The following is a 269757-nucleotide window of genomic DNA, read 5'->3' as shown; positions in this document are numbered from 1 at the left end:
AAGTACGCAAAGTTCGGACTTGCTAAGTCCGACTCAGGAGAATGACTCCCGAGGATGCGAGTCCGGTAATTCTGCAAATGGAACAGCGCGTTCTTGAAAGCGTCACTCAGCTCACTCTGCTACTCCGGTTATCTCTGTATGTATATAAGGCAACAATAAAATGAAATATGTTAAAAACACTACACTGCCTCTTTTTATTTTCATTTAAAGAACTCTTAAACATTATAGCCACACAAATGTGGTTCAGGCAACGCGTATTGATTATATTAACTGCATGTGTAACGCCTATTTATAACAAAACGAAATATAAAACACAACCCTGCCTCTTTTCGTTTAAATTGAAAAAATATTAAACGTATTAATATGGTTCAGGCAATATGTGTCTCTGTGTACTCTGATCATCTTCACTGTAATAAAATTAAAAATGACAAAACTCAACCCTGTCTCTTTTTGTTAAATTTCAGTTTTATCAATAATAGCCATTATAAAAGTATAAGTGAAAGGTACAAGAAGCTATACAATAAGAAATAAAGCAAATAATTCAGTCAAACGTACAAAGTCAGCGCTCTAGTCTAACGTTAACTTATTAAATATTAAATATAATATAATGAAATTTCACTTAGCCCTCAGCCAAACCGATTGGCCAGGGAACAAATTATAGATTCACGAGACCAAAGATCGCCCGTAAGATATACACAAGACGAATTATATCTCATGTTTAACCACTACAGAGACGTCAGAGTCAGCGGCAAACGTCAGAACGACTAGCCGAGTTAAGATCTATACCAGGCGCCTGGTGATCGCCTGGTATAGATCTCACAACCTGGATCAAATTTGCATACATCTTTATAAATAAACCACAGATTTGAGCTTTAAACAACTACCGGTACATTCTCGCCTGAAAAACTCTTAAAACTATATTTCGTGACACAATAACAGTAGTATTGTATTTCAACTGTATATTAAAAAATGGCGCCTCTTATGTTGTCATTCCCCTTGTAGCACGTAAGTGACGATTCTCTGTCAACCAATCAACGTTCTGCAGTGAGTCTAGCTCCACCCTTTAGGTACCGTACCACTGTGCTAGGTACCCCAACGGAAGGGTACCGAAAAAGTGGTACGTGTTTTGGCATTTTGGTACCATTCACAACTTTTGACAGTGGAAACAGAAATAATTGTGTACCGTACTGTACCGTACCATACCGCTCAGTGGAAACGAGCCATTATAGACCTTATGTAGCCCCAACCCTTTTCACCGCTACGCTCGTTGTGTTTTGTCTTCCGGTCTGTATTTTCACAGTGATCTTGCATATTTATGTTTTAAAATCTTTCCGGTCTACTTACATTTGTTAAGATATCTGCTTAAAACATTACAATCCGCATGAGAACTTTCCTATACTTTACAATAACAAGTAAATCCACTTCACCAGCTAATTTCTACTCGACAGCGATGCCATAGAGATATACAGAGCGACGGCAAAAACGGAAGTTCAAATACAGTATTCTAAAAGTGGCTGCACGCTTGTTTCTCTGGTACATAAGGTCTTAGACCATATGTTATGATGGAGTTATTAAAGCTGTTAAAGACACTATTCTAAAACCCCATTTGAATTTCCAGACTAAACCCATGTCAAATTATCCTTCTGGATTTGTTCCACATATCTCTCCACTGGTTTAAGGAGAAAAGAAAACAGCCGCAGGAAGCTCTTGTCTGGTGCTGTTCCTTTGTTCTTTCAAATTTCCTTTCATACACTATTTCCATTTTTCATTTCAATTATTTCTCACTCAGATTTTTTTATTGCATCTGGCATTTTCACTCCAGCAGTTTTGCTTAGTGGATGTGACATGTAGACTGTTTAGAGAATAATTTCTTTCATACCTTTGTAGTGATGTACAACAATAACATTCAGTAACACATCAGTCATTGCCTCCGTAAAGCATTTATACCGTTCCATGTGAACATTACGCGTGCCCTTCAGAGCCAGTTTCATTGTTCTAACATGTTGGCACAATGTCCTTCTTCCTATCTACATGATGTATAACATCCCGTAAATACTCTGAAGAGAAAGGTTGTTTATTTTGTGAAGCCCCAACAAATCTTTCAGAAAGGCATGTGCAGTTGGACTGATGGACAGCCTACTCAAGGCAAATTGGGCAAGAGTGAAATAGCAACAATTTACTTCCTTTTCCAATTTTACAGGCGATGTCATTTATGTCATTTTCTCTTTATATTTGGACTTTGGTTGTCAGCATTCAGTCAACAATGTATAAAAGGCAAGTATGTGTTTGAACTAGTGACTTCCCAGCATATGCAGTTTGCAAATAGCCTCAACTGACGGACGAGGACGAATAGCTAATAAACTTTAAGTTAGTATTGAGTATGTTACATTTTAGAAATAATATTGTTATTTTGACAGTTTTTGCTACGGCAACCAAAAAAGCTCAGCAAAACCACGGCAGAATTCACTTTGCATGTCTCTGAGCAACACAGTAATGAATGGATCAGTGTGTTTGAAGAAATTTGTTCAGTGAATTGCTCATAAAGACAGTAAGTCTCATTCCCGAATGAATCAATGTGATTGTTTGAATGAATCAAATGAGTGAATGATTCAATAACTTAATTATAAAGACAGTGGCTTTGTAGGAAATCTCATACTCGCCTACTATATAATAGGTGAATAACACTATGTGACAAAAGAAGAATGTCAAAATTGACAGTACTCATTAAAAGGTAGGCAAAAAGTACCCGAAATGCATCCTTATCTCCAGCGAGATTCTGAAGTGCGTATACAGTGGACATACTATCCTATGAGGCCACGGGAGAGGATTTATGAACATGGCGAATGTAGTATGTCCGGATTACATTAATTCTACACACATTTATAATATATAGAACATACTTTTTTTAACGCTCGCAATGTACTTATTCAAGATAAGTACCTACTCAGAATATGCGATTTCAGATGCAGCCAGTCACTTGTTTCTTTACTAAATGAATCAGTGTATTTGAACAAATCGGTTCAGTGAATGAATTCACTGACTAACTCATAAATACAATCACTTGTAACCTGCAGAAAAAGTCCATGAAAATGTAGTTAATGTGGATTTAGCATGATGAATATTTGAATATATTGAATATATATTTGACTGTAGTTTCCTTAGTTAATAGCATTTTCTAAATATGGATGTCAGCCCTCTTATGGTAAATGTGGTAAATGATCATAAAATAATGATGATAAAAAACATCATGAATACTGAAATGCTTGGGATCAAGTTGTATCACGCATATAATGAATTTAATAAATAAAAAAAATCTGCACGTCACAGGCTCATACAGTGCAAGGTGGTTCATAGAGCCCACTGGTCGAAGACCAGGTTAGCACGCATTAACCCGTCTATTGACTCGGAGTGTGACAGGTGTCATTCTGGTTCAGGCACTTTAATTCACATGTTCTGGTCCTGCCCTGCCGTCTTCCTTTTGGAGACAAATTTTTGTCTCATTGTCAGCCATTATACCTCGGCGGATATCCCACTCTGTCCAATCACAGCTTTATTTGGGGTTCTCCCGCCTGGCCATTCTTTGCCTTCTCACTTTTCAGATTTTGTAGCCTTTCTGACTCTTTTAGCTAGGCGTTTAATTCTATTGAATTGGAAAAGCCCTCACCCTCCATCTTACACTCGCCGGATAAGAGATGTTCTTTATTTTATGAAACTGGAGAAAATTAGGTACTCTCTTCACCGACCTAGCACCATTGGCAACCCCTTTGTGAACATATCCAAACTCTCCAGCTTGACCCTGCTCTTTGTGTGTGATCCCCTTATCTCCCCCCACATCTATCACCAATCTAGATGTTGATACTAATTTTGTATTGCCTGGCCAATACACTGCTATGTTTACTGTTACTGTATGTGATTGTACTGTACTCTTTATTCAATTTAAAAAATATTTTTTTTTTTTAGGGGAAAATAATCCTCAGTGTATCTTCTCTCTGTAATGGTTTGTGTATTTTCATCTTCCCCTTGTTTCTGTAAATTTTGTATATTTTTTAATTTTATTTAATTTTAATTTAATTTTGTTGTATTTTTTTGTAATGGTTTAAAGTGTATAAATAAATCAAAAAAAAAATCTCTATATAAGGACTTAATCAAAAAAGCAAACATCAGTAAACAAAGTAAAGTCACATCATTTTCATTAACCATGTTTTTCCTTATTGCAAGTGGACTTTTAAGATCAATAAGCATTGTATTTTGAAAGCCTAACTTTTTTTATTTACAATAGATTTAGAATTGTGTCTTTCTCTACTGTCCACAATCCTATCAGAACAGACCCATTTTTTGGGGTCAAGTTCCTTGTGATCTAAGCGATTGTTTGATTGAGTGATTTTTTTTTCCAGCAGGGAAATATTCTGTTTAATGAAATATGCATTCTGAACTATTCCTTTGATCATAAATGCTTTAGTGGTATGCCTGGTTAAATATTTACATTTTGGGGAGCAGTGTTGTCAGTTATATCAGACTTTATTTGGCCTAACTAATACAGTAAAGCACACAATGCACTGTACTGCCACACAATGAGAGCAGCAAACTAAAAATAAGGTGGACTTTGCCCCATCCATAATGCAAGGCTGGCGGATTTCACGCTCCATTGACAGTTTGTGTAGCACAATCTTCCACCTGAGGGGCACAAAAGAAACAAAGCGGGATTCAGGACCTCATCATTGACCAGACCATGCCGGGTCCCTCAAAGACAATGGCTCTCGAGTCACTGAACCTGCCAGGAGTCAGACTGGACAATCGAATGCAAACAGAAGCCACTATATAGACATGCTTGTTCACAAAGCAAATATTTAGCACTTCATTAAAGGTACTGTATGTCATTTTTTCAATGTTAAAATACTTCCTCATGCCCCAGTTTGCTGAAATAAGGTTGATGATCCCAAAAAGCATAAATACTTTGACTCAGTTGGGCTTTAAAATTGCATTTTATTTATACAGAATGAAAGCATTAAACCTGAGCAACCTAAAACATTAATAACTATTATTTTACATGGATAGAATATTATGTCAGCATAACATATGAATTGTAATTGGTCTTTTCTTCCTTGCATAATGCATCCATATTGCATTTTATAGGCTATAAACATTTCTCCCTTTCGCATTTATTTCAGTTTCTTAATTTTATTTCAAATAATTGTACTTTAAACATTAAGAATAATATGTTGCTGCATTGAAAGCACTGATATTCCCCTTAAGAAATTAAGAGAATTTGGCAAATATAGAATATTTTAATTGTATATTAAATTAGTTATTGTATGTTAGTGAAGTTATTATAATTTTATTGTGTATATACACTACTCTTCTGCTCATTCATTTGATAAAAAATAAATAAAAAAAATTGTGAAATATTATTACAATTTAAAACATTGTTTTCTATGTGAATGTAAAGTAAAGTGTAATTTATTCTTGTGATCAAAGCTGAATTTTCAGCATCATTACTCCAGTCTTCAGTATCACATGATTCTTCAGAAATCATTCTAATATGATGATTTGATGCTCAAGAAACATTTCTCATCATTATCAATGTTGAAAACAGTTATTTACATTTTTATTTCAGGATTATTTGATGAATAGAAAGTTCAAAAGAACAGTATTTATCTGAAATATAAAGCTTTTGTAACATTAAACACTACTGTTCAAAAGTTTGGAGTCAGTAAGAATGTTTATTAAATAAAAAATAATAAAAAAATCCATACTTTTATTCATCAAGGATGAATAATATGTAACAATGCCATAATATGTAACAATATTATAGTTTTTTTTTTTTTTTTTATCAAATAAATGCAGCCTTGGTGAGCAGAAGAGACTTATTTTAAAAACATTAAAAATCTTACAGATCCAAAACTTTTGACTGGCAGTGTATATACATATTTAGTTTCGCAAAATTTGACAGGACAGCTAATGATAATTGAATAAAATAAAATAAAATAAAAACAATTACCATAATAATGGTTCCTCAAAATGTAAAAGTTTAATTTTAGATCCATTAAGAATTTCTCTGTATTTCCTTGCTATTGTGTTACAGATCTAGTTGCCAATAAGATTCAAATGCCAATAAATCTTCCCCAAGATTAATTTAGTGCAAATCAACTTTGCTGCTTTGGAGCAATTTGTATTTTGAAAAGTGAAATAAAATTCAACTGAATTGAACTTTAAAGTTCATTTAACAGTGTTGTGTACATTTGCATCATTGAGGTATCCTCTCTCCACGATTAAGATGTGGCTTTCTGCAACATATATCGGTTTTTGGAAGCTACAGTATAGTGGGGGGAAAAAACAGTGTTCATTTCCTGACCGCTTTCAAATGTCATTAAACACCCATTCTTTTTCATTAAGGTGACATCTACTTTTCCCACTCCATAAACCATGATGAATTACACAATAAGAGGCTGAGCCCTTTAAAATTATCATTTTATTGTATCATCTATGAAGAGGAAATTAAATTAAGCAAACATTTAATCATTTTCAGAGACAAAACTTCCATGATGCTTTAATTGGCTAACCCAAGGTTGTTTGCTTCAAAATCAAATACGAATAATCTGGTCAGTTGATGAACAGTGCCTTCATCTGTCTGAATGTAAAATATACGAGTATACGTTGGTCCCATATTGTTACATCATGGGTCATATTCATCTCTCATGATTTAACTTTTCTGTTGCACACCGGGTCTATATCACTGTAGCAACTCACCATCAAGTGTTATTTTATGGACTGCAGTAAAAGCATCACAAGAATACTTTTTATGAACTCCATTATACTAAAAGGTCGCTTCCCTTATGGCACAGCTCTGTGTCTGTGACAGACTTATCACTCTTTACAGAGAACATCAGTCTCGCTCTGAGCCGCTTCGTGACTGAAAGAAATCCCTAATGTGACAAGAGAACATTACTGAAAAGTGTTGTTTCAATCATTGACTAAGATGATTAACACTCGGCATGTAAATATGCAGGTCAGGTGAAATATTATTCGATTTTAAAATAACTTCTATATAAAATGTAATTTATTTGTGTGATAAAACCTGAATTTTCAGCAGTCATAACTCCAGTCTTCTGTGTCACATGATCCTAACAGAACTCATTTTAATTTGTGAAATTAGTGCCAAAGAAACATTTCTCATTATCATTGTTGAAAGTTGTGCTACTTAATATTTTTGTGAATTTTTTATGAATAGAATAATAGAAAGAACAGCATTTATTTGACAATCTTTTGTAACGTCCTTGTTGAATAAAAAGTTAATATACACTGAAAAAAAAGATTCGTTGAATTTAATAAAAAAAAATTGTGGTAAGTGGTTGCACACAATTAATTTGAGCAATTTTTGATTTTAGAACTTAATCAATTTTAGTTCAACTTAATGCAATTGTTTAAATGTAGCTAAAATCAATTGTGTGCAACCACTTACCATAATTTTTTTTTATTAAATTCAATTAATAATTTTTTTCAGTGTCATGATTTCCCGTTTTGTGTTTAAGGACTCTTAATTTGATATTCTGTTCTCTTGCTGTGTCTGGTTTTCATTTCCTGTGGTTTAGTTTCTGTTTGCCTTTGTTTTAGTTAGTTGTTAGTCACCAAAGTAACTCATTACCCACAACTGTTCATTGTTAGCCTCTTGTTAGCCTATGTATATATAGCCCTGTTTTTCAGTCATTGTTTGTCTGTCATTGTCTTCAAATGTTTAATTCATCACTGTGAAGCTGGGGGTAGTGAGCCCACTACCAGACCAGAGTTGTCAGAGTTCATAGAGGTGGTCCCAGAACGTGCACCACTGATGTATGAACCTCTGAGGCGATTGGTACCAGCCCAAAGCACTCTCCAGCCTGGCTGTCTAAGTGTTTCTAAGTCTGGTGGTCTCAGCCCTCCCAAGTCCAGTGGTCCCAAATCCGGAGGTTCTAAGTCCAGTGGTTCCAGGGATATCAAGTCCAGTGGTCCCAGCGCTTCCAAGTCAAGGGGTATCAAATCCAGTGGTCCTGAAGATCCTTCCACTTCTACAGCGCTTTCTGTGATGTTACCTCCATCTTGTGTTGGGGCTACACACACTTCCCCTGCTTCTCCCAAGGCGGCTGCGTCCACTACAGCTCCTCCCAAGATGCCGGCATCCGCTGCGCTTCTTCCAAGGTGGGGGCGTCTGCTACAGGTTCTCCTGAGGTGACGGCGTCCGTTACAGCTCCTCCCAAAGTGGCGGGGTCCACTACAGCTCCTACTGAGGCAGCGCCATCTGCTAGTGAATTCTCTGTTCCCTAATCACGGCCACGGAGGCCATTCCTGAACTTTCAAGCTGCCCTGTCACGGCCAAGGATGCCGAATCTGAACAATTTGTCTGCCCAGTTACAATCATCTCCATCACCATCATCTCCAAGAAGACTCTCTGTTCTCCCTGTCGCGACCAAAGAGGCCATTCCTGAACTTTCCTGAACCATTCAGATGGCCGTTTCTGAACCCTCTGTCTGCCCAGTTACAGTCATCTCCATCACCGCCGGATCCACTGTGGTCTCCTGCTCCGCCGTGGTGGTCTCCTGCCCCGCAGTAGTGGTCCCTTGTGGTCCTCTGCTCTGTTTCAGTCTATTTGTCATTGTCTTCACTAGTTTGATTGCTGTGAAGCTGTTGTGTTTGGGGTTTCCTCATCCATGTTGGATCATCTTCTTTTTGTGGAATTTCATATTCATTGTGTGGATCATCTCCTTTATTTGTTTATTCTCCATTGTTTATTTCCTTATTATTTAATAAATACACGTTTTGCAATTAGATCCTTGCCTCACCTCTCCTCCTTTCCTGGACCAAACCTTAAAAAAAATATATATAAACTGTATAGATCTATTCTATAGCACTATTCGGACGGAACTAGTTTTCTAAACGATGTTTGAGTTACAACTCTTATCAGCCGACGTCTGTGATTTCATGTACCGATTCAGACTGGGCGTGTATTTCTAGACGTGGCCGTTACAGAAGGTCATGTGCTGTGCGTGCGTCACTTATATGTCTTTTAATTTATTATTTGTTGATTGTTTGATGATTTTAGCTTATTTAAAATAAAAAACATTTAAGTAAATGAGTTTATAGCAGTGGCTGTTTATAATAAATAAGTGAGCAGAGAAATCTAGACTTAGTAGTAACTTAGAAGTAACTTACTCTTACCTGACACTGATATTAAAATGGGTTTCTGCGATTTGGCTCTATTTATTGACTGTATATGTTATTTTTTCTACAGATACCATCCATATCGAAACTAAATTAAAGCTTGCCGAAGATTGGTACTCGGACGGTAGCTCGGGTAGGTCAAAAACACATGAGGAGAAACATTTGGATAATACAACATCGCAAAATCACAGACATTCGCATTCAGATGGGATTAGATTTCACAGATGCTGAAAAAAAAGTAGGTAATTTTCCCTGGATTTTTTACAGAGGTTGTGTGAGAAATACACGGACTTGGCAGATTCGGACGGGATTAAAATCGCAAAGTACGTCTGAAACACGGATTTCTCTAATGACCCCCTAGAAAACTAGTCCCCCGTCCTAATAGGGCTTATGCTCTTATTAATTGTGAAGATCTTAATGGTACTAATGCTCAATAGTAGACATAAACGTTTGATCTGATTATATGTGGCTAACTTGCTAATGTAATCACAAAAAGATACACAGACATACAAATAAATCTGTTTAAACACTATTGGTATATTGTAGCTATTTTGTATATATATATATATATATATATATATATATATATATATATATATATATACACACATACATAAGGGAGGTGTAAATCTGTTAGTTTCCTATCTGGCATGTCACAGAATAGTTTGACCTGGGCAGCAGTCATTTTAAAACTAAAAAGTGGATTTCAAGAGTCTGAATGAGTAAGGCCAAGACAGAGCACAGCAAACAGGTTAATATGGACAGGGGCTGGAAAATTGATTTTAACACCCAGGCAAGTGTAACCTCAATGAATAGAGGGGTCAGATGTAATCCTGTGTGACAGCACTGCTGATTGGTGTAGGCTGGAGCAAGAGTGAGAAAGATCGCAACAAACACCACCTGGAAGAGAGAGGTGACTAAATGTGACTGTCCAACATGTCACAAAGAGGCTGTAAAAATCCTATCAGCGGCTAACGGTGTCAAATCTTAGGTTATCAACTTAAATGTAGCAAAAACTAATGGTACTTTTACATATCTCTATATATATATATATATTTCCATCGTAGTCTTTTAAAAAGGCATCTGAAATAATAGACTAAGTGCGATGAAGTGTTAAAAAAAATTTTTTCGATACATATTGATACTGAAATATCTGAAACGCTTCCAATACTCTTTTCCTGCAGGATAGATAAACAATACCAGTTGCACTTTCTCGCTCTCTCATCTTTCTGACAGTGAGTTGACAAACAAACCCGCATCCCCTCACTCGCTCATTTCATTTTCTCCAGATAAATATTGTTCGTGTTATTTAACTAATTCCCGCAGATTCTGTGCTCACACCCAAAGTGCGCACACATATTCTCAGTACTAAACTGAGTTCTTTTTTGCTGATTATTGCGCTTAAACATTCAAATACACATAAAAAATGCTTGTCTTGGCAGTTAGGTTTTAAAGGCAGGGTAGGCAGGATTTTTCTAAAAAACTTTTTCCAAAATTTGTTTAAACTGTCTTTATATACCAATACATAATTAAAATGTAAGTACTCTGAAAAAGAGACTATAAAAATCGAGTGTCTCTAGTCCTCGCAGGACTGCAATAAACACAGCTACTTATTCCATTCACTCCCACCCCCTCCCTTCTGGGCTCCTTCCAAAGCCACGCCCCCAAAACACATGAACGCGCGATGCCGACCACTGAAGGACGCGTTCAGCCGGAGGACGCGTTTGCCAGTGCCGGGCGGAGAGGAGCGCAGTGCATGTAGTGACATCAGAATCACATGTAATAAAATACCTAACTTTATCATTATGAATATAAACAACTAACATGGCTGTTAGTACATACTATCAAGCTAGCATATCGATACTGGTAAAGTTTTAAATATATTGAGTTTGATTCGGTAACGAGCTAGTAACATAAGGCAAAGCTAAAAACATGTTGCATTGATACACGTTTTCCAATTACCATCAGTTACACTGTGATGAAGGTGAATTTCGTGTAAGATTCATAACATATACGGTGTTTTGCATGTAAGAGCTTCCACGATGAAAGCACTGTTGGCTCTGATGAGGACTAACGTTACACTCCGGTGACAAGTAGCCTACCTTTCTACCTTCCTAGTTCCTTTTTTTGCCTTGTTTGCCTTCGCTGACTGTATATGCAGGTACTGGGAATTTTGACTGCTCTTTCTCTGCCATAATTGTGATTCCGTGCTTCTGTGCCTCTTCCCCTCCTCGAGTCAAACGGGTGCGCATGTGGGCAGCTCCTGTAGCGGCAGGGGTGGTAGCCATGGTAGCGAGGGAGAGTGACAGTCGCTCAGCCAATCATTTCATTCGTTCCGAATGGAAATAAGTAGCTGTGTTTATTGCAGTCTTGCGATGACTACAGACACTCGATTTTTATACTCTCTTTTTCAGAGTACTTACATTTTAATTATGTATTGGTATATAAAGACAGTTTAAACAAATTTGGGAAAAAGTTGTTGTTTTTTAAATCCTGCCTACCCTGCCTTTAAGTGACCGTGAACAGTAGAGAAAGAAAACGCATGTATAACAGTATAATGTTTCTGTGTGTCATTGTCTTTTTCATCTGCCAAATTATGAGATAATTTTTTCAAATATCTATTTGGTAGTTTTTCCCCATGGTATTGATGTCAAAATTGTGACTACTGACTAGAGTGGCTTTGGAAAACCATTAGCCACAGTGGCTGGTGAGCAAAAAAGTTAATGTCAAGCACTGAACATATTTAATATTAAACAATTTAATCAGAAAAGACTTGGCAGATTTAGCTTGAAAGCACTAGGAGTAGAGTAAAAATGGAGTCAAGGTATAAAACCTAACCTTAAGTTTTGTACAACAGTATGTTAGTTGGCCAACATGATTATTACCAAGCAGCAACCTTAAAGCTTTAATGGAATGATTTTAAATGGCACTAACGGAGCCGTGACCATATTAAAATGCATTAATCACTGTCACCTTGCTACAGTTAATATTAAGTTATGTGTGGCTCTAAATGAACTAATAGCAATGAAAACAAAGTTCCAGAACAAAAACAGTTCCTCAACCTGAAGAAAAATGCACATGTGCTGACTGCTGAAGTATGTTTTGATAAAATGCAAGATTTATTCCAGAAATGTATTTGTTACAGGAATGTGGATCAAATGAGTGGCATGTTGCTTTAATCAGTTTCCTGCAATAGTATGCTATTCTGTAAGGCAAAATAATTATGTAGTTCTTTCCCCTCTATCAGTTTCACACACCAATTACGGCACACTTTTCAATGCTGTCACACGACTCTGCTTGATGGCGCACATTTGCACATAATGGAGTACTGTGAAAAGAGAGCAAATCAGCTGATGAAAGTGCTCAACAAATATGTGGTTAAGGAAATTACAAATGACAAGAACGGAAAAAACCTGGACCTCAACAAATGGTGTGACATTCTTTCCACAGCACTTTAACATTTCACCAGTATGCAAATAACCACTTTGTTATCTCAACTGTGTGAACTAAATGTCACTGAAATGTTATTGTTTTGCCATTAAAAAGACTCTTTTGACAGTATGCCAAACCTTGATGTGATGCCTCATATTATATGTGGTGAAATTACATGCCTGCGGAATACACGAGGAAGATTAATTATTTACGCTTTATCTCTTTGATTATAAACCTAATGTGAATCTAAATGGGAATTTGCATGGGCTTATGTTGTCTATCACACAAAAGTGCTTCAGTATCTACAGTTGCTTGAGTAGAAATGTGGCTGTTTTTTAGTTTTATGTGAAGACCTTTTAAAAAACACTAGCGTATCTCATTGTCTGGAAACGCTTAAACATGTACTGAAATATTTTAAGATATTTTCATTGAGCATTTGGTTTAAAGGGATAATTCACCCAAACATTTATAAAAAATCCATAACTGTATGAATCTCTTCTGCAGAACACAAAAGAAGATATTCTGAGGAATGTTGGTAACTAAACCGTTTTGATGACCATTGACTTCCATTGTCTGAAAAAAAAAAAAAAAAAAACTGACATTTTTTTAAATATCTTCTATGTTTCTACAGAAGACAGAATGTCATTCAGGTTATGAACAACATGAGGGTGAGTAAATTATGATGAAATTAAAAGATTTTGGCGCAAGATCCCCTTTAATAATGTCGATTGTAATGTAGAATAATAATAATAATAATGTAGAAATGCAAAATTGGAATATTGCATGAAACATTTGCGAATAAAGCAGGGTTTCCATCTCATGTGTTTACGACAACAAAATTGTCACTTTTTGGGAAACTGGCGCAAAATATCGGTTATAAAAATGGAAATTGCTGTAATTGGAGAAGCCACTGTGGCTCTTTTTCCTACATCATAGACTTGCGTCTCGCACAGATGAAACGCAATAAACGCTATCATGTTATCTTGCAGTCGGAGGCAGATGCCTGGTGTTTGGGAATGCAATCATCTGAGACAATTCTGGGAGGTCATTATTCCATATCATTCTGATGACAGACTTTGGCTCAGGCATTTCAGAATGATCAAACAAACATTTGAGATGCTGTGCAATGAAATTGGTCTGCTGGTTAGTCCAGTTATCCAATCACATACACTGTTGAGGCAAAGTCACGAGTTTTTTAGGGATTTTTCGGTAAATGTGTTTCCATCGTAGTTTATTATGCGCATGTCTTTTTATCGGATGGAAAATGTATCAACCTCAATTGAGTGCATAAGTTTCTTATGTGGACTTTTAGAATTTACGTGCATCTTGGCGTTTCCACTCAGCATTTTGTTATGCGATATCCCAAAATGCGCATAGGTGGATGGAAACATTGTCGCTTCACTAAACTCTTATTAAAAACAAATGGCTTCCAGTTGCTTTTTCACTCTCAGCAAGAACACTCATTTACAGCACACTAACTGCAAGGAAAGATTCCTGAAGCAACCTGGGGGAAAGTGCCTTGCAATGGTGATCCAGCCCCGATCTATAACTTCTAAAACCCTGCATGGAAGATGCATTTATGTCAGCATTGAGTTTTCATGTGTTTTGTCAGTTTCATCCCACTCATCTCATTCCATACGCATTAGCGGCATTATAGTATTGATCCGTTATCCTCCTTTAGTAATCACGACTTGTCAGTATTGTTCAATTTAGCATATATCCCCAAAATCCATGTCATGAGATTTGTATGTTAAACCAGGCCAGAGTACTCTGACAGTGGCAGCTCAACTACATTTGGTCTGTGGCGAAGTAGGGGCTCATGATAAGAATGGGAATAGATTCTTAAAGTGTGATTAAAACAGCAAGTACAAGAGTAGCTTATAAAAGTGCCCTATTATAAGACACTGTACAAAGCAGCTTATGGCCACTGCCATGTCAGTGACTTCAAGTCCTCAGATTTAGGATTGAGAAGAAATGCTAGTTCACTTTTGATTCAGTGTGTAAAATGGATTTTATTTGGATATCTATGAATTTTCAATTCAAGTCACCTTTATTTATATAGTGCTTTTTACAATAAGCAGGAAAATAATGCAACAAAGTTTATTTCGGCTGTACAGCAGATCTAGAAGAAAACAGTGTCATAGTCCAGCTTCAATGAATTTTCAATCATTGTAAATGATTGTCCATTTCTTGATTAAATATGTCAATCTGAGAACACCATCATTTTGAATGGCCATTTCTTAAAATGACTTTGGCTCTAAGACAAAACGACTGCCAAATTTCAAGTTTGCCTCATCCTTTTGATCACCACTCTACACCAAGGCCACACCCCTTTCAGTTCAGCATTTTTCCATGGACACTTTTCCCTCTTTTAAAATATTATGCTCATTTTAAGAAAAACCTCTCCGCGGCTTGACACATCAACCACTGTCCTTGTTCACCCCAACAGAGGCTCATAAAGAGGCTTGAGAACTAAAGTAATTCATAAAAAAAAAAAAGTTAATGTGCAATGTGATCTTTGAGGATGTATATTATATTATGGATAGATGTCCAAGGAAATTATGAATACAAGCATGAATCTGTTTCTCGGACAGCAAATGTCAACGTTGACATTTAATTGCCATTTTATCCAGAGAGAATTGCCCACAGAAACATCTGTTATCTTTGGCAAATCGCTCAAAACTTGGTACACATCTAAATATCGAAACAATTTCATTATGATTCATTTGATTACAAAGAAATAGAACACTGAAATCTTTTGTACCATTACACTACCGTTTAAAAGTTTGGGGTCAGTACATTTTTTTTTCTTTGAAAGGAGTTACAACTTTTATTCAGCAAGGATGCATTTATCAAAAGTACACAGTAAAGACATTTATGATACAAAAGCTTTTTTTAGCTGTCCTTTAGAACTTTCTATCAATCAAAGAATATTCATTAATCATATTTATATTTAAAAGAGTTATTTAAATTGTAATAAATATATTTTCTGTTCCACAGAAGAATGAATGTGAAACACGTTTAAAACAACATGAGGGTGAGTAAATACTGGCAGAATTTTTTTTTTTTTTTTCCTACACTGTTCCTTTAAAAAATGCTAAAGCTATTTTCTATTTTGAGCTAAATTATTTAGACTTCAAAATAACTCACTTAAATTGTGATTATCATACTCCACATGGCTGATCCCTAGCAGAAATGTCCTCTTCACCTCCTCCCAAGCTATTACCCATACCATCACTAGATAAATAAAATTACAAAATATTCATATGTAGGAAATGAGGGATAATTTCCTCATTGATCCTCAATTTTCTACTCAGGAAAATGAGATTCAACATTTCTGTAGCAAGATTTAGGATGCTAATATGAATAATGTATCTCTGATGGAATATAGTGAGGACATGTCATCGCCCACTGCAAGAAGCCAAATGTTTTACTTTTAGTCAGGTTGATGCAGCGATGCTGAGGACTGCAGCCATGCAAATAAAGTCATCTACCTGCTTGCTTGATTTAAAGTTTTTAATTGTATTGAGGAAGATTTCTCTCTCCACTAGTAATGTATCCCTGCACTTTAAACTGCTATAGCAATGCCTCTCATTAAGTTGTTTAGGTCACCTGACACTTAGTAATTACAAGCAATTCTAAAATCGTCTTTTTTTAAACTATAATTTTGAAAGATGTTTTTAATCAGAGTAAGTTTAAAATAAACTAAATGTATTTTTACCTAATATCTGGTTTTCATGTACTTCACAGCATTCTGCTTAAAGGTGGTAGTGATAATTTTACTCATTCTAAAATTAGGGCTGTCAATCTGTTAAACTTTTGATTAAATTAATTACATGATAGAGTGATTAATCAACTGAATCAGAAATAATTACATCTCAATATTTGGTGAAAAAAAGTTCCCAAATTAAGATAATTTAAGCGGGTGCATTACGTTAGCCTAGAAATCTAGACGCTGCCGCCAGGGTGGCCTAGCAACTCTCCGTTGGCTTTCGAGCTGGAAAAACCAAACTCCAGTCAGGCCAATCACATCTTGTATAGAGTCGGCGGGCGGGCTTAACATAATTTGTTAAGAGTTGTTGACAGAGTTGTGACGGTTCCCTGTTCCCTGCGAACAGCGGCCTTTCGAATCGGCTTTGGCCGCGACTCTGGAGGACTTGGAGTTAAGCTTTTCTTTGAGAAAAGAACAAAGAACGGCACTGAAGTCATTCTTTAAAAAGGAAGATGTGTTCGTAGTTTTGCCGACCAGATCCGGCAAAAGTTTAATCTATCAACTAGCTCCCCTGGTGGTTGGTTGTAGCGCTGTCCTATTGCGTGCAGAGGGAATTAGAAAGACAACCGTTTATCCCGCCCCTCGGATTGAGCCCTGCCAATGGTGAGTTCCCAGACCCAACATCTTGATGTGGGTCTGGCTTGTCAGGCTAGCATTATGTGGAAATAACAATAAGTGCATTGGTTGAGTAAGGCATTTTTGCATTTAGTGAATGAACAAATTCAATTTGACAAAACGTAGTGTTTATTTGGACAATTATTAAAACAATAGGTGAGAGAGAACTTAATCTCAAAGCATTTTTTGCACATTTTTCAACGGTTTCTTTTTACTGTGCAGATTAAGTACTGTCTAATAAATCTGCATATTTATGATCATTTGTTTTGGTTGGACTCAGGCTACAAATGTAAAAAAAATTAAAAAATATATAAAGAACATTTAGTTTTGGTCCGCTTAGCATTCACATCGGCATTTTAACACTGAACCCATAAAGATACAGAATCTTAAGGCATAAGGATATGTTCACACCCTGAGAAAAAACAGGAATACTTGAGCATTCTGTCCTTATCAGGATTGCATCTTGACATCATGACCCATTTTTGGTTTGTTTACATGTCTTTGGTCCGTGTTGCATTCATATATTATTTGAACCGCACCAGAGTTCATTTGGAAGCGGGCCGAGACCCATCTTTTCAGCGGTCTCGGTCCGCTTGTTTGGTGCGCACCAGGGTTCGGATGGCAGCGCTCACACTTATTCAAATGAACCACACTAACAGAGCAATTGCACCAGGGTTCGTTTTAATTGAACCAAACATGCCAAGTATGAACACCCTAAGTATCATCATGGTAACTGTGTAACCATTTAGAGCATCTTAGCAACCGTATACCAAAATGAACATGCCATATCTCAGCATTAGAACACTAAACAGACTTGGATTTTAGCTTTCTAGCAATCACGCAAAAGACCATAGTAACTGCCTAGTGCCGAGTTTTGCAATGGCAAGCACACCTCACATTTTCTTTTGTCTAGTTATAATTACTGTTTGTTTTATTAGTTTGGATATCAGTTATTTGTTTACCTGCCTATATTTTGATTTCTCCATTACACCTTTGTGCTGTGATTGCTGAGGTTTACCCTTGCCACTTGCATCTCTTTGGAAAGCAAGTATTGGATTTGTGATTTGTGACTCAATAATTGACTGTGTTAATTTTACATTCCATTATCAGTTTCAGTCACTATTTCAGTTGTTTCACAGATAAACTTTTAAAATCTCTGATGTGGGTTTCACAAATGCACAATAATAACATCTGTTTTATTCTCTCACAACTAGGGCTGCACGATTAATCGAAATGAAACCGCACACGATTTGGCAAAGGCTGTGATTATTTCATGTGCAGCTTGTCAGTGAAGTACGGCTCTGTGATCAGTAGTAAATGCTGCTCCATCTGAACGCCAGAGGGCGTTCTCGTGGAGAAACTCCAAATATGCCCCGCTGCAGAAGTATGATAACACATGTCATTAGGAAATCCCTATGGGCATCATACTTTGCTGTAGCTAAATAAACAGAAGATTGAAACGCTTTGATTTTTTAAATGTTGTCTTCTGTTGGACAAGAGGTTCATAAATGCTTCTCATGTTTCATGTTCTCATGTAGCAAAGCATTGTATTTTATATTTTACAGATATATTTCTTATTAAAGTCCATATGTTCTTCTTTTTTTTTTATACCAATCACCGACAGGGGGAGGGTGTTGTGAGGTTTTGTGCTCGTGCACGGCTGCACGCGAAGTCGGAGCTGAAGAAGAAGCTGGCTCAAAACCTCACAACACCCTCCCCCTGTCGGTGATTGGTTGGAACACTATTTGTTTTGGTTTTGAGTGGTTGGTGAAACCAACCGTTTTTGTGTGCAGATCTCAGAGCCTAGGCTGCCTACAGAGACGCGTTTTTTTGACGGCATGCTAATGGGGCAGGCAGCTAGCAGATCGTTAGGAAAGATTAGATGAATGTGATAAAAAAAAAAAAAATTGGGCCTGAAATCACTGATACAACCTTTAACACTGCTGTTTATAGGTTTTTCATGGTGCTGTGTGTTACAATGGATAAAGCATTAATAAATTAATATATTTCTTATGATACTTAAACATGGCAAAGAAAATGAATTTATTGAAAATTAGTAGGCCTATTTGATGTGTGTCAGTTTGTTTAAAGCACAAATTATTGTCTTATCACCAGTGATTAAGTTCATTCATAATGTGTGTTATAAGGGCTCTTACTCTTATTTCAAATAATTAGCAATCAGGCACATTTTTAATCAGAGGGCACTTGGAACAGCAACCCCTCTGAAGCCAATCAAATATCCTCAATAACACTTACCAACACAAAGCATTTGTCCACAATCAACCACATGCTAGCACAGACTACATAAATTAAATAAATACATAGATCACAACCTAAAAGATTAATATATTTGTTTTATATGTAATAAAAAAACTCAGTGAAAACTAATCACATTGTTGAACCGATGACAAATAGTCCTGCAGTGATTGACCAAGTGAATCGTGATCATTTGCACACAAATTCTCTCTTTATTTAAGTCTGATTGTTTGGTCGTACTGAGTGTGTGTTCTGAGTGAAAAGGAACCAGCGTGTTTATACAGTGTGACAGATGACGGAGACCTCCTGGGTACGGAGGTTATCAGAACAGCCCACATGAGAAAAGAGGATCATGGCAGCAACTGCGAGAGCATTAGCCGAGTGTAATCCCCCTGTGTGATGGGAGCTCTTACCCTGGCAACATGCTGAAGTTCCAGACAAACTCATCCCTGGTGGGAGGCCATGCCTTACCTTCTGCTCCTCGCTGGTCAGTCAGCATGAATATGCTGTGGTTTATATAAACAAGTTTATTTCCTTAATGGTTATGAAAAACTCTGTTTTATGCTTGAATGTCTCTCTCGTCTTTGTCGCTCCTTATGCTTCAGTCTCCTTTTCTCTCGTCCTCGTCACCCCCAGGTGTCGCGGCCGTCGTGACAGTAGAGCACAGTCTTGTGAAAGGGGCGATGGGAGTATTTGGCAAGCAGGACAAGACCGAGGGCCGTGACAACAGGGCGAGGCCGGTGGTGTTATTGATAATGAGAATTTCTCACGAAGGAGCTTCAGAAGCATAAAAGGGGGAGCAACAACAGTTAAGGATGAGAGAGGACCAGGCCTGGACATTATGTTATGTTTTGTCTATGTGTGTGCGCCAGTCATCCGTGAGGGGCTGCCGCTTTTACTTTCGTTTTGTTGTTTGTTTATTATGGGACGAATTAAAGCATGTTGAAATGTTCGCCGGTTCCCGCCTCTGTCTTCACTTATCAACGAACTGGGTTACAATCCGATTTTTTTTGAACACTTTTATTCAGCATGCATTTCATTAATCAAAAGTGACAGCAAATACATTTTTAATGTTACAAAAGTTTTTTTTTTTTTATCAATATTAATCAGCAAAACTGTTTTCAATACTGATCATAGTAAATGCTTCTTGAGCGGCAAATCAGCATATTAAATTTATTTCTGAAGAAAATTGTGACACTGAAGACTGGAGTAGTGATGGTGAAATTCAGCTTTGCCTTCACATGAATAAATTATATTTTACAATATATAAAAACAGAAGAAAAAAAAAACATTTAAATTGGAATATTACTGTATTACTGTATAATATTGCTTGATCAAATAAATGCAGCCTATCCTATATAACAAATTAAGATTAATATATTTATCATTGTTTTGTTTTTTTCTTGTATTATTATTATTATTTTGTACTTTTTTAGGTCATTAACTCATACAATCATGTTGTGCTGTTTTATAGTTTTGATGGTGTGGTACATTTTTCTCCTATTTCGCACCTGACCTAAGTCTACCTGGTCTACCTACAGTCGACGTTTTGTCTATCTGGGTCTCGTCTACAATCGACGTCCCCGAACGTCTACATTGCTACATTATGTCTACATTGACGTTAGTTTTTCTGGGTCTCGTCTACAGTCGACGTCCCCGTTCAATAATTATACTTTAGTGTGTCTACAGTCGACGTCGGCCGTTTCCCTAACTAACTTGCTGCGCACCAATAATAAACATTATCAGCGAGTTCAGCAAATGTCCTTTAAATGCTTTGATCACGGCCGGGAGCATTTCTCGAGCAGTTCTCTCAGAATCTCCCACAAGAAGAAGCACGGCCGGAGGATCTCAGACACATTTCAGAAAGAATCCCACCAGCAAATGGAATACATCAGGTTTTATAGGATAAAGACAAACACAACAAATAAGATCAAGTGACTAAATCATGACTTAACTCACGTCACCTTCTATCAATATGATTGGTTCAATTGGTAAAGCAAGCCCCCACCTTTTTACCCTCTGTTACTGGCATAAGCAAAAATATCATTGAAAAGGGTTTAGACCTCAGTTGATTACTCAATATATCATGACATAATACAGACAGTATATTTTTGATTTGGTCATGGTCAGCACTTGAGAATTTTCCATAACACAAATAGACAAAAGAACAGAATGTTAGACCTAAAAGGGGAAGTAAGGTTTAGATGTTAGAAACATGGTTTAGATTAAAAGATAGTTTACTATCTTATCTATTAAAAAATCCATTACAATGGCTTTACTATTATTCTAACAAGTGTAAAATAGTAATAATAAAACAATGGGCAGTCCAAAATTTTGACTGGTAATATATGTCACGTGTGTTCTGTGTAGTTCATTGCCTGTCATGTTCTTATTAGTTACCACGGTGTCTGATTACATTAATCTTCCTGCACCTGTGCTTGTTTAGTTCCCTCATTCACTTTGTGTATTTATACTCCCTGTTCTGTTCTACCCTTTGTCAGTTATTGTTGAATGTCAAGCTTGTCTGCATGTTTGTCGCCAGTAAACTCTATGTTGACTATATTCGGTGATACGCGTCCTCCTTCATCGGCTACCTGTGACAATATGTAAAGTGCTTATTTACAGAAATTATTTAATTACAGTGCCATAGAATGAAACAAGGATATGAGGGATAGTGGTATATAGTGTGTTCAATGGACTGTTTAATAACATTGTTTAGCTGACAAAACACCTCCCAAAAATGTTTAATAGACAAACATTTTTAATTGTTTTGAAAGTTGTGAGTTTTGAAAATTACATTTGATCAAAGTCCTTTGCATGCCATTGTAAAGATTGTAAGTTTATGTAAAATTCAATACAGCGTTTCACCCTGACGAAGGTCAATTGTGAATATTTGATGGCTTTTTCATTACATGCAGTGCTAATATGTACTATTAAAATTGACTTACATATTATACAAATTTCCTGTACAGTTATTGCAATCATAATCATTTCAAACACACTGGTGAAGTCATCAAACAATGACCACCATACTGAGTAGTCCAGTCAACACCCAGAGGCAATGACAAGGAGTTTAGAAGTGGACCCTAATCACTGTAATGACGAGCTAACCTGGTCATTTAGCATTGCAGTCCAGACTGAGTAGCCCAGAAATGGGCTATTCTTATTCCAACACAGTGCCAAGTCAGAGCACTCCCTATTTCACAAATGCCACCCCCGAGATAAAAGCACATTTGTGTCTGAATTTCTTTAATGCATGTTTGAAATATGAGAGCCATCCTCGTACCGGACAAGCTCCTGTCGTTATACATCTTTCAAATGGTTCCGGTTCCTGAGCCATTTGTCTCCATGAGTGCACGATGGCTCATCCATTTTAGTTTTTATTTCCTCGTTTCAGCACCACAAGCCTATGGAACTATGGAATTCAAAAGGGCATCATGACCATGTCTGGTGTCTAGATGTACAGCCTTGATTAAAGAAAGAAAAGAAAGAAAGAGATATAGACACCCTTTGTGGAATCTGAGGTACTTTAAAGCATCCTACAGGTTTGCTGTAGGGAACGGTTCTGATCAAACTTTGATGATCAGCCATAGCTGATTTTAACTCTTTCCATATTCCCTAAGGCTTGCTCCTCTCAAGAACTTTTTAGCCCTGTGAAATTTTCAGCAAAAAATTCACTGTAAAATATATGGTGAAAATGTTTCCAGTCATTACAGGATGGCATTTTGGTGCTTGAAATGGTCCAGTTCTTTAACTGAAGAAGACTCAAACATACAGTCTTCACTGGTAAATTACCGGAACAGATCATGAACAGGACCTTTTCAAATATATGGGTAAATTGGTTCTGGCAACTTACCAGTAAGCGAAGTTATAACATTACCAGTAAATTACCGGTATATGCGCTATGTAAACACAGAATGAAGATTACCGGTATTTTGCACGTGCGAGGTCAAAACGCGCTGACGTAAGTAGTGATTTGGGCCAATCAGAAGCCATTGAAAGAGCAACAGCTCTGGGCCATCCATAATATTATTACGCGTTTACAAATGTCTGGCAATTTAAAGTCGCTCTGGCAATCTTATGGTAATTTACCAGCATTGTTGTGTGAAAGGGGCTAAAAATGTATATAATAAGTCAACCTATACTTCAACTGCCTAAATTTGCTCAATTGATTTTCCTAAACATAGATGATTTGTACAATTTTATGTTTTAGTACAAATAATTATTTTAGCAAACTTCCATTCAAAAGTTTGGGGTCTGTAAGATTTTTGTAATGCTTTTGAACATTAAAATCTCTTATGCTCAACAAAGCTGCATTTATAGTTGATAAAAAAAAAATAATAATACAGTACAACAGTTAAATATATATATATATATATTTTTTTTGATGTAATCTATTTTAAAAATTGTATTTATTCCTGTGATTGCAAAGCTGAATTTTCAGCATTATTACTCCAGTGTCAGATGATCCTTCAGAAATAGTTTTAATATGCTGATTTGGAGCACAATAAACATTTCATTTTATCAATGTTGAAAACAGCTGCTTAAAATTTTTGTGGAAACTCTATATTTTTTTTTCCAGGATTTTTTACATAGTTCAAAAGGACAGCATTTATTTGAAATTGAAATATTTTGTAACATTGTAAATGCCTTTACTGCCTTTTGATCAATTTAATGCGTCCTTGCTGAATAAAAGTGTTCATTTTAAATGTTTACTATATACACACACACACACAGGCAATGACAAGGAGTTTAGAAGTGGACCCTAATCACTGTAATGACGAGCAGAGTCTCATATCTGAGCACTAACCTGGTCATTTAGCATTGCAGTCCAGACTGAGTAGCCCAGAAATGGGCTATTCTCATTCCGACACAGTATATGTGTGTATATATACACACATTCATTTAAAATTTTACATATATATATATTTTTAATAACGCAGAGGGAAGCAGGTACAGGAGCCGAGGCGAAATTTTTTATTGACGGTCGTAACCCAAACAATCTACTCAGTCACTGCATGCCACGTGTGGAGCATGGTAAACACCATCTATACATTATACAGATGAATTCTTTATGGCTTTGAATACATTAGCTCTGTGCTAATAGTATCATTAGAATGGTTGGAATGCTGCCACCTTGTTATTCAGGCATTTGCTTATGGAATGCATGAAAAATAGACTGTTCGAACAAGCACATTTTATACTCGTAAGCTGCCACGTATGATGCCATGGCTCCACTGCTTTGGACGATACTTGGAACCTTGGCCAGGTTTTTCTTGTAAATCAATAAGTGGTGTGATTAAGCTTTAGAGCAGGAAACAACTCGGGGAGGCCAAAAGCGCAGCTACAGCCTTCTTTGTGTGCTCTTTAAGTGTTTTGTTCTTGTAAGACAGGTACCGCAACCCACTGAACACCAGTCTAAACAGATTAAAGTATGTCCATAAATTATAAAGAAGACAGAACATCTAAAAGTGCTTCAGTGCTTTCCAGCATAAAATGATGTACCTCTATAATGGCATTCCCAATGGATGACACATCAAGAGCCTCAGCTCCGTAATAATTCAGCCAGGCACTTTACTTATGAACTGCAGCTAAAATTTTAAACATGTTCAAGAAACAAGAGATTCAACCTTTCATGCTCCCTGAATACCGTCCTTTGGAGAAATACACGTAGCAGTCCTCGCTGGGAAAGAAAAATGAGAAGGAAATGCAATTTAAAAGAAAAGGAGGAGTAAGACGACACAGGTATTTCTGAGAATGGGAGTTGTTCATGTTCTTGTAATTGGTATTCATTAGACTTTAACCTTGAGCTCTAAATGAAAACATTTGAAAATGCTGCCCTAAAACACCAAAACCATATTCACTTGAGTATGTAAGCTACTTCTCTGGCTCTGGCTCTTGTCTTGGAAATAATAGACTGGAATTGCAAATTATGCGCTTGTGTGAATGTGCACAACATCTAGAGAACGAGAGGCAGGGCCCCGTCATCCATCTTGACAAATGAGCTGAAATTGGTCTGCTACAGGAATCATAATTGCAGAGTTTGCATATAGCTCTGCTTGACTCTTTTGCTGCATTTCATTTCTTCCATTAGAAATATTCTCAGAGTGAATGAACCCTGTATTGTGGGTGAGTCTGGATTGACAGCTACTGGCCAAGCAAAAGCATCAGTGAACAGAAATCAGATACTCCAGAGAAGAAGGGCTTTTATGGTAGATCAGGGTTCCCAGCCTCCCTCATTTAGCACATCCTGTCAGCTAGCAGTAAGAGTGATAGCTTCATTTCATGTTTTAAGGGACAGTGCAGTTTTGGATTGCACGTGTACAGGCGCTAGCAAGCAAAAATATATAGGGTGCAGAGAAAAGCAAAACCTTCTCTTGTAAGTCATTTCAGACTCAAGCATTTGCTTGATTTTACATTTAGAGATACCCAAAAGAGTTTTAAATTGATTAGATGCTGTTTTACAAACTAAGGAGGACTTAATGCTGGAATTTAGTTTAATTTAACTGTGCAACATTTTTTGTTAACGGATGTGTTTGACCGTTGCGCTCGTGTCTTGCGTCTTTTGCAGCGTCTCATGCATGACACGGCCTTCTAAAAACGTGGCGTTCAAGTTAAAATAAGTTCAAGTTTTAACAGATGGGTCTCGAGACCTTGAGGTTATTCCCCATTCCACTGCCGACATCTCACGATTTTCAAAGCAAAAACGCTTTCCGTGTGAACCAGCCCTTAGCATTCAACCTTAGCTTTTTAAATTATCAACATGATAAAAACTGGATAACCTGTTGCAAACAAGCTACTATAGGTACTACAGGTACAGATGCCATCTGTCATCTGATTGATAGTTTATACTTTAGCAAGTAAAAACTCCTTTTACTATAATTCTTAAAACGTTGTTAAGAATGTTGAACGTTGTATTAATATTCAAGATGAACATTTGCTGGATTAAAGCAACTTGGATTTACTTGATTATCCATAATTATTATTATTATTATTTATTTTTTTTTAAAGTCATGTTAAAATGTGAATACATCAGGCTTTTGAAGAACATTTGTACATCTCTAAGTCATCATTGTATTGCATTGCATTATGTTTCCCCCCCTACAATTACAACTAAAGCTTTGATTTTAAAACTAAGCATGTAAATATATATACTTAATATTCATACTATTCAATAAGATGTAAGATGAATTGACAAAGATATTTACAGTATATGCGTTTAATGTAATTAGTCTGTTATAAACAATCTCATTGATTTACATTAGCTATCAGAATTTCTTCAACATTTTTAGCCTAATTTTGACCTGAAAAAAAACAGTGTTTTTTTCCTCCATGAGCATGACCTCCATATTCTCACTATATCATACTACTATATGGACCCTAAAGAACATCTTCTCTATTTAAATTTTTAGATAAGTTCAATAACACTGTTCAGTTTTAAAAATGAGATTTTACTAATATTTTATGTCAGACTTTACAGGGTTAATTTATACCATGAAACAGCTAAATGGAGCATTCAGCTAATCATGTGACTTCAATATGGCGCCCACATGAGGTGCTCTATACAGTCCTTCCAGAAAAAATGCGAGTGATTTTTGAAAAATTGTTGCGGGCAAAAATCCTTGATTATGCAGCACGTTTTCTTAAAAAATGCGATGGAATATGCGGGATATTTATGCAATTTTATGCTATGAAATTGCGGGAACTTGCAAAAATTGCGGGAACTTAATTGCGGGAACTTGCAAAAATTGCGGGAACTTGCAAAAACTGCGGTTTGATGAAAAAGAGAAAAAAAAGTGATTCCCCCAACACCCTGTTCTCACTAGGCTACTACCTTAATGTAAAGAGTAATTTCTTATTACTTCCTATGATAAGCAACCTTCCTACATCACAGAAAGTGCTGGGAATATTTAAGACCTTTAAGATCTTGTTTTATTTCAGACCTTAATAAACACATGGCTCAAACTTACAAAACATTGATGAGTCAAACAAGATCTGTAACAAATGGCTGCTCTTGTGTGAAGTAAACGCAACATTTTTCAACTTCCTGCTAATATATATGTGACTTTTTTGCAACGAAAATGCGGGGATTATGAAATCATGCAAGCCCCACATATTTTGCACGCAGAAATCGGCAATTTATGCGGCGAAAGTGCGGCGTATTTGAAAAAATGCGGCCCCCGCATAAATATGCGGACTTTGGCTGATTATGCATTGAATTATGCCATCGCATAATCGCGTTTTTCTAGAGGGACTGTCTATATAAAAAAAAAATATATATATATATATATATATTTATTTGGCTATTCTAATGACCGCAGCCTTCATCTCAGGTGAGTCTATACAATTGTAATCATATTATTCAACGGTAATTTTAGGGATAAAACTGCCCATCAAACATCATCTCAGATGATCGTCCTAAAGTTACTATTTCATAGGTGAAATAAAAAACATCTGTTGACATTCAATAAGGGTATAGAACTACAATTTGGTTTGGAACTTTGAGTTCATATTAAAATGCATGATTCTCTCTTCTGAAACTTCAGAGGAACTTATAGCACACTATAGAAGACAAATACCAAATAAAAAATTTCATAGTTTTGTCTGTACAACAGAATCACACAGTTCTCCCTCCAAATACGTCACAATATGCATCTAACAGGTAGGTGTATTATTCAGTGTGCTATATGTGTAGCTCTATGACCACCAAACATGCTATTTCAATTCATACTAACTGTCAAGCCTTGAAGATTACTCACACCGGTGAGAGTGATGCTATCTAATAAACATTTATCAAGGCTGCGCTTGGGGTGGAGTATTATCTCACACAGATCTTATATTTGATCGAATCATCCATCCAAGCCTTTCCCTGAGTAACAGAATTTGCTCAGCAATATTTTACAATTGATTGCGTTTACCTTGGCAAAAGGCGATATGATTCACGTAAACACGTTTAGCATTGATTTTACATCACTTCAGCCATCCAATTGTAATGTAAATAGACTAACCACTCATAGCAAACAGAATGGCAATGGGAGACCACAGAATGTGAGATATTTAGTGCAGATACATTATTTTTGGTGTTGCCAAATATTAAAAGATGTTTGTTGCCAAATATTAAAAGATGTTTGTATAGCCATGCAATAGTTTTAGTAATAATGACTAGAAATTAGCATGAGCAAAAGCAAGCATGTTATTTTTTTCACCATGAATTGTTTTTGATTTCTTTAGGAATACTCTATGAAGGAAAGGTTAAAAAAAGAACAGCCACAAAAAAAAAAAAAAAAAAAAAAAACCAATGTATCATTATAGAACCTGTAAGTACAACTTTGAACCTTTTTGATAGTTAGAGGTTCATATTTGCACCGTAAAGTATTTCCACCTTATTTGAAATCCAAAGGTTCAATCTCTTCTATAGAGGATAGATAGATAGGCCGACCAACCAACCAAAAAAAGTTTCTGTTTGGATTTAAATAGGTAAATGCTTAAGAGTCTAAAGGCCCGTTCACACCAAGGACAATAACTATAAAGAATATTTAAGAATAGCAGAGTTCACACCAGAGCTATAACTATAATTGCACAGAGGAAAAAATATAGCTGGAATCACTTTCAGAACGATTTTATCCAGCTGATGAACGACAAACAAATTGGCAGCCAATCAGAATCCATCCTGCTCTAACAAGTTCAAACAATTAAAGCGACAGACAAGCGCATGCTTAGAATAAACAGAACAATAGTGCCCACTAGTGTGGACGTTAATATAGTTATCTTTATAGTTCTCGTTCTTGGTGTGAACAGGCTTTAAGAAATGAAAACCTGTGATCCAATCATTAACAACCATGTAGAAAGACACATCATGGCCATATTCCAGGATGACAATTGTAAAGATTCATCAGGCTCAAATTGTGAAAGATTGGTTGGGAGGGAGCATGAAGAATCATTTTCACATATGAATTTGTACCTCTAAGTCCAGACCTAAAATTCATTGAAAGTCTTTGGGATGTGCTGGAGTAGACTATCTTGACCAAAAATGTATGCACCTCTTAATGGAAATAAATGTTGTGATATTATTAATTTAGTATAGTTTTATCAGATAACTTTAGAAACTATAGGATTTGGACAAAAACTATTGTGGTATTGTGGTATTGGGACTCATTCTGCTGACCGAACAGGAGCTCTTTAAAAGTCATAGCAGGTTCACTTTAGCATGCAGAGGATTGGTCTTGGTAAACATTGTTCAATCACTCTTCCTAAATGGCAAGGACCATTATCATAATCATCACTGCTGTTAGCAGCTAGATTCTCCTGCAAATGATGACAAATAGAGAGCTAGAATTAGAAAGGTCTGGGGATGTTCTCAGAGGTCAGGACAGGTTTAAACAATCCGGACATGATAATTTAGGAAACCAGTCCTCTCTCCTTGATCGTTTTCTTGGAAATGAAAGTGTCTGTTTTTCTGTGGCCATGGAAATGCACTCACTGATCTCAATGGGATCTCAATGAGTTGGTAATTAGCATAATGCACCCCCAAAACATCTCCATATAAGGGCTTTTCATGCAACCTTTCCTGTATAGCCATTCGTCACTCTTTGCAAACGTACCTCTCTAAAGATGCACTCAAGTTCTTTGACAAGTGTGCTATTCTCAAAACCTGTTTTCACCTTTTATATAGGCCTATAGACTACACACGATCAGTTGCATTTTACATTGTACTGAGGCTAGGAGTAAAAAGTACAAATGTAAAAAAAAATATGCAACAAAAAATATAAAACATTTAATCATTTAAAACATTGTCACCATTGTTGACATTCGCTGTTTTTCTGCACTTAACAAGGGAATTTTGCCAAGATATTTTCAGAGATAAGAGTTCAGATGTTATAGAATAATAATTTAATGAAAAAAAAAATTTTGACAAAAAAAACTGACATTCAAACTATTTTGGAATTTACTGAAAACGGCCCAGCGCGACATTCGACGGGTTTTCCCAGATCGCATCACATATACACTCTTAAAGATAAAAGTTGGCACTGATGATTACAAGAAGAACCTTTACCATATTTTACAAAAGGTTCTTTATAGTGGAAAAGGGTTCTTTAGATTATTAAAATGTTCTTCACACTAAGAATTTTTTTTTTATTTTAAGAACTGTTCAGGTTCTTTGAGGAACCAAAATGGTTCTTCAATGGCATCACTGAGAAAACACCCTTCTAGATCATTTAGTTTTAAGTGTAGCTAGAGGTAATTTTCATAGCTATACACCAGTGGTATCAACAAGTCGAGTGCTGTTTGCAGTATTTTACATGGAAATGTGTTCTTCCTAATCATTTATTTTGGTCAGTCCTAATTCTCAAAAATAAACTCACTTTACGAAAATAAATTCTAGTCCTACCTATTTTAGGCTCATTCTGTGACTGCACATGGCACCAAACTCTTTCAGTATTCTGTCGATTTGCCCTACCTTGTCAGATTTTGCTACCAGCTACCACTCATTAAAACAGTAGGTAAAAGCCCATATTTGCACAAATACAGTACATGCGCATGCACATTCTGAATGAGATCCATTGTTGTTTAAGACCTTTTGGAACATTAAAGTACATGGTCTGCATAAACTGCATGGTCATGTCTACAGGGCATGTTTATTTGAGCGGTAGGTAAATATAAGACAACGCGCTTGAGGAAAGAATCTGATGTGTTATTTATGCTTAGAAGGTAACTTTTTTTCTTCCTCCCCTATTCCTCACCTTTCCTTGCCTCAACAATTCCGTCCTTTCATAGAGATGTGAGGGGCGAGTGAAGTCTCTAGAGGAGGTGTGTCATTGTGAGCAGGATGGGGCAGGTGGAGGGGGCATTAATTGCTGAATCAGATCAGGTTCTCTGCCCTGCTGCGGTGCTGATAATTGGGAGGGAAAGCTTGCTGACAGCGCAATGCCAAGGTCAGAGAAAGAAAAAAATGAGAGATAACTGAACGAGAAGTGGACGGAAATAACAGGAGAGAAATCATTTAAATCTGTACACGAGAACAACAACTGGGTAATCAGATATCAGACACAGACACACTTTTTTGAACTAAAAGATTCTTTGAACTAAAAGTACACAGCTTTACAACCTATTGTCTTTCATAATCACACATATTTACAAATGAAACAGATATTTCATATTTAATAAGAGAAATGGATTGGATTGAGGACTGAATAACAGACAGTCAGACAGACAAGACATTAAGTTTTAAATAATATTTTTTAAATTACACTTATATAATTTAGATGTTACCGCATAAAGAACGTATTTTAATTTTATTTTACATTTTTTCATTGTTAGGGTCCATTTTGTTTTTATGTTGACTTTAACTTTTACAGTTACAGGTACATTTTTATTTTTTTATTTTTTACAGTTACTGTAAAACCCATCGTTACTTTTCCCATCGCTTTACTAAAATACGATTCGTCGCAGTCATGAATAGTGTTTGCCATTCACTTGCAGTGAAAATCTCTTGAGCCTGGCAGCACTTTATAAAAGCAATTTTCACCACAGTGGTAACCCTGTATTTGAAGGTCTACCAAACAATGCACACTCTTTTATTTGCCACTATGATGTTGTTAGAAGTATCTGTCAGGAAAGGGGTGTGAATTGAAAAGTATATGTGACCTGAGTGGTGCTTTGCTTAAGTATGTTTTCCTGTCAGTTTGTTGTGTGTTGTTGTTTTAAAATGGTTCAAAATAGTTTCCAGATGAACTGAGCTATGTTAGACCCTGAGGTGATGTAAAGAATAAATGTAATTGTGCATTCCTCTGTATGTTTATTTGTGAATCTGTGCCAATGAGTCAAAGGAGGGGAAAAAAGTGTGACAATTCTGTATATTATGCCTTAGAGGAATTTCTTGCCCTCATTATACCATAATGGCCTTTTGGATATGCTTTCCATTTCTTTCTACTGAAAAGACATTTACTATATAAATACAGATCCTGTGATGTTCTTTCTCAAATGCTACATGATTCAGTGATTCCAAATCCAGCATTAATATTGATATACACTCACCTAAAGGATTATTAGGAACACCTGTTCAATTTATCATTAATGCAATTATCTAATCAACCAATCACATGGCAGTTGCTTCAATGCATTTAGGGGTGTGGTCCTGGTCAAGACAATCTCCTGAACTCCAAACTGAATTTCAGAATGGGAAAGAAAGGTGATTTAAGCAATTTTGAGCATGGCATGGTTGTTGGTGCCAGACGGGCTGGTCTGAGTATTTCACAATCTGCTCAGTTACTGGGATTTTCACGCACAACCATTTCTAGGGTTTACAAAGAATGGTGTGAAAAGGGAAAAACATCCAGTATGCGGCAGTCCTGTGGGCGAAAATGCCTTGTTGATGCTAGAGGTCAGAGGAGAATGGGCCGACTGATTCAAGCTGATAGAAGAGCAACTTTGACTGAAATAACCACTCGTTACAACCGAGGTATGCAGCAAAGCATTTGTGAAGCCACAACACGCACAACCTTGAGGCGGATGGGCTACAACAGCAGAAGACCCCACCGGGTACCACTCATCTCCACTACAAACAGGAAAAAGAGGCTACAATTTGCACGAGCTCACCAAAATTGGACAGTTGAAGACTGGAAAAATGTTGCCTGGTCTGATGAGTCTCGATTTCTGTTGAGACATTCAGATGGTAGAGTCAGAATTTGGCGTAAACAGAATGAGAACATGGATCCATCATGCCTTGTTACCACTGTGCAGGCTGGTGGTGGTGGTGTAATGGTGTGGGGGATGTTTTCTTGGCACACTTTAGGCCCCTTAGTGCCAATTGGGCATCGTTTAAATGCCACGGCCTACCTGAGCATTGTTTCTGACCATGTCCATCCCTTTATGACCACCATGTACCCACCCTCTGATGGCTACTTCCAGCAGGATAATGCACCATGTCACAAAGCTCGAATCATTTCAAATTGGTTTCTTGAACATGACAATGAGTTCACTGTACTAAAATGGCCCCCACAGTCACCAGATCTCAACCCAATAGAGCATCTTTGGGATGTGGTGGAACGGGAGCTTCGTGCCCTGGATGTGCATCCCACAAATCTCCATCAACTGCAAGATGCTATCCTATCAATATGGGCCAACATTTCTAAAGAATGCTTTCAGCACCTTGTTGAATCAATGCCACGTAGAATTAAGGCAGTTCTGAAGGCGAAAGGGGGTCAAACACAGTATGGTGTTCCTAATAATCCTTTAGGTGAGTATATTATATATAGAACCAGATAAAGCAACTGGATTATGTGGAAAAAGTTAATGTTATCACTTCAGTCTCGTAACTCGTTTTATCAGAAATACAAGCTCTATCTGTGAAAACTAAGTCATCTTATCACTTCAGTCTGCGTCCTTTGGCCTGGAGGAGGCTGAGGTGATGCGATTCGGGTTGGATGCTGAGATCAGACATGACACAGTCCAGCACTAATTGGACCTTTCATGTGGTCAAGCATTGACCACAAGCTCCATATTTTTCATTTTGTTGACAGTTGTAAACATCTTGCCTACAGCTTTTATGAATAATCATTTGCAAGACATATAAACCTGGCTTCCATATTGCACGGTAAATGACTTTTCAAAGTTGTAAAAACAAATATTAGAGCACATTTTACAAGCAAATATTTTGTTGTTTAATTCAATGTGTTACTTGTCATTTTTTTGGTAATCATTTGCTAAATTTACTAGCCATTTGTGAAAAATTGTTTCAAAGTCAATATAAACTTTTTACTTGTTTTGTCCAAGATGCCGTTCAGGAATTAAAGGGATACTTCACCCAAAAATGAACATTTTGTAATCACTTACTCACCTTCAAGTTGTTCCAAACCTGTATGAGTTTATTTCTTCTGTTCAACACAAAAGAAGATATTTTAAAGAATGTTGTTAATCAAAACGTTGACAATAGCCATTAACTACCATAGTAGTAGGGGGAAAAACTTTGAACATTCTGTTGACAAGGGGCCCTATCTTGCACCCAGCGCAATTGACTTTGTACACCGACGCATGTATCATTCCTTTTTTGCACCCGACGCACAGCGGACTTTTCCCTCCACAGACGCACGTCGGTAAATTAGGGAATGAACTAGCGCTCCCAGGGGTGGTTCAGCGAAAAGAGGCGGCGTGTTCCGGCGCAAACGTTCCCTGGTGCTATTTTGCAGTTCCAGAAAACAATTCCGCCACTGACCAGGAAAAACCTAGTCTAAAGTCAGTGGCGCATTATTCAGATGCTATTTTAAGAGCGCATGCTTGGCCATAATGTAGCGTGTGCACAACGCGCATACACTTTGCTTCTCTGATTAACACAGACGCAGCAGTTGCCATTTTTGCAAACCATACATAATTACAAGGAAAAATATTCCACACGAGGGAAATCATTGTGGTGTCCATGATGAAGATGTGAAAAAATAGGCATAGATCTAGCTTACACATTTACCCAAATTATTATACGCCTGTTAACCGAAGCTAATTTGGGTGGGTTTCTCCCACCCCCTAATACAATGTCACTTCTGTCTTTTACGGCCATGACGAGAACGTCAGTCTCCTCGGCTGTGAACCGCTCCTGGCGTGTGCCTGGCAAATCCGCCATTATGATAGCAAATCCGCCATGGAACAAGCACGCCTGCTTTTAAAGGGGAATGTGAGATGAAGCTCTGATTGGTTTATTTCACGTTACACCGAAACCACACCTATGAGTAATGTAGCTACTTCAAACCAACCCATTATAGATTTGGTCGGACAAAGATCCGCCCACAAAGTTACTTGCGTTTCGCATTTGATACTTGCGTTTCAGATCGTTAAAATAGGTAAAATAGGACCCTATAAGTAACTTATAGTTAACTATAGTAACTTGCAAATACATGTCACCTAATTTCTCAGAGTATTAGTAGACTGTCTCCTTATCTGCTAACATTGTGATGGTCCTCCAACATACATTCTACTGACTATCAGTACCTTTGCAAGTACATTAACATATTCTAACCCTACCAGTCAACTAATACTCTACAAACACTCTAATGAGAGTTTGTAGACATGCAGGTGCAACGTTACTTATAGTCAAGAGAATGTGTTAAAGGGACCATCAAAATAAAGTGAAGTCAAAGGCTACCATCAACTGTCTGGTTACCAACATTATTTTGTGTTCAACAGAAGAAAGAAACTCATACAGGTTTGGAACAAAATGAGGGTGAGTGAATGATGACAAAAATATTTTTTGGGTGAACTATCCCTTTAAATGTATTCAATGTTTCACACTTCATTTATTCATTCAAACCTCATTGTCTCTGTGCCATAAAAATACATATCTGATTATGATAAATAATATTGTCAGAGAGTTACAGTGTAGGACTATTTAAAAATATATATATATTCCCAAATATATATTTGCAAAAGCACCAAAAAAAATTGTGCTTTGCAAAACCGCAGTTTCAAAGTAGCTTCCCCAACATTGCAAGCCACATACCCTAATATAATGTCCCATATACTGGCTGAAGAAAGGATCTTGGGAACATTCTGCAGCATTTGTGTCAGCCCAAGAACTCTGTCCCAGGAGACGCTCAGCCAGGGCCTGTCACTGTAGCTCTCTCTGCCCCATAAATCTTCACATAGCATAGCCTTGTGTTACTCTGCCAAGAAGAATTAGGCCTGGAAAACAAGAAGCCATGACAAGACGCCAGAGCATCCACCTGAACCACAAGGGACATATGCAGCCTAAAACTTCAGTGGTGTTGTAGTATAGTATTATTATACATATAAGAGTGTATATAGAGCCATATCGCATGATTATGAGTGTGATATTGTGTTTTTATAACAGTTCAACGACACAAGTGTGTAAATAAATAAGAAACAACAACGTGGTGTCTTAAAAACCCTTGTGTGTGGAACTACTTCCTTCCGCCAAGGATTCAAATCTCAAATTGACAGTTTAACAGATGAGTCCAAGTATCCGTTACTATTTCCTCTATTACTAATTTGAAAACGTCACTTTTGAACTAGTAACAAAGGAATGCTCAGTTGCTTCATTGAAGTTAAAAGATATTGTACTGTATGTAAAAGTATTATGTAAAATACTAAATACTTAAAACTATATGCTATAAGCTAAAATTATTATGTAGAGTAGAGTATTATGAGAGAGAGATCAAATGAGTGATTGTGATTACCTGCATCTGATACAGAATTTATTCTTCAGGTCAATCTCATATTCATAATACACTGAGGAAAGCAATATCTTTGTCGTAGTAGCTTTTCAACGATTATGGGGATTTCCAATGATAACACTGGTTTACATAAGCCCGTCTCAATTGGCCCAATGGAGGCATCCGGTCAGCGGGTGAAGGTTTTTGCGCGTTACTGTCTTTCCTCGTGGCAAAGTAATTTGATTAAATAAAATAAAACATTTTCATATGCATTATCTCGCTATTTCATCTGACTCCATAAATGAAAATGTTTTAATGATCTGTGCATTATTAAATGTGAGTGAATGTGTGACTATTCTTTTTAACTCTTTACTGAAAATAGTAGAATAGTCAGTTAGAATAAAATCAAATGTTTACAATTTATTATGTCAGGTAAATGTATCATGCCAATTACATAATCAGTTTAAAGATAATCAATACAGAACATCAAAAGCTCTGGAATAAAGAGAAAAAGATTTACCTGACTCAAGAGCATTATGGGCAGATCTCATTACAAATCGCCCTGAGCCTCTTGTTGCATTTCATTATATAGACAGAAACTTCTTTTCACATCGAAACATTTGCTAACAATGGGAATATGCATTCAGAGTTTACACCTTTTTAGAACAGGAGGCAATTTGCCTGGAAGACCCACCCTCCTTTGTGTGCAAGTTCTCTCTAAACTCTTAAAAACTTTATTACCTTTTGTTTTACTTCTTTGGGAATGAGACATTTGTACCAGTCGCACTGAGACATTTCAAATGATACCAAACATGTGTAATACTGTATGATAATTATTCACATTAAACCATATAGATTTTTGGGTGAATTTCAGGTGATCTCAGCATGATAGAAAGAGGGAACGGGGGAATGGGGGGTCAAGGGAAAAAGATGTAGATTAGGATTAGGATAATTTCCAGAAAGGTCCTTTAAGACAGAGAGGAGTGGGACTCAGGGAGTGGTCGTTCCTCAAGTAGACTGCCTGGAATTTTCTAATTTCTCAAGTCTTACACTGGTCAATCTGGTCAAGATATCAGAGCCAGAGCCAGAAGATCTGGCAGAGGTAAGACTTTTCTGTGGGGTACATGAGCGTTGAACGGCCACTGACACATATCCCAAAACATTTAAGCAAATTTTTATATTGGCACTATCTTTATAAATAAACCACATATTTGAAGTTTATTAAACAACTACATTATCACCTAAAAACTCTTAAAACTACATTCCATGACACAACAACAGTAGATTTTGACGAGACCTCTCAGCCAATGAGATTCGAGGTCCAGAAGTTTCTGTTGTTGGACCTGAATGAAATGTTATTTGGATTTCAGCATATGAATTTGCAACTGGCTCTTTTATTGAGGTATCATGAGAATCATGACATGTTTGTGCATCATTAGATCATAATATTATTAAACTATAAACTACAATTCTTTCTGTAGCTGAAATTTAACTGAATTGCATAAAACCCATTACAATTAGACGCATTAAATTACAAAACAAATCAGTTTATTTGTTTTGCAGTTAACTACATGAGTTACCAATTTCACACATACTAATGCAACATACTTAAACATGTAAGAGAACAAAATAATCCCCCCAGTTACTGCCTTTCAAATATAACAAGTTAGCAACACACAGCATAAAATAGTCGTAATGTTCTATCTTTTTCTTTTTTGCTGGTATATATTTACATGCACTACTAGACTTAATCACTGTAACTTAATTCAGCTGAGTTAAAAATAAAAAATAAAATTCTAGAAACTGATTCTGTTCTGCATTTAGATTTAATTGAGTAATGAAGATGCATGAAATTAACTTAAAATAATGAAATTGCAATAACTCCACTAACTATTACAATTATTGCATTATGGAATTATATACAGTTAGCGTAGGCTTCCCGGTAAGGGGTTAGATACAGTGTTGTCATAGACTACTGATATTATTCAGAAACAGCTGACCACTGAATTTTGTGACTGACCATGTATTCCAGAGAGCAGTGTGATAAATAATAATAACAACACCAGCAACAACATGCCTCTGGGGGCCTCCTGCCCCAGTTCTAAGGAGGTCATCTTTACCTAACTTTACCTACCTTTTTTAAATAAAAATGCAGCATAATATAAATACAAAACTCAATAAAAATATGTTGATCAAATGTCAAAACTGTTTACAAATGTTGATGTTTACAAATGTCAAAATTAATAGTAATTCTATTACTTAAATTATTTTGGAGTCAATCTATTGAAAGAAGTTTCTTATGCTCACAGGGCAGCATTCATTTGATCAGAATTCATTGTGACATATAGGGGTGTCGCAATACCGGTATTGACGATAATCGTGATATTCAAAGCATGAAATATCGACATCATGTTAATTTAGAGCAATACAATATACCGGTATTGGCGATATTGGCGTTTTCTAGACGCAGCGCTCGTCCGCGCCCGCGCAGCTAGAGTGAAACACTCTGTCCACACCCGAAAAAAGTAAGCTCGCCAGTATTAACAACAGAGTTCTTCGGCTTCAAAGAAAACAGCAGCTTAGAGGTGGTCGCACACCGGACGAGAAGCGCAGCGCCACGTCTTTAAAATTCGAACACATTCTGTATGAGTGTACACACACTGGACGAGAAGCACAGCGCGGTTCTATTCGGCGTCTGTCCGCGGCGCCCAGCAACGGCTCAGGACCTTGTTCAAAATCCTGCCGCGACACAGAGCGCAGAAAAAAGTGTTCAGATCACAGACTCAGCAACTTTTGTATTTAATTGTACAGTATAATCATAACATAGTACAGACATTATCTCAATTCCATAATGTCCTTAAACATAATGATATTGCTGGCCATAAACTGAGAAAGTGCGTGTCCGGTGTGCAATACCTGGAGTTGTCATAGACGCGACGCGGCTATTATTTTACTAGTCATCATGGAAACGTGACATTAACTGTTAACAGGGGGTTTCTGTGTTCATATATTTAATAAAGGGTGATTATTTATATTAAGAATCCCGTTTTCTTTACTCATCTTATTTTTGTAGGCTATTTGTATTTGCACTTGATTTTTTTATTCAAATCTGCCATCTGCATGACTTTATTGGCGCCAGTGCAACAACAGGTTTAAGAGCTTTTCAGTTCTTCAGGAAACCTTCAGACAGTGTTTGGCTTCAGTTTGAAACCAGATAAACTTCACATGCTTGTCTTCCTTCACAAAAATTTGCCATAGATTGAGTACGCAAGAAGTAAAAATGCATGTGCCTTGTGTTTATCAGTATCCTTATGTTTGTTGGGTAAAAAAGAAAAACTATATAAACAAAGTAAAAATTCATTTGACTGATAAACCCCCCCCCCCCCCCCCCCCCAATAGATTCTATAGATATCGCGATATATCGATATCGTGAATTCTTTTGGCCACAATAACCGTGGTGTGAAAAACCTAACATCGTGACAGCCCTAGTGACATATGATAGTTCAGAAACCATAACTTTTTTTAATATGTTTTAATAAAATAGAGTTTTCAAAAAAAGCATTTATTGGAATTTTTTGTAACAATATAAATGTCTTTACTGTCAATTTAATGCTGTCAGGTTCTCCTCCTTGCCTGCACCATGACAAATGCATCCTTGCTGAATAAAAGTTTTTATTTTTTTATTTTTTTTAATTACTGAACCCAAACGTTTGAACGGTAGTGTATGGTCAAGAGGAGAATTAAAAGTGGAGCGGGAGGCATTCTGCCCCCATCTTACTCCATCATCTATATGCATAAATAACACATTTTATCATTAAAACAAATAATAGAGGCTCCATCCACAGTATAGTATACTACCAGACAGGCATGCAGAAATAACTTGGCCTTGCAGATGTTTCAAAAGTCCTTACTTGTGTATTTATTTTCTCAGAAACACTTCACCAATCAGGCCTCAGCCAGGTCAAATGTTATCTCCTCTCATCGCTATCTGCTGCAAAGCAAACGAACCCAAGCCCTTCGCCAGACAGCCTGCGGATGCTCAGAAGTTTGGTCTCTTAGGATAGGCCGTAGTGCATGTTCTTTCTGAGATAAGACAGGTGATTAATAACCCTGTCCTACATGAGTGAGAAACGATTCCAAATCAACGTTTGTATTTTGCAACAGTAAAGCGCCTCTAGCTGTTTAGCTATTTAGTGAACTGGAACAATGTGCTGCAAAAATAAATAAATAAAATAAATAAAAATTTCAATACAAGAGGATGTTCCTTTCCAAATACCACGTGCTACAGATGATTCATGCTATAACATAAAACAAAACCTGCATTAAATATAATATTAAATCATCTTTATTTAATAATAAATTAAATGTTAAAATAAATACATTAATTAAATAATATTAAGTTAAATTAAGAAAAGCATTTCAAAACAAACTTCCTTGTGAAACATTAAAGCACACTAGTGTGATAAACAATGCAATTTTTCCATATTTTATTGAATATTGACAAAATTTTCACTCAAAAACTGAGGTGCATCCCTATTGAAAAAATAGTATACTTAAAGGGATACTCCACTTTTTTCGGAAATATGCTCATTTTACATCTCCCCCAGAGTTAAACAGTTGAGTTTTACCGTTTTAGAATCCATTCAGCCGAACTCCGGGTCTGACGGTACCACTTTTAGCATAGCTTAGCATAGATCATTGATTCTGATGAGTCCAGTAGCATTTCTTTCAAAATGACCAAAGAGTTTCAATATTTTTCCTATTTAAAACTTGACTCTTCTGTAGTTAAACCGTGTACTAAGATCGACGGAAAATGAAAAGTTGCGATTTTCTAAGCCTATATGGCTAGGAACTCTACTCTCATTCCGGCGTAATAATCAAGGAACTGTGTGGCTGTACCATGAGTGCAGCAGGCGTAATGATATGACGCAGCGCCTGAAAATAGGTCTAATAGGTTAGACAAACTTAGTCCCGGTCACGTTGGAAGAAGTTACCGAGCTGGGGACTATTTTCAGGCGCTGCGTCATATCATTACGTCATATCATTACGCCTGCTGCACCTGCATTAATAATAATAATAAATATCTACTCTTGCATTTAAGTTTTGAAATGCAGAATTCACTCAGCACGAACTTCAAATGTATTTTGGTGCACATTACAATTGCAATTCAACACTGTAAACCCTAACGCTCAAAATAATTAATTGGTTTGAGTAGGACAAACTTAAATTGAACTAATTAGTTTTATGACTATTTAGAACTTTATTTTTCATTCAAGTTGACAAAAATGATATATTTTAAAGGTGACATATCATGAAAATCTGCCTTCTTCCGTGTTTAAGTGCTATAATCGGGTCCCCGTTGCATCTACCAACCCAGAAAACGTGAAAAGTGACAACCCAGTAACCTTGTTTTGGTAAGCCTTTCTCTGCAAATCTGTCAAAAAATAAGATGATCAGATTTCGCTCCCCTTCTGACGTACTGTAGGAAGGGGATCTTATTATAATATTACCGCCCCTTAATCTGCACGTTTTCACCCACGGAGCCGCCATTTGATTTGCGCAAGCGACAACAGTGTAACCAGTTCTAACGCATGCAAACTGTTCTGTCATTGGCTGCACAGACGAGCACAGAGCACTATTTAGAGTCCCAGCCTCAGAGGAGACAAGAGAGCGGTGGATTCATTTTATTTTCAACGGAAATCCCCCAGAAACATGAATCAATGTAACTCCACAACAACTACATAAATGTATCCACTAACCATTCAGAAACGTCCACGTACAGTCTGAAAGTTGCAACCTCTTCCTGAGTCTCTCTGTAAGGCTGCACTCCACTATTGGTTATTTCTGAGATTTTGGATGAGTGAGATTATTTGCGTGTTTTGTCATTGCTCGAAGCTTGTGTAAAGGATCGGCCCTCTTCTGAACGGAGGCGGGGAGCAGCAGCTTATTTGCATTTAAAGGGACACACACAAAAACTGAGTGTTTTTGCTCACATCCAAAAAGCTATAATAAATTATCTGGGGGGTATTTTGACCTGAAATTTCACAGACACATTCTGGGGACACCATAGATTTTATATTACACCTTGTGGAAAGGGGCATAATATGTCACCTTCAAGTAAACTGAATTATTTCATTGTTTTGAGTGAAATAAATAGTTGTTGAAAACAACAAGTTGTGCAAGATTAATGTTAAGTGGGAGATTTAGTAGTGATTAATGTTGTGTTCAGAAGAATTTCTGTTCAAATTGATTTTAGGAGAGTTATGTCATAGTGACAAGTGGTGCATGAGGTTTGGTTTGAGAGCAAGTATGTTAAAACTTAATATTGCTGCACTCATACAGCAAGTGCTATACCATGCTATTGTTAACATGTTAGCAAGTTAGCATTTCTTGAACTAGCTTGTTATAGCTAGCTAAGATTATAATGATAAAAATGTTCACATTGAGGTTACATGAAAATTAAGTAAAATGTATGGATTAGTGTACTCAAACATTTTAGTCATTCATATGATGGTTCTAAAAAGAACATTATTTTGTGTATTTGGCTTAATGCAATGTGTTTACGCAGTTTTAGGTTTAAAAAAGTCATTGTTTTACACGTACCGTATATTATTGTTGTTCCTCTATGCCCGGCTTTTTTGAAACGCAGCGATTTTTACCAAGCTCGTCGTTCTGAAAAGCGCCATGTGCTCTGATATGCCAACAATTCAGTGCATTGTGATTGGCCCGAAAACCTTAAGCGTGTGACAAAAATGTCACACCCCTTACCATATTTGGAACATAAGCTCCCAGACCAATAATAACAGGTGATAATGTCGGTACTACCTTATCAATTCGAGCCCAAATCTGATCTGGAAAATGCAGATGACCAAGCTGATCGATCAACTTCACTAGTTTGGCTTTCGCAACGAAAAACACAGCGTCTCCACGACATGGCGGCGCCGGCGACAACAATAATACAGCGAGAATAAAAGTTGAGCCTTCATTCTTGGAGTATACAAAATTAAAATCTGCAATTTCTGCTTACTTAAACTTTGAATTTTTTAACTGAAAAAACGTATTCGGGTTTACAGTGTGTAAGAGTGTGTAACATTTATATTATACTGATAACAAACTGAGGTCATACTATCCTTTACTTTTAGTGGTTTTAAAACACATTACAATGGCATTCCATGTAAACTTGTGTGTAAACCATGTAAAAGTGTGCTAATGGCATCATTGTGTGCTTCAAATACAATAAAGTAATCTTTATAAATAATGGCACAGCTTAAGGCGAGACACTACAGGTGAATAGGATAACATTTTAAAATAATAGATATCACCAAGAAACTTCCTCAGATGATTACTTTCACAGTATATAAAAAAAAATTTATTACAAGTTTTTGACATTTGTATGTTTCATTATGCAAATTAGGCAGTATCTCATTAAATATGCGCAATTTTGCATATATTTTCAGTAGACAGATCTGAACATATGATAAAGCCAGGTGCAAAATTCTTTTTTCATTGTGTTTACACACAAGATGAAAAAAAAAAATCAGAGGGATTTCAGGATATATGCTTTCATTACCTAGGAAATCGATTTTCGCCATATTTTTTTGTCACATAAATCAGGACAGGAATGATTTATTAACAAATCCCTCAGAAACTATCTTCAGAATACTGCTAAGTGTATAACTGGAAAGTTTGGTGTACATAGGTGCTACATAGGCTGAGATGTTTGTAGTGGAGAATGACAAAAAACTCATTTTGAGAAAACAGCATTTAAAGATTTAAATAGGGGAATTTAATACATTTCTATTGGAAAAAAAATTGCTCAAAAACAGAATAAATGTTAATGAAAACTGATTATTTAATAACATGGCAGGCATATAAGGCCTACAACTGCAGTAACTCAATTAATTAACATTGACGTATGATGCACAAAGTTCCAAAATGAAATACAAAGAAGCCTGTCCTAATTGAAATAAAACAAGTCGAAAAAGGATTGAATCTAATGTATGGTCATAATATAGTGTAACTAGAGATTTATAAGCTATTTTTTGTAGTCCGGTCATTGGGGAAAATCCCCAAGTTAAAAAAAAAAAAAAAATTGGGAGGTACCTGTGTGAGCAAGGTCAGTAAGTTCTACTTTTCAGTACAATGGGAACCACAAACACCTTCAAAGTAATAGAAAAACTTCTAAATCTCCAACATTGATTAAACTTTTATGTTTAAATGTTTTTTTGAACATTAAAGTTATTATGCAAAAAAAAAAAAAAAAAAATTTGATTTATCAGAGTTGCTAACCTTAAATACCATCAGGCCTACAGATGGGTTGGGTTGGATCTTGGCATTTGTTTTCAAGCTATTATGAAATTGAATTAAGTTAATGCATATGTCCAGTCTGTGACTTTGACTTTATTTACTGGTATTATCTACATTTATCTATTTCCATGTCAGGCATGTGTCCTTGCTGGCCCCTGTTTTCTCTACTAGCTTCCTTATACAATTTAGAATTCTGGATTGTAGGCTAATATCTATCAAACAGAATTATCTGATTATATGTCTCCCTTTGTAGTCCCCATTTTCTTACATACAACGCTGGAATAGTTTTAGGCGAAATTGCCTTTTATCTAGAACCATTATCATTTGTTGCGGGCATACATAGAAACAAGCCATCTCTGTGATTTACTGTTTCACTAGATTTATTTCCCCCTTTCCAATCACAGAGAGTGAAAAAATCTTTCAAGTCTCAACTCTGCACTCTCCATGTTGCATTTCAGCAGTGATGCACATTGAGAGGCCAGTGGCAGAATTTTTATATTTTATGATCTCAACCTTCCATACTCACTGAAGGACAAGAGCTCTATAGCTTACTAGAGCATATCAAAGATCTACATATTTCTTTTCATTGGCAGTGAACGGCTCTGATGGTGAAAAAATGCACAGGGTTTTAGATATGTCCAATAATTATGGTTTAATGCAGCTTTATTCTCATTTAGTCTGGTGTAAACTTTTGACCCAGCAACGATTAAAATAAAGCAGGTCAAGCTTGACAATTACAGTGGGACAAATTGAGCAGTGGTGTTCATGTAGGTGACAAGTTTGAATCCAGCTTTCGAAATTTCCCAATCATATCCTATCCTTTCTCATTTAACACAAAACAAAAATCTATGGTGAGATGTAGATTCAGCAGCAAGTGTTACCAAAATTCATTGACATGCTGACACATTAACTGATGTATGTAGTCACGAGACCTTCCCCTTCGACAAAATCCAATCAAAAGCGATCACAAGAGACACATTTGTGATGCAATGTGGAACACTAGGTGTTGATGGTCATTGAGGTGTTGATTGGATTTTGCAGTTGCTTGCCTGTATTGCATTGCATTCTGTATTGAATAGATGGATAATGCTGATATATGTGCAGTGTTATATCTATGGCAGCTCTTTGTCTACTGTCATAATGACAACCTCACTCAACCTGTGCAAAACCCTTAGAGATGATTATGATTCCTAAGAGAGCAGTTGTTCTGCATGTAATGAGTACACACTTACATCTTAAAATATTATTGTTCTAAGGCCTTTTATATGATACAAAAGAAAACCATGTTGTACAAGCTACAGTACTCAATTTAGGTTGCTCAGCTACTAACCAGTGTTGGGGGTAGTGAATTACAAGTAGCATGAGTTATTTAATCAGATTACTTTCAAGTAACGCATTATTTTTAAATTTACAAAAAAATATCCACATACTTTCTCAAATAAGTAACACAATCACTTTGTTTTCCCATTTATAGACTGACACCTGTCCCATGTTGAGAGAAATCAGGAGTAAGATGCAGAAGCGTTGAGTGCGCTGTGTTAACATGATGGTTATAGTTCTAGACGTGAGCAGGAATTTACTCATCTCACTTGCACAAAAACAGATTCAGTATTCCTCAAAATGAATAAAAACAGAGAAATGCAAACTCAAAATATTAGGTAAACCGGTGATAATTAAATGTGTTAAATTACATAAATGTAATACTCACTTATTAACCAATGTCTTTTCTGATGACCTACGATGATCCATTTCAACGCATGTAAGCAAAAATGACTTTAGGTAAACATTACATTTATGTTTCATTTTTGTTGTTGGTTTTATTGCTGAAGTAAGTGTGTTGGACATCTTCATTTTTACTTTCGGTGTGAAAGGGACTTTACATTTGCCATAAATATAACTTTTGTTTTTGTTTTGTTATTAACAATCAGGCCAGGAAAAGTAACTAAGTAACGCAATAAGTTATCTTTAGGGAGTAACGCTTTATTGTAAAGCATTACTTTTAAAACTTTCTGCAACACTGCTACTATAACTACTCAGAAAATTATTTGATCAGCTGTAATTTGATATATTGCAAAAAGCAAAAATTGTTAAGACCATTTCGCTAACCTGTTTGATTGATTCACTGAAAAGAATAGACTCATTCATTTACAAATTTGACATCTCTAGTTTGATTCTAAATAGCAAACTGAAAGTCAAGGCTGGATTACTCTACACAAGTTTTGCACAAACTTTTGCCTGATTTGTAGAATGATGGGCAAAGACTGCGATTTTTAACTTCAGGCTATGATTCACTCCAGTCAGAGGATATCAACCATGTTTAATATTTTGAGCCAATTTTAGAATTTTTTTCATGCATCTCTGTCCAAACCAGGTGCATGTTTCTGCATGTTTGTTGTATTTGGAAAGACTTGAAAGTCTGGTGATTTTCAGTGGTTAATGATGCCCAGATTTTCTCAGTAACCATTTCCAAAGTCAGCAAGTGTATAATGTCTAGTGTTTTAAAATCTGTTCAGATTGTAAAAGTCATGTTGTATAATCGAGCCTTAAGGTACATTAGCAAAATTCCAGCAAAACTTTGTGGGCAAAAAAATGTCCATTGTCTATTGTCAATAGTGTATGAAGCACAGTTCAAACAGAAGTCACTTTCAAATCAATCAGCTTTCTGTTGGTCAAGCAGCAAATTCGCTTGACCAACTTGAACCCAATGCAAAATCCTTGTGTGGAAAATCTTTCGCCCTCACGTGACATTCCCAATCATGCAGAATCTGAATGACTGGATTTTTTACTGGATTTTTAAAACGCCAGGAGCATAGCAAGGCGCTGAGTGTCTATTTCACGCTGAGCGCTCTGCGTTTTTTAACGGTCTCCGAGAGCTGAAGAACGTTTCAAATTTCGGTAAAATGCAGCACTCATCAATGTCACTTTTTATCCAGCCGTCCAATCACAGTGGAGGAGGTGCGGGACAAATACCAACACCGACCAACCGTCACATTCTGCTTGTATAAAGTCAACAGATGACAACAACAAGTTAGGGATGGGACGGTATGAAAATTTAATATCACGATTATAGTGACCAAAATTATCGCGATTATCAATATTATCACGGTTTTGTTAAAACGAGATGAAAGTGTTCAAAAAGAGTTGATGCTCACACTGAAGACATTTCAACAAGTTTTATATTTGAAAATCAACAAACAACAAATAAAACAAGCAGCTCTATGCACTTTTTAAAGCATTCCTTCCTTATAATGACGGTCGTCAATAGCAACGCATTATAACACCGCACACATCCATTCTCAAGCATTCAAGCGTTTTCAGCAGAGCGCCTAGCATTTTCAGCTGGCTAAAAACGCTTTGGTGGACACGCGGCCTAAGAATAGCTTTGCTACTGAACAGCTACATTACTTCACTATTTGTACTTCACTACTTCCCCATACCACACTACTCATATCAGTATAATATATTGTATGGAGCAATCAATTAGACAAATCTGGACATGCAATGCATTTCTGACACAATTATAGGATAGCTAACTTTTGGCAGCTTAGAAGCACAAAGGCGACACATACTGTAATTGAATTACCTTTAGGTGTCAAACATTATTAATGTAACTCAGAACACTCACAATATTTTAATCATTTATCAACCCTACCCTGTTACACAATCAATAAAATTGCTTTGGTACATAATAACTTCACCATATGTATTGAACACTAACTGCCATACTGCACAAGACACTATCTATCTCAGTATTTTATATTGTATGGAGCAGTCAATTACACTTAATTGGACACTGTATGTTTCTTTCATAACAATAGACTAGCCAATTATCGCCAGCTTACAAGCTCAAAAGGTCACAATCTAGTGTAGTGCAATTACCTCAAACATTATTAACGTAACTCTGCACACTCATGTGGTCCCTTTGATGTGGTACAGTAAAAAAAATCTCATTATAGTAGTCATAGGCAAGTTAAATTGGTCACGACTTGAGGAATATCTACTAAGACAGGTGCATAGCAACGTTCTGCCAACTAGCATTGTTCCCTCCGCTGCTGCTGGCACGATACGACATTTGTCTGCGGTTTGCTTTCAAACAAATTCAAATGGAAGCAATGTGAAGCCATCATGCCTTAGCCAGCGGAAGCCAGAACAAGCTAGAGTTTCAATAAGATATCACAGGAGTTGGGCAGGTGACTGATGGTGTACAGGTGTGGGGAGGGGGATTGTGCAGAAGACCATTTTTTCATCTAACACCACAGGCTCTTATTGATATATGCCACCTATTTCTTCTACTCACACTGTACCACCTTCAGCCAGCAATAATTCACACAGCCGACTATCTTAGCTATTCTCATTTCTGCATTTAACAGACAAAACCCTACTTGCTGCTTCAATGCACAGCACATTCACAATTAGCCAAAAGACAGGGGAGATCATTATCGCAAGTGGCTTATTTGGAGGCAACGGCTTTTTGATTCGACTCTGCACTGATTCGCGTCGACTGCATACATTGCGATGTTGACTCTGCAGAATCATCTGTCTCAAAGTCTGGCAGGAGTGAAGCCACCACCCACCATATCCATCACAGCCTTTGCCAACCTGGCATCTTCCCACAGTCATCCCTTTTCTAAAGTGCCACGTCATGTCTTTTCTGAAGGACAACAGAAGCAAATAGTAGACTGTTGTAGCGCGGATCAGACGCTGCCCTTCCAGCAAAACAGCAGGGACACAACGTCAACGAAAGCACGATCGCAAGTCACTTTAACATTGATTGATCAGGCCCCTTAGGTGGCATAACACATTCACAGCATGGCACACATTTGCATCCTGAATTGTTGCGCAATTAAAAGTGAAAATCACTACAAACTCAGAAAGTGTGTTTTGAAAAAATTGGGAAAATACATTTTACATTAAAAAAAACAAATATTTTATTAAAATAAATTAATTATTTTAGTTTTTGATACATATTATAATATACAAAATAATGTACAAATTGAGAGATATCAACTTTCTCAATTCTGAAATGTGAGATCAAAAGTCGCAATTACTTTTTGCAATTTGTAATTTGTTGAAATGAATTTGTACTTTTTGTTGTAAAAAAAAAAAAAAAAAAAATTTGTATCGATGGCAGAAACAAGCTTCCATACAACCCCAAATCCAGAAAAGTTGGGACATCTGTGATTTGTTGATTCTCTTTCTACTTGGTTTGACTGACAAAAGTACAAAGAAAATATTTCCAATGTTTTCACTGAACAACTGTATTTTGTATTAAAGCTGCAAGCAGCATTTATCGGGGTTCAAGCTAATAAGGCCTTTAAGGTTTTTAAGCACAAAAGCATCAAAAGTTATAAAGTTTTATTTAGCAAGCATGTAACCACTGACATAATAGATGGAAACACCATTGACAACCAATACAGGCAATGTACCATATAATATATGGTTTTAAAATCTAGGACAAGTCTAGGACAAACGCCCTAAGAGTTATGAGCGATTTTGTACTTTTGGTTGCTGTAGCGCCACCTATGGGCCAATCGGGGTCATACTCTGATAGGTTGTCCCCAAATTAAGGCCTACCATCTGGCCAGGTTTCACGTCTCTAGGCCTTACGGTTTGGCCTGCACGATGCGTTTTACGAATCCTTACAATTACAATAGGGTTTCAGCATTTCATGCTTGAACCCCTAATAAGAATGGAAGCTTTTTGCCATTTATAGCGCCACCTTTGGTCCGATCTGCATGAAACTCGGCATGCTTCTTCACCATGTTATGACACATATGCTCATTAATTTTTGTGAAGTTCTGAGTTTTCCTTTAGGATTCATAGGCTTTTTAGTGTATTTTGCCACGCCCCTTTCCTAAATGACCCTATTACAGCCATCCAAATGCAAAAGTTCAACTTTTTTTTCAATAATTATTGATCTAGAGAGTCCAGAGAATCGTCCTAGACTGGTCTGGTTCCGATCGGGCGAAAAACCAGGGACTAGTTCGCAAAAGTAGGTTTCGGACAAAATGCGACATAGCAGAATTTTTTTGGAGATAGCCATTTTGTCCGCCTTGAGCCAGGGATCACAGTGGTGTAAGGCACTTGAGTCTAGGTCGCGAGTCTAGAGTCTAGAGTTATGCGCGATTTTGTACTTTTGGTTGCTGTAGCGCCACCTATGGGCCAATCGGGGTCATACTATGATATGTTGTCCCCAAATTGAGGCCTACCATCTGGCCAGGTTTCACGTCTCTAGGCCTTACGGTTTGGCCTGCACGATGCGTTTTACGAATCCTTACAATTACAATAGGGTTTCAGCATTTCATGCTTGAACCCCTAAATATAAACAAGTTTTGATTTTGATGGCTGCAACACACTCCAAAAAAGTTGGGACAGAGGCATGTTTACCACTGTGTCACATCACCTTTCCTTGTTCCTAGTTTCCTAGTTTTGGAATTGAGGATACTAATTGTTGCAGTTTGCAAGTGCACAATCTCGCCTGATACAAGATATCTGCTCAACAGTCCGTGGTCGTCATTGTCTGATTCTCCTTTTCATGATGGGCCATGCATTTTCAATAAGAGAGGCAGTCAGGCACATCCACTCTAGTGTAGAGTGTCAAAGAAACCACTCTGTTGTAGAACATGCTGAATGAGGCCTGGAATTGTCTTGCTTCCCAGGAAAGATGTCATCTTGATGCCATTAAATGTCTCTGTACAATCCCAATAAATGCCTCCACGTCAATGGTACCTTCACACCCAAGCCGTTTGCACTGATGCACCCCATACCATGACAGATGTTTCCTTTTGTCCTTTTGGATACATCTGAAAACGGCGTTTTCGTTTATAAACGCTCTCCGTCCGCACTAGCGTTTTCGGACGTTTCAGTGTGGATGAGAAACTTTTGAAAAACGCCTGAAAACGCTAAATTCACCATACTGCCCATGCGTAAAGCCCCACAAAAGGTCCAGGTTGCACGCAGTCACCATATGTTTGGTCTAAAACGCAACTGCTCTCATGTATTGCCGCAGGACAGCAAATGTGAGTAAATTCTGTCATCTTTGCAGGACTGTGATATGAAGAGTGTGCAATGTAGAATATTTTTAGCAACAGTGTGAAAGTGAATAGCACATAACAGGCACAATACTGGTATAAACATGAATATCTATTGGTACAATATGCGTCACATGACTAAATTTACATCATCGGTTTTAAATACCACCGGTTTCACAGTCCACACTACAACGTGAAAACGGCGTTTTCAAAGTTATCCACTTTGGAGTACGTTTTCAAAAAAGCTTCGTTTTCATTAATAAAAACGCCGTCTCAGTGTGGGCGGAAGGCCAACACGGAGAGAAAAATGTAAGTTTTCAAACAAAAGCTTATTAGTGTGGACATGGCTTTATCTTTAGGACTGAGAACACAATGTCCATTTTTCTTAAAAAACAATCTGAAATGTGGAGTCTGACCAAAGCACACATTTCCAATGTGTTTTAGATCATCTGAGATGAGCTCGGGCCCAAAGAACTCGTGGCATCTCTGTATTGAACTGATGTATAGCTTTCTCATTGTGTAACAGAGATTCAAGTCGCATTTCTTGATGCAGCAGCAGACTGTGTTAGTGAAAATGGATTTCCAAAGTACTCCCAAGCACGTGGCTATATATAATAAAGTAACATGATGGGTTCTCATGGAATGCCATCTTAAGTACTGAGATCTCTCTGGATTCCCTGAATCGTTTTACAATATTATTTATGGAAGATGGTGAATTCTTGCATTGAGAAATGTGATTTTTGAATTGTTTGACAATTCTCTCATGAAATTTGGCACAAAGTGGTGAGCCATGACCCATCTTTGCTTGCAAAGACTGAGATGCTCCTTTTGCACTCAATCACAATACCCGCCTCACCTATTACCAATTCACCTATTTATTGTGGACTGTTTCAAAAGAGTTGAACTTGGATATTCTATAAGCTTTTCACTTTTATTTTGCCTCTGTCCCAACTTTTCTGGAGTGTGTGGAGTTGGAAATATTTACAAAATACAATTAAGTTGTTCAGTGAAAACACTGGAAATATTTTCTTTGTGCTTTTGTCAAATCAAGATAATTAACAAATCACAGATTTTTGATTTTAGAATTGTACAAAATGTCCCAACTTTTCTGGATTTGGGGTTGTACATGTATATACTTGAAAATAAAATGTAAAAAATGTAATGGAACGAAATATTTAGCATAACATTTTACCAACAACCATTTATTTTTCTCTGTACTACATCTCCATGTACAGAAACCTTCGCCCAGATCCCTGAATTCAAAAAGTGCTAGAAACACATTAATAAACTTTACTGCCTTTGGTTTATGAATTAGCATGGATATGACAGTCCTTTCTAACTCTTGCCTGAATTTCTTAACTCAAACTGACAGTTTCTTTATTAGGCACTGGTAGTGGAAGCTAGGAATCCAGGGCGGCAACTGGTATGAGAGAGTTGGAAACAATCTCTAAATTGAAGTTAGGCTGCTAAACGGATTTAAAGCATATCTAAATACCACTACGGTAACGTTTAAGTCTCTGCGGCATCATGGATTTCAAATGTATACCATGGTTCAGTGATTTAGCTTTTATACAGGAGCAGCTCCACACTGCAGCACAAAAGAGCTCTGTTCTGTTAAAAGCAAAACATATGCAAATTTAAACCAATATTGGACCCATAATGTAAAAACAATTTAATTGCATATAGTGGAAGCACTTTTCTTAGCAAGAGTTATTTCTGAGTGTTGTATTCAGAACACATGTTTATTGCTAAATGCTTTTTGACACACAGTTCCTCAGGTCCCTGATGTGTTCAACAATGACCTTGGAAGACTCATGGGCTCTCAGTCACTAATGCTCTGCTGCAGAGGAGGCACAAATCAGGATTCCGAGAGCATTTCTGTGGCATTTCTCTTGCATTTTAGAAAGCCCATGAATAAAAGAGCACAAGAGCACAAGCTACACTGAAGTATGCTGAACAATGCAGGGGTAGCATAATATTTTAGCATTTATTGCTATACATGCAATTTTAGGAAAATCATTCATTGAGGTTACCCTTTGGCTGTGCCCTTAATATAACATGTAGTCATACAGTAACATGAAAATTAACGCCAACTAATGACTACTTTACTGCTTCATTGTGGTACTAAGTATAAATTAAAACATTAAAATTCCAATGTATACTTTCTCGCTTATGAAACATAAGCTTCAAATGTAATGCAGATTTAAACATTTTACATTATTTTACATTACTTGCATTATATTGGTCCATTTTTAATGTTTAAGGAGTAGCATAATCTTAGAGTACATTATATATAGTATTATATAACACATTTAAATTATATTTAATTTGTAGAATAATCAGATTAATTCACAAAAGGTTTCATTTAACCTTATTATTATTATTATTTATATATTGTGATGTAAAGCATCAGGATATCCGAAATATATATACAAAAAATAAGACTACTTTTACCATACACTTTTTAATCTCTCGTCCCTGGTCACCACACATATTTTAACAAGTGGCCCCAGACTCCAAACTTATTGTTGCATTACTTACGGATTACTAAATGGATGGTGGAAAAGAAATGTTGTTTAAACAGGTTTAAAAAAACAAAAAAAGAAATACCACAGAGAACCATTTGTCACGATTGATTGATCAAAAAGATTGTGAATGTGCACACTTACAAATGTTTTTTATTCATGCAGACAGATCTTCACTCTGTTGTTTTGTGGATGTTACTGAGTCACGCATGACTAACTGTCCTCTCTGAACATAATGAAGACACATACCACACGTCTGGCGCTGTGCCTGACAGGAGCAGACTTCAACAGCTGACAGCACACACACACATTGCTGTTATGTTCAGCTTTTGCATGCTTTGAAGCTTTGAAAGCTTCAGTAACTATTTTCTTTGACAGTTCATGTGCACTGTACTCAATAATCATTGCATCATAATGTACAGTATATAAACACGTTAATGGGAAAAGGTGATATCGAATTACACTTAAGGGGGTAGCACCTAACATCACACATGAATTAATGTAAAAGAGAAAGTCTTCTGGGGAAAACCAGCATTTACTAAAGCAAAAATAATCAAAAAGAGAATTAAAACCATTTTAAGAGAAACCCAAGAAGATTCTGCAGATGTTAAAATGGTATTTTAATATTTAAAGAGTTAAAAAATATATATATATATATTAAAATTCTTCATGGAAAGCAATCTGAGAGGGAAAAAAAAGAAGAAAGAAAGACTTTCTTTTTATGAATAAAGGCTGACATTTTTCTACCTTGTCCTGTTGTTTTGTCCGTTCTCAGAGATGAAGCCATCTTATCTGTCAAGCCTGAGTAGCATCTGTTGTTCTGTAATGAAAGAGTTTACTTTAATACCAAAAATCATTTTATCTGTATTCAAGCTTTTGGACATCTCCCATTTTTGTTGGATGCCACTAGAACTCCTGGCACAAATAGGCTCTGATATCAGTTTCAAACTGTACTGCCTATCTAGACAGCATTTTTAGGTATATCACAGGCATCTTTGATCCGGAATGCAATCCAACAAGCTCTTCGAAAAAGCATCATCCAAGATGTCGGAAAAAGTGAGAGAAATGTCGACTATAGGCCAACATACAGTATCTCACAAAAGTGAGTACACCCCTCACATTTCAGAAAACATTTTAGTATATCTTCTCAAGTGAAAAAAAAAATAGAAATGAAACTTGGATTTATTTTAGAGTAGTCAATGTGCTGCTTGCATAGCAGTATATATTTACTGTCCTCTGAAAATAACTCAACACACAGCCATTATTGTCAAAATAGCTGGCAACAAAAGTGAGCACACCCTAAGTGATAATAGCTGTACGCCGTTTAACCATGCAAAGCCACATGTCCTATTCCTCATGTTCATGTTTTTGTCTGCTTGACAGGACCATACAAATTTGTGTACCTTCTATTAGAGCAGTTCAATTTTGTGCTTTGAGTATAATTCTCTCATACTGACCACTGGATGTTCAACGTGGCACCTCATGGCAAAGAATGGCAAAGACGCATGAGTGCTGCCAGCATTGCTTTAGAGGTTGCAGAAGCGGAAGGTCAGCTTGTCAGTGCTCAGACCATACACCGCACACTGCAAAAAGGCATGGCTTTTCTGAAGCTGGCTCACGAGAAAGCCCCCAAACAGTTTGCTGAAAGCAACCTGTCCAAGAGCATGAATTACTGTTACCATGTCCTGTAGTCTGATGAGACTAAGACAAACTTGTTTGGCTCAGATGATGTTCAGCATGTGTATCGACGCCCTGGTGAGGAGTAATAAGAAAATTGTGTCTTGCCTACAGTCAAGCAGAGGGTGGTGGTAGCATCATGGTCTGGGGCTGCATGATTGCTGCTGGTACTGGGGAGCTAAGCTTCATTGAGGAAAACATGGATTCAACATACTGTGACATTCTGAAGCAGAACATGATGCCCTCCCTTCAGAAACTGGGCCGAACGGCATGATAACGACCCCAAACACACCACCAAGATGACAACTGCCTTGCTGAGGAAGCTGAAGGTGATGGATGGCCAAGAATTTCTCCAGACCGTAACTCTATTGAGCACCTGTGGGGCGTCCTCAAGCGGAAGGTGGAGAGGAGTGGAAGAGGATCCCAGCAACAACCTGTGCAGCTCTGGTGAATTCCACACCTAGGAGGATTAAGTCAGTGCTAGGTAACAATGGTGTTCACAGAAAGTATTGACACTTTGGACACAGTTTTGACATGTTCACTTAGGGTGTACTCACTTTTGTTGCCAGCTATTTCGAGTTATTTTCAGAGTACAGTAAATATATACTGCTATACAAGCAGCACATTGACTACTCTAAAATATATCCAAGTTTAATTTCTATAGTATTGTCGCTTGAGAAGACATACTAAAATGTTTGCTGAAATGTGAGGGGTGTATTCACTTTTGTGAGATACTGTATATTTCTTTCAGTACTGAAAACTATCTAGGCCTATATAAAACGGTTAATTCTAATTAAATATGTACCCAAAAATATGTAGTGTATGCATTATGTTTTTGGTAACATTTTTGATAGTTCACTTCGGACATTCTACAAACTATTTTCTTAATTGTACAGCACTTTGGTACAACATTTGTTATTTTTAAATGTGCTTTATAAATCAATCAGGTAATCTATCAAAATGCCTATTACCACTGCGGGTACACCACCAGGTGCAACCAACATTTCTTCTCAGTAAGGTAGGGGAATTGTGACATTTTGACTTGTGAAGATAAAATAATTAAATACATTACTGCTAATAACAATAGCAATAATAATATAGTATTATAACATTTAATACTAATTATTTATCATATATAAATGCTAAATGTTACTATTTGACGGCTACAGTGATGGCAGTGCATGAAGTGTGCTTATAACTTACTGTAGCCTACAGTACTAGCCAGTATTTTAGATTATTACACTATTACATTATTAAGGTGTGCATTATGACATACTTTTTTTAAAATTTTTACAGAAAAGGTGGATTACTCTGAATGGACATTATGAGTGATATAGCCTAGTTTTCTAACACATGGAGTTGATTGCTTTGTTAATATTGAGATTAATACTTTGATAAATAACATACCGCACCATTCATTTGCAACTGGGTGCACTAACAAGGACGCTAAATAGTAAACACTGCATTCTCTAACAGTCATCAGTTTGCACAACTCTCATTAGCTGGCATCCGTTACAAACGCAATGCAAGAGTGGATGTCTATTTATCGTCGCGCGCAACAACACGAAAAATAAAGCGAAGATGATGAACGAACGACAAGGAAGCACAAAAAAATTAACATACAAACACAAAAGTAAATACAAACAAGAGTTCGTTGTTAGTTGCCAACAGTACAGGCTCCAGACAAACAATGACACTCAATACCAGTGCTACTCACCTATGGAGAGGAATCAAAGCAACCCCCGTGTCTGTTTTAAGGCCTTCCCGCTCTCTTCAGCGCTGGAAAGCTTTTCTTAATAACGCGGGTCCTAACGCTCTTTTCTGATCATAACCCTTCTTTTTCCAGTGATATTCTTATGAGCGTTTCTCTTTTGTAATGTCTCTCAGCCATCTCTTTCTATTTTCTTCAAATCTTCCTCTTGCTCGTTCTCTCTCCTCCACCGTCATTCGGCCCATAATGCTGATTGGCTACATGTTTGTTGTTGTGTCAGTCAGACCAACTTTAAAGTTTTTCAACCTTTTTAGTTTTCAAAGTTTTATTTTTATCCTTATTAGATTATAATATTGTTAGCTTAGCAAAATATATTGCTGAATCATGTGATTATCACTATTTGGAGTTATGGTCTATGTATGCCATTCCAAATCACTTACTAATAAGGATCCATTTCAGATAGGATGCAGTCTATGTAGAAAGAAAGGGCAGCTTAGTAGCTTTTGGTACAGTAAAAAAAAAAAAAAAAAATTTTTTAATATTTGCTGTGGATTTTGGGATATTTGATTAGTGTTATTTGAATATGGAGATCCTAAATGGATATGGTGATGGAAAAATTATATGTCAATTAGGGCTGCACGATTAATCGCAATTTCCATGTAATCGCACCTAAACCGATTTGGCTTATCACGATTTTGAAATCGCAAAGGCTGCAACTGTTTTTTATGCCCAGCTTGTCATTGATATATGGCTCTGTAAACGCTGCTCCATTTGAAATCACTGCGAGTTTGAGTCACTTATAACGTGCATTTGAAAAAGCAATACGTGTCAAACATCTTTCCAAACATGAGAAGCATTTATGAACCTCTTGTCCAACAAAAGACAACATTTAACTAGATGTACCGCATGGCGGTACAAAATATGACCGCCGCTCAGGCCTGCACTGGCTTTCCACAAAAATAAATGACGTGGAGCAATTTGGCTATATTGCGTGTTTATACCTAAAAAAAGTAGTAGTATGTGCATGTCTGTCTGTGTGTGTGTGTGTGTGTATGTGTGTGTGTTTGTGTGTGCGCATGTGTGTTTGTGTGTGTGTGTCTGTGCATGTGGATTTGTATGGGTGTGTGTCTGTGCGTGTGGATGTCAGTGTGTGTGCATGCTTGCGTTTGTTTGTATTCCTGCATGTGTGTGTGTGACAGTATCATCATAAACCAGCAACCCTTCGCTCAACAGCACCATCTACAGGCCGATGAGTGTACAGTCACTAAATGTGCACATAAATGAATTTATTTTATACCCCCCCATGGATGAAATTCTACGAAACTTAGCATACCCCCAGAGGATGTCAAGTTTATCATACACATGAAATATGGTGCAGTTCTGAACATCTCCACTGAAGATAGGGGCGATTAAAGCAGAATAATATTGCATTTTCATTTTTTATGGGAGGGGCGCAAATCACAAATGAGTGATTATGGGCTAGGTTGATGTGGGCCCTTAAGACCAACATACCATAAAAATTTCTTCATCCTCGGTTCCACGGTTCAAGTAGTTATTTAGGAAAAACTGCATTTTTTGGGTTTGGGGGGGCCCAGCGCGGGGGGGGAGTGGCCCCCGGGGACCAAACGAAATTTTTCCGTAAAAGTCTAGTGGGGCTACATGCCCACCAAATTTCATGTTGCCCGGTGTTTCGGTGTCCCTGGTATCGTTGACGGAAAATTCAGTAGATTGACGGGGAAAAAAAACTAAAAAACTTTGACAATCGATTATGGGCTAGGTTGATGTGGGCCCTTAAGACCAACATACTTTGCAAATTTCTTCATCCTCGGTGCCACGGTTCAGGTAGTTATTTAGGAAAAACTGCATTTTTTGGGTTTGGGGGGGCCCAGCGCGGGGGGGGGAGTGGCCCCCGGGGACCAAACGAAATTTTTCCGTAAAAGTCTAGTGGGGCTACATGCCCACCAAATTTCATGTTGCCCGGTGTTTCGGTGTCCCTGGTATCGTTGACGGAAAATTCAGTAGATTGACGGGAAAAAAAAACTAAAAAACTTTGACAATCGATTATGGGCTAGGTTGATGTGGGCCCTTAAGACCAACATACTTTGCAAATTTCTTCATCCTCGGTGCCACGGTTCAGGTAGTTATTTAGGAAAAACTGCATTTTTTGGGTTTGGGGGGGCCCAGCGCGGGGGGGGAGTGGCCCCCGGGGACCAAACGAAATTTTTCCGTAAAAGTCTAGTGGGGCTACATGCCCACCAAATTTCATGTTCCCCGGTGTTTCGGTGTCCCTGGTATCGTTGACGGAAAATTCAGTAGATTGAAAAAAAAAAAAAACTTTGACAATCCCTATATGACCGCTTTCGCTAGCTACGCTAGCGGCGGTCATAATAACATGTTTTTACTCAAAACTCACTTCATAACGACAGTTGAGCATCCTTCTGTGAGATGATGTGGCTTCTTACACAGAATAAGGCAGTTGTGATAACTTTGCCAAATCGTGTGCGGTTTCATTGCTATTAATTGTGCAGCCCTAATGTCAATTAGACTTTTGCATGTGCTCGCAGAACTTTTGAGGTCTTTGCTAGGGAACGCAAATATTTTGAAATATATTTTTTCCTCCCATCTCATATTTTCCCCACCACCATGTCCCTTTTTAGGGGCATTTGAAAGTAATTCCTATTCAAATAACACTGTTCAGTTAGCATTATTGAATGTTATTGGTCATTCAGCACATTTGGGGCACAATAGATAATCTTAAAACTGATGTAGATATTGTCTGCCTGCCTCAGCTCAATACAAACAGATCAGTAATTTATCAGAAAAGTATCAGAGGCGTATCAGTGGTGTAGCACCGATATATCAGGGACAGTAGAGTAATTGTTTGGGTGGTTCAGCATGGCTGGGATCCAAATGTTCTTTGCAGAGAAAGTCATTCAGTGCTTTTGATCTTTTCACTTTAAATTCACAGTGCAATGTCGCATGATAGATGATGGGGGAGAGAAATAAATATTTAAAATCCAGGGCAGACAGGAGTGGAAGATGGAGCTGTGGGTGTTCCACCATTCAAAGCGAGTTTGAACAATAGACGCTGCTCAGAGCTACCCAGTGTCTCCTCACAGCGTTTCCCTCCCCCCTCGTGCCCTTCTGATGTTGGTTCATTTCACCAAGCTTACTTTAGCGTGACTGATAATGAAAATGCAGGTAACGACCCATTTTCGAGGCAGCAAATGACAATGACAGCAGCCACTGAATGTTTGGATCAAATGGCCAGGGGTGCGATTGCTCTGAAAGCCAGACCCGGAGCCATTTGCGCCTCTGGCTTTTCCAGAGCTCAGTGAGTTAGCAGTAATCTAATCATATGAGAATGCACTCAAGGAGGCTAAGAGAGCTGTTGCATAGCCAGAGAACAGAATAGAGCCTTGGGTGGCAAAAAGATGGGAACTTATGACCGCGATGAAGAGCCTTGCTGGCTGGTTTATCTCTGTTTTTGGACCAGTGAATGCCTGCATAGCTGTGATGCAGCCTGGCAACTGGAAAATACAGTGGAATACAGTCTGCATGACACAAAGAACATATTCAAGAAAGTTAACATTTTTAACGTAGTATACAGAACTGATACACTTCATGAATTGCATCTTTGCATTATATTATATATAACAATCTGGTCCACAAAGGATGACGAAGAGAACTTTATCCATTTAAATAGTAGAGTAATTTTAATAAACAACATAAAAGCGTGTAAACAAAAACCACGGTATCTAAGATTCACAAATCCTCTCCCGTGGCCTCATGGGATAGTAAAGTGTCCATCATATGCACATATTGCTGGAAGAAGTAGGTCATCCGAGTACACTTTGCCTACACTTTTATGAACACTGTGACCACTACTTCTATTGTCACATACTGCTTTTCGCCTACTATATAGTATGGAAGCATGTGATTTCGGATGCAGCCCTTGTCTCTGTGTCTTCCCTTTGTTTCCTCCCACGATCTAATTGACAGGTTTGGGAGCGCCACCTGGAGCAGTGTATAAGATCCCATAGTGTTCCAAACAAAGGAGAGAGACTGAGGCTTTCCTCTGTGAAAGACTGTCGTCTTCCAGTCACAGCACTTATTGCTTACATTGTGTATGTTATGTTAGTTGTGGTAGTTAAGTGAACACTAAGTAAAGTATGCTGTGTGCTAACTTCCATGTGAGTATGGTTAGTAGGTAATTGTAACAAGGTTTATGTTCAGGGAAGAAGGCAAATGTTCAACATAAACTTTTATCCCAAAAAACAACAGCAATAAAACGAAAGTAAAGCAGAAGCCCCTCACGGACGACTGCTGCATATAAACTAAAACAAAACAACAACAAAGTCCAGGCCTGGTCCTCTCTTGTCTTCCGCTGTCGTGACTCCTCATTTTATCCTTCCAGAGCTGCTCCTCCGTGGGGCTCGAGACCGGTGTGGCGCACAGGTGACAATCATTGACACTCGCACCACCAGCCTCGCTCCTTTCCCATGGCTCTCGGCCCCGCCCGACTTGCCACATACCCTAATCGCCCTTCGCAGGCCGGGGGGCCCCCCTCGTCACAGCAGCCGCAGCACCTGGAGGTAAGGACAGATGAGGCAAGAGAAAAGGAGACGTAAGGATGAGGAGAGACAGAGGAGAGAGAGGAAAAAAAATCTTGGTCCCGTACCTGTGGACACACTGCCACTCGGTCCTCATCCTGCCGAGAGGCCCTCACTCACAGTGCCATGCTGTCTTCTGGTGGATGGCTCCATACTCCTCCGCCTCCTGGTGGACGACAATGGCTCCTCCGACTACGGGCGCCTGACAGCGAGACGACAGCAGGTCTGGCCTCCAGCGAACGGCGGCAACTCCTCCGTCCCCTTACGGATGGCAGCCATCCCTCCTCGACCCAGGAGCACAGTAGATAGCTCTCTGTCCCTCCTGTTTTTCAAACACTCCGGCTCCACCACTTCGAGCAGCCACTAGCTGTCACCGCTATCCCCTTCAGCAGCGAGGCCTCTCCTCTTCCTCCCAGGTTTCGGCAGGGAGGAAGAGGGTTGTGTCCTGGTCCTCTCTCTTCCACTATCGTCACTCCTCCGTTCATTCTTCCGGAGCTCCTCCGTGGGACTCTAGCCTGTGGGGTCAGGTTTTTCAAGGTAATACATTGCTTTTTTTTTTTTTGTCATATCTTAATTGTGGGATCATTTGTAGAGAGGTGGATCCCATTTAATTTGAGATTACATGTTTTCTCTGTTAAAATGGAGAGGGAGTAAGGGAAGTTTTCTATTTTATTTTTGAATATAGGGAAGTTATTTCTAAATACCCTCAGGAAGAATGTCTTTTGTTTGTTGTTCTGGCCGTTTCCCCTCCTGAAGTCTTATTACTGTATATCCCACTGAATATTTAAATAAAACTTATATCTTTTTACTTTGAAATCTGGTGTTGCTGTGCTTTTGTGCCTGTTCTGGGACCTGGAGATGGGAGTTCTCTCTCTCTCCCTGTGATTTTTGTTACCCTCCTTTTCTTGCCCCTAGACCTTAGAAAGGGGTTCGTAACAGTATACACACAATTATTAATAAACACACACACACACACACACACACACACAAAATACGTATACCAAATACACAACAAAACCACAAATGGCAGACATACCAAATAACCCATTTACATTCATTTCCAACACATAAAGAAACCATGTGGGCTGAGATAGAGCTTCTTACTGCACAAAATATACAGTATGAAAGATGACAAGTAATAATTATGCACTTTAAGATAAAGTGCAATGTTTCACCAGATCTCATACCCTCTGAATTAGTGAGAACCATGTGTTTACTTTTAGGTATTTCTTCTCTAATGGACATAAATGGAGAGGACCGATGTATAGGTGCATTCGTTTATGCACGGAGAGGCATCCATATCGATTGAATTTCATATGGATTAACCGTAGGGGAGTCTGGTGGAGGAAAACAAAATCAAATGCCTCTCTGACCCTGGTGGAGAATGGCAGGAACTCCTGGGGGACAGCCGTTTTAGATGTGGTTGCCTGCGCTCTTCACAGTGTGAAAAGCCTTTTACAAATCAGCCTGGCCACTTCTCAGTATTCCCGCTGTATTCTCAGTAGTCCTATTCAACAGCACTCCCATTCGACCCCGGGACCTGGACCTCTGAAGGTTTTTTTAAAGCTATGCTAAGAGCCTAATGCTATACCCTGTGTAAATATGTTCAAACTGTTGCTTTGATGGACTGAAATTCCCAAAACCGGAACTGTAAGACAGTGAGAAGATGCAATACAGGGAGCTCATAGGTTTTTAGGTCTTAAATAAGAAAACTTTTAAATTTTTCTTGTAGCGGTCTGTCTATAAAACATATAATCTTAATCAATAATTTAAGCAGTACTTTGTATTATTTGCAATTCTGTACAATTACTTGTGGATAAAATGTGGATAATAAAAACAATAAATGTATCAAAGCTATGGAAAAAACACAAATTTTACTGGTACGCATATGAAATGGAAAATATAAAAAATGTCCTATACAAAACACATTTTCATGGTCCTTATGATGACATTTTTTGTGAGAAACACATTGCAATGTCACAAAAGTGAAAGATATTGTTTTCATCTCCCAACACATGCGACAGGTACTATCACAGATTTCAAAGAGGGGAATGTCCAGACCTTCACGAACCATATTTTCCAAGTACTCATTTTCTCAAATAATGTATGTGCTACACAAATTATGAACACCATTTGTGGATTTATCAATGGCCCATGCTTTATATCAGAACATAATACTTGTGTGTAACATTAGCCTTAACCTCGAAAATTTCAATCAAAAATCTGGTTCATTATCAACTGAAAACTGCTTGAAAAAAATATATATATTTCGTAGAATTTCAAAGCATTATCTTGAAATATTTCGCTGAATGTTTTGGATTGCTCTGCACTGTTCATAAAAAAGACATTACCCGTGAAATGGTTCACCTTATTTGATTCAGAACATATTATAGTGAGCTCTCATCTCTAGAAATATAAAATGGAAACGGTCATATAAAATCATATTTCTTTTGAGGGGAGTATCCTTCTTTGCTTTGTATGAGGTGAAGGTGTCAAATGCAGACAGAGATATTTTTCAATATCAGAAAATATTACTTTTTGCTGCCAAACCCACAAGTAATATTGGTTTTATGTTGTGAACTTTGACAGAGAGTATGAAGGCACAGACAACCTATAAAAATGAATGGCAACTTTCAATATGACGCCTGTAGGAAAGGAAGCCATGCCTTTTAGTTAAAAATACGTTTAGTATTACATGTGCATTCACTGGACAAACCTGAAACATTTTATTGCCTGATTTAAATGTATAAAAAAAAAATATATGCCACCTTAACAAATAGATTTGGAAATTTCAGTATTATGCTGATTGTTGTCAAAATGCCCACCGTATGGTGGACTTCCTTTCCTGGTATTTCAAACTTCAAATAATATTTTGAGTCGACAGCATGTTATTGCTATTGTAAAGGCCCACTGAAGTGCCTTGGAACACGTTGACGTAATTTCCACTGAAACAGGAAGCTAAGCCGGGACATATTGAATGGCTCCTCCCCCTAAAAAAATTGCATTTAGTTTACCTCACAGACTGCAAGTCACACTTGACAGCACCATGGAAGCAAGTCTGAGTGCTGATGATACGTTGGATTCAATAGTAGAGGTGTGAATAAATTCTAGCCATTTCATTCTTAACCAACGTATAGTTGGAAAACAGAATAAAACTTGAGCGTTTAAGCAACCGAACACATATCTCAACCCATATTGCTCCATGACATGTCAACGGTCGCTTTGCCCAGGTGGTATTTATAGCATAGGGGGTGGGATGCTTTAGATTCTAGAGAGCATTTGATTGGACAGAAGATGTGATGAGAAGCTGAAGTCCGCGGTGATGTCATAAAAATCTGTGATCCATTATAACGGAAGTGAGAGACTGTATGTTTTGAACCTCCTAAATGCGAATTTTGTCATTGTTTTAGAACACACTAGCTTATTCATAACCTTAAAGCTAACATATTCATACTAAAAGCTATAAAACTTACATGGGGCCTTTAAGTTTGTGTACAACATTCCAAACTACTATTTGCAGAAGACAGAAAAGATATGAACCTCAGGGTCACATGACATATGACAGCGAGTTACACAGCGTTGTAACAGAACACATGACGGAGGCTTGGTAACTGGGTCACTGTGTGACAAGAGCAGTCCCGAGGTCACCCTGTCAGTCCACATCAGTGCCACTGTATATTCACAAGGCCTGCAAGACCTGCATATACTCTTGTGAGATTCCTAACTGGTAAATTCCTGAAAGCATGTGCATTTCTCCTCGAGAATCACTGTACACTTACCACGTGACATTACAGCCCATCTTTTGTAAAAAATAAAATAAATAAATAAAACGTGTGCATTTTTCATTTAGAATTGTTAGTGAGGCCTCTTTACACATTTTCATTTGGTTGGTTTTGATGTGGTTTCTACTTGGAGACATAAAAGATGCTGTAATCGATTTTTTTTTTATGGAATTGCACACACAAAATCCCAACTACCACATATATCACTGATATAAGTGTCCTGAGAAATCACACCAATCTGTGACACCAACCATGGGCTCTAAACAGCAAAAACGACTATTTCCACAGGGCATCATCAGAAGATTTTGAGTATCCTGGGTCTGCTAACATCTGGTTTGATTATATATTTTGACAGGGTGGGATTTTAAAGAGAATGGGGTCCAATTCAGTCTGGCAGAAATAAGCAAAATTGAAAAATTCACTTAAGAACTATAAAAAGATTCCAGAGACAAGTTTCAAACAGAACAAATTACCATTACCAAAATCACATTGAGTGGTCTAGAACTAAATGTCTAATTAAAATGTGTCAAGTAATTAACGCAGCTTAGAGCTTGTTTAAAAGTTCAGTGTTGCCAAGTGCTTCACAAGAAAAATAATTAAATATATTTTTAGTTTCTTACAGGAAAAAAAAGGAAAATCTCCATTTCTTTACAAAACACACAATTAACAATTACCATCGCACACCTGCAGGTAATAGAGAGGTGCGTAGGAGAGAAGACCAAAACAATTCTAAAATCTAAAAAACAAAAGGAAATCCAGCACACAACCAATACTTGCAAAAAGAGTATCCAAAAATATTTGTATGCCAAAAAATGAAGGTCATGAGACCGAAACGTTGCTAATAAATATTTTTGATACTTTTTGCAAGTTTTGATAGTGTGCAGGATTTCCTTTTGTTTTTTAGATTTTACACAACACACACCATTAGTGATTAAAGTAAGCCACTGGTGGCAGGTGACGACGACAACAACCTTGCAAACAAAAATTAAATGCTAAAGTCACAGTGTATACAGTATGTCTGCAGCTATACATTTCTATAAGAAGATGTTTGACTATCCTAAAGTGCATTTAAAGGGACCATGAAATTGAAAATCAAAATGATTTGATATTATTGATATAATTTAAACACAAGACATATATATATGTATGTATCTAAAAAACGTTGCTATCTTCATAAGCTAAATGCATTTCATGACCCCTTTAAGATGCAATGACTTGGATTTTCATAAAAGTGTCACACACCATTACACATAGCAATTTAGCAATTTAGCTCAAGAATTATACATAAATACTTTAAGATAAATAACATCACAGTTCAACATTTAAGTGATTCACATTTTATACATAGTAATTAACACAAATCTGGTGAAAAGAGTGCGCCAATGAAATTTGACACAAGAATCTGACTGAAAATGTAGCTCTGGTTTCATGTTATGTTTGACATAACTGATGCTTAAAAACAGTTTATACACTACTGTTCAAAAGTTTGGGGTCAGTAAGTTTTTTTTTAAAGAAATTAATACTTGTATTCATCAAGGATGCATTTAATTGAGCAGAACAATATAGACATCTATAAAGTTACAAAAAATTCAAATGAATTAATTTTTTTAAATGAACGTATTTTTGATCAAATAAATGCACCCATTTTGAGCAAGAGACTTAAAAATCTTACCCACCACAATTTTTCAATGGTATAGTCACTAAAAACTGTATAAAAGTGCTGTGTGAAGTTCCATAGAAAAGTAACTGTAAAAAAAGAAAAGGAAAAAAAAGAGTTGCTGCCTTAAATTGTTTATGATGATGTTTAAGTCATTTCAACTTAAATTTCATTAAACTGATTTAAAAAAAAATTTGAATCTCGAATAACTAAAAGTTGAAAACTGCTTAACTTATTTTGAGGAGTTAAATCAATGTAAAAACATAACGTTGTCATAACGTATTGATCATATACAGTATATCTATTTTGAAGGGCATGTTTGGAACAGCTTTGGGTGAACTATTCCTTTTACACTGAGCTATAAAACTGTGAAAGCCTATAAGTCACATAAACATTTTATTTATGGTTAATCCTTAAAAGTTCTCTCAGATCTTAGCTGCTGGCAACATCCCAAACTGTGCCCTGGATTCATGTATCTGTGAAATAATTCCAGCAGAGACGGTGAGTGTGTGTTGGTGCGATCGCAGTTTGTTTTCTTTGTGGGACTGGGAGGTAGGGGTTTACAGAAAACGTCTGTATGAAAAATGAATTCAGAGGCGCTATCTGGGTGGACAACTGACAGGGGGGATATTGCTGTGTTAATCTGACAGGAAGAATAGAGAGGACAGTGGGCTGAGTGACAGAGGAAAGGTGTGTTTACCAACGGGCAACGGCCCCCACAGATGAGGGCTTGACTGGATTCACATGCGGGTCAGGTAGCGCTCCATTTCCTTGCCTGTCATTGTGGACAAGCTAAAACACCGGACTTTTGACACCGACATTTCCCATTGCTCTGTCTCCGTGACAAGCACAGTGTGCAAAGGAGGCTCAGGAGGCAAGTCATTTCCTGCGGGAGCCAGGTCAATTTGCACGTTCCCCTGCAGTTTTTAAGGAAAACCAAAGAAACGTGTGCTATTTCCTCGCTATTTCACACCTTGAAATGCCGTAGGTGCTATTTCGTCGTTAACTCTTTTTCTGCAGGTTTACTTTCTTTTTCCGTTTTGATTTGTCTTTCTCTTTTAGCCTTGACCGGGAACTGATCCCGATCTCAAAACTCTATCAACAGCTCATTGAGATTCAGGAGAGGTTTTTAGAGAATGTGCCTCATGAAATAAGAAACATCCAGATAAAAACAGCACGGTGAGGATCAAGGTCATACAATATCTCTCCAGCTGAGTTTCATCTATGCTTAACTTTGACTAAGCACAATACTCTGATAAAAGACACCATCATTCACTGTAAATGTCTTCTCACAGGGAAGATTGCAGACTCTCCATGTCTCAGTGTGATCATGTGGGTAGTGTATTAAAAGAATAATTCACCCCAAAATGAAAATTCATAATTTACTCACCCTCATGTTGCTCCAAACCCATTCTTCCTTCACTGAAACACAATTATGAAATCACTCTTTTCCACACAGTCAATGCCCTAATGAATGAGGACTGGGGCTTTCAAGCTAAAACAAAGTATCAAAAAAGTTTTACATATGATTCATGCACTTTATTTCAAGTCTTTTGAAAGCATTTGATAGCTTTGTGTGAAATAAACTGAAATTAAAGTTATTAATTGAAAAACCTATACAGTAAGTAGCGATACCTAATTCACTAACAGATTGTTGCTCTTTTGCCTGAATCAGCGCATTCAGTTCACAAACCCAGCTTGAATGATTCATTCAGAAATCTGACTTATCCGGCTCTCGGGTTGAACTAATTGACTCAATCAGTTGTGGGATTTAACAGCCTGGAGAGGAGAAACCAAGGTCTTGTTCTTTTGCAACATAACAAAGCAACATACATGGCTTCAAAAGACAGAAGAGTGCTTTAGGACATAGCAATAGCCTCTTTATACACAAATGTTTCTCAAGCAATACTGCCTATTTTTCTTAATTTATACACTGCCTGTCTTTGGTAAAGTACCACTAAAAGGTTTATTTTTCCTCGAGTGGGACTTTTTCAGTAGCCATTTTGTTTTCTTATTGTGTTATAGATGACTCACTTTTCCCTGTAAAAGGCAGTTCCATTATAATCGAAGCTCTAATACTTTGTACGATTGATTATCATGTGCATCCTAATAAATGCTAACACTGACTCATGCATACATTGTACTTTTTTTTCTTAAAAAACAATGTGTATAAATCTAGGAGTAGTTTTCAGCTGACATTTGGGGAATGCTGACATATAGAAGTCAACGCTCTACAGGTCACACTTAAGGTCCTAATTAATCAAATAACTGTACAGGTGAACACTGCAATGTTTCTAATTCTCTGTTGTGCTGTAGTATGTGTTACCATCTTCATTTGTGGTGCCCTTGGGGGGCGTGGATAAATGTTCTGTGTGGTTTGTGCCTTTATTGCCTTTGGTCCAGTGCTAGTGATATGTTCGATCCAGCAGACACCAGATGCTAGCTAGTAAATTACAAAATTACCAGGGCAGCATTATAGCTGCTAGTTTCACATGCATCACAAAGTTAAATGTATCTTTATCAGGGCTGATCATTTTAATCAAATAATGACATGATATGGCAATTAATTAATCCCAATTAATTACATACAGCATTTTTTGCCTTAGTAAGCCCCCAAATGAGTTTATGCATATAGGTCAGTGGAAATAATTAATTGCATATTAAATCTATTAATTTATTCAATTATTTAATATGCAATTAATGCAACTAAAAGCCCTAATATTTACTCTATAACTGCACCACAGCATTACTGTGCTCAATCGGAAGTAACATGTCGTGAAAGATGTTTCTACATTTGTTTTTATTTATTGTGAGGACTCAAACAGCATAATCCCCACATGTATGACATCTGTTATAATCCCCAAATGTGTGAAAACACATTTGAAATATACTCACAGTTTCAGAAGCTGTCATGGCTGGTATCTCCTGACAAAAAAAACTAAAAAAATGGATGCGGGTTTTCCAGTGCTGCCAAGAAATATAAGACAAGACAGATAAGAGGGATAAAAAGGTAGATTCTGAGATACATCCATCTCAGCTAGTTTTATTATTTCAATACAATTATGCCATATAAGGCATTATCCCAATACTGAACACACTATATTTTGGCCAACTGACCAAAGTCAACTGTTTCCAAGTAGTATTTCGTATGTGTTTTGTTAGATTCATTTTCATGGACTTTAAAGGGATACTTCACCTCTGGAAAGATGAATGTGTATTTAAAATGGGTCATTTATGTAGAAGAAATGTGAAATTATTTTTGAATTTGGAGCTTTCTAGACTGAGAAAAGCCAGAAAATTTATTTTTGACTTATGTGGATGAAAGACAACAACTCCCAGAATGCCCTAGGAGGCCACTCCCAAGCCACGCCTACCGGTAAGAGAGCGCAACAACAAGGCTAGGCTACTAGTGAGTCTTCGCGACGAGTCTGCCCGGGATTTCGAGATCACCCAGAATGTCCGGGATTCGGCTTTTGCGTTCTACAGTCGCCATTCATTATGTTTACTGTGGCGAGCAGGACGAGACTGAGGGCCGTGGGAGAACGGCGCGAGGCCGGTGGCGTGATTAGCCTACTGATGAGCGACACCTGTGAGACGCACCGGTCTCGTATCTCTCACGGAGAAGCGGGAATTTTCTTAGCAATGTTAAAACGCACATCAACTGATCACTTGTTTAGCGTTCATGTAAACACTACATTCAGATTCACCAATCAGAATGAATTCAGTTAGATTGAAACAAAAGGTGTGCATGTAAACAATGAATGGCGATTGCAGAAATCAAAAGCCGAATCCCGGACATTTTGGACGATCTCGACGGCCGGACATGTCTGGGAAAAAGAGGATGGTAACCCCTACTACTCAGCTTTCTCCTACTACTCAGATTTCTCAGAAGAGCCTGCTAGCTTAGCTTCCAAAAAAAGATGGCTGACACTATGTGTACATTCTGTGAGTGAGATCCCACCCTCTATGGGTGGGTTGAAAACATGCGGGACAGCCCCTCCTACTGGCTGTAGTCTTTAGCCTCTGGCCAAAAAATCCTCAGATGACGCAAAATGACGATTTTTGCGTCATCAGAGGATTTTTTCCAGACAAAAAATACATGAATCTCTCGTCTCAGGGGGATATGAGGGTGGAAAGCATGGTAATTCGAAAATACTACAGGTTTTCTACTAATACAAAGCTTAATGCTTAATCCTGAAGTATCCCTTTAAGTTTGTTATTTTCAGTCACATGTGTTCCTTTGTTCAGTTTCGCTCAGGTGTTTGTCATTATTTCCCTCATTTGCTCTGTATTTAAAGGCACACTGTGTAGCTTTTCAACCTTCATAATATATTTCCAAGACCCTTGTGATGGTACATCGACTTACAATAGGTTGAATGACCCATCTGCCAGAGCCGGACGGGGTCTGTATCGCTTTTACTGGCACTACGTAACTTCGGGGTTCGGGTAGTAACCCGAGCACAAAAAGAACTACAAAATTCGACTGCTTTACGGCATACGTCACTTCCCCCACCACTTCCTCAAATTTGGACGTGAGAGGCCAACCAGCGTTTGTTTTCGGCTTTCGTGCGTATGTTTTTGTCATGGGGGCTGTTTACACCTGGCCACTTCATGCGTTTTCTCAGATCGGATAGCTATCTGATGTAAATGCCCTCCCGAAACGCATTCAAGACGGATTTGAATCCGATCGCTCAAACCACTTCAGGAGGAGGTCTGTGCCGCATTCCAGACGAAACTGGACAAGTGTAAATGCATCTGGTTGTTGAAACCACATATGTAAATTGTACTCCTCCCAAAAATGCTAAAAATAAATAAATAAAAAAACGTGTGAGAGCGTGTTATAGGCTATATGTTATAGCCAGATATGAAGACGCTACTGGAACACGCATCACCGCAGATGAGAAGCTGAGCATCTAACGTTATTCATCAAGCCAACGTGCAAACTATCGCAAATCAAAGTGAAAGTAAGTCGCAGACGCTTAACACACAATCATCATCATTAAAAGTAAAGAAATTAAATGATCTTACCAGGGCTGTTATTGCTCTCTCTTATTGCGGTCTTTGATAAAATGCAGTTCATATCTGTTGCGTTCGGTGACGTGCACTCCATTAAATCTGCATATCGTGCGGGAATTGAAGATCGGATTTAAATCCGTTTCACAAAAACACATTTATGTGACCAGGTGTAAATGGAGGGGTATTTACGACAGTGCAAGCATTCTAGGGGTCGCTGTTTGACAAAAACACAATTTCTACACAGTGTGCCTTTAAGTTGCAGTCCTATTCAGTGTTCATTGGTCCGGTGTTGTCTATGTTAGAGGTTGTGTTTTGTTTGCGATTGGATTGCCTTTGAAGTGGATTATTAAAGACTGCTGAAACTCGATCATCATCTTGTTCTTCCTTCAACCTTGTGTGACACGCCCGTGAAGAGACGACTCGACGCTGGCGATATGTTTATGCCCTAAATCAATACATGATTAACTAACTGTATTTCTCTATGTATATTTCTGAAATGCACTTTCTGTAAAGCTGCTTTGAAACAATATGTATTGTGAAAAGCGCTATACAAATACATTTGAATTGAATTGAATTGAACAGTACGAGGAGTACCTGTAGAAAAACGCTCATATTTTAAATTAGAGTCTTAGGCATACACAGTCGAGACTGAATATGGCATAAAAAAGTTCTTAGTTCTGTTCTAATTAAGCTTTTCCAATTACCATATTAGGCCATTCAGTGCAAAAAAAAAAAGAACAAAGAAAAAAAAGAATTCAAATTATTCAAATCAAGCATAACATAACTCATTGGTTTACTGAATAGCTCCTGAAATGCCAGAAATGTCATAACATTCTGCTGATAGGTTTTTAATTGAATATATTAATTGTATTATTCAGAACACTATGTGAAATGTTGCCATTTACTTTGAGACTACTTTGATACAGCAATGTTAAATGACACAATCCTCACAACAAATAACAAATAATTTAATGGCAGTAATTTTAAACAGCAATAAAAATGTCTTTAAATAGGTAGCATATATACAGTTAGCACAGACTGCTAAGAGAAAACAACCTCAGGTCATTAGAGATTCATACAGCGACATGAAGCTGGATAATCACTTGAGATGCTACAAACTCTTTCAATGGGAAGAAAAAAGGCCAACACTCTAGAGAGCATTATCAATTCCCTGACACTTCAAAGCATTGTACACGCCTGCAGTGTGGATCTTCGTAATTCAGCCATTTGTTGGAACAGCAAATTGCTTTCTTATTTTTCTAAGCCACCACTCTTGTTTAAACTTGGCTCACAAAGTGCAGGCTACAAAAAAAGGAATGTCATGACAGCTTAAATATGGAAGTGCGACAGCAAATCTCCTTTTGAACAAAGATAAAAGGGTAAAACAGTTGCCAGGGAGCCGCTAACAGTGTTTGACAAATGAGCCTTGTTCTCTACAAAAGCTGTATTCCTGGAGACAGAGCAAAGTCTCTAGATGCATGTGGACCGGCAAAAAGAGAAAGGCCAACCTCTAAACAGTGGTGACAATAAGGAGAAAGAAGAGGAAAGACATTAGCCTTTGATCAGCTGCAGTATTTAGCAACTTTCTTGACCTTCTCATTCAGCCAGTATCTGCAAAATTCCACTTTCCAACAAAAAAAGCCTTCACTGAGATCACCAGTCACCATGCACTAGCAAGACATCTTTGAAAAGGTCATAATTGTGTGCTAACTCACATTTTGAAACTTAAAAAAGAAATCTTATGGAAAATTATGCTAAATTCTGGAGCAATCACTTACAAACTGTCTAACAGCCAACCGTGGATATGCATTATCCAACAGAGTGCTGATTATCACGGTGAGCATCCTGTGTTTACAAAGGAAATAAGACAGTGGGGATGTAAATGTCTCATGTTGCTTTAAGTTGTATAATATAATATAATATAATAAAATAATATAATAGAACAAGCTTAGATTTTACTCTTATACCGTAGAGGTGTAATTTCTCCATCATAGTGACACCAAATTTAACTGCCAAAATAAAAACTATTTTTAAACACTCTGCTTGTCTTCCAGAAAGCCCTTCACCAAACTCATTCCATTTGGGTGAAATGTTCCAATGTTGAAAATTACACACTACTTTTAAAACTGCAAAATAACAGATATTATTTGTAGGGCTGTTCACGGAGTACGACAAAATAAAACAAAACGCAGCAATCTCGACACGATTTTTGTCCACACTCTGATGCATGTACAGTTTATAGGCTATTTCCACAATAAAGAAATAAGACTTCTGCGACAATGTTGTAAAGGTTTCTCTACAAATACAGTATTTGCAATTAATAGAAACTGATGTACATTACTGTTCAAATTTCATTCTTTTTTTATTCAATTGACCCTTTTATTTAGCAAGGATGCATTAAAATGATAAGAAGTTACATTCAATAATTTATGTTGTTATTTATATTGTTAATCTTTGTTAAAAAAGTTTGTTAAATAAATCCTGTTCTTTTTAACTTTTCATTCATCAAATAATCCTGAAAATGGTTTCCACAAAAATTATTCAGCAGCATAACTGTTTTCAATATTGATAATAAGAAGAAATGTTTCTTGAGCAGCAAATCAGCAGAATGATTTCTGAAGGATCACTGAAGACTGTGTGATGATGCTGATGCTGAAAATTCAGCTTTGTCATCACAGGAATCAATTACAGTTTCAAATATATTCAAATAGAAAACAGTTCTTATAAATTGTAATAATATTTCACAATATTGCTGTTTTTACTGTATTTCTGATATTCTCAAATAAATGCAGCCTTGGTGAGCATAAGTGACATCTTTTCAAAAACATTAAACAAATCCTAAGGACCCCAAACTTTTGTACAGTACTGTAATGCAAATCATTAAATCATGCAATTAATTTGAACTATACAAATAAATTCAACTAAAATTAACTGAATTTAACCAATTAACTGACAGTCTTAATTATTCATGGTCATTGTCTATTAGGAAAAAAGAAAATGCCTATGCAAACCCTAATCATGGCATGTTACTGTTACGAACTGCTCCAAGACACGAAGGTTAGATCCAAATGCAGCTTTATTGGCTGGGGCAATCCAGAGGCGTAATCCAATGTACAGGCTAGGGTCATACACAGGCAGGCAGTCAAAACAAAGAAACAACCAAAACAAACAAACAGGCAGGGACCAGAGGCAAGAGAGTAATCCAGGGAACAGGGCAAGATATCAAAAACCAAGAAACAAGAAAACCAGGGAAACGCTCAGAAATGCAGTGAAACACTTAACAAGACTTTGCGGTGAGTGAGTGAATGAATGAACAAGGTATATATAGACTGAGACTAACAGGATGATAAGACAGGGTGAATGCAATCAGTGAATGAGGTACAGGTGAATGTGATAAGTGATAATGAGTCCAGGCAGTGAGTTCTGGGAAATGTAGTTTGAGAGTGATAATAGTCTTATGTGGAGTGCCCTCTGGTGGCTCTCAAGGGCAACTCCAGCTGGTGATCGTTACATAGCCCCCCCTTTAAGGAGCGGATTCCAGACGCTCCTAAAACTGTCCAGGAGGGAGGTGGAGCGGAGGCGGACCCGGGGGCGGGACGGAGGGCCAGGCCCGTGCAGCGGAAGGGGACCTGAAGACTCCGGCAGGGTGGAAGGCCAGGGCGGAGCAGGCTGTGCAGGCGACCAGGGCGGAGCAGGCTGTGCAGGCGACCAGGGCGGAGCAGGCTGTGCAGGCGACCAGGGCGGAGCAGGCTGTGCAGGCGGCCAGGGAGGAGACGACCCTTCAGGCGGCCAGGGCGGAGATGACCCTTCAGGCGGCCAGGGAGGAGACGACCCTTCAGGCGGCCAGGGAGGAGACGACCCTTCAGGCGGCCAGGGAGGAGACGACCCTTCAGGCGGCCATGACACAGGAACAGACGCTGGCTCAGGCACAGGAACAGACGCCGGCTCAGGAATAGGAACAGACGCCGGCTCAGGAACAGGAACAGACGCCGGCTCAGGAACAGGAACAGACGCCGGCTCAGGAACAGGAACAGGAACAGACGCCGCCTCAGGAACAGGAACAGACGCCGCCTCAGGAACAGGAACAGACGCCGTGGCAGCGGCTATCTCTGCTGAGGGTTCAGGTTCAGGCGTGTCGGCGGCCTTCTCTGCTGATGGCTCAGGTTCAGGCGTGTCGGCAGCCATCTCTGCTGGGGGCTCAGGCGACGTAGCAGTGGCCATCTTGTCCGGAGACACTGGCTCGGCGGCAGCCATCTTGTCCGAAGACACTGGCTCGGCGGAGACCATCTTGTCCTGAGACACTGGCTCGGCGGTGGCCATCTTGTCCGGAGACACAGGCGTGGTTTCGGCCATCTTGTCCGAAGACACAGGCGTGGAGTCGGCCATCTTGTCCGAAGACACAGGCGTGGAGTCGGCCATTTTGTCCGAAGACACAGGCGTGGAGTCGGCCATCTTGTCCGAAGACACAGGCGCAGAAAGAGGAAGAGGAACAGATTCAGGCTCAGTATCAGGATCAGATTCAGGCTCAGGAACAGATTCAGTCTCGGCGGGACGAGACTCTTGACGGGCGGACGTGACGTGAAGCTCAGTCTCTGGGTCGGCAGAAGTGACGTGAAGCTCAGTCTCTGGGTCGGCAGAAGTGACGTGAAGCTCAGTCTCTGGGTCGGCAGAAGTGACGTGAAGCTCAGTCTCTGGATCAGGATCAGCGCGCTCTGAGTTTGACGGGACCAGTGGTGAAGAGGGCTCTGTGCTGGACGGGACCAGCGGTGAAGAGGGCTCTGTGCTGGACGGGACCAGCGGTGAAGGCTCTAGCTTGGCGGGCATGTCGCTTGCTGTCTCAGGCGCGGCAGGCATGACGCTCTCAGTCTCAGGGGCGGCGGGCATGACACATACTGCCTTGGCTTCGGCAGATCTGGCGTGAAGTGCGGGCTCGGCTGGACTGGCGTGAAGTGCAGGCTCGGCTGGACTGGCGTGAAGTGCAGGCTCGGGGAATGCTGTGAGATTGTGGGACCCCTCATCCACAAAGCCCACAGTAAACGACGAGCCGCTTATCCGAAGAGCGAGGTCAACATATTGTATAAAAGTCCATTGAGGGGTGTTGTCAGGCATGAGGTACTCTAACATGTCCTCAAGCCCATAGCGGAACATGTCTTTTAAGACCGCATCGTTGAGGTCCACCCCATGGCAGAGCTCACAAAACTCCTCCACATAGTTCTCAATCGGGCGGTCACCTTGGCTGAGACGGAAGAGACGGATTACTGGGTCCATGGTTTGCATCGCTGCTGGATCTTGGTGCGGCGAAGTCTTCTGTTACGAACTGCTCCAAGACACGAAGGTTAGATCCAAATGCAGCTTTATTGGCTGGGGCAATCCAGAGGCGTAATCCAATGTACAGGCTAGGGTCATACACAGGCAGGCAGTCAAAACAAAGAAACAACCAAAACAAACAAACAGGCAGGGACCAGAGGCAAGAGAGTAATCCAGGGAACAGGGCAAGATATCAAAAACCAAGAAACAAGAAAACCAGGGAAACGCTCAGAAATGCAGTGAAACACTTAACAAGACTTTGCGGTGAGTGAGTGAATGAATGAACAAGGTATATATAGACTGAGACTAACAGGATGATAAGACAGGGTGAATGCAATCAGTGAATGAGGTACAGGTGAATGTGATAAGTGATAATGAGTCCAGGCAGTGAGTTCTGGGAAATGTAGTTTGAGAGTGATAATAGTCTTATGTGGAGTGCCCTCTGGTGGCTCTCAAGGGCAACTCCAGCTGGTGATCGTTACAGTTACACTGGACAGATGGAGATGGGATTTTCAGGAAATCTCTGGAAAGCAAAGTCCAGTTACCTGTGACAACTATAATTTACTTTCTGGTAACTAATGGAGCTCTCACTAATAAACTGTAAAGATGTATAGCCTCGGCTTGTAATCTAACATTGATGATAGCATCCCCGAACTAGGCTATTCTCGTGCTCCATGACAGTAGGGTGTGTGAAGGAGGAGATGGCCCTGTGCTGCCTGTATGGGAGGTTTCAGTGATCCCAAACGCCATATGGGAGAGCTGGGAATGATGATGAGTTCAGAAAGTATACAAACAGCAAATCTGCTGTCTTGGAGCCTTTCCCAGCAACTGACAAAACAGTAACCTGGCACTTGCCCAAGACATTCGGTGTGCGGGAAGTTTGGGGATGTGGAGCCAGAACGCATCCAGCGGGAAAGGGGTTGAAGTCGCTGTGAAGTAAGCTGTTCAACTTCCTTTCTGTACTAAGCAGGTACTGTCACGATTCCATAACATTTCTATGCTACTTCTCTTGGCAAGTTATCTCTGGACAATTGAAAAAGCACTCACACAGCTGAGATGAAGCTTCCTTTTTTTTCAAGGAAGTCTGATTCCTTTATCTGGGTAATTTCTCATGGATTGATGCCTTTCTTTTGCTGAAATGCATTTATCATGAACCCATTTTAGCAACGTGAAGTCTAGCCAAGAATAGTTTTCCTGCTGAGCTCTTTTCAGTTATTTGTTCTACTCTCTTCTCTTCTTTTCTTTTTGCTGTTGCGGTAATGGTGGGGGCTGGAGGGTAATATTTTCGATGTAGAAACTGGTAGTGAACATACTAAAAGAGTTCTTAGTGTGTCTAGGTGTTCTCAAGGGTGGGTAATTCAAAAGTTGACATGCTCCATAATCAACGCTCTTCTAACTTGCTTCTTCTGACACGACCCCCGCAGCTGAACCACAGAACACCTTGAGTACCGTTATCTGCTGGTCTTTCAGCTTCACGTGCAAAAGTTAGTTTAAACCTTAACTGCTGGTATGTCATTCTCTAAATTCATCTGGTATTCAGACTGCTTGTCTTCTCTACAGAAACACATCTAGTTGAGGAACATCTTGGCAGGAATATTGATGTGCTCTGCGAATAAAGTTATGGGCCAACATATCTCTTCAATTCATGTAATATAGAATATAAAATGATCTAATTTAAAAAAAAACAAACAGATGTTAAGTTGAAACCAGAACAGACCCAATGTCAGATTAATGTGGAAAAGTGTTTCTGATTGTTTTTTGCTGTTCACGGAGCCTGGGGTTGTCACACAGACAAGTGTGATTTCTCAGGACGCCCATTTCAGATATATCTGTCAAGTAAGGATGTTTTCTGTGTGCTATTACAAATAAATCGCTTCCGGCACCTTTAAGCCAATAATTCACTGCACAAAACACATTTTTTCACATTATGCTGCATATAAAGTATAGTTATCTTGAAAATTTTTGTTTATGGTTTTCAAGGATAAAGGCACATCAAGCAAGCTAATTTTGCTAGCTTCTACTAACTGACAAATTAACATACGTGTGCCAGAATACTGAATAGTTTAACACAGGCCTATCAACAACAAGAATGGATGATCTAATACCCTTTTATAAACCTATTTATTTAGATATCTCAACCCATTATATACTGTTGCATTTTATTATTTACATTTAGTATTCTTTTTTTCCTTGCTGTCAGTGGCCCTAGCATCTGATGTGTAATTTGTCTTGACATCAGCAGAGAAAGCACAGCTCAATGGCTGTTCAGCTGAAGAAACCTCTAAATTAAATTGCTTCCCATACATTAAGAGATTTGTCAAGCAAGCAGCTATACGCTATTTGCCCCAACAATAGCACTATATGGCTATCAGAAAAGATAGCAAGTAACACATTTACACCTACATATTGTACTTTCTAATCCCAGGGGCCTGAATAAGAGCATGCACCCTCATTATTACGTTAGTCTTTAAAGAAAATACTAACTAATTACACTGGTGGTCAAAAGCTTGGAATAATTGAGTCTTAACTGAAGTTTGAAATAATTGAGTCCCTTATGCTCACCAAGGCTGCTTTAATAGTAATATAGTGAAATATTATTTACAATTTAAAATAACTGTTATCTGTTTTTAAAATGTAATTTATTGCTGTGATGATAAAGTTTAATTTTCAGCATCATTACTCCAGTGTTCAGTCACATGATCCTGCAGAAATCATTCTAATATGCTGATTTGCTGCTTAAGAAACATTTCTTATTATTATCAATGTTGAAAACAGTTGTGCTGCTTCATATTTTTTTGTGGAAACTGTGATACACTACCATTTAAAAGTTTGAGGTAAGAAAGTTAACCTTTTTTAAAAATATTGAAATTAATAATTGTATTCATTACATTTATTCAAGTGACAGTAAAGACGTTTATAATGTTACAAAAGATTTTTATTTCAAATAAATGTGGTTCTTTTGAACTTTCTATTCATCAAAGGATCATGAAAAATGTTTCCACAAAAATACTAAGCCACACTTTTTTTTTTATGATAATACTAAGAACTATTATGAATTACTAAGCACCAATAATAATTGATAATTAAGCACTAAATCAGCATATTACAATGATTTCTGAAGGATCATGTGACTGAAGACTGGAGTAATGATGCTGACAATTCATTTACATTTCATTATTAAAATTCTGTTAAGAACAGTTATTTTAAAATGTAATAATATTTCACAATACTGCTTTTACTCGATCTTTGATCAAATAAATAAACTTTTGACTGCCAATGTATGTTACAAAGTTGCACATTTCTTATTTGAAATAGTATATGCTAACAAGGAGATTACTGTTCTTGTTATTTGAAAAAGAAATCACAGTATATATATATGTAACAATTTTGTAACACATTACCTCTAACACTGATGGTGGAGAAAAGATGTCTGCCATTTGTTACAGGAAAATGTTCAGCATATATTTCCCCATGGGAGTTTTTGTCCGTGCATAGAACATCCGATTTCAGATTAATGAATATTACACAGCGTGCGTGTAATACTCAGCACCAGGCATTGTGATTTGCAATGTGTTGAATGTATTACTACATTGTACTTACCATAATCTCTTCAAAGGATGGGTGGGTAAAAGATCAAATCTAGAGGCTCATTTTTGCTGGCTGGCCCCACAGTCTATTGTCAGCTGGCAGTTCAGTCAGGACTCCTCCAGATGTGATGTTATCAGAAATGACTTTATCTGATTAAAGAAGTCTGAGGAATAACCAAGAGCACAGAAGAGCTTACTTTTCAGTTCCTCCTAAAAGATGTATGCCAACAGAAGGGGCATTAGGCAGGCGGATCATATTGTGGATGTTAATTGTTAATTGCTATTATAAATCCTATTTAATGTTTTAGAGGCTTCATTAGCTCACAGCCCACAATGCCTACTTTCTTAATCACATTGATTTTTGATACAAGCATTGTGGGAATTGCATTATTTCACATTGGAATCTGGTACTTTTTTGATAAGTGACTTTGTTTCTAAAATGCATGGCATGGGTCTTACTTGGTGCTTTTTTATAAAAGGTATAATGACAACTAATTCTTCAGGTCACAATTTAATATGCAAGTTATCAAATTTAAGCAGCAGCCCACGAAATGAAACCGTTTTAATACTGCTATATACCTACCAGTGCTATAGAAATGTATTATGAACAGATGCCAACACTTTGTGGGCTTGTTAATTGTAAAGGATTTGGATAAACCATTTTTGTGTGTTTGGGGGGTGCATAGTGCAACACAGACTGGATGGTAAGTCATTTATGAATATTCTCATAAGTTTTGTGGGGGTTTTTTATATTTTTTTTTACCTACTCTTTATGAGGATGCTATATAGTCTAAACAAAAATACCAAATGCTATTAAGTGTTCTACACAATTGTAAAGTCACTAGCATTCACTACCAATTTTAATAATCTGATGGAAGGACATGAATGTTATGAAACTACTGAATCATGCACTAATGAATTGTGCATAATGCAGTCTCATACACTTAGAAAATATTCTTATTACTTATAGCCTTATAAGCTAACACAGGCTCTTAAAATCACAGCAACAGTTGGATTATCATTATAAAAGCTCTGTAAAGCTAAATGTACCTGGCCTTTGCATTTCCCATATCTCAGAAATCCACTGCTGATATCACCCATCTTATTGCCTTACTAGAGTAGGGTGTGGGTGGAGCACTAAACCAAAACAGGGCACAATTAAACAAAGCATGAGAAACTCAAGTTGTTATCATTAGGGCAGAGTGAATAGTGAGCACAATATCAAGACATTTCAATTATCCATCTTTACAGAAAATATTTCAGCTTGCATTATCAAAAGCTCTCCCACTGAGTAATTCTGCGCCTTTGAAGGCCAAACCCCAGGAGCCCATAATACATGAGTGATCGGTCTGCGGTAGGAATTAATTGTAGCTGTACTCTTTCTGCCGTCTTGTTTAATTTCTTTTTTTGCACAAAAAAAACAAAACAAAGAAACAACATTTGAAATCAGTTCTTTGAGGCATGGAGGGTCTGCTGTGGTTCAGAGAATGTGCTGCGTGAAGCCAGCAGCAGGTATTCCCATGAGCATGGTTTGAATGATCGAGAGTTATGGTCAAAGAGAGAGAGAGAGAGAGAGAGAGAGAGAGAGAGAGAGAGAGAGAGAGAGAGAGAGAGAGAGAGAGAGAGAGAGAGAGAGAGAGAGAGAGAATGTATGAATGAATCTAGTACGTTAGAATTGAATCCATGTAGAATTAATCCATCCTATGAGACAATGTGCTTTGCAGAATCTTTCCTATGAGGATAAAGTCTTTCTTGAGAAATTCACTGCATGTAAGATATTTGGCATTTATAAAAGCAGAATGTATTTGTTCAGTGGGTATCTAGGCAATTATGCAGTGAAAAAAAGACACTGTTTTAAGGGATAGTTCACACACAAATGAAAGAAAAATTCTGCTATTTACTTACCCTCATACTAAAAACGTTTTCTCACTTCTGTAGTACATGACCAAAATGATTTCTTACCAAACCTGTGTGTGTGTGTGTGTGTGTGTGTGTGTGTGTGTGTGTGTGTGTGTGTGTGTGTGTGTGTGTGTGTGTGTGTGTGTGTGTGTGTGTGTGTGTGTGTGTGCCCTTGTTTATATTACATTGTGAGTATAAGAATAGTAAAACCTGAGATCACCTACATTGTGGGGACCAGCCAGCGGTCCCCACTTTTCAAAAGGCTTATAAATCACACAGGATGAGTTGTTTTGAGAAAGTAAAAATGCAGAATGTTTCCTGTGATGGGTAGGTTTAGGGGTAGGGTTAGTGTAAGGGGATAGAACGTACAGTTTGTATGGTATAAAAACCATTACGTCTATGGAGAGTCCCCACAAAGATAGTGAACCAGACATGTGTGTGTGTGTGTGTGTGTGTGTGTGTGTGTGTGTGTGTGTGTGTGTGTGTGTGTGTGTGTGTGTGTGTGTGTGTGTGTGTGTGTGTGTGTGCGTGTGTGTGTGCGTGTGTGTGTGATGATTTATGAAGTGAATGATTTGTATTATGACATGGGTATTAAACTGGTATTACAACGTAAACATGGTTTAAGAGGACATTTTTTGAGTTCTCGTTATTAAAATGGCTTAAAAACATACAAAACATAAAAATGTAAAAATGCAGAAAGGTTTCTGTGATGGGTAGGTGCACTGTGTCAAACGTTTGTAATAATTAAGGACTTTTTAATGTTTTTGAAAGAAGTATTTTATGCTCACCAAGGCTGCATTTATTTGATCAAAAATACAGTAAAAACAGCAATATGGTGAAATATTATTACAATTTAAAATAACTGCTTTCTATTTTAGGCAAAGCTACATTTTCAACATCATTATTCCAGTCTTTAGTGTCACATGATCCTTCAGAAATCATTCTAATTTGCTAATTTGCTGCTCAAGCAATTGCAATAAAATTTCACAATATTACTGTTTTTACTGTATTTTTCATCAAATAAATGCAGACTCTGTGAGCAAAAGAGAATTTTTTTTTAAAAGCATTAAAAAGTCAGTAGTGTATAAAATATTATTCCATTGTTTTCCATAGAACATACAATTTTCATTTTTGGAACAACTATGCCTTAAGTTAACGATTAAAAGCATAAACCGTCAGAATATGCAGGTGGAGCCTTTGTTCCTCCCTGAATTTCACAGTAATATTACTTTCTTTCACAACCTGAATATGTTAAATCTCATTTCTGCAAATATAATATTTCTTCGGACAGTGTACGACTGAAAAATTCATGCCATGAGCCACGGGTAAGTTTTCATTAGCAGAGCCTACATCCCATGTATTATTAATATGTAAAAAGAGCCTCTTCAATTGAGAGAGGGACTCAAGATGTTGTATTCAATCTCCCTTAATGTGTTTGGAACAAGACTGCGGCATTAGCATCATGAAAAAAAAAACAAGAAAAAGAAAAAAAAACAGGAGACCATCTCTATTTTTAACCCGAATAAACAACCTCCTCAGATTCAGCGCATTGATGGAAACTAACAGGAAGCAGCAGTGAAAGTTGTTTCTTGCATTTTACCAGCAAGTAAACATCCCCAACCGAATGCAACTGTTCCAGCTTGTAATTGATTTCCAGAATGTTAAGTATTCAATCTGTCTCATTAACCAAGTATGACACATTTGTAAGACAGCATGGCTGTTTTCCAAATCTAAATGAGGGTAGCACTGATTAAAATGAGTAAGATTGTTTTAGGTGGAAAATATTTCATATGCTTTGTTTGTTAAATGAAACGCATCATGGTTGCGGAATTATTCATGTTCCCGGATGTCTTACGGATCTCAAACATGGTTTATACTGCCTGAACATCACACACTGTGCTTACATGGTTCTGCAATACAATGCCTGGTTCGACTTACAAGCCTTGTGCATGTCCGGCTAGTCACACATCCAGTAAGCGTGAAATACTCTGCAGCGATCCTCAAAGTTTCCCCATTGCTGAGTCTAAGAATTAAGCACGCTTTAGAGGTCAGTGAAAATGACAAGCTATTTATGAATAACCCATAGCCACTCAAACTAACATGCATGCACTCCATCTGACATGCAAGTATGCTTTTGGTCTGGCAAGCAGCAGGCGGAAGCCTTTACAAGGGCAAAACAAGACAGATGCTGAGCACTTTGCAGGCCTTAATGAGAGGAGGCAGTGGACCATGAGGAGTAAAGGACAGGCCCCCTGAGAAAGAGCAGAGTGGGCTTATGAAGAACTGCTTAATGCCTGCAGGTCTCAGTTTAGCTCATAGGATTGCAGGATCATCTGCCAGGCTCTAGTGGAGAAGAATGGAACAAAATGATCTCAGGGGTGAGGTGGCACAGAGTTAAGTCACATTTAGTGTATTCACATTGAATAGGATGTGAAATTTCATACTGTAAACAGTTTCTCTGTCATGTGTTTTTCTTTGCCAACAAATTATTCTTTTATCAAACAAATAGTTGATTTGGCTGATTTTAAATAGGAATAATGTATTTGTTTTTTCATTAGGTTAAAACGAAACACTTTCACAACCCAATTTGTGCAATGGAAAGGGTCCATGGATGGTAAAGATTCGGTAACACTTTATTTCAATGGTCCACTTTAGACATTTTAGTAACTATAAGTAACTTTGCAACTAAATGTCAACTAACTCTCATTAGAGCAGAAGTCACGTTAGAGTTCTGCATTGTCCATCATTTTGAAGGACATGGTCTTAAAAATTGCGCATAATCTATTATTACCTGTCATTTTAATGTTCACATTTTAATGATAATAAGCCATTTAATAGGCTCTGTTTTTTTATTTTTTTTTATTTATTTTAATTCACGAACAGGACAAGCATATAGGAAAGATTATGCATATTTATTTATGAAGAGAAAGTTGAACAGAGACTTTCAAGGTTTCATCATGAATGTTTGTACAATAAATCACAATTTTGATATGAAACAATGTCTTAGCTTTCAAATTCTGTCTATTTTATCACAAAATTCAAACTACTGTTTTCGCGCTCTTTAATGTGGCGCGAGTTCAAGGAAAAATGAATGCGATCAATCCCTTCCTCTTTACGTTACAGAACGAAATAAACATGAATGAACAACCAAAAAATATGTTGAAAGATAGGCTACAGTCCAGCTTACCGAAAGCCGTAAATTTTCTCATGCAATTGCTCAATCAGTGTTTCAAGTAGAAATACGTCAATAAACAACTTGTAAACAATGTCAAGTAACTCAGAAAAGCCATTCATTGACCATTATAGTCAGCAAGAGCGCAATCGCCACCAAGTGGACAGGAATGAGAATTACAGTTACAAGTTACTCTCAGTGGAATCTGTCAAAATGACGGATGGCTTTCAGAATTTTTTTGTCACTGCTATTGACGGAAATTTTTCGGTTAACGCAACCTCTGCATTAGTCATTATTTTGATGGTCCCGTCTACTGACTAGTGACTATAACTTCGCAACTACGTCAACTGATTCTACAAGGTTACTGATTAGGTTAGGCTACCCGAACCCTAACCTAACAGTCTTCTACAGTCTAACTTTAGTTAGTTTGTTGACATGTAGTTGCAAAGTTACTTATTGTTATTAGAATGTCTAAAATCTTATTCTTAGTAAAATGTCTAAACCAAAAGTTCTTCGTGGAACCATCTATGACAATAAAGAACATTTATGGGTGAGACTTTATTATGTTATATGTTTTATGTTATACAGATTAGATCATGATAAAGTGGGGTTGAAATGAAGTCTTTGAGACATCCAAGGCATCATGGGTATAGCTTTAGCTGTTAGCCCCTTCTAGTAGATGCCATAACTACATCTTGGAAAACAGAAAAACGTCTAAAATCATAAAGGCAAACATGCACCAATCATTTGCAGTCAGACCAGGAACATTTATTATTAAAATATCAATGGATAAATTTGATTTCATGTTGAATTTAAAGTCTGCTAAAGGGCACCTCTACCGCCGACCATCACTACTTGCTTCACACTAAACTGGCACAGGTGAAGTGATGCTAATGGATAGACATACCACATGGTTCTCAAGGCCTCTTGCTGTCAGATCGATTCATACCAAGCCACTCCGTCCCTGAGGTTAGCATGATTCACAGTCAACCGTGAAGAAACAGATAGCTGCATAGAAGAGAACACTAAGTGAAGAGCAAACTAAAGGTTAAGGTCCAGTGAATGATCCCAGCTGGAGTAAGAGATGGTAAAGAAAAAGAGGGTCAAGTCACAAGGTTGATAGCAGAAGAGAAAAAACATGTATTGCAAAATGGACTGTTTCAAGAAACCATGTATCAGGTTTTACCTCTGCATGTTTCCATATTAGGTTTTACCACAGGTTTTACCTCTGCATAACAGTCCATGTTAGCATAGCAAAATAAACAGGCTGATCAACTGTTTGTTGTTCATGTAAAAAGCCATGGATGCAATCAAGCTCTAAGGTATTTAAGCTAGTTAAATGATGCAGAGGCCAACATGGCAACTCAGGCTCATTGGGAAAAAAAAGGCATTTGCCAACTTTTCCACCTACACTAAATCCTACTCTTTAAAAAAAAGAGCAAATGTAAGATAAAAACACATTTACTGAAGCAACCATGCCATTTTAGCTTGCTTCTGCAAGTCTTTGAGCTTTTTTTATTGTGACTTCTGTTTTACAGGACTCCGCATCGCAAATGCAGTGATGTACCAGGTGAGCTACTGAGCAAGTTTACTACATGAGATAAGCCATACATATAGCTGGTAATGTGATGCAAACGTGTTTTGAGGTCATAACATAGTATTGTGCAAGGAACTACCCAAAAATATGTCTTTACTCCCATGATTTGTGTAAAAGCAAGGTAACAAAATGTTGTTGGCTTTTTACTGCCACTAGTGGCCATTTCACCTGGAAACTGCAGAGAATATGTATAGTTTTGCAAAAATGCAGGTAAAGGCAAGTTTTTCCAATGAGCCTAAGTTGCAACATTAACATGTCCTTGAAAACTGGAAAAATCCTTGAGATCCATGACCAAAACTACATTAAATAATGTTCCCATTCAGTCATGTTTATTAAAATACTCTGTTCATGTTAATAATTTTGCATGTTGTTGGGCATATGTAGTTTATAGCAATATTAATACCAGTTTCCAAACTTTTGGTACTATGTAGGTTCAGCATTTGAAAAATGTTGAGAAAAACTGTTTGAGACCAACAAAGTCTTATGAAAACGTTGTTTTGAAAGGTACAGATAAACAGAGAGAGTGTGTTGCTATGGAAAGAGATCACATGACAGTGCTAGACATAAGACAAAGAAAGAAAATGCTAAAGAGCCACATGCTGTTGAGAGTCCCCTGCAGTTTTTGCATCTCTGTTACATTATATTCTTTTGGTCAACATTAAAATGCACTACTGCAGTCAGGGGCCATGACACATGTTCACAGCACATAAGAGCTGAGCTCTCACAGAGATGTAGGACTGAATATGGCCTGTGTCGTGTGCTAATAATGTTCATCCTCTCAAACCTGCTGTCCTGACAATATCTGGATTATTATGTGACATCAAAGTCAACATGAAAAGACATTTGCAACCCCATCTACTTCCTTAATGTTATTTCTATGCATAGCAGGTGGAGCTGGGGAAGGTGGAGGGTCTCTGAAAGTGCACTGCAGACTGCTATAGTGAATGCTAATCAGCCATTTAAATGTTGAGCAGCAAGTTCATTGGTTGCAGATGCAACATGAACCAATCAGCATGCGCCAAGTAGTTACCGCTGTAATTATGATCAGCTTGAGTTAAGGACCCATCAGCCTGCGTCATCTAGAGTTTCATGACAGAACTAAGCATGCATTTTCCATTAAATAAAAGGATATTTAATGACAAATGTCAATTGATTTTGATCATGAAAAGTGGGCATTAAATATCAAAACAGAGTTTGGAATAACAAACAAACAAACAAAAAAGACCAGGATATGTATTAAGAAGGTAAAGTTTTAGTTATGATGTTGCCAATAATTTGAATATAAATTTCATTCATTTCATTTTTCATTCATTCATCATCATTTCAGTGGACTGTGCCAGGCATGATTTAGTGCAGTACCTTTAAACTCCATGTCTTATCAGCTACAAAAATCACCATCTCTGAGAGAGAAATTTTCCTTAATCGCAGATTCACCGCCTTTTTCTCCACAGATTTTCATTTTGTGCCTTTGTAGGAGAAGAATGGGAAGGGTGCTCAGCTATATTTCAGTCGGTAATCATGAGGCCTTTTGAGGCAGACTGCGTCACCGTATCCACAGTAACCTTCCTCCATCTGATCTGTCTCTGACAGGTTTTAATGAGGTCATCGGGTCCGCCTCAGCATGCAAAACATCACTTTGAATGCACTCTGCTGTTGCACTAAGAAAATCACATCTCCAGCCGCAAGTATGACTCTATAAATTATCGCTCTGTATGCTCGCCCCATTACGGCTGCGGCGGTCAGGCAGTCTGATAGTCCATTATTGGAGAGGAGGGATGGACTCACTGTCTGATTGACCCCCTGCAAGCTGGATTTGACAAGAGCAGAAATTAGTTGATTCCATTTGTCCCCATTAGATTTTGTCGAATCCCTGTGTGACTAACATTGAATATAATGTGCTCTTTTAAAAACAGCCTAGCAAAACGTGAGCGCTGTGGAATATCTGAGGAAATACAGGAATACATGCAAATACATTTTCTCACACTGTTATTTATAGTATATTGACATTCAAAACTCATCAGAGGGATATTACTGAGCTGAAGGCCCACTTAAGCATTTTTTTTTTTTTTTTTTGGTCACGAAGCCTTCAGTGTAATTGCAACCACTGGTCACTCCCCTTTACAATCATTTGTAAGATATTGACATTCAACAAGAGGATAATTGAAGTCGATATGCTAAATTACAAGACCTGTGACATAGGAACATACCTGGCATAATTTAGTAAAGCACCCCATGGTTTCTGTCAGTAAAACACTCCTTTTTGCAGGTTAGGCAATGTGCTGACAGCAGGAGGGCTGTTGTCAGGGGAGGGTCTGGACGGCTTTCTGCGCATTTCCACTGGGAGGCCTGTAATTGAAGCTGATTACATTGAATACATTATACCCATAACAAATGACCTTCAGTACTGGCTTTATGAATCCAACTGATTAAGTGCAATCTCTTTCTGTTTCTTGCTCACTCACTCCCAAACAGAGACACATATTAGGAGGTGTAATGGTTCTCAAAAATAAATAAAAAAGAAGACCCGTACCATTCTCCACCCACGGTTCGACACGCACTTGCACCGCGGTTCATCTTAAATGTGACGACGCATCTAATATGGTTAGTTGAAAATAACAATGCGCAAAAAAGACAGACATAGTTTAGCTAATGTATGTTTCTGTCAATGGATACGCATTCTGGCTTCCAAATATTTTACAACAGCGATGATCAACAAAAATGCGGTTAAATAGTCACTCTTTGTAACCTTTGTTCGATAGGAGTGCTGTATGTTCTAATATGACCAGTCATTTCCGCCGTCATACGCATGTGTGTTAATATCAGGCAACAGCACACGTTGCTATCTGTTTAAACTAAAATCATGTAAGCCTTGCCAATTTAAATATTCACTGAGAGAAGATTTGTGAGCGCACTCATCTGAAGCGCACACACGGAAAGCCGCGTATCAGACAGCGACCAAATATTGAGTTCTCTTTCAAGTCTTGCACTTGAGCAGACATAGACATTTACATTTACACACAAATTACATGTCACAATCAGCATGCCTGTCTTGGCAAGTATTAAGCAAACATAGTAAATTATGTATTAATTGAATGTAAACAGTCGAGAAAGACAACACAATCAGTATCAGTATTTTGGATCAGTGCATTGTCTTAAAGTGACAGCAGCCTAATAGTCCTGCTGTCTGTGTTTTTAATGTTAATCAAACAACAAAAGACAAGGAAATCACTCACTACTCATGACTTTTGTAATTTTACTATTGATTCATCTTTATTTAATGTATGCAGTGAAGATTATATGTAGTGTTATGTTACATTTGATCACCACAATTCCTAAGAACAGTTCTCCCCCCCAAAAAAAAAAAAATATATATATTTTATTTTTTTTGCCATTATTTACTCAGCTTCGTGTCATTACAAACCCAAATGGTACACACAATGGTGGAACACAAACAAATACATTTTTGAGAAGCTCCACACAGCAAATTCAAAACAAACCCCATAAAAGAATGATAAAAGTAGTCTCTGGGGTAGACTCTGAAGTGTCCTTTGTTTAAGGAACATAAATAAAGTAAGCTGAAAAACTTCACCTCCACTGAAGCTCTAAAATATCACATTCACATTCAAAGTAAAAATTGCCATTCTATAGTAACCAAATGCAAAGCACATGTTTAAATACAGAATCGAGAGAATCAGATTTTAGAGTTGTAGCCTGTAGAAGAGGGAAGATTTTCAGTTATAATATAACATTTTTGTCTGTTCCTTAAAAAAAAAAAAGCTATTCTGTGGCTTCAAAAATATAATAAAGCACCTTTTTTTGTGGCTTGATCACTTTGGTCACTATAAAATTTTACATGCATGAATATTCTTCAAAAATCCTCTGTGTTTCACAGAAAAAAAATATGGCATACAAGTTTGGGACGACATAAGGGTGAGTAAGTAATGATAGATTTAATTTTGAAGTGATTTCTTTTAATGACTTTACAGTGAACCTGTTTCCATCTGAGCACTGGAACCAGAACATGTATCCAGGTCTTTCAAGCAAACACTTTGAAGTGAGAGAGAGAGTGTGATATTCTTGCTCAACTCAATGGAAAATTCTTGTTTTTGCAAGGGGACGATTCCGCAAAGATGGTAGGGAGCCTCTGACACCCTGCAGAGCCCAGACATTGGATTTGGCCCCATAACATCATGAGTTCAATAGTGGCATCTCTGAAAGCTGCATGAGCATGTGTGTGTCCTGAGGAATGGAAGGGGACATGCTGTCTATATCAAAATGGACAGAACATGTAGGTTTTGATACACATTATAATTCTTATCAGATTTTTTTTTTTTTTTTTGCTACATTTACAAATTATTCTAAATATATGCATTTTGACTTTGCATTTTGAATCTTCTTTTTGTCATAAATATAGATAATAAATAATAATGTGTTTTCACACAACATTTCCAATGGATTCTCAACACTTGTGCAAATCTTTCTTTGCGCATTAGATAAAGTCAGTGCGATGGGGATTTTCAGTAACTCTTTCAATATACGCTAGTAAGTGGTGACATATTTTGAGTCATTGAACCAATTCGTTCAAAAACACTTGAATTAAACAAGTAACTCACTTTATGTGTAGGCACACACGCACTACAAGGTAATCGGGCCGATTTGGGGCCCAATTCACCCCTTCCGACAGTCCTAAAGTCCCGATTATCTTGATGGTTCTACAGATTATCTAATCAGATTTTCCTGTGGTGTGGTGTATGTTAAAGCTGGGGTAGGTAAGAATGGTCTAAAAAAATTATTTTTCAAATTTGTTTAAACTTTATATATCAATACATAATTAAAATGTAAGTATTCTGAAAAAGAAAGTATAAAAATCGAGTGTATGTAGACCTCTAACGACTGTTTTAAAGACAGCTCATTATTTCCATTCAGTCCACCCTCTCCCTTCTGGGGTCCTTCCAAAGCCACGCCCCCAAAACACATGAACGCGCGACTCCGACAGCTGAGCTGGAAGACGCATTATTTACCTGAGACGAGCGGAGAGGAAGGAGCACAGTGCATGTAGCATCATGTCAGAATCACATGTAATAAAAAAATCTAACTTTATCATTATGAATATAAACAAATAAGATGTATTTTAGTAGCCTACTCACTATCAAGCTATCATATCGATATTGGTAAAGTTTAAAATATATATTTTTTGATTGGCTAACGAGCTATAACTATAAGGCAAAGCCTTATACACGTTTTTCCATTTCCATTAGTTGCACTGTGATGAAGATGAATTTCGTGTAAGATTCATAACATATAACGTTAGGCCTACTAGCTGTTAAACATGTATTTTGTTATGTAAAGTTCCCCCCACAGCGGAGCCTGCCATGAACGCGCAGGCTAGTAAACATGCAGGGTCACCGATGACGACGGATAAGGATGCTAGATATAAGGTTAGCAGGTTTCAATTGTTGCTTTGCACAGTGCGTGACATTTTATCTGTATGTTATGCGGCTAGAGTTTTAACACTAAGTCAATGGGCTCCGACGGGCTTGTTTATCGTCATCGGTCTTTTTCCGTTTACCTGTCTTTGTTGTATGAGCAGGTTCTACTCAAGAAATTGGCAGTTTTGGTTGTTTGTCCGCCATTAGCACAGCTAGAGTTCTCAACGGGCCTGAAAATAACAACCCGACCCGACCCGGCCCGTGGCTTTTAAAGCCCGGACCCGATGTAACCCGACACATCAACATGAATTATCTGCCCGAACCCGGCCCGCGGCCCGATGCCGCGTCGGATTTTTTTTTTCTCATACACGTATTATCATGACCAGCAGACGGAAATTCAAATCAACCTTTAATGTTCACGCCTTTTAACAATACAAACAACTGAAACAATAAACTTTAAATATATAAATAGGCTGTAGTAGCGACGGTGAATTCACCTGAGGCAAGTTTACTTTTCACCAACTCCATCTTCTTCTCCAGGCTAAAGGCGTGCACGCAGCGGCGTCAGGTCTGCCCCCGCCCCTCTCCGTGATGTGCTTGCACGCAGCAGCCAGACTTTCTTTACGGTGAACAGCAGCGATGATTAATAAATGTTTGTTTTTTTCACTGACTGGAAAAGATTAAGCCCGAGGTCCGACCCGACCCGAGTCATTTGATTATATTTTCGATCCGAACCCGCGGGTCCCGTCGGGTTTGTCGGGCCGACCCGACCCGTTGAGAACTCTAAGCACAGCTGCTCGGCACACCGGCAATCTTGATTTTGAATGACGGTACGCGCTGTGCAAGAGAGGGGCGATCAGCGCGTACGCGAACTTGATTGACACTGCTAAGACACTCCTCCTGGCTCTGAAGGCATCTGATTGGTTCTTTACATTCGCACCGAATGGCAGTGATTGGTCAGAGTTTTTACTGTCCTGCAGCTGCTACAGAGGTCTGATTGTTTTCATTCCTTTTTCTGAACACATAATGTATTGACTACTCTCAGGATGGAAGGACCATTTCACCCAGTATAAAAAAAAGTGTTTCTGAACAGGATTACCTACTATAGCTTTAAGAGTGATTGAATCTGCTCTGAAGAAGGAGCCACACCGATCTCAAATCCCGATCAGAAACGCACTCTGTAGATTGTTCACAGTCGGGAATCTGGTTCTTTATGGAATCTATGATTATTATTATTATTACCATCATGTTTGTGGTCTCTCACATTTAAAAAATCTGATAAGATAAAAAAATTGTTTATTAAGATCGTTTATTAATTTAACTTTCATTAAGTTAGTGAAAGTATTGTTAACCACAAGTAGGATTGATGACACACAGATTCTGAAAATTGATTGACTAAAAGTGATGCTTTATGCTGTCAGCCTCATCTAACATTCAGAGATTAAAACTATATTAAAATTAAAATACATGTCATCGTGCATCAGTTTCATTGTTTTTCTTTTTTCTTTCTTTGTTATCATTAAACTTATTTAAGAAAACTTCAGCATCATTGGAGAAAGTATGGCCATTCAAATACATTTTGTCATGTATTTAGGATCAGGCCTAATATCTAAAGTATGTTTGTTGCACGTTAATGGTGAATGCTGTACACATTACAGTGTGAATTACAGTGCAGAATGTATTATTTCTATTAATCTATTCATAGCTAGAGCGAGCAGTCAACAGACTTTGAACCTGGACTGAAGCAAATAATATTTTACTCCCAGAAAACCAGTGAATAATGGAGAGTGTGATGAATTCATTTTATTCCTCTCCAGGGAAGTCCACACCTCTGATGCAGGATTGGATTTGCTACAGAAGGGAGACATGATGGGTCTGTGGCATTTTTGAAGAGGCCATATTCTTCTATCGACAGTGAACATCCTTCTATTCTCCTTTGATTGAAAAAAAAAAAAGGTGGAGCTACAATTCCATGTTAGGCATGCAAGACAACAGCCACGCATACACAAATGAGATAGTGCCTAGCTATTTTTGAGGTAGCCTTGTCCCCGGGCATGTCTTGCTGTGCCGTTTATATTGTGGAACTATGAACTGCCTTAACCAAATATAATGCTGAGAATTTGTGAGAAGTCTATTGATGGAGACCTAATGGCTAAACCATTATAACGATGTTGAAGTCCTCACTGTGAAATGCATTGCCAAGGCGAAAAGGGCTTTAGGAAATACACTGCTCCTCCATTAGCTAATTGAATCTGAATGGTTTCTGTGGATGCTTCCTGATGCTTTTACCAGCGATTTGATCATACCCAAATAGTCTCTGTTTAGCACTCTGAGGACAGCAAACAAGAGGAGAGTCTAAACTCTCCTGATTCTCAGATATACACATGAAAGCTGAATTTGAAAACACCCTAATGGATTACATACCTTTGTGTTTTAAGTGTTTGTTGTTTTGTGAATATAGTAATTCCTAATTTTAGGGCTTGGAAGCAAAGCTAATGGATCAGCCAGGAATAGTTGCAGAGCTAATGGATCAGTTGGTTTCATAGCAGCTAGTGGTTTGAAATGGCTGTGGTGACAGTTTTATGGTGGGAGAACTACAGAAAAATTTCCTTTTGTTTGTGTTCTTGTTTCGAAACCTTTCGTTACTCTAAGGCCAGAAAAGACGCAGTCACACACTTTCACGGGGTAAAGTTGCTCCATTAATTTCATTCTATTCAGACTTTTACAAATGTTTATGTTCACTCAATATGCCATATTTCTTTTTTCTTTTTTTTAGCAGGCCTCACATTGATTTGCCGCCAAAATAGGGCACTGCAGTACATGACAGGGAATTGGAGTGAAATGTCAGTCGCAGTCCTTTAGTCCCATCCTTAATTGGTGAGTCTGACTGACCTTTCAGTCTGGGCAATGTCTCAGGAAAAACAGTCAGAAAGTGTGATATCCCCTACCAAAATCGAGTTAGTGGGATGCAATGGAGATGGAGAAAGTATGGCCATTCAAATAGATTTTGTCATGTTTTTAGGATCAGCTAAATATCACACTAATGAAGGTAACAGTAAAGATTGTGACCCATACTTAAAGGGACAGTTCACCCCAAAATTACAATTCTGTCATCATTTACTCACCCTCATGGTGCTTCAAACCTGCATGCTTTGGGCCCCACTGACTTTCATTGTATGGACAAAGATATTTAAAATATTCTTCAAATTACACTACCATTCAAAAGTTAATGCCATTATTCAGCAAGGGTGCATTCAATTGATCAAAAGCGACAGTTAAAACATTTACAATGTTACAAAAGATTTCTATTTCAAATAAATGCTGTTTGTGGCGAGCAGGACGAGGCCAAGGGCCGTGGGAGGGCCGGGGGTCATCCATGAGGGGCTGCTGTCTTTACTTACATTTTGTATTGGTTTATTTTATTATTAAAGTCTTTAAATATTCGCCGGTTACTGCCTCCTTCTTCCCATTACAACGAACTGTGTTAAACTGTTCTTTTGAACTGTCTTTATCAAAGAATCCTAAAAAAAAAATGTATCACAGTTTCCACAAATATATTATTCAGCACAACTGTTTTTAATATTGATAATAATAAGAAATGTTTTCTTGATCAGCAGAAAGATGATTCAGCTTTGCCATCACAGGAATAAATTACAGTTTATAAAACTATATACAATATTACAGTTTTTACTGTATTTTTGATCAAATAAATGCATCTTTGGTGAATAGAAGAGACTTCTTTAAAAAACATTTTAAAAACGTACAGACCCCGAACTTTTGAATGGCAGTGTTTCTTCTTTTGTGTTTTGCAGATGAAAGAATGAAATCTATACAGGTTTGGAACAAGTAAATTATGACAACATTTTATTGTTTTGCATGAACTGTCCCTTTAAGTTTAAATTGTTCACCATATCAGCTTTCGGTCACAAAGATCAAGTTCAAAGTGCCTGTATTGCATGCAAATGTCCTCAAAAGCTCTCCAGAAGATATTTCCTTGGTAAACTACTATGTCTGCATGGATCTGCTCTTTAATAAACTGTGAACTCACTTAGAGTGTATTCGTGAAAACCTGGTTTCTTTTTTCTCACCATTGAAGCTTGAAGACATTAGATTCTTACACTTGGTTTCACAAACATCAGTTGTATTAGAATCACATAATATCTCAACGGCTTCTGGTAGACTGTTTAATAAGAGCTCATGAGCTGGGGTTATGATTTCTGTAATGTGAGTTATGACCCTAATCTGACCCCGTCTGTGAACCCTTCATAAATCAGGAGGGCTAAGACCAATTAAGCTGGGATCGTTTACAGGGGATGACACCCTCCGAATGAGAAAGTGAGAAAACATGCCCCAATTACCGGCCGGTGATGTCACCACTCGCGGTCAGACACGCTTGATTCTTACATGATGTGACAGATGCCCCACTGTTCATGTGAAGGATAGCGCTAGCTTCTGTGGCAAACATGCAGAGCAACCTCATGATAGGGAGGAGGCATAAGCTTCACAACACAAAATTAATTCACCGGCTTTGACCGATGATTTCCATATTGCACATTTCATATTTAGATATGATAAAGTATTTCCCTTTATTCATTAGCACATCAGTGTAGCCGACTTGTATTTTCTCCACAGAGAGATTTAGCAAAGGAAGAGAGAGTGAAGGTTAAGCCAAAGGCACAGTAGACTCCATCTGCCCCTGAGGTATGTTTATTCGATTAGAGTCACACTGGGATGAAGAGTCTAAGAGATAGTTTCTCATGTTTGATTTTGCCCATACATACTCCCCTGAAACTGGCCTAATGTATCTTCAGGGGCAGATAAACCTAGAGCTGAAATTTCACAGTTAAAAGCAAAGCGTGTGTCCATACTATGAAAGTAAAATAATGGCAAATTTTTTTGAAACAAAAAAGCCTGTTGAATTGCACTACTTGAAAAAAATAGGCATTGCATCAACCCTGCTTGCATTTTAATGCATTGTATTTTTAGGGCTTACATTTTTATGGGCTGAAATTCAGCATGGTTGAATATTTAAGCTGTGAATATTTCAATTCAAAACATTTCAAACACATTTTCATTATTAAAAATTCAATAATCCATATTCACCTTTCATAATTCACTTATAAAAAATTCAAACTGTTTAAAAATACAACCTATAATATTCAACAGGCAATTTTCGGTCCATTTTATTTCGCTTTGCAAATTCGCTTCCACAAATTCAGTGGCTCAAATTCGACAGTAAATTCAACATTTGACTTCAGAGAATGGCAGGAATATCAGTAGATTGCCGATTGATATCTCCATAGCTGTTAGTGGACCTCACCAGCAGGAGGTGCAAGCGGCTGTTGATGAAGAAAACTATAGAGCAACGGGTGAGAGAGTCATTCATTCATAAAAACGGATTTACAGAAATGGAGCAAGCGTAAGTATTTGTGATGATTATCAGGGCCAGAATATATATGGAAAAGCTGATAAAGACACAAACGCTGTGTTTACAATCCTGGAGAATGACGTGTATTGGGGGAATCTCCAGTTGTGCAGCACAGCCGCGATATAAAGTTAAGAAAACTAAACAACCGAGAGAAATATATGTCTACCTCGGATTTAACGTTTTATCTGTACATCAGCATCGGGAAATAACATTATAATCTCGTTCACGGTAGAGAAAGCTGCTTACATAACTTTGACTTAAATGTAAACACAGCTTTTGTGTCTTCATCAGCTTTTCCATATACAGTGGGGATAACAAGTATTTGATACACTGCCGATTTTGCAGGTTTTCTCACTTACAAAGCATGTAGAAGTCTGTCATTTTTATCATAGGTACTCTTCTACTGTGAGTGACGTAATCTAAAACAAAAATCCAGAAAATCACATTGTATGATTTTTAAGTAATTAATTTGCATTTGCAATTTTTATTGCATGACATCAGTATTTGATACATCAGAAAAGCAGAACTTAATATTTGGTACAGAAACCTTTGTTTGCAATTACAGAGATCATACGTTTCCTGTAGTTCTTGACCCGGTTTCCCTGCAGCAGGGATTTTGGCCCACTCCTCCATACAGACCTTCTCCAGATCCTTCAGGTTTCGGGGCTGTCGCTGGGCAATACGGACTTTCATCTCCCTCCAAAGATTTTCTATTGGGTTCAGGTCTGGAGACTGGCTAGGCCACTCCAGGACCTTGAGATGCTTCTTACGGAGCCACTCCTTAGTTGCCCTGGCTGTGTGTTTCGGGTCGTTGTCATGCTGGAAGACCCAGCCACGACCCATCTTCAATGCTCTTACTGAGGGAAGGAGGTTTTTGGCCAAGATCTCGCGATACATGGCCCCATCCATCCTCCCCTCAATACGGTTCAGTCGTCCTGTCCCCTTTGCAGAAAAGCATCCCCAAAGAATGATGTTTCCACCTCCATGCTTCACGGTTGGGATGGTGTTCTTGGGGTTGTACTCATCCTTCTTCTTCCTCCAAACGCAGCGAGTGGAGTTTAGACCAAAAAGCTCTATTTTTGTCTCATCAGACCACATGACCTTCTCCCATTCCTCCTCTGGATCATCCAGATGGTCATTGGCAAACTTCAGACGGGCCTGGACATGCGCTGGCTTGAGCAGGGGGACCTTGCGTGCGCTGCAGGATTTTAATCCATGACGGCGTAGTGTGTTACTAATGGTTTTCTTTGAGACTGTGGTCCCGGCTCTCTTCAGGTCATTGACCAGGTCCTGCCGTGTAGTTCTGGGCTGATCCCTCACCTTCCTCATGATCATTGATGCCCCACGAGGTGAGATCTTGCATGGTGCCCCAGACCGAGGGAGATTGACCGTCATCTTGAACTTCTTCCATTTTCTAATAATTGCGCCAACAGCTGTTGCCTTCTCACCAAGCTGCTTGCCTATTGTCCTGTAGCCCATCCCAGCCTTGTGCAGGTCTGTAATTTTATCCCTGATGTCCTTACACAGCTCTCTGGTCTTGGCCATTGTGGAGAGGTTGGAGTCTGTTTGATTGAGTGTGTGGACAGGTGTCTTTTATACAGGTAACGAGTTCAAACAGGTGCAGTTAATCCAGGTAATGAGTGGAGAACAGGAGGGCTTCTTAAAGAAAAACTAACAGGTCTGTGAGAGCCGGAATTCATACTGGTTGGTGGGTGATCAAATACTTATGTCATGCAATGAAATGCAAATTAATTATTTAAAAATCATACAATGTGATTTTCTGGATTTTTGTTTTAGATTCCGTCTCTCACAGTTGAAGAGAGTGAGAACATCAGTATCATGAACTATGATAAAAAAGTGCTATGACAAACTCACTTTGTAAGTAGGAAAACCTGCAAAATCGTCAGTGTATCAAATACTTGTTCTCCCCACTGTATATACTGGCCCTGAAAATCATCACAAATACTTATGCTTGCTCCATTTCTGTAAATCCGTTTTTATGAATGAATGACTCTCTCACCCGTTCCTCTATAGACCCCTTCAATGTTTGTAAACATCGAAAGCCTAGGTTGGGTGCGCGCACAGCATGGGTTCAGAAAAATGGCGCCGCTATTAGACCGGCATATTGTGTCAAGGTATGCTCTGTCTTTGCCACCACAGGAACGGGAACAGTACCATAATAAACTTGTTTTAGCTAATGGCAATTGTCTGCCTGATCCCGAGCTCCTAACAGAATGGGTAGACAATGTCAGCAAGTGGCCAGATATTCACTGGTACTGCTATCTATTCAGATAGATACTGCTATCAGCTAAGTCTGTAGCATGACACAGGTCACAATTAATGCCAGATATCAAACTTCACCTAACTATTAAATCAGTCTACAGTTTACAGAAAACATTTGTTTACTTACCATGGCTTAACTCTACCGTTGTTGTCACAATGTTGGCGCTAGCCTGCGGCTAACTACTAGCAGCTGGCTACGTCTGTAGCATGACACAGGTCCATGACATTTACAAAACTATTACTACTACCTTTACAAAACTAAAACTACTACCTGCATAGCTTAACGTTATAGGCAAGTGTACAGAAAACTGTTCATTGGTTTTTTTTTTTTTTTATAAACGGGCAGACTGGGTCAATGCTACGATCAAAGAGGCTCGTGTTTAGAGTGCTCACTTCATATCAGGTAAAGTCATCCTTTATCATCCCTTTCTGTTAGATTAAATTTGAAAGCCTGGATTGCATGAACAGTTTTCTGTACACTAGCCTATTCGTTAAGCTATGCAGGTAGTAGTTTTAGTTTTGTAAATGTAGTAATAGTAATAGTTTTGTAAATGTCATGGACCTGTGTCATGCTACAGACGTAGCCAGCTGCTAGTAGTTAGCCGCAGCCTAGCGCCAACATTGTGACAACAACGGTAGAGTTAAGCCATGGTAAGTAAACAAATGTTTTCTGTAAACCGCAGACTGATTTAATAGTTAGGTGAAGTTTGATATCTGGCATTAATTGTGACCTGTGTCATGCTACAGACTTAGCAGATAGCAGTATCTATCTGAACAGATGTCGTCTATTTTTTTTAAACGGATGAGATCCTGCAGGAATCCTGAAAATCTTGACTCCACAACTGGTGCGATTTTCACAGTCCATGACGCAACAAGTAGGCTTTTTTTTCTTGACGAGAAATTCTCTGGTTAACACACAATTCAATGGGTTGGAATGAACTTTCTGACCCCGACCTGCGCACTGTGAACTGCAAATTTTCCTGTGACGTCAACCGTGAAGGGGTCTATAGTTTTCTTCATCAACAGCCGCTTGCACCCCCTGCTGGTGAGGTCCACTAACAGCTATGGAGATTATCAATCGGCAATCTATTGATATTCCTGTCGTACCCGGATGTCAGATGTTGAATATTCTGTCGAATTTGAACCACTGAATTTGTGGAAGCGAATTTGCAAAGCGAAATAAAATGGACAGAAAATTGCCTGTTGAATATTATAGGTTGTATTTTTAAGCATAATGCATATTTTGGCAGTGAAATATAAAAGGTGAATATGGATAATTAAATTTTAAAAAATGAAAATGTGTTTGAAATGTTTTGAATTGAAATATTAACAGCTTAAATATTCAACAATACTGAATTTCAGCCCATAAAAATGTAAGCCCTAAAAATAAATGCATTAAAATGCAAGCAGGGTTGATGCAATGCATATTTTTTTTCAAGTAGTGCAATTCAACAGGCTTTTTTGTTTCAAAAACATTTGCCATTATTTTACTTCCATACCTTGCTTTTAGATATTCTATTGATTTGCTCTGCTATGTGAACAGCATGTATGTTGGCTTGGCATCAGCGGGTTTAGAAGATGTTTGTATTCAAGGGTGAATCCCACAGAACCCAACCTCACCACATTCACCTGTTGATCTACAATGTCCTCATCAAGATGTTACATAACACACTGGTATTGTATTGTCAATTGCTATGGCTATGTCAATAGCTAATTCTGCTATGTTATTGTTTGGACCCATTTTATGGGCATTGGACATTATATTGAATGTTCCATTCATGAGGAAAATTAGGTGATCGAGCAGGCCCACAGGAGTGCTTTGCAACAGACTGAATTTAACTGCAGATATTGGGTGCTTAGCCTTTCAGTGTCGGAAGAAGACATAAACTGAGTGCGATTATTCAATAACAGCTGCCAGTGTTGCCATTTGAGGATGAACTACTAATTTTGTCATTTCTGCAGAACCTTCATTGCTGTGTTACCATGAGAACAATAATAATGCAGAAGCTGTAATTGTTTTGGTCCTGGAGACCATTAATATAATGAGACACAGCAAGAATATCAATTAAAAAAAACGCAAGCAAAATGAAGTAGAGAGCTTGCATTATGCAGTTTTGAGTTTGAAATTAATTTGTATAATTCATACAACTATAATTAATTCCACAAAATGGGTATCTCTTCCATTTATGAAAATGTAATTTTAAAGTAATGTTTTTAAATGTTAATAAATTGCATTATGCCATTTCAAGTTAAATTTAAGGAGGGGAATATATATATATATATATATATATAGTACAGGCCAAAAGTTTGGAAACATTACTATTTTTAATGTTTTTGAAAGAAGTTTCTTCTGCTCATCAAGCCTGCATTTATTTGATCAAAAATACAGAAAAAAATAAATAATATTGTGATATATTATTACAATTTAAAATAATTGGTTTTCAATTTATTATACTTTAAATTATCATTTATTTCTGTGATGCAAAGCTGAATTTTCAGGATCATTACTCCAGTCTTCAGTGTCACATGACATCCAGTCTATCACATGATCCTTTAGAAATCATTCTAATATTCAGATTTATTATGAGTGTTGGAAACAGTTCTGCTGCCTAATATATTTGATGAATAAAAGGTAAAAAAGAACTGCATTTATTCAAAATAAAAAATATATTTTCTAATAATATAAATCTTCTTTACTATCACTTTTTATCAATTTAACACATCCTTGCTGAATAAAAGTATTGATTTATTTCAAAAAAAGAAAGAAAATTACTGACCCCAAATAACTGACCAGTAGTGTATATTGTTGTTACAAAAGTTGTTTTATATTATATATTTTATTTAAATATTGTTGCTCTTTTTTAAAAACATTTGCTTCTTTTTTTTCTTTTTTTTTTACTTTTTATTCATCAAAGTATCCTAAAAAAGTATCACAGCTTATGAAAAAATATTAAGCAGCAGAACTGTTTCCAACTTTGATAATGAATCATCATATTAGAATGATTTCTAAAGGATCATGTGATAGACTGGAGTAATGATCCTGAAAATTCAGCTTTGCATCACAGAAATAAATGATAATTTAAAGTATAATAAATTGAAAACCAATTATTTTAAATTGTAATAATATATCACAATGTTACATTTTTTTTCTGTATTTTTGATCAAATAAATGCAGGCTTGATGAGCAGAAGAAACTTCTTTCAAAAACATTAAAAATAGTAATGTTTCCAAACCTTTGGCCTGTACTGTATATATATATACACAAGGTGTTTATTACAAAGAGAGTTTAATGCTGGTATTTTTACAAATATCCAGTTATCAATTATTAGTCGTTTACTGTCATGGTAGCATTTTTAGATCTCCCCCTACAGACAAATTTTAAATATAAAATAAAGTAAATAAGAGGGAGAGAGAGAGTGAAGGCACTTACTTGTCCTTGAAGAGATGTTGACAAGATATACAATTGTCCGTAATCTTAATACGTTGGAGTTCTGATGGTGACACATAACCTGGGAAAACAATATTATTATATATACAATATATTATTTTGATGGTCCCTTTAACACATTCTGTTGACTATAAGTAACGTTGCACCTACATGTCTACTAACTCTCATCAGAGTGTTAGTAGAGTATTAGTAGACTGGTAGGGTTAGAATAAGTTGATATGTAGTTGCAAAGTTACTTATAGTCAGTAGAATGTCTGTTGAGGGACCATTACAATAAAGAGTTAGCAAATATAAGCATACAGTCTACTAATACTCAAATGAGAGTTAGTTGGCATGTAGTTGCAAAGTTACTTATATCAACAGAATGTTCAAAAAGGACCATCAAAATAAAGTGTTACCAATATATAATATATCCTGGTAGAAAGGAACAAAATAACACACACACACACACACAAATACATTTATTTCTGCATTTGAATTGATGCATTATGAAATATGTGTATAATAGCACAGTAAAAGTTACTGTCAGCTTTTCATTGTTTACACATATGTTCACGAAGGACACAAAATGCACCAATAATAATGCCTGTTTTGCCCACCTTCAGCTCACTATCAAATACAGTAATGCAGTGGCCCCTATGGGTTACCTTCTGCACAACAATTTTGCATATTTCTGTGGATTCAGTTTACAATTTATCAGCGTATGCAATAAAATCTTCAATTGTTGTTATAAGATTCACTGTTCATGACCAAACTCGATTTAATGACTTCTTTTCATTTACGAATGAAAACGCTGAGAAGAGTAGCAAAATATGACAAAAGATCCAGAGAGATCCAGAGAGTGTCCTGTTGCACGTTTCGCAAAATCATGCTTCATGATTAGAGAATTTAGCAAGGAGAAGATTGGAGCACCGGCAGTGCAGAATCGAGCGCTATCCGTGGTTCTGAACTCTAGATCCGGCACTGTCCGCGGTGCTGAACTCACTGAGGCGACCTATTGAAGATGAAACGCTCCTCTGTTCTCATTCCTCTCCGCACTCAACTTAGTAGCGCTGTCTCAGACGATGCTTTTCTGTCTGCTCTGGAGGCGCGAGCATCTCCAATGTAGATAAACTTACTTTCGCTCTGGGGAAACGCAATGCTATCGAATCTAATCTCGTTTATTAACTTGACATCAAATTGTTTTCTCGGCGGAGGTGCCGAAGACCAAATGGCGTTATACTGTTCCACCTGCAGTATTTGGGAGTTGATTTAAATGTCGCGGATGACTAGATGATCACGAGAAGGAAGTACATTTGTACATATGTTTTGGATCTTTTCCCCTTCCTTTTCCATATCATGAGAGGTATCTTAATGATCGGGGAATCATAATTATCATCTGCGTGTCTGGATATGTCATTTCTGAAGTGGACATGATCAGCATTAATTTGTAAATAGCAGAGACATTCGGATTATCTGTTGTATTGGAGTAAGCAAATTTTTTGCACCAACCCGAATTGGAATGATTTTTTTGGAGTTTATCATCATGAAGGTGCACTTGCTCGTTTGATTACGATTCCAACAAAGTGGAACCAGACATTTCAACGCGGTAAGTCTAGTCCAGCCACTTGGCTAAAGGTGTATTCGTGTTTATTGCAATACTTCAATGCAATATTTAATTAATATTGCATGGCCATGATTATATTACTTTACCATTACTATATCACTACATTCAAGGCAGACAGTCTCTGCACAGATACATTCAGCATGCCAGAGGCAGTCATTTTATTATAGACTAGACATTGACAATACTAGACTATCTTTCAGTGTAAAAGGGAAACTCTTCCTTTGAAGTGCTTTACTCTGCCAGCTTCTAAGTGCGTGCAGAATTTTGCTCTGCTGTGCCGTTTATGGTTAATTTCTCGTGCTTTCACGAGTGAAGAGGCATTTGGACTGAAGCCCATTACGCACTCGTTAATGACACAGAAACCGTGTCGTTTCTTCAGGGCTCTTGGAGAAGATGAAATTCAGAGCATGGAAATGTACGGACATGGTCAATGCACATCTATCTGCAGTGAGGAATTAGAAGCTGGGGAGCTACCTGTTGTCCCTGAGAAATAGACATCCTGGCTAACTTTGTTGAGCACTGTCTATGATGCCTGTGATTATCTGGGTTTTTGTTTGTGTTGATTTACTTTGCTCTTCGGGGGCTTTTCCCCCGTACACACGTTTTATTTTTGATGCTTCAAAGTAATATTTTCACCACCTCCACCAGAGACAGCATTTAGGAGGAAAACACACCACGTTTATGTGAGCTGACTCTTCATCCATCTATACGTATCTTCGGCTGATAGTGCATTCTGTATGGGAACAAATGACAGATCTTTACCAGAGATTAACCAGTATGGGAGACCGGGGAGTGCTGTAACACTGGGTGAGTTGCAACACCTTCAGTTTAACAGGGGTGAAACCACTAACATACATGACCCCCATCCTCATGAGGAGACAGTAGAAGTTTTATTTACAGGACAGGCAATTTCACTTTCCTCAAAATAGCTTTTATGTCTGGTTTCTAATTTGATTTGCAAATCAGATCAGTCGGAATTTATTTAATTTGATGTAAAACATGTCTTTTCTGATATCTACATGTTTACTTCGTGACTAACGACAAGATTGGGAGGGTTGTAACGCTTCCCAATGTGTGTGTGTGTGTGTGTGTGTGTGTGTGTGTATATATATATATATGTGTGTGTGTGTGTGTGTGTGTGTGTGTGTGTGTGTGTGTATATATATATATATATATATATATATGCAAATAAGTCTGACTACCACAGCAAATTCATACAAAATAAATTCAATAGGTGTTGCAACTCATACTAGTATAACAGCACTCTGTACCTGACACTAATTTATACAGTTTAGGTTTAAGTCATATAAACTTGTAGCAGATAAATAGCCTACAATAAAAGCATTGGAAGGTTTGAGACAGTAAAAAAAAAAAAAAAAAAAAAACCTGATTAAAACATTGTTACAACACTCCCCATTCATTCGAGGTTACATTTCTCAGTAAACTGTACCATGATCATTGTGACGATCTTTTTATGAGTTAAGATAAAGAAAATGCATGCCCAGTTATCAAGCTACGGGTTGTTTACATTTCTTTCAGTGTCATATTTGCAGCATGGAGACTTACAACTTAAGGGACCTGAGACACTCTCCTTGAATGCGTCAAGACTGCCGCGGCAAAGGATGGGCCCTTTTCTCCCGGCGATTTGCGTCGTGCTGCTCGCCCTGAACGCCGCTGTCTCGCCGGCTTCTGTCGGCCCTGAGGACTATCCCGCCGCGGAAGAGGCCGAGAGAACTGCCAACAATGACATCATTTTCGATGACTACCGAGGGAAAGGCTGCGTGGATGACAGTGGCTTCGTGTACAAGCTCGGGGAACGCTTCTTCCCTGGCCACTCGAACTGCCCGTGCGTGTGTACGGAGGACGGACCTGTCTGTGACCAACCCGAGTGCCCTAAAATTCACCCCAAGTGCACCAAGGTGGAACACAACGGGTGTTGCCCCGAATGCAAGGAGGTCAAAAACTTCTGTGAATACAGAGGGAAGACTTATAAAATCCTGGAGGAGTTCAAGGTAGGATCACGCTGCCTCCCAATTACCAGAATAACTATTGCAAGATTACGAGGTTACTTTATTAATTTAGCATTGCATTGTGTAACCCACAGCCTTTGCATTAATTATTACGTGCGTCTTGCACTACAGCTGAAACTTCAACCATGTACAGTGTCATATCATGGGGACTTTGTTTAAAAAAGGTCCAGGTGGAAAAAAGCCTTTCCATTATTCTTGAATTGTGGGTGGATTGTTCTTTAAAGAGTTTGAATTGTTTACTCAAGTCTACAAATTTCACATGTCTGGCTCAAAGACAGCGTTCATGACAATATGAATCTTGCTTGCTATGTCCTCAAATACAGTATATTAGTCTGTGTGGGTGGGTCCGTGTATGAGTGCAGTATGGATATTGTGGGATAGTTTTGTTCTTGTTTTACTCCAGCTCATCATGATAAGTCCTATCCATCACTATCAACTGTAATTTGATTAGAACTGTGCCACAAAAACAATCCACTTGACAGAGCAATCCATTTAAAAGTGGCATGCATTTTCTCTTGACTTTAGATTCTAGTTATTTATATTGATCAGAGGAAGAAAGCAAGCCAATCAATCATACAACAAAGCACTGAAGCATTCTTAAAAAGACCCATCAGCCATACACAGATACATGTTGTGTTGCATGACGAACCATTCTACTAACTGGAGACTCAGAAGACATAGAATTGACAAATATATGAGGCATTCAGTATTTCATGACCGCTTTATCAGATCTAACATGTTGTTGTAAGCTCTTTGATGAGGAACAAGAAGTTGCCTCATATTGCCACATCTATTTACCATAAGTAGTCTATTAAGCAGCTGCATATAGGCTACTATATTTCTGTAATACTATATAATGTAGGCCTATATAAAACATAACATTACTAACATCAACAGGACCCTTGTTTACGTGGACTGATGCATTTCTACATGCAGGGATGCAGATAGCAGGTGGTACATATATTATTTTTACATACCAGAAAGACTCTCAGAAGTATTAGTTCCCAGCCTAAGCCACACAAAAAGAGTGTTTTTTTTTTTTTTACATACAATGTCAGAGAATTGAAACTTGCAACACCAGGAAAGTGACTGATGAGATCACAACAGATGCCCTTGATCACAGAATTTTTACTTTCATCAACAAAGCTCATTTCCAGGGTTAACGTGGTCTGTTTCAGCAACTGCAAACTCTAATACAAGTTTTAGATATCAACAAAGGACAAAGCAATAAATCATCAGACACAAAATTAGTCTTTGGACTTGCAAGTGCACCTCTTAGATTAGAGTTTCCAACACATGTTAGCACCATTTATGAATTTCATCTCTCTTGAGAACTCTAAATGTATGTTTAACATGAATTTTAATACACTTATTTTGATCATTTAACATTTATTTATAATTTAATAACATTCAATATTATAATTTGGATAGTTATTTGTAATGATTAATCACACTGAGCAAAATCCTATTTCAAAAATGATATTTTAAGATAAACATCATGCATTTATTAAGGAGAAAGAACAGACAGAGCATAAGAAATGTTCTTCGACGTTTCTTATAATTTATACTTCACTGGCCACATTGGTAATTATGCGTTTAATCTTAATTGTGATGCTTTGGATCTTTTTCGTGGATTTGCACTGCATGTATCCTGAATCTTCTCTCTCCAGAGAACAAGATATCATTAGCATTCATCTCATGCTCACATCTGATTCATTGAGTTTAATCTTGAGATAATGTAAATTCAGGCCTTTTTAGGCAACCTGTCTCCCAACATTAAATGTATTGCAAATATTATTATCTTAGACTATGTTACCAGTAGATAAAATCCAGAACTATGTTTAATATCAGGATTACCGTGGGGTGGAAGGTCTATGTAATTTAGTCTCACTCCGGGTGATGAATTTCCCATCCGGCAACATCTGATATATTATCACTCACAGTTCTGTTGTATCAACATGGGGCTGGCCAGCTTTTGACAAAATCAGCATTTTATTGTAATACCTAGTGTTTTCTTTGAGGTGTCAATCTAAATTCAGTTCCACAAACAGTACCTTGGCCTGTTTCTCTATAAACAAAGACTGGGTATTAAGGTTTTGAAGTCAAACTCGTGCCAATCAAATTAAAATCTGTAAAAGCTGGCAAGGTCTAAGAAATCTTTTTGTGGCTAACAAGAAGGTTAAATGACATAAATGGCATTACTAGGGAAAGACTGACAAAGCCAAGCAGTTTCTTTTAATTAGGGTCTCTAAGACTTTTAAATCAAATCCATCTTTGTTAGGCGGCTGATTAGCCCTGTTGTGATGCAAGCATATGGTTCAGCTAGACGTATTTGCCTAGTCTGTTTGATAAAAAGATCGGGTCCATCAATACAGCCTCTCACCCGCATGTTCTCTCCAACCTTGAGTGGAAGGACCACTTACAATCTTTTATTACCTTTAAAACCGTTTATCTGACTCTATTGATTATCTCCCGTCAGAAGAGACCCTGACTGAAAGCCCATAAACAAAGCGATGCAGTTCATAACCAGCAGAAATCCATTTTTGATCAGTTTCTGCTCTGAATTTGAGTTGTGCATTAAGCAAACGAGGCATCGTCGCTCAATAGTGTCCAGTGAGATCTCTTTGAATTAAAAAGCAACTACTGAAGTCCAGCTGTGAATGGGAATCAAAGGGCATCACGGCTCTTGATAGCTGATCCAATTAAGAGAAGCCGACAGGGTAACCTTTGGTGTGGGCCACATTGGCATTTCCTCAGCCTTTCTTTAGCGAGGACTGTATTTACTTGTCTCGGCAGGAGTGGGAGGAGCCCCACAGAGATATGAATCTTACACGCGGAGAAGGCTTTTCACTGTAGAATAAGAAAGACCAATCAGTCAGCAGAGCTTTTTGTTGTTTCTAATCACTGCAAATGACAGCTGAGCGACGGATTTTGAAATGAAAGAATCGAAGTGCATCATCAAAGCGATTCACGTTGACCCGTGTGTAACCCAGCTTGGCCCGGACGGTTATGTGGTTTATTAAATGTCATGCTTCCCAGGCTGAGGGTGATTAAAAGAGCTATAGGATTTATACCAACTGAGTTGATCACATCATTTCTAAAACATGGCAATAGCTCATCCAATACATGTCTTGATTTTTACAATGTTCCAGTGAAAGTTCAGGAAGAGCATGCTCATACAATTCTGTCAGTCGAAACCCTGAGAGAATAAAGTATAACAGACAATTACATCACTTCTCTCTTCCTGCACATTTTCTCTCTGTGCTTTGAGGAGGAAGGATATATTAGGAAGCCTTTTATATTTAATATAAAAATACAAGTTTGCAAATACAGTGGCTCCAAAAAGTATTTGGAAATGGATCATTGGTTTGGATCATTTAAAAAAACAAAACAAGCAAATGCATACATATACTACTGTAAAAAAAAAAAAAATGGGGTCAGTAAGAAATTAATACTTTTAGGATGCACTACATTGATCAAATGTGACAGTAAAGACATTTATAATGTTACAAAAGATTTCTATTTCGATTCAAATGCCAACTTTCTATTCATCAAAGAAATATGTTATATTTTCACAAAAATCACTATTTTCACTTTATTTATTCTATATTGTTTTCAATATTGATAATAAGAAATGCATTTGAGCACTAAATAAGCATATTAAAATGATTTCTGAAGGATCATGCGACACTGAACACTGGAGTAAACAGTTTTAAAACATATTAAAATAGAAAACAGTTACTTTAAATTTATATATTTTACAATGCTAATGCTAATGTTTTTACTGTATTTTTAATCACATGTCTTGGTGCCTTGGTGGAAATAAAAAAAAATCTTACAGACCCTAAACTTTTAAACGGTAGTGGAGAACTGGCCCAGTCGGTTAAGTTAATAATAATAATAAAAATAATAATAAAAAAAATAGTTTACAGATATACTACTTGGTTTACTAATGCAATGAAATTGTCCAAATACATTGTGTGGCCACTTTACACAAGAACAAAATATACTGTACTAGGAGTGTAAGAACATATAAAAACAATATGATTATAACATTAATGCCCAGTTTCACAGACAAGACTTAAACTAGTACCAGATTAAAATGCATGTTTGAGCTGTCTTAACTGAAAGCGACTTGCACTGACAAATCCTAAAATATGTCAATGCCTTGTTTTGTCACAAATGTTTTTTCAGGCACATTTATAAAAGCTACTTAAATGTCCTAATTTAACTAAGGCCTAATCCTGGCTTTATCTAAGCCCTGTCTGTGAAACCAGGCCTATATTTGGTGATTTTAGGGGGCAGTGGGATTGGGGTTCTGGGGGGTAGTGGTTCCTATTCTGCTATTGTGTTATATTCACTAAGAGCTCTGAAACTTACCCTCAGTAGGTGTTTCACCTACAGGGTCCCCCAGCAGCCGTGGAAGGGAGCCACTCCACCGCCGCATCCCCAGCCACATCTCAGCTGCAAGCAAGAGACCTGAGCTTTATGGTGAGTTCAGATCCCAGGCAGAAAGGCTAGGGCCGGGATGTGAGCTCTGAACGATCCCGTCTGTGTGCCTGGGATCACCAGGAAGGGGAATACCTGTGAGAGGGGGTGAGAAAATGAAGTTTTAAGGGAATGGCCAATAGATAATGCATGCAAAATAAAATTAGACATATCCTTTCAAAAGCTTATATCTGGGTACCCTCATTGGATTTTTCTTGCTGAATCCTCAAGCATTCAGAGAAAAGCATGTTTTGTAAATGAATCAGATAACACTCTCCATTCCTCAAGGTTTGGAATTGTCTTGTCATGAGTATCGCTCAACGCTTCAACAAAAGAACAGTGCGTCCGTTTTGTTCAGCATCTCGAAACAGACGGCTGCGCATTTTTCATGCTGAATATTCAACGAGGAAATGTCAATTTAAATTCCATCAAAACCAAGGCAGTGCCCATCACTGTCAGACTGCAACTTTATTAAAACAGATATGTAGAGAAATCAGTTTAGAATTTCCGCTTAGAAATGTTTCAACTACGACGTCTCTTTCTCTCTCTTGCGCACACGTACATGCAAAATAAGTTGCCCTCTCATCTGCATATGCTACAGTGAGCAGTAATTAGTGACTGTACTCACTCAAACTCTGACACCTGTGAGAGGAAATAGCTATAAAAAGCACCTGAAATGAATTGCTTAAATTGATTTTCCGATCCAACTGCCTGAGGAACAGCATGGTTTTAATTTAAAACACTGATTAATAGCCAACAAGTAGGCCAGCGGAAACTGGAACTATGAAATGGTTTCAGCAAGTTTAATCTTATAATTCCAAATGGTTCAAGTGGAAATTGGTGGTCACCAGCTTCAGTATCTTGATTTTCCCACCATCCTCTCTGTCTTGTATTCCCCGATCCTGGTGTTGTTTTAACATAGCCACATAGGAATGCAACCTTTGCAACCCACCGTGATCTTTAACATTTTCGGCACTTCGCATAAGCCTTTTAGTCACCCTCATGTCTGGAACTGCATTTCCCAGAATGCTGTCAGAACGATGTAGCTCAACATCTATGCTTAAACTCATTAGCATCTGATGACTCAAGCTCTGCATCTGAGCCATCAGTGGCACCATTAGTGAATATAACTGGTTTTAACATATTTTTTTTTTACCACTTTAGAGCCAGCATGCCCACACGATTCAGTGGTGAGGCCCCATTGAGGAAATACTATCATTATTTACTCACCCATATGACCTAGTCCTAATACTACAGGCGTTTCCAAAATCTTTTAATCACATGAGCCATACAGAAATCAATGTAATCGGACAACAGTACAAAAATATCACACGTTACCCTTTGCAGTTACAAAATACTGCTCATACTGTCATCTGCCTTTCAGTAAATGTGTTCATAGTATTTATACTACCTGCAGAATGCCAAATATATTGTTCAGCACTCTCTCTTTTCTCCTGCAGTATATATACTTGTATATATATTTATACAGCAGTAGTGAATGCTATAAGATTACATGGGATGCATGACTTCTCGTATGTTTTCCTAGAAGTGGACCTTCTTCTAGCACTTATACTGTCTCTGGTACAGTTTTTGTCCTTAATAATGGATGGCAGTGCTCTTCTTTAGAAAAGCATCATCCCATCATCCGCCACTGATATACAGTATCAGTCTATATATATATATGCTGGCTTTGCATGTTAATAAGAGACAAGAGACAAAGTAAATGAAACCACTTTTGGTCACACATCAAAACGAATCGCCAGTTGCCGTGGGAGCAGTGCTATGAACTATGGTCCCTGATGTGAACTGAACTGAAACGTTTATAGCTTGAATAATTTAAAAGCCCTTGAATGAATGATTGGCTGATCATAGGACAGGCCTACATGCGGACCATGTCGGTCGGTCTTTCTAAACTAAAAAATGTATCACAAAAATTAATGCACTATTTTTGAGAGCACCCAAAATGCATATGCACCTAAGTAACAATAATTCATTTTGAATGAATTTATTTAATCTTGACTTAAAAAAAAAATCTGCTTAAACCAGCCTGACCTGATTAGGTTGGTCTGGTTTGTTGGTTTATGAGACATTGTCAAATTAAGAAAATCTAGCAGGTAAACCAGCTGAACACCAGCTTGGCCAGACTGGCTTAAAATCAGAAATTGGGAAGGGAAATTGTGCCCTGAAATTACTCAGTTTTGTTCCTTTCATTTGATTTGCTTACATTTTTGTTGGAACCATGTTGTTGAATAATGTCTAATACCATAAGTAGATAATCTTGGAAAATGTAAAGCCTTTACAATAAGAGTGATCCAGGCCTAGTTACTTAAAAAGTATTTTCAGCAGAACATGATATGAACCACTGAATGAATGTAATGGATACTTTGTAAGGGTGATTTTTTTGTAGTACTGCATGTACACTTTGAATCTCATAATACCCATTTAAGACACTGCTCAAGTGCCCTTTAGCAAAGCAAAATGTTCAAGATCATAGTCTGTTCTTAAGCGAGAATGTTAATCTCAGTATTCTCTACAATATAGGCAATGAAAACCAGACGCTTGTGCCCACTGCTGCCCATTGTATGCTTTTTTGCCGTGTGTTGGCCCTCCGAGGAGTCTGGCACAATTACAAATGATTTGTATGGGCAAGTTCACAAGCCCCTGTCCCACTGGACTGAATGCTGTTATCAATGGAGAACAGAGGATTATTAGTGTACGTGCCACTTACACAGTGTGCAGAGACTAAAGGCCATGACCTCTGCCAGGACAAGGGTTCCAATCTCTGTCTGTCCCCGAAACCTTCAGCCCTGTGTGATCCATGCTAGCATACGCACGAGTCAGTGTCACCTCTGTTTAAAAGATGAAATTAATTAATTAAACGGGTTGTACCATCCCATAGTTTTCAAATATGTCCCAGTGCTACAATTTAATACATTGTCAATGTTTTTTTAAGTCTGTTATGATCACCAAGGCTGAATTTATTCTTCATTTCTTCTTGTTATCGTGTTGAATACAGTCGTGCTGGAAACCATGATACACCTTTTTCAGGATTATTTGATGAATAGAAAGTTCAAAAGATCAACATTTGAAATAGAAATATTTTGAAACATTATTAATGTCATTATTATTACTAATGACTGTGACTTTTGATTTAAAAAAAAAAAAAATCTTACTGACCCAAAACTGAATGAAAGTTCATTCTAAATGCTTGGTTTGTTTTGTGTCATTTAGAATTAGTTTTTCATCAGAAAAAAAAAATAAAAAATTCTAATAATGGTGCAGCAATTCCCATGAACAGAAAAAGCAGAAAATGTGTATATTTGTGATAAGAATTTGTGCCATTCCAAAGTAATAAATACTCATTATTTCATAGACATATTTTTTCAAATAAAGGGAATATTTATCATTTAGTTAAGATACCTAGTTTGCTTGTTACTAAACATTTAAAACAAACATTTTGATTCAAAAAGATTTGATGGCACTAACCTGACAAATGCTGGCAAATTCAGTCATTATTTCTTCATCAAGCGGTTGCTGAATCAACCCAGTACTTTGGGCTGACTGATGAAAAAAAAGACAGAGAAAGGGTTTTACAGTTCTATGTGCAATATACATCAGAAAAGGACTATGGCCAAGGCATTTATATAGAATCCTGTATATATACTGTATATATATATATATATATATATGTATCTGACATATATTTTTAACTGCAGAAACTCAAAATTCAGCTCTCAAAAATAACCCAAAGTGGCTCAAAAATTTTTTAGATCTGGTGACTGTGCAGGCCATGAGAGATGTTCAACTTTACATTAATGTTCATAAAACCATTCTGTCACAAGTCTTTCTGTGTGTATTGGTGAATTATCATGCTGATACACGGCACCCCCTTCAGGGTGCAATGCTTGAACCATTAGGTGTGCATGGTCCTCCAGAATGGTTCGGTAGTCCTTGGCATTGACACAGTAGTCAATGCCATTATATTGCAGCCCAAACCATCACTCATCCACGCCATGCTTCACTCTGGGCACGCAACAGTTGGGTTGGTAAGCTTTTTTGGGGCTTTTCCACACTGTAACTCCCACAGATGTGGGAAAGACAGTGAAGGTGGACTCATCAGAGAACAATACATGTTTCACATTGTCCACAGCCCAAGATTTGCACTGTTGGCATCAATCAAACCGACATTTGGCATTGGCATGAGTGTTTGGCTATAGCAGCCCGACCATGAATATTGACGCTGTGAAGCTCCCGACAAACAGTTTTGGTGGAAACAGGAGAGTCGAGGTGCGCATTTAATTCTGCAGTGAGTTGGGCAGCTGTAGTTTTATGTTTTTTGGATATAATCCTGGTTAGTACTTGGACATACCTTTCAGACAGCTTCTTCTTGCGTCGACAGTTACTACTGTTGGATATGGTTTGTCCTACATGGTGGTATAGCTACCGACATTACCCTGGTTACCATAGCTTTCGATACACCAAAGACATGCTGTCCTGGCCACAGATGCACCAGCAAGACGTGCACCAACAATTTGTCCTCTTTTGAACTCTGATATGTCTCGCATTGTGATGTATGTATTGCAGTATTTTATGTGAATCTGCTTACTGATGGAATGTCCAATCAGTGAAGATTGCCCACCAGGCCGCACATATATAGGTACGAAACCTCCAACACTAATATAGTGCCAGTGTTTCAGTTTCATTGTCCAACCCCTGTATATATCCTGTTAGCATAAAATTTCAGTCCCCATGTTGCATAATTTCTTGCAAAAATAAACAATTGCCATAACAATGACAAAGTTGCCTCACAATTGGCCTCTACCTGGGAATCATTCAAATAACTTCCACACTTTCTGGAGAGGAACCCCAGAGATGAGGAACCATTACTATAAAAGACTGCTGTGAAAATGAAGACTAGAGAACATTCCAAAATTGCTACTGTGGAAGTTAAACTAAACACATAAATTAGAATAAGAGTGCAAAATAATATGAGAGTTTGAACGTCCCAGTGGACACTGCTGTTTCAATTATCAGGATGTGGAAGATACATCAAACCACCCAGACACTTCCTTGAAAAGGTCGTACCTCAAAACTCTCTGTGTGAACATAAAGGAGACCTGTGAGAGAAGCCAGAGAGAGCCTATCGATCACTTCGAAGGGGCTACAGAGTTCAAGAGCTGAGAACAGAGTAAAGGTGCACTAGTCAACCAAATCTGCACAATATTGGCCTATATTGTGGCACAAATGGGGAAAAATTGGCTTTAAGTGAAAAAAAAGAAAAATTTATAAAAGTTTATAAAAAATACTGTTAACTCATAATAATGCCAGCACACTTGATTTTATGATTTAAGATTTCAGCCAAAATGTTAAGCTATGTGGGAAATGCAATTTTAACACTGCCCACCATCAAACATTATCATAGCAATTGTGAAGTAGCATCATTCGACTTGCCTCAACAGCCAACATAATGGACTAAAAACATACCTGAACTGTGTGGGAAGCTGGTACACACTCTACATGTAGCCTAGTATTTGAATGTGACCACAGATTTTATGTTTTAAAACAGTATTAAAAAACAGGTGACAGATTTAAATATTCTACAGAGCCATTTTTTAGAGTTTCTGAAATTATCACAGAAATCCACATTTCTTTTGGGGTACATGTAATATTCAGCAGTTGGAGGAGTGTAAAAAACAACAACCAATCAACCAACCAACCAAAAAAAAAAAAAACAGACATGCAATGTTGAAACTAATCACCTATTAATTTGGGCTATATTCTCTGACAAGTATGTACTGAATGGTACAGTCTCAACTTCTTGGTCACTGGTTAGATACTGTCTGATGGAATTATTGGTGATACGAGATACATACATGAGGGAATTCCTCGGTCAGCGCCAGGTCTATCGTGCAGTCGTGAATTAGCTGAAGGCAATCAATCGTTTCATGTTCAGTGTGAAAGCTCCATTCATTGGGGTTTCGCATAGCTTTATCGCGTCGCGCTCAGTGTGAAAGGGCCTTTACTGTATACTTTAAGTGTGTTCACACTTGTAGTTTGGTTCGCTTGGTTCGTTAGGTCCAGAAAAAAAAAAAACAAGGAAAAAAACATTGGTCCTGGTCCGCTTAGCATTCAGACTGGTATTTTCATCATCGAACCTAAAGATACATAGGGATTCATTCACAACCTGATTGGTTTGCTTTCATGACGTATTGCCTATTTTGAGATGGAACTTACAGAACATGCAAAACAATGGTGTGTTCTGGGCTAAAGGCGCTCGATGTATGTGCGTAGCCTACATATGATGGTATTTTGATCAGCTGAGAACTTTTTGAAGAGTTTATAAAATGCGTAAAGGAGTCAAAACAGCTGCAGGAATCCCTCCGTCACACACACAAACAATCTGCTACGAGGAGACGAGGTCCTGAGACCTGTATCGAACTGTGATGGGCAACATCGCGACTATGACGAGAAAAAACAGGTATGCATGAGCATTCTGTCCTTTTTAGGGTCTCATCTTCCTGTTTATGGTTTGTTTACATTTCTTTTGTCCATGTTGCGTTCATATATCATTCGAACCGCAAAAGAGTTTGTTTGGAAGTGGACTGAGTTCCATCTTTTCAGCGGCCTCGGTCCGCTTGTTTGGTGCACACCAGGGTTCAGATGGCAGCTTTCACACTAATTCAAATGAACCGCACTAACAGAGCAATCGCAAAAGGGTTCGTTTTATTTAAACCAAACAGGCCATAGACTCACAAATAGGGTCAGTTTGGATTTCATGTTGACTTCCATTGTGGTATCTTACTTTAAGAGTCTCTCACAGTATCATATTTCTCTGTCTCTCCAGCCTTCGCCCTGTGAATGGTGTCGCTGCGAGCCAAATAACGAGGTGCACTGTGTGGTCGCTGACTGTGCAGTACCAGAGTGCGTCAACCCAGTGTATGAGCCAGAACAGTGCTGCCCCATCTGTAAAAACGGTAAGAACACCCTATTTGCTATTATGGGTTTATGGAGAAGATGAAAACACCTGCTAGGTGTACTTTAAAGAATTCCTTAGAGTTCTCTCTCTACTCTCTCCCAAAGGAAAGCAAAATTAATCTGCTGACTGGCATGTATCAGATTTCATGAAATAGCCGTTATAGTGTGATATAAACAGACAGCTCTATGCACAGGTTGTTTAAAAACCACTCAAACTTTCTATTAGATCTCAGTTTTACCAGCAGGCGAGCTCTGATTACCAATCCTCTGCTCAGTTACAGGGGAAATTTGGTTCAGATAAACAGTGTCCCATTGATTAAGACCATGCTAAGAAGGATTAATTGGCCAAAGGGGACTCCTCTCTCCTGTGACTTGATGCACTATAGTCAGCAAGACCCAATTCCAAAATTACAATTATCGGATTCCAATGGCTCACTGGATGGCCAAGGGCAAGAGATATTCCTGAGTCAGTCCGATACTGTGCCACAAACACAAAATGTAAGCTCAGTGAATCAGTGGGATGAATAAAATGTTGATCGGTACTGTGCTTATAGGCCAGGCAACCTAGAAGCTTGCACGACTGGAATGTTACTGTAGATTAGGCAGCAAAAGGTAAATGCTAACTTTCATTTAAGATTAGGATAATAAATATACAAAATATTACAATTTATAATAAATATAAATAATGTGAATATGGTGCACATATATTCATTTAATATGTAAAATATTGAAATCGATTGTAATTAACAAATGAAAATATTAAATTAAATCAGTCAAATTAATAATAATAATAATAATAATGCATGGTCAACATACTTGGAATTGTGACTTTTTCAATGTGATAACATTGTTTTTCTACACTGATAAAATAAAAAATACCGGTATATATATTATCTTTAAATACTGGTTTTGAAAGAACATCTGCTTTTAGATAAAGCTTTACGGGGGTAAAAATATATGACAGTATCAGACAGCTAACCTTTTTGTTGACGTTATAGATTTTAACAAGCTAAAATGACATCAAGTTTGCAAATTGCAGCCGAGTTCCTGTCTTCAGTTTTAAAGAAATCTTGACGCTCTTTAGAGCGCCTCAGGAGACGTGTTTGAAAATAGATTGGTAAAGAAAAATCATATCTAATCTTCTAAGTGCAACTTTAAAATCTATGAAATTCCCTCCTTTTTCCCTTCTGGCACATGTTGACCTAAATTCTCCAGGATCCACATTACAATCAGAAGTGTGGTGTAAGGTATTGTTGCTAAATAGAGACCGGCTGTGACTTTATGCGTTACTAGCGCAGAAAGACAGCCAGAGATACGCACACACAGATGCACAAACCTCGCCTACAGCCTGGAAGAGAACTAATCCAGACAGACAGGGCATGGTGACGAGCTTGTGGTGGTGGCATTTTAGGGAGGCTGCAGTCCAAGATCTTTAGAGGGGTCATATCAGGAAGATTCAGATTCTTTCCTTGATACTTTGAGATAAAAGTGTTCAATGCATTATATCAAAAAGCCTTCTGACCCAATACTGCATTTACGTAATGCATTTATCATGCAAAGATGGCATTTACATCAGGGTTGGATATAATGAGTTTAATAAGTGAACTACGAGTACTAAGCAAAGATTATATACAGAATAAAGAAAAGTAAAAAAAAAACACAGCCCATGAGAACCATCAAAGAATCAGAATCACCTTTAAAAAGTAGCAACACTTAGAACGCATCTAAAGGCTGCAAAATGGTTACTTGCATGGACTTCGGTTGCTGAACAAGAGTCTAGATGCGGTAGAGTCTGGAGATTCTTGATGATTTCGCTAAGAGTGCGCTGATGCTTGATATCTTCTGGATGGTCCAGGTTGAATCCAACGAAGTTAACTTGAAGGTAATTTCAGGAAAAATTCAGGAAGTGTGATGTCTCAAAGAGATTGAGCCAAGATGTTTATAGATAGGGAACTCTTAAAGCTAGTCAATCCATCACACCCATTTTTGGTGAGGTGACCAATCAGAGGTGCGAGTTTTTACCTTATTTGCATGCTTATGGTGGTTTGGAGAATTTGTGTAGTTTTACACCAAAGTATGGTAAAAATAGTATGATGCATTTTATAGTAACATACATATACACTAATGTTGATATGCTTTAAGACAAACCATTTGCAAATTCATAAGTCAACACCATTGCTGAGTATTTTCTCCTTAAAATTGCAGTGAGCCAAAGACAAGGAGACAAAGAGTCTCAAAAACACGGTTTGAAATCGCCAGTGTTTCTTACGTCACAAACTACCTTGTAGCCAATCACATCAACGTGCCGGCAGGCTTTAGCATATCACCATTACTATGCTGCGAAGCAGGGGAGTCTCAAGAGTAGGGGTCACCACACCTCTCCTCTTTCCTGTGCTATCTTTGAAGCTTGAGGAGAGCCCCAGACACCGTCTCCGCCAGCATTGTCCAGGGGAGCAGAGGTGATAACGGCCTTTGAAGAGAAGTTGCTTTGTGACTCTTCGGGCCAGGGCCAGTGATTTAGTTTTAACAAAAGGGAGAGGAGGAAGGTTTTTATGATGCCTAAAACAGTCTCAGCCTCAGACGTCATGCCCACGGACCATTAGCTGAACGTCTGATGCATATGGCACACAAAATTGGAAACACTACGTCGTCATCTGATTGGTTGAATTCTTCAGGATTTCCGGGAGACTAATGTGTCCCGTTCATTAAAGATCCGCCGGGAAACAAAGCCACTGTGAAGCCAAACCCCCTCATGAAAGAAGAAAGTCTGGTGTGTTTACAACCGTGACAATGAGCGCTTATCAGAATCAACTAAACGCTGGATTTTCAAAAGTATGTGAAGTTCAAAGTTCTTGAATGTATATGCACGCCGGTCTTTTATTGTAGGGACATCAACTTTTAATTTTCACCAACCTAAACATGACTCGGAAAAAAACAAACTGTGATTGGTTGCTTAACATGTCAGTTAGACTTAGCTCTTTTTGGTTGCAATTTTAGGAGGATGAAAGGCAAAATAATTAGTTCGAGAGACTTTATTTCAGTTCAATCAATTCCAATAGCGTTGGTCAAAGGCTGTTCTAAAAAGCCTGTCATGTAATCTCTCTCAGATTGTTCCACATGGACAAACTGAGACGTTAAATGTCAAGAGACACTTATCCCAGCATTGACGGAGCTGGCAGAGGATCAACAATGACACTGGGAATGCCAAGTCTCAGTCAATCAAAATTCAGACATGACAGCATAACTTTTTTTAAAGCGCAACTTTAGACTTCCATACACATATAGCCAGTGTTCGAAATATAACGTTTCCTTTGGGGGAGCCCACTTGTTTGTTTTTGTTTTGTTTGGGTTTTTTTGGGGGGGAAGCACTACTTAGGCACTATATAGGATAAATCACTATACAGGATACCTATTATACTTTATCGATACGAATAGATAGGTCAAACAGCTAAGAGCCACCCACAAATAGTCTATAAATAGGCTGTCTTACAGTTCACATGAACAACGGTTAAGGTTAACGGTTACCCGTCAGGCTACAGAAGAATACCATAATTCCTTCATTCAATTAGGCATAAGACATCGAGAGTCACGCAGACCTTTAATAACCCAGCCACAACACATATATGGGAATAACATGCCTTACCTTAACACAGAATCGACCACAGAGGCCTGGGGTCAGCTTCCTTTGCTGTTCGTCCAGAAATCCAAGAAGTGGTGCTATATGCTAACTGCAGAATGGATTTCAAGGACTTTGCGCGCAGATCAATGGCCTTCAACGTTCATATATTTTTTCTACAAATCTTTGAGTTAACACATGTACTAAACATGAGTGGAATTTGCACCGCAGCGCCACCACACCTTGATGCTCATGACAAGATAGCATGTATAGTTATCTTTATTGAAGTGAATTAGGTTTAAATCGCTGTCATGCATTAAAGGTATTGCGGAGGATTTTCTTTTTCCGGGTGGATCATCAAGATTATTGGTCCTCCTAGTTGTCAATCATTCTGGTGATATGTTTACATAAGGCCGTCGTACATGCTCGTCCCTAGGTAGTTTTCGCTTTCTGTGCATGCGCACTTTCAGGTGTATGTGTGTGGTGAGCTACGGTTTCAGCCATTCATTGAAGCTCGCCGTTCTCACCGGGTTTTTTCAAAATGTCTGAGGGTCGCAAGAGAAAAAGTGTCTACGAATTGTATGACAAGAAGAGAAAGGCCTCTGAAGAAAGAAACAAGACCAGAGTGTTTTTGGGAGAATATTTCACACGCTGGCGTGCGCTAAAAGCACAGGTTGGGCTTCCCACTGATGCCTCAGTCGCGAAGTTTCTACTCGACAGGTAAAGTTTGGCATGCTATTTGGAGAAATCCATTTAAAATCACTGCTAGTAAAAGTTAATGTAAGCTATGATTAGCGATGCTAGCCCTGGCACAAGTCACGCACCGCGCAGACACGGTAAACATCTCAATTTGTCTAAAGTAATTATGACCAAATGGTAAAAGGTATCATGCTGAAATGTTCTAAAACCTTGTGTGTTCATTTTTGATAATTCCAATGTGTTCACCATAGTATTTATTACACAAATGCAACAAGCTACTTCTCCATTGCAGATCATGTCTTGAGTCCTCACTCAATCGATCAGTATAATAAGTAAATAAAACACGGAAGGGCATTTGACATTTTGTCTTGCATGAATGTTTTTGGGAGAATATTTCACACGCTGGCGTGCGCTAAAAGCACAGGTTGGGCTTCCCACTGATGCCTCAGTCGCGAAGTTTCTACTCGACAGGTAAAGGAAAGTAGGCTTGTATGAGCCATGCCAACAGCAACTTGTAAACAGAGCATGCACGAGGAGAACTAGGCTCGTGCATGCTCTCTCGTGCACACGTTTAATAGGCGTTCCCTCTCGGGAGCAGGTAGTGTTGCGCATGTGCATTTTTTCAAAAAGTGGATTCGGGAAAATCCTCCGCTATACCTTTAATGAATGATATTTTGCTATTTTACACATAATAATTCACTATGATCACATTACACAAAACTGAAATTGAACGTCAAAATAACACAGTGTCAATATTTTTTGAGACCCCCCAAAATTTCACAAATCACGTTTTCAGGGGAGCCCATGTCTTATTAAGGGGAGCCGAGAACCCCCTAGCTCCCCTGTAGTTCGCACCCTGCATATAGCTCACATCTGACTCTCTTGCATGTCATGTCAAAATGAAAGATGTGGAAGAAGTTTCACTTCCTTTCTGAACCTCTCTTGACAAACCTCACAGGAATGCAGTACTTTTTTGCTGAGGTAAATATGTACTCAAAAACAGCCTCAAGAAATAGTGATGTGCTTGCTCCTGATTGCTAATTGCCAAATTATGCTTCTAAACCTTGGCACTTGATGCAGCCTTGGATCCAGCCCATGTTAACCAGAACTTTGTCCAGCAATACTTAGCACAGTTTGTGCACTGCTGGAAAGACAACAGGCCATGTTTCTATGTGGGTGAATCAATCGTGGGCAACCATCTCTCAGTGGCTTCAGTAGTTACCATAGTAATTGCATACTTGTAGGTTGCAAGCTAATCTGAGGGCAATGACGTGGGCCTTCACTGCAACAGAGTAACTTCACCTATGATAATGACTATGATCTGAATGTAGAAAGAACATGTGAAGAACAGGGTGAATTTAAAGCTGCAAAATTTTATTAAATAAAACAACAAAAAACATAAACTACAACATGCTGTAAATATGTAGTATGTATGCACTGCATACGTACCTCATTGTAAAGGATATACACTGTATGCATTAGACTCATTATTGTGTTCGTAGCAGTTACAATGGTTTACAAATTTCCACTGTGAAACTGTGGAAGCAAAGTGCTCTAGGTTCATTTTATTTTCACAATTTTGCCACTATAAGTTACTAAAAAAGACCCAAGGGTTTTGAGATTTTTGACAATTGCAGCTTAAGTGAACCCAAATGACCTTCGAAGTCAGGTACAACCAAGGCCAACTGCCATTTTCACTCAGTTCCCTTTTGGGTGAACTGAAAGAGGACATTTTCTTTTCTTTAAAAAAAAGACGACGCCTGTGTGAAGACCCTTAAGACACTTCACAGGAGACAGAAGTAATCACTTGGTGGTTTTTGCATTCTTTGTACAACATAAGAGCTGAAATATCAGTGTGATTTTATGCCTTCTGTTCTATTTTAGGCTTGATATCTGAGATTGAAGATGTCAAATGTTTATCATATCGTAGTTCAAATTTCAATTACAGTATGTGTCAAAATAAACCAATATGATTTTTTGAATCAAACTGCAACAGAAAGAATATGATTCAGAGATTGCACTTCCTGGGAAGGATAAAATAAAATATAAATATTTGATGAAAAACTTAAACTTAAAAAACTTGTTTTTGTACTAAAGTTGAAGTACTTAAATTACTAAAAACTAAAATAAATAGAAATATTCTAGAAATTATATAAATAAAAAGCTAAGTAGAATTATTAACTAAAAAACGAATAAAAATGACAAAAGGACATAACAACATTACTAAAACTTAAATTTAAAATGAAAACTAAAAATATAATAAACAGTGTTGGGGTAACGCATTACAAGTAATGCCAGTTACGTAATCAGATTACTTTTTTCATGTAACCAGTAAAGTAATACTTTACTTTTAAATTTACAACAAAATATCTGAGTTGTTGTTTTTTCAAATAAGTCACTCAAGTAAGACATGTTTTTCTTTTCTGTGAATGGGCACATGCATATTTAATACATTTTATTATTTTTTATTATATTTCATTTTATCTTATTTCTATGTGTATGTATGCTTTTTTTCCTGTGAATTTCTTTTATGTAAAGCACTTTGTAAGCACTGATTTAAAAAGGTGCTATATAAAAAGCTTTACTATGTTTTCCCATTTATTTACTCTCCTGTCCCCATGATGAGAGAAATCAGGAGTAAGATGCAGAAGCATGTGTACGCTATGTAAACATGATGGTTATTGCAGTTCTAGACTAAATGTGAGCCGGCATTTACTCAATCTCACTTGCACAAAAACAGATTCAGTATTCCTCAAAAATTGATAAAAACAGTGAAACTTTTTTTGTGAAAGTTTTGTTTTTCATCATTTTCTGCAATCCAGATTGGCACAGCTAAAAGGCTTGTTTGAGCTGCGCCCTCTACTGTACAGGCTTGTTCATTTCACTTTTGGTGTGAAAGGGCCCCTTTACATTTGCCAAAAATAGAACTTTTATTTTTGTTATTAAAAAACAAACAAGTAAACCCAGCCCAGGTGAGGAAAAAGTAATACAAAAGTGACACTGCATTACTTTTCATAAAAAGTGACTAAGTAATGCAATATTGTAACGCATTACTTTTAAAAGTAACTTTCACCAACACTTATAATAAAAGCTACAGTAGTGGCCAAAAGTGATGTCCTGAGGCAATATTTGTTTTAATGACCCTACAAGATCGATTGAATCATCAAAATATGAGGAAAATATTTTGTATATTTTTAACATTTTAAATATGAGGGATGAACACTAAATTTGGTAAAGGTATTTTTATGACAAAATTATTTGGCAAAAAAAAAGAAGAAAAAAAGCAAGCTACAGGTTTTATTTTACAATGCAAAAAAAAAAATTCTTAGGGGGAAAAAAAACATATTGACCACACCATAATCCGTTATTATTATTAATTATTTTGTTGGTAATCTGATGTCTCCACAATTTTGCGTTTTCACAAACTCCAAGCACAAATACACAATATGCTTACAAAATCTTTAACAAAAGTTTAATGATTTTTTTTTTAAAGGGTGAGGACGTCAATTTTCCTGGATGGACATCACTTTTGGGCACTACTGTAATTCAAAATATTAAATATGATAATGGTATATAAATAATACTAAAATGCCACAGTATGGGACATAAGCTGTTTAACTGCCGATTACGAACTAATACTAACTGCATATAACCTTATAATGTACAATGTGTGATGATGTAAATTGTAATCAATGGACTTGATCATGACAAAATATAGTCTTAAAACAGATGTCCTGGTCATTAGGGAATGACATCAAGCATGATCCTATCTGTTATCTGTTTGGTTCCTGTCCACCTGGCCAAGGTGTCCTTGCACTAGTGACGCTCTTTTCTATGGGATGATGAATAACTGCTCTTGGCTAGGCGAGTTGTCCCGCTTCTCTGTTTCACCCCCCTTGAAAGGCTGCTTTTGTACTTTTGCCAACAGCTCATAATTTTTACTGATGTAAATCAAATATTTGAGTGCATGTAGGACTCCTTCAGGTCTCTTAGGAGCATGCAGAATATTGTAGGCAGTAAAGCAATTTGTGCACCGCTAACCCCTCCACCCTATTGCAAGTCTATTAACATGTCTGTGATGTGGTTAAAAGGCAATCTAGTTGTTTTCTCCCACAGTAAAAGGGAGGTCATGAAGCTTGAACTCTTTTTTGAAATGTGTGGCACCACTGACTTTTACTGACATAGAGTGAGGACCATATTTCAGGAAATACTGCCAGAAGTACTTTTCAAGGACTTGCTTGTCATCCATAATGGCCTTACATATATGCTGAAATGTTACTTCTGTAAATGCTGTTTTTTTATTTTGAAAACACTTCTTAAGAGCTGACGGTTTACTAATTCAGATCTAATTTACAAATAATCATAAATTACACCACCACACTTATAAAGAAAATGCTGTCTGGCCCTTATAGATGAAATTGCAGCTGTTTACAAAGAAATGCTCAATGGTGCTCGATTCAAGATCCTCCAGGCACCACAGAGATGTTTTAGAGCAGTGCTTCGTTCAAATTGAGCTGAAAATGTCCACAAAGTGAAGTGTGGGGGTCTTAAACATTCTGTTTCCAGAAGATTTAATATGAAAAATGGCTTTTTTAAATCTTTATCGATGACCAAGATCACAGACCTTATAATACTATATTCTAATAAGACTTGATTGACCAGTGGCTGGTGCCTGTATAATTAATTTTTTCATAAAGCCATCACACAAATTATGATCACAAATGGTTGATTTTATTCTCTAAAGTGCAGGAACTTTAATGGGGACCTATTATGCCCTTTTTCAGAGTCTTGATTTTGTTTTGGGGGTCTACAGGAATAGGTTTTTATGCTTGAATGTTCAAAAAACACCTCATTTTTCACATATTTTACATTGTTGCAGCACCTATCTTCCCAGTCTATCAGTAACGCTTTAATACTTTAATTCTGCACACGCTTTATAATTCTCATTTAGAAAACGTGCGTACACACATATGTGAACTTAGAGTGTGTGTACGCTAAAATCCACGGCCATGTTCGTTTTTAAAAAGATGGTCTTTGACATGGAAAAGTGCTTCGTGCCTATAGGGTCTAATCAGACACTTTTTCTTGTGGCAGAGAGTCGGAGTACTGCAGGAATTTGAAAATCTAAGCAATTCTTGTCGCTTGCCATTCTCAAGTGAAGGATTTGGACGTTGACTGTTGCTCTTTTATATGTTAATGACATTAATTAGGCCGCGTTTACAAGGCGGAGATCTGAAATGGCACACAATGTCAAGATAATTTAGGGTGTGTTACACTTGTAGTTCAGTTCACTTGGTTCGTTTGGTCTGGACCAAAAAAAAAACATTTAGTTCTGGTCCGCTTAGCATTCACATGGGCATTTTAACACTGAACCTAAAGATACCGAATCTTAAGGCATAGGGATATGTTCACAACCTGCCTGGTCGGCTTTTATTATGTATATTTCGCAACAGAACTTACTGAAAATCCGAAACAAATGGTGTGTTCTAGGCTAAAAGCACTCGTTGAATGTGCTTAGCCTACATATGATGGTATTTTGACCAGCTGAGAACTTGTGAAGAGTTTATAAAATGTGTAAAGGAGTCAAATCAGCGGGAGGAATCCCTCCGTCACACACACAGATGAAGGTCTGCTGTGAGGAGACACGGTTCTGATTCCTGTACCGAACTGTGATGGACAACATCGCGACTATGACAAGAAAAAACAGGAACGCTTGAGCGTTCTCTCCTTATCAGGGTCGCATTTTGACATCATGTCCCGTTTTTGTCTTTGTCTTTGATGTCTTTGGTCCGTGTTGCATTCATATATTATTTGAACCGCACCAGAGTTCATTTGGAAACGGACCGAGACCCATCTCGGTCCGCTTGTTAAGTGCGCACCAGGGTTAGTAGCGCAACACTGCTAATGCGGCTCAACCAGGCCTCATCCCGCTTTTTTTGCATTTGAAGTGGGAATTATTTAAATGAGGAATATTGTGACTTGTACATTCCTGGAAGAAAACTCAAGACTACAATGGAGGTATTTCAGGGAATTCAGAAAAATAGAGAAATATAGGCTATAGAATAACTCCCTTTGGTGCTTTGTATCTTTGTAGACCTTTTTCATGCTCAAACAGCAACATTACACACTAAAGACAGTTGTAAAAAAGCAAGATACTTTTAAGATACTATTCAGCCAAACATAATATAATTATTATCTTATATGAATACCACTGATTGCAGCATCAGTCCCCCTTGAGGTCACCAAAGGTCAAGTGCTGTAACAGAGACCGTATATAGACCTTATTCAGAGCAGCGCCATGACAGGTATGAAAGTGAGGCTGTGAGGTATAGTCTAACCATGTTTTTAATGGCATCCGCTTTAAAAAGCTATATAAAGCTCCGAGATCACTTTTTCCACAGCTCATACTGTCTTGGTTTTTATGTCTACTGATATTTCTTGGAAAGATATTTTTGCAGTGTTTTAATCAGAAGAAAAAACACATTAAATATCAGTACAACCAACTGAAGAGATTAACGTCTATCCCTCACAGCCTCACTTTCATTCCTGCTAAAAATCAAAGATGGCGCTGCTGTGAATAAGGTCTATAAAGACAAAGAAATGCACCAGCCACAGATAAAATAATTTCACTGCGCAATATAGAGGCTACAGGAATGGACATTTTGCCTTTAAATATCCCCCTTGCCTTTTACTTGATGCCTTTATGTCAATTGCTTGCAAAGCACAAACAAAATAATCTTCAGAAACATTCAGACAAATGTGGCTGTGCTCAGCTTGTAATTTTATGGTAAAAACCCACAAACACATCACAGGAATTAATTCTATTGAGCTTTTTGAGCTATTCCACTTTTGATTTGCCATCATTTAGAAATAATCATTGCTAATTTACATGGGTAAATATGGACATAAACGCAAAGATATTTGATAAGCAATTATACCAACCGCTTGGGGTTTAATTCACAGCGGGCCACTAATATTTGCTCATTGGGGAATTGCATATAAAACTAAACTCTTCTTGTAAATGATCATAAAATACCCTTGGAATTGAAAAACAGTGTCTATGTTATCAGTTTTAACATTACTGTTGACCAAATGAAAATTTGCACTGTTTTATATCATTTCTTATTCAGCTTATGATTCTGACCATCTCACCAAACCAGAGAGCACAAAATAAGTAAAAGGAGCCGTTCACATGATGCATCCTTGCAGCTTGATTGAGTGCAAGTACGACGTCGGCACACGATCTTAAAAAAGTGGCACTGAGAGACTAAAGAAACAGTAAGATGGAACAGCCAAAGATGTCCATTTTACACGTTTGCGTAGCATACGCCGCCAACAATTAAAAACATTAGTACTTCATTTATTCCATTTATCCTTTGGGGGCTTTTCAATGGAAACTTGTTATCTCACAATTCTGTCTTTTTTTTCTTTCTCAGAACTGTGAGATTTAAACTCGCAATTGTGAGTTATAAAGTCAGAATTGTGTGATAAAAACTCGCAGTTCTGACTTTTTCTCTTGCAATTCTGACTTTATTTCTCACAATTGCGAGTGTATATCTCGCAATTTTTCCTTATTTTCTCAGAATTTAGAGATATAAACTTGCAATGAAAATCTTGAATCTGAGGGTGCAAAAAAAATCGAAATATTGAGAAAATCGCCTTTAAAGTTGTCCATTTCTGTTGGCGATATTGCTGCATCCACTCACAAAAATAAATTTACAGGTAGGAAATTTACAAAATATCTTCATGGATCATGATCTTTACTTAATATCCTAATGATTTTTGGCATAAAAGAAAAATCGATAATTTTGACCCATACAAAGTTTTGTTGGCTATTGCCACAAATATACCCGTGCGACTTATGACTGGTTTTGTGGTCCAGGGTCACATATTAAAATATGAATAAATCATAATGCGTATTACAACATGCTTCCAAATAATTTCAGTTATATAAATACCAAAATAATACATTAAGAATCCTTTTAAAATTTCAAATTACAAAGACGGATAGCCTCTGGCACAAAAGTAAACTTAGTAATGGTTGGTCATACACTCAATACTTTCGAACGGCTTACCCAAAGGTATTACCTCAAAGTGAGTGTTCCAGGGGTGCGTGTTATCACCCATAATACTCCAGGCTTTCCTTATCACTTGCTGCTCATAAAACAGAATTAAACTCAGCAGACTAGGGGCACGCCGGTTATTGCGAGTTATAAAGTCCAATTCTGAGTCCAAAACTTTTTTTCTCAGAACTACGCATTTATATCTCACAATTCTGACTTCATAACTCGCAATTGAGAATTTATATCATGCAATTCTGGGAAAAAAAGTCAAAATTGTGAGATAAAAAGTCGCAATTACCTTCTTTTTTTTTAGTCAGTGACAGAAACAAGCTTCCATACTTTTTTTTTCAGTGAATAGTAAGTGTTTACGTTACAAATTTCATTTGAACCAAAGCAATTTTTTTCAATCTCATGTAAATGCAGTCCTAATGTACACAGAAGCTGCATTTATTTGATCAAAACTACAGTAAAAACACAAATATTGTGATTTTGAACAATTGTTCCTATTTGAATATATTTTAAAATGTCATTTATTCCTGTGATGCGAAGCTGAATTTTCAGCATCATTACTCCAGTCTTTAGTGTCACATGATCCTTCAGAAATCATTCCAATATGCTGATTTAGTGCTAAAAAAAAGAAAAAAACATTTCTTATTATCACTGTTGAAAACAGTTGTGCTGCTTAATATTTTGGATTATTTGATGAATAGAAAGTTCAAAAGAGCAGCATTTATTTGAAATATATTTTTCTGTAACAATGTATGCGCACTTCAAAAAATGCTTGGTTGATTCAACCCATGTTTGGGTCAAATATGGACAAACCCAACTGTTGGTTTAAATTAAAGAGTTTAAACCTAGGTTAATTTAAACCAACGGTTTGTCCATATTTGACCCAAATATGGGTTGAAACAACCCAGTATTTCTTTTTTTAGTCCGGTTATTTGATTGATTAATTAGCGTATCATCTAATTCAATATTTTTCGTTTTTCTGCATAGCTCTACAATGGTCTTCAAGGCCACAATAGAAGAGAATAATGAGTGGAGCGTGCTCAGATCCCACATAGTGCCAGCGTGGCTGTTCAGCAGCCCCTGCAGCTTGTGGCGCATTAGAATGCAAAGCATCCCAGTGAGAGGATGTGTGAGGAGGAGAATTAGAGAGAGAAAAAAGAGAGGAAGAAAGAGGAGCAAAAGAGCTTTAGTGTTACAAAAACAAGCCCATCGGTGCATGCCCGTGAAAAACATCCACACGTCTGTTCCGCTTTCGAAACTCCCGTGAGTCACCCCAGCATTCCCTCCAAAAGAGGCTCCTGTGAGCTCTCGCTCATTCCTCCTTCCTTAAAATCTCCTCCTTTTCCCCCATGTGACAGGTCCAAATTGCTTCGCTGGTACCACAATCATCCCAGCTGGCATTGAAGTGAAGGTGGACGACTGCACCATCTGTCGGTGCCACAGCGGGGACTGGTGGAAGCCTGCGCAGTGCTTGCGGCGGGAGTGCCTCAACGGTCAGCCGTCATCATAGAAACCCTCCGGAGATGAAGAGAGGGACACCGATGCGATGTGCTGTCAGCGGCCCACCTTATGACAGCGAGAGACTGACTGACTGGCAGGAGCACAATTCCTCTGGCAAACTGAGACGGCTGGACAAGCTGAGATACATGGGACATGGACTCGACATAATGTACACTCAAACACACACACACACACACACACACACATAAAAATCCTTGGCAGAATCATAACAGTTTGTCTTTCTACTGAGAACACATTTTTCTCCTGTGATGAGTTTATACTATGGTGAACCTCATGGAAATATTTCACTCCAAAATCAAAAGAAATAAATTAAGAAATGGTACTTTGCATAAAGAAAATAGTCTATTTTAGGACTTTATGATATTTGCATTTTCTCCCATAAAAATTTCCCCCACTTCAATTTTAATTTTATGTTTTCCCTCAGAATTACTTAAATTAATTCAAATGCTTTTTTTTTTTTTTTTTATTGCCAATATTCACAGGGATTTTCAAAAGATTCTCATAATGAAATTCAATATTTTTTACTGTATTAATATTTAAAAAATATTGAATGATTAATCAAAAACATTCAAACCACCTTAAATCATCACTACAACATACTATCATAATATATAAATACTTTATAACAAAGATTAGGAATTACAGTACAATACAATTACAAGAATGGCGATTTATGCATTGCCGCAAAAATGACAATTTAAGTGTTAAAACACCGTAATAGTCCTAAAACAAGCTTCATTTTCTTCGGGCAAAATGCAATTTCTTATTTTGTTCATTAGGTGTGAAATATGATCTGGACATGTTCTTGACAAGTTTCATGAGATTCACCCACTAGTTTTATTAGTTGCTTATGCTGCTTAAACACAGTGTTTGTATATTTCACGAGACCCTGAGTGCTCAGTGAGAACATTTAAACCTAAAATAGCACCTCAGTCCTTTGAAGATAAAGTTGATCATTTTAGTCTGAGCTTACAGTGAGATACAGCATTGCATACTCAAAACCACACCTCCGCTAGTCCTGTACAAGCTTCTGTGTTCCCACATTTGTTGAGTATGAGTAATATTTAGTGGTAGTATTACTAGGGGGTATTAACTTGTTCATTAAGAAACATGATTAATGACAAGTTTGATTTTAAGTTTAATTAGTGAAACAAGAGGGAATAAGGTAGATCTACTCCACATAATTGGAAAATGGCCCAAGAGAAACAGATGAGAAGCGAAGATGATTCAGTGATTGTTTAGGGAAATAATTTTATTGCTTCATTCGTATGAGAAAACTGAAGAATGGAAAAAATATGATGGATAATGGATCCAGCAGTATTGGTTGGAAACAATTTCCATGAATAGGGTACACTTTAACTTCCTGTGTCGTTAAGCATTAGAGACATAAATATTTATGATACAGAAATGAATACAGCAAGGAAGGTACTCAGCAAATACTGAGAAAAGAAAGGTTTTTGTGGAAACTGATTAAGCAGCACAACTGTTCTCACCATTGATAATAATACAAACATTTCTTGAGCCCCAAATCAGCATATTAGAATGATTTCTGAAGGATAGTGTGCCACTGAAGACTAAAAAAAAAAAAAAAAAAAAAATCAGCTTTGCATCACAGGAATAAATTACATGTTAAAATATATTCAAATAGAAAACAGTTATTTTTTATTGTAATAATAATTTAGAATATTACTGCATTTTGTTCAATTAAATGCAGCCTTGGTGAGCATAAGAGACCCCACATTTTTGAATGGTATTATATATTTTTATATACATAGGCACATTCCAATCAAATATCATAGAAAATAAATGTTAAATAAAACGGCTCCTCAATATTTAGCTTGACCTCCTCTTTCTGAAGACAAAGCACCTCCTTTCATTCATCATTTGTTAAATAAAACGTTATAGTTTCAGGCAATATATCGTACCCTATTAATGCAAAGCGTCCTCTAACGTTAAACCTGCGCAACCAACGGCAATGCTCAACCGTAATGCAGTTTTCTCGCCTGTTTGCAAAACCCTTGTTTTTCTCTCCCAAGCCCAAACAAGCACGCTTTCCTAAAGTCTAGCAGCTTGAACTTGTTATCTAAGCAATTAGCCATCCCACAACAGCCTACTTTAATTTTCCTTAATCAGGCAATATGCAGTGATAAATTACCCGCCTCTGCCCTCTGTGGTACTGCCCGGCAGACACGCAGCCCAGCATGCAGAGGGCTAAAACAAAGGAAGGAATCTGCATACAGTCTGGCGCTTCAAAGCCACGTTCAGAACCACTTCTTTTGATCTTCCACGCATCCGTAACCTGGGCTCACGGCAATTTCGCTCGCAGCTTAGAAGATGTTGATCAACTGCACTTTGAGAAGCACTTAAACCAATAAGAACCACTAGACAGACTCTGAGCCGCTTTCAGCCCACATTTGCTGAAGATTTTTCTGTGCAGAGACCCATCACAGCACAACGTTAGCAACGACCATCATTCGTCGGTTTAACTAACGCATAGCTTATAGACCCCCTTTAAAACAGGCACCCACCTCCAAGATTTCCTTTTTTCTTTCTTTTCGCAATGATGAATACCAGTCATTAATTCAATAGGAACTTCACCAAGCACCTGTGATTTATCATAGGTATTTTTTCCCCCTCCAAGAAAATTCAATGCCTTTAACCTTTTGGACTCGGTTTCTAAGCTCTGATGGATGAGCTACTTAATAACAGATCTGCAGATTTGGTAATGAGACGACAACGAATGCAATAGCGTGACCGCCAAAGGTGCTAGATATATATATATATATAGATATAGATATTCGCCCACTGCTTTTTACTTCATCTTTGGGGTCTCTTGTCTCTCTATAGCTCAAGGTAGAAGCCAAGACTTGTCCAATAAATCAGCAAATCATTAGGTCTCAATTGAAATAATGAACCGTAAAAGTCTATAAATGACATATAGCGAATGACAAATGATTATTAAACAGTCCCGAGAGTCTTCTTCACACTGGACATTTATTACAGCTCTGAGCATAAAAAATAAAAAACAGATGTTGTGTAGCATCATCTAACACAGAGACAGGGTGATACTAAAAGAACAGATGAGTACACAAGCTGTCATGAGCAAGACTGTGAAGCACTAAGCACCAGACATGACCCACAGCTACAAGCAAAGCTCAGGCTTATGTGAGCGGGCGATCTTTTTGTTTCTGTGGCTTCTGTTTTTCTTTTTGTCCTAAGCCTGCCCATCCCAATGGGTGCAAGGCGCTTGCCTTTCTAAAATCACAGACTAGAGGAGGATTTCTGAGCTAAACTACCCTCTGCTGTAGACTGATACATCTACTGTAGCACCAAAACTATAACATCAACGAGAGCTTCAAAGCACTGTGGGAAACTCATTCATTTAATTACTACACAATCTCAGATTACGATTTCATGATATATGGCTGTAAAAACTGTCCAGATCACATTTCACCCTAAAAATCAAATATCGCGCAGTGAAAATGATGACTATTTTTATATTTTAAGTACCTTAACATGCACCAAATTCTCTGTAACCAATCTGGACGTATTGGTTTTGAATATTATTATTATTATTTTTTTTTTTTTTTGTATGTACCATATTTTATGGAATATAAGTAGTATATAAATAAAAGTAGAATAAAAAAAAAAAAACATTTGATGTACAAGTCACATTTTATTATTACATTCAGAAATAATGTAAAATATTGGTAAATAAAGCTTTTACAAACACTATAAACCCGTATTTTAGTTCCCATCACAAAATCCCACAACAAATCCTTTCCATTCCATTATTCTCAATGTTGAATCTTAACATATTAGTATGTTTAAAGAAATATTTAATACTTCTATTAATTCAGCCATTAAGTATAAATACTGAAAGTAAATTTTTGTTAAAATCACTATCATTTGTTTATTGCATTATGGTAATAAGAATTTAGGGAAGGGATTTGCTTAACTGACACAATAATATTGTATAAAATGGCAATACAACAAATCTTAATGGTGCTAAAAATTTGATTTGATGTTCGTGTAAAATCTTTCTCTTTATTTTGTTGGTGAAATATGACCTGGACATGTTCTTTACACAATTTTTGTGAGAGTCACCCTAATATAATCAAAGTCTCAGCAGCTACTGAAACAAAATGTGTCCTGGAATTGTTGTACAGGATAAAACTCAGTGTTTCTTTTTTATATATTAACCCTAAATGTTCATTAAACTGGACAGCGTTCATTGTTTTGGCAGCATATCGCACATCATGGGACATGATGATGAGAGGTATCAGTGAAACTGGCTTTTATTGATTATTTATTGACTGAAAGTCAGCTGTGGCACTTAAAACTCCCATCTGTCCTCAATGTGTGATTTTTTCTCTTTTGACAATCACATGGAATTCACAATGTCCAGGCCTGATGACGTGGAATACATCTCATTTGTACTTTTTCACAGCGTATTTTTTCCTGGTTCATAACAAGCTACAGCAATCCACTGAAGAAAGGACCGGCTTCATCTGTGAAGAAATTGTGTTCTGCATCATGCTTCTAGAAAGACCTGATTCTTTGTGCACATGGCCTTCAATGTCTGTCAATGTCTCTACAATTCACTGTCAGTTTTGTAAAGGTGAACCATTGCTCTTTTTTTTTTGAGACACTGACTAACTGTAGCTGGAAGCTTTGAAAGATTGTTCTTTTTTCTAAACAAAACTGTTATATGAACTTGTGCCTGAAAACAAACAAACTGCATCTCTAATGAAAGAGAGGGAAAAAAATACTGTTAAACAATCAGCTTTTCTTACTGACGGGCACTGAGGGTCATTACGCTTAGAGAGACCGTTCACCCCAACAAAAAAAAGAAGACAATTCTGTCATCATTTACTCACCCTCATGTTGTTGCAAAGTCATATGACTTTGAGGAATTGTATTCATTTTCAAATTGCGCATTTCCATGAAATTGCTATGAATGAGGAGCTGAAGCTTTCAAGCTTCAAAAGGACCCTAAACTAAACCAACCAAAATATGTACAAGAGGTTTCAAGAGAGAAGTAATGTCTGATTTGCGAACAAATTATTCAGATATTTTCAGTGAATCGGTTGGTCACATTGACAATCTTTCTGATTGATAAATTCACAAATCAGACAAATCTCTAGTCAGACTCACCACCTCACAAGGGAAATATAATAAGTGAATAAAAACAGAAGAAACAAGGTTTGAAACAAGATGAGGGTGAGTAAATGACAGGATTTTTTTTTCTGTGAACTATTCATTTAAAACTCATTTTACTCAGTGATTATGTATCATTTAACAGTGCTATTATTTAAGATTAAGAATTATTAATAATATTACTCATTATTTTATGGGACAGTACAAAGCCCAGGTGCCCTTCCTAATGTATAAACATGTAAATATCTCAAAGCGTTTAATGTGTATTCTGAATTCAGAGTTAGAAAGAGGATTAAAAACGTGTATTATTTATGAAGACAAACCTATTTTGTTAAATAGACTGAAAAAAAAAAGTGTTATTCAGTAAAAAAAAAAGAAAGCCGGTGTATGGATTTTTTTTTATTTTTTTTTAATCTTTTGTAAGCATATACAACCAGCTCATCTCCAACCAGATGCACAGGGCATCGCCGACACTGCAGACATGAGCGGTTCCTAAATGCTGACAGGGCAGTATTTTATAACCAGCCATTCATTTACAGTGTGGAAACCTCACATTCCCTCTGTCACAGGGAGTCGGGCACTTGCTCACTTTATTCTGCTACCGCTAAGAAAACAGACGCCACACTGAGGTCAGAGAGCAGGAAAGAGAGGAACTCGGACTATTACTGTAACTCCACCACAGGTTTACTCATCCATCATTGTCTAGGAAAGCATTTAAGTGCTGATACAACAGGAAGAAGTGGCACAAAGAATTGCTAGAACCTCCTAAAAGCTTTTGAAGAAGTGCAACTTTCATCATAAGTAGCAGAAACAGTAGCCAGAACTGAATTTGCTTCCAATCCTGACGGACCAACATACATTAACATTCATGGAAAGCACTATTCACACACCATTTGTTCTCTAAACGATGGTTTGAGTTAAGTGTTATTTATACAGGACGTCGGTGATAGTTTTACATAAGCTCATGTGCCCATAAGATCATACATAATTAAGGGAAGAAATTAATTAAGGTGAGGAACTTACCGGATGCTTCTACCACTGAGGATAAGACTCTCTTTGTTGATTTCATTTTCTTACATCAGATGGGGTATCAGCAGGCAGCACTTGAACCGCCAACTGGCAAACAGCCTCAATAATGCAAAGGTTAGCTTAGCTACAATACTCAACAAGTAAAAATAAAAGGTGCTACGACTAGAAATGCATCTATGTTCATAATCTTCAATGCCAATACAGACCCAATATTAAAGATATTTTAATGCTTTGTTATGCCGGCTGAAAGTCTCTTCTCATCCTGATAGCAGTCACTAAGTTAAGTGGTCTTATATATATATATCTGTGGAAGGCGTAGGACCATAAAATGTTCGTCCAATGGTACGATTTCATAACTGCCTGTCAACGTATATTTCACACTTCTCACGCAGACATCACACGTCATCAGCGCGTTTCAGAGTTAGACAGACCTCAGACACCGAACACTGCAACCGAAACAGCAGCCACCTTTTACAGGTCATTATTATTGTAATGTTATGTGCTTTGAGACATGAGGTAGTTTAACGCCGTCTCTCGTGACGCTTTTGTTTTCTCCCTGCTGTACGCGTTCATGTGTTTCGAAGGCGGCGTGGTTTTGGAGACGCTCTGAAGGGAGGGTGGGATCTCATGCTTTCAAAGCTAGCTCGCTATTGCTAGCCTCTGAAAATTAACTACCCTACCTTTAAAATTCCATAATACTACATTTGTCTAAATAAATTGAAATACTGAAATCAATCATTTAAAAAAGTACAAGTAAATTTAGGCAAACCTATTATATATTTTTTTATACTGTAGAAATGGACATTCATTTCGAGTTTATAAAGATTATATTTAATAGTTAAAATTATTTGTGTGTTTTAAATATTAAATTTAAGGCAGGACCAAGGCAATGTGAAAATATGGACATGCACAACTGAGTATACGTAGAATGTTAATAAGATATACTATATTTATGAATATACAGCATTTAAAAAATGGATTTCTCTTTATTTTTCTGTTTTATTTAAAAACTGGATGATATCAGATATAGTGCATAAATATCCCAGTATAATACTGTAACTACAGTATTGTGATAATACAATATCTGCATAATTTGTCAGAGGCAGTGCTATTTTAGTATAATTAAGATAGCATTATAGTTTTTATTAATAGTTTAAATTAGAATTTATATTTATACTTTCCATTTTCATTAGAATTTTTGTTAAAGATTTGGCCATTTTGTTGTGTTTTTGTCATTTTTACTAGTGTTAAATCAAGTTAAACTATAAGAAAATGAAAATGAGTTTTTATATATATATATATATATATATATATAATGGTTTTCATTTTATTTGTATAATCCTGGTCAGAGGATGCCTGAGCTAGTTTAAAAAAAAAAAAAAAAAAAAAAAAAAAAAAAACCTGTTGGTAACTTCTTTAAATATTAATACAAGGTTATGCCAGATAAATACACGTTTGAATCAGATGAGAACGAGCCTCAAAAAGAAAACCTAGGCTTTTCTGAAGACTAGACTTGAGACATTCTCTAACTGAAATCCAGTTAAGAATCATTCAATTCATATAGTGAAGAAAGCTTGTTTTGCAGCAGAACTTCCCAAACATACAAAGATCATCATTCTTCAGTAGTTCTGAGATTTATAACAGCCAGTTATTTATCAGCATCTGCTGGGTACTATAAGTCTAGGAGATAATTATAAAGTTAGATCTCCAACAGTTCCCTTTAATATAAAGTCGGGCTAAAAAGATTATCTAGGATGAAGATAAAAGCCAGTGTTCATATTACAGACATCTTCAGATACACTGTAAAACAAAAGCAGCATAAGATCCAGCATTGCAAAAAAACAATGCATAATGAGTAACTTTGCCCTCAGGATTGTATCTGTCTGCACACATTGCTCTGTAAAAGTGCATTTGAAAGCTCTTGACTCTTAGTAGTGAGATGATAAAGTTTGCAAAGTCAGGTGTTTAGAGTTAAGGGTGCATGTTTCCCTCTACCCACAGGACCCTCAATACCCTCCAATTAATCACCCCACGAAACCCTGTCCACACCACTAATTGCCTCCCTCCACGTCCCTGCAGGACGAGGGCGAAGCAATTTAATGCAGCTCACAGCAATCAATAGCAATTAGGAGCATCCCTGACTAATCCCATTGAAAGCCGCGTCTTGGGAGATGGCCAAAGAGGACCAGAAATCTTTCGTTTTTAACCCTTGCAGAAACAAGCAGCAAAGAAAACAAAAACTTGCTTGTTTGAAAGAATTAATTGCTCTTTTTCTCTTCATTCATCTCTATGGGTATTTTTTTCCCCATCTAATCTAAATGCCACCTCATCATCTGTAGAGTCACTGAAAGCCAGAATCCCATTATCTGTCCTGGTCTATATGAATATCATTTGGGGTTTTTTAAACAAAAGCCATCTAAGCAATTAGCATAGCATTTTAAAGTCTGATGAAGATGTAAGTTTTGTCTGGGGGAAATATAAAACAAAATCCCATGAGATCTCTGAACGGTTGGCACGCAAGCTGCTCCAAATAGGTCGTATCCTAACAATGGCAAACATTTTCATTTTTTTCTAGCTTTCGGATGGCATAATTTTACAGAGAAAAAAAGAACAAGCACAATAGACTCTAAAAAGCGTGCAAATACTTTCTCGAGAGATTTGCCACGTGACTTGAATCTTCAGGGGATAGTCAGGCCCTTTATTTAGCCTCACATCCAAAAGCTTGATGAAAACAGAGCAATTATGATGTCTCTATCTTCAGATACCAATAAAAACTCATTTCTTTTATACAGATGATAGGTTTTATTTGATGTCCTGAAGTTGAAACACAGTCGTACAGCAAGGATATGTTGTCTAGGGCTCCGGCACAGGCAGGAGCTGGAAGGCAGCTATGCAGTCCAGAAGCCACGTGGACGGAGCCGACCACACCTTGCCTATCCGGACCTTCTGGGGTTTGTAGGAGTTCTGAGGATCATACAAGATATACTGGGTGCAGAGAATCTGGTCTGAACCCGGCTGAGCATGGTAGGCCGCTGCGCTCAGGGTTTGCGTGACATCACTGTCATGCTTGGGCTGGCGATTCAGAAGCTGACCTCCTCCTGCTTTCACTAACTGAAGGAGCTCATGTTTAGGCGGTTTGAGGAAGGAGCCCAGCATGTAGAAGAAGCAGCCATCAAAGAGTGGAGGCAGCTAAAGATGTATGAGAAAAGGAGAACAATTCAGTACATAAAGTATTACTAAGGTATTTTATTGATGCTTTAAGACATCCTAAAATGGCCTGCATTGTAATTATTGGCATTTTGTTGAGCCTTTGACATTTTGATAGTGGAAGTGACAGGAAATTATTGGAAAAAAGAGGGAGAAAGCTGACTGGGTCACAAACACACCAGATCTGAACCCACAATTCCCACAAGCAACAAAGCTCAATGTCTCTGAAGTGTGCGAACTGCCAAGTCACAATTCAGACAGAAATATTTGCATTTTTAAAGGGGATGCATGAACACTGGTCATCATTTTTGAGTCCTTTTCCAGTCCTGATCAGAATTTTTTTGAACTTTTATAGAGAAATTTCTAGCCGATTAAAAATTTGATTCAAATTTCAGGGAATTTTATAAAAATTTCCCTGATTATTCCACAGAAACCCTTAAAATAGAGCACTTCATAACTAAAAGGGTAACTAACTACCTGCCACAAAGAGATAAAGCAGGTGTAAAAAAAAAGTGCTACATTATGGTTCAGTGAAAGTCTGAGCCACTTTCTCTGCCTTAATGAAAGTTTCTGGCAGGTCATCTGGGGTTAAGTGACAGGCTTCTGCTCTGGTATGGTCTGGATGGTTCTGGGACAATGCCAGCTCAGAGGAGCTGTAAGATGCATGTAAGATGTGGGTCACTGCCACACACTTGTTGAGAGGTCAACATGCTTGTCTCCTGTCATTACAGTTACACGATAACCAGGACACACTTGCAATTTCACAAAAAAAAAAAAGCACAATTCATCAAATGGAACACATTCTTTCCATTTGCTTTTCCTGCAAGTTTTTTTTTTAAAGAAATGAATCATTTTATACAGCAAGGATGAATTAAATTGATCAAAAGTGACACAAAAGAATTCTACACTTACAAAAAAATATATACTTGAAATAAATGTATATTTGAAAAAAACTTTCTAAAACAACTGCGTCATGATTTCCACAAACCTGCCAAATCAGCAATTTAGAATGATTTCTGAAGGACCATGTGACACTGAAATTCAGCTTTACCATCACATGGATAAATTACATACTAAAATTGGTTCAAATAGAATTTGAGAATATCTCAAATAGAATCTGTATTTTTCAAATAAATGTTAAAATCTAGTGCTTGGTGAGCACTAGATTTCTTTAAAAAAATATTCATAAAATCCCAAACTTTTGTATGTATTGATATGATATTATATACATCATATTATATTTTCATATATACACTACCGTTCAAAAGTTTGGGGTCAGTAAGATTTTTAATATTTTTAAAATAAGTCTCTTCTGCTCACCAAGGCTGCATTTATTTGATAAAAAAAACAAAACAATAAAAAAAAAAAACAGTAATATTGTGAAATATTATGACGATATAAAATGACTGTTTTCTATTTTAATATATTTTAAACTGTAATTTATTCCTGTGATCAAAGCTGAATTTTCAGCATCAATACTCCAGTCTTCAGTGTCACATGATCCTTCAGAAATCATTCTAATATGATGATTTGATGCTCAAGAAACATTCATTATTATTATCAATGTTGAAAACAGTTGTGTACAATTTTTTTCAAAATTCTTTGATGAATAGAAAGTTCAAAAGAACAGCATTTATTTAAAATAGAATATTTTCTAACATTATAAATGTCTTTACTGTAACTTTTGATCAGTTTAACTCATCCTTGATGAATAAAAGTATTGATTTCTTTTATTTCTTTCCCCCAAAAATAAAATTAAAATTCTTACTGACCCCAAACTTTTGAACGGTAGTGTTTAATGTTACAAAAGCTTTAGATTTCAGATAAATGCTGTTCTTTTGAACCTTCTATTCATCAAAGAATTTTGAAAAAAAATTGTAGACAACTGTTTTCAACATTGATAATAATGAATGTTTCTTGAGCATCAAATCATCATATTAGAATGATTTCTGAAAGATCATGTGACACTGAAGACTGGAGTAATGATGCTGAAAATTCAGCTTTGATCACAGGAATAAATTACAGTTTAAAATATATTCAAATAGAAAACAGTCATTTTAAATTGTCATAATATTTCACAATATTCCTGTTTTTTTTTATTGTTTTTTTTATCAAATAAATGCAGCCTTGGTGAGGAGAAGAGACTACTTTTAAAAACATTAAATATCTTACTGACCCCAAACTTTTGAACGGTAGTGTACCATTTACAGCAATAAACTTCCATAATTACCCACATATTTTTACCAAAATATTCAATACCTTCTGTGATAATATTCGAGTGATGAAGAAAAATCATCAAATCAGAGTTTGAATCTGAATTTAAAGCAGCATTTTTGCTACTGAAGTTTGAATCAGAAGTGCAATTAAAACACCTTAATACTAACATAATAAATCGCAAGTAATTAGACAAGGAATGCTTCCGCAGCTGGCCTTCAGAAACCATCATGGACAAATAGAATGTAAAGCCATTTTGATGTTTACAAATGTTGCTTCATTTTACATAACCAGCAAAATAATCAAGAATGTATTGTGAAAATATCCCCTCGTCCTACCACGCATCCAAAACCCTGTGATTTTTATGTTAAATGACTGCAAAGATGCTGCTATTAAACTGCGTCACGAGTCTTCTTAGCAATCGGAGCAGAACAGCAAGCTTGGCTTCTTTGCTGCATTGCATTTAAGCAGTACACCGTGGCCTAGGGAGATCACCAGTGCCCTATATTGTCTCACAATGCACAGTCCTCTCAGAAAGTCACAAGTGTGTTGACTCCCTTTGAATTCCCTGTCCTCGAGGAAGTGTGTGGCTTTCTAAACAAGCCACAATCCATAGCACAGTCAGTAATAAAAGCCAAGCCAGCCTGAGGAGAACAGATCAACATGGCAGATTGACAATGAGAGACCATTAAAGAGCAGGACCAAGAGAGGGTTTCACTCAGCCATTATACCTCCTCTCTGGAGAGGAAAATGTGTCGATAACTGTTAGAACCTTCACATGGCGGCCTGTCACTCACCAGGCTGCCTCTGTTCGCACGGGCACGCAGGGGGCCGTCACCTGCCTGGTACTCGCTCTCCCCGACCCAGCTGCCTGCCTGAAGGCTACAACACACCCCTGGAAAAGAGAGCGAAACATTACAGATCAACTTAGCAGCTATACATCAGCATTTTAAATGGACAGTATGCTATGCTGTATGCTATTTTTTTTTTTCGTTATTTTGAAATACAAAATCCTCACACAAAGATATTATATGGCTACATAACACTAAAAATATAGTGGCTAATACATTTATTATAGTTCTTTTACTGTGTTTTTGGTCTGTTTTGAAGAGTGACAGTCAAATGGAAAAAAGCTGCTCCTTTTTTGTTTGATGGGGGGAAGAAAAAAGCACAAGGGCGAGAAAATAAAGAGATTTTTCATTTTTCGGGTGAACTTCTAAGTGTAAAAGTTTCAAGGCAAATATGTACAACAGCAGTGATGCAACGTGCACTTAAATTCTGCAAGTCTTATGCTGTATTTTACAACTTTTACTTGGGAAAAGTAACAGAACAGGACAAGATCTTCAGGGCAGGAGACGCACAGCTAGAGGGGATGATCTCTCATTTTCTCTCTTATTCATTTCTGTCAGGTAAAATTCTTCACAAAACGTCTTCAGCACAATATACTACAAGTGATCTCTCGGCTGCACAAGGCTGTCCAAAAAAAACAGCTTCTTCTTCACACATATATAAAAAAAACAAATCCTCCATCACAAGCCTTTTTCGCCTGCTGAACTTGTTTACAACTATTTGATAGCGTTCTGCTCAGTTTGCCCTAGTTGTACGTCTGGCTGAAATGGCTCTTTCTTGACTGAAGAGCTCTAGAGTAACAGGCAGCTATTGTCTGTTGTTCCAATGAGAATGACAGAAAAAGGACAAGGGGAATAAATGAGCACCTTGTAGAGCATCTAAAAATATTTATGAAGCAGTTTAAGAGAAGAGCAAAGACGCTAGCTCGATCACTCATTGGCTTCTCTAACTGAAAGGCTGTCTTTTATGCTTTTATATTGAAACAGGGTTATAAGAGTTTGCCATTTGCCTTTATTTGAATATTTATAAATATACAGTGTGTGTGTGTGTGTGTGTGTGTGTGTGTGTGTGTGTGTGTGCGTGTATTCATATATATTAATATTTATATAAAATTTAAAATAAGCTGTATTTTAAACAAATTTAAATGAATATATATTAAAAATTATATATGCACACACATTTAAAAGGTCAGTAAGATTAATTTTGAAATGCACTCTAACAGTAAAGACGACATTAATAATGTTACAAAATGTTAATAATGTTTCTGTTTCAAATAAATGCTGTTCTTTTGTACTTTCTATTCATCAAAGACAACAAAAATAAGTGGCCAAATCTCCACACCACAAACTGACAAACACATATTAACAGCAAACACACACACACTCTCCTCATCCTTTTCTCTGCTCTCGGGGGAAGAAGTCTCCAAACTCATCCTTTCCAATCACCCTACTTCCTGTCCGCTTGATCCTATACCCACTCATCTGCTTCAAGCCATTTCTTCTTCTGTTGTACCTGCACTTCACACTGGTACCTTTCCCACAGCATTTAAGCAGGCTCAGATAACCCCACTGCTTAACCCCTAAACAGGCAACAGGATACACATGAGAAAGAATTTTTCATCCAGTTCTGTTATCATTATCATAGATTAGTCTGTTTGTAGTATGTGGGTCACATGACTTGGTTCAAATTGTATATGCTAATTTGTTTTATCATCAGTAGAAATCTTGTTCCAGGACCGGGGCCCTATAGGGAAGATCCTTATAGGCCCCCTGTACACAGTCCCCCTTCACAATCTATGTATTGAGTTAAACAATTGTGCAAAATGTTAATATTCACAGATAACACTGACATTATTAAGCTCAGTTAACTCCATCTTTGCATTTTTACTGCAGGGTTTCACACGGCTAATTTTATTGTAGAACAGGTGTGATCAACCCTGCAGGACAGTGGACCTCAAGGGCTAGAGTTCCCTTGAGGTTGAAGACAAAACAATTCAGCTCAGTAAAAATACAAGAAATGTGTATGCCTCAATTTAAGGACACTTAGAAATATCATACATGCGATATATTTAGCATATTACATTTTTTTGCAACAAATAAATCAGAAATATTGATGACTGGCCTTTTTTATACCATAATAGGGCAATGTAACCTAAGAGATACAACTCATAAAATCCAAACTATATCAAATATTAAAAAAATTCCTTTGGATATGTTTTACTTAAGTTCAGATGATATAAAGTGACATGAAATTACTTTTTGTTGATCATTTTCCACTCTTGCCTGTTTAAGGTTTAAGAAACCCACTCTAAATTCGATATGCCTTCTTCCATTCATTGTTAAGACAATTGAGCAAGTCGCGTTCAAGCAAGTCTCTACCTTTCTCACACAGAACAAACTCCTGGACAACAACCAGTCTGGTTTCAAAAGCGGCCACTCAACCGAGACTGCCTTGCTCTCGGTTATTGAAGCTCTGCGACTGGCAAAAGCAGCTTCCAAATCATTAGTACTCATCTTGCTGGATCCATCTGCTTCTTTTGGCATGGTTAACCACCAGATTCTCCTGTCAACCCTCATGACAATGGGAATCTCACTCCAGTGGTTCAAGTCTTACCTCTCAAGTAGGTCCCTCAGGGTGTCTTTGAAGGGTGAGTGGTCCAAGTTGCAACATCTAGCTACTGGGGTGCCTCAGGGCTCAGTGCTTGGACCACTTCTCTTCTCCATCTATATCTACCAATTGTTTTCTTGTTTTATAAATAAATTGGTTTAATGTTTGAAGAATTTGTTGTTTGCCTCTTTTATGTTGTGGTACATGAGACAGCCGTAACAGACATCACTAGGATCTGTCATTCAGAAACCTGACTTTTCCTATGCTGAGGACATACAACTCTACCTTTCATTACAGCCAGATGATCCGATGGTAGCTGCCCGCATCTCAGTCTGCATGAGAGACATTTCTTGCTGAATGAAGGACCGCCACCTTCAACTCACACTTGCAAAGACAGAACAGTATGTGATCTCAGCCAACCCAACACTTCATTACAACTTCTCCATTCAGCTAGGTTCGTCATCCATAACTCCTTCCAGGACAGCCAGGAACCTCGGAATCGTAAAATTATTTATAGAGTTTTTTAACATTATTATTAACATAAAAGAAGCATGACCTTAAGTTTGCTTTTCAACCCTTTTAATTTTAATTCAGTCTATCAAAATGTTCATTAAATATTTTCATACTATTTAATAATACTAATATATAAATAAAAAAATAAAAAAACACAATACCAAGTGGAAACGGGCCAGGAACGAAAATCAAATTGGAGGGGTAACCAACCATTTTTGTCCACATCCCACTGTAGTCTCTTATCGTAATGGAATAACCCACTTTAGATTAAAACTTTGCATTCCGTTGTGGAAGTGTGCCACTGAGCCATTAGCAGGATTAGTATTCCTGCATCCAAAGAGTCAATGTGTATCGCTATCTCTATAACCAGCCAAGCCCATAGTCTCAAAACACCTATAGGAACGAGTGCAGGCACACTCAGAAACCTCCATAGTAATCATAAGCTGTAATTGCACTTCCTCTGCCTCTTTAATTATGGTGTTCATTTCCCGGGTCCCTGTGAGGGCGGTGGCGGTGAGAATGTTACATCCCAGGGTTAATCCGACTCTCTCTCTGGACGATAGGGCCAGGTTGTTAGCCGAGCACCAAAGAGCCATTAGCATATTAGCTAATTAGATTCACAATGATGGGAGACATCGAAGCTCAGCGTGCGTGTGTGCGGTGGGTGGCTGTGGATCATGGCGCTGGCAGCTCACACACTCATGGGCACTGAACCGTGATACAGTGAGCCATGGAGACCCATACAGAAAAGCTCAGGCAGAACATCAAGAGCTCATACAGTGTGGCACAGACAGAGAGCTAAACTGATTGATGTACACTCACTCATTCCTCCATTTAAGACAATAATTAATGTTGCACAAAAATCACATTGTGATGTCATTTAAATGGCGATATAATAAAAATGCAACGTCTCATGGTACTGCTGCAAAGATTGAAGGGTAAAAAAACCAAAGTCTCCAATTTCAAGGGGCTATATGTAGAATTCAGAAACCCTTGTTATTAAATCCTTGCCTGATATACTCAAGGCAAAGTTCTTTTCAGTGCAATTTTGGTACACACAAGTTGAAAATATTGTCTTTTTTTATTAATAATAATAATTATTATATTAAACTATTATATGAAAACATTGATTAAATAACAGTATTTAAATTAATACTGAATTATATAATATAAGGATTATTATTATTATTATTATTATTATTATTATTACTATTATTATTATTTGAAAGTATTGCTATAAAAAATTGAAAAAATAAGCTTTTTTCTGTAATGCATTACAATATTTCCATTATTATTCTTATTCGGATTTGTATTCTCATCACTACAATAATATTATAATTAATATATTATTAATAATTATGAAATGATAATAGCAATACAATTATATGAAAATAATGTTATATCAAAAAGCTTTTCCATTCTCACAACATTTCCATTCTTATTCTAAATATGATTCTTATTATATCAATACTATTAAGTATTATAAGTAATATTTATAATTAATAATAATGATAATAAAGCTTTAGAGTTTTAGTGTATAGCTGACAATAGTTTTTACATATGTAATGCATTCAGTCATGTCCCTTTCGTTAACCCAATCTTACCTTATTAGAGATTTGCGTAATAACTAGAAATGCTTTAAATTAGGTGAATGTGAAAAAGTGAATCTGGAACACTATAGATTTAAATCATGATACATCAAGCATTTCTAATTTCCAGCAAGTAACATTTCCACCACAAGGCTTTTACAACTGTTCGTATCCATAGGGAGAACTGATAGATAATGCCGTAAAACTGCCCTCAAAAGGTGTTGTCTATTGTGGGCTGGATATTAAAAATGGATAGCAAATATGTTAACAATAACCAAAATCAAAAAACAGATAGCTTGGAGAACAAACACCTCCAAGGTTGCATGCGAGAACGGCCGTGCACTACTGATGCTGCTCACACATAGAGCAAAATGAATTCAGCACAGAAGGCAGACTCAAAAAAGGAAAGGGATTACTTGAATCAGAACTAAAATGAATGGGCATGGCTTCAGCCTATTCAACCCAGTCTATTGATTTTCACTATTAAACTGAAGATGTGAGAAATCGTATGGAAATATCAATCGCTGATTAATTCACGAGAAAAGGACCACATGCTAAATTTATAGCTGCATTAAATGAAATAGAAAACCATTTCCAAACATATGGTTTGTCCAATCGAAATAGACTTTGCTCATCAAGAACAACACAGAGTAAATGCTCACCAAAACGCATGTTTGCAAATCTGGACGCTAGCAGGCGCAAGTAACCCTATTACTTTGGGGACTGTATTAAAGTTATATTATATTATATTATAAGAGTTCAGATAGAGACATTTGAATAGTACTAATATTCATGCAGACTTATCAAACTAAGCATAAACTATTTTATCTAAAGCTTTGACTGGTTACTGTGCACTTACAGCTGAAACGGAGCATCCAGCAGCCGTTGAGGACTCCCTGCAGTGTGGTCAGGGTAGAGGGCATGATGGGAACATCTGGTACAACCACATGGGTGACTGGAGAGACATTTAATCAAAGAGTGAAGCAATTAATCACAAGAAATAAACAAATAAATGACTAGTAATATGGTAATATATTACACCTGTATTCATTTCTATTGAGAACTAAGCATTGTAATCAGTAAATATTCACTGGTTATGTCTAAAGCTCACTTGAATTCATTCATTCATGATCATCAGATGTGGAATTATGATTATTTGTAAAGCAGTGTGAAATTAAAATACTGCCAGTTAAGTTGTTGATTAACCAGGTAGTTGTCTTTGTTAATCTCAGAGTTATTTTAGTAGTATGTATTATATATATACACTATTATAGTATTAACATTTTGAAATAGCTTTTATTTTTATAGTTCCAGTTTTTAGTAATGTTATGTGCCGTTATCATTTGTATTAGTTTTTTATTTCTATTTATCTTCAATTTATTTTTATTTCAGTTTAAGTACTTCAACTCAAACTTATTTCAGTTACACACAATTTTTCTTTTTTATTGTTGTCCATGCTGCCTTAAAAAAAAAGTTCAATCAAAGGGACATGATGATGAAAAAAAAAAAATTGATGAAAATGTCAATGCTTTCGCGTTCTCTAGCAAATGTTTTGCATCCCGAGAAACTTTTGAGTCCTTTGCAAGCGAACGCAAAGTTTCTCAAAAGGAACGGAAAACTTTTGCGAGGGAAAGCAAAAGCATTTACATTTTTTTCTCTCATCTCATATTTTTTATTCCATTACCATGTTCCTTTAAGGGCTCCGAGTTTTATTTAATTTACCAAACTGGTTTTCATATAGTTATAGTTTTCATACAATTGATGTGCAACACTGCACACAATATATGTATAAGATTCAGATTGTTTTATTTAGTGCCATGTTAGCATTCAAAGCTATTTTCATGGCAAAAATGAAATTACAAAAAACAAATATCATTTAAATACAATAAAAACCAAACAAACAAAAACAGCAAGTTTTTTTTTTTAAATAACCTTTTCAGGCATAATCTTACTAAGTGAGGTAACTTCATAAAAGAGCATTCTACTAGTATTAAGTCCAGGACAATCTAATAAAATGTGTTTCACAGATAGGGGAATCTTACAAAACATGCAAAAAGTGAATAGATGTTTCAGAAAAACAAAGACACTACATAGAAGCACCTAATATAGAAGTAGCACGCTACACTTCGCCAAGCCCTAGGGATCATTTTAATTCTAGAAAACACAAAGCTCCCCTCTTTGTTGTGACAAACGCATAGTCTACATTCTTTGAGAAAATTGCATTTTGCCCTTGTTCAGCTTTGTGCAGCCTATGAGAAACCACTTCAATTACTTTAATTCTACTCTGTTTCAACTTTGATTGCTTAGAAGATGAGACATTGCACATTGTTTGTCTGTTGGTGTGATTTCTGGAGTCGTCGAAAGACTCTGCGAGAGCTACATTTGTCACTGAAAGTGCTGGTTTTATAATGTATGATTTCATAATATCCCTCTTATGCTCCAGCTGGATGCCTTGTAATGCTCTTCTATGTGATGGAAGAAAGGCAAAGAAAGAAGAGACACTTCAATTCACCGCTCAGAAAATGTTTCATTGTTGTCGTCTCCAAGGGCTGAGCCGTCCACGAGGTGTTAGAATAGTTCTATCCTCAGCAGACACAAAAAAATATTAAGACCTGACGTGCAATTAAATTTAAAATGTATTCTGATTAAATGCCACATATTTCATGATAATATGTATTAAATGATTATATGAAGCAAAATTAGCATGTCAAAAAATCTGTTTCGATGATTTTTTAGCACATAAACAATCCTACACCATTGGTAATATAAACACTCATATGCTTATGCATATGTAAATAAGCTTATTCTGCCACCATGTTAATTTGATTGGTCCATTGTTTTAACACAGATATTAGACTATGCTGGACTTTAAAAGTTAGAAAAATAACATTTTCAACTTCACAAAATGTATTAAAAGCTATTTTACAAAGGCTTTGGATGTGGTTCTTCCAATCAGAATTTAGTCAAAACTATCAATAATAATTTTGCTGTTTTGAGTATTTTGTTTGCAACTGATGTTAAATAATATGAAGCTGTTTTGTCTTCATGTGTTATTTTGTTTTCATAAGTCAAGACATACATTTGCTGGTTTTTTCATGTATAGATTTTTTATGAAAGAAACAAATACTTTTATTCAGCAAGGATGCAATGAATTGGTCGAAAATGACAGTAAAGACATTTTTAAGGTTACAAAATATTTATATCTCTAATAAATGTTGTTTTCTTGAACTTTGTTTGTATCACGGTTTCCACAAAAATTAAGCAGAACAACTTTTCAACATTAATAATAATGTAATAAGAAATGTTTCTTGAGCAGCAAATCAGCATATTACAATGATTTCATCATGTGACACTGAAGACTGGAGTAATGATGCTGAAAATGCAGCTTTTCCATCACAAAAATAAAATTGTAATATAAATTAAAAAACAGTAATATTGTGAAATATTATTACAATTTAAATAACTGTTTTGACTGCATTTATCATCAAATAATTGCAGCCATGGTGAGCATAAAGACAGCATTAAAAATGTTTTACCAAACCCAAACTTTTGAACGGCAGAGTATACCATTACCCTGATATAAAATGACTCATACTATGATACACCGGCGCCCACTCATTCCTTTACACAAAACTCAAAGGAGATGTACCTGCACTTGAAAAGGACTTCACTTGTTTTCCTCCAAGAAGTTGAGCGGCTTTGGCGAGCTGCTTCTGCTGAGTCTGCGTCAGCTGACTGCCAGTCAGAACCACTGGACCCGTCTCCCGCACACGTCTCCCTGTAGCCTGCAGGAATACAAATAAACTTCATTTGCATTTATGCTCTTGACAGATGCAGTCTAAAAGCAACATACAAGATAAAGTGCAAAATACCAGCAATTTTGGTCTGTTTGTTTTCAGTGCGTCTATTTGTTTGTGCGGAAGGTATGGGTCGTGTACCTTATTGAGGCTGACGCGGGGCCTCAGGGTGGTTGTTAAAGCTTCCGGGGCCATTCTTAGGACCTCCTGCATTTCTGGAGTCAGTGCATAATCCACCGGCCGCAGGCCAAGCATATTTCTGGGAAACACAGACATATGTATAGTTTATGCAAAGTACACTTTATTGAAAAGAAAACATGTTCAAGGACATACTGTGTATCCTCTAGATGTTTTTCTGTTAAGCCTGCTAATGCATTATGCACACAGAAAAGTTGGTGCTTCAACCAACCTGAAATAAATAAGCCTCACAAAATGGTGCACTTTGTGGGTTTGTTTTGTGAACTTCAAAGAAATGCACAAATAAAAGATGTCCCTTTTGTCATTTTGTGACTTAAAAAGTGAATTTAATGAAATGTCGACCCAGGACGAGCTATAGGACTGGGAAGCTTTAGGGGTGTTGATGGACTCGATCTACTCCATCTATGTTTTGATCATAGTTCTGAATCCGATCTGGATGTAGTCTTTGACAAAAACACGATTTTCTCAGCTTTTTGCTCAAAATGTAGCTTTTTTATGATATTTAATCACATCACATTAAAGTGTTGATAAAAAGGTTTTTGTTCATTTGTTTAAAAGGAGAGGCTCTGTTCTTTCTTTTGATATATTGCATGTTCAGATATTCACACAATTGGCAACTTTTGTAACGCTGGCGGGGAAAGAGTTTATTGGCTAAAAATAAGGCAGAGATATTACTTGTAATTTTGATGGAATGTTCTTCTTGAAGAACTTTTGTATCTATAATAGTGCAAGTAAACAAAATCTTTATTTTTTAGAATTGATATGAATCTCCCAAGTAATGAAATCATGATGATTTTCCCGCACACTGCTGTAGCTGGCAAAATTCCTAATATTAGTTTATTATAAATCATGAAAAAGAAGAGTTTCTGTTTAAATAAATGGGATTTTGTATGCTACAGCTGTTCATGGGACTTTTTCCCGTTCTGTAGTTATCTGTGTCCTGCGTACCTGTTGTCCAACCATCAAGGTTTATTAATATAAAGCATAATTTTAGTTTAAAAACAAAAACAAAAAAAATGTATTCACCAAGGAAGCATTAAATTGATCAAAAGCGACAGTAAAGATGCTTATTATTTAAAAAAAAAATCTGCTACAACCAGGTGCTGTTCTTTTGAACTTTCCATTCATCAAAGAATCCTTGTTTCCACAAAAATATTAAGCAGCACAACTTTTCAATAATAATTATTCATTTGTATTAATTAAATAATTTAAATATTAATCATTAAATAATTATTGATAAGAAGAAGAAATGTTTCTTGAGCACCAAATCAGCATACTAGAATGAATTCTGAAGGAGTTAGGTATCTTATGACACTGAAAATTGAAGTAATGGATGCTGAAAATTAAAATCTTAACTGATATATTCAAATAGAAAAAGGTTATTTTAAATTGTAATATTTCACAATGTTATTTTTAACCATTTATGATCAAAGAAATGCAACCTTGGGGGACATAAAAGGGCGTTATTTATTTACCATAATTATGCCAAAGCAAGTTAAAGTGTGTCACAAATGTGTACGCTATTATAACCCAGTGCCCGCCAGGTCTGCACTGTCTTATGCCAAAGCGTAGGACTTTTGAGGGTTGCATTAGGGACAGGGCCTCAAAATACTCAAGCGTTTGCAGATTATGACCTCGTTTAAACAGTGCAACTCACTTAATATGCAAAACTATTAGATGAGCGAGACGTTAAGGCCTAGGACAAACCCCGAAAAGGATCTGTTTGGCAAGCAGTATGTGACGGCCCCTCGTCGGATCATTTGTCCCTGTTGGCTGTTAGGGAAAGAGAGGTGGAAATGAAAGAAAGTAGAGAGGGATGTATGTTGAGATTAAGCTTTAGCACAGATAACACCTGGGGGGCAATTAAGAGGTCCACTGGTCCATAAAATTTCATTTGGATTCATGAGCCACCCCACACCCCCCCAAACAAGCCCACAGTCTCTTCACGCTCCCATTGGATGTAAATGATTTTGTTTAGGTCGGCGCACAGCTTCTAATCTCAAAAAGTGAAAATCCAATAATGCCAAAGTGTCTCATTCGCAGACGTCACATACATGCATGTGTGTGTGTGTGTTACCCATACTAATAAAGGGGAGGTGTGCATTCATCACCTCCAGCAAAATAAGACACTCCATGTGGTTAAAGAGTGATATTAGTAAGCTAAAACCTCTCAGCAACTGCATCTATCTCGCAGTTGACAAATCAGACACAGATGCCAATGGTAAAAGGACCAATGAATCATAGATCGAATGTGATGTGAAAATGAGTCCTCGGAGGTGCTCCAGCTGTTCCTGTCCACATAACCGAAGCAATCAAGAACGGTGGTGCTAAGCACTAGAGCTAACCGGAATCTCATCGACTGAAAGAAAGAAGTTCGCTCCTTTGCTCGGATCAGATCAACAAAACAAATCAAGCTTATGCAAGCCCAATCAATCTAAATGTTCCTACTAGTACACAGCTGTTGTGTTCCAAAGCCTAGTGAGCTGCCTTACTAAGTGTCATGGAATCTTAATTATGCTGCCTCCTAAAACACCTAAGACCAGAATGCACTGCACCAAGCTGAACAAATTTAAAAGTGTGGTTGACCAGTATAGCTTTTTCAATGGTGTTGCAGATACCGACAAACAGCCGAGCAGGCATTACAGTTTTAAAATGGTCAAATATTGGCTGCCTCATCTTTTCACAAAAGTTGTTGCGAACTCTCTATTACACTGTGCCTCGTTTACAAATCAATCTGCAGTCAAATTCTCCGAACAAACACATCATCCTCTGAAGCGATCTGGGACGCCATTAAAATAAACCATCCACTTGTTTCCGAAGCTGGGATCCTTCAGAAGTCTGTACAGAGACGCAGAGGAGCTGTTTAAACTGGACTGACAGACTCAAGTGCGCGGAATATGTTAGAAACTGAAAATGAATCTGTATCTAGAGCTGGACCATTAATTGTTAAAAAGATCGCAATTGCATTCCTATGACAATGATTCACCTGTGTCTATTAAAGGTACAATATGTAAGAATTTTGTATCAAAATATCCAAAAACCACTTGCAAAGTGTTATTTATTTATTTCAATTATGTACTTACATTATCCTAAATGTTTCCAAGAATTTGTAAATTCAGAGAAATTCACAATTTTAAATAGTGCCCGTCCCTTGTCGCCTGTCAATGACGCAATATCCGCGTTATCCCTGGTTTCCACTCATGCTGCCATAGTAACCATGGCGACAGATGTGGACAACTGCGTAATGTTTAGCGGCACACTGTTGTTTCGTTCAAACATTATGGAGCATGACAAGCAGACTTTGGGACAAAAGGAGAAATAAAACGAGGATCAATATCGGCGTGGCGTTTTCGAGATGCCGAGAGCTTTGCGGCAAACTTCGACTTGACAGAGCTCTTGCATGTACTTTATTAGACAGGTGAGATATGATATCTGTCTCTCATTAGCGATCGCACCCTGCTTCATACCACAGTCATGTTAAAAAACCTGAATGTTTTCACTCATCCATAAAAATTATTAGATCAATCAGCATGACGGCAAGTTCCATGATTCCGCTTATCACTGCGTCATCAATCTACGCCTTTGTTATTGTAAAAGGTTAGCGACCCCTGGTGGCGAAAAACAAAAAAACATATTGTAGCTTTAAACCTTTGACAAAATTACACCGGAACATTAAGGTCCGTGTTTGTGCCATTGACCCAGAGAAAGCAGTTATCATGTATAAAACAGACTTTTGAACATTACAGTATAGTTGTGTCGGTTACAATAATTCAAATGATCACAGAAGTACTGGGAAAAAAGTTTATAGTTCAGATATAAACACTGATGTCTATGGTAGAGATCAAAATAGAGCAAATCACCTTCTGAAAATAACTTGACATTTCAAATAAAGATTGTATCAATTACATCGTTACACCAGTAGGTGGTGGCAAGTGACTTAAGTTTATTTGTCATTGAATCATTCACGCAAGAGATGTTCAAAAACACTGATTCATTCAGTAATTAAACAAGTATTTATGAGTGAGTCATTGAATTATTAATTCAAACCTTTTAAAAGGTATACAAATAAGTTTTTTATAAAAAAAAATTAAATAAAGGTTTTGAACAACTGTTGTTGTTTCCAGCCGCCGGCATTTTGACAGTCAAAAATAGTCGATCTCCGAATGCGAATGAACTGACTCTGAATTTTAGTATTGTTTCTTATATGAGGATCCTTTTTCAAATGCAAGGTCAATATTGATTTGATTTTCACTAACGACAAAACAACAAATTATCAGTGAATTTATATGGAACTAAGCTCTAGGAGCTTTCCATCTTTACTCTCCTCCCTGTTACGTTGCATTCGGAGATCGACTATATTTGACTGACAAAATGCCAGCGGACGGAAACATTATGCAACTGATAAAGTGAGTCGTACAAAACCTTTCTTTTTAGTAAACTTTGTGTACACAAACAATGTTGTCAATGCTCGAGTTCATGTGTAGAGCCCCTGGTGATACTTCAAGCACAGTTTCATGTTGTGTCGAGCCTCCTTAGTGTTTTAAAATAGCGATTTTGATGCTATCACTGTAGTGCCCCTAGCGCTGCCATTCAAAAGGCATTTTGACCGAAAACGAAAATACAGTCAATCTTAAAAGTGGCGTTTCCATTCTAATTATGCTTTTACACATCTTCGGGTAGATTAACAAAAATAGCCAAGGTTGCAATTTGGCGAGAGTTACCCTTTAATGCTGGAGTATGTAACTTTGTGTTCTCAAATTTAACAAAATGTATATAGGCGAGTACAACATGAATCCATTTTATAAACTGTGTTTTTGTCTTATCCTGAATCATTACGGTACACCTATAAAACGTGTTTATATTGGACTATTTCAGATTGGTCGGGTCGCCACCGCTGCGGAGTAGCCCAGTACCTGCGTGACTCATCATAGACATGAACAGAGAGAAGTAGCTCCAGCTACAGTGTTCTTCCCGCAAGACGCATGCAGCTCTATATATAAGTTACATACTTTAATACTTCATTCAAATTAATAAAAAAAAATGTAATAGACTGCAGCAAATACCATTTTGTTAGAACCTCTAGTAAATTGCATGTTATTTTGTTTAGTTTGTCTGCGGTCATGGGAGAATTGTGATCTATATTTTAAACCAAAAAATAAAAATCATGAATCTCAATTTATCCAGAATTGTGCAGCTCTTACTGCATCCAGTGTGGACAGCGTCAGTGATTTTAATGGGTTGTTTTTGCTTTTGACGAGACGCGAACATCCAGTGTAGGCAAATATCAGCCGTTAAGTGACGGAATGCCAGTGGGCGGGGCCAATGGTGCACTGATGTATAACTATTCGTTAATGTCTCGCTCTGGAGGCAGTCATATGCAAATGTATTTTGCCCACGTGACGTCACAGATCCCACAATATCCAAACGAGACGTTTTTGGAGCTTGATTAAATAAATGCTTTGTTTAGAATGAGGACGACGATTAGAGCTATGAAATTATGAATTTATGAACTAATTGAATTTTTCATGTCATGACCCCTTTTAATACATACATACATACATACATACATACATACATACATACATACATACATACATACATACATACATACATACATACATACATACATACATACATACATACATACATACATACATACATACACACATACACACATACACACATACACACATACACACATACACACATACACACACACACACACACACACATACATACATACATACATACATGTGTTTGTGAATGTAAACAAAGCGCTGTTTGTGTGATGTTCTGCGAGTAGCTGTCTATGCAGAACGTTTCAAATCAGTCACATATGAGGTCCTGTGACAGTTAGGTGCTGCTTATGTAGCCAGCAGACAACTCGCTAAGTTTTAGAACAGAACTGCCGGCTCTGTCTTGCTTGTACTTGCTACCTGCATGGTCCCCCAAGAAGCATCTTTTCTGTTCTGAAACGCATTAAAGATTACTGCTGGTACAGCAGGGATGTGCCATTCAATTCATACAACACATTACAGCGAAGGCTCTGCCCACAGCAGTTCCCCCCCATAGCCCCACTGCTCCAATTCCAGACCGCAAGGAGTGAAAGTGATTGATTACGTCTGACAGGAGTGGATTGCTTCTGTGCAGTGCTTCTATGACAGAGCTGATGCTTCACTTCACCATTGACTAACGAAGCATAAATCTGCTGATGCTTTATGCTCTCCCAATGTACAGCACAGCACTAGTCAATCAATGTACAAAGGGCAGACAGACAAAAAGAGACGCAGAGACGTATAAAGAGAACTCTCGGGATGAGTATTCGTGCATCTGGGTTTGCTGCCAATCTTGGGGAAATAGAGTTCATTAAGATAAAGGGCATGTGGGAAGAAGATCCCGAACATCTCTACACCAGGTATACACAACGGCGCAGTCACAAGATATGAGCAAGATATGAGGTATGAACATGTAAAGTTGCAACGGTAGACGTGTCAACTTGAAGAGATTTTTCAACATCTTTTGTATTACTGACTCGGTCAAATGCAGATATATTGACTTCTTCACAACTATTCATTTAATAGTATTAGTTGTATTGTTTTGATTACAGTTTGATGCAAGATGTGTATTTATGTTACGACAAATCCTATATTTTTAGTTTATTTTAAAATGAAAACAAATTAATTAAAAATTAAATATCAAATGAGATGAAGTTATTTTAATATGTAAAAAAAAAAAAATCCAAAGTTTCCAAAAAACAGTCCTTACAGTCCAGACTTTTGACCGGTAGTGTGTACATGTAGTTTTCGCTGCTTTATATTTTGGCTATATATGGAAACTGTATTTTATTCAGCAAGTCAACTAAGACATTTATAATGTTAAAAAAAATATTTCAAGAAAATGCTGCTCTTTTGTTTTTTTCTATTTATTATAAAAAAGTATAATCCACACATACCATACATTCCCCCCAATTGAGTATATTCAACCAAACCTAAGCTTCTGTTGACTTGCTTCAGTTTTTAATCAGGTGAGAGAATGTGAAGTCAAGTACTCACACAACACTTTGGGACGCGCCTCGTTCAACCAAGAGCTTGACCACCGCTATGTGGCCGTTCCTGACGGCATCATGCAGTGGAGAGTCATTCTGATAACCTGGTGTGTTCAACAGCGCCCCCTGCTGAAGCAGTTCCTCCACCACTCCCAGATGACCGAGATTACAGGCCTCATGCTGCAAAAACAAAACACAATGATCATACATAATTGCCTTAGTACAACAATGTTCTATATTATGAAGGATTATAAGAGTGAGAGCATTATTATAATAATCTTGACCCAATAGTTCCCCAGAATCAACATCTTGACAAAGGTCTTTAAGCCAGACCTGTGGAATTTATGACTAGGGAAAATGCAGTTATATATTTGCAGAGACTTTTCTTTAAGAAACTTAGAACATGTTGTGGTTCATTATTCCAGTTTTGAAAGGTTTTTCATAGGAAATGTATGATTCAGCTGTCAAGACTCCTTTCCCCAATTCTCAGTAGCCTACTGCGAAAGAAATAACAATATATTATTTAAACTGTAAAATACATTTGTAAAGTACAATTTCAAATATATGGGACCAGATCGAAGGGTCACACTTTTTTACTCCAGTGAATATTTCTCAGGGTGTTTACTTTTTAAAAGTACATTTCTGTGGAGTCACAAACCATGGAGTCTTGGCTACAAAAAAAGCTACAGTACAAACATTTCCACCAGTGTTGCTCAGGAAAGAAAGACACAGTTCACTGAAAACTGGCTATATGGGGTAAGCATTGTCTATAACACTATATGGAGTAAGTTTTCCCAATGGAACCTGCCAGTAAGCATGAGCATAATTTAAACAGCAAAACAACTATGAAAAACAAAACATTTCATAAAAAGATAAAAATATTAAACCATTGTTTTGGCCAACAAAAAAAAGGTTTACATTATAAAACTATTTTAATGAATAATCCTTATCACTAGACAACTTGCCCCAATCTGACATATGTAAAATTAAATAAATACATACATAATAATAATAATAATAATAATAATAATAATAATAATAATAATAATAATAATATAAAATCCCTTGTATATTGTGGCATCGTGAGAGGTAGGGTATCACCAAAGTGTGGGTTGCTTCACAAATCGAGTCCAGGCAGAGATCAAGTCTGGTTTCTTTTTAATAATCAACTCAAAACTCGAAAAGGTTTTAACCAAAACACTCTTCCAGCTTCTCTTTATGCTCTCTAACAAAAAACAGCCAGTCCTTCACTCAGCGTCCCCCATCGCTGAGGAACCTGGTAACTGTAGTCCAGGACCAGGTGGCCATCTTGGTTTGTAGTCTCCATTGCTGCAACTACCTAGATGGCACATACCATGCCTCTCTGACATACCCTCTCACGATGCCACAATATACACTCACCTAAAGGATTATTAGGAACACCATACTAATACTGTGTTTGACCCCCTTTCGCCTTCAGAACTGCCTTAATTCTACGTGGCATTGATTCAACAAGGTGCTGAAAGCATTCTTTAGAAATGTTGGCCCATATTGATAGGATAGCATCTTGCAGTTGATGGAGATTTGTGGGATGCACATCCAGGGCACGAAGCTCCCGTTCCATCACATCCCAAAGATACTCCATTGGGTTGAGATCTGGTGACTGTGGGGGCCATTTTAGTACAGTGAACTCATTGTCATGTTCAAGAAACCAATTTGAAATGATTCGAGCTTTGTGACATGGTGCATTATCCTGCTGGAAGTAGCCATCAGAGGATGGGTACATGGTGGTCATAAAGGGATGGACATGGTCAGAAACAATGCTCAGGTAGGCCGTGGCATTTAAACGATGCCCAATTGGCACTAAGGGGCCTAAAGTGTGCCAAGAAAACATCCCCCACACCATTACACCACCACCACCAGCCTGCACAGTGGTAACAAGGCATGATGGATCCATGTTCTCATTCTGTTTACGCCAAATTCTGACTCTACCATCTGAATGTCTCAACAGAAATCGAGACTCATCAGACCAGGCAACATTTTTCCAGTCTTCAACTGTCCAATTTTGGTGAGCTCGTGCAAATTGTAGCCTCTTTTTCCTATTTGTAGTGGAGATGAGTGGTACCCGGTGGGGTCTTCTGCTGTTGTAGCCCATCCGCCTCAAGGTTGTGCGTGTTGTGGCTTCACAAATGCTTTGCTGCATACCTCGGTTGTAACAAGTGGTTATTTCAGTCAAAGTTGCTCTTCTATCAGCTTGAATCAGTCGGCCCATTCTCCTCTGACCTCTAGCATCAACAAGGCATTTTCGCCCACAGGACTGCCGCATACTGGATGTTTTTCCCTTTTCACACCATTCTTTGTAAACCCTAGAAATGGTTGTGCGTGCAAATTCCAGTAACTGAGCAGATTGTGAAATACTCAGACCGGCCCGTCTGGCACCAACAACCATGCCACGCTCAAAATTGCTTAAATCACCTTTCTTTCCCATTCTGACATTCAGTTTGGAGTTCAGGGGCACGTTCAAGTTCAAAACGGTGCGCAACGTTTTGCTACGGTTTCCGGGTTGAACGTCATGTGTCCTGGAAACGGCGTGCACCGGTGTGCAACGGGGTTTGAGATACGTTTTCTCTTGTTTGGTGGGTGTGTCAGAACTGCAGTCCAATCAGCAGAAACATGTATATAAAGCACGCAGTATTAAAGTGAATTTGCACAATGGGTTCAAGGAAAGTAATTTTCAAATGAGTTCGATGCAGCTCGGTAGGCTATACGCAACAACTGTCTGAGGATATTAGAAGACATGTTTGTCGTAAGTTTGATTGTAAAATTATAGGATATCAACATAATGATGTAGTTGTTTATATTTTTAGCTTCATTGCAAGTGTATGACATTTGGTATAGAAATAAACAATGGTTATCAAGTGCTTTTCCTAAAAATGAGAAAGAAAATACAGGGTATTAAAACAGTATGAACTACAAATAAAGTCAGTATGTGAGGCTAAATAGATGTGTTTTAGTCTGAATTAGGTAAGATGTGTGCTTCCATTTCAGTTTCCACAAATCCCTTCACTCGATTGGGATGTTCTCTTTTGTTCTGGGCTGCAAGTGCAGTAACTGTAACATCGGGCATATTTTGTAGTATTAAACACATATTTATACCGACTTCATCAGGCTCCGAAAATTCTTCACAAAGAACACAAAGAATGGCCTTCTCAGCTGCCATAGTTGCAACTCTTGCGTCATCAGAACAGTGTGTTCAACGCATCACCGTTTCTGTTTAAAAAACGTTGTGCAACGTTTTGTCGGGGCTGAACGCAGTCTTGACCAGGACCACACCCCTAAATGCATTGAAGCAACTGCCATGTGATTGGTTGATTAGATAATTGCATTAATGAGAAATTGAACAGGTGTTCCTAATAATCCTTTAGGTGAGTGTACATACTAATATATATCAGGGTTTTTCCTACATTGAAAATTTTTTGGCGGCCGCCAAAACGATTTTTTGTCCCGCCAAAGCCTTATTTGATCAGTAATTGGGTTTTGTGAGTGAAGCAGGCTACTGATGGAGTGACGGAGAGAACGATCACAGCGCCCCACCCCCGCGCGCGCACTCTCCGTCTTCAGTTCTCTTTGCTCTCTCCCTCGCATCAAAATCAACTGATCAGAAAGATCGGAAGACCGAATTCATGTTTCACGTGGTGCATTCGGAGAATATTTTTGCTGAATTAGCGCTGGGTGTGAATTGCAGTCAAAAAACGTTGCCTTATCTTCTCTTACAGCTTGTGACAAGCATTCCGCACATGCAGCTGACATAACTTTAAATAAACGCAAAAAAAAAAATCTATCCAGTTTGAAGTGTTTTTTTAGGGGTGTGCGATATGACGATTTTTGATCGTGGACGATTTAAATGTCTCCACGATCTGCTTTTGAAGAAATATCGTAGAATCGTGCATTATCTGTTCTGGCGCCTCCCAACATACTAAACAACGCGCCATATGTTCACATAAATGTTAACGCAGCGGAACGGGACACTGCAGTTCATAATTTGCATGTGCTTTAATGCCTTGTCGGTTAAACATTTAATTCGCGTGCTGATGCGCTGTTCTGACGTGTGCTGTGAAGCTCACATGCACTAAAAGCCTGTCTACCAGCGCCTGGATACTGGACCATAGCTGTCAACATTGAACATTGAAAATAAGGGAGATTTCCCGGAATCCATCCCCAAAATAAGGGATTTTTTTTTTTACACGATTCTTACCCAAAAACTTTTTTAAAAAAGCACTAATCATTAACAGTCTAAAGAGTTTATAACTACACAATATATATTACAGACCAATGGATATGTTTAAAGAGCTTTATTTATTAACAAAGTAAACATTCAGGGTTTCTGCAGGTTTCAGTAAGTCAAATTTAAGACCTTTTTAAGACATTTTAAGACCATAAAGATTCAAATTTAAGACCCTACACGTGACGACGCATTATCCAAGTTAGATAGATAGCTACCTCGGGATCATTATGTATCTATCTATCTATCTTTCTATCTATCTAGGATTATCTGATGTGTGTGTGTGAGACAGAGGGAGAGGTAGATATTTTTTTAATAGAAAATTGTACTTTTGCATATTATACTGTAAAAACACAGTTATTGTTGATTGTTGTTTTAGTTGATCATAACTAGAGGAAATGATAAGATGATTAAAATGACCAAAATGATCACGGTTATCACAGAATCCTGTTCAAAAAGTACTAATACTACAGAATGAAGTCAATTCAACAAGTTTTATGTCGAAAAACAGCAAAAAACAAATTGATTAGCATCAATATGCACTTTTTGTTTACGTAAACATTAAAATACCATTAAAAATGATGGCCAGATTTTAGAAGAGTGTCTTGCAACATGTTATCTACTAACATGTACAAATTCAAATAAAGTTTTGACAAAAAAGGTTTTATTCAAAGATAAACCTCATATTTCAGCCTTTAAATATTTTTTTATAAAAAGTCAAAAAAGATAAATTACTGACATTTACACATTATAGCTTATATTTATTAGTAGTGTTTGGGTGCACCCCCATCCTTCATGTTGACTGTGCTTTCAATGTTGTTATGGAAAGGGGTGATTGGTTGGTTCCTGTCACATGACCTGCGGTGCGTTTGCGGCATTCTGAAAAGTGTAGATTTTTTTCATCTTGTTGCGCCTGGTAAAAAAAATTGCGCGTCGCTTCTTTTTGCTACTTTGTAACAACTTTCTGCGGCCAGCGTTTCTGGAAATGAACGAGGGTAAACACTTTTTTAGATCTGTCACCTGACTAAATGAAATTTAAGACCTAGGATGAAAATCTGGCCGTTTTTAAGACTTAAAAAATACGGGATATTTTACGGGAAAATACTAAAACGGGAAGACAGCGGGAAAAGAGTTAAAATACGTGAGAAACCCGGAAAAAACGGGAGGGTTGACAGCTATGTACTGGACTAAGTTATCTTTCGAGTCTTATTGTGCTTATACTGTTAAATACACACAAGGTTTATATAAACAAAGTCGGTTATGTCTAAAGTGAAAGCAAACTTGAGAAAATTGAGAGAAAATCTGCTTGTCAAATGCGTGTATATTAGACGCGTCGCGCGCAACTCTTAAAGAGACAGTAGTTATAGTAAACACGCTGCCGCTTGTCCTTAAAGGGATAGGCCTAGTTCACCCAAAAATAAAAATGATCTCATCATTAATGCACTCTAATGTTGTTCCAATCCTCTATTAATTTCCTTCTAATATTTTCTAATATTTTTCTAATATTAATATTTTGAAGAATGTGGCTATCCAAACAGTAGCTGATCCCCATTGACTTAGGAGAATATACTATGGAAGTCACTGGGGTACATCAACTGTTTGGTTACCCACAATCTTCCAAATAACTTTTATTTTCAACAGAAGAAAGAAACTTATTCGAGTTTAAAACAACTTGAGAGAGTAAATTATGATAATTTGAATTTTTAGGAGAACTATCCCTAATAAGACAACAAAATGCAAAGAGAAAATCACTCACTGCTCTTCACTGATAACTTTAGCTTTAATGAGTATCAATGTATAATTTATACAGTTAAGTCTATGTTTTGTTTTATTTTCATATTTGTTCATTTAATTACTTTCTTTTCTTTAAGAAAAAAATCACAAACTGTTTCTTTGTATTTATTTTAAATTTAACATTTATTGTCAATATTGGGCTTGCGGATCATGTGGGTACTAGAGTACTCTTTGCTGTGTGTGGATGACCATGTCGGTCAGCCACCACCGAAAACCAATTTTGACCCAGGAAAAACCCTGTATATACACACACAGCATAAAACATTTCAAAGACTACCACAAACATGGAAAGGCAATGGTGAAATCCACATTATCTATTAAGACAGCTGAGCGAACATGCAGCGTTCTGCTAGGATAACATACATTACTGTACAAACAAGGAAAAGCTTTTCAACCATTTTCAGCCCAGACAACCTCGAACAAGAGACAAGGCCGTGTAAAAATTTTATACTGAATTGTGTGCGAGTTCTCTTCACTCACCAGTGGTGTCCAGCCTGCGTTGTCCTTCAGGTTGGGGTCAGCTCCCTGAGCAAGGAGCTTACGGACCTCCTCCACATCACCCTGTACAGAAGACCAGGATCAAAAGATCAGTGGTAGATATTGATCAACCAGACTCAAACACTGACCTAGCATCCATCATTAAGTAGCCAAAGTGACTTGCAGCTGGAATACTAACAAAGAACAATCTCAGATACAAGCAAACAAGTGCGGTAATAAATAGTGGATTTAAACTGCTGGTTCTGTGACGCACACACTGGTGACATGGACAGGAGGGGGGAAACACTAAACTGAAATAATAAAATGCAGCTATATAATTGTGCATAGTTAGAAAAAAAAGAAATAGGCTTACCATTTATTCTGGAATTAGTGGCTTTTCTTATCATTTGAAACATCCTGGAACTTATATAATGCAATTAACGCCAAGCACGCAGACAAAATACTGTTTACGCATTATTATAATAATACGCATTATCTATGTATTTCGAATTTGGTGAATGACTATGTTGGTCAACACAGTCATATAGAAATTATTCATCTCTTGGCTTTCAGTTTTTATCTCTCCTCACATTCATTATTTACAGTTTGTGCGAGTGTTTTTTACCACTTAACAACTTTTAAAACGGAGAAGAAAAAATATTCCATGTATTGATATCAATGGCACTATTTTAGCACAAATGTATCTGTCATTTCGTAGAAGCTAGCCAGATGTCAACAAACCAATGTGTAGATGTATGGAAGTCAACGCAAACCTTTATGACAGCTAAGTGCAGTGGCGTCTCTCCATTGTGGTTCCTCTTCATGAAAGAGGGACTTGTCTGATTTCGTCTCACACTGGGAGACTTCCTCCTGAGGTCAGGGGTAGCTGGTGTGATTGGCTTCACATTCTGCTTCTCATTGGACTGTCTGGATGTCCTCTGAGAGGGGTCTTCAGTTCCTTCTTTAGATAACCTGTTCTTCCGTCCTGAATTTCTGGGTTGTTTTGGCGTCCTCTGCGGACCATAACTGTCCTGATTCTCTCTTGTTCTCTTACCAGTTCCAGGAAGAGAAGGCTGAGAAGGCCCTGGAGCATTTTCATTTGATTCTGGTGGGATATCAGTGACAGGCACAACCTGTTGATCATGATATGATGAACTCAAAGTTGCACGGTATTGTTTTTCACGGTTTTCAGTTTGCCCATTGCTTAATATGCTTTTTTGGGGACTGGGAATTTGATTCTCTCCTTGGTGAGGAGCCTTATGAGTCTCCTCAGGCTGGCTGCAAGGGAAAAGGAAAGAAACTTTCTTACCGGACCTCCTGTATTCATCTCCAGAGCTCACTTTCTCATGCTCTTCATCCTTCTTGTCTATAGCAGCTTGTTTTCCAATGGCCCAATGCTGATTGATAGCTTCTAGCTTCAGCCTCTTACATTCCTGCATAGTCTGAGTCCGTGTTGTGGGTCTTTGACCACCGCTGGCTTGTCTGTAGACTTGGCTCCTTTTCTTTGTTTTCTTATTTGCCTTCCCCTGTGGAGGAGAGGATGAGTCAGATTCCTGGGGGGAAGAGGTGAAGTTGAAGACAGACAGGTCCTTTGGTTCGGACGAAGTGGCTTCCGTTCCCTGGAATCCATTTGATTTGTTTGATCCAGCGGGTTTCTCGACACAGCAGCGTATTTTGCGACTTTTTGGGCTAAACCATATCTTGACGTTCTTCTTATTCTTAGGGACAGAGCTCTCTTCTGATTGTACGGCATCAGTGGCCGTGGCTAAACAAAGAGAATAAAAGAAATTATTTTTAAAAAAAAATCTCAGGAAGTCAAATGTTGAGCACATTAAAGTATTATTTCAAAGGACACAATGTCCTACATTGTGTATATGTTCCTACATATTTTCCATTTAAAATTCCATACTTTTCCAGACTCAAATGCTCAAACCTGATTCTAAAACTTAAATGGTTCATTCAGCATTATTTTCATCACTATTTGGGTATTTAGTACAATCATCTGTAAATATTTTTTTTTTATTTCATTGGTTTTCTTGAAGTGATAACATGCGCTTACATGATGAGAGGAAAATTAAAACACTTTGTAACCTGCATATCTACACAATGAAAATGTGCACCTTGAATTCATTCAGTCGTGTTCCGACAACCATTAAATAATCACTGAACTTATGCCATGAAAACACTCTGCTAGTATGATACATTTATTTTTAGAAACTCTTAACTTTATAATTTACAAAACTGAATAGGGGCAATTGTCTGGAAAAACAGATACTTTTCATATTTATCCAGACCTGGAAATTGCTCAAATCAAATTCCATACCCTGCAATGACTTGAATACACCTAAGTAAACAATGAACATAGATGAAGTAATAATAATAACAATAATAATAATAATAATAATAATAAAGTAGTAAAAAAAGAAAAGAAACTCTAATACCTAAACCACATTTTGAGTCAAACATGTTTAGGCAGTGTCACTGCTCAGGTATAGTAAAATAATAATAATAATAATAATAATAACAATAATAAATAATAATAAATTAACAATTAAATAAATAAATAAATAAAGATCTTTAAAAAAATGAAATAGATTATCTTTTCTTTAAAAACAAAAACAATAAGTTTGCTTTAAAATATCATTATAAATAAATTCAATGTGGTGAAACCAAGCAAATGGCAGGCAGTAATTTGCAGGAAAAGGTTAATTTTCAATGTTTTTTAGATATCGAATGGAATAACCAAAAGAAAATAATAATCATATACACACACAGGTACATACTGTATACAGACATATGTATGTATATACATTATAAATATTGTTTTCCTTTTGGTAATTCCATTTGGTGTTATTGAATGTATTATTCTTATAGCCTTAAAAAAAATGTTTTGTGTTCAAGGCAAAGAAAACGTTTTGTTTTTTACTTGATGGCTATATCAAGTATTTAAATCTTGTTGTTGTGTCGTTAAGCTTCAAAAAAGAAACCTTTGAAAGAACAGTGAGCTTTGACATTATTTTAAATAGTAGCTAAATGTCCCCAGCAGACATTAACCTCAGAATGCTGGCAGAATTAAAGCAGAGTGTGGTGTGTAAAGATGTAATGAGCACATTTATCCAGTGGTTTTATGCACTTCTCCTGCCTAGCTGTTGTATTTGATGCTACAGCAGCACCAGCATGAGAGATTCAGCGTGACCTCTCCACCAACTCAATCTCCTCTGCGGCGTTAAACTCCCTGACCCTTGGGGCACAGAGCTGTCTGTCAGACAGCACATCTCTCTGCCATTGGCAACATCAACCCGAGCTTCAACTCAGCTCAGAGGAAACCGCCAGAGCTACTATGGAAAATTACATTGCATAATTATAGTCATTATCAAGCTCAAAGTTCAGTTGGGGATTTGAGTGTTGAAAAAAAAAAAAAAAAAAAAGGAACATCAATTTAAGAAGTCCATAGTGTTCAGTACATTACATTCAGGGATGTAATTATATACATGTATTATGGTTATAATTGGGTGCTTGATGTCATGATGTGAAGGTCTTGTCTTACTTGAGGACTCTGGTGGCTTCAGGAGGGCCTCCAGCTTGCAGAATAACTCTGTTATGTTACTGAGCTGTTTGTTGATTCGAAAGTCTTTCACCCAAGCAGGACCTTGGCACACAGTGCAACCATCACCAGCATGAGGTCCTGCACAAGACCTATAGGACAGACCACATGCATACTTTATTATTCTGTATACTTATCAGGGCTGGGTGATATAGTGGAAAAACAAACAAATAGCTATAGATATAGATGTAAATGTAGATGTAGATGTAGATACAGTGCTGGTCAGAATTATTTTCCCCCTTGGTAAATATGATCAATTGTTTATCCTTTTGACATTTTTTTTTAAATGCAAATATCTAACCTTTTATTGAAGTAAAAGAATTGAAAGTAAAAAAAAAAAAAAAAAAAAAAAAAAAAAAATTATGAAATAAATGTTTTTCTCCAAAACACATTGGGAACAAGTATTTGCCCCCTTTTATTAAAATTGTTTGCAACCTCCTTTTTCCAAGATAACAGCTCTGAGTTTTCCCCTATAATGCCTGATGAGTTTGGAGAACACCTGACAAGAGATCAGAGACCATTCCTCCATACAGAATCTCTCCAGATCCTTCAGATTCCCAGATCCATGTTGGCGCTTCTTCTCTTCAGTTCACTCCACTCATCAGGTCAGGGACTGGGATTTTCCCCCTTGGTCATTGCAGATGCTTGGTTTTGTGCTCAGTGACCCATTTTTGTTTTGATTTTAATGCACCAAACACACAGGTATAAAAAAATCTGGCATTATAGGGGAAAACTCAGAGCTGTTATCTTGGAAAAAGGAGGTTGCAAAAAGTATTTAATAAAAGGGGGCAAATAATTGTTCCCAATGTGTTTTGGAGAAAAAACATTTATTTCATCATTTCGCTTTTGCTGCTTAACATTTTTAGGAAACCATGATACATTTTCCTCAAGATATTTTGATGAAAGTTCAGTGAATGGCATTTATTTGAAGTGGAAATCTTTTGAAACCTTATAAAAGGCTTTCATGTCCCTTTCGATCCATTTAATCTGTCCTTGCTGAATAAAAGCATACACTTCTTTAAAAAAAAAAAAAAAAAAAGAGGAAGAAAGGCAGCATATTAAAGAGACTTCTTTCAAAACCATTACAAAATCTTAATTCTTCCAAACTTTTGACCGGTAGTATATATAAATCAAAATATATGGCTAAGGAGAAAGATCTGAGAACATTTGGAATCATCAACACGTTTTTTTTTTAAAAAGTGATACTACTGTTAAAGCTACACTGTGTAGGATTTTCTCCCATCTAGCGGTGAAATTGTTTATGACTACCAATTGAATATTACTTTCTAGCCCCTCCCATTCCGAGGGCGTTTTAACTCCTACGGTGGCCGTATTATTTCAAATCTGCCGGCAGTCGCGAGTAATCTCCCTCTCGCTTTTGTCCCGGTGCCACTGAGTGTAAAAATGCGAAAGGCGAAGCTTGAATTTCCCTATGTCCCTCTTTGGCTAATGTATTTTCAAGATGGAGGCGCAACATGGCTGCCGCCATTCGAGCGACTCGCTCGTATGTATTATAAATGGCAGATTCTAGGCTTACGAGAATACTTGATTAGTTGGTGGAAGTAATTACACATTAATGAGCACATATCATTTTGAAAGAACAAAGTGTTTTTTGCTAAGAATCTGTAACTTAAATTACACAGTGTAGCTTTAACCAAGGTAACTTTTAACTGATCAAAAACACCAATACTAAAGGTGTTATAACTGCTTAAAGTAATGTAATTCAATCTTAATCTGTGATGAAAAGCCCCATATAAGCCCAATACTTCAGTCTAAAACAACATTCCCCTTTTCTTAAGAAATCACAGTAATGTGTTTATAATGTGTTCATTTAGTACTAAAGAATCCTTTCTTATTATCTTAGCGCAGTTAAAAAGGTTGTCCTACTTAATGAAGTGTAGAAAAAGCACTTCAACGGCTTTGTTTTGAGTATTGAGCACACTTGCATTCCTAAACTCTAGCTTTAAAAAGGGCTGTAAAGAAACAGCCTTCTCAAGAAAATCATCAGTTTGTTGTTCATTTGAGAGATAAAGGCTGTCACATGTACTACTGCCTCGAAAGAAGAAAGTAAACTACATTGAACCAGGACAGAGAGTGAAGTGGACAGGCCGAATGCACAACACTACAGAAGGCAAGCACTTCAGAGTCTCTAGCTTGAGAAGCAGACGCTCAGCTGGCAGCTTCAATAAACAGTAGCCTACACACCAAACACCAGTTTCATCTGCAACACTGAGGAGAAGACGGAGAGACGCTGGCCTTTTAAGAAGACTTTCAAAGATAAAACCACGTCTGAAACTGCCAAATGTGAAGAAAAGGGTAGGATGACAAAAATAACACATTAACTCGATGGTAAATGGTTAGAAAATAGTATTATGGGAAGGTGAAAGTAAGTTTGAGATGTTGAAGGCCCATCCATAACAATAGGTAAATAATATGTTAAGGATCAACAATCCATAACAATAGGTAAAACCACAGATGTGCAGCAACAGATTGTTGAGCTTCACAAAATAGAAAGTGGCTGTAAGAAAATTCCCATTTCCACCATTAGTGCGCGGCGAGGAGGAGTTTGAGTGGCCAGAGACTCTCCAAGGAGTCACAGAGCGTGCACGCGCGCGCGCGCGCGCACACACACACACACACACACACAGAGAGAGAAAATTTCATATATGTAATCAATCATATACCATTACCTATATGAGTGTAACTTTCATCATGTATGTTTATTTGATAGAGAAATATCCATGACATAAGCCTGATAAAGCTGCAACCCATAAATAAGAGCAGATTCGGATACGCACGATGCGAATCCTGGCAATAATTTACTCATTTACTTAACCAGCAAAGTATATGATCATTGTTGAGTCCAAGGCTTACCGTCTCCCTCCTGAGAGATGAGCAGTAAAATCATATTAAAATTACTTTGATTGGACAGAAATGGAAGTTTTTGGCCTGTTAACAGGACCAGGATACCCGAGCTGCTTTCATTATGAAACTAAAGTCCTACCATTTAAAACACAGCAGAAGGTTTCGGAACTGTGCCAGTGCCTCTTTAGTCCTGGTATATGTCACAGGTTTTGACAGCATGACAGGATGATATTTCCTGATCCATAATAACCAAGAAACAGGCCGATTACAATATTTCTATAAACAGACGTGTTTTTGCAGGTGGCGCCGGAAGCGAAGGGGAGGAGCTCAGATGAGCGAATTTACACGCTGATTGGTCAACTGGGCTTTTTCTTCTTCTTTGAGATTTTATTGGCGGTTGACAAACAACAGAATAGTGTATTACCGCCACCGACTGCTATGGAGTGTGGATAAAAATGACATTTTTATATCCTCTCCCGCAAATTAGTTATTCTAAGATACTGAAAAATAAAACTATAACATTAATTTCCCAAGTTATTTTGTAAAATATCAATTTTGATTACAATCCTTCTTTCAGGCTCGTATTTCTGACAGTATCATAACATGTTCCACAGTTTCTTCTTGCCCACAAAATTCACACCTTCCGGTATCATGTTTACCCATTTTATAAAGTGTACTGTTTAGTCTTGTATGTCCAAATCTCATCCTTGATATTATTATCTCATCTCTCCTGTTTTTTCCTGCACTTCTCATCTCTCCCACTTTCCTTTGAATTCTGTAAAACCATCAACCTTTCTTCTCCATATCCCATTGTTTTTGCCACCTTACCTTCAACCTTTCCTTAATAATACTCTTGATTTCATTCTTACTTATACTAACGCTTATGTTAATGTCCTTGTTTTTTATGGCTTCTTTTACTGCCTTATCTGCCATTTCATTTCCTTAATTGGATACCATGTGCGGGTACCCATAAAAATATCACTGTAAGTCCCATCATTTGAATTCTGTATAAGGTTTGCTGTATTTCTATTAAAATGTCTGGTCTACTTTCCGAATGACTTGTAAGCTAACCAATGATGAACTTGAGTCTGAACAAACAACTGATTTCAAAGGTCTAATCTCCTCTGTCCACTGTTTTGCTAATAATAGTGCAATCATTTCCCCATGCATACTCATTACTGATCATTTTCCTTATTGATAACTGAAACTCTGGAACAGTAAAAGCAACTCCTATCTTATTGTCTATACTCTTTGATGCGTCTGTGTAGATCTGAACTTAGCTGTGGTAGCCTACTCATTAATATATGTCTGCTCATTACATGAATTACATTCCTTATCCTTGTTTTTCTTTTCTAACAATGTAAAATCTACTGTGGCGTCTGAAAGTAACCAAGGTTTTATTACTGGTAGCGGTATAGCTGAACTAACTTTTAACTGATTAACTTTTTCCCAGCAGGGCTTTAAAGTGTCTTGTGTCAACTGGGCTTTAGTTATGAAGTTCAGTTTTAATGGCCTTCCTTCGTTCCTTTATTTTTATTTCATAGTTTTACTTACTACAGAATAAAACGGCAATATAAATCATCCAAAACATTCTGAAAAAAACTTTAAATATAAAGTATACTGTCTCATGGGCATTGTTATTGTATATATTCTATACATAATATTTTGTCCTTTATTGTTGTGTATTGTCTTTTAGATTGGATAAAATATTAAACTTTTATAGATGGCAATCATATTAGTTTGTTTTTCTTTCATCACAAAAGCACAATTAAGTGAATATATGGGTGCATACATAATTAGCCTGCTTAATTTCATTTCTTTGAGTGCTTCTAAAATGCAAAAAAAAAAACAACTATATTTATTAAGAAATAAACAAGATATTTTACCAAAAAAAAAAAAAAAAAAGTTTTCTTGAGAATTAAATATCATGGGTAGTTTGTGATTGGGATAATTTCCATTTTAATTTGGCTATTGTGTGTCAGTGTATCACTAAAGTACAATTCATCACCCTATATACAGTACATAAATATATAGTTCAGTCGGTTAAGATGGTTTGTACATTTGCTTTTAAAAATCCATCTGTTAAGTGTAGTGAAGGTATTTAGCTTTTTAAAATGCCATTGTGTTAGGGGTTAAGTCATTTTAAGTCATTTGAAGTATTTTAAAATGACAAAGGTGGCAAATTATCAGAAAGTGTCCCACTTTACCTGTGTTCCCATATGTAAAAGAGGAAAAAAACTGAAATGCAGTTCGGATGAACATTGGATAGTTCATCACTTCCACAGTGCTCAATATTCTGCAAAGAAATTGCATACCTCAACTTATGACATAAAGAACCAATTGCACCGCATTCAATAAGACAAACGCTCAACAACTGCATGTGAAAAATAGCTTTAATGTAAAAATAAGCTTGGTACATTTTTAAAAGAGGAACTGTGCCTTGAAGCAGACAGAGGAAAGGGCCGATGAAATATTCAGTACATTCTTGCACAAGAGATGTGCCTTCAGAGAAAATATTAATGAGAGTGAAGATGTGCAGACATTGAAGAATCATTTATATCTCGGAGCCAAAAAAGTCTTTGTGATTTATTTCAACCCCAGACAAGAGCTGCATCGATGCAGCCAGCAGTTTAACAGGATGGACTCTTCCCTCTGCATACATATTCAGTTCTGTTATGTTTTGATTAAAATATATATATATCTGGTAGAGCTGGTAAAATTTCAAACAATTTAGTAAACAAATTACTTCATTTCCTTTGATAAGTAGTAGCAGTGAATTTGTTTGAGGACAAATTAAAGTAAATGTTGAATTTAATGTAACGTAAACTAATGTAATGTTCTGCATATTTAACCTCAAAGGTGATGCAAATAACAAAACAAAACAAAAAAAATTCATAAAAAGGTTCTTTAACATTGATCAATATTTGAATCCATATTTGGAAGAGTAGAAAGGTGAATACACATAATTCTTCATAATGACCTTCAATAATTATCCATAAGGTATTTGGCGACTTCATTATTCAATACAACATTTTTTTTGCCTTTCATCAAAATCAAAATCACAAACCCAAAATATGATATAGTCTATAAAAGATTTCTTATATATTAAATTAATTCTTTTTTGAGGTTCATTGAATGTCATAACGTGCAAATATTTCATCAGTTTAAAGCATCGTACGAGTCTAGACTGTCGATGTCCGATCCTTCCGTGACTTCCTGTGCGTCTGTGTCCGTTTTCCCCATGGCAAAGTTAATGAAAACCTAAGGAGACAAGTCAAGACAATCATTTAGTGTCCAGATCACCACCTCAGTGTCTCTTTTCATTTTTCTCCATTTCCACCATCACCACCTTCACAATTGAACATTTTGTCATTTTTTACTCATTATTTATTCATATTTCAGTGTATAACAAAAGAGACTTTGATCTGTTCCTCACATAAAGCTCTTGAATGATTTCAAAAGAATAAATATAGTGTCAGGCAGATGTATTATTATAAATTAATCTAATTGTTACTTGAAATAAAATAAATGTTAATATATAATCAAATAAAATATAAAAAGGGCATCTCCTCCTATTTTAATTTAGTCTAAACCTGGGGTGCGTTTCCCGAAAGCATCGTTGGCCAACTATGGTCGCAAGTTCCGTCGTTACCAATAGAGTTCAATGGACATTGCGATGAACTTGCGACCATAGTTGACCAACGATGCTTTCGGGAAACGCACCCCTGATGTACAAAACCCCCCTAAAACTAGACATTTGACAAAAAGCCAGAACAAAATTTAATAAAACTTTAAGTGAAATTAAAATTGAAACAGAAAATACAAACAGAAAATCTAATTCAAAATATTAATAAAAACTATAAAAGTATTTAAATGAAAAAAAAAAAAAACTGGTTTAAGGACTACTTTTATGACTTGACAAATCACTATGAACTGTAGAAAATGAGATGAGTGTGAAAATTCTTCAAAAAAATGAAAAATGACAAAATCTTTTTGTTCCACAGAATGTATCTTACCTCATCCAGAGTGGTCTGGCTGACTGAAAAGTGTTTGATTTGCAGTACAGCCTTGTTGGACTCTAACAGGCCAAAGATTGAAGCCACACCACCAGGAGCAACAGGCACATGGTACTCCACCATATTCGAGTGATGATCCTTTATGGACAGAAGATGGATAACTTAGCTAACTAAAATAACAGAATACACTTAAAGGGATCACATCAAAGATTTTTGTGTTTTTTTTTTTTACTAATAATGTAGTAACATAATTTTCTGTCCCCAAAACAAGCATAATTTAATTTTTATGACCATTTCCACCCTCTCTCTGAGTCTGACCCATGCTGTTTTTATTTTTGCTGCTGTGCCTTCAAGACTTCTCTGTAAACACCCCATTTACATGTGAAATGAGATACAGTGCATTGCTGTCAAGTCCGATATACTGTAATTTAAATCTTCAATAATTGCATGTTGGCACATATGTGGGCTGTCATATGTTTAAATGTCTTCATCTGACGTATAAAGTAGACGTTCAGAACGGGCTGATTTCACAGCTTAGTTTTAAAGAGAATCTATTATGTGTGGGGTTGCTTTTTTTTTCATTTTCAACTTTCTTTGGTGTGTGATGTTTTTGAGCATGAAAAAGGTCTGCAAGTTGCAAAGCACAAAGTCACTCCAAAGAGAGTTATTCTCTATATATCAGTAAGCACTGAGAGGTTCTGCAACAATGTAAAATATGTTTAAAAAAAAAACATTCAAGCATGAAAACTTGAATTGACTTTGTAAAAGGGCATAATATGTGCTCTTTAAATAAATACTCACTTTCACTGGAAAAGTAGTTTTGAAACTTTCACAATATGTTTTCATAGAACAAAGATCTCTTATCATAAAATAAATCAAATAATGTGATTCCTTGTGTTATGACTCCAGAAATAAAAGTCATCAGTTCATAAAATATCCCCCAAAAATGTGTTAGAAATGTGTTTAAAGAAAAACATCATTATGATATGCTTTTTTTTTTCTCTCTCTCACCTTCAGGAACGTGCTGGGGAAATTCTGCTGCATGAAGTTACTGATCATATCTACATCATAGGAAGATCCAGCTAAGTACATCTTCACCGTGAATCCTTTGCCAAACCTGTCAGATGAACACAGATTATTTTATCACCAGGAAAAAAATTATGAAGCATCTGCAGGAGATATCAGGCTCTAGAGTGTGGAAAATAAAAGGAGACGGGAAAGAACTATGGAAAATAATTGGTCGGAGGATACACAGGACACAGAAAGATAAAACACTGACCTGTTCTTGATGTGCTGTAGGGAACCGAGACATCTGAACTGTCCTTTTACCATTATAGCCAGACGGGTGCAAAGGGCCTCACACTCCTCCATACTGTGGGACACAAAGACATATTGCTGAAACTCCCTTTCCAACTCTCTCAATCCAATCAAAATTGGCAAAAAACTTAAGAGCATAAGAAATGCATAGACTCTTAGTCTATAATATATCACTGTCTTCAGGCTTTTTAAAAAACTATTTAAAGTTTTAGGCAATGCTTAGTGAAGCCAACATTTAAAGTTTGTCTTAAACTTTCATTTTATCAAGTTATCAGTGGAAACTTTGAATGCTTGAAACTTTTAAGACAAACTTTGAATGTTGGCTTCACTAAGCGTTGTCTGAAACGATACATAGGTTTAAAAAATATATATTAATAGGTTAACTTATAATATGTAGTTATGTTTAATGCAATAGTTTACTACATTATTTAATATATATGTATATATAAAATATATGTATACATACAGCAACATTGTCTATAAAGCTGCTTTGTAATGATATTTATTGTGGTAAGTGGAATACAAATACATTTAAGGGATTTTAAATATATATATTTATTTATTTATATTAGTTAATAAATCTTACTCTAATAGAGGGTGGCTTAGTATAATGACAGTGTCAAGACCATGTTATTGTCCTTTTATTGTTTCTCAGTACAAACGCATCTGTATCTATGAAAATGCAGCTGCCTTTATAATTCACAAAATATGTCCCTTACTGTATATTTGAAAGTGGATCATCATATTTGGATGTCCTTGGCATCAAAAAGCTTGAAACCCCCCATTTGTTTGGAGGAACTGATGGAGTTCTAGGCAAGAGCAGTCATTACCTGTGCGATGTCAGGACCACAGCACATTTGCCCATCACTTGCTCAGAGATGATCTTCCAAAGGTGTCGTTTGGAGCGTGGGTCCATTCCAGAGCTGGGTTCATCCTGAGAGGTTAGAGGAGACATTTAAGAAACATGTGGGATGTTTCTGTGAGTTTACACAGAGACAAAAAAAACCCATGCAAATCCCACACACTCCCCAGGTAAATGCAATCGTGCAATGCACCAAGCCAAAACTTCAAGTTAGAATAACTGATGTGCTAAGAGACTTTGGCCAAACAGCACACCGACGCATTTCAGAGGTGTTTGTAATGAGCGTGCAACGTTTTACCCATTCAAACCCCTCTGAGCAAACACTCAAGACAACATGCAATTCAGTGATTTATAATGTAGCTGTACTGATTACTAAATGGTAACTAGTTTCAGCTTAGTGGGATGATGTGTGTTTTTCGCTCACCAGAAGAAGGATCTGTGGGTTTCCAATCAGGGCCAAGGCTGTAGACAGCTTTCGGCGTGTTCCACAACTGTAGTTCTCGCTTGTGTTGTGTCTGTGGTAATTGAGCTCCAACTTTTTCAACAGATAGTTCACAACCTAAAGAAAAAAAGATCAAATATTGAGATTCTCACAGCATGTATTAATATAACATCATGTTAAATAAGAAAACAAATTGATAATTCGATTTTCACATTTAATGATGCAAATATGAGTTTCCTCTTGCTCGTGCAAAACCCCACAAATCTAAGGTATTGTGATTGGTTGTCAGGGCGTTGCTACAGTACTGTATGTGGTTGCAAAGGTGTTTTGGGTGGTAGTTAGGGTGTTGCTATGTGGTTGTTTACTGGGGTTTGTTCAAATCCCTAACTCTACAACCGTAATAGTGATGTTAGCCTTGCGAACATTACTAATTATGTAAAAATTATTTCAATTTTAAATTGAGGTTGCTCAATTAAATTGAAATAAACTGAAATCGCGATATGGGCGTAGTGTGATTATCAAATTGCAAAGGCTGTGATTTAATTAAATAAATATATATGCGTGTTTCTCATCTCTGCATCTGCTCTGAGTTTGGGTTGCTCATAATGTGCATTTGGAAACGCAGTATTTGCCAACCAGCTTCCCAAACTTGTAATGAAAAGCGTTTATAAGCCAACCGTGGTCAACAAAATAGAGGCTCCTCATGGTTTTTACCCAAATAAAATCTTGATGGTCTCATGCTTGAAAATGAAGATATAAAGACAGCCTTAAGTATTGTAATTTTACAACTTAAAAAAAAACATTCTGTTGACTATAAGTAACTTTGCAACTATATGTTAACTAACTCTCATTAGAGTATTAGTAGACTGTCTGTAGAATGTAGAACAGACAGAATGTCTGTCCAACAGACATTCTACTGACTATAAGTAACTTTGCAACTAACCCAAACCCTACCAGTCTACTAATACTCTACTAACACTCTAATAGTAAGTACACATGTAGGTGCAACATTACTTATAGTCAACAGAATGTGTTAAAGGGACCATCAAAATAAAGTGAAACCAACATTTATTATTATTATAAAAAAAAAATTTTTTTACAATGAAATATTCATTATGTTTACTATATTTTTATAAATATTTTTTATGAATAATATTACGAATCACCATTGCAATTTTTATCCGAATTTTTTTTTTACAATTTGATGTTTTCCCAGAATTGCGCAGCCCTATTTCAAAGCATGTATCACACATGCAGTTCAGTCATAATTTCCCTGCAATTTAGTTTTGATTAACAAAGCAATAATTGTCCCCAAAAAGGCTTAACAAGTTGTTCTAACACATTAATTGTGTAGTCTTGACATCATAATGAGTCACTTTGAATAATGTTTTGATTAAATGCCTGTTGACATTTGACCCCACACAGAGAATGTCATGGTTTCTGCATTCATTTAACTAATTGGATTCATACATCAAAGGATCCAAGTAGACATTCTATGAATTTAAATAGCTTCTCATAAACCTGCAAGAAACCATAAATGACTCTCCGTCTAACAGGGTTTATATGCACCTACAGATCATCCTTTTGGGCCGGCATTGAACTGTGTGCTTCCCTCAGGACATCAAAATTTACCAGCCGTTTCCTCTGAATCCTCTAATCCAAGTTAATGGGCCAAACCGCAAAAGCCATTTCAAAGTCTCAGCAGCTTCTACACAAAGGCTTTTGGTCGCCAAAAGATGACTGATGGTATTCATAGATTGTTAAGTCAATTCCTTTGCCCTTTTTATAGAAGGGTAACATCATCATTACAGGGTGCCGGTTTTACTTCATTTTAGACAAAGTTGCACTTTATATCAACTTTACTCAAAGATTTGAAGCGTAAGTTCTCCAAGCATGAATATTCTGTCACGATTTACTCACCCTTATGTAATTTAAAACCCTTATGACTTTATTTCATTCACAGGTATATAAAAAGGACAGCGTTTGTAACGTGTTCGAGCGGCTCTTTTCCTTAAAATGAAAGTGGATGGTGACCAGAGACTGTCAAGCTCCAAAAAGACACAAAAAAGCAGCATAAAAATAGTCAACATGACTTGTGTGCCTTTGTGTTCAATTATAAGTGTTTTGAAGCTAGATTTGTGTGAGAAACAGAACAGATTATTCCCTGAAAATCTTTTGGTCACTTTCATTGTATAGAAAAAAAGAATATTCTTCTAAGCATTTACCTTGGCAGATGATACAGTTTTAAAACAATACATTTTTGCTTTTAAGTTTGTTGAATTTCGTCACATTACTGTAATCAAATACTGCAGGTGGCAAGCTTCATATGAAAGCAGACTTCTTTCACAATTTCTGTAGATGACTCTCAGTTCTAAGAATGTTTCATTTTCACGACATTATATGCATTATTTGAGATCCTTTCACCACAGGCTAACCAACGTCTAAAGTATTAGTAGAGACAACACCAAATTACATAAGAGAAAGGAAAACGCGTGTGTTTGAGCCATGTGCTCATAACGTCATACTGTACATGCATGTCACAGTCTCTGATCATAATGGAGTTGATATATTCAGTTCAAGTTTAAGCCCTTTAGATCAAAATATTGTGCAGGATCAGGATGCAATAAAGAGAAAAAAGACAAAGCAGTGAGATTTATCTTCTAAACAGTTCTCCTGCGTATCTTCAGCAATTTCGCTGTTGAGAACAGCACGGCAGGTCCTGAATTACAAAAACTGATGGTTCTGACTCTAAAATTTGATTTAGAAGCTCATGTATTCCTTACATTTAAATTTTTAAATGTCTTTTTTTCATATTGACATTGCTGCTGCTGTATAAAAGCAATAAAAGTCATGATTCAGTGTTACACTCAGCTATTAATAACCCATTGTTTCATAGGAACGCCATTCCGACTTAAACTTGTTTTCATAATAACTTGCTAATATGTGACCATGGACCACAAAACATGGTCACATGGGTACATTTTTATAAATTGAGATTTATACATCACCCGAAAGCTGAATAAATACGTTTTCCATTGATGTATGGTTTGTTAGGATAGGACAATATTTGGCCGAGATACAACTATTTGACCATCTGGAATCTGAGGGTGCAAAAAAACTAAATATTGAGAAAATCGCCTTTAAAGTTGGCCATTAATGTTCGCGATTGTGCAGCACTCACTCACAAAAATAAATGTTTTATATACAAAATGTCTTCATGGAACATGATCTTCACTTAATATCCTAATGATTTTTGGCATAAAAGCAAAAATAGATAATTTTGAGCCATATTGTCGGCCCGTGCGACTTGTTTTGTGATCCAGGGTCACATATGACATAGCAACCTCTTATGCAAATTATATATACCAGTGTTTCAGTCTTTAGGAAAACTGATAAAGAGTTCAAATCATCTGCAGCCAAAGGCAAGTTTTACAGAAGTGCTTTTTACCAATAATCCTGAGAGAATGCAAGATTAATTAGCTTTCTCATTAATCAATATGGAAAAGAGCCAACCATTTCCTGTCAAATGCAATCCTCAGACAATACCAAACTGAAATCTATTCACGTTCTACTGAGAAGTCCAGCAGGGATTTCCAGGTGGGTCGATGATGGTTAGTGCTGGTCAAGTGGGTAGACCCGCATTGCAAAAGTTGTTTAAAACTGGTGACGGTGGTCTCAATCACAACAGCAGCATCTCAATCACACTATATGCTGGTGCTTTCAGAACTGCTGTTAAACCTCCATTTCCTGACATGTTTTTTGAAATCTTTCTTAGAGTGTTAAATGATGTCAGTCGGTCATTGAGTTGTGACATTATATTAACAGACTGCTGTCCAAAACTCTATCAGTGGAATACATTTAATTGCATATAAGCAGGGATGTCAAGAGTACCAGCAAGTCGATACCAAAATAAAAAAAAGATGTAATGATGCCAGTCTCTCTTTATTTTCAGCAATTCAAACTATTGACTCAGTACTAACTCAGACGACTGCCTTTAAACTTGCGCATGTGTGACTTTCACTTTAAATTGAATTTGCTTCTATAGCTATACAGGTCATAACTGTTTAAACCTTGGGGTCAGGAAGATTTTTACTATATGGTACATGGTCAGTAACACCATGGCTGCATTTATTTGATCAAAAATACAGTAAAACAATGATATTAATAATAAAATATCCATTTTACATTTTTATAAAATGTCATTTATTACTGTAATGGCACAGCTGAATTTTTTTTTAGTGTCACATGATCCTTCAGAAATCATTCTAATATGCTGATTTGGTGCTCAAGACACATTAATTATTATCTATGTTGAAAACAGAATTATTTTTGTGGAAACTGTGACTTTTTTTCAGAATTCCTTGATGAATAGGAAGTTCAAAAGAACAGCATTTATTTGAAATAGAAATCTTTTGTAACATTATAGATGCACTGATCACTTTTGATCAATTTGATGTTTCCTTGTTGAAAAAAGGGTATTATTTAAATCTTACAGACCCCCAATGTTTGAACTCTTGAAATTAGTATCGAGACTCTTGAAATTTTATCGGTATCGAATAAATAAAATGACAACCATACACAGGTAACATTATAACCGAAAACACGCACTGTTTGTAAGTCAATTTAATAAGAAACTGTCCAGAACAAAATAGATGTTGATATAGCTGTGACCTTACCTGGCCAGTCTCCCTCTTGGAGATGCCCCTGATGCGGGCATAAAAATAGAGATGTTCTTCTCCCGTCAGGAGGTCATCCAGTGCGTCCACCTGGGGGCAGTAACCAATGTTTATGCCCTCTCTCCTGCAGTCTATGATGTCAACCATCCTCCTGAGGACACAGGCCAGGGAGATTTATGGACATGCAATGAAACCCAACGCAAATGCCAAGTAAAATGCTCTAGAAAAAGATGCTGAGCGACTGTAAAGGTACCAGATGTAGATTTTAAAAGGAGAAAGAAAAGTACCCGTCAATGTCACGGATCTGAGCTGAGCCATCGGTAGGGCTAATGTCTCCTGTTAGCATCTTGAACGTAGTGGTCTTCCCTGCACCATTGACTCCCAGCAATCCAAAGCACTAAGGAAGATATTAAGCTTCCGTTCAATCACAATGAATGTTTTGCTGTCATTGATTATTCCTAAAATCTGAATCATAAATCTATGAATAACATTTAAACCATGGAAAATAATGAAGCAAAGCATATGCAAAGTGCCTCAAATATTAAGTATATATAGCTGCACTTTTCACAATCCAATTCATTCACAATGCACAAAATCAATGATCAATTCTTGTTGATAATCGGAAATACGTCTCATTACGAAAGCAAAATGTATTGCAAATTTATGTTTACTGTAATATTCTTGTGCATTTAAACGCTCTCATAATTAATTTGACTATGCAAATGGAACAGACCTCGCCAGCTGGGATGCCAACAGACAGCCTCTTCACCGCCTGTACCCTCTTGCTCAGGTTTTGGTACACCTTAGACAGCTCATTAACCTGCAGAATATCTGCACTTGCATCCCCACGGTCCACACGCAAGCGTTCAGCCACCACGTCTTCATCTTCATTGGGGCTATAGCTCTGAACAACGCTCGTCTTACACCAAAATAAACGTCTGTGAAGAAAACACAAATGCACAAAAATGAGACAGCTATATGATAAAAGGTTTTAAAAACCAGTAACCACTTTAAATCTATAGTGCCCGAGCCTCGGGTATACCTGGCTTTGCGAAGGAGTGTCTTGTTAAGTAGCAGGCGGAGCGTGAAGCAGATGAAACCCTGCAGGAACATGGAGATGTACATCCAGCCCAGAACATCCATGCTGAAGGGGTTCTTGTAGGCATCCACCCCAAAAGCGCTCAAGATTTGCACCTGCATGTCAATCCTTGTCAACTCCATCAACCCATTGCCAAAGCTGAACTGAGGGAAGACTAGGAAGATGTTGCTCATGGTACGGTACACATTCTGGATGCTCTGAAATGGACAGGGAGAGTAAGTTAGAGAAGGAAGGACAATTTGCAAAGCTACTTGGTTGGTGGAAATTAATTTTAATATCCTCTGTTCTATTCCATACACTACACTTCAGCAAGGATGGATTAAACTGATCAAAAGACAATAAAGACAATTATAAATGTTACAAAAGATTTCAAATCCAAAATCAAATCAGCATATTAGAATGTTTTCTGAAGAATCATGTGACACTGAAAACTGAAGTGATGCTGAAAATTCAGCTTTGCCATCACAGGAATAAATTACATTTTAAAATATATTAAAATAGAAAATAGTTTTTTTTAAGTTTTTTTAACAAATAAATTCAGCCTTGGTGATCATAAGAGACTTCTTTCAAAAACATCTTATCAACCACAAACTTTTGAATGGTAGTATATATCCCTACTTACTAAAGAAAATAAAAAATTGGATAATAGGTCATGAGAATTTGAGGGCAATAAATGTCCTTAATTGTCATGAAAAAATATCACAAAGCAAAATTTCTAAATGGTCTTAAAATTGGCTTCAATGTCTTAATATAATTTGATTTCTTTTGAAATTTTTTTATTTGGGGGTGAAACGTCCCTCTGACTTTTCTCTCACCAGGTCATTCTGGTTAAGCTGACCCAGGAAGTAGATAATGGATGTGGCGATGATGGTGTTGATACTGATGAAGAGATTGATGCAAACGTAACCAATGAAGGCCATCTCCGTATCCTTGAATATCCCAGAGAGAAGGTACATCCAAGGGAAGGTGGAGAAACTGAAAATAAATAATGAAATCGATGTGGTAAGTGGCGAGCTTAAAAAAAAAATGTCTGAACAGAAGAATTACAACATGGAGGAAGACAAAAGAACTATAGTAAGACTTCTGCTTTGAGTTTAGCAAAGAGAGAGAGAATATATTCCACAGTTGAGCTAAGAAGCCAGAAGATAAATGAGTTCATCTATTTCCTTTTCGTGAAGCATTCTCTCGCCTCTTCAGCTCCACAGAATGATCTGTTTTTTTATTCATTACTCTTGGTGATTGGGGTGGCGGGGTCAAGGAAGAGGATGTGTTTAAACTGAGAGGGTACCGCGTGTGTGTGTGTGTGTGAGCGAGTTGGCCGGCCTGTGTGCGTGTATTGTTAGTGGTGGAAAGTCCACACCGCTCAGCTAAACAAAAGCAATTAAGCAGGTTGAAGGGAAAGTGGTCGGATCGCTGTGATGTGTGGTTATTTATGGGCCGAGAGCCGGTGAGCTCACAGGCGGATGAATGCGGGCCAGACTGCTGACTTCACACAATGAAGGGCCTCCCAAGCAGCCTGGAGCTCTGAAGCCTAAAGACTGACTGTGAGTGGCCTCACTGCTCTCCACAATGCAATTAACTGGGTGACGAAGTGTGTGAAATCGCTTCTTCAGAGCCCAGGCCTTGCAGGAAAGCTTCAAGCAGCTCTCCTCTTTCTAGCAGAGAGCCTGTGTTTACCTGAAAGACGGTGCATTAACTAAAACTTCCCCTTTGCCAATGCTGCGACGTGTAGCATTTGCTGAATAATACATTCATGAAGCTCTAGTGCCTTGAGGACCTGTCAGCGCTAAGACATTCTAATGAGATGTCTGTCTTGTGACAGGAAAGTCTCTGGTGGTAAAGGTATTTTAATGTATGCTGACCCAAATAGCACCAGAAGAAGTGTGACCGCGCCAAGGTTCTGCTGCTCTGTGAAGGCTGGGAGCTGGAACGCTGCTATCATCACCACCGAGAGGACCACAGGAATCATGTAAAGAGCCTGCAATGCAACAGAAAAGACGTCGTAAACACAAACAATTTAATATTAATAAAAAAAATAATAATATATATATATTACAGAAGACTAACTATATAATCTGAGCAATTAAAAATGGCACAGGCACAAATGGTTGTTGTTTCTGCATGCAGTTTATGTATTCTGGGTTGTAATTTCTTGCATTGTTTTGGTTTCTGGATATTTAAGATCAATGCAACGGATCTAAAAGGCTGAAATCTATCAACTAATGATGAAGTACCATATCATAGAAGAAGTTGATGATCCAGTAAAAAGGTTCGCTGATGCCAGAGATCTGTTGGAGTCTCTTGGAGCCTGTGTGATGTTCCTGAACCTCATAGATGACAAAGCTGGCAGTCATGATGGAGTAGCCAGTGAGGACACAGAGCGCAACCAGGATGCTGACCAAACCGCCCACCCTTGAGGATACAAAATGAAAGATTTCAATACTGAAGACCTCAAGACAAGCAAGTTCAGAGTACATGACCTTACGATATGTGTCCATTTATAATAGAATATAGGAATAAAAAAAATCGTATAAATTATATATTGGTGCATTTTATAAATATATTTATATTTTATATATACATATAATACCGGACAAAAGTTTAGGGTTGGTAAATTTTTTACATTTTGCAAGGTTGCATTTATTTGATCAAAGATACTGAAAACAGTAATATTGTGAAGCATTTTTACAATTAAAATAAATATTTTCTGTTCTCTCTCTGTATGTATGTACGTGTGTATGTATGTATGTATGTATGTATGTATGTATATATATATATATATATATATATACATATAAAATACTACTTCAAAATTCATGCCATTAAATGACACTAAAATAATAAATGACTAAATATATATATTTTCAGTCTTCAGTGTCACATGATCCTTCAGAAATCATTCTATTATGCTGATTTGGTGCTGAAAAAAAATCTTAATATTATCGATGTTAAAAACAGTTGCTACTTAATATATTTTTTGGAAACTCTTTTTTTTTTTAAATGTCTGACCCCAAACCTTTGAATGGTAGTACATATTGATTACATGCACAAATAAATAGTTTATAATAAGACCAGAAACATGTATTAATAAAGTAAATAGGTCCATAGCTGTACATTTAATAGACACACCTGCAAAAAACTAAAAAAAGCTGTTATTCTGCGGCAGTGGTGCAGTGAGAGCATGTCCTGCTGTCTTACCCTTACGATACAAACTGCACTTCATATTTCCAACACTGTCACACATGAGCTTAACACTGTTCTTCAGTCAAGCCTGATGCATTTACAACGGCACCAGACACAGTGAGGAGAAAACATGAAAGCCATGAGAATTAAGATCTCTCTATCTGTGAGAATTGTGTAAGACAGAGTCAGAGACGATCAAGAGTTCAGTCTCAGCAGGACACTTCTTTTTCTAGCAGTCACCAGCAGAGCTCTTGCCTTTAATGCTGCCCCTTTGCGTCCCATCTCTGCTCCCAAGCACTCCAAAAAATACAGCACGAATGGAGGACAAATAAGAACAAACTGATCCCAGGGAAAGACAGAAGACCCAAACCACAAGAGAGTTGAGCCTGAATGCAGAATTGGGGATCATTTTATATTCAGATAAGAAAGGGCTTGGTTGGTTGATCACTGAAGTCGAGGGATAAGAAATGACTTATAACGTACTTGTCTACAGCTTCAGATTTCCTAGACAATTTTGAAACTTTGTATTGCGGATTTTCTTACTGCCTCCTAAGGTTGACTCGAGCGTATTGAAGCACTTTTTATTACTTTGAATTCAACATGGCTGCCTGACGCCAATGAAGACTGTTGGACATGGCCTATTTTAGCTAAAATTCCTAAATAACTCATTTTGATTACATTTGGTTTCACTCACATACAACTTTTTCAGATAGTTGTTGAAACTATAAAAATGATAAACCTCATGTTAAAGTGGTGCTAATATATGGTTAAGACACTTAATATCGATTTGGTCCTAACTAAGATGACAACAACTTTGAAAAACAAATTTAAAAAATGATTTCTTTAGGTATGAGAAAAGGTTAGCAATCACTCATTACAATATGTTACTGAAACATTATCTTCACAGTTTTTGAGTTTTTGAAGTATATACAATAGACTGCTGCAAGAATGGCATAATTTTGTATGCCAATCTAGAAGTTAGAATCACCCTGGTTCCCTCAACATAAAGCCAATAGAGCTTTTCCATTGATTAGCTCTGTGACCAACAAAAGTTTGACTTCAATGTCACCACCTCTACAGCTGACACTTGAAAAATTAGAATATTGTGCAAAAGTTCATTTATTTCAGTAATTCAACTTAAAAGGTGAAACTAATATATTAGGTATTTGTTATAATTTTGATGATTATGGCTTACAGCTTATGAAAATGTTCTAAATTTCTGAGATTTTGGGGTTTTTATAAAGCTTTAAGCCATGCATAATCATCAAAATTATAACAAATAAAGGCTTGAAATATCTCACTTTGCATGTAATGTGTCTATATAATATATTAGTTTCACCTTTTAAGTTGAATTACTGAAATAAATGAACTTTTGCACGATATTCTCATTTTTTGAGTTTCACCTGTAAGTTTCAAACCAACATTTTAAGCTTTATTTAAATCTACAAGTTGGAAAGTTTGAGTTAGAATGGTAAGAGCGCGAGCGGCGTGATGATGTTTAATGTCCCAGACAACCATTGTGGTCCCATTTAGCCAGTAAAAGCTTAAATAATCACAAGTAGGGTAGTACTGATGTATGTCATAGAAAAAAAAGATTGTGTTAACCACAGCCCTTATTTCAGTCATATAACTAAAACCCCATTCAAAAAAAACCCATTGACTGCAAGATGATGGAACCAAAAGTTCAAATATGATAAATCATTTCTGTGCTTTAGGACTCGTTCCTGCAACACTCGATTTGTACTTGAACCAGCTGCCTGAGGCTGTTACCAATATGGCCGCCAAGTGCTTTGACTTGCCTTAAAAGGGGACTTTGCTTTTGATATAAGTATCTGGAAGACAAATGCATTATTTTCTGCTCTTTTCAGCTACTCACAGAATCATTTTTTATTTTGAGTAGCCAACCTATTTCTCTTCATTTTACTTGCTTTCTCTGCATGTTTTCTCCTCAGCCTAAGCCTAAGTAGCAGGCGTCAAGCCAGACTCATCCTAGCTGTGAGACTGAAACAATTGCGTTCATTTTACAGAGCGTGTCTTTCTAATTTAGGCACGGTTGAAATTGCCCACAGTGTTCAAAATACAAGCATGTTTGGGTGACGACGTTGAATCAATTAACCTCTGAACCACCTTCAGAGTAAACACACATTATATTGGGTTAGTAATCAATAAGCCAAGCTCAGAAAAAAAAATCAAAGAGGAGTAAATACAGGAGTCAAATTACATTAGTTCAAGTGCTCCACAAGAATGAAAATGTCAGAGCAATATTTGCATATCTTATCTAAAGCCCATCATTTGGCTGATTGCTTTCTTTTCCCCACCACTGGGTCTGTGATTTGGTACCGACCCAACTAATACGCTCAGTCTGTATTTGGTCCCACAGAGTACTTTATCAGCTTTAGCTACCAGACAGAAGGACGGGCGTGTATGTGTATGCGTGCGTGCGTGTGTGTGCATGCTCTTACATTACATCCTCGTCTTGCACTTGGCCAGGGTAAGGGTGGCTGGATATGGAGATAGCTGTAAAGAGAGATTTTAGCACATGAGAAAATACACACTTGCTCGGGCCAACACATGATCGGCAATCTGCTCCTCCCATGAACCTTTGCTGAATTTATGCTGTTTTGCCCTGAATGAGTTCACTGGCTACATTTGAATGAATGCATCCCCCCTTTCCATTATTGACTGCTAGGATTGCATTAATCTTGCCTTGAGGCAGACAGTGAATCTCAGCCACTGGGCCAGTCTGGCAGTGTTGAAATAAGACCAGCTCTATTCCTTCATTTCAGTTCTCAGCACCTCTAATTAGCATTCAGACCACTCTGCCTTCTAGTGGGAGATAGAATAGACACACTGCCCCCTGTCTAAGGGAATTGGTATTGCAAATGTTATTGTCACTATTGTCTCTGAAGGCAAGGATGATATTTCAGCATATTGCAAAAAAACGTCTTTTTTTTTTTTTTGATAAACCCAGTAATTATAAAAAATATATATAAAAAAAGAAGAACTAGATAGAGTTTTTTGCAGTCAGTCAGAAGGTGTCCTGTCTAAGTGGGCGGTTCTTGCTCAAAATAAGGTGGTAACTGGATTAGACCTTATGCTGCAAGTCAAAAACTAAGTGCACAATAATGAAAACTCGGGATGCAGAACACATTTTATCTGTTATACAACTTAAAATGATTAGATATACATTACTGTTTAAAACTTTGGGGTGGGTAAGATTTTTAATGCTTTTGAAAGAAGTCTCTTATGCTCATCAAGGCTGGATTTATTTGATCAAAAATATAATACAAATATTAATATTGTGAAATATTATTAAAAATTAAAATAACTGTATTTTTGTATTAAATATATACATATATTTTAAATGCAATTTATTCGTGTGACTTTTTTCAGCATCCATTACTCTAGCCTTTAGTGGCACAAGATCCTTCAGAAATCCTTTTAATATGCTGATTTGCTGCTCAAAAGCTTACATTTTTAGGGAATAAAGTGATCAAACATTTTCAGAATTTCAAATATACAAATAATTGTATAAATGTCTTTGCGGTCCCTTTTTGCAATTGAATGCATCCGTGCTGAATACAAGTACAAATTTTTCTTCCAAAAAAAAAAAAGAAATCTTACTGACTCCAAACTTTTGACCAACAGTGTGTGTGAAATTTTATAGATTCTAAGAGAAAACTAGAATCTACAAAAAGGTTCAACTAACTATATTGTTGTCGTTTCTCAGGTGGCAGACTGGATCTCAGGAGGAAGTTGTTAAGGCTGTTGAGGTAGGCAGGCATGGTGTGGTGACCTTCTGGATTATACCAAATCTGTGTGAACACAAATATTAATACAATGCACCACAATTCCTCTCCAATCAAATAAATGCTAAGGTAAATAAGGCTAAGGTTCTGTTCCAAAACTTACTGAGCTGCATTGACTGCTGCCTTTTAAGGCTTTAACAGGAAAACTAACAGCCTAATATCCTAACATGTGTAAAAATACAGTACCAGATATTAGAATGATTTCTGAAGGATCATGTGACACTGAAGACTTGAGTAATGATGCTGAAAATTCAGCTTGGCCATCGCAGAAATAAATTACATTTTAATATATATATATATATAAATAGAAAACTTTCTGATTAAATAAATGCAGCCTTGGTGTGCATTTGAGACTTTTAAACCATTACAAAATTACAATGTTTCCAAACTTTTGACAGGTACTGTGCATTGCTCATACAAATATTGGGTGTAAAAGACCATTTGTAATTAGACTCAACTACCGTATTTTGGTACTGAATTAACTTTTCTCTTGCTTCTGCGTTCTTCACATGGGATGCATGCAATATTGCCTTAAAATTATGCCAAAAAGGTATCTTAGAAGGCAACATAATGATGCTGCCTACCTTTTGGAACAGCTTTCACAACAAGAGGGTGATTATGATGCATTAAAATGCTGACAGCTTACTTGGTTTTGGAACAGAGCCTGTTAGCGTCCACATAAACTGCTACATTGGGACAATGAGCCACTTTGCTATTGGGGCAATGTAATATCACTCATCCAAATTACCTTACTAAGCGTTCTGTTAGCTGGCACATCTAACATGTCCAACTTAAGATCAATGGGAAGAGGCTTTCCAAAGTCCCAGCCTCCATATCTGAAACAAAGCACAAAACAACTTACATTAGAACGTCTAACTCCTGGCTGGTGTGACATCTTGTTCACATGTTGTATATATTTATTACATCTTCTGAATAGCTACTTATAGCTGAATTGAACTCGTTTAATACTTGATGAACTTTACACAGTTATTGAATTGAACTGACCCAACCCTGTACTGACTTGACTTTTTAGAGCTGTTTTACAGCAGATTTGAATTTGTCTCATATTTAGTCAAGTTTGCATAATTGATACAGTGAAGCTGCTTTGAAACAATCTGTACTGTATAAAGCGCTATAAAGGTGACTTGACAGTTACTGGGTGCAATGCGTTTTGCTGGTAATTTTGACCCTATTTATGCATTTGTGTAAGTTAATGCATTCTAGGGTTAAAGGAATCTCGTTTAGTAACTTTAATTGGATTGCAAATTTATATTATTTATATATTAAAGCACAATTTATTTAACAATAAATTTAGTGTTTTGAGACGCTAAAGACTTTCCTCATGATATACTCCTAATTAATAGTTTTATGCATTTGTTGAATTCTCATCCAATTACTTTATAGAGCAGTGATTTACCTTTTTTATTACTATTTTCGCCACCACACTGCAGCAGGGCTGTGTATTTTATTATTATTTTTTGGAAGAGCAATGTATCAATAATAAATGCTTGCCTTACTATTTTAGATGTAATAAAGTATTTTCATGCCAGCAGCACGCTCAAGAGCTGTGTGCTATTTGACTAGGATGGAAAATGTCAGCTAGTCGGAAATGCCATGGTAAAGATGGGATACACCAATGCGCTTCCCCTTTAATTATTAATCAGCCTACCAGCGGTTCATAAATTCCTTAATATTCCACCTCACCTCATCTTTTGAAATTAGTTTAATGCTGTGAAGTGATATGTGTAATCAAATTCACCTGTTTCTGACGAAGTCATTCGCAGTGGCCAACAGGTAGTCCTCTACGTTGATGCCCGTTAGGTTGTAGACAATCTGGGATGATGGATTTCTTGTGTGAGGTGGTTGGGTACCTGATGCAGGACACGACTGAAAGTGACAGAAAAGTAAGTGATATACAGGATTGGGAAAAAATATGAATATAACAACTTGCTCCCTGTCAAATCAACAGTAGAATTAGCCACGCCCCGCAGGAAGCTGATTTGAAATAACATGAAGAGGCATTTACTAAATTACAAGAAAATTACAAAAATCAACAGGCACACAGCAGAAAATTGCATTAGCCCAACTCAAGTTGACTAATTATACCTATTTACTTGCTTTACTATATGTAATGGTTTTTCCTCCATTTATATATTTCCCTAAATTAAGTTAAATTCTCCTAAATAAGTTAAACTAAGTTGAATACTGCAGAAAAACAGCCAAAAAACTATTTTAATTTCCATACAGAACCACACTGTTTTCATTTAATTAAATTTTTTTTTCAAATTAAGTCTATAAGTCTTCTATGACAGTCCATAAAATTAAAGCTATTTAAAAAAAACTACAACTAATTTTATAGGTATAGAAATTCAAAACATGAATTAATATCATATAATGTCTATGCAAATGTGTGTTGTGAATGATAACATGTTTATGTGTAATTTGAACTGAAATCATGTATTATTTCAATTATTAATTATTAAACATACTATTTTTCTTATTCCTTACATTTGAATGTTGATTTTGCATTCTACTTGCTGCCTTGATTCAAAGTCAAAGGAACTGATTTTAAAAGGCATTCTCAAATTAATTGTGAAGGGCGCGCAGCCCTGCTGTGATCAACAATCACCTTCACGCTATCAAAACACTAATGCTCTTTTTATCAATATTTAAACAGTGAAAGATGCACATCATTGAGGATAAGTGATAATGTTGTTTGTGTTATGATGGTTATGCTCTGTTTGACCCACCTGCACTTGGTTGCTACACTTGCAGGTGGTAAATGTAGCAGAGCTGTTGCCTCCGGAGATCCAGGTCTGAGATCCTGCAGGAGGTCTCTCTTTGCAAACCCTGTAAAAAAAACAAAAAAAAAAACAGTTTTTATTGTTTTCTTGTAGTAAAAAGAAGAAGAAAACAATAGTCTACATGCAAGACCCACTTCAAACTGTGTAATGATTATTTTGAAGGTATCAGTGATAAAGTCTATTAGGGAAATCAATCCTACAAACAGGAAATGCATGAGAAATGCAAATGATCCCTGGGTGAATCTCACAAAAACATGCAAGTGAGGTTCTTCTCAGAGATTTACATCCCTATACAGAAGCATTATTATAAGCTCTTACAGAAGAATTACAAAAGGCAGAGCTTTCAGATGTGTGGGTGAAAGAGAAATGGAAAAACAGAGAACAAGAAAGCAAGAGAGTGTTATGAGCGAGTTACAGAGAGTGGAAAAAGAGTAAGATGAGAAGAGATGGGAAAATAGCGTGATAAAAAACAGTGATAGAAAACTAAAAGTGGCACATTAGTGTGATGAAATTGACCAGGAACACGAGCAGACCCACTGACACAAGCAGACAGAGTATCAGAGTCCCAGGGCTCAGCTAAGTAGATGGCGACCAGAGCTTAAGAACAGACCTGCGAAGATCAGAGAGGCTAAAATCATAGCCGGCAAAAATGAAAGCCATTTGCAGTGGCCAGGTGAGCTGATGCTGTGATATGTAATCACTCAAGGCTTATAGCGGCCTGCAGTCTGATTACTGAACTCACAGTTCTAAACTGCACCGCAGATCACTAAGACATATGGATGATTACTTACGAAGCTGTGGGGTCTCTCATGCAGACGTGGTCAATGCCTGGATAGGACATCATGGCATCTACAAGACTGCTGGTGGTGGGATTCTGATTTCTGTGGAGAGAATGTGCAATGGCAATGTTTAAGGATGTGCAAAATATTTAATATTTACACTATATATTTTGTATTACTTTGGAGGCAATAGAAAAAATAACCAACATTGGGAATACCGCAATAATGTGCTTTTATTTGCTCTGAGGGGACACTGAGAGGGAAAAAAGCCTTGCTAAAAAAATAGGATGCTACATTTCCATTTCTAAAAATCACCCTTCTAGGCAATTTCAGAGTTAAATAAATAAATAAATAAATAAAGGATAGCCAGTCATAATCATAAAATATATTTTGTATATTTTCAATAATGACCATAAGACAGTACATTATCCTATACTGTTTAGCTATATTACCCAGTCATTAACAACATTATCATTTTCTGTTATCATCATCATCATCACCATAATCTTTGAGTAGATTAGCAAAGTCTAAACTTGAATAAATACATTTTAATAGAGTTCATGTAACTCAAAAAACAGAGCATGGCTATAGTAATAGTAATGGTTTCAATACCCGGAGGATACATTAGCTGATGAAAAGTACACTTTGAATGCAATGTAAGTTGCTGTGGACAAAAGTGTTGACAAATGGCATAAATGTATATGTAAATGAATAGATTATTAATCTTAAAAACAAGTTCATTATTTGAAGTTAAGCAGTACCCATATTTTCGAACTGAAATCAGAGCTACTTTTGAATCACAAGCAAGTTACACAACAGAGCGAGTCTAACCTGAAGAAGGCATACTGTTCATCAACGTGGTACAGAGCAGGAGAGAGCACAATCTTAGGAAAATGCTGAAGATCACTCTTGATGGAGCCCAGGCCCATGGCAGCAATTACAAAGAATACGGGCAGCAACACCTGAGAGAACAGCCCCTTCCAGTCCCTCCTGGAGTGGTGCACGCGTTTCAGCAACATGGCCATCACCCGCTGTGCAGTCAAAGCAAGCCCACTCACAGTTGATGTCCCAGTGAGGCCTTTAAAAGAGAAGAAGAGAGTATGCCACATGAGACAGAGCCACTCATCTCAACCGCTTCAATCCAGGTAAATTCTGAAGATGAGTTTTCAAAGTTCAAAGCATTCAAGGGGTAACTGGGAAAGTACAGGCACTAATGCTGCAAGAAACTAATAGTCCTAAAAGACCACTTACTGGCTTTCTCTCCGAGGTACATGCTGTTGATGTCGTCAGGAATGCTGTCTGTTGAAGCACACACGTCATTCACTATTACAGACTCTGATACAGAGAAGGTGTCACTTTCTCTAGGCTCCATGTCATCTTGAGTCAACTGCAGGAACACCTGAGAGAAAACACAATTTAGTTGAGTGCACTTGGACAGGGTGGATCATGGTTCCCCTTTCATGGTTTTGTAAGGTTAACATTAAAGCAACTTTCCCCCCATTTTTTCCTTGATGCGTTTCACTATCCTCACTCTCTCAGAAAAATCGTAAGTATTTGTACACTGAAAAAATAAAGATTTCTCAAAGTTGGAACTAAAAGATTATTGGAGTGTGTTTTAGAAGAATATACTATTTCAGTGTTTCTACTTCAGGATTTCAGACAAAATGCAATGTTACTTGCTGTTTCTTAGAAATTGCTAGTAAATTTCACAAAAAAAATGACAGAGTAAGAATTGTAAATCCTACACCAATTTGTTTTCAGTGTAGAAATTGTGATTTGTGAATAATGAAAACAGCATGAAAAAAAGGATGAGACACTATTAAAAACATCATTTTTGTTCTGAAGATGACGGGAAGTGAAAAACTTTTCATAGAGAAAACAGTAATTTAAAGGGGCAATACTGTCACCATTTACTCACCCTAAAGTTGTTCCAATCCTGTTCTAAACATAAAAGAAGATATTTTGAAGAATGTTGGTGAGCAAACAGTTGCTGGACCCCATTGACTTCCATTGTGTGAAAAAAAAATATATACTTTGGAAGTCAATGGGGGCCAGCAACTGTTTGGTTACCAATATTCTTCAAAATATATTATTTTGTGTTCAAAGAAACTCATACAGGTTTAGAACAGCTAACTGATGGTGAGTAAATAATGACAGAATTTTTATTTTGGGGTAAACTATCCCTTTAAAATGCTTGGCAACCCCGGCTGGAAGCTGTGACCTTCATGTTGGGAAACCATATCCCATTGGGTGGTCCCATCTCCCACCATAAGATGACTAAAAATAGTAGCCAACACAAATCTTATGCATTTACACATGGATTGATTGCCTCAAAGATTTGAATTTCATTTCAATAACTCAATATCTCCCAGCTCTATGTAGGATCTTTGATTCTGAAATTATGTAAAAAGTGAAGCTTGCACTGTATGCGCCAAGAATCCCAGGGAACCTAGTGGGGTTCAGCTTTCTTTAACAATGTTGGGCTGCACTGTTTGAGGCTTTGAAGGTTTCTGGGCTGGCTGTCTGAACCCCAGGGGCAGTGACTCAGTCCAAAATTCAATCTTGCACCTGGGGTCTTCATCTGAAAATTACCTCTTCCAAGGTGGTGTCGGAAATGCCGTAGCAGCCCAGCTGAAGCTTGTCCAGGTTCTGATCCAGATCGGTGAGAAGAGACTGGTACGCAGCTGCGTTCTGGGTGGTGTACGGTGGAAGGGCGTAGACCAAATCACCCACCTCTCCCTCCTTCCGTCGAGCGTCAGGCAGGTAGGATTGAATGAAATCCCTGATTTCCTCAATGTCAAACTTTTTATTTGAATCAGGAGTCTGAACCTGAACCAAAGAAAAGCATGTTGACATGACAAATTAAAAAATATAAATCCTGGAAAACCAGTGTCACATTTTACCACAGTAATATAAAGATACATGAATACGATAATCATTATATACCATTGTATACAGTATATAAACTACCTTTCAAAAGTTTCAAATAAGTATGATTTTTTTTTTTTTATTCCGCAAGGGTGCAGTAAATTGATCAAAAGTGACAGAAATCTTTTGGAACATTATTAATGTCTTTACTATTTCAAATAAATAATGTTCTTTTGAAAGTTAAACTCAAAGAATCCTGAAAAAATTGTATCACGGTTTCTACAAAAATATTAAGCAGCACAACAGCTTTCTTGAACACCAGATTAGAATATTAGAATGATTTCTAAAGGATCATGTGACACTGAAGACTGGAGTATTGATGCTAAAAATTCAGCTTTGCCATCACAGGAATAAATTACATTTTTAAATAGAAAAGATTATTTATTACAACGATAATTCACAATATTATTGTTTTTACTGTATTTTTGATCAAATAAATGCAGTCTGGGTGAACATAAATGACTTAAACCAAAACATTTATAAAAAATCTTACTGACTTTTGAACAGTAGTGTATATCAATGTACCTTGGTATTACTATTTATACCCTTACTGTAGTGTACTACAGTACTCACATGGTACTTTTTGAGAGAGTTAACTCAAGTAAGAACTGAATGACATTTTCCATAGGATGTACCTTCTTTGTGAGGGTGAGGTTGTAGCCTTTAGCCAGCTTGTCTTTAAGGTAGAAGGGTGAACCACAGCATTTGAGGCCTCCGCGCTCCAGGAAGGCGATGCGGTCACTGAGAACTTCAGCCTCATCCAGGTGATGGCTGGAAAGAATGATGGTGCGTTCTGGACAGTTAAACAAAACGAACACAGAGGCATGTCAAATCAAAGATCCACTGATACAGGCGAGAGAGACAGATTCTGAACAAAGAGCTGATGTACAAAGATAAACCAGGAGAATCTGACATGACCCTCTTTTACGGTCTTAAATCCTTGCTCGAGATAAATTCGCTAACTGTCTCCGAGGAAGATAATTAAACATCAGAGGCAGCATGATGGATAACAATCAGTCGTTACTACATCTGCGTCTGGATTTTTCCCTGTCTGGGTTTGACTGCACGCACCTTGAGAAAATCCATTCAAGCCTAATTAAATTCTAAACCAAGTGTCAGATACCCGATAAGAACAAAGCCCTTTGGGGAGTTTGCTTCAGGTACAAGCCAGGAGATTATTTCCACCCTGGTCTAAACTGCAGAGGGATTTCACCTTGCTTGTGCTGAAGGACAATGTCCCAGATGCTGCGTCGGGAACAAGGATCCACCCCGGTGGTCGGCTCATCTAGCACCACCAGCCGTGAGCCTCCAATGAAGGCAATGGAGATGGATAACTTCCTCTTCATACCTCCTGACAGGGTGCCGACACGCTTGTGGCGGTGGGCGTGCATGTCTGTTTCCATTAGGATTCTAAGACAGGAAAAAGAGGGACCAAGTTAATGCAAATTTCTCATTTAGCGGATACTCTTATCTATAGTGATCTGAGGTAAATTGCCTTGCTCAAGGGCACAGTGTGTTCATGGATTTTCCATTGAGGTATATGAACCAACAAACTTTTACTAACATATTCATTAACCAATAAGACAGACCATTCCCAACTTAAGGTGCAATGTTGGGGACTAACTAAATCTGTACTTTTTGTCTGAAACATTGAAATAAAGCTGAAATAAAATAAAATATACATTTTATGTATATTTTTTTAAAAATACAAAGATGAATAACTCCTCATTTTTAGAGCACTAAAAGAATTTCAAGCACTAAAATGAATAAATGGAAATAAATAAACCTAAAACTGAACTAAAACCAAAATAAAAGTAAATTAAACCTAAATACGTATATATATATTTTTTTACAAACTAATAAAATGATAAAAGCATATACCTAAAAAGTAAACAAAAATTAAAATTAAAATATATAAAAAAAAATTAAAAAAAATCAAATATAAATAATACTAAAATAACAGCGGTCTAAATATTTTATACAATTTCAAGTTAATGAATATACAGATATTTTTCATGAATAAACAAAACTTTTATGATTTATGACTCTTTTTGTATCTAAATATTTTGTTAAACACTGCTGTTCATGTTTTTGTCTGATTTTATATTTAGAATGAACGTTATTTTCATATTTAAATTTTTTATTATTTATTTTATGTATTATTATTTGTTAATGAAAGCATATCACAGATACTTTTACAGGTACTTATAGATTAAAATTGTAGCTTCCCACACTACAACCTACTTGTAAAGTAGCTTCTCCAACACCATTAAGGGCACATTAGAAACCTACATGCCATGTTAGTCAAGATAACAAATGGTTCCCAGATAAAGTACATTTTCCTCAGGAAATTGTTGTATAATATCAAGAAAATGCAATTACCTGCCTCCCTGTTTATTATAGATGCCTTTTTGTTACACATATTTAGCCAGTGTATTGGATATAATGCATTGCATTCAATGTTATTATTTATTTTGTTTGTAAAAGATGGCTTATATTGTTTTGGCATAGATGTACAGTAATTGGTTTTGTATGTATATGTGACTGTGCCAACCCATGGTAAGAGGAGCAGAAAAGTGTGATTATGTGTGTGCGCTGGACTCCTAGAACTCAGCCATCTTAGTTGAGTTTACTGTAGTTCAAGGACATGAAGAGATGGACCGCTTGCACCTGCCTGGAGAAGGATCTGGGAAACTTTGGAGGAGTGTCAACCTAACGTCTGTTGAAAACAACAGGAGTATAAAAGACTGAATGAACTGACTGCCTCTTGGGATACTGATACGCCAGAGCCCCCGACGCCTAGAAGCCCAGAGCTGAGGACAAGAAACCCCAAGCAGAAGATGAGAAGCCCAGAGCTTACTACACCTTTGATTCAAAGCGTGATTATTGTATTTTATACTTAAACGATGAAGTTTTATTTGCCTTTATATTTTTGTTTATTATAAAAGAAAAGTAACCAATTAAAATAAATTTAATTGATTACAAAATCTGCCTACCGAGACTTAGATTTATGATGCTGGAAGACTTTTAATGCGAACATACCACAGGGGAGTCTTCTGACCAAATTGTAAGTACTTTTTGAATGCTTATGGTTTAGGTCAGATTTGACTCTCTTTACCTTACCTGAGAATAATAAATAAATAGGTAAAAGGTGTTAAGATTAAAGTACACACCGTAAAACATGGCGCCCAACGTTTTAGGGGCATTGATCCATCGACCCCTGGCCACGGTCGATCGAGCAATGCTTGCCCATTCGCTTCCGCACTCGTACGCTTGAGTATAGAAGTACGAACTTTGAAAGCTAGTAAATTACCAACTAAAAGGCAATCTGTAAGACCCCAAAAATGTTAATAATCCAGAAAAGATTATTTAAAGGAACAACCCAGAAAGGGTTAAAATAAAAGACGTCTAAGAGAAACTTCTGGAAAAGATAGTATTTAAAAATACAACCCAGAAAGGGAGAATATTACTGTTATAATAAAGCCCAGAAAGGGCAAAGATTAATATAAAAATAAAATTCCGTGAGAGTGGAAAATATAAAAATAAAATTCCGTGAGAGTGGAGAAATGAATGCTATAATGCATACCCAGAAAGGGCAAAGATTAATGTAATAATAATAAAACCCAGAAGGGTTAAAACAAAAGTCGACTAAGAGAAATTTAGCCAGAAAGTAATAATCTAGAAAATATTATTTAAAGGAAAATCCCAGAAAGGGTTGAACAGAGATTATTTATAGACAGCCCAGAAAGGGTTGAACGCGCGTAGAACAAATAACTTTATGAGCGAGAGAGCCGTAAAGATTGAGAAAGCCGTGAAAAAGGAGAGACAGAAAGTCTCAAACGGCTAGCCTCAGACAGTAAGAGGCAGAGACTGGCTAAAAGATAAGACCTGTTAGTGGAGGACGCTTCGCTTATGACAGGGCAAGCAGTAAAATCCAGCAATCTAGATATTTAACATGAGGAGATTCTCATGTATTACACTGAAAACTAGCCTCCCAGGCAGACACACAACGGTTCTAGAAAATGGAATAGTAGCTTCTCTATAGAGATAGACCAAAATGGTTAAAACTTAAAGACTGAGGTAGGTCTAACATGAAGTGGAAAAATGTGTACATGTAATAACATTACAGAATAAGACTTCTAGACAAGGAATAATGGTTAATACTGATTAATGACTGTTAACAAACAGCTAAGAAATGTTTTTCTAAATATTACGAATGATAGAGTGCTAAAAAGAATTTAAACCACCAGACCTGGATAGACAGGCTATATATCAAATTGATGATAATATCTTTAAACAAACAGAAGAAATGCACCTATTGTCAGATGACAGTTTTATGAAGTGGAAATATGCAGGCTAAAAGTACTTACAGTATAATCTGTAACAATATGTGTTGGGAAAAATGGGATGTTATCTGGCATATTAAAATAAAAAAAATAAAAAAGTGTAATGAAAGTATAATTATTGGTCCTGGAACAGCCAGGATGATTTTATTGTAAAATAGGTGTAACGGTTAAAGAGACAGAGTCTGTGAGCATAGCTCAGTCTCGAAAAGCCAACAGCGGTGCGTGCCAAATCGTCTCCACACTGTATTACAGAGAAGAGCTCGTACTTCAGAACACTAGAGGCTGAAAGACCTGTAAAACGATAATTATGAAAACTTAAGGGAGGCACTGACAACAAAATAAGTCAGGTAAACTTTATTTTATTGTAAAGTTAAATAATAGTTTATGATGGAGTGAAAATGGTAATTGAAGGAATATGATTGCAAATAACAAACAATGAAGAAAATGGGAGATAAACTATTAACAATAAACTTGTTAAGTAACAATGCAAAGAGTAACAACTTTAGAAACGGGAAAAGATGTCCCGTAAGGACTCTCTCGGCCGTCCACGCCTCCGTATGAGAGTTTTACAACAGAGTCGGGGTGAGTTTGAGGGTTCAGAGAACTCCAATACCTCTGATACACAACACAGAAAGTGAAAGCAGGTAATCAAATTATGTTATGTTAAATGTAGCTAGTATATAGGCTACTTTTAATATTGAATGATTAGTCAGAGGTTAATGTAGTAAATACAGAGGACTAAATACAAATATTCTGATAGAAAGAAATGAAATAGGATGCTATTAAGCGGAAAACAATAACAATAATTAAAAATTATTGTGATTTATTAAATAAAATAAAATTGTGCCTATAGAAACTTTATTTACAGAGATATAAAGACAGCCAGTCTAACATGGGAACCCATTTACTGAGGGTTTAAGTAGAAAAGTGACTAAAACTTTAGAACAAGTAATAGTGTCATTAAAAACAAAAATTAGTTTCTGAAGCGAGACTTAAGTACCATACGAAGTTAGTAAGAACTTCAAAAGACAAGAGAGCGTTAATATTGGTAAAGAGAAGTTTCAGAGTCCGGAAGAAGAGATGGAAAAAGACACTGGGACTTTGAATATGATAGTCTGACTTTTAACACAAAATTCAATGAAGAATAGTTTATAAGCAGGAATATTAGACTTAAAAATCATGTCAAGTCATACTGCAAACATAAGAAAACAGGTAGGAGTTAAAAATTATATAACCACATAGTGCCTATGCTGACAGGAGGTTAAAGCATTAGAAAATGCATATAGGTGAGCCGAGATTTCGCTACAAGACAAACGTGTATCTGTCTTAGATATAAGGACAAATATAATGACCGATTACTGAGAGAGATATTCCTAGGTCAAAAAAGGAAAAGATAGTAATAACTACATAATATGAATAATAAGAAGTGATAAATAAATATGTAAATTACATAAGTGGACAAACAAACAAACATAAATAGAATATTTCATATTTTATAGGCTACTTTAGTCTTGAACAAAAGTTTAAATAATGAATACAGCAGAGAAGATGCTAAATACTTCAGTAACTTAGAACAGGGCTTGGTACGCTGATAAAGGTTCAACAATGAGACTGAACTATAACGGGTTTTCTACAGGAAAACTTTGCTACTTTAAGGTAAGAAAATATAATTTATTTAAAAATATGGAATTAAGGGCTAGCACAAAGAAATTGTTAATTCATTTATTAGAATAACAAGATAAGGCAAGGCAAAGCAAGTTAATTTATATAGCACATTTCATACACAATGGTAATTCAAAGTGCTTTACATAGAAGAAAATAAAATATTCAAAAGAAATGAGAATATTACAGTTTAGACAAAAATAAAATAAAATACTGTATAAACAATCGGACGAACAGATAAGCAAGAAGGATGAGCTATAATTAGTAAAAAGTTATTATAATTATAACTATACATGAAGTATGGATTTTTATACAGAAATGTATACAAAAACTTATATTGTAAACTTCTTAGATTAGGAGAGCTGTTAAAAATAGTAAATTCAAAGAGTATTATTAAATGGAATGTTTAAGTTAGGGACAAGATACAATGTTTTGGACTGGAGGGAAAAGACTGATAGATGTTTTATTAACATCTGAGAAACTAAGAATAATAGATGGAAAATTGATCTAATAAATACGTTTAGATAAGAGAGGTCTATACCAATTGAAGAAGTTGTGAAAGAAGGCAAAGCTGTTTTTATGTAGGCCTATATATAGGCTAAATATATATAATTTCTTAATACTATTATACTAATGGCAGAAGGTTTTAAAGGAGTCGAAATGCCTACCATTCCAGCCGCTCAAGATAGCTAAGGAAACACCCTGGACAGTGAAATTTAGAATTAATAAGTTGATTGAGGACTCAATAAAGCAAAAACTGCTTAAAAGCTGTAGAAGTTGTGTTAAAATTGCCTAGGAAGTCAAGTTTGAGGATTTAATGAGTATATATACAAAAGATTATTAATGTTTAACGAGTTTGAGTTTAAGAGTTTTAGATTTTGGAATTTGAAGTGGTTTATACGCATAAAATGCATAGCTTAATGTGATACATTAAAATATGTTATTGCTAGCAAAGGATGAAGCATAGTTACATACTAGAAAAATAAAATGTATTAAACTAAACAGGAATAAGCTGAAATGTTAGTGCAATTAAAGCAGCCATGTGAAAGACGTCGAGTTCTGTAGAAAAAAAAAAAAAGTGATTGTAGTTTGTGCCGAATGTGCGAATATAAAACCAGCTTTACCCAAGTATTATTGATAATACTTTTATTTTATATTGCACCTTTAAAAGTTGCTTTCTCAAAGCGCTTTACAGGCAAACACAAGAGGGAAAACTACATATTTTAAATAGAATTATAAACAAATAAAATGGAAAATCAAGTAAATCCTAAAATAAAATGCTTTAAGAAGAGATTTAAGTCACTAAAGTGTTGCTTCACTGCTGTTGTATTGTCAGTAACTTTACCCGAAGTATCTAGTGCAGTTATAATTAGGAAAAAAAAAAAAAAGTTTGTTGAGACAAACTTTAAGTTGGCTTGAGAAAGCCGGACCAGAGAGTTTGAAGTAGTTAAAAGTAATTAAAAGTTTAAAGTAGTTAGAAGTTTTAAATAGTTTGAAGTTTAAAGTAGTTTAAATTTGGATTGATAAATTAGGTATAAAGAAAGAATAGTTAGAAAGAAAGAAAGAAAGAAAGAAATATTAGAATTGATAAAATATGATATCAATTAATAAAATAAAATAATAATAAAAACATACCTTGCTTCTGAGAAAAAGTTTAGCAGTGTTGTGCAAAAGATATTCCAAGTTGGAATTTTTGACCGAGGTCAAAAGATATGCTTCATTTGACAAACAACTACAGTTAGGGAGCCTCAAATGTGGAAACATTGCAGTGAGGAAGAAATATAAAAATAAAAGCAAAACATTATAATAAAAGGACGATTGATATCTTATGTTGTAACAACTATTAATAGCCAGATAAAAAGTCATAAAAAAGGAAACAGGTTTCTTAAAAAAAACGTACAATTGTTTGTAAAACTATGTGCACTGAAGACTGAAGATTTCAGTTTGAAGTCAGACACAGAAGCATGTTAGGGGGAGTCATTTTTCTCCTGGTACAGCCTAGCAAGCAGAGCTCACGGGAGTAGCTCAAGGTCGCTCGACAGGAGTTTTACCAGACATCCCAGCAATACATGGAGAAACAGGGTTTGATTTAAACTGTTTTGTAAAACGGGAAAATAGACTGCCAGGTAAACTAACTGATTTAGCTCTAAAGCTTTAAAAAATGTTGGGGGGACTTAACCTCTTGTATAGACTAAACCTTTTTCTGAACCTTTTAGCAGACAATTTTAAAGAAAACACAGTGATATGATATTAATACAGCTGATAAGCTAGCTTGACTTAAAGAAAAGTAATGAAACTGAAACAGAATGTATAATATATAACAGATATTTGACCAAATTTAACATTAGTGAGAATTTAATTTTTGAAGTTTTGACTGATAACAAGATGTTCCTAAATGGGGACAGACATTATAATATTACTATTGTAAATGTTAAAGATATAATACTATTGTATATGTTAAAAGATATGCAACAATTATAATGTTTAAATTAGAGTTATTTAAAAGTCAAATATGGAGGTTGACTATAGTGAACAAGAAATAAGATATTAAAATAATTAAGTGGTTTACATATTATAATAGTTCATGGATTTTTAGGAAGTCCTAGCGACTGGCGTTGCATGAGTGCACTCTCAATGCTGGGGCGTGCAAGGAAAGGAACTTGTTGTTAACCCCAATGCCAAACAGATATGTGGATGATCCACCGTGGTGACCCCTATAACGGGAGAAGCCGGAAGAAACATAGAGAGAGAAAGTGGATGGATTGTCGGATTTAATTTAGAAAAATTAATTTAGAAAAATTATAATGATAAAATAATAATGTACATAACAAAAAGTAAATGTATAAGTATTACTGCAGTGGAAGAAGATAGTGACTGCTTTAGACTGACCACATAGTTTTAGAATATTTAGAACAAAGACAAGGTTTGAATATTAATTAACTTAAATTAGTTTTAATATAAAGTATTAAGATATGCAGCAGAGTGATCAAGATGCAAGAACAGCTGTTAATAGCCTAATAATACAAGTTGCAGGCAAGATGTGATAAATGACATTAATATTTTTCATTTTACAGCTATTTAACAAACTGAAAATCAACAAGTACTGCATACAAAGTGACTGTAAGAAATGTCTGAATAAGCTTACATAGATTAAATAGATTAGCCATTTACAGATGTAAAAATAATAATAAAAGTGAGGATAGTTGACTAAGAAACTTGGAGTTATTAGAACATTTCCTCTGATTTAAAAGGAATTTAATTCTTGCTATAAAAAACGGTGACAAATGAAATTGAACAATAAAAGTATGATTAAAATAAAGAAAAGCTTAAGTTAAAGATAACTAGAGAGGTATTATCAGGACTGAGGCTAATTTAATGATAAATTGACAAAGATGATTGTCAACAAACAATGAGAGAACCTAGTGTGTTGTTGTCTGCCAGGAATGTAGGGTGAGTTATCCTCAAAGTAATAATGAATGACCCAGTGACTATCGACAAGCACATGGATGTATAGGACTGTTTATGTAACAGGGTTGCAGTGGACTAAATGCGATGAATGTTTGAAAGACATTAACCAAAGTAATTTGCTGGTATATATGGAAGGCAATAGGCATTGAATTTGGGGCATGGACCTTTGGTGATTTAACCATTTAAGGCAAAATTACGGAACAAAGGTGTACAAAGAAATCAGACTTGGAAACAGCTGGGTATTTCTAGCGTCGTAAATATGATCATAATGTATTGAAATAAATACAAATGACGTACAAAGCAAGTGGCTGCTGGTTTTGTCCCAGGAGACTTGGGAGAAAACTAGAGAGCCTAAATTCTTGCTTTGAAGAAGGCAAAATATTCCAACCAAAGTGAGAAATGGTTAATGGAAACAATTGCTAAAAGCTATTTACAATATAGCGTAAGAATTGATCACAATAAAAAAATCTCCCAAAAAGGGGGAATGTGATTAAATGCATAATATATATATTTTTTTTAAAGAAAGGAAAAAAAAAAGTCCCAAATACATGATTGAAAGGCAGAGCTGATCCTGTGTGCCAGTGAACTTCTGGAAGGGGGAGAGCCTACTAGCAGAGGTTCACTCAGCACCACAGGCTGGTCTTCAAGGAAATAGTGAACAGGACCACCAGCAAAGCACCTCGATTGCCTGTGCCAAGAGAAAGAGCTGGCACAAGATTAACAAAACAGTAAAATATTAAAAGTTTTTGATGTGGGTTGAGTGATACTTTGGAATTTACTTATCAAAAACAATTAAAGGAAATAGTCCAAAAAGAGGAAGAATAATGCTGAAATATAGAAAATCCTGCTAATATAAATCAATTGCTGTGGGTAAATGAAAATTATTGATTGTTTAAATTATTATGAATGTAGCAGCAATTTGGAATTTTGTTGATTTTATTGTAGCCTAACAGTAAAAGCGATTTAAGTGAACTAAAGCTTTTTGTGGGCAAAAGAAAGCAGGAAATTGTGCTATAAAGCTAATGTGGAAAATCTACAAGTATAAAATATAGAAAGTGGAAAAATATATTTAATAGTACATAAAGGAAGAACATTTGAATAGTGCACTATAGAACTACTGAAATTATGGGATTCTAATATCTGCATAAACTCCACAAAAGCCTCCACCGTATAAAGCACTAGAATATAGGTGAAGTAAATTAGGGTAAAAAATTGGAGGAAAAAAACCCAATGATATTAGTATTACAAACAGAAAGAACAAGATGTTTTAAAGTGAATGTCCTGATAGAAATATTTAATAGGAAGGTAAACAAAGATTATTCACTGTAAGGTGAATATACCCTAAAGGAACATTACAGGAAATTAAGATTTTGACGATAAGAGAGAAAAGTAGACATTTGGTTAGAACTGAAATATTTGGGAAAAATGGAAAGAGATCAGTAAACACTGCAAAAGTATAGTCAGTCTTAGCAAAGTTTAAGAAGAACATTCATGGACAAACTAAATATGAATTGTGTAAGAATGTAATTTAGAAAATGGCATAGAAGCAAATCCTAGAAGTCTTAATACAGTTATGGAGACTTATTTGGTGATGATGAAACTATTATTTTGAAAACTATTAAATGATGTGAAGAATATTGAAGAATATTCTAGCATTGGCTAGAAGGAAAAATAACCAAGAGATAATGTTAATATATGATAAAATAATACATGAATAGGAGACTAATTCCTTCTACTTGTAGTAAGAGTGAGAAATGATAAATGATATAAAACATGGGTTAGTTTTAAACATCATCCTAAATATCATGATAAAATTAAAAATGAAAATAGACAGTATTTCTTTTTAGAGAAAAAAAATAATAATAATGTGTGCACGTACTTGGCAGCAGAAACGAAGAGTGATATTAAATCACGAATACATGATGATAGCATATGGAGCATGTAGGCCAATAATATTTAATGAGAGTCACATAAAATAGATTAGGATTATGGAAAATATTGCAGTATCTGTTATATTAAAGTATTCTAATATGCAGAAAGAAGACTAGGAAAAATTGGGAGAGAAACTGGACAAGGATTGTCAATCAACTTGTATAAGAGTGGAGAAAACAACTTAAAGTTAATTTAGTTTGTTTCCATAACAAACAAAAAGAAATGAATAATTGAAAATTAGCTCATTATGAATAATAGGTGCTAGTAGATATATTGTAATGTTGACCTGATTGACACTCCTGGATGCAGGTGTTTGAGAACAGCAAGAAAGCAGATGAGGACAAACAAGCTCTCATTATGATCCATGCAAGAGCACCAAATGGCCTTGACTGAAACTGGAACCCTTCCAAAGAAGGGGGTGGAAATAGCAGAAGAAGTCCTAGTTTGTATGCCTCTTATTCAGTCACAAAATAGACTGTAAAACAAGATAGACTGTAATAGCAAGAAACGGCCGCTCTGCATCCACCAGCACTGAGACCTTAGCTGGGGTCAGTTAAACCTTTTGGGAAATCCTGGTAAATAGTATTACTTTATTATTTTAATGATTTATAAAAAAATAAATAAAATAAGAACCGTAGAACTTAAAGGATTATTATGAAGTGGGTGTTTGATATTGTAAACACGAATGTACTTACTGTATGATAAAATGTAATAATTGTATGTCATCTATAATGCCAAGTGTTTATGGTTTTTACTGACTGATAAATACATGTTGATTTAAGAAAACAAAATATATTATTGTAAATGAATAAATAATATTTTAATTGTATTATGTGAAAAGGTATTATACTATAGTAACAAACAAATCTGGGGTTAGAAAAGATTATACCTTTTAGATTTAACTAAGGAGACATTTAGGGGGAGAACTCCTGAAAAGACGTTTTAATTATTAGGTTAATTTTTGAGGATGTAAAATGTGTGTGATGCCGCCAAATACTGATGTAACAAAGTGTGAACCTTATAATGGGGATGTTAAGATAATTTATAGTAAGAAATTGCTGAAAATTATGTTGTTGTTTTGCTTTTGAAATATTCTTACATTTTTATGAATTAAAGAATTCATTGGCTTGAGTGGGCTTTGAATGTATATAAAATATTAAGGAAATTAAAATATATACTATGCTAATTGAAGAAGAAACTCTTATGACTGTAGGGCATGTTAAAAGATGAACTTGTACATGTAATTATAAAAGGGTTAAAGATGAACATTATTAACTTGAGAGATTGTTTACAAACTTTAAAATGGGAACCTTATGTATAACAAGGAACAAATTGATTTATTGACTTATATAATTTATGTTTGAACATATATAGTGTTCTCAGAAATTAAGGGAAACATTAGAAGGATTACTCTGGATACAAAGATTTAATTACTGTATTGTTCTGATTATAGTAAATGTATGAAATGTAACCATAATTAACCAGATAAATAATTGTAGAATGTGATATGTTTATGCAACAATTACTACAAAAAGGGTTTTGTTATATTTGATGGTACAATTATGAGAATCAGTTAATGCTTAAGAAATGATTACTGGATTTGGTGTAAGATATTTGAATGAGAAAATGAGTTGCTTGACAATATTTGACCCAGAGGTTTGGAACTGGACGTTTACAAGCAATAATAAAAAAGAAACCTTGTGCACTGTTTGAACACTGAATACATTTCAAGACTGGTTCAAACCAAAGGGGAGGTTAAATTTTGTAGTTGGGGCAAGAAAACCCATCATAACCCAGATACTAACTTTGTGCCCTAAAGACCCTAGGAGATGTAAGCGGCTCACGTTTCCACGTTTCACCTGGAAACGCAACCGCTAGCTGGGCTAGGGGTGGAGCCGCGACTCTTGGGGAAGACCGGGTGCTTTAAGTAATGGATTCTTTTTGAGATCCATATTGGCCTAATGATAAACAAGCAGAGCACAAAGTTTTGCCCCTTGATAAATAAATAATTTTAATACAATTACAAAATAAATATAATTGATTATTTCTGTTATGGGAACCAGAAAACAAAACTGGGTGAAATATTGCATGAACTGTAACAAACCAATCTATTTAAGAATGATGGACAAATGTTCATGTTATTGGTAAAGTTTGATGAAGTGAACAAAGTTTGTGCTACAATTATGAGAATGAAGGATAAAGAGTCAGGATAATTGCATGAAGGGGGTGTTGTATAATATCAAGAAAATGCAATTACCTGCCTCCCTGTTTATTATAGATGCCTTTTTGTTACACATATTTAGCCAGTGTATTGGATATAATGCATTGCATTCAATGTTATTATTTATTTTGTTTGTAAAAGATGGCTTATATTGTTTTGGCATAGATGTACAGTAATTGGTTTTGTATGTATATGTGACTGTGCCAACCCATGGTAAGAGGAGCAGAAAAGTGTGATTATGTGTGTGCGCTGGACTCCTAGAACTCAGCCATCTTAGTTGAGTTTACTGTAGTTCAAGGACATGAAGAGATGGACCGCTTGCACCTGCCTGGAGAAGGATCTGGGAAACTTTGGAGGAGTGTCAACCTAACGTCTGTTGAAAACAACAGGAGTATAAAAGACTGAATGAACTGACTGCCTCTTGGGATACTGATACGCCAGAGCCCCCGACGCCTAGAAGCCCAGAGCTGAGGACAAGAAACCCCAAGCAGAAGATGAGAAGCCCAGAGCTTACTACACCTTTGATTCAAAGCGTGATTATTGTATTTTATACTTAAACGATGAAGTTTTATTTGCCTTTATATTTTTGTTTATTATAAAAGAAAAGTAACCAATTAAAATAAATTTAATTGATTACAAAATCTGCCTACCGAGACTTAGATTTATGATGCTGGAAGACTTTTAATGCGAACATACCACAGGGGAGTCTTCTGACCAAATTGTAAGTACTTTTTGAATGCTTATGGTTTAGGTCAGATTTGACTCTCTTTACCTTACCTGAGAATAATAAATAAATAGGTAAAAGGTGTTAAGATTAAAGTACACACCGTAAAACAAAATGTTACAGAACAAAGTAATAATGCTGAGACAAATGTTGAAACTTACCTGTGCACTTGTTCTTTCACTTCCTGTTTGGTCAAGTTGGGAGCTTTGATCTGAGCGTATAGCAACAGATGTTCCTTAGTGGTAAGGTGGTCGAACAGGACGTCATACTGCATGCACACACCCATCTCTTTACGCACATCATCTATCGACGTCTGCATATCCATCCCATAAACCTCAATAGTGCCGCTGGTGGGTGAAAACAACCCCGTCAGAAGCGACCTGAAACATAGAAAGTACAAAAGTACAGTTCAGTTTCAACTATTTTACCTACAATTCATGTGGACTACGTATTTGTATGCTTATTAGAATATTAAATCATTATCTCAATGTTATGCTCTTACATAGTGGTGGTTTTTCCAGCTCCATTGTGACCCAGCAGAGAGGTGACATGCCCCTCATAGAAAGAAAGGTTCAGGTTGTCTACAGCATGCCGGCCTCCGTAAGTCTTTGTCAGGCCATAAAGTGACACTCCAACAGGCAATCCTGAGAAGTCTTCTTCTCCATTACTCGCCAAGCTACTTTTACCTAACACAGATAAAGAGAAACAAAGATGTTAAAATATTGCACAGAAATTGAAAGGATTAAAATGTTTTCCACAGTTGTAATTTGTGTCACCTTCACAGAGGGTAGAGAGTGCAAGTATATTGGAGCCAATTAATTTGAAGCAAATGAAGAAACACTACCGTTCAATATTGAATACTTCTATTTAGCAAGGGCACATTACATTGATCAAAACTGTGACAGTGAAGATATATCATTATTATTAAGACCTTGAATACTAAAAATTCAGATTTGCCATCACAGGAAAAACTCTTTTTTTTTAAATAAATTAAAATAGAAAACACAATTTTCTAAATGTAATAATATTTCACAATATTAGTTTTACAGTATTTTTTTATCAAATAAATGCAGCCTTGGTGAGCATAATAGGTTTCTTTCAAAGATTTTACAGACCTCAAACTTCTGAACGGTAGTGTAGGTAATGTACTGAGGCGAAACAGAGGGGTCTTATTATTTTGTAATAATGACCAGCTGACTGTATATTACCCTGCTACTTAAACAAATTAATAAAAAGGCATTAAAAATGTAGTCATTGAAGCATTTCATTTCTTTGTGAAATTCTTCGATTATCTATCCCTTAAATCAGCTTACTTGTTTTTCAAAAAGAAAAATAGTCGAACAGCACAGAACACAAAGATATTTTGTTGTTTTCTATGAACTAGCTAAAAAAATTGTTGCAATGTAGCATGTCTTCCTCTGTAATCGGATGCACCAATTAACTTTCACTGGTATTAAAAAAGGAGTGAAATGAGAGACATTCAGATTAGCACTCATGCAAAAGTTCTTAAACCGCTTAATGCTGCTATTGACCAATCAGAATCAAGCATTCCAAATCAGTGTGTAATAATGTACCTTTGCTCTTGTCAGTGCTCTTTTGCTCCTGCATCATGTTGGTGAACAGCAGCCCTCTGCTTATTTTCTTTGGCGCTTTGCAACAGCAGCTGAACATATCTGCCCAGAAGGATCGTGTCACAGGAAAGTACCATGGAACACCAATCCCATACTTTCCTGATTGAGAGAAAAATACACTGGATTACAACCATAATATTGTAATATTCACTTGTAAAATGAATATTGTTTCTTTTTATCTAACCACAAACAAAAAAAAAATGGTTGAGTTTCTCAATTGAGCAGCTCGCACATACCTGGGAAGACCATGCGGATGTAAATCCCGATGATAAAATATACTACTGAGTCAATAAACAGCAACCAGCAGAGCCAACCGAAGGAGGAAGTGTCACCAGCCAGAGGAGAGATATACATGTTGCTCCACTGGATGCCTGAGGTGTAAACACACAATACATTCAGTCAATGTAATTATCCCAAACAAAAACTAATTACAGAGAGTCTGAGGGGTTTTGCCGACTTACCTTCCTCCTGTTTTTCATAGCGGGAGATATACTGACTGGCATAACTGAAGCATGTCGGAGAAAAGAGACTCTGTGAACCAAAAACAAACACAGTCAGACAGATTTACTACGGCTGTCATTCGATGTTCACCCAAAATCGAACATTCTGTCATTATTTACTCTCCAACAGGTCAATCCAAACCTTACTTTCTTACAAAACGTGAGCTGTTAAGGAAAAACATGAGAGTAAATAATGACAGAACATGTGGGGGTGATTATTTTTATGATTATTTTGTGATTGATCTCATATTTCTTGTAGCTAGTACAGTAATGCATTAAAAAAAACAAAAAACTTTAATTATTGGGTTTAGTAATGGAATATACTGTATGTCCATATCGATATAACGAGACTGAACAGAGGTCTCACCTCACTCACACAAAAACAGATCAAAACTCATAGAAAATAGTAATACCAACATGGAAATGCAAGTCTGCAATAACTCAACAAAACAACTGTATAACCCCACACTACATGGACATAATATTACATGCGAAGTTGTTTTTGCAGCGGCCTGTGCATTAGTCCTCTGCTGGTGTTCGCATTAACATTTCTATGAATGATGCGGTTTCACATTTGTGGGTGATATTTCACTTGTGGAGCTGCTATGATAATTAAATTTCACCAAACAAAGAATGCAAATGACTTTTGTTAAATGTCCCGTCTGGCTTTGATTTATAAATAAATTATCCGTAAAGAATTCTTTCCTCAGTTGTGTGTGTGTGTGCGTGCATGTGTGTGTGTGTGTGTGTGTGTGTGTGTGTGTGTGTGTGTGTGTGTTTAAATATTTGGTCTCCACAATGACAGTAAAACCTGAAATCATTGAGGAAAGTGACCTAACAAACATACTAATTAATCTATAAATATAAAAATGCAAAAAGGTCCCCACCATGATAGAATGGTGTTTTAGAACTCACAACGAACAGAATGAAATTTATAATGTCAAACTGAAAGCCTGAAAAAAGCTGCATTCATTTTATATAATTAATCTCATGCGTTAATGAGAACTTTGAAAGCCCTTTTACACATCTCAAAATGTAACTGTGCAATGATGTTAAATTGCAAACCAATTTAAATGCAGTACAGACCAGAGCGCTCTTCACTGAGAAGGAAAGATTGTCCTCCAAGTGGATGAGCACGATGAAGGGGAAGAAGCAGATGACATAGATAAGGCTGCCACTCAGCCCGGCGATGTTGGTCTTATCAAAGAAGGAGCTGACCAGGAAGCTGATTGCAAGGACGCTGAAGCCGTAGTCACAAAGGTAGAGGAAGAGCACAAAGCCATCGCTGCGAGGAAGGATGCCGCCAGCTTTCAAAATGATGGTGAGGATGATGATGGTCACAAGCAAGAACACAGCACTCTCTATGAACCAGGCAAAGAAGTGGCTGATGGGATTGACCCCCATCATTTTCATGTACTGTGGGATAAGAGAAAATAATTTAGAGACCTAATCAAAGCTTGTTGGAACCGACTAGGGAAAAATATGTCTGGTTCCATACCTCATGAAGTCGTAGTTCTCTCTCGTGGACGAGTTTCTTCACAAAGTTGGCGATAAACAGCACCCAGGAAATCATGAGTGCCATTGGGAAGGCAAAAGCGATGCTGTTGAGATAACTGGGGAAGAGAAAGATTTGAGATTAGCAGGTGGAGGCTATATTTGGTATCCTTAACTATATCACTTCAAAAGTTTAAGGAAGAGAAACTGATGAGCTGACGACTTGTTTTGTAATTAAGAGTCTAAATTGATGGCCCAAAGTGTTAAACTTCAGCAATTAATTCAGACGTTAATTTGGTATGTAATGAATTGTTTTTTGTAAGATTTATTTTTATTTTTTATTAAACATTACAAATCTTTCACGGATTTGCATCGCGAATATGAACATTTAAACAGTGATGATGTCATAATAATATGTGCATACTGATTGGCCATTTAGCCTTCTTTCACATTTACCTTTGTACGGCGAAATTAATCTAATAATCAGAACTCTCATCATGAGCAACAAAACAAAGTTAACTAGTTTTTTGTCTTCCCTCGCCATCTCTAAACAATTTTCCAAATTATAACATTATATAACATAAAAACAAAACGTCTGAAGGAGCAACGTGTAAACTTGTCACAAACCTGCGGCCGGTTGCATAAACATAGCCATAATGTTAAAGGTATAGCGGAGGATCTTTCCGAATTTTAGATAAGACCCGCCCTCTCCACTTTTTGAAAAGTTTGATTGATTCACCAGAATGATTGACAATTAGGAGGACCAATAGTATAGGTGATCCACCCGGAAGTAAAAAATCCTCCGCTATACCTTTAAGACAGTGTCTTAAGTTCTAGTATGACCTACTAGCAGTTAGTCAGGGGCAGTCAGTCTTAGTTTTCATTATCAAAGTAGGCTTATCTACGTTTTTATGTAACTGATTTAAAAAAGCTATGAACCATCTTAAAGAAAATAAATTGATGTCTAACTAGTAAGACTAGTCTTAGAGGTTTATGCAACCGATTAGTTTAGTTTAGTTAAACGGTCAGTCATCTGTATGACAGATCAAAATAACTGTATTTGCTGCATTCTCGTTTTCTGCAGCGTTGTAGCAAAAGTATCTATTTTCCTGCTCACTGTGTTTCAGCTATTGTTAAAATAACCGCGCCATCTGCAGCTCTTAATCTGCCGCTTTACGTCTTTAGTGTAAATGTTAAAATGATTTTTACTAGTTTTTTAATGAACAAAAACAACACCAGCATCTGTTTAGCCACATTTGCATTGCAAAATAATTGTATGGGATGTCATTGTGAACTTATTTATACTGATTCTCTAGCCAGCAGAAAATACAGTGCCATGACAACAGCTCTGATCCAGCACTTCATCTACACAAAGCCAAACCTAAGCTTACCTAAAACCTACACAATTGTTTTGCTGTCTTGCAAGCACTACAGTTTCATGTAGCAAATGCAAATCTAGTATTTCTATGAAATACAAGAGAACATTCGTCTTACTAGAGTTTTTTTTCTAATAAACAAAATGAAACAGGTGTTCAGTGTCGGTGTAAAGCTGCTGATTATTTATACAGACGCCACATCTTAGATGAGCATCTCAGTCCTTATATGAGACGCTCAGTGTGTATGTGGGGTTTGTGCTTGTGAGACACTTACTCATCCTTATAGTAGCAGGGATAAGGGAACGCCTGCATCTGGACCGCTGGCCCATCCATGGCTTTACCCGTCTGCATTTCGATGATGGCTCTCTCGATGCTCTCCTGCAGGAACACAAAGCCTCGGCTGTACCGCTGGGTCTTTGTTGACGAGATGTAGGCATCTTTCACCCAGAAAGGATTTCGCGAACGGTCGGTGCGCATGACATTCTCGATGTTCATGCGGATGGTGTAGTCGATGTTCGGGGGCAGGCTGCTGGAGGTCTCCTCGGGAAGTTTCAAAATGATGCCTGTGAAGATGAGCAGAACTCATGTGTATAAAAGGGAAGTTCAGTATGCGGCTGATCTGTTGTCATAGTAACCTCAGAGGCCTGCTGCTCCTCGATAACAGTGAAAATCTATATCTCAATGGAATTGAATCGAATTGCACTGAATTACAGGCTTTACAGCCCGATGGCTCTCCAGTGTCTGTGGTGTCTTCAACCGAAAGTATCACCAAACGCATGAGTGGAGTAGTCAGTTGAAGAGGTATCTCCTGATGAGAGTGTGTGAGTGTCTGAGTGTGTGAGTGTGTGTGTGTGTGTGTACTCACTGGCGTAGAGCTCACGGTTTTGAGCCAGTTTCTCCGCCTGTTTGTCGAGTTCATCCGTGGAGTTGAAGCCTCGGTGGCGGTCAAAGTTGACACAGGAGGAGAGGTTCAACATCAGCATAGAGAGGGTGGTGATCTGCTCCATGATGAACTTGTTTTTCTCTAACAGGACTGTCATGTTTGCTGAAAAGAGAGTAAGAAAAACTGTTCAAGCCACTGAAGATTTAGGATAAGACATATTTGGGTGTATAGGAGTAATGCATCTCTGGCTGTTGTCATGAGTTGTCAAGTGCTCGACTGTAAAGCACTATTCAGACCGGGCTAGTTTTCCCTGAGGAGGTTTGGTAAATTTGTATCTCACAGACTTAAACCATAATTGGAAAGTAATGACAGTATTTCTAAGGGAGTCATGAATTCAGCATGTATAGATGGTAGTCTGTAATTTAAAGGGATAGTTCACCCAAAAATGAAAATTCTGTCAACATTTACTCATCCTCAAGTTGTTCCAAACCTGTATCAATTACTTTCTTCTGCTGATCACAAAAGAAGATATTTTGACTTCCATAATATGAAAAAAAAATAATACTATGGAAGTCAATGAGGCCCATCAACTATTTGGTTACCAACAATCTTCAAAAAAATTATTTTGTGTTCAGCAACTTGTTTAACAACTTGTCACAAACCTGGTTTAGTTAAACAGTCAGAGTTATCTGTATGACAGATCAAAATAATTTTATTATTTAGTATCTATTTAATATCTATTTTGCTGCTCACTGTGTTTCAGCTACTATTGTTAAATTAAGACGTTTTGAAGAATATCGGTAACCAAATAGTTGATGGGATTTTTCATACTATGAAGGTCAAAATATCTTCTTTTGTGTTCAGCAGAAGAGAGAAATTCATACAGGTTTGGAACTACTTTGAGGGTGTGTAAATGATGATTTTTGGGTGACCTATCTCTTTAATTGCTGTGTGAATCGTTAATGTCCCTTTTTTAATCACTGCTTATGGTTTATAGACAAGCTTCCGGGTCTTTGAGATTACAAGGAAGAATTGATATATTGTATATATAAAACTACAAAAAAAAAATGTCTTAGTCATAATAATGAGAAACTTTCTTATAATTATGGGTTAATATGTTATTTATTTATTTTTAAACACCTCATTATTAAAACTTTTTTATTATAACGCAAAACTTTCTCATAATAATTAATCAGAAACACTATTACGAGAAAGTTCTCATTTAATGACTTTGTTTCTCATAAAATTGAGAAACATCCTTGTTATATTGACTATAATGAGAAACTTTTTGTAATAGCAATGATGCATCACACCATTGTATCAAACTCATGAGAACTTACAGAATTGGTCGAGAGTTGAGCTCATTTGTCCAACATCAATACCAGTCTGAGTCTGAATGAAGTTTTGGACAAAGGGATTGCGCAGAGAATTCTGTGAAGGGTTGTTTGATAAGTTAATGCAGTGGAGGGGAATTAAAAAAATAAAAATAAAAGTGTTTATTTGATTTTCACTTGACTCATTGTAGTATACCTGGAGTATTGGCAAGGTTTTTGTCAGAATGTTAGCAGACTGCATCACATAGGATGATGACTGAATCCACTCAGATGCATAAAGCTTTAGATCACCAAACTGGTGCAGTGAAGAATTTGACTGCAGGAAAGAAAAAAAATTGCTTTGTTACAGTCAAACACAAGATGTTAAAAGAAAACACAATATTTTTTTCTTTGTAACCAGACTTGGTCTACAGTATATCTTAAGAGGAGAATCAGATATGACTTTAGATAAAAAAAAAAAAAAAAAGCAGGATTTATGCTGCACTCCATTCCAAATCGGAAGTGGGATATGTACTTTGCAGGTATCTGATTCTCATCTAAGACGTATCCTAGCAACCAAACATTGGAGGAAAAATTACGCTATGCAATGCTATCAATACAATTACCAAAAGAAAGGTTCACTGTGTTTCACCATCATGTAGGAACTTTTATTTAATTCATACTTCTTTGAATATACTTATTTGTGCATACTTCTCCCCGGGTGTAGCCGTGTTTGCATGATGTCATACATTCACAGTTTTATTAATATTTCATTACACTTTTCAATGGAGAAAATCAGAAATTCCAACTTGAAAATGTAAAACGCATTTAAAAATGGGATTTGATCTCACATTTTTTTGCTTTTTACATGCATGCAAAAAAAAACAGTCAGTTATCATTAATGTATTTTATTACATTGGAAGTTTAAAAATAAATTTAAAAGCAGCACCTTTCTCATGATCTCTCTCGTCAGTGGTGTGTCTGGTGAGTAGAGGACCTGTCCTAACAGCATGGGCTTGAGGAAGGCCCAGGCCACCGCACCGCCTGTAGTGTTCACCATATCCAAGTAGAGGTTCATACAGAAGGGACCTGGAGACAAAGACATAAGCAGTATATTAATTAAGCCTGACCACAGCACTTCATCAATCTGAACTCAACATGCTGTAAGCAGATTCTTGACAGGTCATTATCATAATGCTTTATTGCACATTTAGCTGGATGCTGAGATTATGCGTTCATACTAGCATCGTGTGGGATTTTGAACTTCTTAATGAGCTCTTCTCTGTTGTGGTCCGACTGGACAGAAGGATCAGTATCGGTTACGATAGGAACTTTCGTTATGGCAAACAGCGTCAGGATGCCGTTTTTGCACAAGGCACGAGAGATGGTGTTAAAGGTGGCCCTGCTAGATATGGTGGACCGCTTTCCCCTCACCAGCTGTGGGAGAGAGAATCCAAAGACACATTTAAATAAATAAATAAATACAAAAATTAATGAATTAATTAATAAATACATGTATACATACATCAATTTTTCTTTGGGAGAACTTACACTGCGGAACTCTTTGTTGGCCACCAGGTTTAGTTCTCCTATGTTTGTCAGGTATTCCTGCAGTTTGCTAATGGCAGGTACCAGTTTCTGCATCATGTCCGTCAAAAATTTGACCATCTGTAGCATAATTCCCACTAAATCCTGAATCTCTTTGGATAACATTAGCTGTAAAAAAAAAAAAAAAGTCACAGTTTACGGTATTTTATTTTATGGTATTTTTTCTGGAAATGTAACAAAAAGTGGTTTATATATATATACTATATCTGGATATTCCTGATAATAGCTTTTCATTGTCAATAAACAGTATAGCAAAATATTGGCCATTTAACAGCAAGACCCAGCCCTAATCTAGTAAAGTAAATAAGAAAAAATAATAATGAATGTATAAGAAAAAAAAGCAACTATTATTTAGTTTCATGGTAATCATGTGTGAAACATTACTTGTATTTAATTAACTACAAAACAGAGGAGCAGCCTTTGTATTTCATTGGATACAGTATGTCCAATACATTCTGTGGCCCTCAGCTCTTTACCCTGAATAAAGCAGCCTTCGTGTCCACATGACGAAGAAAGAGAACCGTGATGCTGTACCAATCATCTGACAGTTCACAGAAGGCACTGAAGATCTCCTGGCCTGTTGGGTCCAGTTGCAAAGACGAGGGGTCTGAGCACTGGTGCAGGTTTGCCAACCATGTCAAGATCTGTGATGAGAGGAAAAAGGACAAACAGAGACCATTGCAATAACTGTGTATTTCCAAACATCTCACAATAATATATATATTATAATATATATATGCGGAAAAACGCCGAAATTCTAACCCGATCCAAAAGGACGGACTAAAGTTTCGGAGGCAGTTTGTAAACGTGATTGACACAGCGTGAGGTCGTATTTATTTTTTAACTTCTGAAAATGTATATTATATGTAAGGATACTCTCATATATTAAATGTAAGGATACTCTCAATCATTGATATATAAACCATAGTTAATGTTAAAACTCCTCAATTTTCTAAGAAGACCAAGGTGTTGTCTTGCCTTCATATGGATGGACTCTACATTACTTTGTTTATCATCAATAATTGTTCCTAGGTATTTAAAATCAAAACATCCTGTACATTCTTTTCAATATTAAGATGTAAAAAACTACAATCAAACCAACAAATAAGACTATCAATATACTCAAAGTATGAGCAGCAGTTAATTTCCTTCTGACAGCAAACCAATGCCATATCATCAGCATACTTTATGAGGGAGAGATTATTACCATCGCACTGTAATTCATTAATGTATGCAGAGAACACTGTGTGCCAACTCTTTTGAGCCCCTGAGATGTATGCATGATTTGTGGTGTACCTGCATGTTGCTGCTGGGTAGAGGGTAATCTAGCAGAGTCTGAAGAACGGTAGGGGGAAAGTTGGTATACCGCTTGACATCCTGAACAAACAGAGTTGTATTTTTCAACAGCTCTGAAACTTTCACTTCAGCTGTCAAAATGCAAGACAAAAGACAAGTGAGAGAGCAGACATGCATGCATGACAAAGCTGAAAAAGACTGATTGAACCACCATCTGATAGGTAAGGAACACTGGTGTTTCTGCAGTTCTTTTGCTGAAAGTGACGGTGGTACACACCTGGAGATGTAATATTGATATCAAGAGTTTTCAGAGAGGAGACGTTGAAGCCTACAATTTGAGAGAGAGTTGAGGTCCTTTGGAAAAAAGAAAACAAAGAGAGAGAGAGAGATATTAAAACCATGAATATTATTATGAGAGAGAGAGAGAAAGAGAGAAGATGTAATCATCTGATGAACTGGTGAATCATTCATTTTTTAACCTATTCATTGGAATTTGGGGTCTGAACAAAAAATAAATTCTCAAAATATATCAGACTTGCCAGTGTCTTTTTCATATTCATATTCATTTCATATGTCTTTTTCATATGAAAAAGTGGACATTTGAGGCGAGAGAGTTTAATCGCTACCCCAGTTTGCTAAGCTTTAAGCTGTGCATGGAAGAGAATGTGACACTAATAACAAATATAGTGCAAATTGTTGAAAAAGTAGCTTGATACTGGAAATGCTTCATTGTATTGAAAAGGAATTAGCTGATTTCACTCTTACTAAAAGTAGCTACACTGCTAACATTTTTATTAGTTACTCCGCAACACTGGTAACATGCATAATACAAGCTACGGCAACAAGGTTGAACGTCATTATAGAATGCAGTACCAGTCCACGTCAGTGTTGTAAGTGCTAGGGTCTCCAACAAATGTCTGGAAAATCAGATCATAGATGTTGCTGGTTTGGTTCACCAGGCTGGTTGAGAGCACATGGAAGGCCTGGATTGTGGGAACAACGGTGTCACATAGCAGTCTAGGGCCTAGTGGCAGAACCTGGCTGATCAGCTGCACAGAGGGCATGTTTTCCAGAGCACACACCTACATTATCAAGAAAGAAAGTTACAGGTAAACCAACACAATACAGCAGCACATGAGTGGATTTCTGTGTACAGAGTGCTGTGTACTGAGTTACATGGACTAAAATTTCTCCTTTTGTCATTTTGTATGGGACCTATTCTATTTTTTTCTATGTAAACCATCAAGAATCTTACCTGAGTTAACAGGTTGTCCAGTATCAGGCCTGAACTCTCATTTGCCCAGTTGGCTGAGCCAAATTCAAAGGCAGTGTTTAGCACTTGCAGTAGAAGATGCATATTTTCTGCAGAGAGACGAGAGAAACGGAAGAGAGAAAACAAAGATCAAGCTTTTGCAGAGCTAAAGTAACTTAAATTCCCTACAGGCATCATTACTTGCACCTAACTCCGCTTTCAGGCCAACCTCACAGTGCAGCAAGCAGCAAATGATCTAGCAAAGAAACCTTCCTTAGAAAAGAGACATTGAAAAGCTTTATGGTGCCGTGTGCTGATTTAGATCTGACAGCTCCTAGGTGTATAACGACTCAAGCAATATATAAGATCAGACACTTATGAGGGAAATTAAATGCTCAAGACATCAGCTTTATTAAAGAAAATATGCCGCAAACTGGGAGGCTTAAAGAGCGACTTATCAATGAAAATGAGGGAGTGCTGCACTGAAGAAATGTGCACTCTGAAGAACAGCATGGTGATATATTTTAAAGTTAAAAAGGATACTTCATCCAAAGAAATTGATTTACCTGCACTATCTACTGATCTACTTATGTCTTGTTTTCTGGTAAAAAAAAATCTAAACATCTGCAAAACAAGATTTTTTTTCAGAAATGAAATTAATACTTAGGTCTTGTTTTCAGAGCATATATATCTATTAGGTTTATTTTTCTTACCCCAAGGCAATGTTAAATTGATTTCTGTCTCTAAATTTTGTTAGATATATGCCTAAAACAAAAACTATTTGCTAATTGGGTATAATTTTAAGATATATTCTAGAAACCAAGCTTTAATATCTAAATAATCTAAATATCTAAATAATGCAGTTTTTCTTCTCAAGAAATGTAAGGTTCCAAATTTCTGGGGGGAGGCAATGCCCAGTTGCTTTAAATGATAATAAAAAAGAGAGAAGCGAGGTAGAAAACAGAAATATTTGCTATTTTAAAGAGCAGAGACACTGTAAAAGGTTTTCTCATATACTCTGTCTGGCCACCACATGCCTTCTGGCTGAATATTGCAGAAAGTTGACTTCAAATCTGTTGTTTACTGCATTGCTATGAAAACCAAAAACATGTTTGCAATGACATAAACATAAAGCAACATACATTGTTTAATGTCAATGGGGATTACTAAGAGTAATGTATTCAGTGGGAGAATATGGAGCCTGCAACATTTACTGTGTACATGCATCTTGTTCTTGAGCTAAACAAATGCAAATTATGCAGAAAAATAATTATGTATTCACACAGCTAAATGCAAAATACTTAAACGCGCTATATGCAACTGTGGATATCTAGTCAGCACATAAGACTATTGAAATAACCCCTGAATGAACAGTGTTAGAGGTCAATAGATGTTGTGAGATGATTTATGTACCTTGGGATTCGTTGGCCAGACTTCTCGTGATGGACTTAATAAGTGGAGAATACTGTAGGTCATCTGGAAGGCTATTAGCAAGGTTTGTCAGCAGCACAGGTAGCCTATGTAAACATAGAAAAGTTTAATTAACAAACAAAAAGTTGATATTTTTGCTGGGTTAACTAAATCACAATGCACTACACTATGGATTATGATCATTTATTTTCATGACCTCAAGAATGTATTCTTTTCAGAGTCATAAACTATATTTCTCTGAAATAGTAAGAAATTATGCAGGGTAAATGCCATGGTAGATGAAAATATGAGCGCAAAGTAATAGCCATGCAATGGACAAGAAAAATAAATGAAAAACTGGGCCTTGTTATGAGCTCATAACCAGGAACCAGCCTTCAGAGCAGAACCTCAAAGAAACTCACTTGTCGGTCCAGTTAGTGTCATTCATCCCCAGCAGATGGCCAATATTCATGCTAGAAGCCCCCAGCACTATTTTGGCGAGTTCAGACTCCACACTGCTGCTATTGCCCAGCGAGATGAGATTTTGGATGGTGTGCAGCAGCTGCTGGGTAATATCAGCTGTTTGGGTGAGAGGGCTTTGGTCTGCTTGGATGATCATTAAGATTGTCTTCAGGGTGTGCTCCAGGTCTCCTATAATGCTGCTGAAAGAGTCTGTGTTCATGTTGGGCACCATGGCCAGAAGGTTGTTGAAAGAATTGACTACTTGAGATACAGCCCCATTGATGTCCCCAAAGGTGCTGGAGTCATTAAGAACAAAAGACATTGTCTCCATGAGTTTGAGCGTGATATTGATGTACAGCCGTCCCTCAACAGGCATTATCGAGTATATGGAAGATGCAACCTTACTTAAAGAGTTCACAACTTGTACGATTTGGATAGGGGAACCGGATAACTTAAGGCCCTCATAGAGACTCATGGACACTTGATTAGACACTGTCATCAAGATGTAAACAAGGCCATCTGGAGTCATATGCGTGGATGTCGGATCATAAGTAATGTTTAGAGAGTTAAGGAGAGACTGTGTAACCAACTGAGAGATTTCTGGGAAGTGGGATGTGATTTCTGCAGTGCTGGATACTCTTGAGAGAGCAGTGAAAAGAGCCGATTTGATAGCGAAGAGGTACATGTGTGTTTCTTTGGGGAGAATGACAACCATCTGATCGAATGTCTGGGTCAAAAGCATCTCCTTCTCAGAATCACTGCTCAGGCTGTAGTTTGACATGGAGAGGTTGAATAGGATGTGGGTGGCCATGGCACTGCTAAGAATGAGGGGATGGGTGACCTCTTGAATGGATTGTCCATTTGGAAGAGTTGTAATATTTGAGAGGGCAAGGACGTGGTTTAGGGAGTTAGAAATCATGCTGGTGGACATCATGACTTTTTCTATGTCTCCAGGATATGCCTCAAGCAATGCAAAGGCTTGCAGCATTTGTCCAGATATGTTGAAATACCCTGCTACCTCTCCAGACAGGAGTGAGGCGAAGGTTTCCACAGTTTGATCCATTGCTGCCAAATAGGATGCTATGCTCATCTGTGACCCTGTACTGTAAAATGAGCCAATTATGTTTTGGAGAATGCCAGTGACCTCAGGGCTGATGTCCTTGATTTCCTCAAAGTTCTCGCTAAGGATACTGTTGAGCGCCGTGAGGAACTGAATTGCAGTGTCAGTGCCATTTCCTTCCTGTGAGACGATGTTCGACACCGAAGCTTGAATTTGTTGGGCTATGTACTCGATTCTTTGTGCGATGTTCAGAGATGGCTGGTCAGATAGCGCCATGGCCACGTCAATCATTCTTCCTAGGCTTTCTGCCAGCTTCTCAACTTTATTAAGGTCGTACAAACTCCCTCCTTCACTGGCGATGTCCATTACCATCTCTAGGAACCGTTGTCCATTACTAGGGAGTGTCAAGTAAGACAGCACGTTCAGAGCTGTGTCAATGGCTTCCTCCTGATTTGTGTTTCCAACCATATCCCTCGAAAGACCCTTCAGGATGACACCCAAGTCTGGATTTGCAAAGAAAACATGGATGGTCTCAAAAATTTCAGTCGAGGTGGGTGGAATGGAGAGAATTGCAAGCAAGGCTTGGTAGTCAATGTCAAGAAGGTCAAGGAAGTCATCCACCGGCTCCCTCTGTACTTTATGTGCAACACTTCTGGTGTTTCTTGTATGGGACAAAAGTCCTTCTGGGTTCTGTCCATGAGCAATTTGCATTTGAAGTGGGCTTAGATATTGTTCCACAGGGGCGAAGAGGTCACTGGTTAGTTTGATCTGTTTCAGCAGGTACAAAGCATTCCCTGCAAGGTCAATAAAAGTGTCTGACAAGCAAGACAGAGGAGTTGGCATCTTGGTAAGAGTATCCCTTAATATCTCGTACAACTTGCGCAGGATCTCCAAGGCAAAATTTAGTCCAGTATCTTCAGTAGTGTACAGCCAGTTGAAAAACTCAACAGATTTCCATAGGGTGCCACTTGTATCTTCGAAGTACAGAACCTGCTGCATTACTCCATAAAGCATAGGCCACTCTCCCAGCAATCCTGTACCAATGATTTGCTGGATCACCTCTTTTATTATATTGTCAACCATGCTTCCATTGGGGTTCATAAATATGTCTCCACTCAGGATATAATTAATGGTTTCCTCTGTGAAATTCATTCCGGTTAGTGTGATCTCCAAAGCCTGCATGACGATCAGAGGGGTTGCAGTTGAGTTCTGGAGGAGATTGCCATTCTGTAGGATGACCTCAATGGTTTTTCCAATTGCATCGATGTATGGCACCATCCAGGGAGCTTCTGTCTTAATTTGCTCAAGAGCCATTTGTACTGTGGAGAGGCTGATGAGAGAGAAATTAGTATTGCACATTCACAAAAAAAAAAAAAATTATAAATAAAAATGTCTCTTTAAGGATCCATTCACTAGCTAGATCAGATAATGTACTGTTATGCATATATAAGAGAGATTATGGACTAATTCAGTCCAAGATATTTAAATTGATCTTTATGAATAATCGGCCATGCAAACTGGATTACTTATATTTAATTGCTGCAAAACAAAATTCATCTTGATTTTGCTCTCCATTTCAGTGGGCACCCACATTATATTTATAGAACTGTATAGTTATAATAGACTTAGAGACAATTTCCATCATGTTCAATGATCTACAGCGGGTGCATAAATATTCCTCCAGTCTTACGTGACTGATTTGCCCAGATATGCACAAATGCATAGTTTGATTCCTATCAGTAGTCAGTTCATTACAGGGATGAGCACATAAAGCAGAATCAAGTTAAGAGCAGGGAGACAGAGATAACAGAATAATAGAAACTACTTTATCTGCTCAAACCTGTTTGGAAGCAAAGGAGTCAAACTGAATAAATCAACCTTAATACAAATTTAATTACTCTTACTTAGTTTGTTTGCATGATTCCAACCCCTGGTCCTTATGGGTAATAACTGCAAATCTCATTGCAAATTTGAGGAGGTATTTCGGTAATATAATCAGGCTCATGATAATGTCGAGGTATAATGGGCGTATGAGTGCATGTGGAATTGCTGCATACTTTTGTTGTCGCCAATTTATTCAAGCTATACAGTTTGAAGAATAATGGTGAAAAGCTCAATAAACATGAAGCACAGAGTCTGTTATAAGACTGCCATTTGTTTTCTGTCATTTAATATGACTCAGGTCATGTTTCACGGTGAGAATATATGTTCCTGTAAAAATAACTCCAGCGCATTAATACCTTTGGTACAGCTGCATCTGCAAGAGCTGGGCATTCCAGTTAGCCTGGTTTGTTAATTCTGATACTGAGAGGTTGGAAATCATTGATGTGTAATACAACAGGACTTCTGTAAGGTGAATGCTAGCAAAGGTATTGTTCAGGATCGCCCAGTAGAAAGTCTCCAGTGAACCGGCCATCATTTCTGCAGTGACGTTTATCCAAAGAGGGTTCATCTCCATTCCCTGTTTAGAAACATAAAGGGACAAAGTCTAAACCAGTCTGTAGTGCACACCACCATCTAGTGGTGACATATGACAGTTGCATTTGAGAGCAAAAAAAACTGCTATTACCACAAACTACTAACAGAAAAACTGTAAATTGTTCATAAAACTAACTTGTCTCACCGTCATATTGAAAGCTGGAGTTGCATCTCCTGGTTTATTGAAGGCTGCTATGACTGGCAGTAGGCTGATGTTACACCACAAAGTGACATGGTCTTCACTTATACCAGTCACAACTTGGACATCCTGCCATATCTGCTTCACGTAGCTGCAGTTCAGGCTCTGACCCCCCAAACCAGCCTGACGGTTGAGCAATGAAAATAAAATAATTATCAGAGAAGGCAGAGATTGCAAAAGATATAGGATGATAATATATAGGATTTAAGAATTTTTAGTATTTATTACCAAAGTTCACAGAGACAGCTTGTGAAAGCAAGAAAAACTACAGTATACACAGATAAATGTAAAACAAATTAAATATAAAACAATATACCAGCCAAATAAATAAATACATAAACACATTTCTCAGTTTGTCAGGATGGCAAAAGGTTTTGACCATGGTTCATACATTGGGCCCAAGGGAAGGGGAGGGGGGGATCATGTTTTATGCCTTGTGAATTCAAGTGATGTGATCATTGATACTCTCATAGACAAAGCATTCACTGAACGAGTGGCAGGAAGTAGAGCAATATACAATTATATACAATATAAAACACAAAAGTAGAAGCAGAAGTAGAGATATATGACTCCTGCCAGGATTTGAGCATCTTTTGTCTAAGGAAACCAAATTCACTCTAGGGATGAAAAGCAGCATCTAACGCATGCTAGCTAATGTAGGCTTAGCTGTTTATCTGTGATTAATACACTTCTTGGCACACTGAATGGGCCTTTTGGGCCAATATTGCTATATTCATTTCTAAAAAATGTACTTAATTGTGCCTTTAGCTGTTTGGAAACACACAACAAGCTAATTAACAAATAATGCCAAGGTTATGCAAGATCTTATCTCCTTAACGCCTGATCAAAAACACAGCACACTACTGTGATATCGTGTTCTTACTAATAAAAAGAGATTTTAACCGGTTAGCTCTCTAAGCCAACCTTTCAAATCTTCTTTTTTGTGTTTTCAGTTATTCTTCAAATGGCATAATAGGGAGCCATTTCTCTCACTTCCAATCACGCACCAATAAGAATGCTAAAAAAAATGTTGTCTTAGCCAAAATTTTGGATTCAAGATCAAAATCAAGCCATTTGAATTGGCTAGTGGGACGCCACCTTAAGGGGAACCACTGTGTAACAACTGATCATAGATACAACTCTCCATTTTGATTTTACACTATCATGCTTATATAATGCCATTCTTTCTTTCTACTGTCACTAAGGACTTTTTAAGCTGAACCCACAACAAACACATTGTAGGTCTCTGATCAGTATCATGCACATTACGGTGACATTATTCACCAAGCTTCAGTTGCATGAAACAGGAATGCCAGTTCACCAACCCTCTATTATATTCTGAAAACTCTGCATTATTTACATTATTTACAACTTTCTGAAAGTTCTGTCTTAACAGTCCATCACATCAGTAGATAGAAATGTTGTTCTAACCTGTAGAGCAGCTTCTGCAGTCAACACAATGGCCTGTGGCAATCCACCAACAAAAGACTGAGCATTAAAAGTGCTTGTATTCATAACATGGAAAATATCTGTCAAAAGGGTGGACAATGGCTGCTGGAGAAGATAGAAGAGCTCTGTGGAAAAGAAAGCACTTGCATTATAGATGTATACAGTTCATATCAGGAAGAATCTGGAAACCTACCCTGCAACTCTTTTGCAGCTGTACTCAACTGTAGGTATGCTTTTCTCACCTGTTTGTGCCTGCATGTTGTGAGTACTGTTGACAATGGCTTCTTGAATTGTGGACACAATGGATGGCAACGAATCCCACATAGGAGTATCTCTGAATGTTGAAAACAGAGCAGCCAGCATCTCCTCCAACCTGTTCAATAAACACAGTCGGATTACCATTCAAAAGCAGAGACGATAAAAAAAAAAGGAAACATTTTAATATAGTCTGTGGTTATGTATGCTTATGGGTTTGAGTCCTGCCAATCCATACATGTAAATGTATGTGTGCTTTTTAATATACTAAAGTGCCCCTATTCTGCTTTTTTGAACATTACCTTTCATGCAGTGTAATATAGCTTTCTGTGACAGTAAACGGTAAACAAAGTTGTAGAGTCGAAAGTGGACAATAAGTTATTGTCTCCCAAAAGAAAGAATTGACTCTGAACCGCTTAACCGTTAGTTCCTACATGTGCACCGCAATAAATTAGAAATATACACATTGGTTTGTTGATGGACATACACTTGTTAATGCTGATGGTGAGTAATTACAGTTGCAACATCTCATAATGTACTTCAAACTGAGTAGCGTATCACTGAGAAACGTCCTGATCAAGTTGTCCTTGCGATGGAGGTTCGGGTTAAATAACTAGTTCTTTCCAATGTTTCATCATCGGACTCGTACTCGAATTTATATGGTAAAATCTACTCTTCGTTACTGTCTTAACAGTGTGTAAAATAAATAAGCATAAGAAAGCCTACCATTCAGTTATGGTTATGGGCGTTTCTTTTCCGACACGGGCTGTAAGTGGTAGACCAATCACAACAGACTGGGCCATCTGGCAAATCAGTGCAGAGAAGGCTCACGAAAAGGAAGGATTTAGAGAGACTGAATCTTCGGACGAGTCGTTTGACAATCATTGAAAAATGTGGTGATGTGCAATGTATATTATGAGAAAATAAAAGTGTTTTTTGACATTTGATGCATGTAAACCTGTTGTAGGAGACAACATTAGGAACCTTTAAAATAGCATAATAGGGGCACTTTAACATTCTGGGATTCTGAAGAACATTCTCCATCCTGACCAATATGGCAGAATTTCATCAGCTGATTTAATCAACATCCTATAAGAAGACTCTAGACAGCTCAATTTTGGTAAAAAATTGCAACACCTACTGATCGTTTCCCTTACGAAAAAAAAGTATACTTCAAGTTCATTTTATGAAGTATACTTGAGTAATGTTCAAGTATATTTTTAAGTATACTTTATGTAGTAAGTATACTAATGTCAATATGTACTAGTAGTAAACTTGTAAGTGTACTATTTTAATACCGCTTGGGACTAAATTGGCCCACTTGAAGTATATAAAAGTATGTTTAAGTCACGTGTACTATAAGTGTAACAGTAGTAAACTTTAAGTGCACAACTAGTTCATAATTATGTTTCTCATTTGTACAGCAAGTGAACTTATGAGTATACTAGTGGTTTACTATTTTAATACTTGTAGCAACTTTGAAGTATACTCTCAGTAAACTACTAGTTTAGTAGTTTTATACTACAAGTTTTCTGTAAGTGAACTTAACATCATACTTATATGTAATAGCACACTTGAATAAACTTCTTTTTCGTAAGGGTTATGCTGAAATCGAGATGTGACAGACTAAAGAAACTGCCTCTGACATTTCTACCTCCGCTTTCATCATTTTTTTTTGCATTTAAAAGTAGAAAACCCACAAACGCTTGATTAAAGAATCATCAAAGATCAGCTTGTATCTTATTACAGCATACAGTATGTAATAAGTGGCTTTGTGCTGACAAAATTTTTTTGACCAAATCTGAAGTGAACAAAAGCATCAGAAAACTCAGTCACAGCTAAAACCATGAAAGTCTGGCCCAAGAACTATCTGCGATCATTTCAAACATTGTCAAGAGAATCAGAGAGTCCATGTTGCCATATCTCTGAGATTCTCTGACAACATTGACCATGTAAATGAAGCTTTTGACTGAAAATCAAATAGTGAGATTTGAGCCTTACTTGTTAAAGGTCAGCTGATCAGCACTCCCGGAAAGGATCTGGACTAGAACGGCGACAGATTCTGTGGCAGTCTGGGCGGACTCATTCATGAATGGTGACACAGAGCCCAGAAAGGTGGCAAGCTGTGGCATCACAAATCAAGTTTAAAACAAGTATAAATTGACATGTTTGTTTTTATTTATGTAATAAATCAACACATCACAATATGGTGATATTTTTGTGTCAGAAGATCTGTTTGTTATGAAGGAGATCTCAATAACGGGCCTTCGAGAAATAAAAGCAATTTACCTGTTCTGTTATTTCATTTAGGCTGCCAAGACTGAAGTTTCCTAAGTTGTCCCACATGTTTGTATATCCTGAGAAAAATAATATGGTACATATATCTATGACAACTTGATTGAATAAAAAAGAATGATGCCCACGGTAATTATCATCCAATGAATTCCAACAAACAACACCACAGTAAACTTGCCTTCATTTGAGTTTAGAACATACTCCGTGACCTTAAGAATTAAAGATATGATGGGCTGAGCTGTGTTGTCAGATGGCAGAGAATTCTGAAGCTCTCTCATCACATTTACAATGCTGAAAATGAGAAAGAAAAAGATCACTAACTTCCATGACACATGCATACACAAATACATGTACTGCATATACACTACATACACACAACGTTTAGGGTCAGTTAGACGTTTTAATGTTTTTAAAATAAGTTTGTTGATAAACAAAATACAGTAAAAAACTAATATTGTGAAACAATATTACAATTTAAAATAGCTGTATTTACTTATTTGAAAAAATCTTACTGGCCCAAAACTTCTGAATGCTAGTACTGTATATACAGTAGATGAATAGATGGATGGATATATAAATGTCTGTTTTTCGTTATCTACTATATATTAAACAGATCTCCCTTATAAAGATACATCCTCTACATTTTATACTTCATTCAATGTGTAGCTAGTAGAGGGGCCTTGGAGATACAAAGGCTGAGAATCACTGCTCTATACATATTTTAGGGGAAAAAATGAAAGAGAGACATAGACACAATACTTTGGAAGTAATACAGTCTACACTTACACTTCATTCCATTTGTCAGGTCCACCAGGTTGGGATAGGGTCTGCAAATAGGTTAAAATGCTGTTTTTCATGGGAACCAACACCTCAGCCACCTCTGCTGGCAAAAGGGCATGAATCGCTCCTTCTACCATCAGGATAGTCTCCTGAGTGAGGTTGCTAGCTTTACTGTAGTCCATGTTAGGGTTCAGGATCAGCTGAAGTGAACCATGAATTGCACCAAGAATACTGTCGACCACATGCTGAGGTAGAGCTCCAGTCTCATTAGAAATACTCTCCAGAAACACTCTCACAGAACTGATGATGGCTTCTGTAAAGTTTTCACTTTGGAGACCACCTTCAGTGCTAGCCACCTGCAGAGCGTAGGTTAGTGTCTGAGATACTTGTCCAGTGACAGAGATGAAGGCTCTGTCCTCAGGAGAGAGCAATGGTGTCAGTGCTTCCAAAAGCTGATTAAGATCCTTCCCAGTTGTTGTGAGATCTACAGTGCTAACGTTCCCCTGGAATAATCCGGAAAGTGCCATTGTTAATTGTTGGGTGATTATCCACTCCTTTGTCAAGTTGCCTCCATTTGAGCTCAGAACAAATTCCGTGAGGTTTAGCAACATAGATATGATGGGCTGAGCTGTGTTGTTTGATGGCCAGGAAACCTGAAGTTCTTTCATGACATTTATAACTCTGAAAAAGAAATGAACATTGTCAAGTTTCGCATGAATAATAAATGCAACAAATCTCTTATGAAAGAGTCATGTTCTATGATTCATGTTTAGAACCAGACCCGTTATAAACCTAAATATACTTGAATTAATTAAAAAATGTTCTATCCAAGTAGTAATAGAAGATGTTTATTGTAGTAATGATGACAGTATCGCACATAAGAGTAGTTGATGTTCCGTGCTACCACACAGTTAGCGATCACACTACACGTCCGGGCAAAGTAGGGAGGGATCATACTAGTCAAACGAACCAGACTTTGGAGGTCAAACGTGCTCCGGCACAGTTCAGATAGCCATGTGTCAGTACACACATATTGAAAGACAGAGATGATTTGGAAGAAATATTTTGTCTGCACTTACACTTCATTCCATTTGTCAGGTCCACCAGGTTGGGAGATGGTCTTCAAATAGGTTAGAATGCCACTTGTGATGGGAACCAACACTTCAGCTGCCTCTTCTGGCAAAAGGGCATGAATAGCTCCCTCTAGCATCTGGACAGTCTCTTGTGTGAGGCTGGTAGCTTGATTGTAGTTCATATTGGGGTTCAGGGTCAGCTGAAGTGAACCATTAAGAGCACCAAGAATATTGTCAACCACATCCTGCGGTAGAGCTCCAGTCTCATTAGAAATACTCTCCAGAACCACTCTCACAGCACTGATAATGGCTTCTGTGAAGTTTTCACTTTGGAGACCACCTTCAGTGCTAGCCACCTGTAGAGCGTAGTTTACTCTCTGAGACACCTGTTCAGCAATAGAAATGAAGATTTTTTCCTCAGGGTAGAGTAAGGGGGTCATGGCTTGCAGAAGTTGGTCAAGATTTACACCGGTTGCTGCAAGATCTACAGAAATAACATTCCCCTGGAAGACTGCCTCAAGTGCAATTGTCAGTTGTTGGTTAATAATCCAGTCCTTTGTCATGTTGCCTTCATTTGGGCTCAGAAGGTTTTCTGTGACTTTTATTATCATTGATATGATGGGCTGAGCTGTGTTGTTAGATGGCAGGGAATTCTGAAGTTCTGTCATCATGTTTATAATGCTGAAAAATAAAATCAGTAAACTGTCATCTTTCCTCCAAATATACATATAGGTACATATAGAAATGTAATTAGAACGTGAGAGTAAACAAAGAGAAAGAAAATATATGCAACAAATATATAGTCTCTACACTTACAGTTCATTCCATTGATCAAATCCAGCAGGTTGGGAGATGTGATTCAGATAGGTTAAAATTATGTTTTTGATGGGAACCAACACCTCAGTCGCCTCTACTGGTAAAAGGGCATGAATCGCTCCTTCTACCTTCTGGATAGTTTCCTGTGTAATGTTGCCAAGTTGAGCATAGCTTATATTGGGGTTCAGGATCAGCTGAAGAGAACTATTGAAAGCACCCAGAATTGTATCAACCACATCCTGAGGTAGAGCTTCAGTCTCATTAGACAGACTCTCCATAACCATTCTCACAGCACTGATGACTGCTTCTGAGAAATTTTCACTTTGGAGACCACCATCAGTGCTAGCCACCTGCAGAGCATAGGTTAGTGTCTGAGACAACTGTTCGGCGACAGAAAGGAAAGCTCTTTCCTCCGGGTAGAGTAGGGGGGCAAAGGCTTGCAAAAGATGGTCAAGATTCACCCCAGTTGTTGCGAGATCTACAGTACTAACATTCCCCAGGAAGATTCTGGCAAGTGCAATTGTCAGTTGTTGGTTAATGATCCAGTCCTTTGTCAAGTTGCCTTCATTTGAGCTCAGAAGAATTTCTGTGACCTTGATTATCATTGATAAAATGGGCTGAGCTGTATTGTTTGATGGGAGGGAATTCTGAAGTTCTGTCATCACATTTATAATGCTGAAAAAGAAAAAGAACATCAGTAAAATTGTCATCTGTCCTCCAAATATACATAAAGTACATATTGTATAGACAAATGTAAAAATAAAGCGGCGGTGAAACAGAGAAAGAACAATATGCAACAAATATATAGTCTCTACACTTACAGTTCATTCCATTGATCAAATCCAGCAGGTTGGGAGATGTGATTCAGATAGGATAAAATGCTGTTTCTGATGGGAACCAACACCCCAGTCGCCTCTACTGGTAAAAGGGCATGAATCGCCTCCTCTACCATCTGGATAGTCTCCTGTGTCAGGTTGCCAAGTTGAGCATAGCTCATATTGGGGTTCAGGATCAGCTGAAGTGAACCATTAAAAGCACCAAGGATATTGTCAACAACATCCTGAGGTAGAGATCCAGTCTCATTAGACATACTCTCCAAAAACACTCGCACAGCACTGATGATGGCTTCTGTAAGGTTTTCACTTTGTAGACCACCTTCAGTGCTAGCCACCTCCAGAGCGTAGTTTAATGTCTGAGACAACTGCTCAGTGACAGAAAGGAAGGCTCTGTCCTCAGCGGAGAGTAAGGGGGCCATGGCTTGCAAAAGATGGTCAAGATCCACCCCAGTTGTTGCAAGATCTACAGAACTAACATTCCCCTGGAAAATTCTGGCAAGTGCCATTGTCAGTTGTTGGTTAATGATCCAGTCCTTTGTCATGTTGCCTTCATTTGAGCTCAGAAGGTTTTCTGTGACTTTTATTATCATTGATATGATGGACTGAGCTGTGTTGTTAGATGGCAGGGAATTCTGAAGTTCTGTCATCACGTTTATAATGCTGAAAAAGAAAATACATATAACTGTCATCTCTCTAAATATACATAAAGTACATAAAAATGTAATTAGAAAGCGAGAGTGAAACAGAAAGAAAGAACAATATGCAACAAATATATAGTCTCTACACTTACAGTTCATTCCATTGATCAAATCCAGCAGGTTGGGAGATGTGATTCAGATAGGTTAAAATGCTGTTTTTGATGGGAACCAACACTTCAGTCGCCTCTACTGGTAAAAGGGCATGAATTGCCTCCTCTACCATCTGGATAGTCTCCTGTGTGAGGTTGCCAAGTTGAGCATAGCTCATATTGGGGTTCAGGATCAGCTGAAGTAAATCATTAAAAGCACCAGGAATATTGTCAACCATATCCTGAGGTACTGCTCCGGTTTCATTCGAAATACTTTCCAGAACCACTCTGACAATGCTAATGATGGCTTTTGTAAAGTTTTCACTTTGGAGACCACCATCAGCACTAGCCATCTCCAGAGCGTAGTTTAATGTCTGAGACACCTGGTCAGTGACAGCAAGGAAGGCTCTGTCCTCGGGGGAGAGTAAGGGGGCCATGGCTTGCAAAAGCTGGTTAAGATCCACCCCAGTTGTTGCGAGATCTAAAGAACTAACATTCCCCTGGAAAATTCTGGCAAGTGCCATTGTCAGTTGTTGGTTAATGATCCAGTCCTTTGTCATGTTGCCTTCATTTGAGCTCAGAAGGTTTTCTGTGACTTTTATTATCATTGATATGATGGACTGAGCAGTGTTGTTAGATGGCAGGGAATTCTGAAGTTCTGTCATCATGTTTATAATGCTGAAAAAAGGAAAATCATCAAGACTGTTATGGAATCTTCCTATCTCTTTATACATATACAGTCAATCGAAAAAGAGAGACACTTCATATGGAACAAATAAATAAGAAAATAAGAAATAAACAATAATTTGGGAGTAATATAGTTTTGCACTTACAGTTCATTCCATATGTCAGATCCACCTGGTTGGGAGATGGTCTGCAAATAGGTGAGAATGCTTTTTGTGATGGGAACCAACACCTCTGCTGCCTCTGCTGGCAAAAGTGCATTAATCAGTCCCTCCACCCTCTGGACAGTCTCCTGTGTGAGGTTTCTAGCTTGAGCATAGCTCATATTGGTGTTCAGGATCAGCTGAAGGGTACCGTTAAAAGCACTAAGAACATTTTCAACCAGCCCCTGAGGTAGAACACCAGTCTCATTATACATGCTCTCCAGAACCACTCTCACAGCACTGATGATGGCTTCAGTGAACCTTTCATTTTGAAGACCACCGTCAGTGCTAGCCACCTGTAGAGCGTAGTTTACTGTCTGAGAGACCTGGTCAACAACAGCGAGATACTCTCTCTCTTTAGGAGGGAGTAGGGGAATCATGGCTTGGAGGAGCTTCTCAAGATCCATCCCAGGTGTTGTGATATCTACAGAGCTAATTTCCCATTGGAAAATTCCTGCAAGTGCCGTTGTCACTTGTTGGTTAGTGATCCATTCCCTTGTCAAGCTGCAATAGGTCATGATCTGAGCTTCAATTTCAGCAGGAATACTTATGTTCATTGGGAAGCCAAGAGAATCGTAAAACGCCTGTTGAATCTCAAGGTTTCTTTTAATCAGTCCCAGCTCACCTTGCAGCATAATCATAATTGTATTGGCAACTCGTACAAGATCTTCGCCTTCCAGAGGAAGCTGCACATGGGTCAAGTTCTGGATCTGATTCATCACCAGCGTTACCATATCTGCCTCTGCATTGATGAGTGCCACTTGCATTTCTGTCATGCGTATCAGATGATTGAGAATCTCTGCAAACATACTGCCACTGGTGCCATTTGCAAGCTTGTTAAGATACCACAGTGTGATATCTCCATACACCTTCTGTGCATACTGCCCCTGCGCCATCAATGTTGAGTTAATGGTGTGGTATGGATACTGTTCTCTGATTACCTTTTTCAAGAGGTCTTCCAGAATGTTTAAATCACTTGTAATATCAGTGATGTTCTCTACACCGAGACCCTGAAGGTTCTGCCTTATGGCTGACAGTGTTGTTATCAGCACCTCTTCTGTCAGTGCAAGTGGGTCAGATCCGGAACTAGACATGTCACTTAGTTTCTGATACTCTACCACAGTGATGTTAAGCAGATCTTTTAGACTCATTTGAGCATTCTCTGCTACAGGTATTATTTCAATTAAACCAGATGCACTCTGAATGAGCTGAAGGACACATTTGGCTTCTTCACTGGCAGGATGCCATTGGGGAGACTGTGTGGTTTGAGTGTTCATGCATTCTGGGATTTGAACCGCCATATTCAGAGTCTGCAGTACGGATGCTGACCATCTATAATGAATTGTAGAATTGATTTGTGCTAATTCAAAAATGGTGAGATTGGAGGCTTGTAGTCCTTTACTGATGTTGAAAACAGGAGATGCATAAGCCTGCTCGAGAAGATGTTGAACCTTCCTCACAATTTCCATAGAGGCTTCTGCTGGCTGGGACATGTTCCATGGCAGGAACAGAGTGAGCACATCAACTACAACAGGGAGAGTCATGTTTCCCCTAAGAGGTGTTATTTGGATGGTGATATTATTTCCAAATGCAAGCATTGCACCAAGAAAATCAAATACATTCTGGATGTCAGCAACACAGTCCTGGCCAAGAGCTGAACAGATCTCCAGATCTCGAAAGAGGACATGAGTCTTATTTAACCCTGCTTCTAACTGATACTGCTGCTCTGGAGGCAAAATGGTTCCAAGTTGGCTCAAAATTGTGTGAAGAACTGCAAAACCCTCCTCATTGTTTAGCATCTGGATGGATCTGTTGTTCAAGACCTGAAGAATGTCCATGATCACTGGGTGTAGGCTGGTTGTCTGGGATCCTCCTGACAACAGGTTCTCCATCTGCCCCAGTCCAAGAGCCGCCATGATGTCATTTAACAGATTGAGTGAGAGTTGAGTGTCAAACTGCTGTGTGGACTCAATGTTGGAGAGGAGCTGAATTTCTTTTTCAACTGTATTAATGAGGTTCAGCAACAAGTCTTGTAGTGAAATGTCACTACCAAGCAGTTGACTGGGTATGCTGTTTACAAGGACTTGTTGCAAAAGTGCCATGTAACTGTTTTGGAGGAGAGCTACTGTTCCCTGGAGAGGTCTAAAATCAGAATAAAAAATGTCTGTATTACAGTGTAATTTAGTCTATAACAAAAAATATATATGCCTACGGGTCTTCTTATGCAGTTTAACATATTTTGAATATCATGAATGCACATGGTAGTACGAAGGCAAATATTACTTTTGTATCAATAAATGTTTTGCAGTAAACAATCACTACCTTAGCAGGCTGTCAGGTTCAGAGATTACTTCAGATATCAAAGAATGAATCAGTGGAACAAATGTTTCCCAGGTAAAGCCGGTCTGACAGTTGAAGGCCGATGAAGTGCCTGCAAAAAGGTGAGCATAATTCACTGCATATTATTCATAGTTTTTTGTATATTAATTATAATTTTGTTGAAATAAATAAAATGACAATCAAGCAATAACTTCTGGAATTCCACAATGATGTTAAGCTATAAGATAATTGGAAATTATAACACTTTTCAGTACATTGTCAAAGTTATATTTATGTCATATCAATAAAACTGGCAACAATAAGGTTGTTTTTTTAACATCAGTTAATGCATTAGGTTTCATAAACAAGTATACAACATACAATAACGATTTTACAGCAGTTATTAATCTGTATTAAATGTTAACTTATAAAATATAATATTGGTCATTGTTATTTCATGTTTGTTCGAAAAACATTAATTTGAATTTATACAGCTTATGTTGAATTATAATTAAATTCTATAAGAAAAAAATACATAATTAATTAAAAAACAGTCTAGATTAATAAATGATGTAAAAAGATTATTCATCATTATAAAATGAATAACAACAACTATGTTAAATCATATAATTCCACAACATAATCAGATATTAAGAATCAAGTCTACTGATTGATCACAGATTTGTAATTTTTTGACACTCACAGTTTGGTGATACAGTGGCGTTTGGTTGGTAGGTCAAAATCCAATAAGCCATATGAAAATATGGTTCCATGGAGGGCCACAGAGGGCTCTTCTCTAGCAGAGAGCCCATGGTCTCAAGTGCATCAGTACCCCTGTTTCACAGGAAATTAAAATGCAAATAAACATGCAAATTGCTCTGAAATGTGTTTCCATGGGGACTGTAATAGTTTGGTTCACTATTTGATTTAATTCTCAACAAAAAAAACATCCTGATCACATAGCAGAAATTGAACAGTGAGTAGGTTACTGACCTGGTCAACAGAATCTGGTTCAAACCAACTGAAATGTTCCCTGGGATCCAAGCAGCAAAATATTCCTCATTAAGCACAGTTTGCAAGTTCTGAAGGGCAGAGCCATACTTCAGGGAGGTTGTGTATAGACTGTGCCACTCCGCCATAAGAATGGGGGGTGTGATGTTGTACATTACAGTTCCATTTACTACACCAACCAACTGTTGGACCTGTGAAAACATTTAGTAATAATCATTCATTTCCATTTTTTGTCAAATAGTAACAAAGCTTGAATCTGCAAAACACATCCCTTTACCTTCTCGATTACAGGCAAAATTGGTGTTAAGAGTATTTGCTGAAGACTTGTGTCATTCCCAGAGCAAACTAGATTCCCCCACAACTGAGGGTCTATAGAGCTGTATGTTGACATCCAAGCCCAGGGAGCAGAAAGTTCTCTGCAGCTAGTGTGACCTTCTAGAACCTGTATGAAAAAATTAGGGGACATCCAATTTGGCAAATGAAGTCTTTAATGCAAACTACATGAAATATTTTTTTTAACCCACCTTGGCCACTGTTTGCACAATAGAGTCCATGCCATGGTCAGCCCAGGCCTTAGCAAATGTTTCATTCTGCATTAGAGAAAGGAAGACCTCCTGGACATACTTGGCATCCCCCAGGACCACATCAATGAATTCTGTGAAACAGATAATGATAATTCAGATGAACTACTGTATGTGGCTAGCATTGGAAATTGTTTGCATAGCATAATTGTCTGCACATGCTGATACATACGTAGCTGTGCTTCCATTGCTACTCTTGCCACCTGCATGGATGAATGGCCACCCATCATAAAAGTCTGAATGTATTCCCAGCCTGGCATCCCTTGTAGAAAATCAAATGCTGTACTGCCTAATCCGAAGATTCTGTAGGGAGGGTAATGATAAATAGGTTGGATTTTAGGTTTAACTTTAAAAACAGATTTCTTTTTTTCATTCAGATGTCAGATGAACCAGCATGAAGTGGCAGTGAGAATAAAATAAACAAAAGTTTTGTTTTTATGACAAATACTTGGCTGTAGATTCTCTCGCTAAACCAGCAGTAACATGCAACTGCACTGGGTTTGTTTGTTTGTCTGTCTAATGACATGCCAGCTTCTGTTGCCAACCTATATCAGGTTTTTCAAATCTATTTCTGGTAAAAACAATTACTCCACGTAGGTGCTCTATGCTATTCAAGCACAAAGTCACCTCTCACTTCACCAAACCAGATTCTGCTGATGCCACCACAGACAGATTGCGTGACATGCATAGTTTTGGTTGTTTTTTGAGGGTGAGTGCAAGTAAAGTTATATATGTATATATTATATATATATATATATATATATATATATATATATATATATATATATATATATATATATGCAGTTAAATACTTTCATGGTTCATCGCTTGACTCCCGTAAACCGACTATATGTTAGAGAAAAACAGATCAATTTCATTACTGCATCTAACTCCATCTAAACAGATGCAAAGTAGTCTAGGTTGACATACAATTGTTCCCCTAGGCTCTGTGGCTGAGCGTCACTGCTGCGCTGCGACCTGCTGTGTTTGAGAAGAGCATCCATGCTCAATGGAGAGACTAGGCCCAGCAAGCTGTCAAACACCTCCTTAGTGAAGGCCAGGTCTGCAGAGGCAGAGGTCTGACTCCAGGCCAACAGCACCTGCAGGGAGCACATGCAGGCATGAGACATGAAAATGTTATTGGTCTGGTCATTTACAGTATTAAAACATCATGCAAAATTGAAATTAATGCAAACTGCATAGGCAAGAACTGGGTTTGTTCCAAATATATCAACAACAATTGTTTATTTCAAGCATCTTTACAGGAAGTTATTTGGTCAACAAAAGTAGGTCAACTAGCCTACTTTTTAATCACCCTAAATTAATATGATTAATTGACAGTCCTACTAAATACTCAGCATGGCATTTTTCATATGAACATGTCACATGCCTTTTGAATACAAAATCATGGTGATAGGATATTGTTGTGGAGTCCCCTCTGAGGTGAGTGGAATATCTAATTGGGGCTCCCTGGAGGCTTGCTCCATATACATGCTTTTTATGCAATCAGTCTCAGCACGGTTAGCGTGCTGTTTTGTATTTAGACTGAGCTGGTTTCCTAGGTAACATGCATAGCTAATGTTTGTGTGTTTTCCCACAAGATACCAGGTAAGTAGGAGGAACCACAATTGAGAATTTCTCAACCTACAACAGGTTATAAAGCAGATATTAATAGTTACTGATATGTATATGAGAGATTTACCTGTTCAACAATCTTCCACGTATTTATCCCTTGAAATATCTGGCCCACTTCCCAACTCCAACAATAGGAGGCGAGAATGTTTTGGTCACACAAAAAGGTACGAAAGTCTTCCTCGTTTAGCAGTATAAGAATCTGAGAAGAACACAATATGTGTGAGTGTGAATGATTGTGTAGGAATTTGAGTGTTTATATAAACTCCTAATCCAAACAAAGTAAAAAAGTCCAACATCGAATACTTCCCTACTATATAGCACACGAGAAAAAAAAAAACAGTATGCGGAAAGTCCCCGGATGACCTACTACTTCCGGCGGAATTCTGAAGTGTGCATTCAATGGACACTTTACTATCCCATAAGGGAATTATGAATGGAGGTGACGCTGGTGGGTCACATGATAATGACAACATGGCGAATGTAGTATGTCTGGGTTACATTCATTCTATGCATTCATACCATATAGAACATACTTTTTTAACGATCTCGAAGTAAGTTTAAATTCAAATGTAGTAACTACTCAGACAGCACGCGATTTCGGACACACTGATGGTCTCTCCCAAAACAAAAAAGAAAGAAATTTTGCAAAAATTTTGCTAATGTGACCGCATCTTTAGAGTATTATGTTGTTGCTAGCCTAACGCCAAATTCTACTCAAACTGAAACACAAACTGAATAAAGATTTTTGCAAAATAGTCAACTTATATAAAAAAAAGTGAAAAATCCATGAAATTTTGAGAACAAATACTAAAAGGTCATACAATAACTAAATGCATGAATCAAGTTTAATGTTAGAGGATCATGTTGCTGTTAAATTAGCTACATGCTAACATCATACTCTCCTGAAATCAGCTGAAATATAAAATGAATAAGGAAGGTAAATATCACATGTGAACAGAATATTTGTAGTGTGTATATTTAATGAATACAAAATGCTTACTAAGAAATTAGCCTTTAGTGTTTAAATGTTTAAAATGTTATTTCAATCTCTCTCATTTCCACCACAGAATAATACGCACATAATTTGAGATGTGGTGGACATGTTCATAACTTTTAAAGGAAACAAAAGGCAGACAATTCTCTTCGATACACGCCTATACAATGGATGTAGTTAGTGCACAAATTAAACAATAGCAGGAGAGTGAAAAAGTGATCTATGGGATTTATTTCCACAAGGCTCTATGTTCATAATGGAATAAGCACTCATATTTTGAACAAAGAACCTGCACTGAGAAACCATGAGAGGCCTACCTTGTCTAGAGGGATCTGGGTTTGGTTGATAAGGTCCTTTATGTCTGAGCTGAGTTCAACAATGCTGCTTGGGCTCATAACATCACTCAGTTTGACATTCACATCTATACAAAACAAGAGAAATATGTGATTGCACTCAACACATCTTAGTGCAAGCATGCAGGCAGGCAGCTTTCTAAAGCACTTGAAAGTAGAACGTCAATCCACATTTTAGGGAAAATGTAAAAAGGAAAAAAAGGTTTCCTGAACACTCCTGCCAATATGAATGGCTCTCATATGCATATCTGTGCATATTAAACATGGATCAATAATAATAATAATAATAATAATTCATTACATTTATATAGTGCTTTTCTCTGCACTCAAAGCGCTTAACATATGGAAGGGGGAATCTCCTCAACCACCACCAATGTGCAGCATCCACCTGGATGATAAGTTCTCAAAAAAAAAAAACTCCGCTTAGCTTTCTTCTATGACAACATAATTGTAATGTGATAAAAAAGTAGGATATTCAGCTTCATTTAGGACAGGGTGTGGTGCACATAGAACAAGGTAGTCCAAATAGGTTTTGACAATAGACCAGGTGTTTTCAAAGTGTGGGGCGTGCCCGTGCCTCCCCAGGGGGGCGCTAGAGTATGCCAGGGGAGGCGCGGAGAGTGGTAAAAATTACAGCCTAATAATTAGTTTAAATTAATAAATTAAAAAAGTTAAATTGTTATTATTCTGACACTGCAGGTCTTGATGCCCAATTCTGATGTGTTACCTTTATCCGATTTGTTTGACCGTCCGTTTATACGTTCTTTCAACTGTGAACCATTTCCGATTCATGCGTTTACACTTGCCATACTATCTAACATCGCGCATACTTAAAGGGTTAAATTCTCTTGCACAGATGGATGAACGCGAAAAATGCTTGATGCTAGCTCTGCGATGCAAAGTCCAAACATCACCATGATTTTGAGGCGGAGGAGAACGAAAAGTGCCATCATTGCAGCCTGCCCATATGCTTCAGTTATTGTGTGCGAGAGAGATCTCAGGACTGGTGGGAGCATATTGTGTTTAAATATTGGCTTTAACGAGGAGCAGTGGGAAAATCCGATCTGCCTGTTTACATGACAGTCGCATTGGCACATATCTGATTTATATCTGATTTATTTCCACATATGAATCCGAATGCATGCGTTTTTTCCCTGTTTACACTAGTCATAGCACATCCGATCTGTGTCACATGTGAGCGAAAAATCGGAATTGGGTCACATTTCACTGACAGTGTAAACGAGGCCAATGAGGCCTGAAACCGATCTCGAAATATCCGAATGCATGCGTTTTTTTCCTGTTTTCACAGTCATAGAACACATCCGATCTCTCACATATGAGCATAAAATCGGAATTGGGTCACAGGCCTAAATGCACTTTTCAGCACTTTTCATGTTACCTCAAACAATGATAAAAGTGATGAGTTAAAAGTCTGACTATGTGTGTGTGAGTTATTTATTTATTTATTTTTATTGGGTATTCCATTGGGTAAATTGTGTCAAAAGGGAGGCCCACTGTCTTTGAAAACCCCTGCAATAGACCATTGGTCTCTAAATAAGTAAGGAACCTGGCAGCCAGCAACCGGGGCTTGCGTACCTTGCTCAATGGCACAATGGTAGTAACCTTGTAATGGTTCAAACCAACAATTTCCTGCTTAACAACCTTTTCTGTTTATCCTTATCCAATGAAAACACTCCAACCTTGTACAAACTTGACACATAAAGAGTCACTTCACTGACATTTGATGTCAATGATACCCAAATGCTGTTTTTTGTGCATTCAAGTTTAAATATTGTATTGTTAGATTTTGCTGTATTTGTATTTGGCCGAGCGATCGTTTGGGTGGCTCGCCAATGTATTAGATTTCTCTAATATATAAAATAAGTAAGTTTGACCAGAGTTCGTGTGGGAATAAGATAAGGTTTATAGTGTAGCAGTTCTTCAGCAGCGATGTTAGCATGCTGTTCTTCAAAAATCTTAACCCAAATTTCTGTCTGTGGGGCAGAACTATAAAACAGAGATTCAATACTCAAGATTTGTGTACAAGATCTCTTGTTCTCACTAAGTAATTAAGAGAATGACAGCACTTTAAATAGATCACCGCAAATACCATGCATACAGTTCACAAAACAAGTTCAGCAAGTCAACTTCAGCATACCTCTCCCTTTCCAATCACCCATGTAGTTGAGAATGTCAATGCCTTTATTGATGACTGGGTTTGTGGCAGCAGTAGAGATGTTGGCCTCTGGGAAAGTCCTCTCGAGGAATGTCAAGGCACTAAATGAAAATAAATAAAGAGAGGCTGAGATTCTTTGAAACTAGTCAAAACAACAAACATTACATGTACATAATTCACACGTAATGGGAACTTGCAGTGTTGTGGATATACAAATTTATCAAATTGACTTTCAAAATCCAAACAGAGCACCTACATATATCAACGTAGATATACGGAATTATGTCTGAAAATTATAATGTCTGAACTAACATATTTTATCACTTGCAAAATGACAGTCTTAAGTCTTAATTTACACAATCGTTCAAAAGTTTGGGGTCAGTAAGATTGTTAAATGTTTCTAAAAATAAAAAAAGTCACTTATGCTCAGTTTCTTATTGTGAATTTCATTTATTCCTGTGATGGCATAGCATTACTTCAGTGTCACATTCTGATTGATCCCCCAGAAATCATTCTAATAGGCTGATTTGAGGATCAAAAAACATTTCTTACCAATGTTGAAAACAGTTGTGCATTTTTGTTTCAGGATTATCTGATCAATTGAAAGTTCAAAAGAATCAATCTTTTGTAACATTCACATGGGGTGGCACTGGCTCAGTGGTTCATGCAGATTGTCTACAAACCGGAAGGTTGGTGGTTCAATGCCCGGTTCCACCTGACCAAGTGTCGAGGTGTTCATGAGCAAGACACCTAACCCCAGCTGCTCCTGACGAGCTGGATGGCACCTTGCATGGCTGACACAGCCGTCGGTGTATGAATGGGTGAATGTGAGGCTATGTAAAGTGCTTTGGTGGCCATAGGTCTGTGAAAGCGCTATATAAATGCAGTCCATTTACCATTATAAATGTCTTTACCGTCACTTTTAATCAATTGAATGCATGCTTGCTGAATAAAAATAATCATTTCTTTCAAAAAGAAAATATTCTTAATAACCCCAAATCTGTGAATGAGCTTATGTGTGATATGACCACAATTTTATTTGAACACTATTTTCCTCAAAACTCACTTCTTAAGATTCTCCAATTCCCCTGCCCCAGATTTTAGTTGCTCTTTATCTATGGGCTTCAGTAAAAGATCTGGTAGGCCAAGCATGAAGTCCCACACTGACGTCTCCTGTTGAAGTCTATCTAGGACCACCACAGTCCCTCCAATCATTTCCAACACTTCTGTCGGGTTATTGAGCAGCATTTCTGTCAGTACCTGGTGACCCACACAAGTCATCAGATTAACATAAAAGCCATGATGTCTAATGATTCATTTAAATGACACTTTCATTTGATATTCGTGGGCATAATGAGACTAGACTGAAAGATTATGAACAGTGTGGGAGGTCTGACCCACCTGGTTCAGGGTTAGTAAGGATGCTTCTAGAACCGTGTCATTAGAACTGCAGAAGTTTATTAAGCCTTGTGTGAAGACATCCTGGCTACCGGCTGATGTGTTGATGGCAGTCATGGAGAAGCTGCATAAGGACTTTTTCAAAATGTTCACTGACTCCCAAACAGATTCCATTGTCTAAAACAAAGAATGAAAAAAAACAACAACAACAACTATTTAATTAAATAACCGGCCATTTCCTTGTTTGTTGTTGTATGAGTCAAGCCAAGATATTCATGTAACCACATTGCATGAAAAATATACAGAAACATTTAAATATAATGATTACTTTTTAATGGACCATCACAACAAACATTGAATATTAAAAATATAAATTTTTGTATAGACTGTATAACTATAAAATAATATAAAACAATTAACCTTTTACATATTCTCTCTTAAATAAAATAAAATAAAATAAAATAAAATAAAATAAAATAAAATAAAATAAAATAAAATAAAATAAAATAAAATAAAATAAAATAAAATAAAATAAAATAAAATACAATTAAATTAAATTAAATTAAATTAAATTAAATTAAATTAAATTAAATTAAATTAAATTAAATTAAATTAAATTAAATGTGAGGAATTTTTTTAATGTGTTATATGTAGGCCTACACAAAATACATGGATGTGTCAAGATAATGAAAAACACAAACCTGATCTGTGTTGTTAAAAGCTTGCATGACTGAAGTCACATTGGGAATGTTTTGAAGGCTGGAATCTTTACAAAAAGATGTAAACAACATTTTAAAAAAATACACAGAAACTGATTTTTTTTTTTTTTTTTTTTTTTTTTTTTTAAATGAGTGGTATTAAAAGACTAAAGATAATTTACATACTGAGCATCCTGTCCCATATCTCCAGGAGCTCTGGATGATCTGATGTATCCCTTTTCAGGATTGAGTGAACCAGTCCTCCCTTCTCCAGATGGGCCAGTGGAGGTAAACCATGGAGCAGTGCTGGTAGACTAAAATAAAACAGGACCATGGATATATACAAGAATTCTAGTTCTTTTTTAAAAGAATAATCTATAGTTTTGTTACTGAAAGTATAGCAAATTGTTATATTACACTAGTTATATAACATGATTATGTACTCAACAAAGACATATGGTTATGTAAATGCTGACGTTTTTGCACAAGCCAACACATAAAAGAAACGGGATAGACAGATCTTTCAAAAGCCCATGTCACGGTGAAAGATGGATCATTACTGAAATATAAGCACTAGGTAAAGGATTACACAAGCAAGTCATGTGAATGTTTGTTGAGAGTGCACAAAGAAATGTTCTTAATAAAAGGAAGTAAAATGAGGAATGCCACCATGGGAGTTTCTGCCCTACCTCTATGGAATGTTTTAAAGGAGTCATAACCTAGTATTACCTTGGATACCCACGCTCTATTATAGTCTTTCAGGCCCTTCTAAAAAAGAAAAGTGAAAAAAAAAAAAAACACAGAGCTCCTCTGACCCTTATTTCTGAAGGCATTATTGTCTCGCGAGATCTGATGCGATATTTTGGCTGTCGTGGACGGTCATTTTAATAATGCAAATGAGGGGCGCGTTGATTGGTGGCAGGAAGGAGGGGGGTTGACACTGCAGGTAACTTCAGCATATCATTCCAAAATGACATCATGGCGCAAGTTGTGAATGAACCCGACCTGGCCGCGACCTACGGAATTCAACCGTATATGTATGAGCCAGACTCTGAACCTGAGCTGGAAAGGGAAGATGTAGAGTCGATGGAAGGACGTCTACATCAAGATGTCTCTGAATGGTAAAGACAATCATTTTGACTGAGACCTCACATTATACATTATACCTTTTATTTAATGTAGATTACATTAACGGAGATGTAGTCTACTTTTTTATCAGCTTACAGTGGTTATTGAGATCAACGTTTGCTATCATGTGGTGTTTTTGCCTTGTTTCACGTTGTGGTTTTTTAGACATTCAATATTTTTCTTCTACAGACATGTAACGTGATCTTTTTCTTTATGTTTATTATTACTTGACTGTTTGTTTTATTTATCTATCCTTATCTATTCTATAAAAAAAAAATCAATACAATTATATGTTGTCATAGTTATATAATATACAATTCTTCGCCTGATATTGCCCCAAATTTGTGAACGATTCCGGCGTAAAATGATTAGCACAGACACCTAACGTTAAGCCAGTGGGAAGGGTTGTAGGAACCGCGTCATTAAAAATGAATTTAATCCACTGGTCCCTGACAGCTTGGTCCGTTCTTGGGAGAGAAAACACATTTACATGTTGATTCTGGCAGTCAACAACAGAGCAACTCACGTGTGCACTACGTTTCTGCATCTTTCGCGACTGAATATGAGGGGGAGAGGGGCAGGGCGGGCTTCCTGCAGCATAGGTCTGCGGTGTCCATATATGGTATATCCTGCCCCGTCTTGACGTCAAGTCGGGGCAGAAATTAAAATCTCGTATTTGAGTGCGCGTGCACGTGGGCTGGTTTACGAACCCAGGGGTAAACAAACGCTTCACTTTTAAATATCGGCTTCCCGGCCAGTGTATAATCGTTAGGCAATCATAACATACATTGATTCTCGTGGAAAAGTGAAAATTACAGGTCATGACTCCTTTAAAGGGGTGGTTGAATATGATTTCCCTTTTCTAACTTTAATTAGTGTGTAATGTTGCTGTTTGAGCATAAACAACATCTGTAAAGTTACAACTCTCAAAGTTCACAGCAAATGGAGATATTTGCTTTTAAAGAAATAGCTTTTTAAGGACTACAACAAACGACTGGTAGGGACTACATGACATTCCTCCCGGGTTAGTGATCATTAACCCTAAAGTTTATATAAACCCGCCCCTGGGAACGCGATTTATAGATTATCATGAATATGCTAATCAATGACTAGACGATAACTACACATAAGCTACATAAATTCACCAACTAACCATTCAGAAATATTGTCTACATGTTCTCTCCATCTTTCTGACTTCAGTTTGAACTTAAGGCGAAACACTACAGGTGAATAGGGTAAATTTTTTAACTAGCAGATATCACCATGAAACTTTCCCAGTTGATTACCTACATTAAAGGGATACTCCACTTTTTTCGGAAATAAGCTCATTTTACATCTCCCCCAGAGTTAAACAGATGAGTTTTACCGTTTTAGAATCCATTCAGCCGAACTCCGGGTCTGACGGTACCACTTTTAGCATAGCTTAGCACAGATCATTGATTCTGATGAGTCCAGTAGCATTTCTTTCAAAATGACCAAAGAGTTTCAATATTTTTCCTATTTAAAACTTGACTCTTCTGTAGTTAAACCGTGTACTAAGATCGACGGAAAATGAAAAGTTGCGATTTTCTAAGCCTATATGACTAGGAACTACTCTCATTCCGGCGTAATAATCAAGGAACTGTGCGGCTGTACCATGAGTGCAGCAGGCGTAGTGATATGACGCAGCGCCTGAAAATAGGTCTAATAGGTTAGACAAACTTAGTCCCGGTCACGTTGGAAGAAGTTACCGAGCTGGGGACTATTTTCAGGCGCTGCGTCATATCATTACGCCTGCTGCACTCATGGTACAGCCACATAGTTCCTTGATTATTACGCCGGAATGAGAGTAGTTCCTAGCCATATAGGCTTAGACAATCGCAACTTTTCATTTTCCGTCGATCTTAGTACACGGTTTAACTACAGAAGAGTCAAGTTTTAAATAGGAAAAATATTGAAACTCTTTGGTCATTTTGAAAGAAATGCTACTGGACTCATCAGAATCAATGATCTGTGCTAAGCTATGCTAAAAGTGGTACCGTCAGACCCGGAGTTCGGCTGAATGGATTCTAAAACGGTAAAACTCAACTGTTTAACTCTGGGGGAGATGTAAAATGAGCTTATTTCCGAAAAAAGTGGAGTATCCCTTTAAGATGAGAAAAAAATGTATTACAAGTTTTCTGTAATTTAATGTTTAAATATGCAAATCAGGCAATATCTAATTAAATATGCGCTAATTTGCATATATTTTAAAAAACGAAATCTGAGTATTGGATAAAGCCAGGTTAAAAAAAAAATCATTGTGTTCACATATTAGATGGGAAAAAATTACAGCGGGGTTTATGGATATCTACTTTTGTTATCCTGTAAATCAGAAAATACTGTCAATAGCCTTAAAAAAAATGATTTTCGCCATGTTTTTTGGAATAAAATGTTATATAAATCAGGCTAGGAATAATATATTTACAAATCCCTCTGTAAATGTCTTCATAATATAACTAGGTACAAGACTGGAAAGTTTGGTGTATATAGGTGCTACTGAAGTGGAGATTTCGGACTTGGAGTACGAGAGAAAAGTCATTTTAAGAAAACAGGTTTTAAAGATTTATCATCAGCCAATGAGATTGCCATTCAGCCCTTTTACTTTCACGATTGGTTGCTGATAAAAAGGAAATGACCATATATGGATCCGACAGGATTGTACAGGAGAGAGAGAGCTTCCTAAAGGTGCATGTGATGAAAGGGTGCCGGCAGCGATCGCGGAGCAGCATGTTGATTAAGAACGCCAACTTTTGTTGAATTTATGAGAAATCTACAGACGCAAACAGACAAAGTGTAATAAAATAAAGACCTAAATGTGTATTTCGGACTTTTTTTCACCACAAGTCTGAAAGAAGACATGTTATTGAAGACAAATATCCAAAAATCTCAAAATTGACCAGTAAAAAAACAAACAATGTTTTTGCCTGCCGTGTCTCGCCTTAAAAGGCTAAAAGTGTTTGAAGTGTTTCCAGTGCATGTCTGTGTGAGGTAAAAGGATACAAGCTGTTGAAGCTCCGCCCCCTGTGCCGGGAGCAGCAGCTCATTTGCATTTAAAGGAACAGACACAAAAACGATGCGTTTTTGCTCACCCACAAAAATTGACAATTTTAACATGCTATATAAAAATATATGTGGGGTATTTTGAGCTAAAACTTCACATACACACTCTGGGGACATCAGAGACTTATTTTACATCTTGTGAAAAGGTCATTATACCACCCCTTTAAATCTATGGAATGTTTAAATTCAGTCATGAAATATTATGTGGTTTATGGTAAATCAAAGTAAAGCAAAACTAACAAACCTAATTGTTAAAGAGAATTTTACTTTACTTTATTGAGGCGGTGCCACTTAATTCTTTTTCATTCTTTAACCTTATACTTTACTTCAGTTCACTGACATGTTAGTATAATTTTAAAGTTTTTGATCTGGAGGCAAGAAGAGCAAATGTTAACCTAAATGTATGGAAAAAGAGCAGCTTTGACATTTTTACTCCTTTTGTGTTTCACAGAAAAACAAGTTCATGCAAGTTTCAAACAATATGACAATCTGTACATGATGACAGAATTAAATTTAAAGCAAGCGATCTTGCTTTAAATTATGATTCGAACTGATCGAATTATAACAATGAATAAGTGATTTCTACTACTATGCTTTAGACAAAACTTTTTTCCTATAATCCTTCAATTTATTATCAAAATATATATATATTTTTTAAGTATATTTTCTGGCTGAAAAATCTAAAGAGGCACATGACTCACCAAACACACATTTGCAACAATGACTCAGCTGACGAAAGATTTTGACTGTTGACTCAACTTGGACATTATACACACTGCAGTAAAGAACTGGTGTGGAACAATGGGTTTATAAATATTCCTCTATTAAACACTTTTGCGAATCATCTGACCAAACAAGGTATTCTTAGCTTTATAAATACTGAATACACTATACTTTATGAATACTGAGGCAAAGGGCACAGCGATGTCACGGAAGGTGCGGTTCTCTGCCATGAGATCCATTATTATCTCATAAGTGATGCATTAAAATACAGGAGAATGAGCCATCTTTATCAGACATCTAAGGCACATGACATTAATGTGCAGGGTCACAAATCACCATTAATGTACACATCTGATCATCATAACACAACCAAAATGGAATTCAAAACAAAGACAGACTTTAGGCATTCTAAGAAAATGGTGCTACATGAAACAACTTTGGGGGGGGTGGGGGGGGGGGATGTTTCTGGAAATGTGTTATTTTACACAGACGTAAGCAAGACATTACCTGTGAGATTCAGTATCCCTGCGGCGACGATGATCTGTGTACCACTGCGATTTGGACTGTCCTTCAGTTAGGTAAGATTTGCCGGTGCACACACTGTCGGTGCTGCACATCAGGGTCTGCAGGAAAGGGAAGAATCCGGTGCTCGGAAGGTTTTTCGGTGCCACATAGCCTGAAAGAAACAGCACAGAGTTACATTTTATTGCTCAGAGGTTTGTTTTTTCATTGTTAAGGATAGCCCATGATGTCTTGTTGAACACAGTTTTACTTCATGTATTGACATATTTCCTACTGAAACAGGACTATTGCTAGACAATGGCAGGTGGTTTAAGTGGGGACATTCTCATTCTAGAGACATTTAATTGGACAGACAGAATATATGTGTCTATATTACATGTAGCCTACTGTATGTAGCGTGAATAAAAAATTTTCTATTGTTAACTAGAACACTGATGGATATTTTCAAAGTGTTTATAACTATTAACTAGTTGCTTTGCTTAAAAGCATGCATATTACAAGGATATTGGTTGTTAATTAGTAATTATAAAGCACATATTAATGCCTTATTCTGCATGACCATATTCTACATCCCTTAATCATACCCAATACCTAAACTTAAAGGGATAGTTCACCCAAAAATGAAAATTCTATCATTGTTTACTCACCCTCAAGTTGTTCCAAACCTGTATGAGTTTCTTTGTTCTGCTGAACACAAAGGAAGATATTTGGAAGAATGTTTGTAACCAAACAGATCTCAGTCCCCATTGACTACCATAGTATATATTTTTCCTACTATGGAAGTCAATGGGGACTGAGATCTGTTGATTACTAACATTCTTCCAAATATCTTCCTTTGTGTTCAGCAGAACAAAGAAACTCATACAGGTTTGGAACAACTTGAGGGTGAGTAAACAATGATAGAATTTTCATTTTTGGGTGAACTATCCCTTTAACGACTGCCTTACTAACTATTAATGACCAGTAATTAGACGTTTACTGAGGCAAAAGTCGTAGTTAATAGTTAGTTAATAGTGAGAATTGGACCCTAATCTAAAGTGTGACCCAAATATTGTATTTCTCTGCTTTAGGAACATTCTAGTTAACACTGCTGAAAGGGATTTGTGGGAGTGACACCAATCATTTATAAAGGAGAAGACTCATTGGGAAAAAGTTGATAGTGTAATATTTGCTTGTGGGTGATCTCTAGGATTCAATCCTAAGAAAACTTTAGGAATAAAACCCTCGGACACAGACAATCTCTTTTTTTAACTTTTCTCTCTTTTTTCACTTCTTTCTACTTTTTTCTCTCCTTCCACTCTCCTCTCGGCATACCCCCGTCATCAATAGTGTCATGATTCTGGTCTTGTGTTCCCCTTGTCTTGTGTGGACTTTTATGTTATTTCCTGTTCTGTGCCAAGTTTTGTAGTCCTTTGTAGTTTTTCTTATTGATTAGTTCCTGATTGTTCCCAGGTGTGTCTTGTTTGCCAATCTCCACCTGAGTGTATTTATACCCAAGTGTTTCTCATGTTCTTTGTCTGGTGTTGTCCTTCAATGGATGTTATGTGTGTTCTTGTTGTCAGTTTTGTTTGCTGTCCTTGCCCGTGTCTGCATTTATCAGTTTTGCCTGGATTTACTTTTATTATGTTTGTTTGAATAAATGTTTGCTGCATCTGGATCCCACTCTCGTTTCTCTGACATCAAATATTCAAATATAACATCAGCTTTCATCTTTTACATAATGTAATAAATGTTTAACTCTTACAATAGCCCACATAATTAGATATATCTGATTGCCGACTACAGTCTCTTGGCGAATCTGAGCAGAGTTTGCGGCACTGTTTGTCCACTGAAACTCTAAGAGGAGGAACTTTTCCTCAGGAGAAGAAAATCATGGAAGGAGACCAGCAAACGCCTACGTTCATTCTCTATTTAATCGCATTGCTGTCTGGGAAAAAACAATTGAGATCTCAATCATGTTTTTCTCAACCTGGGTTGGTTTTTCGTTTTTCTAGGGGAGAGAGAATGTTTGTTTTTACTGTCTGGTTTTATGGTTTAGGACTTTCAATGGCAATATACCATGTTTGATTTCGTCAGTTCTTAGAAACAAACACAATGCCATGAGTCAAAACATACATTACTATAGATTAAGAGTGACCGCTTAAAAGCATTCATACTTTAGGATTACTGACCTTATGCAATGTTTGTCCAGCAAATAGTGTTTGAATGAACCAAAACCATAGAGAAACCATAGAAGACTGATATGAAATAAACATGACATTAGCTACTTGGGGTGTGCCAAGCATACAAATGATTTGAAATGACCTCCTAAAACATACAGAGAAAGTATTATTAAAGGAATAGTTCATCATTTACACACCCTCAAGTTGTTCCAAACCTGTACGAATTTCTTTTTTCTGCTGAACACAAAAGAAGATATTTTGAAGAATGTTGGAATACTATGGAAGTCAATGGGGACAATCAACGGTTTCATCAACTTGAGAGGGTGAGTAAATAATGATAGAATTTACATTTTTGGTTCAACTATCTCTTTAACATGAGGAAATACTAACAAGGACTATTGCATTAACCCTCTGGTTCTGTTTGTGTGGAAGTCAAAATGTATAAAATTTTTTTATTAAAAATACTATATTTTAGTGTGATAATGTTTTTATGTATTTAATGTATTTATGTAATAGTTATGATCAATTTATAACATGTTAATCACTTATTGAGCATTGACCTGAAAATGAAATATAAAAAAAAGTGGAACAAAAAAAACACTAGATAAGATCCCAGTACAACTGTGACTATTTTTTTCAGTACCATTTAACCTTTTTGAATCAGATTCATATCCATGATTTTTTTTTAATTGTTATTCGCATAGCAAGTGTCAAAACCTTTACCAAGTTTCATACCATTCCGACAAAGTAAAAAATTCTAACCAAATGAACGAACAGCACCAGAAGGTTAAGTTAGTCATCAATCAATTAAAATTTAATAACAAATGCGATTTTATCATATCCAAATGTTGTTTACAGATTTTTACAGATATACTAGGATAGATGACGACGCATCATATTTCATTAATTTACTCTTCATATGCAAAAGGGCGGCCAGGATATTTACCTAAATAGTCTCCTCATATTACCTAAAAAATATACTATTTTGTTTACTTATTATCTATATGCAAATATCAAGGAAAACACACCAACTAGAATTAGTGGAGGTCAGAATAGATTACCTCTGAGGTTAAGCACTTGTTTTCTCACATTATCAAATGAGTTCCTTATGGATGCATATACAATTAGACAAACACTTGAGTCTGCCTGTGCAGAACATGCAAGGCATAAGGGAGCTACGTGCGGGAAGGACCAGGCCTAACAACCCAATCCTCAAAAGAGAGATGTGAAATAACAGAAAACTCCCAAAGGACAGTCAGCTTAAAGGTAAAGATTGCATACAAATCTGAGAATATGTCTTTTTATCCCATATCATATTTAAAGGAACCTGGAGGCAGATGGATAACGTAAAACATTTAACAAGAATAAAGTTGATTTGGAGATTAGCTGCTGGGCATCCATTAAATATAAGACACTAGTCTAGAACATTCCCAAGCAAGACATGGTGGATGATGTCAAATGTGCTCAAGAGATCTGTGGCATCACCCTGCTTAAAATCTGCACCATTACACATTTAAATATGAAGTAAAACTTGTTCAGCAATCAGCAATATAACTGTTTCTTGCAGATAAGCAGACCCGCTTTAGAGAATGGAAGTTACAGTGCACTAAGTGTAATGACAGTCCCCATGGGCTAGCCTGAGGTGAAGTGTGTTGCTCAAGGACATAATAGTAATAAAGCAGGATTGTGATCTCAGTAACTCCACAGCTTCTGACTCAGACCTTCTCAGGATTGAAACCACAACCCTTTATATAGAAGCCCAGAACCTAAAACATCTTTTAACCAACCCAGAATGCCTTCAGTCACTGTCATGTCACTGTGATCACAACAGTATTTAGTTGACTTCCTTTTGCAGTCTACATATAGGATGCCGTGTAATAGAGGTACTTACAGGTGTCTTTGAGTTTTGGAGGGAACTGAGAACGGGTGACCGCCAGGATGATAAAGATCACAAGTGGCCAGATAAGGAGAGCCAGTGACCAGCCCTGAAAACATCAATAAACAAATGTCCCGTCAGATTTAACTGTTGGTTACATTGTACTGAACATACCATAAGACATGCTAAGGTCTTCTGAAACATATTAAGGATACAAACAACATTAAAGCAATAAAGCACAGGTAAACCAATAACTACTGTCTATGTAAAGATATGTAAAAAGCTTTTGAATAACTATATGAAATTTCCTTGCTTTTATTTTGTGATTATTTTAATTCCTCTGTAAAGCACTTTGAATTGCCACACTGTAAAAAAAATTCTAACCTCCCCAACTCAAAATTTTCTAGCGACTGGTCACATCTAAATTTTTCAATTGGCGCAAGTGAAATTCTGTAAATTATCACATTAAATTTACAGAATTTCACTTGGGTCAACTGAAAAATGTAGATGTGATCAGTCACTAGAAAATTTTGAGTTGGGAAGGTTAGACATTTTTTACAGTGCATAATGTATGAAATGTGCTATATAAATAAACTTGCCTTGCCTTACTGTCAGTACAATGTATCTGATAGATATCACTCCAGACTCAGAGTACAGTATCACTTTGCTGTGTTAACTTAATTCTAGCAATAACGCAACCAAATCAGCCAACAAAAAGAAAAAAAAAGGCGTGTAGAACTTACTCTTACATTTTAACATTCGTTATGCAAATATTATGTTGTGCAAAGTCTGATTAATTTTGGGTAGAAACCCACAGAACTCCACAGAATTCATGCTCAATGCAGACATTATAATTTAAATCTGGGCATCCTTTTTTTTTTTTTTTTTTTTTTTTTTTTTTTTGGAAACCATAAAATGAGTACAATTGTACAATTTGCATTTAGGCTACTCACTGGCTGCCGGATGACACTGAGGCCATTTTTCCAGAGAAGAAGTCTTAACTGTTGTATAAAGGAGGCCATTAGAGGAGACGTGCTGTTAGAAACAAAAGAAAAATGCAGGTTATGTTAAAGATATTCAGTAATTCCAGCATTGGTACAGATACTGTATGTTTCGAGATCAATTGCACTTTAATATCAAGAAGCAATCAAGCATAAAAGTTATTAATAATTAAGGTAATTATTAAAGTGAACATGATCGAGCTTCAACATCTAACTGATCTCAGCGAGTTCATCATTATTCATCGTTATTCTTTAACAGCATCTGGCTTGGTAAACCTTGAACAAACTTGTAGACCACATTACACCAAAAAACAGGGATGGAAATGGGTGCAGGAAGTGAATTTAAAGGGTGGACGGAGTTCCAGTTCAAAATGTAGAGGATTTGTTTTCATCTTTTATCCACATAATAACCTCAAAACGCTATGCAAACTTAATAAATATAGTGGGATTTTTTATGCTTTTAAAATATTTTTAATTTTAACTGCCATTTCCACCACTGACAATAAAGCCATGCGGCTTGACCAACTTAAAGCAATTTATGATATCTTGCCTACCATGTTTTGTTGCACAAGATTTCCAACTTTATATTATAACGCCATTTTATATAGATGCTGTTTAAATTAATAATAATACAATTAATAAATAAATAAAAATGTACATAAACATAAAAAATAATTAAAAAGGCTGATTTAAAAATAAAATAAAAAATCTAGTCCCCCCTGACCCCTTACTACTTTTGTCTTTGTGCGCTTTTGACTAAAACTGTTGAAAATCATCAAAATCAGCTTTTCCTAACTAATCCCCACTGAATTCCTTTTACCTCATTTTTAATACGTTAATATTAACTTAACATTATGACTGAATCTCAGTAACTCACTTTATTATCGCTCCTACAAAATTAATAGCCTACCGTACCACTTCACCAGATGTCAGAACTCTATAGGCTACTTATTAGAGATGACTAAAAGAATATGGATGAAGTTATATTTACCTTGTTTAGCCTGGGTTGAATTTGGGTTTATCGTTATTGGGTCCGATGCGTTTGATATACTGAAGACATTTTGCTAGGTAATTCCTAGCAAAGAGCTCTTTCCATGTGATATTCAACCACCTGAAGAAAAATTTATAATAACAACGAAAATCAAGTATTGTAGGCTGCTGTTAATGACGCGCCGTAGAAGAACCGTTTTTAAGTCTCGTCAGGTGTTCGCACCGATGTCAGTGATATCCAATAATAGACTTCTCTCTGTAATGCTTATGACTGTGATTGTAGCGTACAGGTGAGAGGCGAATGTTACACACACAGCTGGTATGACCGGTTTGAAGATTCCGTGCGCCTCCAGCTGGTCTCTCTCTCTCTCTCTCTCTCTCTCTCTCTCTCTCTCTCTCTCATGCAATCGTGGAACGAATATTGTGTTCATTGAAACTACAAGTAGGCTTATCATTAAATTAAAAATGCAATGTCAACCAAATATAGAAAATTGTTATTCGGCTCAATTTATATTGTCTGTTTTACAATCGTGACTACCGATCTACCATTGCAATGGTGTTATTCCAACGTTTTTGCGCATGTGAAAGGACGTTGTTTTACGTGGATGCTGTGACACGAGTAAAGCACTATAAATCCAAGTAAATATTTAGTTTTTACCGGTATTTTACATTGTTTATGAATGTAATAATAAAATGCGACTGATATAAATGATCTGTGTCTGTCCAGATCCGGCCCACATCTGGTAGGCTACACGTGGATTCCCGTAATACGGTGTACATTTTAGGACATCCTCAGACCTCAGACATATGAAGACAAGGCATCATGCCTCAGACTAAAAGGCTTCAGTCATTGGACAAAACAGCATTGCGCCTCAGACTGAAAAGCTTCAGGTCTCAGGAAAAACAATGTCAGGTGTCAGGTCTCGTACAATTAGGCATCAGACGAAGCAGCCTCAGACAAAAAGGCATCAAGGCATCGGACGAAACGGACTCAGACTAGAAGGCATCGGACGAAACTGACTCGGACTAAAAGGCATCAGACAAAACGGACTCAGACTAAAAGGCATCAGACGAAACGGACTCAGACTAAAAGGCATCGGCGAAAACGGACTCAGGTGGAGTTTGGAGATTCGCATTGCCCCGCTCCATATGACGTCACATGTACGCGGTTCATAGCTCGAAAGAACGCTTTAACTCCACGATAGTTTGCCAACATACAAACTAGCTAGTTGAATATGGCATCTAACTTTTTAAACGTGCAAATTAAACTCGTGAAATGCATGTTCTCTTCTGCATACAGTGTAATTATTGTAACATTTAATTAAAGCATATATACAGGATTATTAGGAACACCTGTTCAATTTCTCATTAATGCAATTATCTAATCAACCAATCACATGGCAGTTGCTTCAATGCATTTAGGGGTGTGGTCCTGGTCAAGACAATCTCCTGAACTCCAAACTGAATGTCAGAATGGGAAAGAAAGGTGATTTAAGCAATTTTGAGCGTGGCATGGTTGTTGGTGCCAGACGGGCCGGTCTGAGTATTTCACAATCTGCTCAGTTACTGGGATTTTCACGCACAACCATTTCTAGGGTTTACAAAGAATGGTGTGAAAAGGGAAAAACATCCAGTATGCGGCAGTCCTGTGGGCGAAAATGCCATGTTGATGCTAGAGGTCAGAGGAGAATGAGCCGACTGATTCAAGCTGATAGAAGAGCAACTTTGAAGCCATGCAGCAAAGCATTTGTGAAGCCACAACACGCACAACCTTGAGGCGGATGGGCTACAACAGCAGAAGACCCCACCGGGTACCACTCATCTCCACTACAAATAGGAAAAAGAGGCTACAATTTGCACGAGCTCACCAAAATTGGACAGTTGAAGACTGGAAAAATGTTGCCTGGTCTGATGAGTCTCGATTTCTGTTGAGACATTCAGATGGTAGAGTCAGAATTTGGCGTAAACAGAATGAGAACATGGATCACTCATGCCTTGTTACTAGGGGTGTAACGATTCGTTTTAACAACGATTCGATTCGATTCGCGATTCATGGTTGTCGATACGATTCAAGGACGATATTGGTTCATTTAGAACGATCCGATCCGAAACGATTCAGTGACTTGAAATCGATTCAGTAACTTTTTAGCCAAAAATTCTTGTAAGGGAATCAGGTATCAATTAATTATAGATATAAACAAACAAGTAAACAACAATTAATATAAAATGCATTCACATTTTATTTTAATAAGTAGGACTGAACGATTATGACAAAAATGATAGGCTAATTGTTGATTATTCCCTTGAAATTGTAATTGTGATTATTAATTACGATTATCACAACATAGAATGATGTTTTGAATAGTTTGGCCATGGGACCCACATTTCAGCATGGTCATCAAGCCGCGACCCACCTTTTTAGGAATTATAAGCCTATTATAATACATTTGTTTACACAAAAATTGTTGACACACAAGTTCTGTCCCCCTTTACTTAACAATTTTTTTTTAAGAATATGACAAATACTGATAGACAGTAGGCACTGCGAGGTTAAGCTAATAAATAGCAGTCCCAAACTAGTTTTTGTTAATACAATCTTGGTATGAGCCACCACAGTCATATAAAAATATACAAAACCAGTAAGTGGCATTTTGTTATGGAAACAAACAACAATTAGGCTACCATGGTGATACACAATACTTAGAAGAACTGGTAAAGAAACATGGAAACTGCTCCTGATAAATAGCAACACACATGACGTACCAATAACGTAATTTATTGGTATTTTACTTTTATTTCTTAACTTACTAATTTACGACGTTGCATGCTCGTATTTCTTTTGCGCTTTAGTGAAGTGATACAGCGCACTCCGCCGCATTTGCGCGTGCAATTGAAGAGTGCACGCTACTGCAGTATAGCGGCTGAGAGACAGGAAAGTCCGTTTTTCTGAGGTGAGAGACTTTGCGCTGCTTGTTGTCTTTGCGCTGCTGCTGGCGCGTCACGCATGGCGACGACGACACAGATAGGCAGACTGAATCGAGTAACGTTTAACGCCTTTATCATTAAAAGTGCAAAGAAAAAACATCCATATAAAGTCTAACGTGCTTAAATCCAATGCGCTATTTCCTAGTATCGATACAATCGATTCATTACCTTTTAAAACGATATTAGATCGATATATGTCGTCCGGAAGGCCAACTTGCCGAGCACAGATCGATCCAGTTGGATCGTAGGAATATAAATCGATACATCGATGTAGTTGATGAATCGTTACACCCCTACTTGTTACCACTGTGCAGGCTGGTGGTGGTGGTGTAATGGTGTGGGGGATGTTTTCTTGGCACACTTTAGGCCCCTTAGTGCCAATTGGGCATTGTTTAAATGCCACGGCCTACCTGAGCATTGTTTCTGACCATGTCCATCCCTTTATGACCACCATGTACCCATCCTCTGATGGCTACTTCCAGCAGGATAATGCACCATGTCACAAAGTTCGAATCATTTCAAATTGGTTTCTTGAACATGACAATGAGTTCACTGTACTAAAATGGCCCCCACAGTCACCAGATCTCAACCCAATAGAGCATCTTTGGGATGTGGTGGAACGGGAGCTTCGTGCCCTGGATGTGCATCCCACAAATCTCCATCAACTGCAAGATGCTATCCTATCAATATGGACCAACATTTCTAAAGAATGCTTTCAGCACCTTGTTGAATCAATGCCACGTAGAATTAAGGCAGTTCTGAAGGCGAAAGGGGGTCAAACACAGTATTAGTATGGTGTTCCTAATAATCCTTTAGGTGAGTGTATAAATAGTCTAAAGGGTAAAAACGCAAAAGTCTGCTAGACAGTGAAGGTACTGATCTGCTCACGGTGGCTCTCGTCGCGTACGCGTTTACGTCACAGACATGCACTACATCGAATTTCACACACTTTTGCGTCACCATATGCACGCAGATTTCCCCCCCATAACGCTCGTCTAAACGCAGAATAAAATGTGATAACGCAATGCTACTTTTGCGTTTTCTCTTCAGATTGTTTCCGTGTAAACATAGCCTTAGTCTGAGTCCGTTTCGTCTGATGCCTTTTAGTCTGAGTCCGTTTCGTCCGATACCTTTATGTCTGACTCTGATGCCTTTTAGTCTGAGTCCGTTTTGTCTGATGCCTTTTAGTCCGAGTCCGTTTCGTCCGATGCCTTCTAGTCTGAGTCCGTTTCGTCCAATGCCTTTATGTCTGATGCCTTTTTGTCTGAGGCTGCTTCGTCTGATGCCTAATTGTACGAGACCTGACACCTGACATTGTTTTTCCTGAGACCTGAAGCTTTTCAGTCTGAGGCGCAATGCTGTTTTGTCCAATGACTGAAGCCTTTTAGTCTGAGGCATGATGCCTTGTCTTCATATGTCTGAGGTCTGAGGATGTCCTAAAATGTACACCGCCCTGATCAACACTATGTTGTTGTCTGGGATATTACGCGTCACTATACAACATGTCCTTATTACGAGAAAATACGTAATTTTAAAGAGAAAAATATTTCGTTTTAACAACATAACATCTCGTTATTACGAGAAAAGATGTCGTTAAAACGACATAACATCTCGTTATTAGGACATAATTGAGTGGGAAAAAAATAATATGTATGGTGCAGCAATGTGCCACCATAGAATCGGCTTCAAAACTGCTTGGAACAGTTTCTCTCTAACAGTAACGGGATATGTAGGCGTAGACAACAAAACCATAAGTGGATCAATGGAAAAATACAGTGTATTGAAACAAGATATGAGTATAGTTTCTATCGTTTGCCATTGATAAGGAAGCTCTTTATTTAAAGGTTCAACACCTGTGCAGCACTAAGTACTGTCTGCAGGTCAAGACATTTTCCAAACAAAAGAGAAGTCAACACCCTAACAATTCACTAAAGAACAGAAAGAACTATTGCATTGCCATGACTTTGAAGTAGGTCTACTCTTCCATAAAATAGCATATAGCATATAGCATAGGCCTATAATGATATAAATACAGTATAAAACCATCAGTGCTGGGTAAAGTTAAAAAAGTAATTAATTACTGGCTAAACTAATTACATATTCAATAGTGTAATCAGATTACTAATTACTCTCTCTAAAAAAGTATTGGATTACTTGTTACTAATTACTTTTTAATAATCAGCCTCGGCCAGCTGAGCAATGCAAGGATGCAATGCTGCAAAGTGTGTAAAGGGAGAAGGTTACATTAAAAACATACATTTTAACATTAAAGGTGGGGTATGTGATTCTCTTTTTTGTCCATTTTTTCAAAATCACTTGAAATCCTATTCCTAATCCACTTACAGCCACTGAGTTAGAAGCACTGAAATGAAAATTAAGCACTTTAATCATCTGTGGAACGGGCAGGACTCGAAAAACTCCAGCCAATCATTTCCAAGACCACCTAGAATCATTGGACAGTAAGTTTGTCAATCAAACGGTCGTACCAATCATGCCAATTTCATAATCGATTCAAAGATAATCAATAGAAACCATCAAATGCTCTGGAATAAAGAGAAGAGATGTAAACCCAACAACAAGATACATGATGCTAAGAGTTTACTCT

General features: G+C 37.1%; 3 protein-coding genes and 1 long non-coding RNA gene across 5 annotated transcripts; 1 reads left to right on the top strand and 3 right to left on the bottom strand.

Annotated features, from left to right (window-relative positions):
• The first annotated feature begins 105900 nt into the window (after nucleotides 1–105900).
• Nucleotides 105901–137517, top strand: vwc2l (von Willebrand factor C domain containing 2 like). 2 transcript variants are annotated; one of them, XM_084421178.1, is made up of 4 exons: nucleotides 105901–106483; nucleotides 108041–108513; nucleotides 119864–119993; nucleotides 133740–137517. In XM_084421178.1, the coding sequence occupies exons 2-4, from the start codon at nucleotides 108124–108126 to the stop codon at nucleotides 133889–133891; spliced, it is 672 nt and encodes a 223-aa protein (XP_084277304.1). In that variant the 5' UTR covers nucleotides 105901–106483; nucleotides 108041–108123; the 3' UTR covers nucleotides 133892–137517. The 2 variants fall into 2 exon arrangements, with proteins under 2 accessions (XP_084277304.1, XP_084277305.1); XM_084421179.1 differs by lacking the exon at nucleotides 105901–106483 and having other exon boundaries at nucleotides 108007–108513.
• Nucleotides 110093–115861, bottom strand: LOC311298353. Its single transcript, XR_014628944.1, has 3 exons — nucleotides 115748–115861; nucleotides 112912–113115; nucleotides 110093–111381 (listed from the first exon to the last, which is right to left on the bottom strand). It is a non-coding gene; the product is annotated as an uncharacterized lncRNA (long non-coding RNA).
• Nucleotides 137518–142869: 5352 nt separating the features above from the next.
• On the bottom strand, nucleotides 142870–175434 carry bard1 (BRCA1 associated RING domain 1). The gene is made up of 10 exons (XM_084420229.1): nucleotides 175251–175434; nucleotides 172190–172338; nucleotides 169416–170407; nucleotides 168646–168726; nucleotides 162118–162290; nucleotides 155009–155126; nucleotides 154720–154855; nucleotides 151930–152025; nucleotides 146310–146407; nucleotides 142870–143280 (listed from the first exon to the last, which is right to left on the bottom strand). Exons 1-10 carry the CDS (start codon nucleotides 175328–175330, stop codon nucleotides 142945–142947), a joined length of 2259 nt encoding a protein of 752 aa, XP_084276355.1. The 5' UTR covers nucleotides 175331–175434; the 3' UTR covers nucleotides 142870–142944.
• Nucleotides 175435–177487: 2053 nt separating this feature from the next.
• On the bottom strand, nucleotides 177488–230999 carry abca12 (ATP-binding cassette, sub-family A (ABC1), member 12). The gene is made up of 45 exons (XM_084420228.1): nucleotides 228565–230999; nucleotides 228146–228249; nucleotides 226736–226842; nucleotides 226354–226562; nucleotides 225758–225834; nucleotides 225481–225611; nucleotides 224661–224828; nucleotides 224128–224292; nucleotides 223818–224013; nucleotides 223526–223665; nucleotides 222794–222913; nucleotides 222604–222694; nucleotides 221246–221425; nucleotides 220655–220943; nucleotides 219009–219123; nucleotides 218597–218926; nucleotides 217472–217541; nucleotides 217247–217381; nucleotides 216954–217109; nucleotides 215882–216065; nucleotides 215541–215759; nucleotides 202240–202436; nucleotides 201662–201819; nucleotides 200691–200927; nucleotides 199350–199497; nucleotides 198930–199176; nucleotides 198111–198200; nucleotides 197266–197365; nucleotides 196275–196402; nucleotides 195264–195351; nucleotides 194416–194521; nucleotides 193169–193223; nucleotides 189758–189935; nucleotides 189386–189501; nucleotides 188339–188498; nucleotides 187467–187720; nucleotides 187158–187362; nucleotides 186712–186821; nucleotides 186425–186575; nucleotides 181731–181865; nucleotides 181275–181378; nucleotides 180407–180499; nucleotides 180139–180244; nucleotides 179128–179265; nucleotides 177488–178372 (listed from the first exon to the last, which is right to left on the bottom strand). Exons 1-45 carry the CDS (start codon nucleotides 230976–230978, stop codon nucleotides 178271–178273), a joined length of 9006 nt encoding a protein of 3001 aa, XP_084276354.1. The 5' UTR covers nucleotides 230979–230999; the 3' UTR covers nucleotides 177488–178270.
• Nucleotides 231000–269757: the final 38758 nt, after the last annotated feature.

Source organism: Rutilus rutilus, assembly GCF_951802725.1.
Source record: "Rutilus rutilus genome assembly, chromosome: 10".
Lineage (NCBI taxonomy): Eukaryota > Metazoa > Chordata > Actinopteri > Cypriniformes > Leuciscidae > Rutilus > Rutilus rutilus.
This window is presented reverse-complemented; position numbering and strand designations above follow the sequence as displayed.

Bases quoted from the DNA above. Each gene is read 5' to 3' on its own strand.
- vwc2l (XM_084421178.1), top strand. From the start codon at position 108,124: ATGGGCCCTTTTCTCCCGGCGATTTGCGTCGTGCTGCTCGCCCTGAAC. The intron at 108,514-119,863 runs GTAGGATCACGC...CTGTCTCTCCAG, and splicing joins AAATCCTGGAGGAGTTCAAG to CCTTCGCCCTGTGAATGGTG. The intron at 119,994-133,739 runs GTAAGAACACCC...CCCATGTGACAG, and splicing joins CTGCCCCATCTGTAAAAACG to GTCCAAATTGCTTCGCTGGT.
- bard1 (XM_084420229.1), bottom strand. From the start codon at position 175,330: ATGCTGTCAAAACCTGTGACATATACCAGGACTAAAGAGGCACTGGCA. The intron at 172,339-175,250 runs GTAGGACTTTAG...TCTGTCCTATAG, and splicing joins CTTCTGCTGTGTTTTAAATG to GTCTTGTGCAGGACCTCATG. The intron at 152,026-154,719 runs GTACATCTCCTT...ATGTCTCTCCAG, and splicing joins GAAGTCCTTTTCAAGTGCAG to TCACCCATGTGGTTGTACCA.
- abca12 (XM_084420228.1), bottom strand. From the start codon at position 230,978: ATGGCTCTTGAGCAAATTAAGACAGAAGCTCCCTGGATGGTGCCATAC. The intron at 226,843-228,145 runs GTACATAAATCA...GTCTCTCTGCAG, and splicing joins TCTGGCCAACGAATCCCAAG to AAAATATGCATCTTCTACTG. The intron at 189,936-193,168 runs GTAAGAGCATGC...TGTATCCTCAAG, and splicing joins GTGCAAGACGAGGATGTAAT to GGTGGGCGGTTTGGTCAGCA.